This window comes from Elephas maximus, chromosome 7 (assembly GCF_024166365.1).
Source record: "Elephas maximus indicus isolate mEleMax1 chromosome 7, mEleMax1 primary haplotype, whole genome shotgun sequence".
Taxonomy (NCBI): Eukaryota; Metazoa; Chordata; class Mammalia; order Proboscidea; family Elephantidae; genus Elephas; species Elephas maximus.
Window position 1 is genome coordinate 53,574,115 of NC_064825.1, and position 288,358 is coordinate 53,862,472.

The window sequence follows — 288,358 nt, forward strand, 5'->3', positions numbered from 1 at the left end:
TTAAAGTGTTGAAAAGTAAAGCTGTCACCTTGAAGACTAAGGTGCGCCTGACCCAAACCATGGTATTTTTAAACTCACCATATGCATGTGAAAGCTGGACAATGAATAAGGAAGGCTGAAGAAGAATTGATGCCTTTGAATTGCAGTGTTGGGGAAGAATATTGAATACACCATGGACTGCCAAAAAGGAACAAATCTCTATCGGAAGAAGTACAACCAGAATGCTCCTTAGAAGCAAGGATGGAGACACTGCGTCGTATATATTTTGGACGTCTTGTCAGAAGGGATCAGTTCCTGGATATGGACACCATGCTTGGCAAAATACAGGGTTAGTGGAAAAGAGGAAGACCCTCAACAAGGTGGATTGACACAGTGGCTGCAACAATGAGCTAAAGCATAAGGATTGTAAATATGATGCAGGACTGGGCAGTGTTTCATTCTGTTGTGCACAAAGTCCCTGTCAGTTGGAACTGACTCGATGGCACCTGACAACAACAACAGGAAAGAGTTGAAATTCATTATTTATGATTCCAAAATTTGAATGTTACGATCACTTCAGGAATGATTATAACTTCAACATAATCCTCCTCATGAAGAACAAATATTTGAAAAACATATTAATTGCATGCAGTGAGATTTCATATTGAAAATAAGTTTCATATTAATTTCAATCAGCCTTAAAGCAGGTCTGTAGCCAGACTGTGCTAGCTGGAAGAGGTTTTTGTACTGAAACATCATAAATGTGTGTCCTCTTGTGGGGTGGAGATCACAGCACCTGGGGAGAAGCAGGAGAGAAAGGAGTCAGGAGAGGGCAAGGGAGGGAGAAATAGTCTTAGGGATTTGATCCATTTGGGAAGAGGGAATGAGGCTGGTGCAGTAGATCTGTCCCTGGAGCCCTTGGTATAAGTGCTTCCCTGAGGGGCTTTTATGAAGGAAGATGAACAGCCCAGCTGCCTGGCTTCCAACAAGCTGAAGTTGTTGGTGCTGACCTCGTATCTGTTCCTGAAGACTCAACCTGAAGGAATTGTGCAAATTAGACTCTGTGTTTGGGGATGGTTCCTGCATCAAAGTAAGGACTGGCTTGGTATGGTATTCTCGTACAGGCCAGAGGTGACAGTACTCTTGGAGGATATTGATATATGTGGACAAAGAATGGTAAAAGTCTGAGGCACTTACATGGTTTGTTACATAAGAAGTGGGGAGAGTAAGGTCTGGGAAGGGAGCGAGAGGGTGCAGGCTAGCTGTAGGTTGGTAAATAAAGAGATACTACCCAATAAATAACTAAAACCAAACCCATTGCAGTTGAGTTGATTTTGACCCATAGCGACCCTACAGGACAGAGTAGGACTGCCCCATAGAGTTTCCAAGGAGCACCTGGTGGATTCGAACTGCCAACATTTCGGTTAGCAGCTGTAGCTCTTAACCACTACACTACCAGGGCTTCTGCACACAGGTGCCCTGATTATCAGACTGGCCATAGAAAACGGAAAGCATATTGCCTTAGAAGACAGACTCCATTTGACAAAACATGAGCAGAGCCCTGAGAACAGCAGGTATCTGGGCTGGGCTGTCCCAAGTATGTCGTTGGTGGGGAGGTGGTCATGGTGTCTTGGGAAGGTTTGAAAAGAAATTTACAGGGAGATGTCACCTGAGTAGGGATTTTTAGAAGGAAATCCTGTTAGATTAAAGTTGGGAGAACAATGCCACAGGCAATTCCCAACCCCTGAGCTCCCTGGCCTTAATCTCTGATTCCAATTAATAAAATTTCTCCTGGTTCTCCCTCTCCCTTAACACCTGTCCATCATCAGCTTCTGTAATCTGCCCTCCTCTCAGGCCCTGCCTTTGTTGGTTGCGTCTTTCTTTTTTCTCTTTCCCTTGTCTTGCTCTGGGGAGCATACCTGCCCCACTCCCCTCTGGTGCCATCTCACTTGTCTTCCTTTTCTTCCACCTTCTCCGGGAGGATGGCTACCATCACTGGAGAGAACTTTCTTACATAGCGGAGGAATGCTGGATGAAGACAGTTCTCTGTCCCAAGGCCAGCTATCTAGACTCTCTTGATGGGGACTTCAATGGAAGAACAATTTCTACCAGCACTGAGCATATGGTAATAGGAGATTTTCCTCTCTAGAAGGAAAAATGAGCGATACCAAGAGAGAGAACTGGAGTGAAAGAAATAATGTTATGAACTTAAGGTATATCTTAGACACTTTATGGGGCAGTTTTACTTTGTCATATAGGGTCACTATGACTTGATATTGACTTGGTGGCACACAACAACACTTTGATTAGTTGCAGATAGTGGATCTTTTAACTAGATAGTCACTCATTCAGGGCACAGAACAGATCCTTTTTACCATTGTGTGTTTCTTTTATTTACATGTTCAAAGAAAATGGACAGTATGGGGTATGCTAAAAACATCTGGTGACTTCAGAAAGCATATTCATGGAAAATCTGTATTTTTCTCTGTTTCCATGACCCTGGTGGTCTCTCCAGATATGAATATCTTAAACCGCACTGGGGTTAGCTACACAGTCTTCCACTTGCTGGGCATCCCTGGCCTAGAGGACCAGCACATGTGGATCTCCATCCCCTTCTTCGTTTCCTATGTCATTGCCCTGCTTGGGAATAGCCTGCTCATCTTCATTATCCTCACAAGGCGCAGCCTCCACGAACCCATGTACCTCTTCCTCTGCATGCTGGCTGGAGCAGACGTTGTCCTCTCCACATGCACAGTACCTCAGGCCTTGGCCATCTTCTGGTTCCGTGCTGGGGAGATATCCCTGGACCGCTGCATCACTCAATTCTTTATCATCCACTGCACTTTCATCTCTGAGTCAGGAATCTTGCTGGTGATGGCGTTTGACCGCTACATTGCCATTTGCTACCCGCTGAAATACACTACCATTCTTACACACGCCCTGATTGCAAAAGTTGGTGGGACTATCTTTCTGAGAAGTTATGGTACAATTTTCCCCATAGTATTTCTTTTGAAAAGATTGACTTTCTGTCAAAATAATATTATTCCACATACCTTTTGTGAACACATTGGCTTGGCCAAATATGCTTGTAATGATATTCGAGTGAATATCTGGTATGGACTTTTTGTTATAGTATCAACAGTGGTCTTAGATGTTTTGCTAATTTTTGTTTCCTATGTGCTGATTCTCTGTGCTGTCTTCTGCATGCCTTCCCAAGATGCTCGTCACAAAGCACTTAACACATGTGGCTCCCATGTTTGCATCATCATCCTATTTTATGGGCCTGCAATCTTCACAACCCTTACCCAACGGTTTGGACGCTATATCCCACCTCATGTCCACATTTTGTTGGCTAATGTCTGCATTCTTGTTCCACCTATGCTGAATCCCGTCATTTATGGAATCAAGACAAAGCAAATCCGGGAGCAGGTGGCTTATATATTTTTTCCAAAGCAGAAATAACTTCAATATGAACAGCAGGACTTACTTTTCCATTGTCTAAACACCTGAGAGAGAATTGCCATTTTTGACTGAGGAAGCTTCCTTTTGTACAGATCCTGGGGCTGGATGGACTGATCTCCACAAGTCATGTAGCCTTTATGACTCCAGTCTGCTCTTTGGATATGGATGAAGTGAGAACCATGCTCTGCCTGGGAATTTGTGCAGCTAGTCTGCACTGGGAAACACTGGTGGTGTAGTGGTTCAGAGCTACGGCTACTAACTAAAAAAAGACTGGCAGTTCGAATCCACCAGGTGCTCCTTGGAAACTCCATGGGGCAGTCGTACTCTGTCCTATAGGGTCGCTCTGAGTCAGAATCAACTCAATGGCAAAGGGTTTTTTTTTTTTTTTTTTTAAGTCTACACTGTCTCAATTTCTGAGACATCATGCTAAACCCCTGGACAGCCACACACAAACTTCCATTCTTTGATGTCCTTCATTCTAGCTAAGTGGCATTCTTCAAATCAGTAATTCTTGGGTTTTGAGGCTCTTCAAGTTATATTATAATTTATATCGTGTTCAACATGCATGTCTATAAAAAGGGAATACAGATGAGTGGTGTGCTTACAGGTGTTTTGCAGAACATCCTTTAGGAGACTGACGCTGATCACTCCTGTGTTAACAGGAAAAGACTAATGTGGTTTCTGAAGGTTGGTGTGTGCTGGGAGAATGCCCAGGAAGGGAAACTCCTCCATTCTCAGTGTCAGGTGTTTTTCAGTTATCTCCTTCTCAGCAGGGATGTCAAGGCCTTTAGTGTTGGTTCCTGACTTCCTTTACAGCAACAATTCCCATGTTGCTGTATAAACAAGCCAAGCTTCAGATACAGCAGGCCATTCACCCCTCATCCATTCCAGGTCTTGTCATACTCTTTCATGTGTCTCTGCTTTGTGTTGGAATAACCTCTCTTGATTCGTGGATAACCGTTATTCCTCCTTACGGACTTGCTTCTCACATTGCCTCCTCTGTGATGCTTTCTCTAACCAACACCTTACATAAGGTATTTTTTTGTTGATACTTCCTCTATGAGAAAAATAACATGTCCACATTTCTTTTTAAATACTTATTTTATAAAAAAGCCTATGTTCACTGTAGAAAGAACTAAAAATTATGAAAAAATGGAAATGAAATTCATCCATAAACTGGCATTTCTCAACCTAGCCATTGTTAAAATGTTGGTACCTGTAACTATACATCTGTGTTTATATATTTATATATCTCTATCTGCATCTACTTCTATATGTATTTGTATCTGAATCTGGGTCTGTATTTGTGTTTCCACCGTATCTATAGTTCCTATGTCTATTCCTGTATCTACGTGGAAAATATGATCATGTGATTCATATATAGAGTATTGATTATACTATATATATAACGTTCTGTAAATTTCCTTACCTAGCAGATATTGTTTACAGTGTTCATTTCTAATGTATATAGATCTAAATGATCTATGGAAACCCTGGTGGCATAGTGGTTAAGAGCTATGTCTGCTAACCAAGGAATCCACCAGGCACTCCTTGGAAACTCTATGGCGCAGTTCTACTCTGTCCTATAGGGTCACTATGAGTGATCTATATGTATTAAAGATGAGTGGCTGTACTATTTTACATTTCCACCAGCAATATATGGTTCAACCAGTTTCTGTGCCTCTCTGGAATTTGGTGTTATCATTATTTTTTATTTCAGTCATATGATAGATGTGTAGTGGTATCTCACTGTGATTTTTTAAAAATAATTTTTATTGTGCTTTAAGTGAAAGTTTACAAATCAAGTCAGTCTGTCACACAAAAACCCATATACACCTTGCTACACACTCCCAGTTACTCTCCCCCTAATGAGACAGCCTGCTCTCTCCTTCCACTCTCTCTTTTCCTGTCCATTTCGCCAGCTTCTAACCCCCTCCACTCTCTCATCTCCCCTCCAGGCAGGAGATGCCAACATAGTCTCAAGTGTCCACCTGATCCAAGAAGCTCAGTCCTCACCAGCATCCCTCTCCAACCCATTGTCCAGTCCAACCCATGTCTGAAGAGTTGGCTTCAGGAATGGTTCCTGTCCTGGGCCAAGAGAAGGTCTGGGGGCCATGACCACCAGGGTACTTCTAGTCTTAGTCAGACCATTAAGTCTGGTCTTATGAGAATTTGGGGTCTGCATCCCACTGCTTTCCTGCTCCCTCAGGGGTTCTCTGTTGTGTTCCCTGTCACAGCAGTCATCAGTTGTAGCCAGGCACCATCTATTCTTCTGGTCTCAGGATGATGTAGTCTCTGGTTCATGTGGCTCTTTCTGTCTCTTGGGCTCGTAATCACCTTGTGTCCTGGGTGTTCTTCATTCTCCTCTGATCCAGGTGGGTTGAGACCAATCGATGCATCTTAGATGGCTGCTTGCTAGCGTTTGAGACCCCAGACACCACTCTTCAAAGCGGGATGCAGAATGTCTTCTTAATAGATTTTATTATGCCAATTGACTTAGATGACCCCTGAAACCATGGTCCCAGACCCCTGCCCCTGCTACGCTGGCCTTTGAAGCATTGGGTTTATTCAGGAAACTGCTCTTGGTTTAGTCCAGTTGCGCTGACCTCCCCTGTATTGTGTGCTGTCTTTCCCTTCACCTAAAGTAGTTCTTATCTACTATCTAATTAGTGAATGCCCTCTCCCACCCTCCCTCCCTCCCCACTCTTGTAACCACAAAAGAATGTTTTCTTCTCAGTTTAAACTATTTCTCAAGTTCTTATAATAGTGGTCTTATACAATATTTGTCCTTTTGCAACTGGCTAATTTCACTCAGCATAATGCCTTCCAGGTTCCTCCATGTTATGAAATGTTTCATAGATTCCTCACTGTTCTTTATCGATGCGTAGTATTCCATTGTGTGAATATACCATAATTTATTTATCCATTCATCCGTTGATGGGCACCTTGGTTGCTTCCATCTTTTTGCTATTGTAAACAGTGCTGCAATAAACATGGGTGTGCATATATCTGCTCGTGTAAAGGCTCTTATTTCTCTATGATATATTCCAAGGAGTGGGATTGCTGGATCATATGGTAGTTCTATTTCTAGCGTTTTAAGGAAGTGCCAAATCGATTTCCAAAGTGGTTGTACCATTTGACATTCCCATCAGCAGTGTTTAAGTGTTCCAATCTCTCCACAGCCTCTCCAACATTTATTATTTTGTGTTTTTTGGATTAAGGCCAGCCTTGTTGGAGTGAGATGAAATCTCAGTAGTTTTAATCGGCATTTCTCTAGTGGCTAACCATCATGAACATTTCCTTGTGTATCTGTTAGCTACTTGAATGTCTTCTTTAGTGAAGTGTCTATTCATATCTTTTGCCCATTTTTTAATTGGGTTGTCTCTTTGTAGTTGGGTTTTTGCAGTATCATGTAGATTTTAGAGATCAGGCACTGATGAGAAATGTCACAGCTAAAAACTTTTTTGCAGTCTGTAGGTAGTCTTTTTACTCTTTTGGTGAAGTCTTTGGATGAGCATAGGTGTTTGATTTTTAGGAGCTCCCAGTATCTAATTTTTCTGCTGCATTCTTAATAATGTTTTGTATACTGTTTATGCCATGTATTAGGGCTCCTAACGTTGTCCCTATTTTTTCTTCCATGATCTTTATCATTTTGTATTTTATATTTAGGTCTTTGATCCATTTTGAGTTAGTTTTTGTGCATGGAGTGAGGTGTGGGTCTTGTTTCATTTTTTTGCAGTTGGATATCCAGTAATGCCAGCACCATTTGTTAAAAAGACTCTCTCACATTGTGATTTTAATTGCATTTCCTTAATTGCTAATGAAGGATCCCTGGGTGGCGCAAATGGTTAAGCACTTCAACACACCCAGAAGCACCTCAAAAGACAGGCCTGGCTATCTGCTTCTGAAAGGTCACATCCTGAAAAATCCTATGTAGCAGTTCTACTCTGCATATGGGGTTGCCATGTGTGGAGTTGACTTGATGGCAATAATAACAACAACGACACTGGCAAATGATGTTGAACACCTTTTTATATGCTTATGTTTCATCTGTATATCATCTTCTGTGAAGTGTCTGTTCAGGGAGTTGCAAATTAAAACAACAATGACATATCACCATAGACTTGTCAGAATGGCCAAAAACCAAAACCCATTGCCATCCAGTCGATTCTGACTCATAGCAACCCTATAGGACAGAGTAGAACTGCCCCATAGGGTTTCCAAGGAGTGCCTGGTAGATTCAAACTGCTGACCTTTTGGTTAGCAGCTGAATTCATAACCACTATGAACACAACCAAATCTGACAATGCCAATTGCTGTCCAAGATGTGGAGCAATAGGAACTCTCATTTATTCCTGGTGGCAATACGTTGAAAGGCAGCTTGGCAGTTTCTTACAAAGCTAAAAGTACATACCATATGTGTTAGTTGTCTAGTGCTGCTGTTACAGGAGTACCACAAATGGATGACTTTAACAAAGAGAAATTTGTTCTCTCACAGATTAGGAGGCTAGAAGTCTGAATTTAGGGTGTCAGCTTCAGGGGAAGGCATTCTGTCTCTGTTGCTCTGGGGAAAGGTCCTTGTCATCAGTCTTCCCCTGGTCTAGGAGCTTCTCAGTGAGGGACCCCAGGTCCAAAAGATGTGCTCCACTCCTGGCTCTTGTTTCTCGATGGTATGAGTTTCCTCTCCTCTCTGCTTGATTCTCTCTTTTATATCTCAAAAGAGGTTGACTCAAGATACAATCTAATCCTGTAGATTGAGTCCTGCCTTATTAACGTAACTGCCTCTAATCTTGCCTCATCAACATCACAGAGGTTAGGATTTACAATACTCAGGATAAACACATTGGATCACAAAATAGTGGGCAACCACACGAAACCGGGAATCATGGCCTAGCCAAGTTGACACATATTTTTAGTGGATGCAATTCAATCCACTACACCACATGATTCAGCAATCAAGCTCCTAGATATTTACTCAACTTATTTGAAACTTACGCCACACACGGCCTGCATGAGTTTCTGCTTTCCATTCTTTTGGGTATATACCTAAGTGTGAAATTGCTGCTGGATCACATGGTAATTCTGTGGTTAATTTATCACCACTGTTCACCGTAGCACTAGTACAATAGCTGAAAGGTGGAAACAATCTAAATGTCCATCAACAGATGAATGGATAAACAAAATGTGATATATACATACAATGGATTATTACTCAGCCACAAAGGGAACTGAACTCTTGATACATGCTACAACATGATGAACTTTAAAAGCATTATGCTGAGTAGAATCAGTGAGTCAAAAAAGGACAAATATTGTGTGATCCCACTTATATGAAATATCTACGAGAGTCAAATGTATACAGACCAACATTTAATAGTGGTTACCAGGGGCAGGAGGAAGGAAAATCATGATTTAGGGGTTAATGAACTTCTCTTAAGGGTGATGGAATCGTTTGAAAATGGATACTGGTGATAAATGTACAACATGAAGAATGTCACTGAATTGTACAAGTACAAAAATGTTGAAATGGCAAATGTGTTGTTATATACATATTTACCACAATAAAAAAATTTTAAACAAAACTTTCATGTGAATATTTATAGATGTTTTATTCAGAATCAATAAAAGCTGGAAGCAACCAAGATGTTTTTCAATAAATGAATGGATAAACAAACAGTGGTACATCCATACGATCAATTATTATTCAGTTATAAGAGGAAATGAGCTATCAAGCTGTGAAAAGGCATGAATGAATCTTAAATGTATATCGCTATGTGAATGAAGCTAGTCTGAGAAGACTACAGAATATTTTGCTGCAGTTACATGACATTATGGAAAAGGTAAAACTATAGCAACAGTGAAAAGATATGTGGTTGCCAGGGTTTAAGGGGAGGGGAAGAGGGCTGATTAGATGAAGAACAGGGAGTTTTTTTTGGATAGTGAAAGTGTTATGTATGATACTGTAATTGTTGATACATGACACTACGTCTTTTTCAAAACCTATAGAGCTTTACAGCACAAAGACTGAACTTTAATGTTTGCAAATTAAAAAAAAAAGAAAGAGTTCAGGAATTCGGGATGGAATGCAGAATGTGACAAAGCTATCTAACTGCATTACAAATGTATGAAACACCTACGGTGAATGGTGTCAGGGAAAGAGGTGCTGACCTGAGTATCCTTGGAGATAAGTAGAGTCTGTAAGGCTAAAAGCAAAACAAATTCTACATAGCCACTGTTCTGTAAATATTAATACCATCATAAATCAGCAATTATAATTTTAAGATAATAATAAAAATTATTATTAGTAGTATTAATGAAAGGAGCCCTCATGGCACAAATGGTTAAGTGCTCAGCTGCTGACTGAAAGGTTGGTGATTCAAACCCACCCAGTGGCTCTGTGGGAGAAAGACCTGGTGATCTGCTCCCATAAAGATCACAGCCTAGAAAACCGTATGGGATAGCTCTACTCTGTCACATGGGGTTGCTATGAGTTGAAATCGACTCCACGGCACCTAACAACAACACCACCAGTCTGTAGTTGATAAAGTTGTTTCCCATTGGAGTACAGAGTAACAATTCTGATACTGCTATATATGTATACTTGAACTGAACTATTAAGCCAATGAAGGCAGGCAGTGGGAGTCAGGTTTCTCACTGTGGGAGTGGGAGTTTACAGTAAGCACAGGGAACAGGCTAGAATGATCCATGGGCCAATGGATTAGAGTTGGAGACATCAGTATGAGCTCATGTTTAGCCTAATGTAGATACAAAAGATTGCATTAAAATATTTATTGATAGGTGTGTATATGCACGTATGTTTCTTTGCTTTGTCAGCTGAGAGGGCCTAGTAGCAACAAAACCCTAACAGCAACAAGCACACCTAGTACCCAGGTTTTGGTTTCTAATATTATTTTCCAATATAAGCAACAGGTGTCTCCTTGAAAAAAATGACTGACCTAGGATTAGGGTGGAAAATATGTCAGTTGAGCCTGGAACATCTTGTAATGTCAAAAGTCAGGATCTGATTTTAAAAAAAAACAACAACGATGGGTCAAGTCAAAGGGACACAGGGGCCACGTGAAAGCACGCTCAGTGGCCAAAGCTGGAACAATTTGAGTCATAAAATAAAGTAGTATTGAATTAAAACTTAAAGTAGAAAATAAATACTTTGGCTTCTATACTGATAATGGAGCCCTGATGGCACAGTGGTTAAGAGCTTGGCTGCTAACCAAAGAGTTGGCAGTTCAAATCCACCAGCTGTTCCTTGGAAACCCTATGGGACAATTCTACTCTGTCCTATAGGGTCACTATGAGTGAAAATTGACTTGATGGTAACAGGTTTGGTTTGGATTTTGATTTATACTGATCAAATAAATAAATAAATAAACAAATAAATAAATGGGAGAGGACAGATAAATCTTTTGTGCATAAAAATTCTAGAAGAATTTATGTAGATACTCCACCTATAAGGAATTGGAGCATAATTCCCCATTCTTAAGTGTGGGCTTCATATAGTGACTTCCTTCTAAAGAGTACAGCCTGAAAAGGGGGAAAAAAAGTAAATTCACAGTGGAGAAACCTGACAGATACTCAGCCATGTGAGTATGGTCAACAGGAGAGTGATTAGTTATGTTGGTATTATATACCCTTGTCATGATGTCATACAAATGACCCTTTATCTTTGTGGTCTTCCTTCCCAAAACATAAAATCTCAGTCTAATCATACATGAGAAAAACACTAGACAGATCCCAATTGAGGAAGATCCTGCAAAGTATGTGAGCAGTGCTTCTCAAAACTGTCAAGGTCAAAAACAAAGAAAGTATGAAAAACTTTCACAGCCAAAGGGAAGTCTAAAGAGGCATGATGGGCTAAGTGTAATGTGATATTCATCTTCAGTAGGATCCAGGAACAGAAAAAGGACATTAAATAAAAAAAAAAGTAATAGAAGATACTGGGTCTATGGGAACTCTGTACTACATAATTTTTTCTTTAAATGTAAAACTGTTCTAAAAATAAAGTTTATTAAAATAAATTCATAATATTAATTACTACTGTTGTTAAAAAAAAATTTTGTTGTTAGGTGCCATCAAATACATTTTTGACTTCTCACAACCCCATGTGACTGAGGAGAACTGCCCCATAGGGTTTTCTAGACTGCAGTCTTTACGGGAACAGATCCCAGGTCTTCGTCCTGTGGAGCAGCTGGGTGAGTTAGAACCGCTAACCTTTCTGTTAGCAGCTGAGTGCTTAACCATTTGTACCAGTAGGTCTCCTTTGGTTACTACTCGTAGAAAAATTTTTTTTGGAGCCCTGGTGCCTTAGTAGTTAAGAGCTTGGCTGCTAACCAAAAAGTTGGCGGTTCAAATCCACCAGCTGCTCCTTGGAAACCCTATAGGCAGTTTTACTCTGTCCTATAGGGTCGCTATGAGTCGGAACCCACTCGACAGCACCTAACAACAACAACTATTAATTTTTATTTTAAAATTGCAATTGCTGATTGATAATGGGATTAATATTTACTAATTTCCATCAAAAGGAGTCTTGGTGGTTCAGTGGTTAAGCGCTCGGCCACTAACAAAAAGATTGGCAGTTTGAACTCACTAGCTCCAAGGGAGAAAGATGTGGCGGTCAGTCTCTGTAAAGGTTTACAGCCTTGGAAACTCTATGGGACAGTTCTACTCTGTTCTATAAGTTTGCTGTGAGTCAGAATTGACTTGATAGCAATGGGTTTTTGGTTTGGGTAATTTCCATCAAAATGGAAACAGGGATATTTTATGTAGTGAAACTAACATGAAATTTACTGAACACTGATATAATCTAGGTGTGGAGTTGTGGATGAGGGAGTAGTGTGGGCAGGGATGAAGAGCTATAATGACCTGACCCATGTGCATTAGGTCTGGGATCCCTTGTGTACTGGCTCACTCTGCAGCCTTTAGGCAACTGCTTAAAAACCTTGGTTCCCGACACCCATCAGTCAGAGTCCTCCTCTGACTCATCCTATTCTAGCTCATGAGGGTTCCATTTGAAGCAGGCGAGTGACTTTTTTATTGCTGTGGGATGAAATTTCAGGAGAAGACTAGGAGTTATGGGGTACTGATGTTGAATGGAGGTGGCTGAAAATACTAGGGCCTTTGTCTGGAGTTTAGCAGGCAGAATGGGAGCGACAACAGCAGGGGTGTGCTGGAGCCAGCTCATATCAGCTCCGGAGAGTCTGTTGTGTGCATTTCTTCCCAACTCCAGGTACAGGCACATCATCATCATTTGAAACTGGCTATGATAGAGTATTTTCACCTAAGAAATTGACAAACTCTACGTTACAAATCAGGGATATTTTAATTTTTTTTATTAGAACCGTTTTACTAGCCCACTACTGGGCCAGGGACACAAATTAAGGACTGAGCCAGTAGAGTGTAAAGGCTGTTTAGAAGGAGAGTGTGAGAACACTCTGTGCTTTAGGATTGTCTTTTGCCCTCAGGGTACAAAGGAGCCCTGAGCCCATCCAGAGAAAATTCTACATTGGCCTAAGATCCTGATTACCATAAATATCCTAGGCATTTAAAGCGTTCATTCATAGCTCCCTATCCTGACCCTTTGGAGTCCCTGGATGGTGCAAAAGAGTTAAGTGCTCAGCTACTAGCAGAAAGGCTGTCAGTTCGTACCCACCCAGAGGTGCCTTGGAAGAAAGGCAGCGATCTGAAAGGTCACAGCCTTGAAAACCCTATGGAGCAGTTCTACTCTGTAATACACGGGGTCACCATGAGTTGGAGTCCACTTGACAGCCACTAACATTCTGACCCTTTATTACTCCCATATAATATTTATTTTTGAGGAATTACATTGTGTTTCAGTGTGCTGGTTTGTAGGAACGCAAAAATAAAAAAACAAAAACAATTCTAAGACCCAGAAAGTATATAATCAATTGCGGTGAATATCAACAGTTAATCAGACACTCTCTGTTATGGATTGAATTGTGTCCCCCCCAAAATATGTGTTGTAAATCCCAACCTCTATGCCTATGGTTATAATCCCATTTGGAAACGGGTTCAGTTTGTTATGTTGATGAACAGGATTAGTGTAGGTGTGTTTTAAATCAATTTCTTTTGAGATTAAAAAAAGAGACTAAACAAGCTAGGGAAAGAAGCAGAGATGGGAGAAGATTAATGCCAAGCCACATGGAAATCTCCAAGGAACCAGAAAACAAGCTGAACAGACAAGGACCTACCCCCAAGCCAACACAGAGAGAAAGCCTTCTCCTAGAGCTGCGCACTGAAACAAATTTCTGTTTGTAAAAGTCACCCACTTGAGGTATTTACGTTATAGCAGCACTAGATAACTAAGATATGCTCCTGTCTGCCAGATAAGTGCTCTGATGACTAGACTGCTTGTGAAAGTGGAGGGAAAGGAGTGACTCATGGGGCGATGTGTCATGCAGGCATTTTGCTGATATACTGGGCAGACTATGAGAGTTAGCAGGTAGCTCTATAGCACAGGAAGACAGAGGCCAATTTTCCAGGGGGCCACGGGTACAACCAAAGTTGTGAAAACCTGCATGTGGCATTAGAGAGGATATATAGGGTGACCTTGAGTTCATAGGCAGCCACTCTAGTTCATGCATTTTCACCCATAGACCAGCCCCCAATCAGCAAGCTCCTTAGTCTGTATTATATTCTTCTCAAAAGAAAAATCCTCTTTGACACGCCCAAAGTATCTAGTGTCCATCAACATCTGTAAGCTGGTCCATTTAAAACTCCTCTTTTTAATTAAGACATTTTGCTTTATCTTCATCTGCTCTTCTTGCTATTTGTCAGAATTGCGGTGCACACACCTACCTTTTGGTCCTCCATGGCATTTTCGTATCTGTTTTGATTTCTTCCAGCTCCTCCAGGAGGATGACTTTCCTTGGGGGAGTGCACAGTCTCAGAGAAGTTATGTGGCCCTAGACAGACCTGGTGGTATTTGCTGGCCACAGTAGGCGCATCCCCATGAGTCTTTACCTGTGCTCTTGTGATTTTATTTTCAGTAAACTTTCAGCAATTACTTAGAGGATTATATACCAATGAAATGAGGAGTGGGTCTTCTTACTCTGGAAATTAAATTTAGAGGTGAGAAGACTAGAGCCCGGGGTGGGGGGGGGGCGGTGGCGGGGAATGATCACATGTGCTTGCTGTGTGCTAGGCACTGAAATAGACACTGTCTAAATGCAAAGGTGCAGAGAATACTTGATCTGTGCTTCTTCATCTCTTGGATCTCTGAACATCTCACCAACTGGGTTTTGTATCAAGATCACCTCTTGAGAACACATGCCAAGTTCAACACCCAGCTGGAGAGGATAAGGCAGAGGGTAGGACCTAGATGTTAGCCTTGAGGATGAATAATTATTCCTTTTACAAAATGTTGTTCTTATCTCTTCAGGGTAAAATGTGTCCTCTGGCCACTAAGCCACCTACAATTTTTCTAGAATTTTTTTTTTTCCTGTCTTCTCCAGCAGTGCTTAGAATTTGAGCCTATTTTCCTCTTTCCATGTTGATACCTGGCCTCTCCTTCTGTCATACCTTGTACAACAGAGCCATTTCTCGAATTCCTGCCATGTGCTGGCCTGGATAGAGTGTGCACAGTATTTTAGGTCTTTACCAAGATTTTCCATTGTTGCTTAAAGAGGCATTGACAAAGAAGCAAATATTAAAGCCTTTGAAATTTCAGTTATAAATAATTACAAAAACTTTGTAGTATAACACTGCTCTTTGTTCTGTGTTAAAGCGGATAGGTGCTGTAGTGGTTAAGAACTTGGCAGCTAACCAAAAGATCTGCAGTTCAAATCCACCAGCCGCTCCTTGAAAACCCTATGGGGCAGTTCTACTCTATCCTGTAGGGTCGCTATGAGCTGGAACTGACTCAATGACACCTAACAACAACAACCTGCTCAGGGCTGACTTTATTTTCCCTCCCCCAATCCAGAAAGGTATCTTTCCCTCACCTCACTTCAAAGATGAGGAAATTATGTATAGTAAATTTATAAAAGCTTTAAGCCTTTGAGTTGTGACAAGATTCTTGAGTCTCCAAATCCTATTCTGGAAAATAGGGGATGTTAGTACCTACTGCCCTATTTCGTTAGACGCAGTTAATGGAGTGCTATAATTAACATAAGGACATCATGTTTTATAGAGGGTCAATGAAAATGAAGGCATTGCTCAATGAGATGGATTGACACAATAGCCACAACAAATATACCAATGATTATGAAGATGGCCCAGGACTGGGCAACATTTCACTCTGTTATATATAAGATCACCATGAGCCGGAGCCTACTCCATGGCAGCTAACAACAATAACATAAGTAACATTTTTACATCACTGCCTATCATTGAGAAGTGACTTTAAAAGGGTTGCTTTCTTGGTTCTATTTCACTGTGAGAGTAATCTATCAATACATTATTTCTCATACCAGGGCAAACATTTAGTAGCTTCTAGCCTTGCCATTTTTGCCCATCCTTTGTATCCTACTCAACTACCTGGTTAACATACACAAAATGTTTTCCACTTATAAAACTCTTCATGGCGGACCATTTTCACCCCACAGGATGAAGTTCAGGCTCTTTGATTTGTGTTGACAGCCAACCTACTTCTCTAATTGTTCCAAATTTGCAATGCCACAACCTCACAGAGCTGAAAGCTGTATTTGTATTTCCATGCCAAATGTTTCTCCTTAAGCTTCCAAAGGGCTTTACTGCATTCTCCACTTGGTACTCCCTCAACCTGATGATATCCTACTCTATTTACTAGACTATTCCAGATATAAATTCATTCTTAATACCATCACAAATATGAACAGGGTGAATTACTCCAATTGTGTTTCCATATAAAATTTTTCTTATAGTTCTGATATGTTAATATAATCCCTTTATTTTAGTGAGATGTCCATCTTGTTTATGAGATTATAACTTCATTCAGAAAACAAACCATATCTTGTTCACCTTTACGTATCGTAGCCTAGCACTTACAGAATAAAACAGAATGAATTCAGGTGGGTGCCAAACACCCCTGTTGACGTCAGAGAAAATCATTGAGTATAATCTAAAATTTCTTCCGTCTCTGTAAATAGGAGGTGAGGCCCTGGGTTGTGTGCTTCAGGTATGACTACCCTGAACCACACTGGTGTGAGCCACGCAGTTTTCCGTTTGCTGGGCATCCCTGGCCTAGAGGACCAGCATGTGTGGATTTCCATTCCCTTCGTCATTTCCTATATCATAGCCCTGCTTGGGAACAGCCTGCTGATCTTCATCATCCTCACAAGGCGCAGCCTCCATGAACCCATGTACCTCTTCCTTTGCATGCTGGCTGGAGCAGACATTGTCCTCTCTACATCCACGGTACCTCAGGCCTTGGCCATCTTCTGGTTCAGTGCTGGGGAGATCTCTCTGAATCGCTGCATCACCCAGCTCTTCTTCATCCATTCCACCTTCATCTCTGAGTCAGGGATCTTGCTGGTGATGGCGTTTGACTGCTACATTGCCATTTGCTACCCACTGAGATACATAACTATTCTTACACACTCATTGATTGCAAAAATTGGAGGGACTATCTTTCTGAGAAGTTATGGTACAATTTTCCCCATAATATTTCTTCTGAGAAGATTGACTTTCTGCAAAAGTAACATCCTCCTGAACACTGGTTGTAAGCACATTGTATTGGCCCATGTTTCTTGTGATAATATTCAAGTAAATATATGGTATGTTTTTTTGTCTTAATGTCAACAGTGGTATTAGATATTGTGTTAATTTTTATCTCCTACCTGCTGATCCTCCATGCTGTGTTCCGCATCCCTTCCCAAGGTGCTCGCCACAAAGCTCTGAACATCTGTGGCTCCCATGTCTGCGTCATCATCCTCTTTTATGGGCCTGGGATCTTCACCACTCTTACTCAGAGGTTTGGACACCATATTGCACCCCACATTCATGTCCTCCTGGCCAATATCAGTATTCTGGCTCCACCCATGTTGAATCCTATCATTTATGGGATCAAGACGAAACAGATCCGGGACCAGGTGGTTCATGTATTATCTACGAAGCAGAAATAATTGATGTTGGAAGCTGATATTCTGTGTTCTCAGAAGTTCTGTCTATGCATGAGATGAGCTTTGGCACCAGTATGTGGCAGATACAAGTCAAATGAGTTCATGTGGTGGTGTCTCTAGGGCAATTTCATCTGGGTGGTTTGGGTGCATGTTTCTTTCAAAACTTCTGATCAGTCAGTAGATACGACTGTCATTGGGGCTTAGTTTTCTTTCTCATCTCTAAAATTGAGAACTGGGCCAGTTTACCTCCTTAAATCACTCACTTCTGTAACCCTAGACTGGAGGATGGAATGAGATGAACTGGAGATAGTGGTCTTTCCTGGATAATTGCTAATTTATTCTTTCCTGTTGTTTTTTATGCTTGATTGGCTGCTCTTTTTCAATTCCTCTTATCAAACTTAGGACATCCATTCCGCCATATGGCCTCTGTATCTTCAACTTTTTGCTTTTTACAAGGTAATTCCCCTGTATTTACACTGGTATTTGTCCAATGTAAAAACGTAACATAACAAAAACAAATTTAGAAATAACCCTTGAATCCTCATTCACCTATAGCACCTACATTCCTATTCAGCTAACATTTCTTTTCTCCATGTTAGAGCTGAATACTTTGAATTGATTTGTCCACTTGCAGGCTTGAATCTCTTGCCTCAGTTTTCTCTTGACACCACTCCACTTTGGCTTTCACCCAACCATCTCACTGAAACTGCATTTGTCATGGTTATAATGATTTTTGCCCTTACATCAATAGTCATAATCTATCTGCACCTTTTTCAATGTAGTAGCAGCAGTCTGATACATTCAATCATCCTCTCTCCCTTGAAAATATTTACTCATTCGATCCACTTGTGTTCATATGACCTTACTGGTTTCTTCTCAGAATCCCTTGATATGGGTATTCCTCATCTCCTTGATTTTCTTAACACTAGAACTCTACAGTGCTCAATCCTTGAAACCCTACTCTTTTCTATCTACAATGACTTTCTAATCTTATCCATTTTCATGGGTCTAGAGGTATCAATAATAACTTCCAAATTTATATCTGCAGCATCAAATTTGTTCTCCAGACTTATATTACTAGTTTTCTGCTTAACTTGTCTACTTGTATGTGTAATAGGCATCTCATTTATAGAACACTCAAAAATGGAACTCTTTTTCTTACCAAAAAAAATCTTTCTCCAGCAGCCTTCCCCATGTCATTTAAAGGCAATTTTAATCTTCCAATAGTTCAGGCCTATTCTCAGTTCTTATCTTTCTCTCATACACTACATCACTCAGCACCTTCTTATTGCGGTTCCTTCTACTAATTTTAAACCCCCCCGCCCATGTACATTGTGTATTTTCATCCTATTTTATTTTAACAACTCTTTATATTAAGATGTAATTCATATGGCATAAAATTCACTCTTTTATAGTGTACAATTCTGTGGTTTTTAGTATATACAAATGTTATGCAACCATCACCACTATCTAATTTCAGAACAATTTCATTCCCCAAATTGATACTGGTTTAGGGTGATACCATTAAAATAGAAATGAGACTTCTCAATCTCCTGGTCAAAATGCCCCAGTGCTACTCCAGACTAAGGGGCATAGTCCTTACAAGGTGTCTTAATTATCTAGTGCTGTTATAACAGAAACACCACAAATGGGTGGTTTTAACCAACAGCAATTTATTTTTTCACAGTTTAGGAGACTAGTTGCTGTTGTTGTTAGGTGCCGTCGAGTCAGTTCTGACTCATAGTGACCCTATGCACAACAGAACAAAACACTGCCCAGTCCTAAGCCATCCTTACAATCGTTGCTATGCTCGAGCTCATTGTTGCAGCCACTGTGTCAATCCACCTCATTGAGGGTCTTCTCTTTTCTGCTGACCCTGTACTCTGCCAAGCATGATGTCCTCCTCCAGGGACTGATCCCTCCTGACAACATGTCCAAAGTATGTAAGATGCAGTCTCGCCATCCTTGCCTCTAGGAGCGTTCTGGCTGTACTTCTTCTAAGACAGATTTGTTCGTTCTTTGCCAATACCACAATTCAAAGGCATCAATTCTTCTTCGGTCTCCCTTATACATTGTCTAGCTTTCACATGCATATGATGTGATTGAAAATACCATGGCTTGGGTCAGGCGCACCTTCGTCTTCAAGGTGACATCTTTGTTCTTCAACACTTTGAAGAGGTCCTTTGCAGCAGATTTACCCAATGCAATGCATCTTTTGATTTCTTGACTGCTGTTTCCATGGCTGTTGATCGTGGATCCAAGTAAAATGAAATCTTTGACGACTTCAATCTTTTCTCCATTTATCATGATGCTGCTCATTGGTCCAGTCGTGAGGATTTTTGTTTTCTTTATGTTGAGGTGCAATCCATACTGAAGGCTGTGGTCTTTGATCTTCATTAGTAAGTGCTTCAAGTCCTCTTCACTTTCAGCAAGCAAGGTTGTGTCATCTGCATAGCAGAGGTTGTTAATGAGTCTTCCTCCAATCCTGATGCCCCATTCTTCTTCATATAGTCCAGCTTCTCATATTATCTGCTCAGCATACAGACTGAATAAAAAAAACCAAACCCAGTGCCATCGAGTCGATTCCGACTCATAGCGACAGATTGAATAGGTATGGTAACAGAATACAACCCTGACACACACCTTTCCTGACTTTAAACCAATCGGTATCCCCTTGTTCTGTCTGAACAACTGCCTCTTGATCTATGTAAAGTTTCCTCATGAGCACAATTAAGTGTTCTGGAATTCCCATTCTTTGCAATGTTATCCATAATTTGTTTTGATCCACACAGTCGAATGCCTTTGCATAGTCAATACAACACAGGTAAACATCCTTCTGGTATTCTCTGCTTTCAGCCAGGATCCATCTGACGTCAGCAATGATATCCCTGGTTCCATGTCCTCTTCTGAAACCGGCCTGAATTTCTGGCAGTTCCCTGTTGATATACGGCTGCAGCCGTTTTTAAAGACCTTTAGCAAAATTTTGCTTGTGTGTGATATTAATGATAATGTTCTATAATTTCCACATTTGGTTGGATCACCTCTCTTGGGAATAAGCATAAATATGGATCTCTTCCAGTCAGTTGGCCAGGAAGCTGTCTTCCATATTTCTTGGCATGGACGAGTGAGCACCTCTAGCACTGCATCTGTTTGTTGAAACATCTCAGTTGAAATTCCATCAATTCCTGGGGCCTTATTTTTTGCCAATGCCTTCAGAGCAGCTTGGACTTCTTCCTTCAGTACCATTGGTTCCTGATCACATGCCACCTCTTGAAATGGCTGAACATTGATTAATTCTTTTTGGTATAATGACTCTGTGTATTCCTTCCACCTTCTTTTGATGTTTCCTGCGTCATTTAATATTTTCCCCATAGAATCTTCACTATTGCAACTCGAGGCTTGAAATTTTTCCTCAGTTCTTTCAATTTGAGAAACACTGAGTGTGTTCTTCCCTTTTGGTTTTCCACCCCCAGCTCTTTGCACATGTCATTATAATACTTTACTTTGTCTTCTTGAGACGCCCTTTGAGATGCCATGTTCTTCATATAGTGCAGCTTTTCAGATTATTTGCTTAGCATACAGATTGAATAATTATGGTGAAAGGATAGAATCTTGACGCACATCTTTTCTGATTTTAAACCACCGAGTATCCCCTTGTTCTTCCCTTTTCCTTTTCTGACTCCAAGTCTATGCACATTTCATTATAATACTTTACTTTGTCTTCTCAAGCCTTTCTTTGAAATCATCTATTCAACACTTTTACTTCATTATTTCTTCCTTTTGCTTTAGCTACTCTACATTCAAGAGTAAGTTTCAGAGTTTCTTCTGACATCTATTTTGGTCTTTTCTATCTTTTGTGTCTTTTTAACTCTATCCATAACACAAGAATTTACTGACCCTGAATTTACTGACCTTATCTTCTACCTTTTTCTTTCTACTTCAACTATATTGGCATCTTGCATTCCTCAAATATGCCAGGGATTCTTCTTTTCAGGATCTTTGCCTAGATTCTTCTTTGCCAAGTTATTTTCATGAATTTGTACCTTGCCTCCACCAGATCCTTGCTCAATTAAAACATACTTAATGATACCTCCTGTAACCTTCGTATTTAAGATTACAATCTCTGTGACATCTCACCAGTGCCACTCTAGTCTCTTTCCGTACATTACTTTTCTCTACAACATTTAATGTTGATGATGATAATGGTAACAAAATACCATTATTCAGGGCAGACTATATGTCAACATTGCTTACTTTTTTCTTTTTTTTTTTAATTTTCCATACTCTTTCAACTAAAAATAAGTTTGATGAGAGGAATGACTTTTGTGTGATTTCCCCACTGCTTTACCTAACATCTGAAGCATTTCATGGCACATTAAATATTTGTTGAAAAGGAGAGTGAGAATGGTTACATAACTCTAAAAATGTAATCAATATAATTAAATGATATATGTAGAAACCGTTGAAATGGTGTATGTTTTTCTGTGTATATTCTCAACAACAACAACAAAATAAATAAAATTTAGGGAAAAAAGGTATTTAGCATTTAAAAAAATTATGAATGAAATGAGAAGTCATATGATAGTAGTTGCTGGTGGAAGCCCTTCAGGAGCTGGGTACCCTGAAGCCTGGTGATATTGTTGTCAGGAAAAGACTGTGTAGGTGTTGGGAATGATGCAGTGGGATGGGAATTGGAGCCTCTTACTATTTGCTAATCCGTGGGTGGTGCAAATGGTTTGTGCTTGGTTATAAACTGAAAGGTTGGTGGTTTGAATCCATCCAGCAGTGCTGTGAAAGAAAGGCCTGGCAATCTACTTCTGTAAGGTTACAGCCATTGAAAACCCTAGGGCGTGCAGTTCTACTCTGACATACATTGAGTCTCCATGAGTTGGAATGGACTCCATGGCAATGAGTTTAGATTTTTTTTTGACTATTTGCTATCAGGGAATAGTGTCTCAAGGATTTCTACCTCCATGTGGCAAAAAAAGGCTATTAGATAACTCACTAGCAGCTACATTTTCAGCAAGATTTTTCTTTTCATCTTCCATAAAATCTATTCCTCAAACAGCACGTCATTCATCCACTCCTCACCCCCTTTAGTCATGCCGTGCTCTTCCATACCTCTGTGCCTTGCTGATATGTCTGCCAAGAATATCCCTTTTCCTCTGAATTATTGCTGAGCCAGTATTCCTATTTCATGAGCCAGTTCAATCTCCCCGTTTACGAGAGCAAGATAATTTAGATTGTTGTAACATGTTGACTACATTTTTTTTCAATTTTGAAAATAGCATTTATTTTTTGGAGCACCTAAAATAGGATGGATTGATGGATAAAGAGAGAGATTGATAGGTGTATTATAAAACAAGTAAAGGTAGTTAATAGAAGAATCTAGGTGGTAGGCATGTAACTGATCATTGTAAATTTCTTTCCAATTATCTGCATATTTGAAAATATTTAGTGTAAAATGTTGGAAAAATGCATTTACTCATTTGGAAAAATCATGTTTACTGGAAAAAATTATCATTAAAAAGAACCCCATTTTTTTGATTCTGAGATAGTCATTGTTTTTCACCTCAGAAATTTTTCTCAAAGTATTACTACTTTTAATTTCATTTGTTTTATAGTTTAAAAAAGTATATGATAATGAAGTAACATTGTATTTCCCGATAATTATGCCCATGAAACATAATCTTTAACATTTAGAAACTATTTTTTCTTTTAAGCATATTTTCCCATAGAGGTATACTGTATACATATACATATATATATATATTTGGTCTTTTTTTATTGCGATAAATATATTTGCAACAAAAGTTTTACATTTCAACATTCTTCACGTGTGCAATTCAGTGACATTATGTTTATTATGTTGTTCAACCATGATTATCCTTTTCCAAATTTTTGCATCACCTTTAATAGAAGCTCCTTGTCCCTAAGCAATGAGTCTGTTTTTCTCCTCCCGCCCTCCCATTGTGAAGTTAGAGGAGGTCAAACTCCACCCCCACACCATTTTTACACACACCAGTGTTCACAATAACCAAAAGGTGGGAATGCCCATGAATGGTACACACATACAATGAAATACTACTCAGCCAGTAGGAGAAATGAAGCCTTGATACCTGCTACAATATAGATGGAGCTTGAAAACATTATGCTGAGTGAAATAAATCAATCGCAAAAGGACAAATATTGTATGACCTCACTTATATAAAAAGACAAAAAGTTGCAAATGTATGGAGATCCAGGTTTATTAGTGTTTACCAGGGGTAGGAAGGTAAAGGTAGAGGAAAAGGGGGTGATTGTTGCTATGGAGTACTGAGTTCTGATTTATGGTGATGGAAAAATCATATTGATTAAGGGTTGCACAGCTGTCAATATTGTACACCTGTAAAAAGTTAAATTGGCAAAAGTTGTGTGACAGACATATTTACCACAATGACAAAAAAAAAAAAAAAAAAAAGGAAAGGAGTAGCTGTGAAGGCTGTTTATGCACAACCAAACACCTCATGGGATTTGGTTCCTTGGTTTGGACGTTTAGGGTCAGAGTTTCATGGGACATCCCAGTTAACTGGCCTGAAAACATTTTTAGTGCTTCTGTTCTACCTCCTAGTTCTTCGTGTGGATAATTGTCCCCATGAAAAACTGCTTCCTTTGCCTTGAGATCAGAAGAGCTGGATGGTGTCTGGCTACCATTACTGAACTTTTTGGTCAAAGATTCTATAGAAGAATCTTTGACCAAAAAGGGGAAAATGCAGAGCAGAGTTCCAAATTCTCAAGGAATCCAGACTTGATGGAGCCATGGAGGCTGGATGAACCCCTGAAACTACTGCCCTGAAGTAATCTTCAAACATTAAACCAAAAATATCCCCTAAAGTCTTAAAATCAAACAATAGTTTAGCTTAACTAGTAAAAAAGTCTGCCTTGAGCATTATGTTCTATTAAGAACTATCCTGTATGTGATCAAATTGACAATGGCAACTTGAAAGATTAGGCAGGAACATTAGAGGACAGTGAGTTTATGTTAATGGGGGAGGAACAACTCAGAAAAGAAGGGTGAGTATGGCTGTACAACTTGAAGAATGTGATCAATGTCACTGAATTGTAAATGTAGAAACTGTTGAATTGGTATATGTTTTGCTGTGTATATTCTAAAAAACAATAAAAAAACTAGATACTGAAGCATTACCCCTATGTTTTCTTCTAGGAGTTTTATGTTTTTCGTTCTTACATTTAGGTCCTTGATCTATTTTGTATTAATTTTGTATATGATGTGAGATATGGGTCCAACTTCATTCTTTTGCATGTGGAAATCCAGTTGTCCCAGCACCATTTATTAAAAAGAGACTATTCTTTCCCTATTGAATGGACTGAGCATCCTTTTTCAACATCACTTGACCATAGATGTGCAGGTTTATTTCTGGACTCTACATTCTATCCCATTGGACTACATGTTTACTGCTGTACCAGTACCAGACAATTTTGATTACTGTAGCTTGATAATATACTTTGAAACTGGGAAGTGTGAGTTCTCCTACTTTATTCTTTTTTTCCAAGGTTGCTTTGCTATTTGGAGCCCCTTGTCATTCTGTATAAATTTGAGGATTGGTGTTTTCATATGTGCAATGAAGGCTGTTGGAATTTTTCTTTTTTTATTGTACTTTAGATGAAGGTTTACAGAGCAAATTAATTTCTCACTAAACAATTAATACATGTATCATTCTGTGTCATTGGCTGCCAACCCCACTACATGGTAATACTCTCACCTTTTACCAGTTTCTTGTCCCCTCCTACCTTCTCTTCCTTGACTCTGGGCTGGTGTGCCCATTTAGTCTCATTTTTTGTTTTATGGGCCTGTCTAATCTTTGGCTGAATGGTGAACCTCAGGAGTGACTTCAGTACTGAGTTAAAAGCGTGTACAGGGGCCATATTCTCAGGATTTTTTCAGTCTCTGTCAGATCAGTAAGTCTGGTCTTTTTCTGTGAGTTAGAATTTTGTTCTTTATTTTTCTCCATCTCTATCTGGGACCCTCTATTGTGATCCCTGTGAGAGCAGTCAGTGGTGGTAGCTGGGCACCATCTAGTTGTGCTGGATTCAGTCTGGTGGAGGCTGTGGTAGTTGTGGTCCTTTAGTCCTTTGGATAAATCTTTCCCTTGTGTCTTTGGTTTTCTTCATTCTCCCTTGCTCCAGATGGTGTGGGACTAGTGGAGTATCTTAGATGGCCGCTCACAAGCTTTTAAGACCCTAGATGCTACTCACCAAAGTAGAATGTATAATATTTTCTTTATAAATTACGTTATGCCAATTGAGCTTGATGTCCCCCAACACAATGGTCCCCACCCATCAGCCCAGTAATTTGGTCCCTCAGACAGTTTAGCTGTGTCTATGAAGCTTCTGTGACTTTGCCTTGATCAGGTTGTGCTGTCTTCCTCAGTATTGTGTACTGTCTTACCGTTCACCAAAGTTACCACTAATCTATTGTCTAGCTAGTGTTTTTCCCTTCCCACCCTTCTCCTCCCTAGTAACCATCAAATATTGCTTCTTTATGTGCATAAACCTTATCATGAGTTTTTATAATAGTGGTCTCATACAGTATTTGTCCTTTTGTGATTGACTTATGTCACTCAGCATAATGCCCTACAAATTCATCCATGTTGTGGGGCTGTTGGAATTTCGATAGAAAATGCATTGAATTTATAGACAGCCTTGGGTAGTATTGGAGTCTTAATAATATTAAGTTTTTTAATCAATGAACATGGACAGTCTTTCCATTTATTTAGGTCTTCTTTAAAATTTTTCAATAATGATTTATAGTTTTCAGTGTACAAGTCTTTCATTTCCCTGGCTAAATTTAGTCCTAAGACTTTTTTAGATGCTATTTTAAATGGAATTGTTTCCTTAATTTCTTTTCAGAATGCTTATTGATAATATATATAAATTCAACTGATTTTTGGGTGTTGACCTTTTATCCTGCCAATTTGCTGAATTCGTTTATTACCTCTAGTAGCTTTCTTGTAGCTTCTTTGGGGTTTTCTATATATAGGATTATGTTATCTGTGAAAAGTGATAGTTTACTACTTTCCCCCCAGTATTTGGATACTTTTGTTTCTTTTTCTTGTCTAATTACTCTGGTTAGAAATTCCAGTACAATGTTAAATAGTAGTGGTAAGAGCGGGCATCCTTGTCTTGTTCATGATGTTAAGGGCAACACTCTCAGTCTCTCTCCACTGAGTATGATGATAGTTGTGGGTTTTTCATAAATGTCCTTTCTCTTGTGGAGAAATTTCCCTTTTTTTCCTAGCTTGCTGAGTGTTTTTATCATGAAAAGGTGTTAGGTTTTTTCATATGCCTTCTCTCATAGATTGAGATGATTTTTTTCTTTTGTTTTATTAATATGTGGTGTTAAATCAATTGATTTTCTAATGTTGAACCACCCTTGCATTCCTGGGATAAATCTCACTTGATCAGGTATATAATCTTTTAAAAATGCTTTTGGATTCTGTTTGATAGTATTTTTGCATCTATATTCATTGAGGTATTTGTCTGTAGTTTTCTTGTGGTGTCTTTATCTGAATTTGATATCAGAATAATGGTAGCCTCATATAATGCGTGAGGAAGTGTTCACTTCTCTTCTATATTTTGGAAAAATTTAAGAAGGCTTAGAGTCACTTTTATAAATGTTTGGAAGAATCCCTTGGTGAAGACTTCTGGTCCAGTACGTTTCTTTTTTGGTAGTCTTTTTACTACTGGTTCAGTTTCTTGTTATGAGTTTGTTGAGATCTTCTATTTCTTCTTGAGTCAATGTAAGAAGTTTAAGTGTTTCTAGGAATTTGTCCATTTTGACTAGGTTATCTAATTTGTTGGCGTATATTTATCTAATTTGTTGGCATATATTTATTGGTAGTATTCTCTTATGATCCTCTTCATTTCCATAGGGTCAGTTGTAATGTCTCCATTTTAATTTCTGATTTTAAATATTTGCATCTTTCTTTTTTCTTCTTCAGTCTAACTAAAGGTTTGCCAATTTTATTGATCTGAGAAAGCATTTCTTATATTTCATAATTTTTATTTAATAATTGCTGAGTATGCTACTCTGCAATTGTACTATATTTGGATTTTGTGATTATTTTCTTCCAAATGACTGCTAGTATAAATAAAAATGCCATGAACATAAGCATTTAAGGCCTTTTCTATATTCTGTGTTTTAAGAGAAAGAAGCACATGTACACACACTGATTTATCATAAAGTTATGCTAATAATAAAAATATATGAATTATCAGATAACCATTGACTTTTATAATAATTGTCTAAAAATTTGAAGATTCAGAGCACATGGAAGGAATTGTTGGAAAAATTTTCTGTGAGAAAAACAAAACAAGTAGAAGTATTCATGGCATAAAATACAACTGGAAGCTGTAGTTAGAATAATACTAACTAGTTAACTAAATAACCAACTGTTCTACTAATTAAAGAATAGTTGGTTATTTAGCTAACTAGTTAGAATAATACTAACCATTATAATACTAACTGGTATTATTCTAACTAGTTAACTAAATAACTATTCTACTAACTAAAGAATAGTTCAGCAATTATCCAGAAAAGCCCAGCTTCTTCAGTTCTTCTCATTCTAACAGCTAGCATAGGGGTAAAGACAGACTAATACAGTTCTGAATTCTATGACTGAGAAAGCTAACTAAGCCCCCAAAGGCACTGATGTCTAATGACTGATAAAATACCTTGGAAGAAACCTGTCTCATGACTGCCTGGATATAATTTTTCTAGTGATTTCAACACATGGAATCATTCAACTAGTATCTCAGCTGCACCCTTCCACATCCTGATGCTAAAACTCATGTAAAGCATGGTAAGAATTACTGAAAAGAGCACAATGTTAGTTTACATGTTCATAGTCATTTCTGCTTTGCAAACAACACATTAAATATTAGGTCCTGGATCTGTTTGGTCTTGATCCTATAAGTAATGGGATTCAGCATAGATGGAACCAGAATATAGACATTGGCCAGCAGGACATGGATATGGAGTGAGATGTAGTGTCCATACTGCTGAGTGAGGACTGAGAAGTTTCCAGGCCCGTAAAAGAGGATGATGACACAGACATGGGAGCCACATATGTTAAGAGGTTTGTGATGAACATCTTTGGAAGAGATGCAGAAGACAGTACAGAGGGCCAGCATATATGAAACAAAAATTAGCACAATATCTAAAACTAAGGTTGATATTAGGACAAAAAGCCGATACCAGATGTTTACTCAGATATCATCATGGGAAATTTTGGCTTACAAGCAGTGTTTGGGAGGATGTTACTTTTACAGAAAGTCAATCTATTCAGAAGAAATATTACAGAAAAAACTGTACCATAACTTCTCAGAAAGACAGTCACACCAATTTTCCCAATTAGGGCATGTGTAAGAATAGTGTTATATCTCAGTGGGAAACATATGGCAATATTGCAGTCAAACACCACCGCCACCGAGATCCCTGACTCAGAGATGAAGGTGGAAGGGATGCAGAAGAGCTTAGTGATGCAGCAATCCAAAGAGATTTCCCCAGCACTGAATCAGAAGATGGGCAAAGCCTGTGCTACTATGCCTGTGGAGAGGACAATGTCTGCTCTGGCCAGTATGCAGAGGAAGAAGTACATGGGTCGATGGAGGCTGTGTTTTCTGAGTATAATGAGGATGAGCAGGCTGTTCTGAAGCAGAGTGATGACATAGGAAATGAAGAAGCGTGGAGATCCACACATGTTGGTCCTCTAAACTGGGGATGCCCAGCAAGTAGAAGACTGTGTAGCTAACACCAGTGTGGTTTAAAGTAGTCATGCTTGGGGAGGCCTTTCAGGACCTTACCGTCTGTTCATAGAAAGAGAGGAAAATGCAGATTATCTTCAAAGATTTTCTTTGATGTCACCAGGGGCTTTTGGCACTGACATGATCCCATTCTGTTCTGAGCTATGTTATATATAAAGATGAATAAGATATGCTTGGTTTTCTGAATGGGATCTTAATCTCATAAACAATATGGACATTTATACAACTAAAGAAAATAAGATGATTAAGTTAACTTACAGTGGTACAAAATAAAACAAATACAGGAACAAAATGGAAGTAGTAGTTGACACTGTGTTCGTTATGGTTTTAAGAATGAGTTAATATCTGAACTTCCCTTTGAATGCAGTATGTTGTTGTTGTTGTTAGGTGCCGTCCAGTCGGTTCCAACTCATAGCGACCCTATGCACAAGAGAACTAAACACTGCCCAGTCCTGAGCCATCCTTACAATCGTTGCTATGCTTGAGCTCATTGTTGCAGCCACTGTGTCAATTTACTTTGTTGAGGGTCTTCCTCTTTTCCGCTGACCCTGTACTCTGCCAAGCATGATGTCCTTCTCCAAGGACTGACCCCTCCCGAAAACATGTCCAAAGTATCTAAGATGCAGTCTCGCCATCCTTGCTTCTAAGGAGCATTCAGGTTGTACTTCTTCCAAGACCCAAACCCAAGACAGATTTGTTTATTCTTTTGGCAGTCCACGGTATATTCAATATTCTTCACCAACACCACAATTCAAAGGCATCAATTCTTCTTTGGTCTTCCTTATTCATTGTCCAGCTTTCACATGCATATGATGTGACTGAAAATACCATGGCTTGGGTCAGGCGCACCTTAGTCTTCAAGGTGACATCTTTGCTCTTCAACACTTAAAGAGGTCCTTTGCAGCAGATTTGCCCAAAGCAGTGTGTCTTTTGATTTCTTGACTGCTGCTTCCATGGGTGTTGGTTGTGGATTCAAGTAAAATGAAATCCTTGACGACTTGAATCTTTTCTCCATTTATCATGATGTTGCTCATTGGTCCAGTTGTGAGGATTTTTGTTTTCTTTATGTTGAGGTGCAATCCATACTGAAGGCTGTGGTCTTTGATCTTCATTAATAAGTGCTTCAAGTCCTCTTCACTTTCAGCAAGCAAGGTCATGTCATCTGCATAATGCAGGTTGTTAATGAGTCTTCTTCCAATCCTGATGCCCCGTTCTTCTTCATGTAGTACAGCTTCTTGGATTATTTGCTCAGCATACAGGTTGAATAGGTATGGTGAAAGAATACAACCCTGACACACACCTTTCCTGACTTTAAACCAATCAGTATCCCCTTGTTCTGTCTGAACAACTGCCTCTTGATCTATGTAAAGTTTCCTCATGAGCACAATTAAGTGTTCTGGAATTCCCATTCTTTGCAATGTTATCCATAATTTGTTATAATCCACACAGTCAAATGCCTTTGCATACTCAATAAAACACAGGTAAACATCCTTCTGGTATTCTCAGCTTCCAGCCAGGATCCATCTGACATCAGCAATGATATCTCTGGTTCCATGCCCTCTTCTGAAACAGGACTGCATTTCTGGCAGTTCCCTGTTGATATACTGCTGCAGCTGTTTTTGAGTGATCTTCAGCAAAATTTTGCTTGTGTGTGATATTAATGATATTGTTCTATAATTTCCACATTTGGTTGGATCACCTTTCTTGGGAATAGACAGAAATATGGATCTCTTCCAGTCAGTTTGGCCAGGAAGCTGTCTTCCATATTTCTTGGCATAGATGAGTGAGCAACTCCAGCACTACATGTTTGTTGAAACATCTCAGTTGATATCCCATCAATTCCTGGAGCCTTGTATTTCGCCAATGCCTTCAGAGCAGCTTGGACTTCTTGCTTCAGTACCATCAGTTCCTGATCATATGCCACCTCTTGAAATGGTTGAATATCGACTAATTCTTTTTGGTGTAATGACTCTGTGTATTCCTTCCATCTTCTTTTGATGCTTCCTGGATCATTTAATATTTTCCCCATGGAATCCTTCAGTATTGCAACTTGAGGGTTGAATTTTTTCTTCAGTTCTTTCAGCTTGAGAAACACCGGGCGTGTTCTTCTCTTTTGGTTTTCCATCTCCAGCTGTTTGCATATGTCATTATAATACTTTGTCTTCTCCAGAAGCCCTTTGAAATCTTCTGTTCAGTTCTTTTACTTCATCAATTCTTCCTTTTGCTTTAGCTGCTTGACATTCGAGAGCAAATTTCGGAGTCTCCTCTGACATCCATCTTGATCTTTTCTTTCTTTTCTGTCTTTTCAATGACCTCTTGCTTTCTTCATGGATGATGTTGTTGATGTCATTCCACAACTCGTCTGGTCTTCAGTCACTGGTGTTCAATGCGTCAAATCTATTCTTGAAATGGTCTCTAAATTCAGGTGGGATATACTCAAGGTCATATTTTGGCTCTCGTGGACTTGCTCTGATTTTCTTCAGTTTCAGCTTGAACTTGCACATGAGCAATTTGATGGCCTATTACACAGTGGGTCCCTGGCCTTGTTCTGACTGATGATATTGAGCTCTTCCATCGTCTCTTTCCACAGATGTAGTCAATTTGATTTCTGTGTGTTCCATCTGGCGAGGTCCATGTGTATAGTCGCTGTTTATGTTGGTGAAAGAAGGTATTTGCAGTGAAGAAGTCATTGGTCTTGCAAAATTCTATCATTTGATCTCTGGCTTTGTTTCTGTCACCAAGGCCATATTTTCCAACTACTGATCCTTCTTCTTTGTTTCCAACTTTCGAATTCCAATCACCAGCAATATCAACACATCTTGATTGCATGTTTGATCAATTTCAGGCTGCAGCAGCTGATAAAAATCTTCTATTTCTTCATCTTTGGCTTTAGTCGTTGGTGTGTAAATTTGAATAATAGTCGTATTAACTGGTCTTCCTTGTAGGTGTATGGACATTATCCTATCACTGACAGTGTTTTACTTAAGGATAAAACCCAATCTTGAAATGCTCTTTTTGACGACGAATGCAACACCATTCCTCTTCGAGTTGTCATTCCCAGCATAGTATGATTGTTCGATTCGAAACGGCAATACCAGTCCATTTCAGCTCACTAATGCCTAGGATATCAATGTTTATGTGTTCCATTTCAATTTGGACGATTTCCAAATTTCCTAGATTCATACTTCGTACATTCCCAGTTCCGATTATTAATGGATGTTTGCAGCTGTTTCTTCTCATTTTGAGTCATGCTACATCAGCAAATGAAGGTCCCAGAAGCTTTACTCCATCCATGTCATTAAGGTCGACTCTACTTTGCGGAGGCAGCTCTTCCCCAGTCATCTTTTGAATGCCTTCCAACCTGTGGGGCTCATCTTCCAGCACTATATCAGACAGTGTTCCACTGCTATTCATAAGGTTTTCACTGGCTAATACTTTTCAGAAGTAGACTGCCGGGTCCTTCTTCCTAGTCTGTCTTAGTCTGGAAGCTCAGCTGAAACCTTTCCTCCATGGGTGACCCAGCTGGTATCTGAATACCAGTGGCATAGCTTCCAGCATCACAGCAACACGCAAGCCCCCGCAGTACAACAAACTGACAGACATGTGGGGGGGGATGCAGTATAGGATGTCAATAAGTGGAAGGAGTAGCAAGTAGAGAATTGAATGAAGTCATAGGGGGTTTAAGGAGAAATATGTGACATGCAGATGCCAAGCTTGTCTAAAATCACTTTCAGCTATGTGAGGTGTGGCATTGCAAATCTTGACAACTGGAGAAAAGATGATTGCAAAAGTAGATTCACTCAAGTACAAATTAAGGAGCTAGACTTATCCTGTCTACCACAATGAGTTCCAAAACTAGAAAGCATTTTGAATATATTAACCTGGCAGATGAGTGGAGGATAGACTGGAAAAGAGAAAGATGCAGACTGCAATTGTCAGGACAGTGAAGTGTTTGACTTCGTAAGATAAACTGATGTATTGGTGGATTACTATCACTGTGAGATAAATAGGCACTGATGTAGAAAACCTACCTATCACACCCCATTAATTACTTCTAACAACACAGGACTGTAGGTATTGTTAACCCCAATTTTCCAGAATAAGAACTTAAGCTTCAAGAATCTTGTCACAGCTCTATGGAATAGACTTGGGATTTGAAGATTTTTAAAAGTTACTACACACAATTTCTTCAGTTTTAAAACATGTCAAGAGCAGGACACTTTTCTGAACTACACGAGATGGAGAAGGCCTTACGACTAAGAGTAGAAGATTGGGGGAGTAATAGAACAAAAGCAGACCCTGAGCCCTATCCTTTCAACAACAGAATAAAGGGAAAGGATAATAAAGTATGGGTTTAGAAAGTATTTGTGGTTGAAATTTCACCAGTTTTTGATGTATTCACTTGTCAGTATCTCTTTAAGCAACAATGGTAAAATTCTGAAAGATTTAGAATACTGTGCTTTTGTATCCAGGCCAGCTGAAAGCTGAGAAAATGAGAAATCGTTCTCTTACCCATAGTGTGATAGAAGGAGAGGGATCAGAGACTGACGTGGAAAGAGGGGACAGGGAAAGAGGGCAAAAGGGCTCAAAGTTAAGAGGACATAAAAAAAAAAAAAAAGTCTTTCAGATTCTAGAAGGAATGTGGGGAATTTAGGAACTAGAGGGCTCATTATTCTGAATCAGCCAGTACTGTTATTTGTAAAAGGAATAAATTTTTTACTATCAAGGGCAAACTGTAGGGCTTACCTTCTCCCATGGCCTCTCCGGCTGGGTCTTGAACTTGACATCCCTTTCTCCATTCTCAGGATTTGAGCTTGGTCCAGAACCCTGGTGGTGAGAAGTTCAGGGACCCAAGAAATGACGTATACAGAAAAACAATTTTCAGCATCTCTGCATTTGTTTAGTGCCTGACTCAGGACCTAGCATAATCATTAATTCTCTCACCTACCAGATTCTATTCTCCTCACTTCTAAATTTAATTTCCAAGGCAGGAAAATCTACTTCACTTTTATTTTAATCTTGTGAGACAGTATAAGTGACTCCAGCACACTAGCTCTAGTCTGTCTAACTCTATTTAATATAGGACCAAACAAACAAACAAAAAAACAAAAAAAACAAAAACCCAAATCCAGTGCCGTAGACTTGATTCTGACTCATAGTGACCCTATAGGACAGAGTAGAACTGGCCTATAGAGTTTCCAAGGAGCACCTGGCAGATTCAAACTGCCGACCCTTTGGTTAGCAGCCGTAGCACTTAACCACTATGCCACCAGGGTTTCCTAATACGGGACAGTGGTCCTAATATTTTCAACCACCTACTTTGGGTCCCATAACATCTAGTCTGGATAGGGCCTTCCTGCCCTGAAGTTTTCCTCTACAGCAATAAGAAATCACACACCTGCTTTAAATGGAGTTCTTGAGGACTAGAATGAGTGAGTCACCATAGGCTGTCACAGGGGTGAGGGCCAGGGATCTGAGATTTTGTGTATTTGCCTGGCGGTCTCAAGAGGTGGCTAGGAAGCCCAGACTTAGACTTGTGTTTTCAACAATATCCCTCTGTCCCACACTCACGGGTCAAGTCATTATGACTCTTCAAACCTGCCTACCCCACCTTCCTCCACACCTGCCTCCCTTGATTAGGTGTAAACATGTATTTATTTCTAATAAACAAATTGTTAGCATTACTAAACAAAACATTCCTGTTTCCATTTTAGTGGTAGCTTGCAAACATGCATCCCATTTTAAATCAGCACAAATAACTTGAAAATCGAAATAGGAATTGTTTAAAAAAAACTCTTTATAACAAAAGTATTCCTTAAGAATTTAGACAAAGTTGAATTAAATTTATACCATATTTGTCATGTCATTCCAACATTGGAATTTGTAATAATACTGTTTTAAATATGTGCAAGAGAATACTTGAATGTTTTTATTATAGTAAGTATATATGCATATGCATGTGAAAGCTGGACAGTGAACAAGGAAGACCGAAGAAGAGTTGACGCCTTTGAATTGTGGTGTTGGTGAAGAATAGTGAATATACCATGGACTGCCAAAAGAACGAACAAATCTGTCTTGGAAGAAGTGCGGCCAGAACGCTCCTTAGAGGCAAGGATGGCAAGACTGCATCTTACATACTTTGGACATGTTGTCAGGAGGGATCAGTCCCTAGAGAAGGCATCATGCTTGGCAGAGTACAGGGTCAGCGGAAAAGAGGAAGACCCTCAACAAGGTGGATTGACACAGCGGCTGCAACAATGAGCTCAAGCATAGCAACGATTTTAAGGATAGCGCAGGACCGGGCAGTGTTTCGTTCTCTTGTGCATAGGGTCGCTATAAGTCGGAACCGACTGGACGGCACCTAACAACAACAACAACATATATGCATATATATAAAACAAGCATATAATATTTGCCATTTCAACACTTTTTATGGGTAAAATTCTGTGACATTAATTATGTTTATCATGTTGTATAACCATCACGACTATCCATTTCCAAATTTTCCCATCACCCTTAACAGAAGATCATAAACCCATTGCCGTTGAGTCGATTCCAACTCAGAGCGACCCTACAGGACAGAGTAGAACTGCCCCATAAGATTTCCAAGGAGTGGCTGGTGGTTTCGAACTGCTGACTTTTTGGTTAGCAGCCGAGCTCTTAACCACTGTGCCACCATGAAAAACATTCTGCACCCTCTTCTCCTTTGGTTACCACATAATCTACAATTTTCAGTGATCTTATTTGTTAAAGCTACTCTTGCTGATAAACTTATTTCCCCCTTTTTACATTACAATTTCATATCTTTTTATTTTTACTTAGCCACATAAGTGGTATATACATATTTGTAAAGAGACAATAGTTTTATGTCTATGAAACAGTTTTGTATCTGTGTGTGATAAAAAAAATCACAGGATTTAAGTCAAAATGATGTTAGGAGCTGATCCAGAAAAATTTACTTCCACTTAATTTACAGAGGAGCTCCGTAAAATTTTTTACTAATATTTATTTTAAGAAAAGTGAAATGTACAGAAAAGTTTCAAGAATGTTATCATGCAAAGCCATCTAGCTTTTATCTAGTTACCTATTGTCACTTTGCCATGCTTGCTTTATCACCCTTTGTCTCTATTTAATTATTCTAATTATTATCATATTATTCTTCTTATACTTATTTTTGATGTACCACTTGAAAATACACTGTAGATATGCCTTTATTCTCAAATATTCAGCATGCATTTCTTCAGAGCAAGGAGGTTCTTAGGTTCATAGCCACAGAACGAGTATACACACAATTCAGGGCATTTGGCATTGATATGATACTGTTACCTAATATGCAGTCCATATTCAGAATTATGACAGTCCTGATTCAATCATTTATAACAACTTTTTTTTTCCAGTGTGCAGTGCAATCCAACATCACACATTGCATTTAGTTGTTCTCTAGTGTCCTTTAAACTGGAAGAGTTCCTTTCATGGCACTGTCATTTTCAGGTAGCACAGGCCCCTTTTTGGTATAATGTCTCTTAATTTGAGTTTGTCTGATTATTTCTTCATGATTTAATTGCAACTATGGATATTTGGACAAGAAGACAACGTAACTAATACTGTGTCATCCTCAGTGTGTCACATCAGGAGGACATGTTATCAGGAGGGACCAGTCCCTGGAAAAGAACATCATGCTTGGTAAAGTGAGGGTCAGCAAAAGAGAGGAAGACCCCCCACAAGATGGACTAACACAGAGGATGCAACAACGGGCTCAGGCATAACAATGATTGTGAGAACGGTGCAGGAGCCAGTAGTGTTTCCTTCTGTTGTACATAGGTTTGCTATGAGTTGGAACTGACTTGACAGCACTCAACAACAACAACAAGATGGTGATAAAAATTTGGAGGAAAAATGGAGTCCAAAAAAAGGATAGACAGTGGGATGTTGCAGAAACTTCTATTTTAAATAAGATGGTCAGTGGAGGTCTTCTTGCAAAAGTTATATTTGAACAAAGGCCTAAAAGAAGCAAGGCACCAAGTCATGCAGCTATCTGCACACAGAAGGATCCAGCAGAGGGAACAGCAAGTGCAGAGACCTGAAGGTAGAAGCATCTATGTCATATTTGTGGAATAGAAAAGAGGCCAGTGTAGTTGGAGCAGAGTGAAAGAGGGAAGTAAAAGAGCTTATGGGGCAGATCATGCCGAGCATGTCGCTCTCAGTAAGGACTATGGAGTTTATCCCAAGTGTCTCTGACAAAGGCTTGAGAAAATCTGATTTACAAGTGAAGAGCATCATTATAAAATTTTGTGTTAAGTTAATAGAGAGTGAAGTGTGGTAGATGAGGGGTAGTACAGAATCTATTTGGAAGGCATTGGAGTGATGTAAATATGATGGAAATGGAGCTGAACATAACTCCAAGAATATGGGCCTGAGTGACTGGGAGACTGAAGTTGCCATTAAATGACAAAAGGCAAGGCTGCTGGAGGCGGGGGCTTGACGATAAGATAAGGAGCTCGATTTTGGACATGTTGAGTTTGAGCAACTTAGTAGATACCCATGTAGATATGTTAAATACGAAATTAGAAGTGTTAAGTCTAGAGTTCAAGTTAGAGTGTGGAGATAGAGATTTGGAAATTCTTAGCATGTTGGTGGATTTAAATCAGTGGTTCTGAACAGGGGGTGATTTTACCCTACCCAAGAGAAATTTGGCACTCTTTGGAGTAATTTTTGGTCATCACAACTGGAGAAGAGGTGTGATATTGGCATCTGGCTGCTAGAGTCCAGGGATGTTGCTAAATGTACTACAGTGCACAGGGTAGACCATGCAACAGAATTTGCTGGCCCAAAATGTATATTGTGCTGAGGTTGAGAAACTCTGGTCTGATTCCAGCCATTAAAATGAAATTAGAGGGTGATTATAAATAGAGAATAGGAGTTTAATACTGAGCCCTAGGAATTCCAGTGTTAAAAAGTCAATTAAAAATCATAAAAAAAAAAAAGTCAAGGAGATGAAGAGAACCCATCAAAGGAGTTTGAAGCACAGCCAGCTTGATCATGGTAACACGAGGAAGGTGAGATGAGTGAGAAGATTCAAGAGAGAGCACGCTTGATTGTATCAAATGTTGCTGATGTTGTTACAGCAATTTAGCGAGTGAGACAGGGGTGAAGTGGGTTGCAAGAACTTTATTAGATATACTGGTATATGGAGACAGAGAGGAATGATCTCTTCCTAAAGCTGTCTGTCTCCCCCAAATGCAGACTGGCTCAAAGATTTATAGGGCAAAATCACAGGTTTCAGGAACTTGTGGAATGTCATTCTCTCCTGGGGTGGTTCCCGTGATCATGGTCCCAAGGTAACATCTCATCTGCCCAGGGAGTGACTGGTCTCCTGGGGTGATTTTGATGGCTATGGTCCCAAGGTATCGTCTCATCTGCCCAGGGGGTAACTGGTCTCTTGGGGTGATTTCAGTGGTTGTAACACTTTCTTAGATCCTATTATTTGTTTTTACAGTCTGAAAAGGACATTAGTCATTAGTAAAAATTCAACAAGGAAAAAGGAACTGAGCAGTCAAGAATAAGTTTAGAAGAGAGAAAAATTGTGTAGGTCCTGTTAATGTCATGGCTGAGCAGCCTGTTTCAACGTGACGTGCAAGATACAGACTGAGTACTGACCATTGTATTCTGCAATGTGGAGGCCACTGTGACAGGCAGTGCAATGGTGTAGGAAAAAAGTATGATTGCAGTTAGAACAAGAAAAATAGGAAGGAAAATATTGAATCCTGACATATAGACAACTCTTTCGAGGTGTTTTATTGTAATGCAGAGAGAGAGAGAAAGACACAGAGACAGAGACAGAGAGACAAAAAGAGACTGTAGGGGAATTTGGGTACAATGAGTTTTTTCCTTCCTTCCTTCCTTCCTTCCTTCCTTCCTTCCTTCCTTCCTTCCTTCCTTCCTTCCTTCCTTCCTTCCTTCCTTCCTTCCTTCCTCCCTCCCTCCCTCCCTCCCTCCCTCCCTCCCTCCCTCCCTCCCTCCCTCCCTCCCTCCCTCCCTCCTTCTCTCCTTCCCTTCCTTCCTCTGGTTAGGAAAAATATCAGAATGTATGCAGATTGAAATATGCCCGCAAAAAAAAAAAAAAACTTTGATGATAGAGAAGGCAGAGGGGAGAATACATAAAGCAATGCCCCAAGGTAGAAAAGAAGGATGAGAATTACTTCACTACATCCAGGCATGAAACAATCCAGAAAAGAATAGTTCAGCAATTATCCACAGCACGTCTCTTTCCAAATATATGTCTAGGGTTATAGAGGTAGGACTGAGTTAAAAAGGTGAACTGGTTTATTTCTTCAACTTTGAATGAGAAAGCTCAATTAGACATCAGAAATTGACTTCTTATTGTTGATTAGATACCCTGAAAAGTATGCTCCAAAACTTTTCTAATGGACTTGCTCCAGGAACATAGACACTTTGAGCCATTTATCTTATCTTAGTTGACACCCAACTACTAGGACTGCTAAAGCTCACCACAGGTATGAAAAGAAATGTTGACAAAAAAGTAGTTTGTTCCCATTCTCAAATCATATCACTTTTGGAAACAATACGAGTCACCTGGTCCTGTATCTACTTGGTCTTGATCCCATAAATGATGGCATTCAGCATCGGTGGAGCCAGAATGCAGACACTGGCCAGCAGGACATGAATATGGGGTAAGAGGTGGTGTCCAAACCACTCAGTGAGCACTGAGAAGATGCCAGACCCATAGAAGAGGATGATGACACAGACACAGGAGCCGCATGTGTTGAGAGCTTTGTGGCGAGCATCTTTGGAAGGGATGTGGAAGACAGACCGAAGAATAAGCACATATGAAATGAAAATTAACATTACGTCTAAGACCACTGTTGACATTAGGACAAAAAAACCATACCAGATGTTCACATGGATGTCATCACAGGAATATCTGGCCAAGCCAATGTGCTTACAACCAGTGTGTGGAAGAATGTTATTTCTGCAAAAAGTCAGTCTTTTCAAAGAAATATTATGGGGAAAATTGTACCATAACTTCTGACAAAAATAGTCAAGCCAATTTTCCCAATCAGGCAGTTTGTGAGAATAGCAGTGTATCTCAGTGGGTAGCAAATGGCAATGTAGCAGTCAAATGCCATCACCAGCAAGATGCCTGACTCAGAGATGAAGGTGGAATGGATGAAGAAGAGCTGAGTGATACAGTGACCCAGGGAGATATCCCCAGCACTGAACCAGAAGATGACCAAGGCCTGAGGTACTGTGCAGGTAGAGAGGACAACGTCTGCTCTAGACAGCATACAGAGGAAGAGGTACATGGGTTCATGGAGGCTGCGCCTTGTGAGGATGATGAAGATAAGCAAGGTGTTTCCAAGGAGGGCGATGACATAGGAAATGAAGAAGGGGATGGAAATCCACATGTGCTGGTCCTCTAGGCCAGGGATGCCCAGCAAGCGGAAAACTGTGTGGCTAGCCCCAGTGTGGTTCAAGGTAGCCACACCTGGAGCAGGTGACCCGGAACCTCCCCTCCTATTCACAGAGAGAAGAAATTTCAGATTATACTTGAATTTTTTTTTTCTTATTTCACCAGAAGCTTTTAACACCTACCCAATTCTTTTCCATAGTCAATGTGCCAGGGACTATGCAGGATGAAAAGGTGAATGTGACATCTATTCTCTAATGAGATAACACTCTTACATACAAGATAGACATTTACACAGCTAACTAAAATAATACGTTTAAGTGAATATACCAGTGGTGCCCTCCACCCCACTATTAAAAAAAAAACAAACCCTACAATGGGAACATAAAGTAAGGCGTAATTCAGTCTGTTTGGGTGGAGGTGAATTAAGTGGAAAATGGAGTGAAGTCATTTGAGAATTTAAGGAAAGACTGTTGCCATACAAAATTTAAAGCATTTAAAACAGTTTGCAGCCTGTGTTGTTGTGAGAATGCATATATCATGCAATGGCATAAAAGATTGAAACAAAAGTGTATTGACTCTGATTACAGATTAAGGAGTTTGGATGCTGTCCTGGGAAAAGATGGTCAATCATCATGAGTTATGAAAATGGAGACCATTAGCTGGGTGAATCTGGCAGTAGTGGGAAAATGGATTGGAAGGGATAAATGATCTAAAAGTTTACTATTTTTCTTATTAGAAGAAAATGTTGTATTGATATATTTTCACAGTTAAATGGAACTAACAGAGCAACTTTGGAAGTATTTATTTTATGTCAGGCACTGATGTAAAACCATTACTTACAGCACCTCATTAATTATCTGTAACCACTTAGGTCAGTAGGTATTATCATCACCAATTTTTCAGAACAGGAAATTGAGGCTCAAAAAACTTGGCAGTGTTGGTAAAGAATAGAGCTTGGGTTTTCAGCTTCTTTAACTGTAGTATACATCATTTTCTCGTCTGTGAAGTGAGCCGAGGGCCACAAGACCTTACTGACCTGAGTAAACTTAACAAGGCCTTGTGGATGGGCATAAGAGGTAGAGTGGAGAGAGGCCTTGAGCAGGTAGCCATTCTCTCTGCCTTTTTATCCCTGAACACAGAACAGATTTACTATCACACGGGTTTTTTTTTTTTTTTATTAACTTTTATTGAGCTTCAAGTGAACGTTTACAAATCAAGTCAGACTGTCACATATAAGTTTATATACACCTTACTCCGTACTCCCACTTGCTCTCACCCTAATGAGTCAGCCCTCCCAGTCTCTCCTTTCGTGACAATTTTATCAGCTTCCAACTCTCTCTATCCTCCCATCCCCCCTCCAGACAGGAGATGCCAACACAGTCTCAAGTGTCCACCTGATACAAGTAGCTCACTCTTCATCAGCATCTCTCTCCTACCCACTGTCCAGTCCCTTTCATGTCTGATGAGTTGTCTTCGGGAATGGTTCCTGTCCTGGGCCAACAGAAGGTTTGGGGGCCATGACCACCGGGATTCCTCTAGTCTCAGTCAGACCATTAAGTATGGTCTTTTTGTGAGAATTTGGGGTCTGCATCCCACTAATCTCCTGCTCCCTCAGGGGTTCTCTGTTGTGCTCCCTGTCAGGGCAGTCATCTATTGTGGCCGGGCACCAACTAGTTCTTCTGGTCTCAGGATGATGTAGGTCTCTGGTTCATGTGGCCCTTTCTGTCTCTTGGGCTCTTAGTTATCGTATGACCTTGGTGTTCTTCATTCTCCTTTGATCCAGGTGGGTTGAGACCAATTGATGCATCTTAGATGGCCGCTTGTTAGCGTTTAAGACCCCAGACGCCACATTTCAAAGTGGGATGCAGAATATTTTCATAATAGAATTATTTTGCCAATTGACTTAGAAGTCCCCTTAAAGAATGGTCCCCAAACCCCCGCCCTTGCTCCGCTGACCTTTGAAGCATTCAGTTTATCCCGGAAACTTCTTTGCTTTTGGTCCAGTCCAGTTGAGCTGACCTTCCGTGTATTGAGTATTCTCCTTCCCTTCACCTAAAGCAGTTCTTATCTACTAACTAATCAGTAAAAAACCCCTCCCACCCTCCCTCCCTCCCCCCTCGTAACCACAAAAGTATGTGTTCTTCTCAGTTTATACTATTTCTCAAGATCTTATAATAGTGGTCTTATACAATATTTGTCCTTTTGCCTCTGACTAATTTCGCTCAGCATAATGCCTTCCAGGTTCCTCCATGTTATGAAATGTTTCACAGATTCGTCACTGTTCTTTATCGATGCGTAGTATTCCATTGTGTGAATATACCACAATTTATTTACCCATTCATCCGTTGATGGACACCTTGGTTGCTTCCAGCTTTTTGCTATTGTAAACAGAGCTGCAATAAACATGGGTGTGCATATATCTGTTTGTGTGAAGGCTCTTATTTCTCTAGGGTATATTCCGAGGAGTGGGATTTCTGGCTTGTATGGTAGTTCTATTTCTAACTGTTTAAGATAACGCCAGATGGATTTCCAAAGTGGTTGTACCATTTTACATTCCCACCAGCAGTGTATAAGCAGTAGTGTATAAGAGTTCCAATCTCTCCGCAGCCTCTCCAACATTTATTGTTTTGTATTTTGTGGATTAATGCCAGCCTTGTTGGAGTGAGATGGAATCTCATCGTAGTTTTAATTTGCATTTCTCTAATGGCTAATGATCGAGAGCATTTTCTCACGAATCTGTTAGCTGCCTGAATATCTTCTGTAGTGAAGTGTATGTTCATATCCTTTGCCCACTTCTTGATTGGGTTGTTTGTCTTTTTGTGGTTGAGTTTTGACAGAATCACATAGATTTTAGAGATCAGGCGCTGGTCAGAGATGTCATAGCTGAATATTCTTTCCCAGTCTGTAGGTGGTCTTTTTACTCTTTTGGTGAAGTCTTTAGATGAGCATAGGTGTTTGATTTTTAGGAGCTCCCAGTTATCTGGTTTCTCTTTGTCATTTTTGGTAAGGTTTTGTATTCTGTTTATGCCTTGTATTAGGGCTCCTAAGGTTGTCCCTATTTTTTCTTCCATGATCTTTATCGTTTTAGTCTTTATGTTTAGGTCTTTGATCCACTTGGAGTTAGTTTTTGTGCATGGCGTGAGGTATGGGTCCTGTTTCATTTTTTTGCAAATGGATATCCAGTTATGCCAGCACCATTTGTTAAAAAGACTATCTTTTCCCCAATTAACTGACACTGGGCCTTTGTCAAATATCAGCTGCTCATATGTGGATGGATTTATCTCTGGGTTCTCAATTCTGTTCCACTGGTCTATGTGTCTGTTGTTGTACCAGTACCAGGCTGTTTTGACTACTGTGGCTGTATAATCGGTTCTGAAATCAGGTAGAGTGAGGCCTCCCACTTTCTTCTTCTTTTTCAGTTATGCTTTGCTTATCCGAGGCTTCTTTCCCTTCCATATGAAGTTGGTGATTTGTTTCTCTATCACATTAAAAAATGACATTGGAATTTGAATCAGAAGTGCATTGTATGTATGGATGGCTTTTGGTAGAATAGACATTTTTACTATGTTAAGTCTTCCTATCCATGAGCAAGGTATGTTTTTCCACTTAAGTATGTCCTTTTGAATTTCTTGTAGTAGAGCTTTGTAGTTTTCTTTGTATAGGTCTTTTACATCTTTGGTAAGATTTATTCCTAAGTATTTTATCTTCTTGGGTGCTACTGTGAATGGTATTGATTTGGTTATTTCCTCTTCGGTGTTCTTTTTGTTGATGTAGAGGAATCCAAGTGATTTTTGTATGTTTATCTTATAACCTGAGACTCTGCCAAACTCTTCTATTAGTTTCAGTAGTTTTCTGGAGGATTCCTTAGGGTTTTCCATGTATATGATCATGCCATCTGCAAATAGTGATAGCTTTACTTCCTCCTTGCCAATCCGGATACCCTTTATTTCTTTGTCTAGCCTAATTGCTCTGGTTAGGACTTCAAGTACGATGTTGAATAAGAGTGGTGATAAAGGGCATCCTTGTCTGGTTCCCGTTCTCAAGGGAAATGCTTTCAAGCTCTCTCCATTTAGAGTGATGTTGGCTCTTGGCTTTGTATAAAAAAAAACAGATGCCCTTTATTATGTTGAGGAATTTTCCTTCAATTCCTATTTTGGTGAGAGTTTTTATCATAAATGGGTGTTGGACTTTGTCAAATGCCTTTTCTGCATCAATTGATAAGATCATGTGGTTTTTGTCTTTTGTTTTATTTATATGGTGGATTACATTAACGGTTTTTCTAATATTAAACCAGCCTTGCATACCTGGTATAAATCCCACTTGGTCATGGTGGATTAATTTTTTGATATGTTGCTGAATTCTATTGGCTAGAATTTTGTTGAGGATTTTTGCATCTATGTTCATGAGGGATATAGGTCTGTAATTTTCTTTTTTTGTGATGTCTTTACCTGGTTTTGGTATCAGGGAAATGGTGGCTTCATAGAATGAGTTAGGTAGTATTCCGTCATTTTCTATGCTTTGAAATACCTTTAGTAGTAGTGGAGTTAACTCTTCTCTGAAAGTTTGGTAGAACTCTGCAGTATAGCCATCTGGGCCAGGGCTTTTTTTTGTTGGGAGTTTTTTGATTACTGTTTCAATCTTTTTTTTTGTTATGTGTCTATTTAATTGTTCTACTTCTGATTGTGTTAGTTGAGGTAGGTAGTGTTTTTCCAGGAATTCATCCATTTCTTCTAGGTTTGCAAATCTGTTAGAGTACAATTTTTCATAATAATCTGATATGATTCTTTTAATTTCAGTTGGGTCTGTTGTGATGTGGCCCTTCTCGTTTCTTATCTGGGTTATTTGTTTCCTTTCCTGTATTTCTTTAGTCAGTCTAGCCAATGGTTTATGAATTTTGTTAATTTTCTCGAAGAACCAGCTTTTGGCTTTGTTAATTCTTTCAATTGTTTTTCTGTTCTCTAATTCATTTAGTTCAGCTCTAATTTTTATTATTTGTTTTCTTCTGGTGCCTGATAAATTCTTTTGTTGCTCACTTTCTATTTGTTCAAGTTGTAGGGACAGTTCTCTGATTTTGGCTCTTTCTTCTTTTTGTATGTGTGCATTTATCGATATAAATAGGCCTCTGAGCACTGCTTTTGCTGATCACACAAGTTTTGAAATGATTTATAATTGAAATTCCCCTTTCTATGTGTCTTTAGCCACTAAGAGTAAAGCCATAAAAGATTTGTGCACCCCCGTACCCAGGCCAGCTGAAGGCTGAGAAGTTAAGAAAAGATTCTGACTTCCACAGTGCTATAGAAGGAGAGGGGCTCAGGTGCTAACAATGTAGGAGGACAGGTGGACCCAAACCAAATAACTGGTGGAGAAAACTAAGTCAAACTTGCTCAGGTTGTAGATAACCTGAAGAAAGCCTGGTGATTCAGTAACCAGAGGGCTCATTATTCCCCTGGAAAAGCATGTAGCATTATATGTCAAATGGATGCTTTTCAACTCTTTAGGCCAAACTCTAGGTCAGTGGTTCTCAAATAAGGGGTGAATTTGCCCCTTGCAGGCCTTTTGGCAATGTCTGGAGACATTCTGGTTGTCATAACTGGGCAGTGGCTGCTACTGGTATCCAGTAGGTAGAAGCCAGAGATGGTGCTAAATATTCTACAATGCACAGGACAGCCCCCACAACAAAATGTCAGTAGCGCTGAGGTTGAGAAATTCTGCGCTAGGCTTTATTTCCTCCCATACTCTCTTGAGCCTGGTGTTGAATTTAATATTCCCAACCCCATTCTCTGGAGATGCATTTGGTATAGAACCCAGGTAGTGAGAAATTCAGAGGTAGGGAGTTCAGTGACCCAACGTATGCACAGAGAAGAACTGCCAGCATCTCTATTTATTCAGTGCCTGACTAAGGACCTAATGCACAGCAGGTATACATAATCCTTAGTTCCTTCTTCTGCAGGTTCAATTCTGTTCTCTTCTCAATTGCAGTATCTGAAGGACGAAAATCTATCCACTCCTATTTGGGGGTCTATACTATCCCTCTACATAATGGCTGAAACTGTACTGACAATAAGGTAACATGACAGGAGAGCCAGGAGAGACTTGAGCTGCGACGTTGGTTTTGACTGGGTACTAGCTGTCTTACCAAGAAAGTCACAGCATCACTTATGCAGCATTCTGGCTAAAAATGCAGAATCTGAAACTAATCATGAGGAAACACGATAGATAGCATGTTCAAAGTATGCGAGGCAATGTCTTGCCATCCTTGCTTCCATGGAGCACTCTGGCTGTACTTATTAAATAACCAAATTAAGGAACACTATGGGCAGAGAATCATGAGGCAGGCAAGCCAAGTAAAAATAATGTCCTCCCCTAGACCGTCTCTTTGGGAAACATTACGTGTTCATTGCTAGAATATAGAAAAATTTTTTATGTTTATCTTGTGACCTTGCTGCACTCATTTATTAGTTCCAGGAATTTGGGTAGATTTCTTAAAATTTTCTATGTAGACATTCATGTAGTCTGCGAATAGAGACAGTTTTATTTTTTCTTTTTGGATCTGTATGCCATTTATGCCCTTTTCTTGTCATATTACACTGACTAGAATTTCCAGCACAATTTTGAGTAAGAGCTATAAAAGTCCCCATCCTTGACTTATTCTTGATCTTAGGGGGACAGCATCCAGTTTTTCACAATTACATGTAATATTAGTTGGAGGATTTTTGTCGATCCTCTTTATCAAGTTGAGAAAGTCCCTCTTTATTCCCAGTTTTTGGAGATTTTATTTTTTGTCATGAGTAAGTGTTGAATTTTCTTAAATGCTTTTCTGCATCAATTATTATCATGTGATTTTTCTTCTTTTACCTGTTAATATTATAGATTGCATTGATTGATATTTCAATATTGAGCCAGATTTGCATCCTTGCAGTAAACACTACTTGGTCATGGTATACGATTCTTTTTGTATACTTCTGAATTCCTCTTGCTAATATTTTATTAAGGGTTTTTGTGTCTATATCCATGAAAGATATTGGTCTGTTTTTTTGTGTGTGTGTGTGTGTGTGCATTCTTTGTCTGGTTTTGGTATCGAGTAATATTAGCTTCCTAAAATGAACTGGTAAATGTTCCCTCCTCTTCTCTACTCTGGAAGGGATTGTGTAGAGTTCATGTTAATCCTTTAATGGTTTGGAAGAATTCTCCAGTGAAACCTTAGAGTCTGGAGTTTTTTTTTTTTTTTTTTGGAGTTTTAACATACGAATTCAATTTTACTAATAGTTATATGGATGTTCAAATGATCTACTTGATATTGCATGAGTTGTGGTAGCTTGTGTTTTTGAGGAATTGGTCCATTTTATCTAAGTTGTGCAATTTGTGTGTGTATAGTTATTCATAGTATTTCCTTATTATCCTTTTGAGATCTGCAGGATATGTAGTGATGTTCTGTTGCATTTCTGATACTGGTATTTGTGTCCTCTTCTCTTTACTCAGTTTCCTAGAATTTTGTGAATTTTATTGATCTTTCAAAATAATCAACTCTCTTTCATTTCTTCTAGTATTTTTCTGTTTTAAATTTTATTGATTTCTGCTCTACTGTTTATTATTTCCCTCCTTCTGTTTGCTTTGGGCTTTTTAACCTGAAGATCTCCAGGCAGGTCTACTCTGGGGAGCCCATCTTAGAGCTCCTCTTCTTCTAGGCTCTTGGGGAAGGAACTTAAACTATTGAACACTGTTTGGCTGTTCCGCAAATTTTAATAGGTTGTATTTTCATTTTCTTTCAGTTCAATGTATTTTCAATTTCCCTTGAGATTTTTTCCTTGACCTATGAATTATTTGGAAGTGTGCTCCTTGGTAACGACAATGTCATGAAAGACAACAAAAGCCTGAGGAACTGTTCCAGTGTAAGTAGAGTTTCGAATCAGCTTCTTACATCATTTTGAGTAGAATAGTGTGATTTTCTCATCACACAGAGACACAAAAGTTGTTCCTGAGATGTAAAGGTGTTTCTGCTTTACAAATATGTATATAGGTACATATAACAGGTATATGTAATAGGTAGCTATTTTGACTAACTGCATGAAAATAAAAGCATATGAAAATGATATAAAAAATGAAGATGAAATTTTATCAGCATAGGAACTTGAGCAGCAAACTGGCAATTAAATGATTATCAGATTCAAAGATAACTGAAAATTAAATGTAGTTTTTTGGTGTTCAAAGAAGGGAAGGGTACAGACTATTTTTTGGTAATAACATGGACTGTCATAGGTATAGCAAACAGATTTTAAAAAGACATGCCAGAATTCTCATCTAAGTATTAAAACATTATTATTATGAATTCCAGAATTATAAGACTTGCTGAATATGGTATATATTTAATTTCAGGTTTGTCTAAATAATGAAGAAATGCTTTTGTTGTAATCAGTCTTTTAAAAATAATTTACATATTGACTTTGAAATTATTTGTGCTGATTGAAAATGAGATTAACATTTACTAATTACCACTAAAATGAAAATGAGTTTTTGGTGCAATAATGCTAACATTTTATGTGTTGGAAATATCACGTGTGCATACCTATCCAGGAATGGAGTTGTGGATGAGGTGGTGTGTGGGTAGACTTGGAAAGCCATGATAATGTGACCCATGTGTGGGAGACAGAGGCAGTGTTATTGAAAAGACAACTTTAAGATGGGCTCCCTGGAGAAGAGCTGCCCCTGAGACCTTCAGGCAAGTACACAAAATCTCAGCTCTCTGGTGCCCATCCTTTTGAGAGTCCTATTGTGACTCATCCCATTCCAGCCCATGAGAACTCCACTTGAAGCAGGTGAGTGATCTTTTTATTGCTGTAAATTGGTTAAGATTGAGCAAGTACTTAAAAAAAAAAGATTACTTTCCTGATGGTATCTATTTCACTCTGATATTAATCCATTGGTGCATCTGTTTATCTTGCTAGGGTAAACACTTCACTGCCCTGACAATTCCAGTATTTGCAGTCCTTCTCCCTTCCTAACTATCCTCCACTCAGCTGCCAGATTACTATATGCAAAATGTTTTCCATTTGCAACCTCAACATGGCTGACCAATTCTTCACAGGGTTAAGTCCAGCTCCTCAACCTGTAATCAGAGTGAATCTGCTTTTGCTGTCATCTATTTGCCAGTTATTCAGCTCTCTAATGGTGCAAACACACAGATGCAGAGCTCACGGCTGTTTTTAGTAAATTTAGCATTTGCATGCCAAACATTTCTCCTTAAACCCCTAAACGACCTCATTCCATTTTCACCTTGATACTTCTCACACCTATTGACATTCTACACTATCTCCAAAAAAAAAAAAAAATCTCCAAAGGTAACCTCAAATATGGACTCATTCTTAAGCAACAGAAATGCAGACTGAATTGCTCCTTCTCTTGCTTTCCTGCATTAATTTATGTTGTATCATTAGATATCAACTCAATCATTTAATTTTCTTTAGCTGAATAATTATTTATTTTGTTTATGAGATTAAGACTTCCTTGTGAAAACAAACCATATCTTATTCATCTTTATATACAACATAGATCCTGGCATCCTAGAATGTAATGGGATGAGGTAGGTGTCAAAAGCCCCTGGTGACATCAAAGAAAATTTTGAACGTAATTTGAATTTTCCTCTGTCTCTGTGAATAGGAGGTGAGGCCTCAGGCTCTCTGCTTCAGGTATGGCTACCTCAAATCACACTGGTATGAGTCACACAGTCTTCTGCTTGCTGGGCATCCCTGGACTAGAGAACGAGCACGTGTGGATTTCCATCCCTTTTGTCATTTCCTAAGTCATCGCCCTACTTGGGAAGAGCCTGCTCATCTTCATTATCCTCACAGGGCACAGCCTCCATGAACCCATGTACCTCTTTCTCTGTTATGCTGGCTGGAGCAGACATTGTCCTCTCTACCTGCATAGTACCTCAGGCCTTGGCCATCTTCTGGTTCCATGCTGGGGAGATCTCCTTGGATTGCTGCATCACTCGGGTCTTCTTTCTCTCTTCCACCTTCATCTCTGAATCAGTGATCTTGCTGGTAATGGCATTTGACTGCTACATTGCTATATGTTACCCACTGAGGTATACCACTATTATTACACATGCCCTAATTGGGAAAATTGGTGTGAGTATCTTTCTGAGAAGTAACGGTGCAATTTTCCCTGTAATATTTCTTCTGAAAAGATTGGCTTTCTGCAGAAGTAACATCCTTCTGAACACTGCTTATAAGCACATTGTCTTGGCTCACATTTCTTGTGATGACATCCAAGTACACACGTAGTATGAGTTTTTTGTACTAATGTCGACCCTGGTCTTAGATGTTATGCTAATTTTTGTTTCTTATGTACTGATCCTCCATGCTGTCTTCCACATGCCTTCCCAAGACACAAGCCACAAGGCTCTGAACACCTGTGGTGCCCATGTCTGTGTCATGATTCTCTTTTATGGGCCTGGGATCTTCTCAGTCCTCACTCTGTGGTTTGGAGGCCACATCTCACCACATATCCATGTTCTGCTGACCAATGTGTATATTCTTATTCCACCTATGCTGAATCCCATTGTTTATGGAATTAAGACCAAATAGATCTGGAACCAGATGGTTCACGTGTTCTTTACAAAGTGCACATGACTGTGACCATGGACTTTTCTCAGAAGTTCCATGGTCTACATGAGATTTAGCCTCTGAATGTAGAAAGGTTCAGCTGAGATGGCAGTCAAATGACTCCATGTGTTGGTGTCCCTGGAACAACTACACCAGAGATGTTTTGCTCATGTTTCTTCCAAGGACTTTACTGGGTCATTAGATGTCAGTGTCTTTGAGAGCTTAGTTTGCTCTTCCTCACACACAGAATTGAGAACTGGACCAGTTCACCTTTTTAAGTTACTCTTACCTCCATAGCTCTAGACTGGAGGTTGGAATGAGATGAACTGGAGATAAAGGCCTTTCCTGGATAACTGCTGAACTGTTTTTTTCCTGATGTTTTATTCCTCTCATTAGGATATTTCTCTAGCCATTCTCTTCTATGTTACCTGTGTCTTCACATTTGTGCTTTTTAGACAAATTATTAAAAACTCACCTGTACATTATAATTCATACATTTTCACCATTACTATGTTTTAACATATATTGATGTGTATTTATACATATGATTTATTTCTCCCTCAAATTATAGGAAAGGTTTATTAGTGCTTATGCTTACAACATTTTTATTTATGCTGGCATTCATTTGAAGTAAATATTAAATACTGCATTACTGGCTGGCTAAAATACAGTATTAAAAAACTCCCCCAAAAACCAAACTCATTGCCATCGTCCATTCTGACTCATAGTGACTCTATAGGACAAAGTAGAACTTCCCCAGAGGGTTTCCAAGGAGCAGGAGGTGGATTCAAGCCACTGACCTTTTGTAGTCATTAGCAGTCAATCTCTTAACCAGTGTGCCACCAGGGCTCCAAAATGCAGCATACATCCTATAACATATTAAGTAATTATTAAAAAATTACACTGAACTGTAAGAAATGCTTTTTAAGGAGTACATTTGGCTAAATTAATTATGGAGTATTCATCACATATGCAGTGAAAAATAGCAACACAGTCTCACGGTCTATATCTTTGATAATGGAAGTATGCTCTCAATATATTTTTAAGAGACAGAAGTAAGTTCAAGATGAGTAAGTTAATGTGAGCCATTAAAAATAAATCCACAGAAACATCTAAGCATTAATATATGCTAAAATTATATTAATGGTGAATATATAAGAATTATAGAATATTGGTGATTTTTATAATTATATTAGTATAAATTGTCTAATATTTATACAGTCAACATGATTTACTCAAAGAGAAATAAGTGAAAGGCTTTTTAAAAAAGTAGTATGGTAAAACACCATTGATTAATATTTAGTGTAGGAATGGTAGAGTTTATCTCAGATTTTGCTTGTCTGAATATATTTTTCTTTTTTGCCTTCAGCTTTAAATGGATAATTTCATGGCTATAAAATTTTATGTTGGCAATGTTTTCTTCAGCACTTTAAAAATGTCCCTCTATTGTTTTCTTGTGCCTATCTTTTCTATTGATAATTCACCTGAAAGCTTTATTGCCAATCCTTCGAATGTAATTTGCCTTTTATCTCAGGCTACTTTTAAGATTTTCTTATTTGTCTTTTTTTTTTTTTCAGAACATTTATTATCATGTATCCATGTATGGCAGGAAAGCTTTGGTTTTCTATGTGCTGTGTCCCACCCTCTCCTCAGCTCAGTGCTGCTTTGAAGTTCCAGCAGGTAGTATTCCCATAAGGGGAGTGTGGTCTCTGGCTCCAGAGAGAGCTTAGCAGGCTTTATTCACAAATTATTGTGGATGTCTGTCCTAACCAGCCTGAAGAGTGAAACAAGAGTCATCTCAGTTTGACCTGTCGAGGGCTGGCAGGCAGTGTCTGAAGACTGTAACTGCCTGTAGCTGCCTCTGGTTAAGAATATGATTAAGGCATACAATAAATGCCTAAGGACTTAAAGAAGAAGCCAAAGGTAGAGTTTCTTTGGAAAATTAAGGCATTCAAAAACACTGAGTATTCGGTTAGGGGGAGGGCAAGGAGACACTGACAAAGCCACACACATGCCCAGGACAAGACACATGTGCAGACTATAATACCTAAGAGCCTATGATTTTACCTTGGGCTGATACTTAGGTTCAGTGCAAGCCTGGCTAAGTGTTGAAGGAAGGCCCCAGGAGATAATGAAAGATGGGGAGACCTTTTACTCCCTGGCACTCAGGAAATCTCTGTCAAAACACTAGCTGAACACAAGTTAAGGAACACAGACTTCAGTGTCCACACATGACCAGGAAGGCAGTCTTTTAAAAAATAGTTAGGGATGTCACTAAGCAAACAGACTCTTGCAGACTCTATCAATTAAAAAAACACGAACAAAAACAACAAAAAAAGAAGCAAACAACCCAAAAAACAAACAACCAAAAGAAAACCAAAACACTCTTCCCCCAAAATAAAAGCCCCAGCAAACCTTGGAAAAGAGAGAGAATCTGACTTCCAGAGGCACTACATTATAAAAGCCAAATGATTAAAAAAGTCAAAAGGCATACAAAGAAACAGGAAAGGAAGACCTATTCAAGAGAACAAAATAAAGCAACAGAGGCCATTCTGGAGGAAGCCCAGATAACGGACTTACTAGAGAAAGACTTTAGGACAACAGCACTAAATATGCTCAGAGCTAAAGGGAAAGACAAACAAAGAACAAAGTAAATCAGGAAAAATGGTACAGGAACAAAATGAGAATATCAATAAAGAGAGAGAAATTATAAAAATAAATCAAACAGAAATACTGTCTTTTTAATGTATATGAGTTGAAACACTATCCTCCGCTTGGGCTACCAAATAATACACATTTAATGTTCAATTATATTTATTCTTGGTGATGCGTTTTTCCCTCCTTTTCAAATTCTTTCCATATCTTTAAAAAAATCACTATTTAGTTAACAGGTAAATAGTATGCACATATTTGCAAAGGAGAAACTGCTTTATGTCTACAAATAGCTTTGTGTCCGTATATAAATATAAAATCAGAGAAGTCTAGTCAAAATGATGTCTGGATTTTATTGAGAAGAATTCTTCTCCTACTTAATTTATAAAGATACTCAATAAAATTTTTGAGAAATGTTTATTTTAAGAAAATTAAACTGTAGAGAAACTGCAAGAATATTACAATGAAAACCCATCTAGCCTTCATCTAGAGTTACCCACTGTTATCACTTTACTACATTTGCTTTATTGGTCTCTTTCATTATCTTTATTATATATTATCATTCCTACACTTTTTATTTTGCTGTTCCATTTGAAAATAAGTTGCAGATACTAACACCTTTTACTTCAAATATTCAGCATATATTTCCTAAGAACAAGAAGAATTTCTTACATAGCCACAGTCCAAATACACAACTCGGAATACTTAGCACTGGTATATTATTATTAACTAACATTACTCCCTATTCAGAATCATCATGGTCCCTATGCAATAGTTTATGGAGGCCCTGAGTGGCACAAATTGTTAATCGCTCAAGTACTAACTGAAAGATTGGTGGTATAAACCCACCCAGAGATGTCTTGAAAGAAAGGACTGGTGATCTCCTCCTGAAAGATCACAGACTTGAAAACTCTATAGAGGACAGTTCCACTCTGCATTCCTGGGGTCTCCAGGAGTTGGAATTGACTTGACAGCAACCGGTTTGACTTTTTTCTAATTGTGTTTTAAGTGAAAGTTTACAGCTCAAGTTGGTTCCTCATACAAAAATGTATACACATATTGTTATGGGATCCTAGTTGCTATCCCTATAATATGTCAGCACACTTCTTTCTACCCCAAATTTCCCATGTCCATTCAATCAGCTCCTGTTTCTTTCTGCCTTCTCACCTCACCTCCAGACAGGAGTTGCCCATCTAGTCTCATGTATCTACTTGAACTAAGGAGCACACTCTTCACAAGTATCATTTTATGTCCTATAGTCCAGTCAAATCTTTGTCTGAAGAGTTGGCTTTGGGAATGGTTTTAGTTCTGTGTTTACACTGGGTCCAGGGGCCATACCTTCTGGCATTCCTCCTGTCTCAGTCAGACCATTAAGTCTGGTCTTTTTACTAGAATTTGAATCCTGCACCCCACTTTTTTCCTGCTCTGTCAGGGACTCTCTGTTGTGTTCCCTGTCAGGGCAGTCTTGGTGGTAGCCAGGCACCATCTAGTTCTTCTGGTCTCAGGCTGATGCTGTCTCTGGTTTATGTGGCTCTTTTCATTTCTTGGGCTAATATTTTCCTTGTCTCTTTGGTGTTCTTCATTCTTCTTCACTCCTGGTGGGATGGGACCAATTGACTCTGTTTACTTGTATGGACTCAGCTCAGGTATCCAGGTAGTCAGTCACCAAGTGCACGCTTTCATCTGCACCAAGTCCTAGATGGGAAGGGGTGATTGGAGTAGGCACAGTTATATGGCTGCAGTAGGGGGTCATGCACTGAGCAATGCAGGACGCTGACGGCTGCCCCTGAGTGTCTGGGAGGAAAGAGCGTCCCTAGAGCACACAGGTGGGTGGGTTTTGCAGCTGGACTATGGGTACCCAATGGTTTTGACTATAAGGATTGGGAGGCACCACTTATTCTTGGACACCTGTTGAGGGTGGCTAGGTGGTGTGAGTGGAGCCACCAGTCCTCGGCCCCTGAGGCAGGTAGGTGATTACTATGCTTAATGGGCAGGGCGGTGTCAAATGTCATGAATCTGCCATTCTGCCTTATAGCTGATAGAGTTTAAAATATACTTCAGGTACATATACCCTGTTGTACTGTGCTAATGAGGGCCTACGCTGTTGAAATGGGCCCACACAGGTCTGTGCAGGGGTGAAAGGCATTCAAATTTTGTGCACCATTTATGCCTGTGCCTAGGCAGAGGGGCTGTGCCTTCTCTGAGTTCCCAGCTTAGGGGAGATGGCAGATTATTTTTTTCTGTTTGTTAATTTGTTCCCTTTCCAAAGCTCAGAGAATGGCTCAGGATGCATGACAGGTCCTCCTTCCAGTCCAGGGGACATGGCAATCACTGAAGCCAGCCCTACTTGGTGCAGAATGGGGAGGATGCAGGTAAATGGGAGAGAAGTTCTACTCAAAGGGTGTGTTTTTTTGCCCCATGTGGTAGGTTAGACACAGGTACTTATCTTTTGCCAATTGAGTGCTGTGTCTTGCTGGTTCTGAAGGGTTGAGTAGACTCTCTGCTGCTTGGTCTCTCCTGCTGTGGAAAGCATGTCCCAAGCACCCCTGCTTGCCTCACTTCGCATGCCAGCCGATCCCACCTGCAGGTGCCAGTTCCCCCTGGGTCAAGTCTGGCAACTTCTCGCTGCTTCCGAACCATCTCTCCCTCCCCCTGCCACTCAGTCTGATTCCTCAACTTTGCCTTTGATGTTCAGGGCTCCTAGACTGTCATATATAATTGATTCACTTGTTTTTTTTTTGGTCTTTGTTGTAAAAGGGACCACAGGAAATTCTGACTACTCTGCCTTCTTGGCCCCACTTCAACTGGTTTGATTTTTATGCAATAATTTATAGCTACAATTTTCAAGTCCTCAATTCAACCTAACTTCATATATTGCATTTAGTTCTCATTAAGATTTAGTCATGTATCTTTAGTTTCCTTTGGAAACTAAATCTGGAATGATTCCTCAGGTTTTCGTTGTCCTTCATGACATTGTTATTTTCAAAGAGCACACTGTTATTTTGTATAATGTCCCTCAGTTTCGGTTTGTCTGATTATTTCCTCATGATTTGATTCAGACTATGCGTTTTGACATGAAGACCACATAATTGATATTGAGTCCTCATTGCAGGATCACATGAGGTGGCAATTGATGTCAGTTTTTGCCCATTAATGATGATGCCATTAGATGACTTAAAGTGGCTCAGACAGATTTCTCCCCATAAGGATAGCTGTCTTTCATTAAGATTTTAAAATATACTGTTTCACAGCACAATTTAATACAGTAGTTTTAGCATCCACTGATGATATTTGCCTAAACTAGTTATTATTAGTATGTGTGCACAATGACTTCCTACTTGATTATTCCTTCTACATTTATTCACTCTTTGCCATAAAGAAGAGCTTTTGACTTCTAGTTCTAGTCAAGATGGAGTAGTCCCATTCTCTGCAGTTTCTTCCACTTAAAACAAAAATCACTGGAACATAACACAGCAAATATATGAAGACTCTGAAACGTGGAAGAAGAAGGTGGTCTGCATAGGGACCTCATCTTTTTAAAAAATTTCTAGTGTTGTCTACATAGAACATATATTTCCAATAAAATAAAACTTAAAAAAAAATATGAACAATATACTTTTTTTTTTTCCTAGAGTATCAACTAAATAATACATTAAATACAAGTTGGTTAGAGAAAGCACCACAGAGGAGACAATATTGAGAATGGGGTATGAAACGAGGAATAGAAATTTCCCAAAAAGTCAAGAGAGGTTATTCCAAGACAAAGCAGAAACACATCAAAGACGTGGGAGAGATGAGGCATGAATGGCCTTTAGTTTCTGAAGCCTTGGTTGCTTAAAGGTAACATGATAAGTGTCTCTGTAAAGGAAACCAGGAACCAACACTAATGGCCTGCCATGTTGAGGAGAAGAACACACTGACACTGATAATGGAGGAGTTTCCTTCCTCATCATTTTCTTAGCACACACCACCCCTTCAGAAACAACATGAGAATTTCCCGAGAGAGAAATGGTCAGCTTCAGTTTCCTCAAGGATTCTTCTGCAAAGTATGAACACACGATTCATTTATATTCTCTTATTACAGACATGCATATTGATTAGAATGTGAATAACAATGTAATATGAATAACCTGAAAGCCTAGGAATCAATAGTCCTAGGAATGCCACTTAGTTAGAATGAAGGACATAAAGGGATGGCGGTTTGTATGTGGTTCTTGAGGGATATCGCATGAGGCCCCAGAGCTTGAGAGACTCAGTGCAGATTAGCTGCACAAATTCCTAGGCAGAGCATGGTTCTTACTTCATCCATTTCCAGAGATTAGAATAGTATCATAAAGGCTATATGACTTGTGGATATCAGTCCATCCAGTCCCAGGTCTGGGCAGGAGGATGCTCCCTCAGTCAAAAATGGCATTTCTATCTCAGGTTGTTTAGACAATAGAAACAGTAAGCCCTGCTACCTCTCTGGTGAACTTGCTCTAGACACAGACTACTGTAAGTGCCTAGACAAATAGACCTTGAGCTATTTACCTAGTGTTTTAGCTTCCCCTCTCACCTACCACTTCCGTAGGCCACCTCATGGATAGCTGGAGAATGTGAAAACACAGTTCCTATCACAAAATTATTTCTCCTTGTAAATAACACATGAACCATCTGGTCCTGGATCTGTTTGGTCTTGATCCCATAAATGATGGGATTCAGCATAGGTGGAACCAGAATGCAGACATTAGCCAACAAAATGTGGGTATAAGGTGGGATGTGGCGTCCAAAACGCTGAGTAAGGGTTGTGAAGATTCTAGGCCCGTAAAATAGGATGATGACACAGACATGGGAGCCACAGGTGTTCAGAGCTTTGTGGTATGCATTTTGGGAAGGCATGTGAAAGAAAGCATGAAGAATCAGCATATAGGAAACACAAATTAGCACAACATCTAAGACCACTGTTAACATTAGGACAGAAAAACCATACCAAATGTTCACTTGAATGTCATTACAAGCATATTTGGCCAAGCCAATGTGTTCACAGAAGGTGTGTGAAATTATATTATTTTGGCAGAAAGTCAATCTTTTCAGAAGATATGTCATGGGGGAGATTGTACCATAACTTCCCAGAAGATGCACCAATTTTCCCAACCAAGGCATGTGTAAGAATAGTGGTGTATCTCAGTGGGTAGCATATGGCAATGTAGCGGACAAATGCCATCATCAGCAAGATCCCTGACTCAGAGATGAAGGTGGAATAGATGAAAAAGAGGTGGGTGATGCAGCGATCCAGGGAGATCTCCCCAGCATGGAACCAGAAGATGGCCAAGGCCTGAGGTACTGTGCATGTGGAGAGGACAACGTCTGCTCCAGCCAGCATGCAGAGGAAGAGGTACATGGGTTCGTGGAGGCTGCGCCTTGTGAGGATGATGAAGATGAACAGGCTGTTCCCAAGCACAGCAATGACATAGGAAATGATGAAGGGGATGGAATTCCACATGTGCTGGTCTTCTAGTCCGGGGATGCCCAGCAAACAGAAGATTCTGTGGCTAGTACCAGTGTGGTTCAATATATTCATGTTTGAGTAGATCAGCCAGGGGCTTACCTCCTATTCTCAGAGACAGAGTAAAATACAGACTGTCCATGAATATTTTATCTGAAGTCACAAGGCGCTTTTGGCATATCCCACAGTTTCCATCTTTGATTGTGCAAATAATAAGGAATGCACAAAGATAAATAGGATAAAGTCTGTACCCCAATGAGTGACAGTCTAATTAAAAGATACACACATATCCAGCTAATAAAAATAAAAAGCAATTTTGTATGTACTTCTTCAAAACAAAGTATAACGAATACACAAAGGAAATCATTATGTGTGTCTGGGAAGGCTGTAAAAAGATGATACTTGAACTTGAGATTGAGTAGTTTATCATAGAATGAGGAATACCAAGGTACAGGAGCAGCATAAGAAAAAAAATGGGTGTATAGATCAGTGCACAGCTCATTCATGAAACATTTTAGCTCAGGGTGGCTAGTGCATAGGAAGTATTAGAGTGAGACGGGGGAGGGGCCGTAGTGGAAGACGGGAAGGGCTTTGATCACAACTGAACACTTAGACTCTAACTTTACACAGGTGGCAGTTAGCAGATGCCTTAACCTCACTTTTCTTACTTGTGAAGAGGGTCAGAAGACCTTCAGGAGGTAAAATTGGCAGGGCCTGTGTACTTGATTGAGGCACTTCTGGTGCTTCCACTTTAGAGAACTAAGTTTAGAAATGACTGAAATTAGAAAAAAAAGTCATTATTTCTGGGAGTATCAGGGTGGTGTAGTGCTTCATATTTGGAAGATTCTTCTGCAGGTGGAATTAAACTGTATTTCATAAGTTACATCCTAGTGTCCTTTCATTCCTTCATTAGTTTAATCATTCATAAAGCAGGTTTTGAGCAGTGACTAGTTTTTAGGCATCATGCCATGTACCTGAATCCTAACTCAGCTCATGGTTTGAGAGGGAGTCAGGCATGTAAGCAGATAGGTTTAGTGCAACGATCCAGGTGGATTGGGCTCAGACGGCACTTTCTGAGAAGAGGGCCATATTCAATTCCTTTGCTGGATGAAGAAATGGAAACAAATAATAAAAAAACTCTCTTGGTAGGGATCTGAGGATATTAAATGTTGAGCTATCTTAAAGTATCCAGCTCAGTGTCTGAGATCTATGCTGAGTTCATTAATATTATTTTTTTCACCCTAGTTCTCCCTCTTGGTTTTCCCGCTTTTTCTTTCTGGAGAGGAAACTCTCCTAATACTCTCCTCTTGGAGCTGGTAGAAATTGTTCTTCCATGAGAGTCACCGGTCCAGTGATGCCTGTCATCAAGCCTTGGGACAGAGAACTGACTCTTGTGCAGCATACGGACACTCTGAGAAAGTTTCCTCCAGTGAGGGCAGCCATCCTCTTGTAGGAGGTGGAAGAAAAGGAAGAGAGTGGGATAGCAAGAGAAAGGAATGTGGCAGGCGTGTACTGCACAGACCAGACAAGGAAAGGAAAGAAGAATAAAGCAAGAAGAGCCAGGGGAGACACAAACCAACAAAGGCAGGGCTTGAGAGGAGGGCAAATCACAAAAGTTGATGATGACCAGGTGTTGGGGGAGAGGGATGACCAGGGGAAATGTTATTAATCGGAGCCAGAGAGAGAGAGAGGCCAGGGAGATCAGGAGTTAGGGATTTGCCTGTGGAATTGTTCTCTTGACTTTGATCTAATAGAAGATTGCCCTAAAAATCCTGGTCCAAATGCCACCTCCCTGTAAATCTCTTCTCAGACGTGCCTGAGATGCCCTGACCACGTCCCCAAAGCCCCTCCAACGCCTGCTTTGGGTAACCCAGCACAGATCCCTGCCATTTTTGAGGTTCTCTTCATACTTTGCCAAGTGTTGTCTGTCATCTAAGGCAACATGCTTTCTGTTTACCATGCCCAGTCTAATTATCAGGGCACTTGTCATTTATTGGATAGTATCTCTTTATTACCAACTTTTGGTAACTCCAGCTAGCTCATATGCCCTTCGCTTCCTTCCCAGACCTCACTCTCCACTTCTGATGTAACAAACCATGTATGTGCCTTGGTCTTCGCCATTCTTTGTCTATATATATTAATATCCTTTAAGAGTCCTGTCGCCTCTGCTTGTAGGAGAGCATAACATCAGTCCTTACCTTGTCCCTGTAATCATCTCCATCTACAGATGTCTAATTGGTTTACCTGCCTCAGACTATGTGTTCAGAAACAGCCATGTATTCAGCAATGAACTTCAGCTTGTCGAAGGCCAGGCAGTTGGGCTGTTTATCTTCCTTCATGAAAGCCCCTGAGGGAAGCACTTACACCAAGGGCTCCATGGACAGAGCTGCTGCTTGAGCCTTGCCCTCTTTCCAAATGGACAAAATCCCTAAGACTGTTTTCCCCTCCCTCCAATCTCCTCTTTTCTCATTTGCTCCTCCCCAGGTGCTGTGATCTCCACCCCACACTGAGTGCGAACATTTATCATGTTTCAGTACAAAAACCTCATCCAGCTGGCTCAGCCTTGCAACAGACCTGCTTTAATGCTGGATTCAATGAATATACAGCTTTATTTTCAATCTCAACTCATGCAGTTAATATGTAAAAATAATTTTCATATTTTTGTTCTTCATGAAGAGGATCGTTTTGAAGTTATTAATCCCTGGCTTGGTTCATAAGATTCACAGTTTGGAGTCATAGTTTTAACTCTTTCCTGAAGGTATCTATCTAACTGTCCATGCAGAGCAATTTGTAGAACACATGTGATTTGTGGCTGTTTTGAATACATTCTAATTTTATTTGCCTGCCAAGTACAGTATTTGGTTTAGCATTAGGCATCATCAACCCACATTTATGGTTGCTGGGAAAAAAGTCTTCTATTTTCTTTGCAGGTAGTCCCTGACTTGCAATGTATTTGAGTTATGACAAACCATACTTACAACTGTTTTTTGTTGCTGTTGTTGTTGTTCTTGTACATCTTATTGTTAGTAATATGTACTACAGGCAGTGTTGCAGTGTGTAATTTGCTTATGTTATCATTCGCAGATGTTCCTTCACAAATGCTTATATGTAATGTTTTCAAATCTCAGAGACAAATAAAGATCAGATTTACAAAGGTACTCATAATAAAAGGCAATTATAGTGAAAATAAAAAAGAGATATTTGATGAATTTTATTAGTAAGTTTATGTAATATTCTAAAGCCTTGGTTGTCATTTCAACGATGATCACAGCATCTTCACCAGGAGTAAGTTCCATCTTAAGAAGCCACTTTCTTTACTCATGCATAAGAAGCAACTCCTCATCTGATAAAATCTTATCGTGAGATTGCAGCAATTCAGTCATATATTAGGGCTCCGCTTCTAATTCTAGTTCTCTTGCTATTTTCACCACATCTACAGTTACTTTCTCCACAGAAATCTTGAACCCCTATAAGTCAAACCTGAGGGTTGGAATCAACTTCTTCCAAACTCCTGTTAATGTTGATATTTTGACCTCCTCCCATGACTCATGAATGTTCTTAATGGCATCTAGATTGGTGAATCCTTTCCAGGGGGGTTTCAATTTACTTTGCCCAGAGCCATCAGAGGAATCAGTATCTACGGCAGCTATAGCCTTACCAAATATATTTTTTAAATAATAAGATTTGAAAATCAAAATTACTCCTTGGTCCATGGGCTGCAGAATGGATGTTGTGTTAGCAGGCATGAAAACATTAACCATCAGAGCTCTCGAGTGATCAGGTGCATTGTCAATGAGCAGTAGTATTTCGAAAGGAATTTTTTTTTTTTCTGAGCCATAGGTCTCAACAGTGGGCTTAAACTATTCAGTAAGCCATGTTGTAAACAGCTGTGCTGTCATCCAGGCTTTGTTTTTCCATTCAGAGAGCACAATCAGAGTAGATTTAGTATAATTCTTAAGGACCCTTGGGTTTTCAGAATAGTAAATGTGCACTTCCTTCAATTTAGAGTCACCAGCAGCATTTGCCCCTAACAAGAGAGGCAGCCTGTCCTTCAAAGCATTTGAGGCATTGACATTTCCTCTTTAAGTATTAAAGTCCTAAGTGGCATCTTCTGCCAATATCAGACTGGTTTGCCTACACTGGAAATCTATCTTTCAGCGTAGCCGCCTTCACCTGTTAGCTTAGCTAGGTCTTCTGGAGAACTTGCTTAGCTTCTAGGTTATTACTTGCTGCTTTACCTTGCACTTTTATGTCATAGAGATGGCTTCTTCCCTAAATCTCATTAACCAATCTCTGCTAGCTTCAAACCTTTCTTCTGCAACTTTCTCTCCTTTCTCAGCCTTCATAGAATTGAAGAGAGTTAGGGCTTTGCTCTGGATTAGGCTTTAGCTTAAGGGAGTCTTATAGCTGGCTTAATCTTCTATCCAGACCACTAAAACTTTCTCCTTGTCTGCAATAAGGCTGTCTCTCGTTATTATCATTCATGCGTAGCACTTTTTATTTCCTTCAGGAATGTTTATTTTGTATTCACATCTTGGCTAACTGTTTGACGCAAGGGGACTTACTTTCAGCCTGTCTTGCCTTTCGACACACCCTCCTTACTAAGCTTAATCATTTCTAGCTTTTGACTTAAAGTGACAGTTGTGTGACTCTTCCTTTCACTTGAACACGTAGAGGTCATTATGTGGTTATTAAATTGGCGTAATTTCAATTTTATCATGTCTGACAGAATAGGAAGGCCTGAGAGAGATGGGGAATAGCCTATCAGTGGGGCAGTCAGAACATACACAATATTTATCAATGAAGTTCACTGTCTTATATGGGCACAGTTCATGGTGCCCCCAAACAATTCCAGTAGTAACATCAGAGACCACCGATCACAGATCACTATAACAGATATATGCACAGATTTCAGAAGTAATCAGATGCCTGTATAACTAATGACTCCTTCCCACCAGTGCCCTGGCCCTGGAAAAATGCCTTGGATCCTACAACCATCCTCAGGGAGAGAGGGAAGGAGGATATCCAATATACCATGGACTGCCATAAGAACCAACAAACCTGTCTTGGAAGAAAGTACATGACCATTAGGAGCAAGGATGGCCAGAGTTTGTCTCACATACTTTGGACATGTTATCAGGAGAGACCAATCCCTGGTGAAGTACATCATGCTTGGTAGGAAGCACATCATGGAGGCTCAGTGAAAAAGGGGAAGACCCTCAATGAGTTGAGTCGACATAGTGGCTGCAACAATGGACTCAAGCACAAGGGCAGTGGGACACGACTCTTCTAAGAGGTTTCAGATCAGATCTCATCATGCCCCACATTCCCATTTTGCTAAGTTGCTACCCAAGTCCATGTCACTTTAGTAATATGTTATCCCACAAACTTTCCATGTTCTCTACACTAACAGAATTTCTCACAAGTTTCCTTGAAAATGTTTTCATTCCTTCTGGAACACCAAATGCATTCCAGAAACTCTTGTATATCTTCAACAACCTTGTGAACATCTCTCATTCACTTCTTTGTTTTACCTGAAACCTGGCTTTCAGCTTTTCACTATATTCCGAATATAGAAAATCTCATTTTTATTCCTCGCTCCTCATAGTACCTGTATAGGTATTGGAGGTAGTATCATTACTACTTCCAATGATAACTTCCTCCCTCTAGCAAAAACCCCTATCCTAAGGATGCTCCCAACATTTGGAAACACTGTCCTCTCTTCTTTCCTCGCCATATGTACCTAACACCTGATCACACCCCAGCCTCTTCACTGTCCTCATTTTTCATTGATGACTTTAGCTCAAGACCTCAACCCTAATACTTCCATCACTCTTAGCAAATCCAACATCCAGAAATTTCCACTGCAGTGGAATAATAATGCTATGGAATGCATTATTGCAAATCAAAAGGCCAAAGATTCACTAAAGAAATCTTTAGCTTGAGCTGCCTTAACCTTGGGAATAATGCTGACAGAAAAGCAGCACAAGCAGCTGGAATAAAAGGTAAGAAAATTTCAAGATGTTTTAGTGACAGAGGGCTGTCTCTCAGGAAGAAGGAAGATTCAGGGTTTAGAAAAGGAGCAGGATTTTCTTAAGGGAAAACTTATATCAGGGTATAGGCTAGGCAGAAATGAAAAAGTGGAAGCATCTTAAATATATTGTGAAATTTTCTTGATGACAGTCAGTGGCTGGTGTCTACAGAATTCTAACAATTGGAAAGAAGCAAGATATTTGAGCCCTAACTAATTATTACCAAGACGGAGAACTGGGAAACTCTTTGTTAAACGAATTCTTGAAGACTACTACACAAAATAGTGCCATATAATTTGGACGGATGTAAAAGGAGAAGAGGAGCCCTGGTGGTGCAGTGGTGCCTGGCTGCTAACTCAAAGGCTGGCAATTTGAACCCACCAGCCACTCTGCGGGAGCAAGATGTGGCAGTCTGCTATGGTAAAGATTTAGTCTTGTACTGGGGAAGTCAGCACAACTTTACCAGGGCAAAGTCAGAGAAGGTTCACAGACACATCCAAATGCCCTGAGGGACTAAGCTACTCTGCTGAGGGTTGGGGAGCATGTTGTCTGCAGACTTCCAGCTCAATTAACATAACATAGCTTACAAAGAAAATGTTCTATATCCTACTTTGGTGAGTAGCATCTAGGGTCTTAAAAGCTTGTGAGTGGCCATCTAAGATATTCTACTGGTCTCACCCCATCTGGAGCAAGGGAGAATGCAGAAAACTAAAGACACAAGGGAAAGATGAGTCCAAAGGACTAATGGACCACAACTACCACAGCCTCCATCAGGCTGAGTCCAATATAACTAGACAATGCCCAGCTACTACCACTGACTACTCTGACAGGGATCACAACAGAGGGTCCTGAACAGAGCTGGAGATAAATGTAGAAAAAAATTCTAACTCACAGAAAAAGACTAGACTTACTGATCTGACAGAGACTGGAGAAACCCTGAGAGTATGGCCCCCTCCAGATACCCTTTTAAGTCAAAACTGAAGTCACTCCTGAGGTTCATCCTTCAGCTGAAGATTAGACGGGCTCATAAAACAAAATGGGACTAATTGGGCACACCAACCCAGGGGCATGGACAAGAAGGCACGAGAAGCCAGGAAAAGTTATAAAGGGGAATCCAGGTTTAGGAGTGAAGAGTGTTGACAATTTGTGGGGTTGGCAACCAGTGTCCAAAACAATATGTATATCAATTGTTTAATGAGAAACTAATTTGTTCTGTAAACTTTCATCTAGAGTACAATAAATAAAAAAATAAATAATGAACAAAAAAAGTTAGAATTTAATCCTGTAGATAAGAGTTCTGCCTCATTAACATGACTGCCTCTAATGCTGCCTCATAAGCATCATAAATTTGAGGATTTACAACACAGCGGATAATAACATCAGATCACAAAATGATGAACAATCACACAATACTGGGAACCATGACATAGCGAAGTTGACACCCATTTTTGGGGGACGTGATTCAATCCATAATAGCCCCAACTCATGGTGAACTAAATACTGCCTGTTCCTGCACCATGCCCATGATTGGTTTTGGACTGGACCATTGTTATCCGTAAGGTTTTCATTGGCTGATTTTCAGAAGTAGACCACCAGGCCTTTTTTCCTAGTACATTTTCATCTGGAAGTTCCACTAAAACCTGTTCGGCATCATAGCAACTTGCAAGCTACCACTGCTGGTGGCTGTGCATTAAGCATATTGGCTCCGAATAAAACCTGGGTGTCCCTCATAAAAGGTAGAAATTCTATGATCCACCACTGTTCTTCAAGAATTTTATTTAGGGTGCTATTTATAACCTTTCCAATTCACATAAAATATTTTCTTTGGTAGTATTTCTTCCTCTTTAACCTAAAAACAATACAAACAGCATTTAGAAAATAGGTCTTTGAAGATGTTTTTGGGGAAAATACAGAATAGTCTAAAACTTGACCCACCACTTCTTACTTAGGAAGGAGCCAAGGCCAGCCAAGATCTTCAGCAGAAGCAGACTGTGACTTAAACTCTTGCCTGTTTTCTCCTCCATTTCAGGAGCAGCTCATCCAGACTCTTCTCCACGTCCTCTGCGTCTGTTTACTTACTCTTCTGTAGTGCACAGTTTTGCATCTTTGATGACCTCCAATTTATAGCTCTTCCAACTACCAAAGTGTCTAAGAACAGGAAACAGGTTTACATTAAGTCACCTAGCAGTCTGGGTAGAGACTCTCATGACTTTCTCCATTGATTCAGTTATGATAATGAACTATAACTTTTTAACCTTACCTAATCATGCATGCGACTGATCAAAGGGATTGCATTTTATTTTTTTTGTTATTTTTTAAATTAATTTTTATTAAGCTTCAAGTGAACATTTACCATTCCAATCAGTCTGTCACATATAAGTTTACATACATCTCATTCCCTACTCCCACTTGCTCTCCCCCTAATGAGTCAGCCCTTTCAGTCTCTCCTTTCGTGCCAATTTTGCCATCTTCCCTCTCTCTCTATCTTCCCATCCCCCCTCCAGTCAAGAGTTGCCTACACACTCTCCAGTGTCCACCTGATTTAATTAGCTCACTCTTCATCAGCATCTCTCTCCCCCCCACTGACCAGTCCTTTTCATGCCTGATGAGTTGTCTTCGGGGATGGTTCCTGTCCTGTGCCATCAGAAGTTCTGGGGAGCATTGTCTCTGGGATTCCTCTAGTCGCAGTCATACCATTAGGTATGGTCTTTTTATGGGAATTTGGGGTCTGTATCCCATTGGTCTCCTGCTCCCTCAGGAGTTGTCTGTTGTGCTCCCTGACAGGGCAGACATCGATTGTGGCCGGGTACCAACTAGTTCTTCTGGTCTCAGGATAATGTAGGTCTCTGGTTCATGTGGCCCTTTCTGTCTCTTGTGTTCTTAGTTGTCGTGTGACCTTGGTGTTCTTCCTTTGCCTTTGCTCCAGGTGGGTTGAGACCAATTGATGTATCTTAGATGGCCGCTTGTTGGCATTTAGGACCCCAGGCGCCACAATTCAAAGTGGGATGCAGAATGTTTTCATAATAGAATTATTTTGCCCATTGACTTAGACGTCCCCTCAAACCAAGTTCCCCAGACCCCAGCCCCTGCTCCGCTGACCTTTGAAGCTTTCATTTTATCCCGGAAACCTCTTTGCTTTTAGTCCAGTCCAATTAGGCTGACCTTCCTTGTATTGAGTGTTTTCTTTCCCTTTACCCAAAGCAGTTCTTATCTACTGATTGATCAATAAAAAGCCCTCTCCCTCCCCCCCCTCCCTCCCCCCTTTGTAACCACAAAAGTATGTGCTGTTCTCCGTTTTTTCTATTTCTCCAGATCTTATTATAGTGGTCTTATACAATATTTGTCCTTTTGCCTCTGACTCATTTCGCTCAGCATAATGCCTTCCAGATTCCTCCATGTTATGAAATGTTTCAGAGATTCGTCACTGTTCTTTATCGATGCGTAGTATTCCATTGTGTGAATATACCACAATTTATTTACCCATTCATCCGTTGATGGACACCTTGGTTGCTTCCAGCTTTTTGCTATTGTAAACAGAGCTGCAATAAACATGGGTGTGCATATATCTGTTTGTGTGAAGGCTCTTATTTCTCTAGGGTATATTCCGAGGAGTGGGATTTCTGGGTTGTATGGTAGTTCTATTTCTAACTGTTTAAGATAACGCCAGATGGATTTCCAAAGTGGTTGTACCATTTTACAATCCCGCCAGCAGTGTATGAGAGTTCCAATCTCTCCGCAGCCTCTCCAACATTTATTATTTTGTGTTTTTTGGATTAATGCCAGTCTAGTTGGTGTGAGATGAAATCTCATCGTAGTTTTAATTTGCATTTCTCTAATGGCTAATGATCGGGAGCATTTTCTCACGAATCTGTTGGCTGCCTGAATATCTTCTTTAGTGAAATGTGTGTTCATATCCTTTGCCCACTTCTTGATTGGGTTGTTTGTCTTTTGTAGTTGAGTTTTGACAGAATCATGTAGATTTTAGAGATCAGGCGCTGGTCGGAGATGTCATAGCTGAATATTCTTTCCCAGTCTGTAGGTGGTCTTTTTACTCTTTTGGTGAAGTCTTTAGATGAGCATAGGTGTTTGATTTTTAGGAGCTCCCAGTTATCTGGTTTCTCTTCATCATTTTTGGTAATGTTTTGTATTCTGTTTATGCCCTGTATTAGGGCTCCTAAGGTTGTCCCTATTTTTTCTTCCATGATCTTTATCGTTTTAGTCTTTATGTTTAGGTCTTTGATCCACTTGGAGTTAGTTTTTGTGCATGGTGTGAGGTATGGGTCCTGTTTCATTATTTTGCAAATGGATATCCAGTTATGCCAGCGCCATTTGTTAAAAAGGCTATCTTTTCCCCAGTTAATTGACACTGGTCCTTTGTCAAATATCAGCTGCTCATACGTGGATGGATCTATGTCTGGGTTCTCAATTCTGTTCCATTGGTCTATATGCCTGTTGTTGTACCAGTACCAGGCTGTTTTGACTACTGTGGCTTGGCTGTATAATAGGTTCTGAAATCAGGTAGAGTGAGGCCTCCCACTTTCTTCTTCTTTTTCAGTAATGCTTTGCTTATCCGGGGGTTCTTTCCCTTCCATATGAAATTAGTGATTTGTTTCTCTATCCCCTTAAAATATGCCATTGGTATTTGGATTGGAAGTGCGTTATATGTATAGACGGCTTTTGGTAGAATAGACATTTTTACTATGTTAAGTCTTCCTATCCATGAGCAGGGTATGTTTTTCCACTTAAGTATGTCCTTTTGAATTTCTTGTAGCAGAGTTTTATAGTTTTCTTTGTATAGGTCTTTTACATCCTTGGTAAGATTTATTCCTAAGTATTTTATCTTCTTGGGGGCTACTGTGAATGGTATTGATTTGATTATTTCCTCTTTGGTGTTCTTTTTGTTGATGTAGAGGAATCCAAGTGATTTTTGTATGTTTATTTTATAACCTGAGACTCTGCCAAACTCTTCTATTAGTTTCAGTAGTTTTCTGGAGGATTCCTTAGGGTTTTTCATGTATACGATCATGTCATCTGCAAATAGTGATAGCTTTACTTCCTCCTTGCCAATCTGGATACCCTTTATTTCTTTGTCTAGCCTAATTGCCCTGGCTAGGACTTCAAGTACGATGTTGCATAAGAGCGGTGATAAAGGGCATCCTTGTCTGGTTCCCGTTCTCAAGGGAAATGCTTTCAGGTTCTCTCCATTTAGAGTGATATTGGCTGTTGGCTTTGCATAGATGCCCTTTATTATGTTGAGGAATTTTCCTTCAATTCCTATTTTGGTCAGAGTTTTTATCATAAATGGGTGTTGAACTTTGTCAAATGCCTTTTCTGCATCTATTGATAAGATCATGTGGTTTTTATCTTTTGTTTTATTTATGTGATGGATTACATTAATGGTTTTTCTGATATTAAACCAGCCTTGCATACCTGGTATAAATCCCACTTAATCATGGTGAATTATTTTTTTGATGTGTTGTTGGATTCTATTGGCTAGAATTTTGTTGAGGATTTTTGCATCTATGTTCATGAGGGATATAGGTCTAAAATTTTCTTTTTTTTGTAATGTGTTTACCTGGTTTTGGTATCAGGGAGATGGCAGTTTCATAGAATGAGTTGGGTAGTATTCCGTCTTTTTCTATGCTTTGAAATACCTTCAATAGTAATGGTGTTAAGTCTTCTCTGAAGGTTTGGTAGAACTCTGCAGTGAAGCCATCTGGGCCAGGACTTTTTTTTGTTGGAAGTTTTTTGATTACCGTTTCAATCTCTTTTTTTGTTATGGGTCTATTTAGTTGTTCTACTTCTGAATGTGTTAGTTTAGGTAGGTAGTATTGTTCCAAGAATTTATCCATTTCTTCTAGGTTTTCAAATTTGTTAGAGTACAATTTTACGTAGTAATCTGAAATGATTCTTTTAATTTGATTTGGCTCTGTTGTGATGTGGTCCTTCTCGTTTCTTATTTGGGTTATTTGTTTCCTTTCCTGTTTTTCTTTAGTCAGTCTAGCCAATGGTTTATCAATTTTGTTAATTTTTTCAAAGAACTAGCTTTTGGCTTTGTTAATTCTTTCAATTGTTTTTCTGTTCTCTAATTCATTTTTTTTTTTTTAATTCATTTAATTCAGCTTTAATTTTTATTATTTGTTTTCTTCTGGTGCCTGATGGATTCTTTTGTTGCTCACTTTCTATTTGTTCAAGTTGTAGGGACAGTTCTCTGATTTTGGCTCTTCTTTTTGTATGTGTGCATTTATCGATATAAATTGGCCTCTGAGCACTGCTTTTGCTGTGTCCCAGAGGTTTTGATAGGAAGTATTTTCATTCTCGTTGCTGTCTAAGAATTTCCTTATTCCCTCCTTGATGTCTTCTATAACCCAGTCTTTTTTCAGGAGGGTATTGTTCATTTTCCAAGTATTTGATTTCTTTTCCCTAGTTTTTCTGTTATTGATTTCTAGCTTCATTGCCTTGTGGTCTGAGAAGATGCTTTGTAATATTTCGATGTTTTGGATTCTGCAAAGATTTGTTTTATGACCTAATATGTGGTCTATTCTAGAGAATGTTCCATGTGCACTAGAAAAAAAAGTATATTTTGCAGCAGTTGGGTGGAGAGTTCTGTATAAGTCAATGAGGTCAAGTTGGTTGATTGTTGTAAGTAGGTCTTCCGTGTCTCTATTGAGCTTCTTACTGGATGTCCTGTTCTTCTCCGAAATGGTGTGTTGAAGTCTCCTACTATAAATGTGGAGGTGTCTATCTCACTTTTCAATTCTGTTAAAATTTGATTTATGTATCTTGCAGCCCTGTCATTGGGTGCATAAATATTTAACATGGTTATGTCGTCCTGATCAATTGTCCCTTTTATCATTATATAGTGTCCTTCTTTATCCTTTGTGGCGGATTTAAGTCTAAAGTCTATTTTGTCAGAAATTAATATTGCTACTCCTCTTCTTTTTTGCTTATTATTTGCTTCATATATTTTTTTCCATCCTTTCAGTTTTAGTTTGTTTGTGTCTCTAAGTCTAAGGTGTGTCTCTTGTAGGCAGCACATAGATGGATCGTGTTTCTTTATCCAGTCCGTGACTCTCTGTCTCTTTATTGGTGCATTTAGTCCATTTACATTCAGCGTAGTTATAGATAAATAAGTTTTTAGTGCTGTCATTTTGATGCCTTTTCATGTGTGTTGTTGGCCATTTCATTTTTCCACATGCTTTTTTGTGCTGAGACGTTTTTCTTAGTAGCTTGTGAGATCCTCATTTTCATAATGTTTAACTTTATGTTTGTTGAGTCGTTACGTTTTTCTTGGCTTTTTTCTTGAGTTATGAAATTGATATTCCTTTTTGTGGTTACCTTATTATTTACCCCTATTTCTCTAAGTAAAAACCTAACTTGTATCCTTCTATATTGCCTTGTATCACTCTCTGTCTGGCAGTTCAATGCCTCCTATATTTAGTCCCTCTTTTTGATTATTGTGATCGTTTATCTATTGATTTCCATGATTTCCTGTTATGTGAATTATTTTGTTTATTTATTTATTTTTTAGAATTAATCTTAATTTGTTTGTTTTTGTGCTTTCCCTATTTGAGTTGCGTTGATATCAGGACGTTCTGTTTTGTGACCTTGTATTGTGCTGGTACCTGATATTATTGGTCATCAGGCCAAACAATCTCCTTTAGCATTTCTTGCAGTCTTGGTTTAGTTTTTGCAAATTCTCTAAACTTGTGTTTATCTGTAAATATCTTAATTTCTCCTTCATATTTCAGAGAGAGTTTTGCTGGATATATGATCCTTGGTTGGCAGTTTTTCTCCTTTAGTGCTCTGTATACGTCGTCCCATTCCCTTCTTGCCTGCATGGTTTCTGCTGAGTAGTCTGAACTTATTCTTATTGATTCTCCCTTGTAGGAGACCTTTCTTTTCTCCCTGGCTGCTTTTAAAATTTTCTGTTTGTCTTTGGTTTTGGCAAGTTTGATGATAATATGTCTTGGTGTTTTTCTTTTTGGATCAATCTTAAATGGGGTTCGATGAGCATCTTGGATAGATATCCTTTTGTCTTTCGTGATGTCAGGGAAGTTTTGTGTCAGGAGTTCTTCAACTATTTTCTCTGTGTTTTCTGTCCCCCCTCCCTGTTCTGGGACTCCAATCACTCGCAAGTTATCCTTCATGATAGAGTCCCACATGATTCTTAGGGTTTCTTCATTTTTTTAAATTCTTTTATCTGATTTTTTTTCAGCTATGTTGGTGTTGATTCCCTGGTCCTCCAGAAGTCCCAGTCTACATTCTAATTGCTCGAGTCTGCTCCTCTGACTTTCTATTGCGTTGTCTAATTCTGTAATTTTATTGTTAATCTTTTGGATTTCTACATGCTGTCTCTCTATGGATTCTTGCAACTTACTAATTTTTCCACTATGTTCTTGAATAATCTTTTTGAGTTCTTCAATAGTTTTATCAGTGTGTTCCTTGGCTTTTTCTGCATTTATCCTAATTTCATTTGTGATATCTTTAAGCATTCTGTAAATTAGTTTTTTATATTCTGTATCTGATAATTCCAGGATTGTATCTTCATTTGGGAAAGATTTTGATTCTTTTGTTTGGGGGGTTGGAGAAGCTGTCATGGTCTGTTTCTTTATGTGGTTTGATATGGACTGGAGTCTCTGAGCCATCACTGGGAAACTAGATTTTCCAGGTAATCAGCTGGTGCGCTGGCTCCTAGTTCTGAAAGTGGTTGCTGTCTGCCCGTATTTGTTCGTTTTCCGTCTCTAAGTCTGTGTTTGTTGTTCAGAGTTCGTAGATTGTTATGTATGTGATGATTCACTTGTTTTTCCAAGTCTTTGTTGCAAGAGGGATCCGCAGTAGCGTCCACCTAGTCCGCCATCTTGGCCCCGGAACTGTATTTTATTTTTTAACCTGTCCCTTGCTTATTGGTAATCTGTCCCTGCCTCCGCCTCCTTTATGCCTCTTGTGTCACACGGGGTTGACATGAGTCAGAATTGACTCAGGGGCACCTAACAACAACAACATTATGTCTTCAAGTACAGCTGTGTCTGAGCATTTCCGTACTGAAATACAATATATTTAAAGTCACTTTTATTACTTCTTAGAATTTGTTAAGACAATTATATACACTTAAAAATTCTGTTGGGGATACCAGCCAGTAAGGATAGATAATCTTCATAATGGTGCAGGAGCAAAATCTATCTATAAAGCAACAGATTGCCTTTTTCCATATCGCTCCTAATTAAGGTCAATCTTACATTGCCAATGATCCTAAATCAGTAAACACTGGAAAGCAGTGGGTGGGAACTTGTAAAATATGTAAATTCTTGGACCTACTCCAGACCTAGTGAATCAAATTCTCAGTGGGTGGAGCCCAGCAATTTTGGCTTAAAAAGCCCTCCTGGTGATTCTGGTGCACACCAACATTTGAGAACAACTGCTCTAAAGCACGGGCATTTGTAACTGCTGTATTTTTTTTCCTGTTACTAACACATGGTTTGGTGCCACCGCTAATGATTATCAAGAAGAATCCTTCACTCTGAACATGCTTGGACTCATTACTTGATGATCCCAAAGTTCAAAGCAATAAACACTTTCAGTTTTAAAAAAATTTTTACTATGAAAAGACTGCTTTGCCCTGTGTAATTGATAAATCGTAAAAACAAAAAAGCATGTGGCTTCATGATGTGAAATCCATTCCCCAAACAGAACAAGATTTTATTTAAATGAGATTATTTCATTTAATTAGATGTCATTTCATGAGGCATTTTTTAAGGAAACAATTCCATTTTTAGGAATTATGGGCAGCTACTTATCTATCTGAAATTTTTACATCTGAAATCAGCGTTAGTAAAAAAGATATATAAGAAAACACAGCCAAAGTTAAAAAATGCAATATAATCCTTTTCTCATTGGAGCGGAAAAAAAAAAAAAAAAAACCTTATATTCGGTATGAAACTCAAAACAAGCAAAAGAAATTTGGTTACAGCAATTGCTTATAAAAGATGTTCTTTACTTGTTGACTATCCTGAAACAAAACACTTATCCATTACATGCTTTGGTTTGCTCATTCAGAAAATGCAGGAACGGTGGTAAGTTCCTTATTGAGGTAAACATTAAATTAGTTATTCTGTGCAAAGAACAATGCAGGGCACATTTCCTGTGGTTCCTAATAGTTCCTACTCATACCCTTCTCCTCCTTTCTCAACAAATGTGTTTCTTAGTAATATTCTCTTCTTCCTGTAGTATAACTAAAAAGGATACAAACAGCATTTAGGTGATAGGTCTTTAAAGATGCTTTTCAGAGAAAATACGGAGTAGTCTGAAACTTGACCCACAACTTCTTACTTAGGCCAGTCAAGATCTTCAGTAGAAGCAGACCGTGTGAAGAAAACTCTTGCCTGTTTTCTCCTCCAATTCCAGCAGCAGCTCAGCCAGGCTGTCCTCCATGTTGTCTCTGCACTGTATGAGCTGGCAGAGCTCACAGATAAGGAAAGCTCCCAGGGTGGCATCTTCCAGGGTGTCTCCAATGTCCACATGGATCACATGCACAGGCTGGAAGGTCTCCTGTGCTCTGGAATATAGCTCTTCCACCACTGTGTCATAGACTGTGTCTTCGCAGGTCACGATGACATCAAAGGAATCTCTGCACTCTTAAAATCTTTCTGGCTGGGGCCCGATCCTCTGATTTCTTCCCAAGATGTGTAACATTCCATTCTGCGTATAGTATTCTCTGTCTTTCCTTAGAAGGTCATCGTACGTTTGTTGATATGTTGTCAAGAAATCACAAACTGAGCAAATATTGGGCTCTGGTCCTGGCAGCTTCACATGATATCCAGTTCCAAAGGACTGGACACAGAACCCCTTTTTCTTGAGGATGCTGTGGACTTCCATGCTCCTGTTGATGTTACTCATACACACCACAGCCAGCCTGAGTGGAGATGAGGACATGATGGTGGCAGCTTGGAACTTCAGGGAGACCTGTGGGCTTCAGTAGCTACAGGGACTCTGAAGCCACCAGGATAACTTCCTACTTCCACCTCTTCCAACCACCAAAATGTCTAAGGACAAGAAACGGGTTTATATTAAGTTGCCTAGTAGAGTGGGTGGAGACTCTCACGACTTCTTCATTGATTGCGTTATGATAACGCACTGTAACGGTTGAGCCAAACCTAATAATGAGACTGAGCAAGTTGATTGGATCACCTAAGCCGCTAATCCTCCACAGTGGTGGCATCATCCTGTGGAAGCATCTAGAAATCTTGGCTTGCCTGGTTGGTTCCGAGTTATTGAGAGCCTCTATTGATAATGGCATGTCTTCTGAGGAGCTCAAAAGCAACTAACAACAAAAACATTGATAGTGGCCAAGATTCCTAGGCTGCAAGCATGTCACAGGATTCTCAATGACCTCTAGACATAAATGTAGGTGAAAACCTATTTAAAATTTCCTAAGCCTATACCCAATTCCTGTATGCATATAATTATAAAGTATTACTCCATGTTTTTAATACTCAATGTGTCTTAGAGAAGCAAAACCAGTAAATTGTATAAATATCTATATAAAAACCAAAACTAAACCCGTTGCTGTTGAGTTGATTCTGACTCATAAAAAAAAAATAGAGAGGTTTATATAAAAGAAATGTCTCATGAGGCTGTACAGGCTGCAAGTTCCCAAATTTGTTTGTTAGGTTGGAAGCATCTTCTGATTCAGTAGCCAAAGGCCTTGTGAACCTAAGATTGGTAGGTCAGAAAGCAGGGCTCTTGTTCATCGGTTGCAAAGAGGGAAGAATCCCCAGGCTGACAGTTAAGACTGCAGGTGAGCAGCTAGCTCAAGTCCCAAGAAGGGAGGTCAGACGAACAGGAGCCAGCTGTAGGGTCCAGAGCAAGCAAAAGCCCACAAGCCTTGCCAGAATGTCCACTTGTATTTGATGCAGGTCACACGCCCAAAGAAACTCCCTTTCAACTGATTGGCTACTTATAGCAGATCCCATCATGGAGGTGATCACGTTATATCAAAGCTCATCATGGAAGTGATCCCATCATCTTTTGACTGCCACACTAACTCATAACTGCCAAACCACTGAGAATCACAGGGCCCAGCCAAGTTAACAAACTACCCTATTGATCACATGATGAATTTTCTAAAAGTGCAGTTGCGTAAGAAGAATTGTGTAGGAAAACTGTATATACTTTTGCCCGGAAATTCATAAAATTCTTCGCCAATGTAGAAATCATGTTTTCCACAACGTATCTGCTGATGATTGTATTTGAGGAATTACAATGACACAACCGAATACTCTGCATTTGGTTACTCTTGAATTCATAATGATTGTCAAGAGAATCTAGGAATTGATGCAAGGATCTGTCTACCTTATTACGTCTTCAAGTATACTTGTGTCTGAGCAATTCTATATTGAAAAACGATACGTTAAAATTACTTTTTGTATAATTTATCAAAGAAATCATGTAGACTTAAAAATTATGTACGATGTACCAGTCAATAGATAATTGTGTCACTTTATCATATTGCCAGAGCAAAATCTATTTACAAAGCAACAGATTGTGTTTTTCTATGCCACTCCTAATTAAGGCCATTTTTACATTGCAAATATTCCTAAATCGGTATCACCTTAAGGCAGTGCTGTCAAAGTGTCCTGGGAACTTGTTAAAAAAGCAAATTTTTGAAACTTACCCAGACCTGGAGCCCTGGTGGAGCAGTATTGAAAGCTATGTCTGTTAACCAAAAAGTCAGCAGTTTGGATCCACCAGGAAGCCCTATGGGGCAGTTCTGCTCCATCCTATAGGGTTGCTATGAGTTGGAACCGACTTGATGGAACCTAACAAAACTAACAAAAACCAAGACCTACCGAATCAGAAAAACATGGGTTGGAGTCCAGCAATCTTGTTTTAGAAAGTCCCTCATGTGATTTTTCAATAATATGAACAACATAAACAGCAACTACACACTTATATTCCAGATGGAAGACACAGGAATCAACTCGACTACATCTATGGAAAGAGACAATGGAGAAGCTCAATATCATAGGTCAGAACAAAGCCAGGGGCTGACTGTGGAACAGACCATCAATTGCTCCTATGCAAATTCAAGTTGAAGGCGAAGAAAATTACAGCAAGTCCACCAGAGCCAAAATATGACCTTGAGTATATTCCACCTGAATTTAGAGACCATCCCAAGAATAGAGCTGATGTATTGAACACCAATGACTGAAGACCAGACAATTTGTGGAATGGCATCAAAGGCGTCATACGTGAAGAAAGCAAAAGGTCATTAAAAGGACGAGGAAGAAAAAAAAGACCAAAACAGATGTCAGAAGAGAAGTTTGCTATTGAATGTTGAGTAGCTAAAGTAAACTGAAGAAATCATGAATAAAAGAGCTGAGCAGAAGATTTCAAAGGGCAGACAAAGTAATATAATGAAATGTGCTAAGGCCTAGAGTTAGAAACCAAAAGAGAGGCACATACTCAGCATTTCTCAAGCTGAAAGAACTGGAGAAAAAGTCAAACCTCGAGGTGCAATATTGAAAGATTCTATGAGAGGGAAAATATTGAATGACTCAAGAAGCATCAAAAGAAGATGGAAGAAATATACAGAGTCACTGTACCAAAGGAACTGGTCAATGTTCAACCATTTTAGGAGGTAGCGTAAGATCAAGAACTGATGGTACTCAGTCCAAGCTGCACTGAAGGCAATGGCAAAAAACAAGCCTCCAGGAATTGATGGAATATCAGTTGAGATGTTTCAACAAACACATGCAGCACTGGAGGTACTCACTTGTCTATGTCAAGAAATTTGAAAAACAGCTTCTCGGGCAACCAACTGGAAGAAATCCATATTTGTGCCCATTTCAAAGAAAGGTGATCCAACAGAATGTGCAAATTATCGAGTAATATCTTTTTTTATTTTTATCATTAATATCATACTCGAGTAAAATTTTGCTGAAGATCATTCAAAAGTGGTCGTAGCAGTACATTGATAGGGACCTGCCAGAAATGCATGGCGGATTCAGAAGAGGACACGGAACGAGGGGTATCGTTGCTGATGTCGGATGGATATTGGCTGAAAGCAGAGGATACCAGAAAGATGTTTACCTGTGTTTTATTGACTATGCAAAAGCATTTCAGTGCATGGATCGTAACAGTTTATGGATAACATTATGAAGAATGGGAATTCCAGAACACTTAAGTGTGCTCATGTGGAACCTGCACACAGACCAAGAGGCAGTCCTTTGAACAGAATGAGGGGATCCTGCGTGGCTTAAAATCAGGAAAGACGTGTGTCAGGGTTGTATTGTTCCACCATACATATTCAGTCCGTATGCTGAGCAAATAATCTGAGAAGCTGGACTACATGAAAAAGAACGAAGCATCAGGATTGGGGGAGGACTCATTAACAACTCGCATTATGCAGATGACACAACCTTGCTTGCTGAAAGTGAAGAGGACTTGAAGCACTTACTAATGAAGATCAAAGACTTCAGTATGGATTGCACTTCAACATAAAGAAAACAAGAATCCTTACAAGTAGACCAATAAGCAACATAATGATAAATGAAGAAAAGATCGAAGTTGTCAAGGATTTCATTTTTCTTGTAGCCACAATCAACGCCCATGGAAACAGCAGTCTGGAAATCAAACAACGCATTTCATCGGGCAAATCTGCTGCAAAAGACGTCTTTAAAGTGCTAAAAAGCAAAGATGTCACTTTGAAGACTAAGGGTGCGCCTGACGGGAGCCATGATATTTTCAACTGCCTCATATGCATGTGAAAGTTGGACAACGAATAAGGAAGACCTAAGAAGAACTGAAGCCTTTGAATTATGGTGTTGGCGAAGAATATTGAATATACCATGGACTGCCAGAAGAATGAAGAAATCTGTCTTGGAAGAAGTATGGCCAGTTGGAACGCTGCTTGGAAGCAAGGATGGCAAGACTTTCCCTCATGTGTTTTGGACCTGTTGTCAGGAGGGACTAGTCTCTGGAGAAAGATATCATGCTTGGTAAAGTAGAGGGTCATGGAAAAAAAGGATGACCCTCGAGGAATGGATTCACACAGTGGCTGCAGCAATGGGCTGGAGAGTAACAATGATTGTGAGGATGGCACAGGACAGGGCAGTATTTTGTTCTGTTGTACATGGGGTCGCTATGAGTCAGAATGGACTCGATGGCACCTAACAACAACAACAACCATGTCATTCTGGTGCACACCAACATTTGAGACAACTGCCCTGAACAGGGGTCTCTGAAATTTGACTGTACATTAGAAGCACCTGGGGAGCTGTTAAAAATCACTGGATTCAGAACAAAATTTATATAAGTTGAATCCAGGTCTCTTGTAGTGGGAAATAGGTGTTAACATTAAAAAAAAAATGCTCAGGTATAAAATTTGAAAATCTCTGACTTAATATAGCACTACTCCAATTACTACATTCAGATAACATGAGGATTTTTTGACATACAAGTCATGATCCATTAGTCCAAGGTGGGATCCAATATTCCGCATTTCCAAGTAGCTCCTCCGTGATGCCAAATCAGCTAGGCTGACAACCACACTTCAAGCAATGAAGTGTTAAAAATTTACATGAAAGAGAGCCAACATATACGGATAGTTCAGGTCACAGAGTAAATGTGCTTCAAAATTAGGTATCTTAAAGGAGACTTCATCCTCCTCCTACTTTCAATGCCATTTCCAGAGCTATTAATTAAAGACCATTTCCAGAGATATTAATTAAATGTTTGTGTTTTCATAATTTTCACCAGTTTTGCTGGAATCCATGGAGCTTCTCACGCTGTTATGCCGCAAGTTCCTCCTCTACTTTTTATGGTTCAGCGTTCAGGCCCTGAGTAGGACAAACGGTTAAGTGCTACTACCAGCTGGAAGGTTGGCAGTTTGGACCCGCCCCTAAGGCATCTTGGAAGACAGGCCTGGCAACTTGCTTCTGAAAGATCACAGCCTTACAAACCCTATGGAGTAGGTCTACTCTGCACACATGGGGTAGCAATGAGTCAGAACAACAACATGTATTAGGTAAACCTAGGTGTGTGTGTACAATAAAATCAGTGATATGTTTTGTATATATATTTTCCCAGTTTTTCATTTGTCTATACTGTCTTAGTTATCCTGTGCTGCTGTAACAGAAATACCACAAGTGGGTGCCTTTAACAAACAGAAATTTATTTTCTCATAATTTGTTGTCGTTGTTAGGTGCTGTCGAGTCAATCCCGACTCATAGTGACCGTCTGCACAAGAGATTGAAACACTGCCTGGTCCTGTGCCATCTTCACAATTGTTACTGTATTTGAGCTCATTGTTGCAGCCACTGTGTCCAGCTATCTTCTTGAAGGTCTTCCACTTTTTTGCTGACCCTCTATTTTGCCAAGCAATATACCCTTTCTCCAGGGACTGGTCCCTTCTGATGACAGGCTCAAAGTACATGAGGCAATGTTTTGCCATCCTTGCTTCTAAGGAACATTCTGACTGTATTTCTTCCAAGACAGATGTGTTTGTTCTTCTGGAAGTCCATGATACATGAAATATTCTTCACCCACAGCATAATTCAAAGGCGTAAATTCTTCTTTGGTCATCGTTATTAATTAAATGCCCCTCTTGCACATGCATATGAGGTGCCTGAAAACACCACGGCTTGGGTCAGGTGCACCTCAGTTTTCAAAGTGATATCTGCTTTTTAACACATTTAGAGGCCTTTTTGCAGCTGTTTCACCCAATGCAGTAAGTTGTTTAATTGCTTAACTGCTGCTTCCATGGGCACTGATTGTGGATCCATTTTGAAGACTGTAGTCTTTGATCTTCATCAGTAAGTGCTTCAAGTCCTCTTTACTTTCAGCAAGCAAGGTTGTGTCATCTGCATAGTCAGTTAGTTAATGAGTCTTCCTCCAGTCCTGATGCCTCATTCTTCTTCCAGCTTCTTGGGTTATTTGCTCAGCATACAGATTGAATAAGTATGGTGAAAGGATATAACCATAAGATTAGGAAAAGGGCAAAGATGTCTTTCTTCCTGTTTCTTTTCAACATCGTAACTGCCAACTGCCAGATCACAGTCACCCAGGTTGGAAAGGAGACTATAAATAAGTCTCTATTCTTAATTAACATGAGCTAATATGTAGACAACCCAAAGAATACATTAAAAGTATTAAAACTAAAAATTAATTAACACGGTCACAGAATACAAGATCAGTATAAAAAATAAAGTGTTTCTGTACATTAGCAATGAAAAATTAAATAATGAAATTAAAAAACTATTTCATTAGTGATAGTTTGAGAAAAATCAAATACTTAGGAATTAATTTAATCAGTGCAAGACTTGTACACTGAACACATCAAAATGTTGCTGAGGGAATTTAAAGAAGATCTAAACAAATGGAGTGATATTCCATGTTTGTGGACTGGAAGTCTGAACATTGTTGGGATGTTAATTCTCCCCAAATTGATCTATAAATTAAATTCAATCTCTATCAAATTCAATTTCCAGAAATTGATAAGCAATCATAAAATTTACATGAAAATGCAAAAGACATAGACAAAATTTTTGAAAAAGAACAATACTGGAGGACTTACATTAGCAATTTCAAAACTCTCTATGGGCACACACAGTATAGTTTTGGTGAATGGGAATTCACAAAGATCAATGGAACAGAATTGAGAGTCCAGAAGTAAACTCTTACACTGAAGGTGAATTGATTTTTGATAAGGCGCCAAAACAATTCAGTGGGGAAAAGGATAGTCTTCTCAAAAACATATTGCTCGAATAATTGGAAATGCACATGCAACAAACGAACAAAAAACAGAAACAAACTTAAGCTTTTATGTCAAATACACACAAAACTTAATACAAATGGATCATAGACATAAATGTACGAGCTAAAGCAGTACAATTTCTAGAAGAAACCATAAGGAAAAAGTCTTTACAACCCTGAGTGGGGCAAGAGTTTGTAGGTGGGGAAAAATCTAGTTCATAAGCGAAAATATGAAAAACTGGACTTTGTTAAAATAAATAACTTGTACTTCTTTATTCTGAATATGATGGTGGTTAAACAAATCTACATGTGTTTGTATTCATAGAACTGTAAGGCAAAAGAACACAAAGTCAATCTCCTATATGACAATTGACATTAGGAAAGAAAATGAAAAAGAATGCATATAAATTCCATGAGTGCAGGGATTTCTATCTTATTTATTTATTGATGTCACGTCAATGCCTCGCATATAAAAAAAATAGTGTTATATTCATATAGTATTCAGTTAATATCTGTTGGAAAAAAATTTGTGCTTCAAAAGAAAAGTCAGAGATTGAGGAAAAATATTTGCAAATCATGTATCTCATAAAGAACTTATTTATATTCAGAATTTATACACACTTAGATTTCAACAATAAGACGATAGTAAATGTTAGTGAGTACGTGGAAGAACCTGAACCCTCATGCTTTGCTGGTGAGAGTGTAAAATGGTATGCAGCCACATTAAAAAACAGTTTGGTAGTTCTTCAAAAAGTTAAACAGAAATTTACCATACAATCTAGCAATCCCATTCACAGGATTCTACTGAAGAGAAATGAAAACACATGCCTAACAAAGGCATATACTGGAATACTCATAGCAGCTGTATTCATAATAAAAAAGAATGGCAAACTATCAAAATGTCCATCAACTACATGAATAAACAAAATGGAACAGAATACTATTCAGCACCAAAAAGGACCATACTCTTCATGCACGATAACCTGGATGAACGTCAGAAGCAGTAGGCAAAGAAAAGGAACCCAGAGGCAAAATGCTATGTATTATATTATTCCATTAACATGAAATATCGAGAAAAGGCAAATCAATGGAGACTGAAAGGCAATCAGTGGTTAACCGGGGTTGAGGAGAAGGAGTGGGGCAAGACTGCAAATAGGCATGAGAAATATATATATTCATTATTATTTTTTATTGTGCTTTAGGTGAAAGTTTACGGAGCAAATTAGTTTCTCATTAGACAGTTAATACACAAATTGTATGGTGACATTGGTTGCCTACCGTGTGACGTATCGACACTCTCCCCTTCTCCACCTTGGGTTCCCTATTTCCATTCATCCAGTTTTCCTGTCCTTTCCTGTTTTCTTGTCTTTCCTTTTGAGATGGTGTGCCCATTAGTCTCGTATACATGATTGAACTATGAAGCACGTTCCTCACATGTGCTATTGGTAGCCCTATAAAAAACCAAGCCAAACCCATTACCACTGAGTCGATTCTGACTTCTAGTGACCCTACAGGACAGAGTAGAACTGCCTCATAGGTTTTCCAAGGAGCAGCTGGTCGATTTGAACTGTCGACCTTTTGGTTAGCAGCCAAATGCTTAACCACCATGCCACCAGGGCTCCTATAGACCTGTCTAATCTTTGGCTGAGAGGTGAACCTCAGGAGTAGATCCAAATACCAATAGCATTCTTTAATGAGATAAAAAAACTAACCACTAACGTTATATGGAAAGGGAAGGGGCCCCAGATAAGTAAAGTGTTACTGAAGAAGAACAAAGTAGGGGGTCCCACACTACCTGACTTCAGAACATGCTATACAGCTATGGTAGTCAAAATAGCTTCGTACTAGTACAATGACAGACACATTGACCAATGGAACAGAATTGAGAACCTGATCACCTGATCTTCGACAAAGGCCCAAAGTCCATTAAATGGGGAGAAGACAGTCATTTTAACAAATGGTGCTAGCAAAACTGGATGTCCATCTGTAAAAACATTGAAACAGGACCTATACCTCACACCATACACAAAAAACTAATTCAAAATGGATCAAATACCTAAATATAAAACCCGAAAGTATAAAGGATCAACACTAGGGGCCCTAATACATTTCATAAACAGGATACAAACCATAATTAACAATACACAACACCAGAAGATAAGCTAGATGTCTTAGTTATCTAGTGCTGCTATAACAGAAATACCACAAGTGGATTACTTTAACAAAGAGAAATTTATTCTCTCACAGTTTAGGAGGCTAGAAGTCCAAATTCAGGGCACCAGCTATAGAGGAGGCTTTCTCTCTCTGTCAGTTCTGGAGGAAGGTCCTTGTCATCAATCTTCCCCTGATCTAGGAGCTTCTTAGCACAGGAACCCTAGGTCCAAAGGATGTGCTCTGCTCCAGGTGCTACTTTCGTGGTGGTATGAGGTTCCCCAGTCTCTCTGCTCATTTGTCTCTGTTATATCTCACAAGAGATTGACTCAAGACAGGATAATCCACCCCCGTATAAATGAATGATAGTGGGACTTTCCCTTATGCTTGCATTTAATTTATCCCAACCTCTGAAATAGATTGTAGGGAAGGGTACTGCAGGTCCAACGGAACTTCTTAGTGTCACCACCAGAATGAAAGCCAGGGACACAGAAGGGAATGCAACTAAAGGAAGTCTTCCTTTTTCCTGAATCTCAGATGTGAAGGCTCTTTCCCAAGACTCACCTGCAGTCGCTCCATTGTTGACCCCTGAACCCGAATCTGAGATGAGTTCTCTCAATGACTGGCTGTGCTGGACCAGCTCATTCTTACCCTTTACCAGGTTATCTATAACATTCTCTTCTTTTTCTGCAGCTTTTGCAGAGCCATCTACTCCTCACTGTCCAGGATGCTTCTTATTTGATTAATCTGTCTCCGGAAACTTCATCTCTCAGTCTGAATCTGATTCTTCGGGGATGAGGAAGAGAGCGAAGTCGTCAGTCTCTCAGACAGAGGACTTACTTTGGAAGAGGAAGGAGCCAGGGAGAGAAATATTTTCTTCAGGGAGTTCTCACACAGAGGGGAAATAGAAGCATGGGGGCAATTTCTGCAGAAGCTAATTTTTCCTCCCAATTTCTCTTAAAAACCCCAAAAAACCCATTGCTGTTGAGTCGATTCCTACAATGGCCTCAAGTCTGCCTTGCGGAGACCCACCCTAAGCCAAAATGGCATACCTGGGAGAGGCTTAGCATAGAAGCAGATGTTCTAGACACTCAGGTCTCTGTTCCCCTCTCCCTTGCGTTACTCCTTTCCCTCCCCCATGCAGTGTTGAAACCTTAGGAGGGAACCTTGGGCCATTGCCAAATGTCTTCCTCTAGAAGAGTCACAGCCTCAGTACATGACAGAAATGGAACACAAGGATTCACCAGCCTTCCTCATCAGAGCATCTCTCTTTGTGTCAAAAAATATCTTTGTTCACCTGTGAACACACTCCGTCCTCTATCCTCCAGCAGAGAAGGAATAAGAAGAGAACTACTCGAAGGGCTTTTGGACTCATTAACTCTCGGAACAGAGAGAAAGGAGCTTCCTTAGACTAGGACCAAAAGTCCTGCTGAGATTTCTGTAATGTTATTAGACTCTGGATCTATTTAAATGTCTTATTTTAGCATGACTCCATGCTGGTATAGGAATGGGGTGAACCCTTGTTATCACCAGGTGGAAACAGAATTCCAGGCTCCCCACTTGGCCCCAGATGATCACATTTTTGGTCCCTTGTCATTAGTGACAGCTCAGATCCTATATCTAATACTCCTTAAAAATTCTGATATTTTGCTTTCCTCCATTCTCAATTAACTCATTAAATGCCCTCAGGTACTTTTTGGAAAGGACCGGGGAGAATATTTACTGCTTTTATCTGCGCTGGCGAGAAGATTCCTTCTTGAAGTTAACTCTGAGTCTTGTGAAGTGACTAGGATGTGGACATTGGGAACAGGGCTATAATTTGCCATTTCCATGCTGTGTCAGACTTCGCATTTCACCTCTTGAATTTTTTTTTTTCGCTATGCAAGTCAAGGAACAGCCTCTCTGGAAATAATATGATCTATTCACCAACCTTCCTCATCAGACTCATTGTCACAAATCTCTATAGGCCAAGGCATCCCAATTGCCTCTGAGGCATTGCTGCTCATTATGCCTGCTTTACTTATGATAGCTAAGGGCTGCCACTTGGCCTCTACTATTTCCTAATCCATAATTTCCTTTCATACTAGGGAGCCCAGTTTCATGGCAACATATTCATCACGAATGTGCTAATAGTTCCAGAATGACATGCATTATGAAGGGTTGTGTTAGTAAAACAGATGTAACGGTTATCAGTAAGAGATGAGATTTTCAGTTGGTTTTATATGCCACTCTGAATTACCTGATATTTTTCATTTGTTATATACTACTTCTATAATCAGAAATATGTAATCTATAAGGAGGATAAAAACAAAGAAAGAAAGTTGAATGTAAATCTATCAATCTCAGTCATGATATATTTTACACTGAACATTAAATGGCTTGTTGCAGTTCTAGTCAAAGTAACAAGCATTTTTCACAGCAATTATGATTCATATGCTACTGCAAATAGTCCTGCATGTCATACATACACCTTTAATGAAAAGTCACTATCTTATGCTCTAAAATATAAATTCTATCACAGCAGCTGGGTAAATTGAACTTGAAAGTTTGTCTTAGTTATGAAGAAAGATTTGCTAAGAAAAATACCTGTTAAATTGCACACATTGATTGCAAGTAGTAGAGAGTTTTGGCTAAGGTGGGTGTAACACTTCTTGAAAGAGGCACAGGAAATTTCTCAGGGGGAAAAAACCCACTAGGTTGGAATTAAGAGCCTCTGGGTATAGAAAACCACAAATAAGTACACACACAATTTGAGGATAGAGACAAAATAGCTGGACAGGTCCCAGAGGTCCAGGTGTCAACAGAAAAAGGTGATGGAAGTAGCCATGACGACTTCAGCCATGTGGAGCTGTGGGCAATTTGGTAGAGTTTAAACCCAAGAGCACTGGTTCCTGGACTAAAAGCTGCATCCTGAGAATTCTCAAAGATAATTAGCTCTGTAGTTCAATCTTCTTCTAAGTTTTCTCTAGTCCACCGATTCCATTTCTGTCTCAGAAGACTTGGTCTGAGGCTGATGACTGATTTTGTCCTATGTGAGGTGAGATTGTAGGAACAGGGGTGAGTAGAGCCAGATATTAGAACTCTTCACAGGTGTATGGTGATGCGAATATCAGGACTTTTGTTTGGAACCTTGTGAAGAGATTGTAGAGAACACCAATGACCAAAATTTGGGCTGACAGAGCAGAAATATATGGTAAGTTCTGAGACGGCTATTGGAGTCTCATTTGGATTTGGGCCCTGTCTCCTTAAAGGGAAGTTTTGCTTTGGCCATTAATCTTATTTGCTCTCTCACCTGGTCTTTCTCCCCTCACACTCTGCTGTTTGCCTTTCCATCTGTGTTATGTTGTAGGTATGCACTGGTGAAAGGATGTACCCAATCCATCAAGAAAGTCAAAGATTGTTAGAGATGCTTAATAGATAAAAAGGTAGCTCCTGATCAATGAGACATGTTCTGTAGTAGTTAAAAAGTATGACTTAGGGGAGATGGATCATGCAGGCAAAGCACTGATATGCTTGGCAGAGTCTGAGGAGTTCCAGGGGAGAGGGAGAGGGAGATTGCTCAGGAGCACAAGGCAGGAGGATGTCTGGGCAGGTTCAAGAAAACTTCTATGGGAAGGAAGCACGGGGTAAGGGCTTTTAGGATAAATGGGAACTTGCCTAGCAGATATTTTCAAAGACAATTCCCCAACTCCCCAGCTTTCCTCTAGAGCTCCAACCAAAACACATTCTCTTGGCTGTTCCTTTTCTCAAATCTCCATCAGCTTTTGAAGGCTGTTCGCCACCCAACTTCTGATCATGTTTGACCTCTGGCTTCTTCCTTCTAGTCTTCTTCACTTGCTTTTTCATCATCAAATCTATGGGGCATACACTGTACCCTTGTCCTTTTTTGGTGCCACCACTTTTCCATTTTCTCTAGGAGAATTCTAGTCCTTGAGGAAGTTCATTTTCATACAGCGTTAGTGTGGCCACGTTGCAATTGTCCATTGCAGGAAATATCTCCGATAGACTGTCTATGCCTCTTCCAATGCCAGCTTCCTAGGCTCTCCTCTCAGGAAAGAGGAGTAGGTTCATTTGAGCCACCCTAGCTTCTCTAAGGAGCCCTAAGGGATAATCTGGTGCTCGAAGAGGAGTTTTAGCTCCAGAAATCAAAACGAGGAGAGAGAGGAGCGAGAATGAGACAGTGAAGTGAGGGAATGTATATTTTTGAGCTAAAAATTTGTTATTGGTGAAGAGGTAGGCACTTTATTATGATCATTTGTTTTAGTTTAATTTTCGTAAATATTATACTTATAATTTAAACTCTAAAAGTCCTAGAAGGCTTAAAATAAAAAATAGAAGTTCCTTTTCCTACCTTACCTCTGATTCCTTCTCCTCAGAAGGAATTACTTTAACACTTAAAACCCACTGCCGTCGAGTCGATTCCGACTCATAGCGACCGTATAGGACAGAGTAGAACTGCCCCATAGAGTTTCCAAGGAGTGCCTGGTGGATTCGAACTGCCGAACTCTTGGTTAGGAGCCGTAGCACTGAACCACTACGCCACCAGGGTTTCCACCTATAGCTGTGTCTTTAGTATCTCCCTCCATAAAAACAGCATGCTTATATCGTTATTTCTTTTTAATTTTTTCATTGCGGTTTCAGCGAAAGTTTACAGCTCAAGTTAGTTTCTCAAACAAAAATTGACACACACATTGTTATATGACCCTGGTTGTTCTCCCTGTAATGTGACAGCACACTTCTCCTTTCCACCCTGCATTTCCGGTGTCCATTCAACCGGCTCCTGTACCCCTCTGCCTTCTCATCTCGCCTGCGGACAGGAGCTGCCCGTTTAGTCTCATGCATCTACTTGAGCTAAGAAGCACACTCTTCACAGGTATCATTTTATGTCTTATAGTCCAGTCTAATCTTTGCCTCAAGAGCTGGCTTTGGAAATGGTTTTAGTTTTGGGCTAACAGAGAGTCCAGGGGCCATGTCCTCCTGGGTCCCTCCAGTCTCAGTCAGACCGTAAGTCTGGTCTTTTTACCGCAATTTGAGTTCTGCACTCCATTTTTCTCCTGCTCCATCAGGGGCTCTCTTATGTGTTCCCTGTCAGGGTGGTCATGCTGTTATTCCTTGATCAAAAATTTTTAAGTCATTTTTATATGCTATCTACTGATTTTTTTTTTTAATATGGAAGCTGATCATTTAGGTTTCCTACACGTACCCCCTCATATACATTCAGACACATAAACTTTTCCTGATCTTATTAATATGATTTTTAAGATGCATGTTTATGTTTACATCATTAAGTAATGTAATTAATAACTGAAGTACACAGGGAATACAGTTCTTGTTTAAGTTTTTTTTTCCTCCTTAGAGTTAATAATTGTCTATTTTTTTGTTTGTTTGCTTGGTTTTTATATACCTTAACTTTCCACCGGAAATGAGGATTATGTTTCAAACAAGCTTCTGTCTTTTCTTCGTATTAGAATTTCCTTCCGGCGCCCCCCTATCCCCTTGATTCAATCTAGACTCATGGTGCTCCAGGACTCTCCACAGCTGACACTGCTCACCATTAATCAAGGAATTTCCTCGCCCCCTTGCAGCCTATGGAAACCCTGGTTGTGTAGTGGTTAAGTGCTATGGCTGCTAACCAAAGGGTTGGCAGTTCAAACCTGCCCGGCGCTCCTTGGAAACTCTATGGGGGGCAATTTTACTCTGTCCTATAGGGTCACTATGAGTCGGAATCGACTTGATGGCACTGGGTTTGGTTCTTTTTTCGGAATCGACTTGATGGCACTGGGTTTGGTTCTTTTTTGGTCGCAGCCTACACCCTCTCCTGTATTGTATCTCTTTGTATCAGTTTCTTAGTTGCAGCCCATGTTTCTCTATTTTTGGCTTCTTCCCTCATTTTGGCGGTGCTTATCTTCAAATACCCTCCTGCGAAAGATTTACTAGGAGGTAAATCTTTAGAAATATTTGAAAGTGTTAAATCCTGGCCCTTGTACCTCTGGGTGTGATCATGCTTGGAAATGGGGTTTTCTTCATTGTTAATTAGGTCATACCAAGTAGAGTGGGTTCTAAATCTAATCACTTCTGAGAAAAAAACACACACACGGGGAAAGACAGACACCGTGTGAGGATTGTTCACAAGCCAAGGAACGCCAAGGAACCAAGGAATGTCCAGGGGTATTGACAAGAAATCAATATGGCCGAGACCTTGATTTGAGCTTTTAGCCTGCAGAATTATGAGAAAATAAATTCCTATTCTTTAAAGCCATTTACTTATGGTATTTCTGTAACAGCAGCAATATGTAACTAAGACAGGGAGTAACAAAAGGGACTCTTGACCTGGGTCTCACAATCCAAGACCAAATATTCCAAGTGTAGAAGAAGGAAGAATGATCCAGGCAGGAAAAACACTGTGTACAATGTCAAAGACACATCAATATTAAACATGTTTACAGTAGCAAATATTTCATGTTTAAGGTTTAAGGTGTCTGTGTGTGTGGCGGGGGTGGGGGGAGGTTTGGGTGCACAACAGGCTGCATATTTACCATGGCAATCTAAGGCCTGCATAATTTAGCCTTAATTTAAAAATATGGCTATTTTTCTATAGGCAATGTGGAGCCACTTATGATCAGGTGCGTGTCTGTTGGAAAGAGAATCCTAGATGTAGATGAGAAACGAGGTCTGACTGGGATAGACTGAGGCATAATTCCCTCAGGAAGCCTTTTGGTAAACCCAGAAAGATAGAACAGAGATCTGACCAAAGGCAATGGCTGTAGGGATGAAGAGAAGAAAATAAAATTTAAGTCACATAAACAAGGGGGAAACATGTTTTTGGTTGATCCAGATGAATTTGGACCAAATAGAAGTAGTTTGCTTCCTTGGAGGGAATCATATGCAATCTAGGGCAGGAATATTGCTGCTGAAAGCCACTGGGCCTTGACTTTCAGTGACTTCCCTGTCAAGGCCTGCTTGCTGGGATGCTGACACTTCTGCAGAGGCAGAGGTGGCTCAGTTAATGGAAAGAGGCAGGGGCAGTAACTGGGAAGGGTATCAACAGGGAGCAGGTAGCACTATCCAGAAGAGACCAATGGTTAGTGGACCCCTACCATCCCAGCTTCAGTGGACACAGGGTCAGAGGGGCCGCGTTTCTTCCTCCGTCACTGAAACCAGTATTGAAGAAGGGCCGCAGAGGCCCAACAAAGGCACATTCAGAGAAAGTGTAGATAAGGGAGCCATGATCAGTGATGTTGTAGAAGGAGACGGTGTGGTTCTCATAGTCCAGGAAGATCCCAACTTGGCGAGGAGGAACCTTAAGGTCGAGGGAAGTCTGGGGGGAAGTGCCAGCCTCATATTTTTGTTTGTTCCACAACCAAATTGTCCAGAAGCCATTCTCAGGGCTGAGCGTAAATTGTCCCTTCCTCTTGACAGAGTGTCTACAAACCCCCAGGTCCCAGGCTTCCTTTCCGGTCACGTCTACCTCCCAGTAAAGCTTTCCAGAGTCGAAGCACTGGGCACCGAGGACCATGGGATAACTATCAAATCTCTCTTCATTTTCAGGCAAGTCCTGGCAGGTGTATCCAAACCTCGCTTGTCTCCGATCCTTAGAAAGGATGAGCCACGGATTGGCTGTGTCTGGATCCAGAGTGACGTGTACTGCAGAGAGGGGACCATGGTCAGTCTTGGAGAGTGTGGGGTGGCTGGGGGCAGTGATGGTCAGTGGCCTGTGCATGTGTTAAACTTTGGGATAAGGACGAGGGAGTGACCCTGAGCCTCAGCGTGTGAGGAAACAGCACCCCAGCCAACTCCGGCCCTTGCCTTGACCTTTGAGGGAACCACTTTCACTATCTCCATGCTGCCCCACCTACTCGAACCTGCCATCTCTCCTAGATGCTGCTGTTCTCCCCCACCCTGGGCATCGGCTCCGCATCCACGCTGTACCCTTCAGCTCCCCATGTGGGCCAGTCCCACAACTCCTAGAGCGTGCCTCACCTCCGTATGTCCTCAGCATCTTCTTCAGCCCTGGCACACGGAAGTCATTCCTCAGGTCTGGGGAGGCAACGCCTAGCTCCTTCAGGTTCCAGGCCTCACTCCTGACGGAAAGAGAATTTGAGACCTCCATCTCCAATTTCTATCACATCCTTCTGGAACCCTAATGCATAACCTCTCTCAAGGATGACTGTGGTAATTTAATTCTACCCAAATTTACAAACATCTTTATTCAGTCCCTGGGGGTTGAGGGGGAGGGATTGAGTTCCTGTCCAGGAGTTCCTAATTACATGAGCCTCTGCAGCATGCAGATAGTCCCTATCTCCTCTCCAAGCTTGATCACCCTTTAAGCACATTCTAGGGCATTTTGCAGGCAAGGCCAGCTGACATAGGCTGAATCACTTTTGTAGAGAACTCAAGGAGTCTCGTCCATGCTGTGGATCTTACTCATGGCTCTCGAGGGTTTGGAACTGGTTAAATTCCATTTAAAAAAGGAATCCCAGCAGGCTGTTGACTCAGAGCTTCCCAGAATTTTTCTGCTTGCCGCGGCTTCACTTTAGGAAGACAGTAGAGTCCAATCACTGTGGGCAACTCACCAACAGGGATGCCCATTAATTAGCTTTCGGAGACTAGAAAATATTTTCTAGACGATCAGGTCCTTGAGAATAGGGAAGAGGATGGGGAAAACTTCAGCACATGTTTTTCTAACTCAAGAACCTTTTTCATAGGTGCATATGCTTCTTTCACCCCTGCCCTTACAAAGAAAACCTCTCCTTACCTTTCCAGGATACTTTTAGCGTCCTGAGGAGAAAAGAGACAGAGAGTAAATTCTGGAGTTACTGGTTCACCACTGAGACTTTGATCCTAAGGGTGATGTGACACAAACCTGTGGTCCTAGGGCACTGCTCTGCCTCATTCTAGGGGCAGAAAGCCATTTCTGACCAGCTTGGAGTGTGGGCGGTTGTGGGGTAACCAGGAACCTAGCATCGGTGTGACCTATAGCTACAGGAAAGATCTTCAGTCTAAGGACTCTGACTCAGAAAATGAATGAGAAAGCCCAGATCCAGGGTGGCAGAGGGAAAACAGTCCTGGGTGAAGCCTAGAGAGAATCACAGGAAGAGAATGTCTAAACCAGGATCCCCAGAAACTGCTCTATCTCATTTGTGGGCTTGAGTTGTTTGGGGAAGAAGGGCTGGTTGGTCAAAGCTCTATCCTGTGCTGTACTTAATGTTGCCCCTCATTAGGTAAAATCAAATCATCTGAGAATATTCCTGTGCAGGGAGTTTGGGGCCCTCACATGGGAGTTGGTAGGCTCCTAGGCTGAGTCAAAACTATACCACTCAATAAAAGTTAATAAAAAAAACAAACAAAAAAAAACTATACCAGAAAGCTCAGTTCAATGTCTGGCAGAAACAAGATTTGGATAATGGGAAGAGAGTGCCTGTCAGGTCAACCAAATCAGATCAGCCTTTTTGCACAAGCCAGAAAGAAATGGCTTCATGACCACATCTGACAATGAGGGAAAAGGTGTGGGAGAAGAAGAACTGTATACTTACTCCTCACTTAGTGATGATATCGTTATCCAAAATTTTGTATTTACAACAAGAGTAAAAAATCTACTATCCTACTATTTTACACATTAACGAAGTATGTCTGGCTGTAACAGACACCGAGGTGCGAGAGAGAGTAACGCCGGCTGTGATGGTTCAGGTTATGTGTCAGTTTGCCTGGGCCATCATTTTCAGTGGGTTGGCAGTTATGTAATGACCTAATTTGGCAGTTTTGTAACAATGTAGTCATCCTGCATTTTGTGATCTGATGTGGTCATCCTCCATTTTTACATAATGCTGATTTTCACATAATGACCTGGTCTTTGGAACGTAACCACGTCGATAAGTAAGACTGTGGGTCCATGGTTTCCCACAGTAAGGTAAACATATGGTGGATGCAAGATGATTTTAAGTAGAATGTTCAAAGATGAACTTTTTAAAAATTGTGGTAAAATACATATAAACAAAATTTGTCATTTTACCCATTTTTAAGTATATAATTCAGAGACATTAATTATATTCACAATGTTGTAAAAACTTCAACACTATTTGTTTCCAAACCTTTTCATCACCCCAAACAGAAACTCTGTACCCATTAAGCATTAACTTCCCATATCCGCATACCCATATTCCCTACACCAGCCAGTAGTATCTACTAATATATTTTCTATCTCTATGCATTTGCCTATCCTGGATATTTAGTATAACTGGGATCAGGCATTGATGAATTTTTTAAAAATAGCTATGTACTTATTTTAAACTTAGCTCTACCTCTTACTATTTGGGTGGACTTGGTCAAGTTATTTAGCTTTAGTCTTTCATTAAGACTCTTAATGCCTCTGTGCCTTAGTGTCCTCATCTATGAAATGGGGATAGCAGTAGCACCCACCTCATTGCGTTGACATAAAGATATGCCTGGCATGTAATACGTGCTATTCAAGAGCTTGCAGTTATTATTATTATTGTTATGAAATAAATTAGAATAAAATATAAGTAACATATCAACAAGGAGCCCTGGTGGTGCAACAGTTAAGCACTTGGCTACTAACCAAAAGCAAACCCACGCAGCAGCTCCATGGACAGCTCACCTGGCAATCTGATTTCATAAAGATTACAGCCAAGAGGCCCTATGGGGCGGTTCTACATCACTATGAGTCAAAACTGACTTGATGGCACATGATGACAGTATATCAACACATAATTTCTTGGCTATTATTGTTTTTTTTTTTTTTTATTATTGTTTAGGACAAATTTCCTTTTAGACTAAAAAAGTGAGACAATTTAAGGAAAAATACTATGTTAAAATCATTTAGGCAGTTCACAGAAGTAGCAGAAAGTATAAAGGTGATACATTTATGGCTAAAGTTTGGAGTACCCATGTTATTTAGTCCACTTCCCACCCACGCTGTTTTACAAATGAAGAAATCAGGTCCAGGAAAGGAAAATGACTTAACCTGGAGTTATGGAGAGAACTGACAGCAGGGCCAGGGCTGGGCTACTATCTCTTGATTTTCAGTTCAGTGTTTTTAGTTATATCTCATTTATTAAACCCTCCCCAATGGCCAGACACTCCTCTAAGGACCTTAGTGGATTCTTTCACAAAAATGCTTTGAAATATATAACATAATACTCATTTCACATATGAGAAATCTGATGCTCAGAAAGATTAAAGGATTCTCTCAAAGTCACTCCCCCAGTACATGCCAGGCACTTACCAAAGATGTCCATTTCTGTTCCTTGTTGCACGGAATAAAAACCAAGCTAGCTGTCATCATGTCACTTCTGACTCATAGCAACCCCATGTGTGTCAGAGTAGAACTGGCCTCCACAGGGTTTTCTATGGCTGAGTTTTTTCAGAAGAAGACTGCCAGGCCTCTCTTCTAAGGTGCTTCTGAATGGACTTGAACCTCCGCATGTTAATTGTTTGTACCAGCCAGGAACTCTGCCGCATGGAATATTCCCTCCTAAGTTCGTACCATTCTATACCTTGAATGAAAACCATCCGTGAATCCTAATTCGGTTTGTTTAAGAATATTCCAAGGACCAGGTTTCCATTTGCTCTAATGGTAGACCCAGGGAACTGTTTTTTCTCTAGTTACTCCTTGAATCTCAGAGGTAGCCTCTCCCTGGTCTCACCTGAAGCAGTTCCAGTACTGGGCCCCGACTCCTCCTCTCCAGCTCTGAGATCAGCTCCTGCAGGGCCTGGCTTTTCTGGGCCAGTTGGGCCTCAGTCTCCCCCAGGATTCTGAGCTGATCTCTCTCGTCCTTCTCAAGTTTCTGCAGCTGCCTCTCTTCTTCTTTAGCCAGGAAGTTTCTCTGCTGCACAAACTCTGCGTGAATCCTTGATTTTTGCATCTCAACCTTTGTCTTTAGTGTTAAGGGAAAGAGAGGTATGGTTTTTATCAGAATAACTCAAGGTTCAAGGATGGAGGGTGTGGGTACCTATTTCTATCCTCTGCAGATTTCATCACTCTGGTTCTGTCTGGGGACACACAAACACAGAATCTTGCTGGGAGACTAGCAGGTAAGGCATCTGGGACTAAGAGGGGATTGGGATTGGTGGGAGCCCACTGAAACTGGCCCACAATCATACCTGTATCAGCCTACGACACCCAAGACTTTTCTCAACCTCTCTTTCAAAAGCCAGTCACCTCTCAAATGTATCCCTTGGCCTTCATTTCTCTCTGAGTTGTTAAGCGACTAATACCTGAACCCACCCCCAACAAGCTCGCACAGAGAGGCTCACAATATCATTTCTAAGTCATGGGAAAGGTAAGTTTCTGGAATATTCTTTGCCTGTTCTCTTTTGCTGGTAACTGGAGGGTCACTGCTTGCTATTGCAGCCTGGCTCTTCCCTCCCTCACCTTAAATCTTCCTCTTCTGGGATGTGTTGTCCAGGAGCTCTCTGCATTCTTCTTAATCCCTGACCTACCCCTCTTCCACTAGTGTGAAACTCCTTCACCAGTGTGAAACAAGCTTTAGTTCTCTGTTATACTTTGGACCAGTGATCTGGACATGGTCAAGCAAGCACCTGCTGAAACTGGTTTTCCTACTTCAACCCTTAAGCCCATTCCTCACAGCCTTTGCCATTTCCTACAAGGCATAGTGGTTGGGCTGCTCTCTAGAGATACCTTTGTCCCAGACACCAAGCACTGGTACTGTCATCTGCTGCGACTGGGCTCGGAGGAGCAGGGAGCTTTAGGGTATGGTTTCTCCCACTCAACCCCCTCTCCTATAGACTCTCAATCTTTGTGTTTGATTGGAAGCTCTCCTTCTAGCCTCCTTCATTCTTATTTCCCTTTATCAGGAGACAAGGAGGATGGCTGGTTCTCAGAGAGTGAGATATACCAACTCTGTAACTATTCAGATAGGTATAGCTGAGCCCACTAACTTGAATTCTGCCCAGACTTCTAATCTAAGATCCCTTTCTGGGTGTGACCCTTGCCTTCCAGGCTGCTCTCTTCTCAGCAATATCGACTTCCAACTTCTCAGCTAACTCCTGCTCTCTTCTCAGCTTCTGTAATGCCACCTGGAACTTCTCCTGCAGAGAGAGACAGCAAGTCAATCCCTAACCAGACTAAGTAGGATGGGGTAACATGGGGTGGGGGAAGGTCATCTTGGTTCTTAGAAAAGCCTGGGTGCAGAGAAGGTTGGAGCACTGGAGTCTTGAGTGATGTTGGAATTGATGAATGGGAATACTTCAGAAAAAGTCTGACGTTTTCTTGTAGACTAGACCCACACTGTTGGGGTGGCAGGGGTAGGGGGTGTTCTCACTCCTAATTAACCAGGAAGCCACAAGGAAACATGATCCTTGCCAGATTTTCCCACAGCATATTCCCTGCTCTCAGGGAATGAGAAGGTTGTGTTTAGTCTGCAACTCTCCACTTAGATTAGACATGGAGGGAGACACCCTTTCTTTCCCCAGTCCTTCAACTCCAGAGGCCGCTCTCTCCTATCACAAGCTGTGGAGAGGAAAGCACTAATCAGGGCCCATCTCCTTTTTACCTGCTCATGCTTTGTGCTAAGGCCTCACCTGGTACTCATGTGCAGCTTCCTCAATAGGGATCCTGGAGTGGTCACGGTGTTTCCGTGACTGGGCACACACCCAGCAAAGTGCTTTTCCATCTTTCTCACAGAACAGGTGAAGTTTCTCTCCATGCACCGTACACTGATCCCCCTTCATGTCCTCCTTGGTGCTCTGGTCCATTTGTCTAAGGTTGTCCACCATGTTGGCTAGGTGCCGATTGGGCCGGATGTTCCTGAGCAGGAATTTCTGCCGGCACACAGGGCAACTACTGCCGCCATCTTTCCCGACCTCAGAGATGCATCCTTGGCAGAAACTGTGGCCACATTCAATGATCACAGGCTCCACGAAGGGATCCAGGCAGACAGAGCATGTTACCTCCTCCCACATCATTGCCAGGAGCTTCGCTGAGGCCATAGGGGCAGTGTTCGTGTTAAACAGCACCACGGAGATCTTGTGGGGGACTAGTGGGGAGAGGAGAAAAGGAAAGAAAATGGGAAGGGTTGTGTGAGAAAAATAAAATGATTCAAAGGAGGACATGGGGGTGGTGAACTGGAGGGGATAAAAACAAGAAAAAGCAGGAACATCAATCTGAATAACAAGGGCTTCTCCTCCATAGTCTGGTCAGACGGAAGGGGAAACTGAGTCTGCAAAAGAGGTAAATATAATTGTCCAGAATCTCAGAGGTAAAACTTTACAACTACGCTTTCATCATGTCCACCCCAGCTTAAATCCTTCAAAGGGTCTCCATTACAATCCAAGGGGAAAATACTCCAACTGCCTGGAAGAAATGACAAAAGGAAGGAAGAAAGGAAGGGAAGATGGGATGGAAAAAAAAAAAAAATCCTGTACCCAGCTAGGGGCTGAGCCCATTCAAATACATCAAGTTGTGTGTGGGGGCAGGCATAGTAGCCAATTTGACAGGAAGGGAGGTCCAGGTGGGAGGTGCTGGGTCAGAGGGCTGGGCCTGAATATGAGACTGTGGGGTTTCCAGCTTTCTCACTAGGACCACTTCCACCAATTGCCACTTTGGGAGTCCTTCTGGTGATTTTTTTTTTTTAAGGAAGATTTCCCTCAGGGCCAAGGCTTTTTCCATCCATCTTCTCCCATCTCATGTAATCAATCACTGATTTCGCTGAAAAGTTAATCATAACAATAAACTAAACTAGTTATCTGAATGATAGGGACCTCTTTGTGTCAGAGTAGAACTGTGTTCCATAGGGCTTTCAATGGCTGAGTTTTTCAGTAGATTGCCAGGCCTTCCAAGGTGCCTCTAAAAGACCCAACCTCTGGACAGACTCAAAACACCAACCTTTCAGACTGAGCCTCTTAACCCTTTGCACCACCTAGAGACAATTCAGTCCTCTTTACAATAATGGCAGGAGTCAAATGTAGAGATATATATGTATGCATATACACATATACATATTTAAGCTGGGGTGGACCTGATGAAAGCATATGTATATATACATATACATGTGTACATCAATAAACAGATGCAATAATTTGCATAAAGTTACATAGACTAAAATGAAAAAGAGGAAGGAACAGGGAAAAAGAAAGAAAAAAATTTAGGAGTTTTGCTTTTGAGGGGCAGGCCAGTGGGGGAAGGGAGCTGCTTGGGAAGGGAGGGGACACTGTGCGCTCAGAAGTGTGGCCAGCACTCCCTGGGCTCTTCTCTTAACTACCTGGGTCATGTCTTCATTTCCTCCAGAGCACTGACCACCTCAGTCTTGGACCAGGGTACATCCTAGTCCAACGTCCTGAGCAGCCCTGTCCCTCTCACTTGCAGAGGTGGATTTTTGGAGATAGGAAAAAAACCCAGGGTCGTCGATTGGAGATAGGAGGGAAGGGAAATTCCGTTTCCAGGATTGCTGGCCCGCCCCACACTGGGCTCTGCTCGGCCAACCTCTGGGTTACAATCCCGGTAGTCCAAGGTTCGCGCGCCACTCCACCCCTGACGGGCGCGGCAGCAGGGCAGCCTGGCTCCCGCCGGCTACCTCTGCAGTCGCTTCAGAGCCCAGCCTCCTTCTAGGCAGAGGCGCCCGCGCGGGAAGACCTGCTTGCTGGGTCGACCAAGTTCCGCAAGGGAGAAGGGGTGGAATGGAATCTTCAAATCTGGGTAAGGGGAGGCTGGGATCCCCCAGCCTAGCCAGCTTCACTCACCTCAACAGGGCACTCAAAGGCCAAGGGCGGACCCCTAATTTCACTTTCGATTTCCTCTCAAAGGCGAGTCAAAAAAAGGGGGAGGAGAGTGGGAGGAGAATTGAAGGGAGGGGAGGAGAAATGGGTGTGGAGGGAGAGAAAGAATAGCAGCAGGGAAGGAAGAGAAGTGGGAGGCCAAACGGGAAGAGACAAGGAGGAGTTGGGGTGCGAGAGGTATTAGAAGATTCTGAGCCCCTAGACTTGGGCATCTTGGAAGCTGGGGTTGAAGGAAAACTCGGCAGCACTTCGTCCTAGGCTCACGCTCTCCCATTATCAAATGTAATGCCTCTCTCCCATTTCCCCCTCCCTGCTCTGCGCAGCTGAGGCTGAGTCCCCTGTAGTCTCTCCCTCTTAAGTCCTAGATCTGAAATTACTCTCTGTGGTTTATGCGTCCTTTTCAGACCTTCTCCCCTCCGCGGCAGCTGCCCACCCTAGAGGAGTGTGTCATGTCCCGCCCTAACTGCCTGTGGGAACAACGTCAGCTACTGGGGCATAAGGAAGGAACCGGGCTCTCAGAAAAACGGGTAATTTCCACTACCTTACCATCAAATTTCTTTCTTTTTTTTTTTTTTTTTACCCTCAGTGAGCATCAGGGACACAGAAACTGCGGATCCCTTGGTTAGAGCCTGGGGAATGGGAAGGTGAGTGGGTTCTGTGGAGAGCGGATCCTGTCATTCTGTTTGGCTGTTTGGTAATAAAAGTGATAAATCTACCAATCCATTACACCTATTCCGTTGAATCCGTTAACATAAACAGTCCCTGAAAGCAGAGTGGAAACAGTGAAAAAAATCAAAGAAAAAAGACACCCTGAAAATGACTGTTTCACATCACTGTAGACCCTTTGTTGTTTGTTGCAGGAATTGAGTAAGCCTCTGTTGGAAAGAGAATGGGTATGAAAAGAAGATAGGTTTCATAACAAGGCAAACATGGACTCAGTCAGTGCGGACCCTACTATTTATTAGCTGGATGCCCATCTCTCTGAGCTTCAATTTACTCATCTAATTAAGCAGGGGTATTAGTGCATGGATTGGTCATGATAAACAGAGAAAATATTGAAGTTGTCAAAGATTTCATTTTACTTGGATCCACAATCAACGCCTATGGAAGCAGCAGTGAAGGAATCAAACAAGGCATTGCATTGGGCAAATGTGCTGCAAAAGACCTCTTTAAAAGTGTTAAGAAGCAGTTTCTTCCACTTAAACAAAAATCACTGGAACATAACACAGCAAATATATGAAGACTCTGAAATGTAGAAGTAGAAGGTGGTCTGTATAGGGCCCTGGTCTTTTTTTTTTTTAATATCTAGTGTTGTCTACATAGAACATATATTTCCAATAAAATAAAACTTTAAAAAAGAAATATGGACAATATATTTTTTTTTCCCTAGAGTATTAACTAAATAATACATCGAATACAAGTTGGTTAGAGAAAGCACCACAGAGGAGACAATATTGAGAATGGGGTATGAAATGGCGAATAGAAATTTCCCAAAAAGTCAAGAGAGGTTATTCCAAGACAAAGCAGAAACACATCAAAGACGTGGGAGAGATGAGGCATGAATGGCCTTTAGTTTCTGAAGCCTTGGTTGCTTAAAGGTAACATGATAAGTGTCTCTGTAAAGGAAACCAGGAACCAACACTAATGGCCTGCCATGTTGAGGAGAAGAACACACTGACACTGATAATGGAGGAGTTTCCTTCCTCATCATTTTCTTAGCACACACCACCCCTTCAGAAACAACATGAGAATTTCCCGAGAGAGAAATGGTCAGCTTCAGTTTCCTCAAGGATTGTTCTGCAAAGTATGAACAGACGATTAATTTATATTCTCTTATTACAGACATGCATATTGATTAGAATGTGAATAACAATGTAATATGAATAACCTGAAAGCCTAGGAATCAATAGTCCTAGGAATGCCACTTAGTTAGAATGAGGGACATAAAGGGATGGAGGTTTGTATGTGGTTGTTGAGGGATATCGCATGAGGTCCCAGAGCTTGAGAGACTCAGTGCAGATTAGCTGCACAAATTCCTAGGCAGAGCATGGTTCTTACTTCATCCATTTCCAGAGATTAGAATAGTATCATAAAGGCTATATGACTTGTGGATATCAGTCCATCCAGTCCCAGGTCTGGGCAGGAGGATGCTCCCTCAGTCAAAAATGGCATTTCTATCTCAGGTTGTTTAGACAGTAGAAAAAGTAAGCCCTGCTACCTCTCTGGTGAACTTGCTCTAGACACAGACTACTGTAAGTGTCTAGACAAATAGACCCTGAGCTATTTACCTAGTGTTTCAGCTTCGCCTCTCACCTACCACTTCCGTAGGCCGCCTCATGGATAGCTGGAGAATGTGAAAACACAGTTCCTACCACAAAATCATTTCTGCCTTGTAAATAACACATGAACCATCTGGTCCTGGATCTGTTTGGTCTTGATCCCACAAATGATGGGATTCAGCATAGGTGGAACCAGAATGCAGACATTAGCCAACAAAATGTGGGTATGAGGTGGGATGTGGCGTCCAAAACACTGAGTAAGGGTTGTGGAGATTCCAGGCCCATAAAATAGGATGATGACACAGACATGGGAGCCACAGGTGTTCAGACCTTTGTGGTGTGCATTTTGGGAAGGCATGTGAAAGAAAGCACGAAGAATCAGCATATAGGAAACACAAATTAGCACAACATCTAAGACCACTGTTAACATTAGGACAGAGAAACCATACCAAATGTTCACTTGAATGTCATTACAAGCATATTTGGCGAAGCCAATGTGTTCACAGAAGGTGTGCGGAATTATATTATTTTGGCAGAAAGTGAATCTTTTCAGAAGATATGTCATGGGGGAGATTGTACCATAACTTCTCAGGAAGATACCTGCACCAATTTTCCCAACCAAGGCATGTGTAAGAATAGTGGTGTATCTCAGTGGGTAGCATATGGCAATGTAGCGGACAAATGCCATCATCAGCAAGATCCCTGACTCAGAGATGAAGGTGGAATAGATGAAAAAGAGGTGGGTGATGCAGCGATCCAGGGAGATCTCCCCAGCATGGAACCAGAAGATGGCCAAGGCCGGAGGTACTGTGCATGTGGAGAGGACAACGTCTGCTCCAGCCAGCATGTAGAGGAAGAGGTACATGGGTTCGTGGAGGCTGCGCCTTGAGACGATGATGAAGATGAACAGCCTGTTCCCAAGCACAGCAATGAGATAGGAAATGATGAGGGGATGGAATTCCACATGTGCTGGTCTTCTAGTCCGGGGATGCCCAACAAACAGAAGATTCTGTGGCTAGTACCAGTGTGGTTCAATATATTCATGTTTGAGTAGATCAGCCAGGGGCTCACCTCCCATTCTCAGAGACAGAGTAAAATACAGACTGTCCATGAATATTTTATCTGAAGTCACAAGGCGCTTTTGGCATATCCCACAGTTTCCATCTTTGATTGTGCAAATAATAAGGAATGCACAAAGATAAATAGGATAAAGTCTGCACCCCAATGAGTGACAGTCTAATTAAAAGATACACACATATCCAGCTAATAAAAATAAAAAGCAATTTTGTATGAACTTCTTCAAAACAAAGTATAACGAATACACAAAGGAAATCATTATGTGTGTCTGGGAAGGCTGTAAAAAGATGATACTTGAACTTGAGATTGAGTAGTTTATCATAGAATGAGGAATACCAAGGTACAGGAGCAGCGTAAGAAAAAATGCGTGTATAGATCAGTGCACAGCGCATTCATGAAACATTTTAGCTCAGGGTGGCTAGTGCATAGGAAGTATTAGAGTGAGACAGGGGAGGGGCCGTAGTGGAAGACAGGAAGGGCTTTGATCACAACTGAACACTTAGACTCTAACTTTACACAGGTGGCAGTTAGCAGATGCCTTCACCTCCCTTTTCTTACTTGTGAAGAGGGTCAGAAGACCTTCAGGAGGTAAAATTGGCAGGGCCTGTGTGCTTGATTGAGGCACTTCTGGTGCTTCCACTTTAGAGAACTAAGTTTAGAAATGACTGAAATTAGAAAAAAAAGTCATTATTTCTGGGAGTATCAGGGTGGTGTAGTGCTTCATATTTGGAAGATTCTTCTGCAGGTGGAATTAAACTGTATTTCATAAGTTACATCCTGGTGTCCTTTCATTCCTTCATTAGTTTAATCATTCATAAAGCAGGTTTTGAGCAGTGACTAGTTTTTAGGCATCATGCCATGTACCTGAATCCTAACTCAGCTCATGGTTTGAGAGGGAGTCAGGCATGTAAGCAGATAGGTTTAGTGCAACGATCCAGGTGGATTGGGCTCAGACGGCACTTTCTGAGAAGAGGGCCAGATTCAATTCCTTCACTGGATGAAGAAATGGAAACAAATAATAAAAAAACTCTCTTGGTAGGGATCTGAGGATATTAAATGTTGAGCTATCTTAAAGTATCCAGCTCAGTATCTGAGATGTATGTTAAGTTCATTAACATTATTTTTTTCACCCCAGTTCTCCCTCTTGGTTTTCCTGCTCTTTCTTTCTGGAGAGGAAACCCTCCTAATACTCTCCTCTTGGAGCTGGTAGAAATTGTTCTTCCATTAGAGTCACCAGTCCAGTGATGCCTGTCATCAAGCCTTGGGACAGAGAACTTGTGTAGCATACGGACACTCTGAGAAAGTTTCCTCCAGTGAGGGCAGCCATCCTCTTGTAGGAGGTGGAAGAAAAGGAAGAGAGTGGGATAGCAAGAGAAAGGAATGTGGCAGGCGTGTACTGCACAGACCAGACAAGGAAAGGAAAGAAGAATAAAGCAAGAAGAGCCAGGGGAGACACAAACCAACAAAGACAGGGCTTGAGAGGAGGGCAAATCACAAAAGTTGATGATGACCAGGTGTTGGGGGAGAGGGACGACCAGGGGAAATGTTATTAATCGGAGCCAGAGAGAGAGGCCAGGGAGATCAGGAGTTAGGGATTTGCTTGTGGAATTGTTCTCTTGACTTTGATCTAATAGAAGATTGCCCTAAAAATCCTGGTTCAAATGCCATCTCCCTGTAAATCTCTTCTCAAACATGCCTGAGATGCCCTGACCACGTCCCCAAAGCCCCTCCAATGCCCTGCTTTGGGCAGCCCAGCACAGATCCCTGTCATTTTTGGGGTTCTCTTCATACTTTGCCAAGTGGTGTCTGTCATCTAGGGCAACATGCTTTCTGTTTTCCATGCCCAGTCTAATTATCAGGGCACTTGTCATTTATTGGTAGTATCTCTTTATTACCAAATTTGGTAATTCCAGCTAGCTCATATGCCCTTCCCAGACCACACTCTCCACTTCTGATATAACAAACCATGTATGTGCCTTGGTCTTCGCCATTCTTTGTCCATATATATCAATATCCTTCAAGAGTCCTGTCACCTCTGCTTGTATGAGAACACAACATCAGTCCTTACCTTGTCCCTGTAATCATCGCCGTCTACAGATGTCTAATTGGTTTACCTGCCTCAGACTATGTGTTCAGGAACAGCCATGAGATCAGCAATGAACTTCAGCTTGTTGAAGGCCAGGCAGTTGGGCTGTTTATCTTCCCTCATGAAAGCCCCTGAGGGAAGCACTTACACCAAGGGCTCCAGGGACAGAGCTGCTGCTTGAGCCTTGCCCTCTTTCCAAATGGACAAAATCCCTAAGACTGTTTTCCCCTCCCTCCAATCTCCTCTTTTCTCATTTGCTCCTCCCCAGGTGCTGTGATCTCCACCCCACACTGAGTGCGAACATTTATCATGTCTCAGTACAAAAACCTCATCCAGCTGGCTCAGCCTTGCAACAGACCTACTTTAATGCTGGATTCAATGAATATACAGCTTTATTTTCAATCTCAACTCATGCAGTTAATATGTAAAAATAATTTTCATATTTTTGTTCTTCGTGAAGAGGATCATTTTGAAGTTATTAATCCCTGGCGTGGTTCATAAGATTCACGGTTTGGAGTCATAAGTATTTTTAACACTTTCCTGAAGGTATCTATCTAACTGTCCGTGCAGAACAATTTGTAGAACACATGTGGTTTGTGGCTGTTTTGAATACATTCTAATTTTATTTGCCTGCCAAGTACAGTATTTGGTTTAGCATTAGGCATCATAAACCCACATTTATGGTTGCTGGGAAAAAAGTCTTCTATTTTCTTTGCAGGTAGTCCCTGACTTGTAATGTATTTGAGTTATGACAAACCATACTTACAACTGTTTTTTGTTGCTGTTGTTGTTGTTCTTGTACATCTTATTGTTAGTAATATGTACTACAGGCAGTGTTGCAGTGTGTAATTTGCTTATGTTATCATTCGCAGATGTTCCTTCACAAATGCTTATATGTAATGCTTTCAAATCTCAAAGACAAATAAAGATCAGATTTATAAAAGTACTGATAATAAAAGGCAATTATAGTGAAAATAAAAAAGAGATATTTGATGAATTTTATTACTAAGTTTAAGTAATATTCTGAATCCTTGGTTGTCATTTCAACGATGATCACAGCATCTTCACCAGGAGTAAGTTCCATCTTAAGAAGCCACTTTCTTTACTCATGCATAAGAAGCAACTCCTCATCTGATAAAGTCTTATCATGAGATTGCAGCAATTCAGTCATATATTAGGGCTCCGCTTCTAATTCTAGTTCTCTTGCTATTTTCACCACATCTGCAGTTACTTTCTCCACAGAAATCTTGAACCCCTATAAGTCAAACCTGAGGGTTGGAATCAACTTCTTCCAAACTCCTGTTAATGTTGATATTTTGACCTCCTCCCATGACTCATGAATGTTCTTAATGGCATCTAGATTGGTGAATCCTTTCCAGGGGGGTTTCAATTTACTTTGCCCAGAGCCATCAGAGGAATCAGTATCTACGGCAGCTATAGCCTTACCAAATATATTTTTTAAATAATAAGATTTGAAAATCAAAATTACTCCTTGGTCCATGGGCTGCAGAATGGATGTTGTGTTAGCAGGCGTGAAAACATTAACCATCAGAGCTCTCGAGTGATCGGGTGCATTGTCAATGAGCAGTAGTATTTTGAAAGGAATTTTTTTTTTTTCTGAGCAGTAGGTCTCAACAGTGGGCTTAAACTATTCAGTAAGCCATGTTGTAAACAGCTGTGCTGTCATCCAGGCTTTGTTTTTCCATTCAGAGAACACAATCAGAGTAGATTTAGTATAATTCTTAAGGACCCTTGGGTTTTCAGAATAGTAAATGTGCACTTCCTTCAATTTAGAGTCACCAGCAGCATTTGCCCCTAACAAGAGAGGCAGCCTGTCCTTCAAAGCATTTGAGGCATTGACATTTCCTCTTTAGGTATGAAGTCCTAAGTGGCGTCTTCTGCCAATATCAGACTGGTTTGTCTACACTGGAAATCTATCTTTCAGCGTAGCCGCCTTCATCTGTTAGCTTAGCTAGGTCTTCTGGAGAACTTGCTCAGCTTCTACGTTATTACTTGCTGCTTTACCTTGCACTTTTATGTCATAGAGATGGCTTCTTCCCTAAATCTCATTAGCCAATCTCTGCTAGCTTCAAACCTTTCTTCTGCAACTTTCTCTCCTTTCTCAGCCTTCATAGAATTGAAGAGAGTTAGGGCTTTGCTCTGGATTAGGCTTTAGCTTAAGGGAACCTTATAGCTGGCTTAATCTTCTATCCAGACCACTAAAACTTTCTCCTTGTCTGCAATAAGGCTGTCTCTCGTTATTATCATTCATGTGTAGCACTTTTTATTTCCTTCAGGAATGTTTATTTTGTATTCACATCTTGGCTAACTGTTTGACGCAAGGGGACTTGCTTTCAGCCTGTCTTGCCTTTCGACACACCCTCCTTACTAAGCTTAATCATTTCTAGCTTTTGACTTAAAGTGACAGTTGTGTGACTCTTCCTTTCACTTGAACACGTAGAGGTCATTATGTGGTTACTAAATTGGCGTAATTTCAATTTTATCATGTCTGACAGAATAGGAAGGCCTGAGAGAGATGGGGAACAACCTATCAGTGGGGCAGTCAGAACATACACAATATTTATCAATGAAGTTCACTGTCTTATATGGGCACAGTTCGTGGTGCCCCCAAACAATTCCAATAGTAACATCAGAGACCACCGATCACAGATCACTATAACAGATATATGCACAGATTTCAGAAGTAATCAGATGCCTGTATAACTAATGACTCCTTCCCACCAGTGCCCTGGCCCTGGAAAAATGCCTTGGATCCTACAACCATCCTCAGGGAGAGAGGGAAGGAGGATATCCAATATACCATGGACTGCCATAAGAACCAACAAACCTGTCTTGGAAGAAAGTACATGACCATTAGGAGCAAGGATGGCCAGAGTTTGTCTCACATACTTTGGACATGTTATCAGGAGAGACCAATCCCTGGTGAAGTACATCATGCTTGGTAGGAAGCACATCATGGAGGCTCAGTGAAAAAGGGGAAGACCCTCAATGAGTTGAGTCGACATAGTGGCTGCAACAATGGGCTCAAGCACAAGGGCAGTGGGACACGACTCTTCTAATAGGTTTCAGATCATATCTCATCATGCCCCACGTTCCCATTTTGCTAAGTTGCTACCCACGTCCATGTCACTTTAGTAATATGTTATCCCACAAACTTTCTATGTTCTCTGCACTAACAGAATTTCTCACAAGTTTCCTTGAAAATGTCTTCATTCGTTCTGGAACACCAAATGCATTCCAGAAACTCTTGTATATCTTCAACAACCTTGTGGACATCTCTCATTCACTTCTTTGTTTTACCTGAAACATGGCTTTCAGCTATTCACTATATTCTGCATATAGAAAATCTCATTTTTATTTCTCATTCCTCATAGTACCTGTATAGGTATTGGAGGTAGTATCATTACTACATCCAATGATAACTTCCTCCCTCTTGCTAAAACCCCTAACCTAAGGATGCTCACGCCGTTTGGAAACACTGTCCTCTCTTCTTTCCTCGCCATATGTACCTAACACCTGATCACACCCTAGCCTCTTCATTGTCCTCATTTTTCATTGATGACTTTAGCTCAAGACCTCAACCCTAATACTTCCATCATTCTTAGCAAATCCAACATCTAGAAATTTCCACTGCAGTGGAATAATAATGCTATGGAATGTATTACTGCAAATCAAAAGGCCAAAGAGATTCACTAAAGAAATCTTTAGCTTGAGCTGCCTTAACCTTGGGAATAATGCTGACAGAAAAGCAGCACAAGCAGCTGGAATAAAAGATAAGAAAATTTCAAGGTATTTTAGTGACAGAGGGCTGTCTCTCAGGAAAAAGGAAGATTCAGGGTTTAGAAAAGGAGCAGGATTTTCTTAAGGGAAAACTCATATGAGGGTATAGGCTAGGCAGAAATGAAAAGGTGGAAGCATCTTAAATATATTGTGAAATTTTCTTGATGACGGTCAGTGGCTGGCGTCTACAGAATTCTAACAATTGGAAAGAAGCAAGATATTTGAGCCCTAACTAATTATTACCAAGATGGAGAACTGGGAAACTCTTTGTTAAACAAATTCTTGAAGACTACTACACAAAATAGTGCCATATAATTTGGACGGATGTAAAAGGAGAAGAGGAGCCCTGGTGGTGCAGTGGTTAAGTGCTTGGCTGCTAACTCAAAGGCTGGCAATTTGAACCCACCAGCCACTCTGCAGGAGCAAGATGTGGCTGTCTGCTATGGTAAAGATTTGGTCTTGTACTGGGGAGGTCAGCACAACTTTACCAGGGCAAAGTCAGAGAAGGTTCACAGACACATCCAAATGCCCTGAGGGACTGAGCTACTCTGCTGAGGGCTGGGGACCATGTTCTCTGCAGACTTCTAGCTCAATTAACATAACATAGCTTATAAAGAAAATGTTCTATATCCTACTTTGGTGGGTAGTATCTAGGGTCTTAAAAGCTTGTGAGTGGCCATCTAAGATATTCTACTGGTCTCACCCCATCTGGAGCAAGGGAGAATGCAGAAAACTAAAGACACAAGGGAAAGATGAGTCCAAAGGACTAATGGACCACAACTACCACAGCCTCCATCAGGCTGAGTCCAACACAACTAGACAGTGCCCAGCTACTACCACTGACTACTCTGACAGGGATCACAACGGAGGGTCCTGAACAGAGCTGGAGATAAATGACGAAAAAAATTCTAACTCACAGAAAAAGACTAGACTTACTGATCTGACAGAGACTGGAGAAACCCTGAGCGTATGCCCCCCCCACCAGATACCCATTTAAGTCAAAACTGGAGTCACTCCTGAGGTTCATCCTTCAGCTGAAGATTAGACGGGCTCATAAAACAAAATGGGACTAATTGGGCACACCAACTCAGGGGCATGGACAAGAAGGCACAAGAACCCAGGAAAACTTATAATGGGGAATCCAAGGTCGAGGAGTGAAGAGTGTTGACAATTCGTGGGGTTGGCAACCAGTGTCCAAAACAATATGGATATCAATTGTTTAACGAGACTAATTTGGTCTGTAAACTTTCATCTAGAGCACAATAAATAAATAACGAACAAAAAAAGTTAGAATTTAATCCTGTAGGTAAGAGTTCTGCCTCATTAACATGACTGCCTCTAATCCTGCCCCATGAGCATCATAGAGTTTAGGATTTACAACACATAGGACAATAACATCAGAACGCAAAATGATGAACAATCACACAATACTGGGAACCATGGCATAGCGAAGTTGACACCCATTTTTGGGGGACGTGATTCAATCCATAATAGCCCCAACTCATGGTGAACTAAATGCTGCCTGCTCCTGCACCATGCCCATGATTGGTTTTGGACTGGACCATTGTTATCCGTAAGGTTTTCATTGGCTGCTTTTCAGAAGTAGACCACCAGGCCTTTTTTCCTAGTACATTTTCATCTGGAAGTTCCACTAAAACCTGTTCGGCATCATAGCAACTTGCAAGCTACCACTGCTGGTGGCTGTGCATTAAGCATATTGGCTCCAAATCAAACCTGGGTGTCCCTCATAGAAGGCAGAAATTCTATGATCTACCACTGTTCTTCAAGAGTTTTATTTAGGGTGCTATTTATAACCTTTCCAATTCACATAAAATATTTTCTTTGGTAGTATTTCTTCCTCTTTAACCTAAAAACAATACAAACAGCATTTAGGAAATAGGTCTTTGAAGATGTTTTGGGGGAAAATACAGAATAGTCTAAAACTTGACCCACCACTTCTTACTTAGGACGGAGCTAAGCCAGCCAAGATCTTCAGCAGAAGCAGACTGTGTGAAGAAAACTCTTGCCTGTTTTCTCTTCCTTTCCAGGAGCAGCTCATCCAGACTCTTCTCCACGTCCTCTGCGTCTGTTTACTTACTCTTCTGTAGTGCACAGTTTTGCATCTTTGATGACCTCCAATTCATAGCTCTTCCAACTACCAAAATGTCTAAGAACAGGAAACAGGTTTACATTAAGTCACCTAGCAGTCTGGGTAGAGACTCTCATGACTTTCTCCATTGATTCAGTTATGAGAATGAACTATAACTTTTTAACCTTACCTAATCATGCATGCGACTGATCAAAGGGATTGTATTTTATTGTTTAATCTGTCCCTTGCTTATTGGTAATCTGTCCCTGCCTCTGCCTCCTTTATGCGTCTTGTGTCACATGGGGTCGACGTGAGTCAGAATTGACTCAGGGGCACCTAACAACAACAACATTATGTCTTCAAGTACAGCTGTGTCTGAGCATTTCCATACTGAAATACAATATATTTAAAGTCACTTTTATTACTTCTTAGAATTTGTTAAGAGAATTATATACACTTAAAAATTCTGTTGGGGATACCAGCCAGTAAGGATAGATAATCTTCATAATGGTGCAGGAGCAAAATCTATCTATAAAGCAACAGATTGTCTTTTTCCATATCGCTCCTACTTAGGGTCAATCTTACATTGCCAATGATCCTAAATCAGTAAACACTGGAAAGCAGTGGGTGGGAACTTGTAAAATATGTAAATTCTTGGACCTACTCCAGACCTAGTGAATCAAATTCTCAGTGGGCGGAGCCCAGCAATTTTGGCTTAAAAAGCCCTCCTGGTGATTCTGGTGCACACCAACATTTGAGAACAACTGCTCTAAAGCACGGGCATTTGTAACTGCTGTATTTTTTTTCCTGTTACTAACACATGGTTTGGTGCCACCGCTAATGATTATCAAGAAGAATCCTCCACTCTGAACATCCTTGGACTTATTACTTGATGATCCCAAAGTTCAAAGCAATAAACACTTTCAGTTTTAAAAAAGTTCTTACTATGAAAAGACTGCTTTGCCCTGTGTAATTGATAAATCGTAAAAACAAAAAAGCATGTGGCTTTTTTTGAAATCCATTTCCCAAACAGAACAAGATTTTATTTAAATTATATTATTTCATTTAATTAGATGTCATTTCATGAGGCATTTTTTAAAGAAACAATTCCATTTTTAGGAATTACGGGCAGCCAATTATCGATCTCAAATTTTTACATCCGAAATCAGCGTTAGTATAAAAGGTATATAAGAAAACACAGCCAAAGTTAAAAAATGCAATATAATCCTTTTCTCATTGGAGCAGAAAAAAAAAAAAAAGCTTATATTCGGTATGAAACTCAAAACAAGCAAAAGAAATTTGGTTAAAGCAATTGCTTATAGAAGATGTTCTTTACTTGCTGACTATCCTGAAACAAAACACTTATCCATTACATGCTTTGGTTTGCTCATTCAGAAAATGCAGGAACGGCGGTAAGTTCCTTATTGAGGTAAACATTAAATTAGTTATTCTGTGCAAAGAACAATGCAGGGCACATTTCGTGTGGTTCCTAATAGTTCCTACTCATAACCTTCTCCTCCTTTCCCAACAAATGTGTTTCTTAGTAATATTCTCTTCTTCCTGTAGTATAACTAAAAAGGATACAAACAGCATTTAGGTGATAGGTCTTTAAAGATGCTTTTCAGAGAAAATACAGAGTAGTCTAAAACTTGACCCACAACTTCTTACTTAGGCCAGTCAAGATCTTCAGTAGAAGCAGACCGTGTGAAGAAAACTCTTGCCTGTTTTCTCCTCCAATTCCAGCAGCAGCTCATCCAGGCTGTCCTCCATGTTGTCTGTGCACTGTATGAGCTGGCAGAGCTCACAGATAAGGAAAGCTCCCAGGGTGGCATCTTCCAGGGTGTCTCAATGTCCACGTGGATCAGGTGCACAGGCTGGAAGTCTCCTGTTCTCTGGAATATAGCTCTTCCACCACTGTGTCATAGACTGTGTCTTTGCAGGTCACGATGACATCGAAGGAATCTCTGCACTCTTAAAATCTTTCTGGCTGGGGCCCGATCCTCTGATTTCTCCCCAAGATGTGTAACATTCCATTCTGCGTACAGTATTCTCTGTCTTTCCTTAGAAGGTCATTGTACGTTTGTTGATATGTTGTCAAGAAATCACAAACTGAGCAAATATTGGGTTCTGGTCCTGGCAGCTTCACATGAGATCCAGTTCCAAAGGACTGGACACAGAACCCCTTTTTCTTGAGGATGCTGTGGACTTCCATGCTCCTGTTGATGTTACTCATACACACCACAGCCAGCCTGAGTGGAGATGAGGACATGATGGCGGCAGCTTGGAACTTCAGGGAGACCTGTGGGCTTCAGTACCTAAAGGGACTCTGAAGCCACCAGGATAGCTTCCTACTTCCACCTCTTCCGACCACTAAAATGTCTAAGGACAGTTTATATTAAGTTGCCTAGTAGAGTGGGTGGAGACTCTCACGACTTCTTCATTGATTGCGTTATGATAATGCACTGTTTAACGGTTGAGCCAAACCTAATAATGAGACTGAGCAAGTTGATTGGATCACCTAAGCCGCTAATCCTCCACAGTGGTGGCATCATCCTGTGGAAGCATTTAGAAATCTTGGATTGCCTGGTTGGTTCCGAGTTATTGAGCGCCTCTATTGATAATGGGGTGTCTTCTGAGGAGCTCAAAAGCAACTAACAACAAAAACATTGATAATGGCCAAGATTCCTAGGCTGCAAGCATGTCACAGGCTTCTCAATGACCTCTAGACATAAATGTAGGTGAAAACCTATTTAAAATTTCCTAAGCCTATACCCAATTCCTGTATGCATATAATTATAAAGTATTATTCCGTGTTTTTAATACTCAATGTGTCTTAGAGAAGCAAAACCAGTAGATTGTATAAATATCTATATAAAAACCAAAACTAAACCCGTTGCTGTTGAGTTGATTCTGACTCATAGAGAGGTTTATATAAAAGAAATGACTCATGAGGTTTTACAGGCTGGAAGTTCCTAAATCTGTTTGTTAGGTTGGAAGCGTCTTCTGATTCAGTAGCCAAAGGCCTTGTGAACCTAAGATTGGTAGGTCAGAAAGCAGGGCTCTTGTTCACAGGATACAAAGAGGGAAGAATCCCCAGGCTGGCAGTTAAGACTGCAGGTGAGCTGATAGCTCAAGTCCCAAGAACGGAGGTCAGACGAACAGGAGCCAGCTGTAGGGTCCAGAGCAAGCAAAAGCCCACAAGCCTTGCCAGAATGTCCACTTATATTTGATGCAGGTCACACGCTCAAGGAAACTCCCTTTCAACTGATTGGCTACTTATAGCAGATCCCATCATGGAGGTGATCACGTTATATCAAATCTCATCATGGAAGTGATCCCATCATCATTTGACTGCCACACTACATCATAACTGCCAAACCACTGAGAATCACAGGGCCCAGCCAAGTTGACAAACAATCCTAGTGATCACATGATGAATTTTCTAAAAGTGCAGTTGTGTAAGAAGAATTGTGTAGGAAAACTGTATGTAGTTTTGCCCGGAAATTCATAAAATTGTTTGCCAATGCAGAAATCATGTTTTCCACAACATATCTGCTGAGGATTGTATTTGAGAAATTACAATGACACAACCGAATACTCTGCATTTGGTTACTCTTGAATTCATAACGATTGTCAAGAGAATCTAGGAATTGATGCATGGATCTGTCTACCTTACTATGTCTTCGAGTATACCCGTGTCTGAGGAAATCTATATTGAAAAACAATACATTAAAATTACTTTTTAATATTATTCTGTATAATTTATTAAAGAAATCATGTAGACTTAAAAATTATGTACAGTGTACCAGTCAATAGATAATTGTGTCAGTTTATCATATTGCCAGAGCAAAGTCTATTTACAAAGCAACAGATTGTAGTTTTCTATGCCACTCCTAATTAAAGCCATTTTTTTTTATTAACTTTTATTGAGCTTCAAGTGAACGTTTACAAATCAAGTCAGACTGTCACATATAAGTTTATATACACCTTACTCCGTACTCCCACTTGCTCTCACCCTAATGAGTCAGCCCTTCCAGTCTCTCCTTTTGTGGCAATTTTGCCAGCTTCCAACTCTTTCTATCCTCCCATCTCCCCTCCAGACAGGAGATGCCAACACAGTCTCAAGTGTCCACCTGATATAATTAGCTCACTCTTCATCAGCATCTCTTTCCTACCCACTGTCCAGTCCCTTTCATGTCTGATGAGTTGTCTTCGGGAATGGTTCCTTTCCTGGGCCAACAGAAGGTTTGGGGACCATGACCGCCAGTCAGACCATTAAGTATGGTCTTTTTGTGAGAATTTGGGGTCTGCATCCCACTGATCTCCTGCTCCCTCAGGGGTCCTCTGCTGTGCTCCCTGTCAGGGCAGTCATCGATTGTGGCCGGGCACCAACTAGTTCTTCTGGTCTCAGGATGATGTAGGTCTCTGGTTCATGTGGCCCTTTCTGTCTCTTGGGCTCTTAGTTATCGTGTGACCTTGGTGTTGTCATTCTCCTTTGATCCAGGTGGGTTGAGACCAATTGATGCATCTTAGATGGCCGCTTGTTAGCATTTAAGACCGCAGACGCCACATTTCAAAGTGGGATGCAGAATATTTTCATAATAGAATTATTTTGCCAATTGACTTAGAAGTCCCCTAAAGAATGGTCCCCAAACCCCCGCCCTTGCTCCGCTGACCTTTGAAGCATTCAGTTTATCCCGGAAACTCCTTTGCTTTTGGTCCAGTCCAGTTGAGCTGATCTTCCATGTATTGACTATTGTCCTTCCCTTCACCTAAAGCAGTTCTTATCTACTAACTAATCAGTAAAAAACCCTCTCCCACCCTCCCTCCCTCCCCGCCTCGTAACCACAAAAGTATGTGTTCTTCTCAGTTTATACTATTTCTCAAGATCTTATAATAGTGGTCTTATACAATAATTGTCCTTTTGCCTCTAATTTCGCTCAGCTTAATGCCTTCCAGGTTCCTCCATGTTATGAAATGTTTCGCAGATTTGTCACTGTTCTTTATCGATGCGTAGTATTCCATTGTGTGAATATACCACAATTTATTTAACCATTCATCCGTTGCTTCCAGCTTTTTGCTATTGTAAACAGAGCTGCAATAAACATGGGTGTGCATATATCTGTTTGTGTGAAGGCTCTTATTTCTCTAGGGTATATTCCTAGGAGTGGGATTTCTGGGTTGTATGGTAGTTCTATTTCTAACTGTTTAAGATAACGCCAGATAGATTTCCAAAGTGGTTCTACCATTTTACATTCCCACCAGCAGTGTATAAGAGTTCCAATTTCTCTGCAGCCTCTCCAACATTTATTATTTTGTATTTTTTGCATTAATGCCATCCTTGTTGGAGTGAGATGGAATCTCATCGTAGTTTTAATTTACATTTCTCTAATGGCTAATGATCGGGAGCATTTTCTCATGTATCTGTTAGCTGCCTGAATATATTCTTTAGTGAAGTGTGTGTTCAATCCTTTGCCCACTTCTTGATTGGGTTGTTTGTCTTTTTGTGGTTGAGTTTTGATAGACTCATATAGATTTTAGAGATCAGGCGCTGGTCGGACATGTCATAGCTGAAAATTCTTTCCCAGTCTGTAGGTGGTCTTTTTACTCTTTTGGTGAAGTCTTTAGATGAGCATAGGTGTTTGATTTTTAGGAGCTCCCAGTTATCTGGTTTCTCTTTGTCATTTTTGGTAAGGTTTTGTATTCTGTTTATGCCTTGTATTAGGGCTCCTAACGTTGTCCCTATTTTTTCTTCCATGATCTTTATCGTTTTAGTCTTTATGTTTAGGTCTTTGATCCACTTGGAGTTAGTTTTTGTGCATGGTGTGAGGTATGGGTCCTGTTTCATTTTTTTGCAAATGGATATCCAGTTATGCCAGCACCATTTGTTAAAAAGATTATCTTTTCCCCAATTAACTGACACTGGGCCTTTGTCAAATATCAGCTGCTCATATGTGGATGGATTTATCTCTGGGTTCTCAATTCTGTTCCACTGGTCTATGTGTCTGTTGTTGTACCAGTACCAGGCTGTTTTGACTACTGTGGCCGTATAATAGGTTCTGAAATCAGGTAGAGTGAGGCCTCCCACTTTCTTTTTCTTTTTCAGTTATGCTTTGCTTATCCGAGGCTTCTTTCCCTTCCATATGAAGTTGGTGATTTGTTTCCTTATCACATTAAAAAATGACATTGGAATTTGGATAGGAAGTGCATCGTATGTATAGATGGCTTTTGGTAGAATAGAAAATTTTACTATGTTAAGTCTTTCTATCCATGAGCAAGGTATGTTTTTCCACTTAATTATGTCCTTTTTAATTTCTTGTAGTAGTGCTTTGTAGTTTTCTTTGTATAGGTCTTTTACATCTTTGGTAAGATTTATTCCTAAGTATTTTATCTTCTTGGGGGCTACTGTGAATGGTATTGATTTGGTTATTTCCTCTTCGATGTTCTTTTTGTTGATGTAGAGGAATCCAAGTGATTTTTGTATGTTTATCTTATAACCTGAGACTCTGCCAAACTCTTCTATTAGTTTCAGTAGTTTTCTGGAGGATTCCTTAGGGTTTTCTGTGTATAAAATCATGTCATCTGCAAATAGAGATAATTTTACTTCCTCTTTGCCAATCCGGATGCCCTTTATTTCTTTGTCTAGCCTAATTGCTCTGGCTAGGACTTCTAGCACAACGTTGAATAAGAGCGGTGATAAAGGGCATCCTTGTCTGGTTCCCATTCTCAAGGGAAAGGCTTTCAGGCTCTCTCCATTTAGAGTGATGTTGGCTGTTGGCTTTGTAAAAAAAAAAAAAAAACAGATGCCCTTTATTATGTTGAGGAATTTTCCTTCAATTCCTATTTTGGTAAGAGTTTTTATCATGAATGGGTTTTGGACTTTGTCAAATGCCTTTTCTGCATCAATTGATAAGATCATGTGGTTTTTGTCTTTTGTTTTATTTATATGGTGGATTACATTAATGGTTTTTCTAATATTAAACCAGCCTTGCATACCTGGTATAAATCCCACTTGGTCGTGGTGAATTATTTTTTTGATATGTTGTTGAATTCTATTGGCTAGAATTTTGTTGAGGATTTTTGCATCTATGTTCATGAGGGATGTAGGTTTGGAATTTTCTTTTTTTGTGATGTCTTTACCTGGTTTTGGTATCAGGGAGATGGTGGCTTCATAGAATGAGTTAGGTAGTATTCCATCATTTTCTATGCTTTGAAATACCTTTAGTAGTAGTGGTGTTAACTCTTCTCTGAAAGTTTGGTGGAACTCTGCAGTATAGCCATCCGGGCCAGGGCTTTTTTTTGGGAGTTTTTTGATTACCGTTTCAATCTCTTTTTTTGTTATGGGTCTATTTAGTTGTTCTACTTCTAATTGTGTTAGTTGAGGTAGGTAGTGTTTTTCAAGGAATTCATCCATTTCTTCTAGGTTTGCAAATTTGTTAGAGTACAATTTTTCGTAATAATCCGATATGATTCTTTTAATTTCAGTTGGGTCTGTTGTGATGTGGCCCTTGTCGTTTCTTATTCGGGTTATTAGTTTCCTTTCCTGTATTTCTTTAGTCAGTCTAGCCAATGGTTTATCAATTTTGTTAATTTTTTCGAAGAACCAGCTTTTGGCTTTGTTAATTCTTTCAATTGTTTTTCTGTTCTCTAATTCATTTAGTTCAGCTCTAATTTTTATTATTTGTTTTGTTCTGGTGCCTGATGGATTCTTTTGTTGCTCACTTCCTATTTGTTCAGGTTGCAGGGACAGTTCTCTGATTTTGTATGTGTGCATTTATCGATATAAATTGGCCTTTGAGCACTGCTTTTGCTGTGTCCCAGAGGTTTTGATAGGAAGTATTTTCATTCTCACTGCATTTTATGAATTTCCTTATTCTCTTATTCCCTCCTTAAAGTCTTCTATAACCCAGTCTTTTTTCAGGACGGTATTTTTTTTTTTTTTTTATTGTTCAGTTTCCAAGTATTTGATTTCTTTTCCCTAATTTTTCTGTTATTGATTTCCACTTTTATGGCCTTGTGGTCTGAGAAGATGCTTTGTAATATTTCGATGTTTTGGATTCTGCAAAGGTTTGTTTTATGACCTAATATTTGGTCTATTCTAGAGAATGTTCCATGGGCGCTAGAAAAAAAAGTATACTTTGCAGCAGTTGGGTAGAGAGTTCTGTATAAGTCAATGAGGTCAAGTTGGTGATTGTTGTAATTAGGTCTTCCGTGTCTCTATTGAGCTTCTTACTGGATGTCCTGTTCTTCTCCGAAAGTGGTGTGTTGAAGTCTCCTACTATAATTGTGGAGGTGTCTATCTCACTTTTCAGTTCTGTTAAAATTTGATTTATGTATCTGGCAGCCCTGTCATTGGGTGCATAAATATTTAATATGGTTATATCTTCCTGGTCAACTGTCCCTTTAATCATTATGTAGTGTCCTTCTTTATCCTTTGTGGTGGATTTAAGTTTAAAGTCTATTTTGTCAGAAATTAATATTGCTACTCCTCTTCTTTTTTGCTTATTGTTTGCTTGATATATTTTTTTCCATCCTTTGAGTTTTAGTTTGTTTCTGTCTCTAAGTGTAAGGTATGTCTCTTGTAGGCAGCATATAGACGGATCGTGTTTCTTTATCCAGTCTGAGACTCTCTGTCTCTTTATTGGTGCATTTAGTCCACTTACATTCAGCGTAATTCTAGTGTTTAGTGTTGTCATTTTGATGCCTTTTTATGTGTATTGTTGTCAATTTCATTTTTCCACTTACTTTTTTGTGCTGAGACGTTTTTCTTTGTAAATTGTGAGATCCTCATTTTCATAGTATTTGACTTCATGTTTGCTGAGTCGTTTTGTCTTTCTTGGTTTTTATTTTGAGTTATGGAGTTGTTATACCTCTTTGTGGTTACCTTAATATTTACCCCTATTTTTCTAAGTAAAAACCTAACTTGTATTGTCCTATATCGCCTTCTATCCTTCTCCATATGGCAGTTCTATGCCACCTGTATTTAGTCCCTCTTTTTGATTATTGTGATCCTTTACATATTGACTTCCATGATTTCCTGTTCTGAGCATTTTTTTTAAATTAATCTTAACTTGTTTTTGTGATTTCCCTATTTGAGTTGATATCAGGATGTTCTGTTCTGTGACCTTGTGTTTGCTGGTATCTGATATTATTGGTTTTCTGACCAAACAATTTCCTTTAGTATTTCTTATAGCTTTGGTTTGGTTTTTGCAAATTCTCTAAGCTTGTGTTTATCTGTAAATATCTTCATTTCGCCTTCATATTTCAGAGAGAGTTTTGCTGGATATATGATCCTTGGCTGGCAGTTTTTCTCCTTCAGTGCTCTGTATATGTCATCCCATTGCCTTCTTGCCTGCATGGTTTCTGCTGAGTAGTCTGAACTTATTCTTATTGATTCTCCCTTGTAGGAGACCTTTCTTTTATCCCTGGCTGCTTTTAAAATTTTCTCTTTATCTTTGGTTTTGGCAAGTTCGATGATAATATGTCTTGGTGTTTTTCTTTTTGGATCAATCTTAAATGGGGTTCGATGAGCATCTTGGATAGATAGCCTTTCGTCTTTCATGATGTCAGGGAAGTTTTCTGTCAGCAGAACTTCAACTATGCTCTCTGTGTTTTCTGTCCTCCCTCCCTGTTCTGGGACTTCAATCACACACAAGTTATCCTTCTTGATAGAGTCCCACATGATTCTTAGGGTTTCTTCATTTTTTTAATTTCTTTTACCTGATTTTTTTTTCAGCTATGTTGGTGTGAATTCCCTGGTCCTCTAGATTTCCCACTCTGCATTCTAATTGCTCGAGTCTACTGCTCTGACTTCCTATTGCATTGTCTAATTCTGTAATTTTATTGTTAATCTTTTGGATTTCTGCATGCTGTCTCTCTATGGATTCTTGCAACTTATTAATTTTTCCACTATGTTCTTGAATAATCTTTTTGAGTTCTTCAATTGTTTTATCAGTGTGTTCCTTGGCTTTTTCTGCAGTTTGCCTTATTTCATTTCTGAGGTCATCCCCGATGTCTTGAAGCATTCTGTAAATTAGTTTTTTATATTCTGTATCTGATAATTCCAGGTTTGTATCTTCATTTGGGAAAGATTTTGATTCTTTTGCTGGGGGGGTTGTAGAAGCTGTCATGGTCTGCTTCTTTATGTGGTTTGATATCGACTGCTGTCTCCGAGCCATCACTAAGATATTGTAGTGATTCATTCTATATTTGCTCACTGAGTCTTATCTTGTTTTGTTTTCTTTCAATATATGTGGATGAGCTACTAGATTGTACTGTCTTGATTGTTGTAGCCCTTGACTTACTTATGACCTATTACCAGCTGGTTTGGGCTGTTGCCAGATATATATGCCTGAGTCTATTCACTATTCTTGATTAGAATCTGATTTGGGGTCATCAAATGTGTGCTGCACCCTAATATCTATCCACCTCGAGAAGTAGTGGTGATAGTCGTGTGGACCAGATTCTATTAGCAGCTGGGGTTCACACTCCAGGGGGTGCAGGATGCTGATAGGCTTCCCCCAGGTGTCAGTGAGGTAGGTGTGTCTCTATTCCTAAAGCACCTTGGTGGGTGGGCTCTGCAGCTGTACCTTAGGCCCCCAATGTAAGTACCTATATAGATTGGTAGGTGTCACCCTCCTTAGACCCCTAAGGCAAGAGGCTAGGTGGTCTGGGGGGAGCTTCAGCCCTCAGTTCCCTGTTGTGGGTCAGTTAGGGCTCTGTTGAATAAGCAGAGATATCAGACCTGGAAAACTTGTTTTTCCGGTAAATCTGCTAAAAAAAAAAATGCAGTCAGATCCCTATCAGAAATGCCTTTGCAATATAATAGCCACCTTGTTCCCTGTAAGGATGAAAGCCCCAGATATGGATTATATATGCTTGGCTGGAGCTGGTTCTGTGTTTTTAGTCCAATTAGGGAAGGATTTTTGGTCCCTGGGTTTTTTGTGGTTGCTTCTCTCAGGCGGGAAGAATGGGTTAGGAAAAGACAAAAAAAAAAAAAAAAAAGAGAAAAGAAAAGCCACGGAGCCGGAGCCGTTCTCCCTCTGGCTCAGGAAATTCCAGTGTTAATGAAGCCGCCTGGGAAGGGGAGGGGAGGGTTCAGAAAAACAGAAGAGAGTAGCACTCCGGAATATAGCCAAAGTTGCTTATCTTGCTTGGAATGACTATTTTATCTGAGATTCCCCAGGGGCGTGCCGCCTATGTGTGCTGGCTGTGTAGAGATTGCCCCCGAGGGTCTGGCCCACAGAGAAAAAAATTTTTTTTGGCCGCGGTCAATTCCTCCGCTCCCAATCCAAAGCCCAGTGTCAAGGTTCCCCGGCTAGGACGCTGCACTCTCGGCTCCAAAATCAGTCGCTGCCTCCCGGGGACATCTGCTCCCGCCAGCCATGTCACTGCGCCACCCGCGTGGACTGGCTGGGCCACCTCCTGGGGTCAGTTCAGGGGGGTAGGTCTGCGCCCCATGTTTGCCCCATGACAGGATGCCGTGCTCAGCTCCCCTGTGCCCAGTCCAAAGCCCGGCGCCAAGGTTCCCCAGCTGGGACGCTGCACTACTGGCTCCAAAACCAGTCACTGCCTCCTGGGGACTTCTGCTACCACCAATCGCATCGCCACACCGCCGGCGCAGACAGGCTGGGCCCCCTCCTGGTGTCAGTTCAAGGGGATAGGGCTGCGCCCTGTGTTTGTGCCATCACAGGATGTTGTGTTCAGCCCCCCTGTGCCCAGTCCTAAGCCCGGCGCCAAGGTTACCTGACTGGGACGCTGGCTCCAGGCTCCGAAAACAGTTGCTGCTTCCCCGTAGTTGTTCCTTCTCCGTCTCTGTCACTCAGGTCAACTCTTTAAATCTGTGTTTGTTGTTCAGGGTTTGTAGATTGTCACGTATGTGATCGATTCACTTGTTTTTCAGAGTCTTTGTTCCAAGAGGGATCCGAGGTAGCGTCTACCCAGTCAGCCATCTTGGCCCCCCTCTAAAGCCATTTTTACATGGCAAATATTCCTAAATCAATATCACCTTAAGGCAGTGCTGTCAAAGTGTCCTGGGAACTTGTTAAAAAAGCAAATTTTTGAAACTTACCCAGACCTGGAGCCCTGGTGGAGCAGTATTAAAAGCTATGTCTGTTAACCAAAAAGTCAGCAGTTTGGATCCACCAGGAAGCCCTATGGGGCAGTTCTGCTGCATCCTATAGGGTTGCTATGAGTTGGAACCGACTTGATGGAACCTAACAAAACTAACAACAACCAAAGACCTACCAAATCAGAAAAACATGGGTTGGAGTCCAGCAATCTTGTTTTAGAAAGTCCCTCATGTGATTTTTCAATAATATGAACAACATAAACAGCAACTACACACTTATATTCCAGATGGAAGACACAGGAATCAACTCGACTACATCTATGGAAAGAGACAATGGAGAAGCTCAATATCAGAGGTCAGAACAAAGCCAGGGGCTGACTGTGGAACAGACCATCAATTGCTCCTGTGCAAATTCAAGTTGAAGGTGAAGAAAATTACAGCAAGTCCACCAGACCCAACATATGACCTTGAGTATATTCCACCTGAATTTAGAGACCATCCCAAGAATAGAGCTGATGCATTGAATACCCATGACTAAAGACCAGACAATTTGTGGAATGACATCAAAGGCATCAGACGTGAAGAAAGCAAAAGGTCATTAAAAAGACAAGGAAGAAAAACAAGACCAAAATGGATGTCAGAAGAGAAGTTTGCTCTTGAACGTTGAGTAGCTAAAATAAACTGAAGAAATGATTAAGTAAAAGAGCTGAACAGATTTCAAAGGGCAGACAAAGTAATATAATGAAATGTGCAAAGGCCTAGAGTTAGAAACCAAAAGAGAGGCACATACTCAGCATTTCTCAAGCTGAAAGAACTGGAGAAAAATTCAAACCTCGAGGTGCAATATTGAAAGATTCTATGAGAGGGAAAATATTGAATGACTCAAGAAGCATCAAAGGAAGATGGAAGAAATATACAGAGTCACTGTACCAAAAGAACTGGTCAATGTTCAACCATTTCAGGAGGTAGCGTATGATCAAGAACTGATGGTACTCAGTCCAAGCTGCACTGAAGGCAATGGCAAAAAACAAGCCTCCAGGAACTGACGGAATATCAGTAGAGATGTTTCAACAAACACATGCAGCACTGGAGGTACTCACTTGTCTATGTCAAGAAATTTGGAAAACAGCTTCTCGGACAACCAACTGGAAGAAATCCATATTTGTGCCCATTTCAAAGAAAGGTGATCCAACAGAATGCGCAAATTATTGAGTAATATCATTAATTATATCATACTCGAGTAAAATTTTGCTGAAGATCATTCAAAAGTGGTTGTAGCAGTACATTGATAGGGAACTGCCAGAAATGCATGCTGGATTCAGAGGAGGACATGGAACGAGGGGTATCACTGCTGATGTCGGATGCATATTGGCTGAAAGCAGAGGATACCAGAAAGATGTTTACCTGTGTTTTATTGACTATGCAAAAGCATTTCAGTGCATGGATCGTAACAGTTTATGGATAACATTGTGAAGAATGGGAATTCCAGAACACTTAAGTGTGCTCATGTGGAACCTGCACACAGACCAAGAGGCAGTCCTTTGAACAGAACGAGGGGATCCTGCGTGGCTTAAAGTCAGGAAAGACGTGTGTCAGGGTTGTATTGTTCCACCATACGTATTCAGTCCGTATGCTGAGCAAATAATCTGAGAAGCTGGACTACATGAAAAAGAACGAAGCATCAGGATTGGGGGAGGACTCATTAACAACTTGCATTATGCAGATGACACAACCTTGCTTGCTGAAAGTGAAGAGGACTTGAAGCACTTACTAATGAAGATGAAAGACTTCAGTATGGATTGCACTTCAACATAAAGAAAACAAGAATCCTCACAAGTGGACCAATAAGCAACATAATGATAAATGAAGAAAAGATCGAAGTTGTCAAGGATTTCATTTTTCTTGTAGCCACAATCAACGCCCATGGAAACAGCAGTCTGGAAATCAAACAACGCATTTCATCGGGCAAATCTGCTGCAAAAGACGTCTTTAAAGTGCTAAAAAGCAAAGATGTCACTTTGAAGACTAAGGTGCGCCTGTCCGGAGCCATGATATTTTCAACTGCCTCATATGCAAGTGAAAGTTGGACAACGAATAAGGAAGACCTAAGAAGAACTGAAGCCTTTGAATTATGGTGTTGGCGAAGAATATTGAATATACCATGGACTGCCAGAAGAATGAAGAAATCTGTCTTGGAAGAAGTATGGCCAGTTGGAACGCTGCTTGGAAGCAAGGATGGCAAGACTTTCCCTCATGTGTTTGGACCTGTTATCAGGAGGGACTAGTCTCTGGAGAACGATATCATGCTTGGTAAAGTAGAGGGTCATGGAAAAAGAGGATAACCCTCAAGGAATGGATTCACACAGTGGCTGCAGCAATGGGCTGAAGTGTAACAATGATTGTGAGGATGGCACATGACAGGGCAGTATTTTGTTCTGTTGTACATGGGGTCGTTATGAGTCAGAATGGACTCGATGGCACCTAACAAACAACAACAACCATGTGATTCTGGTGCACACCAACATTTGAGACAACTGCCCTAAACAGGGGTCTCTGAAATTTGACTGTACACACCTGGGGAGCTGTTAAAAATCACTGGATTCAGAACAAAATTTATATAAGTTGAATCCAGGTCTCTTGTAGTGGGAAATAGGTGTTAGCATTTAAAAAAAAATGCTCAGGTATAAAATTTGAAAATCTCTGACCTGAATTTTAATATAGCACTACTCCAATTACTACATTCAGATAACATGAGGATTTTTTGACATACAAGTTATGATCCATTAGTCCAAGGTGGGATCCAATATTCCGCATTTCCAAGTAGCTCCTCCATGATGCCAAATCAGCTAGGCTGACAACCACACTTCAAGCAATGAAGTGTTAAAAATTTACATGAAAGAGAGCCAACATATAGGGATAGTTCAGGTCACAGAGTAAATGTGCTTCAAAATTAGGTATCTTAAAGGAGATTTCGTCCTCCTCCTACTTTCAATGCCATTTCCAGAGCTATTAATTAAAGACCATTTCCAGAGATATTAATTAAATGGTTGTGTTTTCATAATTTTCACCAGTTTTGCTGGAACCCATGGAGCTTCTCACGCTGTTATGCCGCAAGTTCCTCCTCTACTTTTTATGGTTCAGCGTTCAGGCCCTGAGTAGGACAAACGGTTAAGTGCTACTACCAGCTGGAAGGTTGGCAGTTTGGACCCGCCCCTAAGGCATCTTGGAAGACAGGCCTGGCAACTTGCTTCTGAAAGATCACAGCCTTACAAACCCTATGGAGTAGGTCTACTCTGCACACATGGGGTAGCAATGAGTCAGAACAACAACATGTATTAGGTAAACCTAGGTGTGTGTGTACAATAAAATCAGTGATATGTTTTGTATATATATTTTCCCAGTTTTTCATTTGTCTATACTGTCTTAGTTATCCTGTGCTGCTGTAACAGAAATACCACAAGTGGGTGCCTTTAACAAACAGAAATTTATTTTCTCATAATTTTGTTGATGTTGTTGTTGTTGTTGTTACATGCTGTCAAGTCAATCCCGACTCATAGTGACCGTCTGCACAAGAGATTGAAACACTGCCTGGTCCTGCGCCATCTTCACAATTGTCACTGTATTTGAGCTCATTGTTGCAGCCACTGTGTCCAGCTATCTTCTTGAAGGTCGTCCACTTTTTTGCTGACCCTCTATTTTGCCAAGCAATATACCCTTCTGCAGGGACTGGTCCCTTCTGATGCCAGGCTCAAAGTACATGAGGCAAAGTTTTGCCATCCTTGCTTCTAAGGAACATTCTGACTGTATTTCTTCCAAGACAGATGTGTTCGTTCTTCTGGAAGTCCATGATACATGAAATATTCTTCACCCACACCATAATTCAAAAGCATAAATTCTTCTTTGGTCATCCTTATTAATTAAATGCCCATCTTGCACATGCATATGAGGTGCCTGAAAATACCATGGCTTGGGTCAGGTGCACCTCAGTTTTCAAAGTGGTATCTGCTTTTTAACACATTTAGAGGCCTTTTGCAGCTGTTTCACCCAATGCAGTAAGTTGTTTAATTGCTTAACTGCTGCTTCCATGGGCACTGATTGTGGATCCATTTTGAAGACTGTAGTCTTTGATCTTCATCAGTAAGTGCTTCAAGTCCTCTTTACTTTCAGCAAGCAAGGTTGTGTCATCTGCATAGTCAGGTAGTTAATGAGTCTTCCTCCAGTCCTGATGCCTCATTCTTCTTCCAGCTTCTTGGGTTATTTGCTCAGCATACAGATTGAATAAGTATGGTGAAAGGATATAACCGTAAGATCAGGAAAAGGGCAAAGATGTCTTTCTTCCTGTTTCTTTTCAACATCGTAACTGCCAACTGCCAGATCACAGTCACCCAGGTTGGAAAGGCGACTATAAATAAGTCTCTATTCTTAATTAACATGAGCTAATATGTAGAATATAATATGTAGAAAACCCCAAGAATACATTAAAAGTATTAAAACTAAAAATTAATTAACACGGTCACAGAATACAAGATCAGTATAAAAAATAAAGTGTTTCTGTACATTAGCAATGAAAAATTAAAAAATGAAATTAAAAAAACTATTTCATTAGTGATAGTTTGAGAAAAATCAAATACTTAGGAATTAATTTAATGAAATCAGTGCAAGACTTGTACACTGAACACATCAAAATGTTGCTGAGAGAATTTAAAGAAGATCTAAACAAATGGAGTGATATTCCATGTTTGTGGACTGGAGGTCTGAACATTGTTGGGATGTTAATTCTCCCCAAATTGATCTATAAATTAAATTCAATCTCTATCAAATTCAATTTCCAGAAATTGATAAGCAATCATAAAATTTACATGAAAATGCAAAAGATATAGACAAAATTTTTGAAAAAGAACAATACTGGAGGACTTACATTAGGAATTTCAAAACTCTCTATGGGCACACACAGTATAGTTTTGGTGAATTGGAATTCACAGAGATCAATGGAACAGAATTGAGAGTCCAGAAGTAAACTCTTACACTGAAGGTGAATTGATTTTTGATAAGGCGCTAAAACAATTCAGTGGGGAAAAGGATAGTTTTCTCAAAAACATATTGCTGGAATAATTGGAAATGCACATGCAACATACGAACAAAAAAACAGAAACAAACTTAAGCTTTTATGTCAAATACACACAAAACTTAATACAAATGGATCATAGACATAAATGTACGAGCTAAAGCAGTACAATTTCTAGAAGAAACCATAAGGAAAAAGTCTTTACAACCCTGAGTGGGGCAAGAGTTTGTAGATGGGGAAAAATCTAGTTCATAAACGAAAAAAATGAAAAACTGGACTTTGTTAAAATAAATAGCTTGTACTTCTTTATTCTGAATATGATGGTGGTTAAACAAATCTACATGTGTTTGTATTCATAGAACTGTAAGGCAAAAGAACACAAAGTCAATCTCCTATATGACAATCGACATTAGGAAAGAAAATGAAAAAGAATGCTTATATTCCATGAGTGCAGGGATTTCTATCTTATTTATTGATTGATGTAATGTCAATGCATCGCATATAAAAAAATAGTATTTTATTCATATAGTATTCAGTTAATAACTGTTGGAAAAAATTTGTACTTCAAAAGAAAAGTCAGAGATTGAGGAAATATATTTGCAAGTCATGTATCTCATAAAGAACTTATTTATATTCAGAATTTATACACACTTAGATTTCAACAATAAGACGATAGTAAATGTTAGTGAGTACTTGGAAGAACCTGAACCCTCATGCTTTGCTGGTGAGAGTGTAAAATGGTATGCAGCCACATTAAAAAACAGTTTGGTAGTTCTTCAAAAAGTTAAACAGAAATTTACCATACAATCTAGCAATCCCATTCACAGGATTCTACTGAAGAGAAATGAAAACACATGCCTAACAAAGGCATATACTGGAATACTCATAGCAGCTGTATTCATAATAAAAAAGAATGGCAAACTATCAAAATGTCCATCAACTAAATGAATAAACAAAATGGAGCGGAATACTATTCAGCACCAAAAAGGACCAAACTCTTCATGCACGATAACCTGGATGAACGTCAGAAGCATTAGGCAAAGAAAAAGAACCCAGAGGCAAAATGCTATGTATTATATTATTCCATTAACATGAAATATCGAGAAAAGGCAAATCAATAGAGACTGAAAGGCAATCAGTGGTTAACTGGGGTTGAGGAGAAGGAGTGGGGCATGACTGCAAATAGGCATGAGAAATATATATATTCATTATTATTTTTTTATTGTGCTTTAGGTGAAAGTTTACAGAACAAATTAGTTTCTCATTAGACAGTTAATACACAAATTGTATGGTGACATTGGTTGCCTGCCGTGTGATGTATTGACACTCTCCCCTTCTCCACCTTGGGTTCCCTATTTCCATTCATCCAGTTTTCCTGTCCCTTCCTGTTTTCTTGTCTTTCCTTTTGGGATGGTGTGCCCATTAGTCTCGTATACATGATTGAACTATGAAGCACGTTCCTCACATGTGCTATTGGTAGCCCGATAAAAAACCAAGCCAAACCCATTACCACTGAGTCGATTCTGACTCCTAGTGACCCTACAGGACAGAGTAGAACTGCCTCATAGGTTTTCCAAGGAGCAGCTGGTTGATTTGAACTGTCGACCTTTTGGTTAGCAGCCAAATGCTTAACCACCATGTCACCAGGGCTCCTATAGACCTGTCTAATCTTTGGCTGAGAGGTGAACCTCAGGAGTAGATCCAAATACCAATAGCATTCTTTAATGAGATAGAAAAACTAACCATTAACTTTATATGGAAAGGGAAGAGTCCCCAGATAAGTAAAGTGTTACTGAAGAAGAACAAAGTGGGAGTCTCGCACTACCTGACTTCAGAACATGCTATACAGCTACGGTAGTCAAAACAGCTTCGTACTGGTGCAATGACAGACACATTGACCAATGGAACAGAATCAAGAACCTGGTCACCTGATTTTCGACAAAGGCCCAAAGTCCATTAAATGGGGAGAAGACAGTCATTTTAAGAAATGGTGCTAGCAAAACTGGATGTCCATCTGTAAAAACATTGAAACAGGACCTATACCTCACACCATACACAAAAACTAATTCAAAATGGATCAAAGACCTAAATACAAAACCCAAAAGTATAAAGGGTCAACACGAGGGGCCCTAATACATGTCATAAACAGGATACAAACCATAATTAACAATACACAACACCAGAAGATAAGCTAGATGTCTTAGTTATCTAGTGCTGCTATAACAGAAATACCACAAGCGGATTACTTTAACAAAGAGAAATTTATTCTCTCACAGTTTAGGAGGCTAGAAGTCCAAATTCAGGGCACCAGCTATAGAGGAGGCTTTCTCTCTCTGTCAGTTCTGGAGGAAGGTCCTTGTCATCAATCTTCCCCTGATTTAGGAGCTTCTTAGCACAGGAACCCTAGGTCCAAAGGATATGCTCTGCTCCAGGTGCTACTTTCTTGGTGGTATGAGGTTCCCCAGTCTCTCTGCTCATTTGTCTCTGTTATATCTCACAAGAGATTGACTCAAGACAGGATAATCCACTCCCGTACAAATGAATGATAGTGGGACTTTCCCTTATTCATGCATTTAATTTATCCCAACTTCTGAAATAGATTGTAGGGAAGGGTACTGTAGGTCCATCGGAACTTCTTAGTGTCACCACCAGAATGAAGGCCAGGAACACAGAAGGGAATGCCACTAAAGGAAGTCTTCCTTTTTCCTGAATCTCTTATGTGAAGGCTCTTTCCCAAGACTCACCTGCAGTCGCTCCATTGTTGACCCCTGAATCCAAATCTGAGATGAGTTCTCTCAGTGACTGGCTGTGCTGGACCAGCTCATTCTTACCCTTTACCAGGTTATCTATAACATTTTCTTCTTTTTCTGCAGCTTTTGCAGAGCCATCTACTCCTCACTGTCCAGGATGCTTCTTATTTGATTAATCTGTCTCCGGAAACTTCATCTCTCAGTCTGAATCTGATTCTTCAGGGATGAGGAAGAGAGCGAAGTCATCAGTCTCTCAGACAGAGGACTTACTTTGGAAGAGGAAGGAGCCAGGGAGAGAAATATTTTCTTCAGGGAGTTCTCACACAGAGGGGAAATAGAAGCATGGGGGCAATTTCTGCGGAAGCTAATTTTTCCTCCCAATTTCTCTTAAAAACCCAAAAAAACCCATTGCTGTTGAGTCGATTCCTACAATGGCCTCAAGTCTGCCTTATGGAGACCCACCCTAAGCCAAAATGGCATACCTGGGAGAGGCTTAGCATAGAAGCAGATATTGTAGACACTCAGGTCTCTGTTCCCCTCTCCCTTGCATTACTCCTTTCCTTCCCCCTATGCAGTGTTGAAACCTTAGGAGGGAACCTTGGGCCATTGCCAAATGTCTTCCTCCAGAAGAGTCACAGCCTCAGTACATGACAGAAATGGAACACAAGGATTCACCAGACTTCCTCATCAGAGCATCTCTCTTTGTGTCAAAAAATATCTTTGTTCACCTGTGAACACACTCCGTCCTCTATCCTCCAGCAGAGAAGGAATAAGAAGAGAACTAATCGAACGGCTTTTGGGCTCATTAACTCTCAGAACAGAGAGAGAGGAGCTTCCTTAGCCTAGGACCAAAAGTCCTGCTGAGATTTCTGTGATGTTATTAGACTCTGGATCTATTTAAATGTCTTATTTTAGCATGATTCCATGCTGGCATAGGAATGGGGTGAACCCTTGTTATCACCAGGTGGAAACAGAATTCCAGGCTCCCCACTTGGCCCCAGATGATCACATTTTTGGTCCCTTGTCATTAGTGACAGCTCAGATCCTATATCTAATACTCCTTAAAAATTCTGATATTTTGCTTTCCTCCATTCTCAATTAACTCATTAAATGCCCTCAGGTACCTTTTGGAAAGGACCAGGGAGATTATTTCCTGCTTTTATCTGTGCTGGCGAGAAGATTCCTTCTTGAAGTTAACTCTGAGTCTTGTGAACTGACTAGGATGTGGACATTGGGAACAGGGCTATAATTTGCCATTTCCATGCTGTGTCAGACTTCGCATTTCACCTCTTGAATTTTCTTTTTTTCACTATGCAAGTCAGGGAACAGCCTATTCAGTTGCATTTATCTCCTTTCTGGAAATAATATGATCTGTTCACCAGCCTTCCTCATCAGACTCATTGTCACAAGTCTCTATAGGCCAAGGCATCCCAATTGCCTCTGAGGCATTGCTGCTCATTCTGCCTGCTTTACTTAGGATAGCTAAGGGCTGCCACTTGGCCTCTACTATTTCCTAATCCATAATTTCCTTTCATACTAGGGAGCCCAGTTTCATGGCAACATATTCATCACGAATGTGCTAATAGTTCCAGAATGACATGCATTATGAAGGGTTGTGTTAGTAAAATAGATGTAACGGTTATCAGTAAGAGATGAGATTTTCAGTTGGTTTTATATGCCACTCTGAATTACCTGATATTTTTCATTTGTTATATACTACTTCTATAATCAGAAATATGTAATCTATAAGGAGGATAAAAACAAAGAAAGAAAGTTGAATGTAAATCTATCAATCTCAGTCATGATATATTTTACACTGAACATTAAATGGCTTGTTGCAGTTCTAGTCAAAGTAACAAGCATTTTTCACAGCAATTATGATTCATATGCTACTGCAAATAGTCCTGCATGTCATACATACACCTTTAATGAAAAGTCACTATCTTATGCTCTAAAATATAAATTCTATCACAGCAGATGGGTAAATTGAACTTGAAAGTTTGTCTTAGTTATGAAGAAAGATTTGCTAAGAAAAATACCTGTTAAATTGCACACATTGATTGTAAGTAGTAGAGAGTTTTGGCTAAGGTGGGTGTAACACTTCTTGAAAGAGGCACAGGAAATTTCTCAGGGGGAAAAAACCCACTAGGTTGGAATTAAGAGCCTCTGGGTATAGAAAACCACAAATAAGTACACACACAATTTGAGGATAGAGACAAAATAGCTGGACAGGTCCCAGAGGTCCAGGTGTCAACAGAAAAAGGTGATGGAAGTAGCCATGACGACTTCAGCCATGTGGAGCTGTGGGCAATTTGGTAGAGTTAAACCCAAGAGCACTGGTTCCTGGACTAAAAGCTGCATCCTGAGAATTCTCAAAGATAATTAGCTCTGTAGTTCAATCTTCTTCTAAGTTTTCTCTAGTCCACCGATTCCATTTCTGTCTCAGAAGACTTGGTCTGAGGCTGATGACTGATTTTGTCCTATGTGAGGTGAGATTGTAGGAACAGGGGTGAGTAGAGCTAGATATTAGAACTCTTCACAGGTGTATGGTGATGCGAATATCAGGACTTTTGTTTGGAACCTTGTGAAGAGATTGTAGAGAACACCAATGACCAAAATTTGGGCTGACAGGGCAGAAATATATGGCAAGTTCTGAGACGGCTATTGGAGTCTCATTTGGATTTGGGCCCTGTCTCCTTAAAGGGAAGTTTTGCTTTGGCCATTAATCTTATTTGCTCTCTCACCTGGTCTTTCTCCCCTCACACTCTGCTGTTTGCCTTTCCATCTGTGTTATGTTGTAGGTATGCACTGGTGAAAGGATGTACCCAATCCATCAAGAAAGTCAAAGATTGTTAGAGATGCTTAATAGATAAAAAGGTAGCTCCTGATCAATGAGACATGTTCTGTAGTAGTTAAAAAGTATGACTTAGGGGAGATGGATCATGCAAGCAAAGCACTGATATGCTTGGCAGAGTCTGAGGAGTTCCAGGGGAGAGGGAGAGGGAGATTGCTCAGGAGCACAAGGCAGGAGGATGTCTGGGCAGGTTCAAGAAAACTTCTATGGGAAGGAAGCACGGGGTAAGGGCTTTTAGGATAAATGGGAACTTGCCTAGCAGATATTTTCAAAGAGAATTCCCCAACTCCCCAGCTTTCCTCTAGAGCTCCAACCAAAACACATTCTCTTGGCTGTTCCTTTTCTCAAATCTCCATCAGCTTTTGAAGGCTGTTCGCCACCCATTTCTGATCATGTTTGACCTCTGGCTTCTTCCTTCTAGTCTTCTTCACCTGCTTTTTCATCCTCAAATCTATGGGGCATACACTGTACCCTTGTCCTTTTTGGTGCCACCACTTTTCCATTTCCTCTAGGAGAATGGTATTCCTTGAGGAAGTTCATTTTCATACAGCATTTGTGCGGCCAAGTTGCCATTGTCCATTGCAGGAAATATCTCCTATAGACTGTCTATGCCTCTTCCAATGCCAGCTTCCTAGACTCTCCTCTCAGGAAAGAGGAGTAGGTTCATTTGAGCCACCCTAGCTTCTCTAAGGAGCCCTAAGGGGATAATCTGGTGCTCGAAGAGGAGTTTTAGCTCCAGAAATCAAAACAAGGAGAGAGAGAAGCGAGAATGAGACAGTGAAGTGAGGGAATGTATATTTTTGAGCTAAAAATTTGTTATTGGTGAAGAGGTAGGCACTTTATTATGATCATTGGTTTTAGTTTAATTTCCGCAAATACTAATAATTTAACACTCTAAAAGTCCTAGAAGGCTTAAAATAAAAAATAGAATTTCCCTTTCCTACCTTACCTCTGATTCCTTCTCCTCAGAAGCAATTACTTTAACACTTAAAACCCACTGCCGTCGAGTCGATTCCGACTCATAGCGACCCTATAGGACAGAGTAGAACTGCCCCATAGAGTTTCCAAGGAGCGCCTGGTGGATTCGAACTGCCGAACTCTTGGTTAGGAGCCGTAGCACTGAACCACTACGGTTTCCACCTATAGCTGTGTCTTTAGTATCTACCTCCATAAAAACAGCATGCTTATATTGTTATTTCTTTTTAATTTTTTCATTGCGGTTTCAGCGAAAGTTTACAGCTCAAGTTAGTTTCTCATACGAAAATTGATACACACATTGTTATATGACCCTGGTTGTTCTCCCTGTAATGTGACAGCACACTTCTCCTTTCCACCCTGCATTTCCGGTGTCCATTCAACCAGCTCCTGTACCCCTCTGCCTTCTCATCTCGCCTGCGGACAGGAGCTGCCCGTTTAGTCTCATGCATCTACTTGAGCTAAGAAACACATTCTTCACCAGTATCATTTTATGTCTTATAGTCCAGTCTAATCTTTGTCTCAAGAGCTGGCTTTGGAAATGGTTTTAGTTTTGGGCTAACAGAGAGTCCAGGGGCCATGTCCTCCTGGGTCCCTCCAGTCTCAGTCAGACCGTAAGTCTGGTCTTTTTACCGCAATTTGAGTTCTGCACTCCATTTTTCTCCTGCTCCATCAGGGGCTCTCTTATGTGTTCCCTGTCAGGGTGGTCGTGCTGTTATTCCTTGATCAAAAATTTTTAAGTCATTTTTATATGCTATCTACTGATTTTTTTTTTAATATGGAAGCTGATCATTTAGGTTTCCTACACGTACCCCCTCATACACATTCAGACACATAAACTTTTCCTGCTGTTATTAATATGATTTTTAAGATGCATGTTTATGTTTACATTATCATTAAGTAATGTAATTAATAAGTGAAGTACACAGTGAATACAGTTCTTGTGTAAGTTTTTTTTCCTCCTTAGAGTTAATAATTGTCTATTTTTTTTGTTTGTTTGCTTGGTTTTTATATACCTTAACTTTCCACCGGAAATGAGGATTATGTTTCAAACAAGCTTCTGTCTTTTCTTCATATTAGAATTTCCTTCCGGCGCCCCCTATCCCCTTGATTCAATCTGGACTCATGGTGCTCCAGGACTCTCCACAGCTGACACTGCTCACCGTTAATCAAGGAATTTCCTCGCCCCCTTGCAGCCTACGGAAACCCTGGTTGTGTAGTGGTTAAGTGCTATGGCTGCTAACCAAAGGCTCGCCAGTTCAAACCTGCCCGGCGCTCCTTGGAAACCCTACGGGGGGCAATTTTACTCTGTCCTATAGGGTCGCTATGAGTCGGAATCGACTTGATGGCAGTGGGTTTGGTTCTTTTTTCGGAATCGACTTGATGGCACTGGGTTTGGTTCTTTTTTGGTCGCAGCCTACACCCTCTCCTGTATTGTATCTCTTTGTATCAGTTTCTTAGTTGCAGCCCATGTTTCTCTATTTTTGGCTTCTTCCCTCATTTTGGTGGTGCTTCTCTTCAAATACCCTCCTGCGAAAGATTTACTAGGAGGTAAATCTTTAGAAATATTTGAAAGTGTTAAATCCTGGCCCTTGTACCTCTGGGTGTGATCATGCTTGGAAATGGGGTTTTCTTCATTGTTAATTAGGTCATACCCAAGTAGAGTGGGTTCTAAATTTAATCACTCCTGAGAAAAAAACACGCACACGGGGAAAGACAGACACCGTGTGAGGATTGTTCACAAGCCAAGGAACGCCAAGGAACCAAGGAATGTCCAGGGGTATTGACAAGAAATCAATATGGCCGAGACCTTGATTTGAGCTTTTAGCCTGCAGAATTATGAGAAAATAAATTCCTATTCTTTAAAGCCATTTACTTATGGTATTTCTGTAACAGCAGCAATATGTAACTAAGACAGGGAGTAACAAAAGGGACTCTTGACCTGGGTCTCACAATCCAAGACCAAATATTCCAAGTGTAGAAGAAGGAAGAATGATCCAGGCAGGAAAAACACTGTGTACAATGTCAAAGACACATCAATATTAAACATGTTCACAGTAGCAAATATTTCATGTTTGAGGTTTAAGGTGTCCGTGTGTGTGGCGGGGGTGGGCGGAGGTTTGGTGCATAACAGGCTGCATATTTACCATGGCAATCTAAGGCTTGCATAATTTAGCCTTAATTTAAAAATATGGCTATTTTTCTATAGGCAATGTGGAGCCACTTATGATCAGGTGCGTGTCTGTTGGAAAGAGAATTCTAGATGTAGACGAGAAATGAGCTCTGAATGGGATAGACTGAGGCATAATTCCCTCAGGAAGCCTCTTGGTAAACCTAGAAAGATAGAACAGAGATCTGACCAAAGGCAATGGCTGTAGGGATGAAGAGAAGAAAACAAAATTTAAGTCACATAAACAAGGTGGAAACATGTTTTTGGTTGATCCAGATGAATCTGGACCAAATAGAAGTAGTTGGCCTCCTTGGAGGGAATCATATGCAATCTAGGGCAGGAATATTGCTGTTGAAAGCCACTGGGCCTTGACTTTCAGTGACTTCCCTGTCAAGGCCTGCTTGCTGGGATGCTGACACTTCTGCAGAGGCAGAGGTGGCTCAGTTAATGGAAAGAGGCAGGGGCAGTAACTGGGAAGGGTATCAACAGGGAGCAGGTAGCACTGTCCAGAAGAGACCAATGGTGGGTGGACCCCTACCATCCCAGCTACAGTGGACACAGGGTCAGAGGGGCCGTGTTTCTTCCTCCGTCACTGAAGCCAGTATTGAAGAAGGGCCGCAGAGGCCCAACAAAGGCACATTCAGAGAAAGTGTAGATAAGGGAGCCATGGTCAGTGATGTTGTAGAAGGAGACGGTGTGGTTCTCATAGTCTAGGAAGATCCCAACTTGGCGAGGAGGCACCTTAAGGTCGAGGGAAGTCTGGGGGGAAGTGCCAGCCTCATATTTTTGTTTGTTCCACAACCAAATTGTCCAGAAGCCATTCTCAGGGCTGAGCGTAAATTGTCCCTTCCTCTTGACAGAGTGTCTACAAATCCCCAGGTCCCAGGCTTCCTTTCCGGTCACGTCTACCTCCCAGTAAAGCTTTCCAGAGTCGAAGTGCTGGGCACCGAGGACCATGGGATAACTATCAAATCTCTCTTCATTTTCAGGCAAGTCCTGGCAGGTGTATCCAAGCCTCACTTGTCTCCAACCCTTAGAAAGGATGAGCCACGGATTGGCCGTGTCTGGATCCAGAGTGACGTGTACTGCAGAGAGCGGACCATGGTCAGTCTTAGAGAGTGTGAGGTGGCTGGGGGCAGTGATGGTCAGTGGCCTGTGCATGTGTTAAACTTTGGGATGAGGACGAGGGAGTGACCCTGAGCCTCAGCGTGTGAGGAAATGGCGCCCCAGCCAACTCCGGCCCTTGCCTTGACCTTTGAGGGAACCACTTTCACTATCTCCATGCTGCTCCACCTACTCAAACCTGCCATCTCTTCTAGATGCTGCTGTTCTCCCCCACCCTGGGCATCGGCTCCGCATCCACATTGTACCCTTCAGCTCCCCATGTGGGCCAGTCCCACAGCTCCTAGAGCTTGCCTCACCTCCGTGTGTCTTCCGCATATTCTTCAGCCCTGGAACACAGCACTCATTCCTCAGGTCTGGGGAGGCAACGCCTAGCTCCTTCAGGTTCCAGGCCTCACTCCTGACGGAAAGAGAATTTGAGACCTCCATCTCCAATTTCTATCACATCCTTCTGGAACCCTAATGCCATAACCTCCCTCATGGATGACTGTGGTAATTTAATTCTACCCAAATTTACAAACATCTTTTATTCAGTCCCTGGGGGTTGGTGGAGGAGGGATTGAGTTCCTATCCAGGAGTTCCTAATTACATGAGCCTCCGCAGCATGCAGATAGTCCCTATCTCCTCTCCAAGCCTGATCACCCTTTGAGCACATTCTACTGCATTTTACAAGCAAGGCCATCTGACATAGGCTGAATCACTTCTGTAAGGAACTCAAGGAGTCTCGTCCATGCTGTGGATCTTACTCATGGCTCTCGGGGGTTTGGAACTGGTTAAATTCCATTTAAAAAAGGAATCCCAGCAGGCTGTTGACTCAGAGCTTCCCAGAATTTTTCTGCTTGCCACAGCTTCACTTTGGGAAGACAGTATAGTCCAATCACTGTGGGCAACTCACCAACAGGGACGCCCATTAATCAGCCTTCTGAGACTAGAAAATATTTTATGGACGATCAGGTCCTTGAGAATAGGGAAGAGGATGGGGAAAACTTCAGCACATGTTTTTCTAACTCGAGAACCTTTTGCATAGGTGCATATGCTTCTTGTCATCCCCTGCCCTTACAAAGAAAACCTCTCCTTACCTTTCCAGGATACTTTTAGCGTCCTGAGGAGAAAAGAGACAGAGAGTAAGTTCTGCAGTTACTGGTTCACCACTGAGACTTTGGTCCTAAGGGTGATGTGACACAAACCTGTGGTCCTAGGGCACTGCTCTACCCCATTCTAGGGGCAGAAAGCCATTTCTGACCAGGTTCGAGTGTGGGTGGTTGTGGGGTAACCAGGAACCTAGCATGGGTGTGACCTATACCTATAGGAAAGATCTTCAGTTTAAGGACTCTGACTCAGAAAATGAATGAGAAAGCCCAGATCCAGGGTGGCAGAGGGAAAACAGTCCTGGCTGAAGCCTAGAGAGAATCACAGGGAGAGAATGTCTAAACCAGGATCCCCAGAAACTGCTCTATCTCATTTGTGGGCTTGAGTTGTTTGGGGAGGAAGGGCTGGTTGGTCAAAGCTCTATCCTGTGCTGTACTTAATGCTGCCCCTCATTAGGTAAAATCAAATCATCTGAGAATATTCCTGTGCAGGGAGTTTGGGGCCCTCACATGGGAGTTGGTAGGCTCCTAGGCCTAGTCAAAACTATACCAGAAAGCTCAGTTCAATGTCTGGCAGAAACAAGATTTGGATAATGGGAAGAGAGTGCCTGTCAGGTCAACCAAATCAGATCAGCCTTTTTGCACAAGCCAGAAAGAAATGGCTTCATGACCACATCTGACAATGAGGGAAAAGATGTGGGAAAAGAAGAACTGTATACTTACTCCTCACTTAGTGATGATATCATTATCCAAAATTTTGTATTTACAACAAGAGTAAAAAATCTACTATCCTACTATTTTACACATTAACGAAGTATGTCTGGCTGTAACAGACACCGAGGTGCAAGAGAGAGTAACGCCAGCTGTGATGGTTCAGGTTATGTGTCAGTTTGCCTGGGCCATCATTTTCAGTGGGTTGGCAGTTATGTAATGACCTAATTTGGCAGTTTTGTAACAATGTAGTTATCCTGCACTTTGTGATCTGATGTGGTCATCCTCCATTTTTACGTAATGCTGATTTTCACAAAATGACCTGGTCTTTGGAACCTAACCATGTCAATAAGTGAGAAGTGGGTATAGAATGTGAGAGTAGAGGGACTTCTGAGACTATCTGGTCCATGGTTTCCCACAGTAAGGTAAACATATGATGGATGCAAGATGATTTTAAGTACAATGTTCAAAGATGAACTTTTTAAAAATTGTGGTAAAATACATATAAACAAAATTTGCCATTTTACCCATTTTTAAGTATACAATTCAGAGACATTAATTATATTCACAATGTTGTACAACCTTCAACACTACTTGTTTCCAAACCTTTTCATCACCCCAAACAGAAACTCTGTACCCATTAAGCATTAACTTCCCATATCCGCATAACCATATTCCCTACCACAGCCAGTAGTATCTGCTAATCTATTTTCTATCTCTATGCATTTGCCTATCCTGGATATTTAGTATAACTGGGATCAGGCATTGATGAATTTTTAAAAAATAGCTATGTACTTATTTTAATCTTAGCTCTACCTCTTACTATTTGGGTGGACTTGGTCAAGTTATTTAGCTTTAGTCTTTCATTAAGACTCTTAATGTCTCTGTGCCTTAGTGTCCTCATCTATGAAACGGGAATAATAGTAGCACCCACCTCATTGCGTTGAAATAAAGATATGCCTGGCATGTAATACGTGCTATTCAAGAGCTTGCAGTTATTATTATTATTGTTATGAAATAAATTAGAATAAATAATAAGTAACATATCAACAAGGAGCCCTGGTGGTGCAACAGTTAAGCACTTGGCTACTAACCAAAAGCAAACCCACGCAGCAGCTCCATGGACAGCTCACCTGGCAATCTGATTTCATAAAGATTACAGCCAAGAAGCCCTATGGGGCGGTTCTATATCACTATGAGTCAAAACTGACTTGATGGCACATGACGACAGTATATCAACACATAATTTCTTGGCTATTATTGTTTAGGACAAATTTCCTTTTAAACTAAACTTACTCAGATTAAAAAAGTGAGACATTTTAAGGAAAAATATGTTAAAATCATTTAGGCCGTTCACAGAAGTAGCAGAAAGTATAAAGGTGATACATTTATGGCTAAAGTTTGGAGTACCCATGTTATTTAGTCCACTTCCCACCACGCTGTTTTACAAATGAAGAAATCAGGTCCAGGAAAGGAAAATGACTTAACCTGGAGTTATGGAGAGAACTGACAGCAGGGCCGGGGCTGGGCTACTATCTCTTGATTTTCAGTTCAGTGTTTTTAGTTGTATCTCATTTATTAAACCCTCCCCAATGGCCAGACACTCCTCTAAGGACCTTAGTGGATTCTTTCACAAAAATGCTTTGAAATATATAACATAATACTTATTTCACATATGAGAAATCTGATGCTCAGAAAGATTAAAGGATTCTCTCAAAGTCACTCCCCCAGTACATGTCAGGCACTTACCAAAGACGTCCGTTTCTGTTCACTGTTGCATGGAATAAAAACCAAGCCGGCTGTCATCATGTCACTTCTGACTCATAGCAACCCCATGTGTGTCAGAGTAGAACTGGCCTCCACAGGGTTTTCTATGGCTGAGTTTTTTCGGAAGAAGACTGCCAGGCCTTTCTTCTAAGGTGCTTCTGAATGGACTTGAACCTCCGCATGTTACTTGTTTGTACCAGCCAGGAACTCTGCCGCATGGAATATTCCCTCCTAAGTTTGTACCATTCTATACCTTGAATGAAAACCATCCATGAATCCTAATTCGGTTTATTTAAGAATATTCCAAGGACCAGGTTTCCATTTGCTCAAATGGTAGACCCAGGGAACTGTTTTTTCTCTAGTTACTCCTTGAATCTCAGAGGTAGCCTCTCCCTGGTCTCACCTGAAGCAGTTCCAGTACTGGGCCCCGACTCCTCCTCTCCAGCTCTGAGATCAGCTCCTGCAGGGCCTGGCTTTTCTGGGCCAGATGGGCCTCAGTCTCCCCCAGGATTCTGAGCTGATCTCTCTCATCCTTCTCAAGTTTCTGCAGCTGCCTCTCTTCTTCTTTAGCCAGGAAGTTTCTCTGCTGCACAAACTCTGCGTGAATCCTTGATTTTTGCATCTCAACCTTTGTCTTTAGTGTTAAGGGAAAGAGAGGTATGGTTTTTATCAGAATAACTCAAGGTTCAAGGATGGAGGGTGTGGGTACCTATTTCTATCCTCTGCAGATTTCATCACTCTGGTTCTGTCTGGGGACACACAAACACAGAATCTTGCTGGGAGACTAGCAGGTAAGGCATCTGGGACTAAGAGGGGATTGGGATTGGTGGGAGCCCACTGAAACTGGCCCACAATCATACCTGTATCAGCCTATGACACCCAAGACTTTTCTCAACCTCTCTTTCAAAAGCCAGTCACCTCTCAAATGTATCCCTTGGCCTTCATTTCTCTCTGAGTTGTTAACAGACTAATACCTGACCCCACCCCGAACTAGCTCACACAGAGAGGCTCAAAATATCATTTCTAAGTCATGGGAAAGGGAAGTTTCCAGAATATTCTTTGCCTGTTCTCTTTTGCTGGTAACTGGAGGGTCACTGCTTGGTATTGCAGCCTGGCTCTTCCCTCCCTCACCTTAAATCTTCCTCTTCTGGGATTTGTTGTCCAGGAGCTCTCTGCATTCTTCTTAATCCCTGACCTGCCCCTCCTCCACTAGTATGAAACTCCTTCACCAGTGTGAAACAAGTTTTAGTTCTCTGTTATACTTTGGACCAGTGATCTGGACATGGTCAAGCAAACACCTGCTGAAACTGGTTTTCCTACTTCAACCCTTAAGCCCATTCCTCACAGCCTTTGGCATTTCCTACAAGGCATAGTGGTTGGGCTGCTCTCTGGAGATACCTTTGTCCCAGACACCAAGCACTGGTACTGTCATCTGCTGAGACTGGGCTCGGAGGAGCAGGGAGCTTTAAGGTATGGTTTCTCCCACTCAACCCCCTCTCCTATAGACTCTCAATCTTTGTGTTTGATTGGAAGCTCTCCTTCTAGCCTCCTTCATTCTTATTTCCCTTTATCAGGAGACAAGGAGGATGGCTGGTTCTCAGACAGTGAGATATACCAACCCTATAGCTATTCAGATAGGTATAGCTGAGCCCACGAACTTGAATTCTGCCCAGACTTCTGATCTAAGATCCCTTTCTGGGTGTGACCCTTGCCTTCCAGGCTGCTCTCTTCTCAGCAATATCGACTTCCAACTTCTCAGCTAACTCCTGCTCTCTTCTCAGCTTCTGTAATGCCACCTGGAACTTCTCCTGCAGAGAGAGAAAGCAAGTCAATCCCTAACCAGACTAAGTAGGGTGGGGTAACATGGGGTGGGGGAAGGTCATCTTGGTTCTTAGAAAAGCCTGGGTGCAGAGAAGGTTGGAGCACTGGAGTCTTGAGTGATGTTGGAATTGATGAATGGGAATACTTCAGAAAAAGTCTGATGTTTTCTTGTAGACTAGACCCACACTGTTGGGGTGGCAGGGGTAGGGGGCGTTCTCACTCCTAATTAACCAGGAAGCCACAAGGAAACATGATCCTTGCCAGATTTTCCCACAGCATATTCCCTACTCTCGGGGAATGAGAAGGTTGTGTTTAGTCTGCAACTCTCCACTTAGATTAGACATGGAGGGAGACACCCTTTCTTTCCCCAGTCCTTCAACTCCAGAGGCCGCTCTCTCCTATCACAAGCTGTGGAGAGCAAAGCACTAATCAGGGCCCATCTCCTTTTCACCTGCTCATGCTTTGTGCTAAGGCCTCACCTGGTACTCATGTGCAGCTTCCTCAATAGGGATCCTGGAGTGGTCACGGTGTTTCCGTGACTGGGCACACACCCAGCAAAGTGCTTTTCCATCTTTCTCACAGAACACGTGAAGTTTCTCTCCATGCACCGTACACTGATCCCCCTTCATGTCCTCCTTGGTGCTCTGGTCCATTTGTTTAAGATTGTCCACCATGTTGGCCAGGTGCCGATTGGGCCGGATGTTCCTGAGCAGGAATTTCTGCCGGCACACAGGGCAACTACTGCCGCCATCTTTCCCGACCTCAGAGATGCATCCTTGGCAGAAACTGTGGCCACATTCAATGATCACAGGCTCCACGAAGGGATCCAGGCAGACAGAGCATGTTACCTCCTCCCACATCATTGCCAGGGGCTTCGCTGAGGCCATAGGGGCAGTGTTCGTGTTAAACAGCACCACGGAGATCTTGTGGGGGACTAGTGGGGAGAGGAGAAAAGGAAAGAAAATGGGAAGGGTTGTGTGAGAGAAATAAAATGATTCAAAGGAGGGCATGGGGGTGGTGAACTGGAGGGGATAAAAACAAGAAAAAGCAAGAACATCAATCTGAATAACAAGGACTTCTCCTCCATAGTCTGGTCAGACGGAAGGGGAAACTGAGTCTGCAAAACAGGCAAATATAATTGTCCAGAATCTCAGAGGTAAAACTTTACAACTATGCTGTCATCATGTCCACCCCAGCTTAAATCCTTCAAAGGGTCTCCATTACAATCCAAGGGGAAAATACTCCAACTGCCTGGGAGAAATGACAAAAGGAAGGGAAGATGGGATGGGAAGAAAAAAAAAAATCCTGTACCCAGCTAGGGGCTGAGCCCATTCAAATACATCAAGTTGTCTGTGGGGGCATGCATAGTAGCCAATTTGACAGGAAGGGAGGTCCAGGTGGGAGGTGCTGGGTCAGAGGGCTGGGCCTGAATATGAGACTGTGGGGTTTCCAGGTTTCTCACTAGGACCACTTCCACCAATTGCCACTTTGGGAATCCTTCTGGTGATTTTTTTTTTTTTAATGAAGATTTCCCTCAGGGCCAAGGCTTTTTCCATCCATCTTCTCCCATCTCATGTAATCAATCACTGATTTTGCTGAAAAGTTAATCATAACAATAAACTAAACTAGTTATCTGAATGATAGGGACCTCTTTGTGTCAGAGTAGAACTGTGTTCCACAGGGCTTTCAATGGCTGGGTTTTTCAGTGGATTGCCAGGCCTTCCAAGGTGCCTCTAAAAGACCCAACCTCTGGATAGACTCAAAACACCAACCTTTCAGACTGAGCCTCTTAACCCTTTGCACCACCTAGGGACAAGTCATTCCTCTTTACAATAATGGCAGGAGTCAAATGTAGATATATACATGTATGCATATACACATATACATATTTAAGCTGGGGTGGACCTGATGAAAGCATATGTATATATACATATACATGTGTACATCAAAAAACAGATGCAATAATTTGCATAAAGTTACATAGACTAAAATGAAAAAGAGGAAGGAACAGGGAAAAAGAAGGAATAAATTTAGGAGTTTTACTTTTGAGGAGTAGGCCAGTGGGGGAAGGGAGCTACTTGGGAAGGGAGGGGACACTGTGCGCTCAGAAGTGCGGCCAGCACTCCCTGGGCTCTTCTCTTTACTACCTGGTTCCTGTCTTCATTTCCTCCAGGGCACTGAGCACCTCAGTCTTGGACCAGGATACATCCTAGTCCAACGTCCTGAGCAGCCCTGTTCCTCTCACTTGCAGAGGTGGATTTTTGGAGATAGGAAAAAAACCCAGGGTCGTCGATGGGAGATAGGAGGGAAGGGAAATTCCGTTTCCAGGATTGCTGGCCCGCCCCACACTGGGCTCCCCTGTGCCAACCTCCGGGTTACAATCCCGGTAGTCCAAGGTTCGCGCGCCACTCCACCCCTGACGGGCGCCGGCAACAGGGCGGCCTGGCTCCCGCCGGCTACCTCTGCAGTCACTTCAGAGCCGAGCCTCCTTCTAGGCAGAGGCGCCCGCGCGGGAAGACCTGCTGGGTCGACCAAGTTCCGCAAGGGAGAAGGGGTGGAAGGGAATCTTCAAATCTGGGTAAGGGGAGGCTGGGATCCCCCAGCTTGGCCACCTTCACTCACCTCAACAGGGCACTCAAAGGCCAAGGGCGGACCCCTAATTTCACTTTCGATTTCCTCTCAAAGGCGAGTCAAAAAAAAGGGGAGGAGAGTGGGAGGAGAATTGAAGGGAAATGGGTGTGGAGGAAGAGAAAGATTAGCAGCAGGAAAGGAAGAGAATTGGGAGGGCAAACGGGAAGAGACAAGGAGGAGTTGGGGTGAGAGAGGGATTAGAAGATTCTGAGCCCCTAGACTTGGGCATCTTGGAAGCTGGGGTTGAACGAAAACTCAGCAGCACTTCGTCCTAGGCTCACGCTCTCCGATTATCAAATGTAATGCCTCTCTCCCATTTCCCCCTCCCTGCTCTGCCCAGCTGAGGCTGAGTCCCCCGTAGTCTCTCCGTCTTAAGTCCTAGATCTGAAATTACTCTCTGTGGTTTATGGGTCGTTTTCAGACCTTCTCCCCTCCGCGGCAGCTGCCCACTCTAGAGGAGTGTGTCATGTCCCGCCCTAACTGACTGTGGGGACAAAGTCAGCTACTGGGGCATAAGGAAGGAACCGGGCTCTCAGAAAAACGGGTAATTTCCACTACCTTTTTTTTTTTTTTTTTTACCCTCAGTGAGCATCAGGGACACAGAAACTGCGGATCCCTTGGTTAGAGCCTGGGGAATGGGAAGGTGAGTGGGTTCTGTGGAGAGCGGATCCTGTCATTCTGTTTGGCTGTTTGGTAATAAAAGTGATAAATCTACCAATCCATTACACCTGTTCCGCTGAATCCGTTAACATAAACAGTCCCTGAAAGCAGAGTGGAAAAAGTGAAAAAAATCAAAGAAAAAAGACACCCTGAAAATGACTGTTTCACATCACTGTAGACCCTTTGTTGTTTGTTGCAGGAATTGAGTAAGCCTCTGTTGGAAAGAGAATGGGTATGAAAAGAACATAGGTTTCGTAATAAGGCAGACATGGACTCAGTCAGTGCGGACCCTACTATTTATTAGCTGGATGCCCATCTCTCTGAGCTTCAATTTACTCATCTAATTAAGCAGGGGTATTAGTGCATGGATTGGTCATGATAAACAGAGAAAATATTGAAGTTGTCAAAGATTTCATTTTACTTGGATCCACAATCAACGCCTGTGGAAGCAACACTGAAGGAATCAGAGGAGGCATTGCATTGGGCAAATGTGCCGCAAAAGACCTCTTTAAAAGTGTTAAGAAGCAGTTTCTTCCACTTAAACAAAAATCACTGGAACATAACACAGCAAATATATGAAGACTCTGAAATGTAGAAGTAGAAGGTGGTCTGCATAGGGACCTGGTCTTTTTTTTTTTTTTAATATCTAGTGTTGTCTACATAGAACATATATTTCCAATAAAATAAAACTTTAAAAAGAAATATGGACAATATATTTTTTTTTTCCCAGAGTATTAAGTAAATAATACATCGAATACAAGTTGGTTAGAGAAAGCACCACAGAGGAGACAATATTGAGAATGGGGTATGAAACGAGGAATAGAAATTTCCCAAAAAGTCAAGAGAGGTTATTCCAAGACAAAGCAGAAACACATCAAAGACGTGGGAGAGATGAGGCATGAATGGCCTTTAGTTTCTGAAGCCTTGGTTGCTTAAAGGTAACATGATAAGTGTCTCTGTAAAGGAAACCAGGAACCAACACTAATGGCCTGCCATGTTGAGGAGAAGAACACACTGACACTGATAATGGAGGAGTTTCCTTCCTCATCATTTTCTTAGCACACACCACCCCTTCAGAAACAACATGAGAATTTCCCGAGAGAGAAATGGTCAGCTTCAGTTTCCTCAAGGATTGTTCTGCAAAGTATGAACAGACGATTAATTTATATTCTCTTATTACAGACATGCATATTGATTAGAATGTGAATAACAATGTAATATGAATAACCTGAAAGCCTAGGAATCAATAGTCCTAGGAATGCCACTTAGTTAGAATGAGGGACATAAAGGGATGGAGGTTTGTATGTGGTTGTTGAGGGATATCGCATGAGGTCCCAGAGCTTGAGAGACTCAGTGCAGATTAGCTGCACAAATTCCTAGGCAGAGCATGGTTCTTACTTCATCCATTTCCAGAGATTAGAATAGTATCATAAAGGCTATATGACTTGTGGATATCAGTCCATCCAGTCCCAGGTCTGGGCAGGAAGATGCTCCCTCAGTCAAAAATGGCATTTCTATCTCAGGTTGTTTAGACAGTAGAAAAAGTAAGCCCTGCTACCTCTCTGGTGAACTTGCTCTAGACACAGACTACTGTAAGTGTCTAGACAAATAGACCCTGAGCTATTTACCTAGTGTTTCAGCTTCCCCTCTCACCTACCACTTCCGTAGGCCGCCTCATGGATAGCTGGAGAATGTGAAAACACAGTTCCTACCACAAAATCATTTCTGCCTTGTAAATAACACACGAACCATCTGGTCCTGGATCTGTTTGGTCTTGATCCCATAAATGATGGGATTCAGCATAGGTGGAACTAGAATGCAGACATTAGCCAACAAAATGTGGGTATGAGGTGGGATGTGGCATCCAAAACGCTGAGTAAGGGTTGTGAAGATTCTAGGCCCATAAAGTAGGATGATGACAAAGACATGGGAGCCACAGGTGTTCAGAGCTTTGTGGTGTGCATTTTGGGAAGGCATGTGAAAGAAAGCACGAAGAATCAGCATATAGGAAACACAAATTAGCACAACATCTAAGACCACTGTTAACATTAGGACAGAAAAACCATACCAAATGTTCACTCGAATGTCATTACAAGCATATTTGGTCAAGCCAATGTGTTCACAGAAGGTGTGTGGAATTATATTATTTTGGCAGAAAGTCAATCTTTTCAGAAGATATGTCATGGGGGAGATTGTACCATAACTTCTCAGGAAGATACCTGAGCCAATTTTCCCAACCAAGGCGTGTGTAAGAATAGTGGTGTATCTCAGTGGGTAGCATATGGCAATGTAGCGGTCAAATGCCATCATCAGCAAGATCCGTGACTCAGAGATGAAGGTGGAATAGATGAAAAAGAGGTGGGTGATGCAGCGATCCAGGGAGATCTCCCCAGCATGGAACCAGAAGATGGCCAAGGCCTGAGGTACTGTGCATGTGGAGAGGACAACGTCTGCTCCAGCCAGCATGCAGAGGAAGAGGTACATGGGTTCATGGAGGCTGTGCCTTGTGAGGATGATGAAGATGAACAGGCTGTTCCCAAGCACAGCAATGACATAGGAAATGATGAAGGGGATGGAATTCCACATGTGCTGGTCTTCTAGTCCGGGGATGCCCAGCAAACGGAAGATTCTGTGGCTAGTACCAGTGTGATTCAATATATTCATGTTTGAGTAGATCAGCCAGGGGCTCACCTCCCATTCTCAGAGACAGAGTAAAATACAGACTGTCCATGAATATTTTATCTGAAGTCACAAGGCGCTTTTGGCATATCCCACAGTTTCCAGCTTTGATTGTGCAAATAATAAGGAACACACAAAGATAAATAGGATAAAGTCTGTACCCCAATGAGTGACAGTCTAATTAAAAGATACACACATATCCAGCTAACAAAAATAAAAAGCGATTTTGTATGTACTTCTTCAAAACAGTATAACGAATACACAAAGGAAATCATTATGTGTGTCTGGGAAGGCTGTAAAAAGATGATGCTTGAACTTGAGATTGAGTAGTTTATCACAGAATGAGGAATACCAAGGTACAGGAGCAGCGTAAGAAAAAATGCATGTATAGATCAGTGCACAGCACATTCATGAAACATTTTAGCTCAGGGTGGCTAGTGCATAGGAAGTATTAGAGTGAGACAGGGGAGGGGCCATAGTGGAAGACGGGAAGGGCTTTGATCACAACTGAACACTTAGACTCTAACTTTACACAGGTGGCAGTTAGCAGATGCCTTAACCTCACTTTTCTTACTTGTGAAGAGGGTCAGAAGACCTTCAGGAGGTAAAATTGGCAGGGCCTGTGTACTTGATTGAGGCACTTCTGGTGCTTCCACTTTAGAGAACTAAGTTTAGAAATGACTGAAATTAGAAAAAAAAAGTCATTATTTCTGGGAGTATCAGGGTGGTGTAGTGCTTCATATTTGGAAGATTCTTCTGCAGGTGGAATTAAACTGTATTTCATAAGTTACATCCTAGTGTCCTTTCATTCCTTCATTAGTTTAATCATTCATAAAACAGGTTTTGAGCAGTGACTATTTTTTAGGCATCATGCCATGTACCTGAATCCTAACTCAGCTCATGGTTTGAGAGGGAGTCAGGCATGTAAGCAGATAGGTTTAGTGCAACGATCCAGGTGGATTGGGCTCAGACGGCACTTTCTGAGAAGAGGGCCATATTCAATTCCTTTGCTGGATGAAGAAATGGAAACAAATAATAAAAAAACTCTCTTGGTAGGGATCTGAGGATATTAAATGTTGAGCTATCTTAAAGTATCCAGCTCAGTATCTGAGATCTATGTTGAGTTCATTAATATTATTTTTTTCACCCTAGTTCTCCCTCTTGGTTTTCCCGCTTTTTCTTTCTGGAGAGGAAACTCTCCTAATACTCTCCTCTTGGAGCTGGTAGAAATTGTTCTTCCATGAGAGTCACCGGTCCAGTGATACCTGTCATCAAGCCTTGGGACAGAGAACTGACTCTTGTGCAGCATACGGACACTCTGAGAAAGTTTCCTCCAGTGAGGGCAGCCATCCTCTTGTAGGAGGTGGAAGAAAAGGAAGAGAGTGGGATAGCAAGAGAAAGGAATGTGGCAGGCGTGTACTGCACAGACCAGACAAGGAAAGGAAGGAAGAATAAAGCAAGAAGAGCCAGGGGAAACACAAACCAACAAAGGCAGGGCTTGAGAGGAGGGCAAATCGCAAAAGTTGATGATGACCAGGTGTTGGGGGAGAGGGACGACCAGGGGAAATGTTATTAATCGGAGCCAGAGAGAGAGAGAGGCCAGGGAGATCAGGAGTTAGGGATTTGCCTGTGGAATTGTTCTCTTGACTTTGATCTAATAGAAGATTGCCCTAAAAATCCTGGTCCAAATGCCACCTCCCTGTAAATCTCTTCTCAGACGTGCCTGAGATGCCCTGACCACGTCCCCAAAGCCCCTCCAACGCCTGCTTTGGGTAACCCAGCACAGATCCCTGCCATTTTTGAGGTTCTCTTCATACTTTGCCAAGTGGTGTCTGTCATCTAAGGCAACATGCTTTCTGTTTACCATGCCCAGTCTAATTATCAGGGCACTTGTCATTTATTGGATAGTATCTCTTTATTACCAACTTTTGGTAACTCCAGCTAGCTCATATGCCCTTCGCTTCCTTCCCAGACCTCAATCTCCACTTCTGATGTAACAAACCATGTATGTGCCTTGGTCTTCGCCATTCTTTGCCTATATATATTAATATCCTTTAAGAGTCCTGTCGCCTCTGCTTGTAGGAGAGCATAACATCAGTCCTTACCTTGTCCCTGTAATCATCTCCATCTACAGATGTCTAATTGGTTTACCTGCCTCAGACTATGTGTTTAGGAACAGCCATGTGTTCAGCAATGAACTTCAGCTTGTCGAAGGCCAGGCAGTTGGGCTGTTTATCTTCCTTCATGAAAGCCCCTGAGGGAAGCACTTATACCAAGGGCTCCAGGGACAGAGCTGCTGCTTGAGCCTTGCCCTCTTTCCAAATGGACAAAATCCCTAAGACTGTTTTCCCCTCCCTCCAATCTCCTCTTTTCTCATTTGCTCCTCCCCAGGTGCTGTGATCTCCACCCCACACTGAGTGCGAACATTTATCATGTTTCAGTACAAAAACCTCATCCAGCTGGCTCAGCCTTGCAACAGACCTGCTTTAATGCTGGATTCAATGAATATACAGCTTTATTTTCAATCTCAACTCATGCAGTTAATATGTAAAAATAATTTTCATGTTTTTGTTCTTCATGAAGAGGATCGTTTTGAAGTTATTAATCCCTGGCTTGGTTCATAAGATTCACAGTTTGGAGTCATAGTTTTAACTCTTTCCTGAAGGTATCTATCTAAATGTCCATGCAGAGCAATTTGTAGAACACATGTGATTTGTGGCTGTTTTGAATACATTCTAATTTTATTTGCCTGCCAAGTACAGTATTTGGTTTAGCATTAGGCATCATCAACCCACATTTATGGTTGCTGGGAAAAAAGTCTTCTATTTTCTTTGCAGGTAGTCCCTGACTTGCAATGTATTTGAGTTATGACAAACCATACTTACAACTGCTTTTTGTTGCTGTTGTTGTTGTTCTTGTACATCTTATTGTTAGTAATATGTACTACAGGCAGTGTTGCAGTGTGTAATTTGCTTATGTTATCATTCGCAGATGTTCCTTCACAAATGCTTATATGTAATGCTTTCAAATCTCAGAGACAAATAAAGATCAGATTTACAAAGGTACTCATAATAAAAGGCAATTATAGTGAAAATAAAAAAGAGATATTTGATGAATTTTATTACTAAGTTTATGTAATATTCTAAAGCCTTGGTTGTCATTTCAACGATGATCACAGCATCTTCACCAGGAGTAAGTTCCATCTTAAGAAGCCACTTTCTTTACTCATGCATAAGAAGCAACTCCTCATCTGATAAAATCTTATCGTGAGATTGCAGCAATTCAGTCATATATTAGGGCTCCGCTTCTAATTCTAGTTCTCTTGCTATTTTCACCACATCTACAGTTACTTTCTCCACAGAAATCTTGAACCCCTGTAAGTCAAACCTGAGGGTTGGAATCAACTTCTTCCAAACTCCTGTTAATATTGATATTTTGACCTCCTCCCATGACTCATGAATGTTCTTAATGGCATCTAGATTGGTGAATCCTTTCCAGGGGGTTTTCAATTTACTTTGCCCAGAGCCATCAGAGGAATCAGTATCTACAGCAGCTATAGCCTTACCAAATATATTTTTTAAATAATAAGATTTGAAAATCAAAATTACTCCTTGGTCCATGGGCTGCAGAATGGATGTTGTGTTAGCAGGCATGAAAACATTAATCATCAGAGCTCTCGAGTGATCAGGTGCATTGTCAATGAGCAGTAGTATTTCGAAAGGAATTTTTTTTTTTTTTCTGAGCCATAGGTCTCAACAGTGGGCTTAAACTATTCAGTAAGCCATGTTGTAAACAGCTGTGCTGTCATCCAGGCTTTGTTTTTCCATTTAGAGAGCACAATCAGAGTAGATTTAGTATAATTCTTAAGGACCCTTGGGTTTTCAGAATAGTAAATGTGCACTTCCTTCAATTTAGAGTCACCAGCAGCATTTGCCCCTAACAAGAGAGGCAGCCTGTCCTTCAAAGCATTTGAGGCATTGACATTTCCTCTTTAGGTATTAAGTCCGAAGTGGCGTCTTCTGCTAATATCAGACTGGTTTGTCTACACTGGAAATCTATCTTTCAGCGTAGCCGCCTTCATCTGTTAGCTTAGCTAGGTCTTCTGGAGAACTTGCTCAGCTTCTACGTTATTACTTGCTGCTTTACCTTGCACTTTTATGTCATGGAGATGGCTTCTTCCCTAAATCTCATTAGCCAATCTCTGCTAGCTTCAAACCTTTCTTCTGCAACTTTCTCTCCTTTCTCAGCCTTCATAGAATTGAAGAGAGTTAGGGTTTTGCTCTGGATTAGGCTTTAGCTTAAGGGAACCTTATAGCTGGCTTAATCTTCTATCCAGACCACTAAAACTTTCTCCTTATCTGCAATAAGGCTGTCTCTCGTTATTATCACTCATGTGTAGCACTTTTTATTTCCTTCAGGAATGTTTATTTTGTATTCACATCTTGGCTAACTGTTTGACGCAAGGGGACTTGCTTTCAGCCTATCTTGCCTTTTGACACACCCTCCTTACTAAGCTTAATCATTTCTAGCTTTTGACTTAAAGTGACAGATGTGTGACTCTTCCTTTCACTTGAACATGTAGAGGTCATTATGTGGTTATTAAATTGGCGTAATTTCAATTTTATCATGTCTGACAGAATAGGAAGGCCTGAGAGAGATGGGGAATAGCCTATCAGTGGGGCAGTCAGAACATACACAATATTTATAAGTGAAGTTCACTGTCTTATATGGGCAGAGTTCGTGGTGCCCCCAAACAATTCCGATAGTAACATCAGAGACGACTGATCACAGATCACTATAACAGATATATGCACAGATTTCAGAAGTAATCAGATGCCTGTATAACTAATGACTCCTTCCCACCAGTGCCCTGGCCCTGGAAAAATGCCTTGGATCCTACAACCATCCTCAGGGAGAGAGGGAAGGAGGATATCCAATATACCATGGACTGCCATAAGAACCAACAAACCTGTCTTGGAAGAAAGTACATGACCATTAGGAGCAAGGATGGCCAGAGTTTGTCTCACATACTTTGGACATGTTATCAGGAGAGACCAATCCCTGGTGAAGTACATCATGCTTGGTAGGAAGCACATCACGGAGGCTCAGTGAAAAAGGGGAAGACCCTCAATGAGTTGCGTTGACACAGTGGCTACAACAATGGGCTCAAGCACAAGGGCAGTGGGACACGACTCTTCTAAGAGGTTTCAGATCAGATGTCATGAAGCCCCACGTTCCCATTTTGCTAAGTTGCTACCCACGTCCATGTCACTTTAGTAATATGTTATCCCACAAACTTTCCATGTCCTCTACACTAAAAGAATTTCTCACAAGTTTTCTTGAAAATGTCTTCATTCCTTCTGGAACACCAAATGCGTTCCACAAAATCTTGTATATCTTCAACAACCTTGTGAACATCTCTCATTCACTTCTTTGTTTTACCAGAAACCTGGCTTTCAGCTTTTCACTATATTCCGAATATAGAAAATCTCATTTTTATTTCTCATTCCTCATAGTACCTGTATAGGTATTGGAGGTAGTATCATTACTACTTCCAATGATAACTTCCTCCCTCTAGCAAAAACCCCTAACCTAACGATGCTCACAACATTTGGAAACCCTGTCCTCTCTTCTTTCCTCGCCATATGTACCTAACACCTGATCACACCCCAGCCTCTTCATTGTCCTCATTTTTCATTGATGACTTTAGCTCAAGACCTCAACCGTAATACTTCCATCATTCTTAGCAAATCCAACATCCAGAAATTTCCACAGCAGTGGAATAATAATGCTATGGAATGCATTACTGCAAATCAAAAGGCCAAAGATTCACTAAAGAAATCTTTAGCTTGAGCTGCCTTAACCTTGGGAATAAGGTTGACAGAAAAGCAGCACAAGCAGCTGGAATAAAAGATAAGAAAATTTCAAGATGTTTCAGTGACAGAGGGCTGTCTCTCAGGAAAAAGGAAGATTCAGGGTTTAGAAAAGGAGCAGGATTTTCTTAAGGGAAAACTCATATTAGGTTATAGGCTAGGCAGAAATGAAAAAGTGGAAGCATCTTAAATATATTGTGAAATTTTCTTGATGACAGTCAGTGGCTGGCATCTACAGAATTCTAACAATTGGAAAGAAGCAAGATATTTGAGCCCTAAGTAATTATTACCAAGACGGAGAACTGGGAAACTCTTTGTTAAACAAATTCTTGAAGACTACTACACAAAATAGTGCCATATAATTTGGACGGATGTAAAAGGAGAAGAGGAGCCCTGGTGGTGCAGTGGTTAAGTGCTTGTTTAGCTCAAAGGCTGGCAATTTGAACCCACCAGCCACTCTGCAGGAGCAAGAAGTGGTAGTCTGCTATCGTAAAGATTTAGTCTTGTACTGGGGAGGTCAGCACAACTTTACCAGGGCAAAGTCAGAGAAGGTTCACAGACACACCCAAATGCCCTGAGGGACTGAGCTACTCTGCTGAGGGCTGGGGACCATGTTCTCTGCAGACTTCTAGCTCAATTAACATAACATAGCTTATAAAGAAAATGTTCTATATCCTACTTTGGTGGGTAGTATCTAGGGTCTTAAAAGCTTGTGAGTGGCCATCTAAGATATTCTACTGGTCTCACCCCATCTGGAGCAAGGGATAATGCAGAAAACTAAAGACACAAGGGAAAGATGAGTCCAAAGAACTAATGGACCACAACTACCACAGCCTCCATCAGGCTGAGTCCAACACAACTAGACAGTGCCCAGCTACTACCACTGACTACTCTGACAGGGATCACAACAGAGGGTCCTGAACAGAGCTGGAGATAAATGACGAAAAAAATTCTAACTCACAGAAAAAGACTAGACTTACTGGTCTGACAGAGACTGGAGAAACCCTGAGAGTATGCCCCCCCCCCCCACCAGATACCCATTTAAGTCAAAACTGAAGTCACTCCTGAGGTTCATCCTTCAGCTGAAGATTAGACGGGCTCATAAAACAAAATGGGACTAATTGGGCACACCAACCCAGGGGCATGGACAAGAAGGCACGAGAAGCCAGGAAAAGTTATAATGGGGAATCCAAGGTTGAGGAGTGAAGAGTGTTTACAATTCATGGAGTTGGCAACCAGTGTCCAAAACAATATTTATAAAAAAAAAAAAAAAAAGTTTTTTTTTTTTTAATATGTGTATTAATTGTTTAATGAGAAACTAATTTGGTCTGCAAACTTTCATCTAGAGCACAATAAATAAATAAATAAATAAGGAACAAAAAAAGTTAGAATAGAATCCTGTAGAGTTCTGCCTCATTAATATGACTGCCTCTAATCCTGCCCCATGAGCATCATAGAGTTTAGGATTTACAACACACAGGGTAATAACATCAGATCACAAAATGATGAACAATCACACAATACTGGGAACCATGGCATAGTGAAGCTGACACCCATTTTTGGGGGACGTGATTCAATCCATAATAGCCCCAACTCATGGTGAACTAAATGCTGCCTGCTCCTGCACCATGCCCATGATTGGTTTTGGACTGGACCATTGTTATCCATAAGGTTTTCATTGGCTGCTTTTCAGAAGTAGACCACCAGGCCTTTTTTCCTAGTACATTTTCATCTGGAAGTTCCACTAAAACCTGTTCGGCATCATAGCAACTTGCAAGCTACCACTGCTGGTGGCTGTGCATTAAGCATATTGGCTCAGAATCAAACCTGGGTGTCCCTCATAGAAGGCAGAAATTCTATGATCCACCACTGTTCTTCAAGAGTTTTATTTAGGGTGCTATTTATAACCTTTCCAATTCACATAAAATATTTTCTTTGGTAGTATTTCTTCCTCTTTAACCTAAAAACAATACAAACAGCATTTAGGAAATAGGTCTTTGAAGATGTTTTTGGGGAAAATACAGAATAGTCTAAAACTTGACCCACCACTTCTTACTTAGGATGGAGCTAAGCCAGCCAAGATCTTCGCAGAAGCAGACTGTGTGAAGAACACTCTTGCCTGTTTTCTCTTCCATTTCAGGAGCAGCTCATCCAGACTCTTCTCTATGTCCTCTGCGTCTGTTTACTTACTCTTCTGTAGTGCACAGTTTTGCATCTTTGATGACCTCCAATTCATAGCTCTTCTAACTACCAAAATGTCCAAGAACAGGAAACAGGTTTACATTAAGTCACCTAGCAGTCTGGGTAGAGACTCTCATGACTTTGTCCATTGATTCAGTTATGAGAATGAACTATAACTTTTTAACCGTACTTAGTCATTTAATCATGCATGTGACTGATCAAAGGGATTGTATTTTATTGTTTAATCTGTCCCTTGCTTATTGGTAATCTGTCCCTGCTTCCGCCTCCTTTATGCGTCTTGTGTCACATGGGGTCGACATGAGTCAGAATTGACTCAGGGGCACCTAACAACAACAACATTATGTCTTCAAGTACAGCTGTGTCTGAGCATTTCCATACTGAAATACAATATATTTAAAGTCACTTTTATTACTTCTTAGAATTTGTTAAGAGAATTATATACACTTAAAAATTCTGTTGGGGATACCAGCCAGTAAGGATAGATAATCTTCATAATGGTGCAGGAGCAAAATCTATCTATAAAGCAACAGATTGTCTTTTTCCATATCGCTCCTACTTAGGGTCAATCTTTCGTTGCCAATGATCCTAAATCAGTAAACACTGGAAAGCAGTGGGTGGGAACTTGTAAAATATGTAAATTCTTGGACCTACTCCAGACCTAGTGAATCAAATTCTCAGTGGGCGGAGCCCAGCAATTTTGGCTTAAAAAGCCCTCCTGGTGATTCTGGTGCACACCAACATTTGAGAACAACTGCTCTAAAGCACAGGCATTTGAAACCGCTTCATTTTTTTTCCTGTTACTAACACATGGTTTGGTGCCACCGCTAATGATTATCAAGAAGAATCCTCCACTCTGAACATCCTTGGACTTATTACTTGATGATCCCAAAGTTCAAAGCAATAAACACTTTCAGTTTTAAAAAAATTCTTACTATGAAAAGACTGCTTTGCCCTGTGTAATTGATAAATCGTAAAAACAAAAAAGCATGTGGCTTCGTGATGTGAAATCCATTCCCCAAACAGAAACAAGATTTTATTTAAATGAGATTATTTCATTTAATTAGATGTCATTTCATGAGGCATTTTTTAAGGAAACAATTCCATTTTTAGGACTGATGGGCAGCTATTTTTTTACTTATCTATCTCAAATTTTTACATCCAAAATCAGCGTTAGTAAAAAAGATATATAAGAAAACACAGCCAAAGTTAAAAAACGCAATAGAATCCTTTTCTCATTGGAGGGGAGAAAAAAAAAAAAGCTTATATTCGGTATGAAACTCAAAGCAAGCAGAAGAAATCTGGTTAAAGCAATTGCTTATAGAAGATGTTCTTTACTTGTTGACTATCCTGAAACAAAACACTTATCCATTACATGCTTTGGTTTGCTCATTCAGAAAATGCAGGAACGGCGGTAAGTTCCTTATTGAGGTAAACATTAAATTAGTTATTCTGTGCAAAGAGCAACGCAGGGCACATTTCCTGTGGTTCCTAATAGTTCCTACTCATACCCTTCTCCTTTCCCAACAAATGTGTTTCTTAGTAATATTCTCTTCTTCCTGCAGTATAACTAAAAATGATACAAACAGCATTTAGGTGATAGGTCTTTAAAGATGCTTTTCAGAGAAAATACGGAGTAGTCTAAAACTTGACCCACAACTTCTTACTTAGGCCAGTCAAGATCTTCAGTAGAGGCAGACCGTGTGAAGAAAACTCTTGCCTGTTTTCTCCTCCAATTCCAGCAGCAGCTCAGCCAGGCTGTCCTCCATGTTGTCTGTGCACTGTATGAGCTGGCAGAGCTCACAGATAAGGAAAGCTCCCAGGGTGGCATCTTCCAGGGTGTCTCCAATGTCCACGTGGATCACGTGCACAGGCTGGAAGGTCTCCTGTGCTCTGGAATATAGCTCTTCCACCACTGTGTCATAGACTGGGTCTTTGCAGGTCACGATGACATCGAAGGAATCTCTGCACTCTTAAAATCTTTCTGGCTGGGGCCTGATCCTCTGATTTCTTCCCAAGATGTGTAACATTCCATTCTGCGTGTAGTATTCTCTGTCTTTCCTTTGAAGGTCATTGTACGTTTGTTGATATGTTGTCAAGAAATCACAAACTGAGCAAATATTGGGTTCTGGTCCCGGCAGCTTCACATGATATCCAGTTCCAAAGGACTGGACACAGAACCCCTTTTTCTTGAGGATGCTGTGGACTTCCATGCTCCTGTTGATGTTACTCATACACACCACAGCCAGCCTGAGTGGAGATGAGGACATGATGGTGGCAGCTTGGAAATTCAGGGAGACCTGTGGGCTTCAGTAGCTACAGGGACTCTGAAGCCACCAGGATAACTTCCTACTTCCACCTCTTCCAACCACCAAAATGTCTAAGGACAGTGGAGACTCTCACGACTTCTTCATTGATTGCGTTATGATAATGCACTGTTTAACGGTTGAGCCAAACCTAATAATGAGACTGAGCAAGTTGATTGGATCACCTAAGCCGCTAATCCTCCACAGTGGTGTCATCATCCTGTGGAAGCATCTAGAAATCTTGGATTGCCTGGTTGGTTCCGAGTTATTGAGAGCCTCTATTGATAATGGGGTGTCTTCTGAGGAGCTCAAAAGCAACTAACAACAAAAACATTGATAATGGCCAAGATTCCTAGGCTGCAAGCATGTCACAGGCTTCTCAATGACCTCTAGACATAAATGTAGGTGAAAACCTATTTAAAATTTCCTAAGCCTATACCCAATTCCTGTATGCATATAATTATAAAGTATTATTCCATGTTTTTAATACTCAATGTGTCTTAGAGAAGCAAAACCAGTAGATTGTATAAATATCTGTATAAAAACCAAAACTAAACCCGTTGCTGTTGAGTTGATTCTGACTCATAGAGAGGTTTATATAAAAGAAATGACTCATGAGGTTTTACAGGCTGGAGCTTCCGAAATCTGTTAGGTTGGAAGTGTCTTCTGATTCAGTAGCCAAAGGCCTTGTGAACCTAAGATTGGTAGGTCAGAAAGCAGGGCTCTTGTTCACAGGATACAAAGAGGGAAGAATCCCCAGGCTGGCAGTTAAGACTGCAGGTGAGCTGATAGCTCAAGTCCCAAGAACGCAGGTCAGACGAACAGGAGCCAGCTGTAGGGTCCAGAGCAAGCAAAAGCCCACAAGCCTTGCCAGAATGTCCACTTGTATTTGATGCAGGTCACACGCCCAAAGAAACTCCCTTTCAACTGATTGGCTACTTACAGGAGATCCCATCATGGAGGTGACCACGTTATATCAAATCTCATCATGGAAGTGATCCCATCATCATTTGACTGCCACAGTACATCATAACTGCCAAACCACTAAGAATCACAGGGCCCAGCCAAGTTGACAAACAATCCTATTGATTGCATGATGAATTTTCTAAAAGTGCAGTTGTGTAAGAAGAATTGTGTAGGAAAACTGTATATAGTTTTGCCCGGAAATTCATAAAATTGTTTGCCAATGTAGAAATCATATTTTCCACAACATACCTGCTGAGGATTGTATTTGAGGAATTACAATGACACAACCGAATACTCTGCATTTGGTTACTCTTGAATTCATAACGATTGTCAAGAGAATCTAGGAATTGATGCAAGGATCTGTCTACCTTATTATGTCTTCAAGTATACTTGTGTCTGAGCAATTCCATATTGAAAAACAATATGTTAAAATTACTTTTTAATATTATTCTGTATAATTTATTAAAGAAATCATGTAGACTTAAAAATTATGTACGATGTACCAGTCAATAGATAATTGTGTCACTTTATCATATTGCCAGAGCAAAATCTATTTACCAAGCAACAGGTCGTATTTTTCTATGCCACTCCTAATTAAGGCCATTTTTACATTGCAAATATTCCTAAATCGGTATCACCATAAGGCAGTGCTGTCAAAGTGTCCTGGGAACTTGTTAAAAGTGCAAATTTTTGAAACTTACCCAGACCTGGAGCCCTGGTGGAGCAGTATTAAAAGCTATGTCTGTTAACCAAAAAGTCAGCAGTTTGGATCCACCAGGAAGCCCTATGGGGCAGTTCTGCTCCATCCTATAGGGTTGCTATGAGTTGGAACTGACTTGATGGAACCTAACAAAACTAACAAAAACCAAGACCTACCGAATCAGAAAAACATGGGTTGGAGTCCAGCAATCTTGTTTTAGAAAGTCCTTCATGTGATTTTTCAATAATATGAACAACATAAACAGCAACTACACACTTATATTCCAGATGGAAGACACAGGAATCAACTCGACTACATCTATGGAAAGAGACAATGGAGAAGCTCAATATCAGAGGTCAGAACAAAGCCAGGGGCTGACTGTGGAACAGACCATCAATTGCTCCTATGCAAATTCAAGTTGAAGGCGAAGAAAATTACAGCAAGTCCACCAGAGCCAAAATATGACCTTGAGTATATTCCACCTGAATTTAGAGACCATCCCAAGAATAGAGCTGATGCATTGAACACCAATGACTGAAGACCAGACAATTTGTGGAATGGCATCAAAGGCATCAGACGTGAAGAAAGCAAAAGGTCATTAAAAGGACGAGGAAGAAAAAAAAAGACCAAAATGGATGTCAGAAGAGAAGTTTGCTCTTGAACGTTGAGTAGCTAAAGTAAACTGAAGAAATGATGAAGTAAAAGAGCTGAGCAGAAGATTTCAAAGGGCAGACAAAGTAATATAATGAAATGTGCAAAGGCCTAGAGTTACAAACCAAAAGAGAGGCACATACTCAGCATTTCTCAAGCTGAAAGAACTGGAGAAAAAGTCAAACCTCGAGGTGCAATATTGAAAGATTCTATGAGAGGGAAAATATTGAATGACTCAAGAAGCAACAAAAGAAGATGGAAGAAATATACAGAGTCACTGTACCAAAAGAACTGGTCAATGTTCAACCATTTTAGGAGGTAGCATATGATCAAGAACTGATGGTCTTCAGTCCAAGCTGCACTGAAGGCAATGGCAAAAAACAAGCCTCCGGGAATTGACGGAGTATCAGTTGAGATGTTTCAACAAACACATGCAGCACTGGAGGTACTCACTTGTCTATGTCAAGAAATTTGGAAAACAGCTTCTCGGACAACCAACTGGAAGAAATCCATATTTGTGCCCATTTCAAAGAAAGGTGATCCAACAGAATGTGCAAATTATCGAGTAATATCTTTTTTTATTTTTATCATTAATATCATACTCGAGTAAAATTTTGCTGAAGATCATTCAAAAGTGGTCGTAGCAGTACATTGATAGGGACCTGCCAGAAATGCATGGCGGATTCAGAAGAGGACACGGAACGAGGGGTATCGTTGCTGATGTCGGATGGATATTGGCTGAAAGCAGAGGATACCAGAAAGATGTTTACCTGTGTTTTATTGACTATGCAAAAGCATTTCAGTGCATGGATCGTAACAGTTTATGGATAACATTATGAAGAATGGGAATTCCAGAACACTTAAGTGTGCTCATGTGGAACCTGCACACAGACCAAGAGGCAGTCCTTTGAACAGAACGAGGGGATCCTGCGTGCTTAAAATCAGGAAAGACGTGTGTCAGGGTTGTATTGTTCCACCATACATATTCAGTCCGTATGCTGAGCAAATAATCTGAGAAGCTGGACTACATGAAAAAGAACGAAGCATCAGGATTGGGGGAGGACTCATTAACAACTCGCATTATGCAGATGACACAACCTTGCTTGCTGAAAGTGAAGAGGACTTGAAGCACTTACTAATGAAGATCAAAGACTTCAGTATGGATTGCACTTCAACATAAAGAAAACAAGAATCCTTACAAGTAGACCAATAAGCAACATAATGATAAATGAAGAAAAGATCGAAGTTGTCAAGGATTTCATTTTTCTTGTAGCCACAATCAACGCCCATGGAAACAGCAGTCTGGAAATCAAACAACGCATTTCATCGGGCAAATCTGCTGCAAAAGACGTCTTTAAAGTGCTAAAAAGCAAAGATGTCACTTTGAAGACTAAGGGTGCGCCTGACGGGAGCCATGATATTTTCAACTGCCTCATATGCATGTGAAAGTTGGACAACGAATAAGGAAGACCTAAGAAGAACTGAAGCCTTTGAATTATGGTGTTGGCGAAGAATATTGAATATACCATGGACTGCCAGAAGAATGAAGAAATCTGTCTTGGAAGAAGTATGGCCAGTTGGAACGCTGCTTGGAAGCAAGGATGGCAAGACTTTCCCTCATGTGTTTTGGACCTGTTGTCAGGAGGGACTAGTCTCTGGAGAAAGATATCATGCTTGGTAAAGTAGAGGGTCATGGAAAAAAAGGATGACCCTCGAGGAATGGATTCACACAGTGGCTGCAGCAATGGGCTGAAGAGTAACAATGATTGTGAGGATGGCACAGGACAGGGCAGTATTTTGTTCTGTTGTACATGGGGTCGCTATGAGTCAGAATGGACTCGATGGCACCTAACAACAACAACAACCATGTCATTCTGGTGCACACCAACATTTGAGACAACTGCCCTGAACAGGGGTCTCTGAAATTTCACTGTACATTAGAAGCACCTGGGGAGCTGTTAAAAATCACTGGATTCAGAACAAAATTTATATAAGTTGAATCCAGGTCTCTTGTAGTGGGAAATAGGTATTAGCATTTAAAAAAAAAAGCTCAGGTATAAAATTTGAAAATCTCTGACTTAATATAGCACTACTCCAATTACTACATTCTGATAACATGAGGATTTTTTGACATACAAGTCATGATCCATTAGTCCAAGGTGGGATCCAATATTCTGCATTTCCAAGTAGCTCCTCCATGATGCCAAATCAGCTAGGCTGACAACCACACTTCAAGCAATGAAGTGTTAAAAATTTACATGAAAGAGAGCCAACATATATGGATAGTTCAGATCACAGAGTAAATGTGCTTCAAAATTAGGTATCTTAAAGGAGACTTCATCCTTCTCCTAACTTTCAATGCCATTTCCAGAGCTGTTAATTAAAGACCATTTCCAGAGATATTAATTAAATGTTTGTGTTTTCATAATTTTCACCAGTTTTGCTGGAACCCATGGAGCTTCTCACGCTGTTATGCCGCAAGTTCCTCCTCTACTTTTTATGGTTCAGCGTTCAGGCCCTGAGTAGGACAAACGGTTAAGTGCTACTACCAGCTGGAAGGTTGGCAGTTTGGACCCGCCCCTAAGGCATCTTGGAAGACAGGCCTGGCAACTTGCTTCTGAAAGATCACAGCCTTACAAACCCTATGGAGTAGGTCTACTCTGCACACATGGGGTAGCAATGAGTCAGAACAACAACATGTATTAGGTAAACCTAGGTGTGTGTGTACAATAAAATCAGTGATATGTTTTGTATATATATTTTCCCAGTTTTTCATTTGTCTATACTGTCTTAGTTATCCTGTGCTGCTGTAACAGAAATACCACAAGTGGGTGCCTTTAACAAACAGAAATTTATTTTCTCATAATTTGTTGTCGTTGTTGTTGTTGTTAGGTGCTGTCGAGTCAATCCCGACTCATAGTGACCGTCTGCACAAGAGATTGAAACACTGCCTGGTCCTGCGCCATCTTCACAATTGTTACTGTATTTGAGCTCATTGTTGCAGCCACTGTGTCCAGCTATCCTCTTGAAGGTCTTCCACTCTTTTGCTGACCCTCTATTTTGCCAAGCAATATACCCTTCTGCAGGGACTGGTCCCTTCTGATGCCAGGCTCAAAGTACATGAGGCAATGTTTTGCCATCCTTGCTTCTAAGGAACATTCTGACTGTATTTCTTCCAAGACAGATGTGTTCGTTCTTCTGGAAGTCCATGATACATGAAATATTCTTCACCCACAGCATAATTCAAAGGCGTAAATTCTTCTTTGGTCATCCTTATTAATTAAATGCCCATCTTGCACATGCATATGAGGTGCCTGAAAATACCATGGCTTGGGTCAGGTGCACCTCAGTTTTCAAAGTGGTATCTGCTTTTTAACACATTTAGAGGCCTTTTTGCAGCTGTTTCACCCAATGCAGTAAGTTGTTTAATTGCTTAACTGCTGCTTCCATGGGCACTGATTGTGGATCCATTTTGAAGACTGTAGTCTTTGATCTTCATCAGTAAGTGCTTCAAGTCCTCTTTACTTTCAGCAATCAAGGTTGTGTCATCTGCATAGTCAGGTAGTTAATGAGTCTTCCTCCAGTCCTGATGCCTCATTCTTCTTCCAGCTTCTTGGGTTATTTGCTCAGCATACAGATTGAATAAGTATGGTGAAAAGATATAACCGTAAGATCAGGAAAAGGGCAAAGATGTCTTTCTTCCTGTTTCTTTTCAACATCGTAACTGCCAACTGCCAGATCACAGTCACCCAGGTTGGAAAGGAGACTATAAATAAGTCTCTATTCTTAATTAACATGAGCTAATATGTTTTTTTTTTAATATGTATATGTAGAAAACCCAAAGAATACATTAAAAGTATTAAAACTAAAAATTAATTAACATGGTCACAGAATACAAGATCAGTATAAAAAAAAAGTTTCTGTACATTAGCAATGAAAAATTAAAAAATGAAATTAAAAAAACTATTTCATTTGTGATAGTTTGAGAAAAATCAAATACTTAGGAATTAATTTAATCAGTGCAAGACTTGTACACTGAACACATCAAAATGTTGCTGAGGGAATTTAAAGAAGATCTAAACAAATGGAGTGATATTCCATGTTTGTGGACTGGAAGTCTGAACATTGTTGGGATGTTAATTCTCCCCAAACTGATCTATAAATTAAATTCAATCCCTATCAAATTCAATTTCCAGAAATTGATAAGCAATCATAAAATTTACATGAAAATGCAAAAGACATAGACAAAATTTTTGAAAAAGAAAAATACTGGAGGACTTACATTAGCAATTTTAAAACTCTCTATGGGCACACACAGTATAGTTTTGGTGAATGGGAATGCACAGAGATCAATGGAACAGAATTGAGAGTCCAGAAGTAAACTCTTACGCTGAAGGTGAATTGATTTTTGATAAGGTGTCAAAAGAATTCAGTGGGGAAAAGGATAGTCTTCTCAAAAACATATTGCTGGAATAATTGGAAATGCACATGCAACATACGAACAAAAAACAGAAACAAACTTAAGCTTTTATGTCAAATACACACAAAACTTAATACAAATGGATCATAGACATAAATGTACGAGCTAAAGCAGTACAATTTCTAGAAGAAACCATAAGGAAAAAGTCTCTACAACCCTGAGTGGGCCAAGAGTTTGTAGGTGGGGAAAAATCTAGTTGACAAACGAAAATATGAAAAACTGGACTTTGTTAAAATAAATAACTTGTACTTCTTTATTCTGAATATGATGGTGGTTAAACAAATCTACATGTGTTTGTATTCATAGAAATGTAAGGCAAAAGAACACAAAGTCAATCTCCTATATGACAATCGACATTAGGAAAGAAAATGAAAAAGAATGCATATAAATTCCATGAGTGCAGGGATTTCTATCTTATTTATTTATTGATGTCACGTCAATGCCTCGCATATAAAAAAAATAGTGTTATGTTCATATAGTATTCAGTTAATATCTGTTGGAAAAAAATTTGTACTTCAAAAGAAAAGTCAGAGATTGAGGAAAAATATTTGCAAATCATGTATCTCATAAAGAACTTATTTATATTCAGAATTTATACACACTTAGATTTCAACAATAAGACGATAGTAAATGTTAGTGAGTACGTGGAAGAACCTGAACCCTCATGGTTTGCTGGTGAGAGTGTAAAATGGTATGCAGCCACATTAAAAAACAGTTTGGTAGTTCTTCAAAAAGTTAAACAGAAATTTACCATACAATCTAGCAATCCCATTCACAGGATTCTACTGAAGAGAAATGAAAACACATGCCTAACAAAGGCATATACTGGAATACTCATAGCAGCTGTATTCATAATAAAAAAGAATGGCAAACTATCAAAATGTCCATCAACTACATGAATAAACAAAATGGAACAGAATACTATTCAGCACCAAAAAGGACCATACTCTTCATGCACGATAACCTGGATGAACGTCAGAAGCAGTAGGCAAAGAAAAAGAACCCAGAGGCAAAATGCTATGTATTATATTATTCCATTAACATGAAATATCGAGAAAAGGCAAATCAATGGAGACTGAAAGGCAATCAGTGGTTAACCGGGGTTGAGGAGAAGGAGTGGGGCAAGACTGCAAATAGGCATGAGAAATATATATATTCATTATTATTTTTTATTGTGCTTTAGGTGAAAGTTTACGGAGCAAATTAGTTTCTCATTAGGCAGTTAATACACAAATTGTATGGTGACATTGGTTGCCTACCGTGTGACGTATTGACACTCTCCCCTTCTCCACCTTGGGTTCCCTATTTCCATTCATCCAGTTTTCCTGTCCCTTCCTGTTTTCTTGTCTTTCCTTTTGGGATGGTGTGCCCATTAGTCTCGTATACATGATTGAACTATGAAGCACGTTCCTCACATGTGCTATTGGTGGTCCTATAAAAAACCAAGCCAAACCCATTACCACTGAGTCGATTCTGACTCCTAGTGACCCTACAGGACAGAGTAGAACTGCCTCATAGGTTTTCCAAGGAGCAGCTGGTTGGGTTGATTTGAACTGTCGACCTTTTGGTTAGCAGCCAAATGCTTAACCACCATGCCACCAGGGCTCCTATAGACCTGTCTAATCTTTGGCTGAGAGGTGAACCTCAGGAGTAGATCCAAATACCAATAGCATTCTTTAATGAGATAGAAAAACTAACCATTAACTTTATATGGAAAGGGAAGGGGCCCCAGATAAGTAAAGTGTTACTGAAGAAGAACAAAGTAGGGGGTCCCACACTACCTGACTTCAGAACATGCTATACAGCTACGGTAGTCAAAACAGTTTCGTACTGGTGCAATGACAGACACATTGACCAATGGAACAGAATCGAGAACCTGGTCACCTGATCTTCGACAAAGGCCCAAAGTCCATTAAATGGGGAGAAGACAATCATTTTAACAAATGGTGCTAGCAAAACTGGATGTCCATCTGTAAAAACATTGAAACAGGACCTATACCTCACACCATACACAAAAAACTAATTCAAAATGGATCAAAGACCTAAATATAAAACCCGAAAGTGTAAAGGATCAACACTAGGGGCCCTAATACATGTCATAAACAGGATACAAACCATAATTAACAATACACAACACCAGAAGATAAGCTAGATGTCTTAGTTATCTAGTGCTGCTATAACAGAAATACCACAAGCGGATTACTTTAACAAAGAGAAATTTATTCTCTCACAGTTTAGGAGGCTAGAAGTCCAAATTCAGGGCACCAGCTATAGAGGAGGCTTTCTCTCTCTGTCAGTTCTGGAGGAAGGTCCTTGTCATCAATCTTCCCCTGATCTAGGAGCTTCTTAGCACAGGAACCCTAGGTCCAAAGGATGTGCTCTGCTCCAGGTGCTACTTTCTTGGTGGTATGAGGTTCCCCAGTCTCTCTGCTCATTTGTCTCTGTTATATCTCACAAGAGATTGACTCAAGACAGGATAATCCACCCCCGTATAAATGAATGATAGTGGGACTTTCCCTTATGCTTGCATTTAATTTATCCCAACCTCTGAAATAGATTGTAGGGAAGGGTACTGCAGGTCCAACGGAACTTCTTAGTGTCACCACCAGAATGAAAGCCAGGGACACAGAAGGGAATGCAACTAGAGGAAGTCTTCCTTTTTCCTGAATCTCAGATGTGAAAGCTCTTTCCCAAGACTCACCTGCAGTCGCTCCATTGTTGACCCCTGAATCCGAATCTGAGATGAGTTCTCTCAATGACGGGCTGTGCTGGACCAGCTTATTCTTACCCTTTACCAGGTTATCTATAACATTTTCTTCTTTTTCTGCAGCTTTTGCAGAGCCATCTACTCCTCACTGTCCAGGATGCTTCTTATTTGATTAATCTGTCTCCGGAAACTTCATCTCTCAGTCTGAATCTGATTCTTCGGGGATGAGGAAGAGAGCGAAGTCGTCAGTCTCTCAGACAGAGAACTTACTTTGGAAGAGGAAGGAGCCAGGGAGAGAAATATTTTCTTCAGGGAGTTCTCACACAGAGGGGAAATAGAAGCATGGGGGCAATTTCTGCGGAAGCTAATTTTTCCTCCCAATTTCTCTTAAAAACTCAAAAAAACCCATTGCTGTTGAGTCGATTCCTACAATGGCCTCAAGTCTGCCTTATGGAGACCCACCCTAAGCCAAAATGGCATACCTGGAGAGGCTTAGCATAGAAGCAGATGTTCTAGACACTCAGGTCTCTGTTCCCCTCCCCCTTGCATTACTCCTTTCCCTCCCCCTACACAATGTTGAAACCTTAGGAGGGAACCTTGGGCCATTGCCAAATGTCTTCCTCCAGAAGAGTCACAGCCTCAGTACATGACACAAATGGAACACAAGGATTCACCAGCCTTCCTCATCAGAGCATCTCTCTTTGGGTCAAAAAATATCTTTTTTCACCTGTGAACACAGTCCGTCCTCTATCCTCCAGCAGAGAAGGAATAAGAAGAGAACTAATCGAACGGCTTTTGGGCTCATTAACTCTTGGAACAGAGAGAGAGGAGCTTCCTTAGCCTAGGACCAAAAGTCCTGCTGAGATTTCTGTGATGTTATTAGACTCTGGATCTATTTAAATGTCTTACTTTAGCATGACTCCATGCTGGCATAGGAATGGGGTGAACCCTCGTTATCACCAGGTGGAAACAGAATTCCAGGCTCCCCACTTGGCCCCAGATGATCACATTTTTGGTCCCTTGTCATTAGTGACAGCTCAGATCCTATATCTAATACTCCTTAAAAATTCTGATATTTTGCTTTCCTCCATTCTCAATTAACTCATTAAATGCCCTCAGGTACCTTTTGGAAAGGACCAGGGAGATTATTTCCTGCTTTTATCTGTGCTGGCAAGAAGATTCCTTCTTGAAGTTAACTCTGAGTCTTGTGAACTGACTAGGATGTGGACATTGGGAACAGGGCTATAATTTGCCATTTCCATGCTGTGTCAGACTTCACATTTCACCTCTTGAATTTTTTTTTTTTTTCGCTATGCAAGTCAAGGAACAGCCTATTCAGTTGCATTTATCTCCTTTCTGGAAATAATATGATCTGTTCACCAGCCTTCCTCATCAGACTCATTGTCACAAGTCTCTATAGGCCAAGGCATCCCAATTGCCTCTGAGGCATTGCTGCTCATTCTGCCTGCTTTACTTAGGATAGCTAAGGGCTGCCACTTGGCCTCTACTATTTCCTAATCCATAATTTCCTTTCATACTAGGGAGCCCAGTTTCATGGCAACATATTCATCACGAATGTGCTAATAGTTCCAGAATGACATGCACTAGGAAGGGTTATGTTAGTAAAATAGATGTAACAGTTATCAGTAAGAGATGAGATTTTCAATTGGTTTTATATGCCACTCTGAATTACCTGATATTTTTTATTTTACAATATCTGTATACTACTTCTGTAATCAGAAATATGTAATCTATAAGGAGGATAAAAACAAAGAAAGAAAGTTGAATGTAAATCTATCAACCTCAGTCATGATATATTTTACACTGAACATTAAATGGCTTGTTGCAGTTCTAGTCAGCCAAAGTAAGAAGCATTTTTCACGGCAATTATGATTCATATGCTACTGCAAATAGTCCTGCCTGTCATACATACACCTTTAATTAAAAGTCACTTTTTTTATCTTATGCTCTAAAATATAAATTTTATCACAGCAGATGGGTAAATTGAACTTGAAAGTTTGTCTTAGTTATGAAGAAAGATTTGCTAAGAAAAATACCTGTTAAATTGTACACATTGATTGTAAGTAGTAGAGAGTTTTGGCTAAGGTGGGTGTAGCACTTCTTAAAAGAGGCACAGGAAATTTCTCAGGGGGGAAAAAACCCACTAGGTTGGAATTAAGAGCCTCTGGGTATAGAAAACCACAAATAAGTACACACACAATTTGAGGATAGAGACAAAATAGCTGGACAGGTCCCAGAGGTCCAGGTGTCAACAGAAAAAGTGATGGAAGTAGCCATGACGACTTCAGCCATGTGGAGCTGTGGGCAATTTGGTAGAGTTTAAACCCAAGGGCACTGGTTCCTGGACTAAAAGCTGCATCCTGAGAATTCTCAAAGATAATTAGCTCTGTAGTTCAATCTTCTTCTAAGTTTTCTCTAGTCCACCGATTCCATTTCTGTCTCAGAAGACTTGGTCTGAGGCTGATGACTGATTTTGTCCTATGTGAGGTGAGATTGTAGGAACAGGGGTGAGTAGAGCCAGATATTAGAACTCTTCACAGGTGTATGGTGATGCGAATATCAGGACTTTTGTTTGGAACCTTGTGAAGAGATTGTAGAGAACACCAATGACCAAAATTTGGGCTGACAGGGCAGAAATATATGGCAAGTTCTGAGACGGCTATTGGAGTCTCATTTGGATTTGGGCCCTGTCTCCTTAAAGGGAAGTTTTGCTTTGGCCATTAATCTTATTTGCTCTCTCACCTGGTCTTTCTCCCCTCACACTCTGCTGTTTGCCGTTCCATCTGTGTTATGTTGTAGGTATGCACTGGTGAAAGGATGTACCCAATCCATCAAGAAAGTCAAAGATTGTTAGAGATGCTTAATAGATAAAAAGGTAGCTCCTGATCAATGAGACATGTTCTGTAGTAGTTAAAAAGTATGACTTAGGGGAGATGGATCATGCAGGCAAAGCACTGATATGCTTGGCAGAGTCTGAGGAGTTCCAGGGGAGAGGGAGAGGGAGATTGCTCAGGAGCACAAGGCAGGAGGATGTCTGGGCAGGTTCAAGAAAACTTCTATGGGAAGGAAGCACGGGGTAAGGGCTTTTAGGATAAATGGGAACTTGCCTAGCAGATATTTTCAAAGACAATTCCCCAACTCCCCAGCTTTCCTCTAGAGCTCCAATCAAAACACATTCTCTTGGCTGTTCCTTTTCTCAAATCTCCATCAGCTTCTGAAGGCTGTTTGCCACCCAACTTCTGATCATGTTTGACCTCTGGCTTCTTCCTTCTAGTCTTCTTCACCTGCTTTTTCATCATCAAATCTATGGGGCATACACTGTACCCTTGTCCTTTTTGGTGCCACCACTTTTCCATTTCCTCTAGGTGAATGGTATTCCTTGAGGAAGTTCGTTTTCATACAGCATTTGTGCGGCCACGTTGCCATTGTCCATTGCAGGAAATATCTCCGATAGACTGTCTATGCCTCTTCCAATGCCTGCTTCCGTAGACTCTCCTCTCAGGAAAGAGGAGTAGATTCATTTGAGCCACCCCAGCTTCTCAAAGGAGCCCTAAGGGGATAATCTGGTGCTCGAAGAGGAGTTTTAGCTTCAGAAATCAAAACAAGGAGACAGAGGAGTGAGAATGAGAGGGAAAGAGAGACAGTGAAGTGAGGGAATGTGTATTTTTGAGCTAAAAATTTGTTATTGGTGAAGAGGTAGGCACTTCATTATGATCATTTTTTTAGTTTAATTTTCATAAATATTATACATATACATAGTTTAACATTTTACAAAGTCCTAGAAGGCTTAAAATAAAAAATAGAAGTTCCCTTTCCTACCTTTCCTCTGATTCCTTCTCCTCAGAAGCAATTACTTTAACACTTAAAACCCACTGCCGTCGAGTCGATTCCGACTCATAGTGACCCTATAGGACAGAGTAGAACTGTCCGATAGAGTTTCCAAGGAGCGCCTGGTGGATTTGAACTGCTGACCTCTTGGTTAGGAGCCGTAGCACTTAACCACTATGCCACCAGGGTTTCCGCTTATAGCTGTTTCTTTAGTATTTACCTCCGTAAAAACAGCATGCTTATATTGTTATTTCTTTTTAATTTTTTTATTGCGGCTTCAGCGAAAGTTACAGCTCAAGTTAGTTTCTCATAGAAAAATTGATACACACATTGTTATATGACCCTGTTTGTTCTCCCTGTAATGTGACAGCACACTTCTCCTTTCTACCCTGCATTTCCGGTGTCCATTCAACCGGCTCCTGTACCCCTCTGCCTTCTCATCTCGCCTGCGGACAGGAGCTGCCCGTTTAGTCTCATGCATCTACTTGAGCTAAGAAGCACATTCTTCACCAGTATCATTTTATGTCTTATAGTCCAGTCTAATCTTTGTCTCAAGAGCTGGCTTTGGAAATGGTTTTAGTTTTGGGCTAACAGAGAGTCCAGGGGCCATGTCCTCCTGGGTCCCTCCAGTCTCAGTCAGGCCATTAAGTCTCCTCTTTTTACTAGAATTTGAGTTCTGCACTCCATTTTTCTGCGGCTCCATCAGGGGCTCTTTTATGTGTTCCCTGTCAGGGTGGTCATGCTGTTATTCCTTGATCACATTTTTTAAATCGTTTTTATATGCTATCTACTGATTTTATTTTAATATGGAAGCTGATCATTTAGGTTTCCTACACGTACCCCCTCATACACATTCAGACATATAAACTTTTCTTTTCCTGATCTTATTAATATGATTTTTACCATGCATGTTTATGTTTACATTATTATTAAGTAATATAATTAATAAGTGAAGTACACAGTGAATACAGTTCTTGTATAAGTTTTTTTTTCCTCCTTAGAGTTAATAATTGTCTATTTTTTTTTTTCTTGCTTGGTTTTTATATACCTTAACTTTCCACCGGAAATGAGGATTATGTTTCAAACAAGCTTCTGTCTTTTCTTCGTGTTAGAATTTCCTTCTGGCGCCCCCTATCCCCTTGATTCAATCTGGACTCATGGTGCTCCAGGACTCTCCACAGCTGACACTGCTCACCATTAGTCAAGGAATTTCCTCGCCCCCTTGCAGCCTACGGAAACACTGGTCGCGTACTGGTTAAGTGCTATGGCTGCTAACCAAAGGATTGGCAGTTCAAATCTGCCTGGCGCTCCTTGGAAACTCCATGGGGGGCAATTCTACTCTGTCCTATAGGGTCGCTATGAGTCGGAATCGACTTGGTGGCACTGGGTTTGGTTCTTTTTTGGTTGCAGCCTACACCCTCTCCTGTATTGTATCTCTTTGTATCAGCTTCTTAGTTGGAGCCCATGTTTCTCTATTTTTGGCTTGTTCCCTCATTTTGGTGGTGCTTATCTTCAAATACCTTCCTGTGAAAGATTTACTAGAAGGTAAATCTTTTAGAAGTATTTGAAAGTGTTAAATAGCTTTTTTTTTTTTTAATCCCAACACATTTTTAATTTATTTGAGTGTAAAATTCTGGGTTGGAGAAATTCCACAGGGAAGTCTGTCCCTAAACAAATTCCATACCTACATGCAAAATCTCTAAATACTTTTTATTGCCTCATTTTAAAATCTGAATGGATGAGACAATCTGGGTATAGGGAATGTGTAGTACTGTCAGACACAAATAGGAGAAGTTCACTGGGGTCAGCATGTAGTCTTTCATTTTGTTCAGTATGTAGCCTTTCATTTAAATCACTCTGCCCACTGCTATGCCTAGAGTCTCCAGAATTTTCCTGGTTTAACTCCACCAGGGAATAAACCTAAAGTAGTGCCTGGATGGACAGGTTGAGAAAGGGAATCCAGAAGTCCTGTATACTCCTCATATGATTTTTAGTCTATGCTTATCCCAACTTAGAGAAGTGCATAATACCTCGAATTCTTGACACTATCTGGGTTCTGCAGTGAAAATCACCTTGATTCTTGTCTTCATCTAGAAGTTATTAGTTTTATTCCATCTGCTTATTCAACAGTAATGGGTTTGGTTTTTGCTTAGTCAGTATTCATCCAACTGCTTTCAAAGTGTTGTTACTATCTCTACTGTGCTACTGTTCTCTCTTCTTCTTTCTATGTTCATGCTGTTTTTATTCTCTTACTGACGTGTTAGTGGGGTATTATGAAGAAATGTTGGTAAATGCAGGTATGTCATCTGATATATTTAACCAGAAAGCCCAAACAAAATATTTACATATAATGTGTATTTCTCTTTGTGTCTATTAGTAGAAAGATAAAGGCCACTTTAGTTTGTCTCAGGAATGGCTGGCTTCAACTACACTGGTGTTAACCATAGGGTCTTCTATCTACTGGGCATTCCAGGCCGAGAAGACTTACACATATGGATTTCCATCCCCTTCTTCATCTCCTATGTCTTTGTTCTCCTTGGGAATGGCCTGCTCATTTTCATTATCCTCACCAAGAGCAGCCTCCACGAACCTATGTACCTTTTCCTCTGTATGCTGGCTGGAGTTGACATTGCCACCACAGAGCCCAAGGCATTGGCCATTTTCTGGTGCAATTATAGAGAAATTTCTCTTAACGGCTGCATTGCCCAGCTCTACTTCCAGCATTCCTTCTTCATCTCTGAGTCAGGCATCTTGCTGATTATGGCATTTGACCGCTACATTGCAATATGTTACCCACTGAGATATACTTCGATTCTTACCCACTCCCTGATTGGGAAAATTGGTGTGGCTGTGTTTTTGAGAGCACATTGTACAATTTCCCCCATGATATTTCTTCTGAAGAGGCTGACTTTTTGCAGAAATCACATCCTTCCACATACATTCTGTGAACACATTGGCTTGGCCAAGTATGCCTGTGATGACATCTGCATAAATATCTGGTATGGGTTTTTTGTCTTAATGTCCACAGTGATCTTAGATGTTGTCCTCATTTTTGCTTACTATGTTCTGATTCTCCATGCTGTCTTTCACATTCCTTCCCAAGATGCTTGCAACAAAGCTCTCAACACATGCAGCTCCCATGTCTGTGTTATTATTCTCTTTTATGGGCCTGGAATCTTCTCAGTTCTCACACAGCGCTTTGGACGCCACATACCACTACATGTCCATATCTTGCTGGCCAATGTCACCATGCTTGCTCCACCTATGCTGAATCCCATCATTTACGGGGTCAAGACTAAGCAGATACGAGACCAAGTGGTCTATGTGTTTTTTCCAAAGCAGAAACAACTGGGGATGGCAGAGACTGATTTCTGAGAAATTTCGGCTTTGGTAACTGAATGGAAAAATAAAAACTGAGTCACTAGGAAAATGGCTGTTTGACTTCTGGACCTTTGGAGCAACTTACCTGAGGTTGTGGGACTTGCCTCTCTAATAATCTGAAAGTAGTAGTCATGTCTAACTCTATAAACAACTGAGTTTTGGGTATAGTCAATGTAATACTGAGTCTTGTTTAGATAATTATTAAGTTTTCTGCTTTGAGTTATGTTAAGTCCTGGGATGTCTAACCATCTCTCTGGACACCCACTTAAAACTTTCATATGCTTTCTGAAGGTATGATGGGTGTTAAGAGAACATGGGGAGTGGTGCTCCTCTTTACTTTTGGTTTGTTATTTCTCAAAATCATTTCCCTCAGCATGGTACAGCTATTGTTAGTGATCTGTTTTCAGACCTCCTTTCCAGTAACCATTTCAACGATGTGGTGAAACCCATGTGAAACTGTTTACTACAGATTAATAAGTAAGCACAAGTAAGACTGTGCTTACCTTGCTTATTGAGTAATCTAACCTCGTTTATCACTATTTACGTTAACCTTGATCACCTGATTGAGGTGATACTCATTCTTTCAGTTTTTAATATTTAAGTTTTTTAAATCATTAGTGACATAAATATTGTGCTAGGGAAACTTTTGTGCATAAGATTTGCCTCTTTGGTGGAGAAGGGAATTAAGTTTTGCATGATCTTTACCTTAAGCAGAATTACTTTAAGAAGGTCAGGGGTATGAAAATTTTAGGCTCCCCCCTGCCCACTGGAAAATTGCATCTAGAAAAGTTACTACGGATTTTTACTCTTGTCAGAAATGCATAAAAGTACCAAACTTACAGTTCTCTTATTAGCGTTTAGTGCTCCATTTAAAAAAAATTTCCCATGTGATAAGGTAAAAATCACTTTCTCATTTTCCTTCAGTTTGAATTTATTTCATAAACAGTTATATTGAACAAATTTCATTGTGCTTATTGGATATTGGAGCCCTGGTGGCCCAGTGGTTAAGTGCTACAGCTGCTAACCAAAAAGTCAGCAGTTTGAATCCACCAGCCACTCCTTGGAAAAGTTGCAGGGCAGTTCTACTCTCTCCTACAGGGTTGCTAAGTCAGAATCAAATCGATGGCAACTGAAACGGGTTTATTGAATATCGTATTTCTTTGTGGATTAACAGTAATAACCATTTGTTGGACATGGGCAAAGCTTTTTATGTACCTAATCTCATTTAATCTTCGTATCAGATCCATTGTTTTTATTCTCATTTTACAGACATGGAATTTGAGGTTCAGAGATAACACATAATTTCCCCAAAGGGAGTAATATTTATTGCCATTCTTTTCTCAGGATTTAAAAATTTAAATTTCTAGAATATTCTTTGGTTTGTTTGCTCAGCTTTTGTTTTATTTAAGAGAATATAACAAATATTTTCAAATCTATCAGTCTTTTCCTTTGTGAGTTTTGCTGTTTTAAACTCTGAGGATTTTCTTCAATGTATGATTTAATTATTATTTACATTAGTTTTCTTCTAGTTCTTCTTATGTTTTTTTTTAATATTGAATCTTTCAAAACATATGTTGATGAATAAACAAGCTAAGCGAAATAAAGAAGATAAATTTCAATGACCGATAATCCTCGTGGTACATCCCCAAGGTGGAATATTTAGTTACCCATTTTTGTTCAGGAAATATTTATAGAGTACTAACTCTGTGTGTTAAGAAGCCCTGGTGGTGCAGTGGTTAAGTGCTCAGCTGCTATCTGCAAGGTTGGTGGTTCAAACCCACCAGTCACTCTGAGGGAGAAAGATGTGGCAGCCTGCTTCTGCAAAGATTTACAGCCTTGGAAACCCTGTGGAGCAGTTCTACTCTGTCCTATAGGGTCATTATCAGTTGGAATCGACTCGAAGGCAAAGGATTTTTTTAAACCATGTGTCTTAGACTGGAGGCAAGTGTAAAAGTATTAAAGGAGCTGTGTGGTTTACAGAACATTTATTACCATGGACAATTTCTACAAATTAAATAAATAAAAGCATGTTACATCACAGTATGAACTCGGTGATATGTTGTTGATCTTGTTAGTTGCTGTCGAGTTGGTTCTGACTCATGGCAACCTTATGTCTAACAGAATGTGATGTTTCCTGGTTCTGTAACATCTTCATGATGTTTGGTATGTTTGGAGAAGAAATACATTCAGAATGTTCCTTAGAAGCAAGGATGATGAGACTTTGACTCACATACTTTGGCCACACCATCAGCAAAGACTAATTGCTAGAAAAGGACATCATGTTTGGGAAAGTTGAGGGCCAATGAAAATGAAGGAAATTCAGTTAATTGGCCTAATAATGTGTTAAATGTTTCTGTTCTACATCCTAGTTCATTGCGTAGTGCCTGGGGTCTTTAAAGCTTGCACGATGCCACCCAAGGCATGACTATTGTTCTCTATTTGCCTAGCGCAACAGAGGAAGAAGGAAAGTTAGGAACAGGAGGAGGATATGGAATATGTGGCTAATTGCCTCCATGAACAACTGCCTCCTTTGCCATGAGGCCAGAAAAACTAGATGGTGCCCAGATACTACTACTGAACAATTTCATCAAAGATTCTGAAGAAGAATCCTGATCAAAAGTGGGAAAATGTAGAACAGAATTGCAATGGAATCCAGACTTTCCGGAGCCATGAGGGTTGGATGAACCCCCAGAACTACTGCCCTGAGATAATCTTTAAAACATAAACCAAAAATATCCCCTGAGGTCTTCTTAAAAACAAACAATAGCTTAACTAGTAAAAAATGCCTGCCTAGAGCACTATGCTCTTTTAAGATCTATCTATGTGGAATTGAAGTGACAAGAGCAACTCAAAAGATTAAATAGGAATCTTAGGGGACAGTGAGTTTAGCTTCATGGGGGAGAAACAACTCAGAAAAGGAGGGTCAGAATGGTTACATGACTCAAAGAACGCAATCAACGTCACTGAATTGTACATGTAGAAACCGTTGAATTGGTGTATGTTTTGCTGTGTATATTCTCAACCACAACAAACAAATAAAATTAAGAAAAAAAAAAGAAAAAAAGAAAATGAGGGAAATTCTCACAAAGATGGATTGGCACAATAGCTGCAACAATGGACTCAAACATACCAAACTTAACTATAGAAAAACCTCTATATAAATTAAAAAAATTTTTTTTTTTTTCCGTGGGGAGAAAAAAGCTTGTTAAGTTATTAACGAAAATGCTACCACTGAAAATCCCTAGATGATGGAATCAACATTAGTTTTATATACAAAACAACATAAATACTTTTAAGTGGACTTGATTTTGTTTAACATTTTATCATGGTATCTTCAACATAGCACTTAATACATGTTGGTTGAATGGGTGGTGAATGAATAAATGAATGGGTGAGAGAATCCATAGGATCCCAGCTTCGAAAGTGCTTCTATATCTTCTAGGAGTCATGGTTGAAGATCAGATGGAGGAAGATCTGGGGCCTTGCTTAGGGTCGCTAACCACATTCTCATTCTTTACCCTGACCTCTCCCCTTGAAAACCTCTCTCCAGTCCCTTTTCTGGCCCAAACTCATGGAGCTTCTCAAGCATACTTTTTGCAGTAGGCTCTAGGCATCCAGGTAGGAAAAGAGTTTAGGGTTTAACAGTTATGTTACTGACAGGAGAGACGATCGCAGGGGAGAAGAAAGTCAAAACAGTAAGTCCAAGTCCATGCTCCTTGACGATGATCAGGGAAAGAACAATTTGCCTTATAGTTTCTCCTTCAACCTGGTCCACTGGCCACAGCACACAGGCTACTGGTTGTGGGAACACCCTGAGATTGAGGTGGGGTACCGCTTCAGACTGGGGTTCCTGATGGCTGTGATGGATGGTTTGGGGTGAAGACAGTCATGAGGCTGGTACCAGGATAGACTGGACCCTTCTGCCTATGGGCATAAACATTAGGGTTCTGAGTGTGGGGATAGAGGAGGTGGGGGAAACACTGAGTTTATTGACGAAGGACATGGGAAACAATGATGGATTGCCTTCATCATTTGTTCACACTAAAGAGGTTATGTTTTGGAATTTTCCATCATCTGAGATCAGAGTCAGGGTGGATAGAACAAAATGTTTCTGCAGAAGCCAGGTGGCACAGTGGAAATATTAGTGGAATGGAATGAGAGAGAGGCAAGACAACTTGCTTCTAGACTTCCTTAACTCACTTCTTCTGTGACCTTGGAAAAATTGCTTTTCCTTCCGAAGCCTTTGTAAATAATAAGTTGCATGAAAAGAGTATTGTAAAGCAAGGGTTGGCAAACCGGCCAGAGTGAATATTTCAGGCTTTGAAAATAATCTCTTGTTCCAACTACTCAACTATGCCCCCTGCCAAACAGCCATAAACAATATGTAAATGAATGGGTATGGCCGTATTCCAATAACATTTTATCTACAGAAGCAGACAGCAGGCAGGATTTGGCCCATAGGCAGTAGTTTACTGACCTCTGTTATAAAGTCCCAAGCAGTACTGGCATTTATATCTTTGACTCAAGGTTAGTCTATCTCCTTTCAGATATCTGTGACTTCAATCACGTTCTTCCTTCCTCACATTTCTTTATCTGGTGTTATGGGTTGAATTGTGGTCCCGAAAAATGTGTGTCATTTTGGCTAGGCCATGATTCCCAATATTGTGTGATTATCCACCATTTTGCCATCTGTGATTTTCCTATGTGTTGTAAATCCTACCTCTGCGATGTTAATGAGGTAGGATTAGAGGCACTTACGTTAATGAGGCAGAACTCAATCTACAAGATTAGGTTGTACCTTGAGGCAATCTCTTTTGAGCTACAAAAATAGAAGTGAGCAGAGAGACAGGGAGACCTCATGCCACCAAGAAAGAAGACCCAGCAGGGAAGTGCATCCTTTGGACCCAGGGTCTCTGTGCTGAGAAGCTCCTAGACCAGGGGAAGATTGATAACAAGGACCTTCCTCCAGAGCTGATAGAGAAAGAAAGCCTTCCCCTACAGCTGGCACCCTGAATTTGGATTTCGAGCCACCTAAACTGGGAGAGAATAAATTTGTCTTTGTTAAAATCATCCACTTGTGGTATTTCTGTTGCAGAAGCACTAGAAAACTAAGACACTTGGCAAAGTCTTATTTGTTCTTCAAGGTTCGCACCTTTAGGAAACCATTTCTTAGTTTTCAGCGAGTTGTCTATGTTTCCACAGCTCCTTGTGTTTACTTTTTCTTTACATTGTCTATATTATATAGATAGACATTGTTGCTGAATTGTTTGTCTCCCTCCAAGTAGGCCATAGGTCCTCAAGAAGCCACGCCTGGAACATATGGTGTGTGCTCAGTAACCAAAACCCATTGTCCTTGAGTTGATTTAAGACTCATAGCGACCCTACAGGACACGGTAGACTGCCCCATAGGGTTTCTAGGACTGTAAATTTTTACAGATGCAGACTGCCACATCTTTCTCCAGTGGAGTGGGCTGGTGGGTTCGAACTGCCGACCTTTCAATTAACAGCCATTGCTTAACCACTGCATAGCCAGGGATAGAGGAGGTGGGTAAAATTCAGTGAAATTGGGTAACCAATTCAGTTACCATTTTTGCTTCTGAGATGCACTGTATATCACATTCCGGTGGTCAAAGTGGAAACTGAAGTGTAATTCACAGCTTTTAGCTTAGTAACTATTTGAAACTAAGATCTATGGCATTCTAGAGCTGGGAGGCTGACCTAATTTGTGTAATCATCTAATTATAGACGATCTAATTGGACCTCTCCCTACCTTTAGTTTTAAGGATGATGGGACTGCGTAATTTCATTGAGATCACATAGCTTGTGAATAGAACGGCAAGTAATTTTAACTTATTTTCTTGGCCCCCTAGCCAGGATTCTTTTCACTGCTCCATGCAATGGAGAATGATCTGTTACTCCTTCTACTACTTCAACCCCATTCAGCTTCTTGGAGAGAGAAAGGAGAGGACCACCAAATGCTATATACCTCAATGCACAGGAGACCTCCCCTGGGCATGGCAACCCCTAACCACACTCTTACCAACCACTCACTCTTCATTCTGCTGGGCATCCGTGGCCTGGAAGATGAGCACACATGGGTCTCTCTCCCCTTCTTTATCTCCTACCTTTTTGCTCTCCTTGGGAATAGCCTCCTTGTCCTCACTGTATTCATTGAGCACAGTCTCCACGAAGCCAAGTACCTCTTCCTCTGCATGATGGCTACAGCTGACTTCATCTTGTCCACTACCACTGTGCCCAAGGCCCTGGTCATATTCTGGATCCATGTAAGGGAGATCTCCCTTGATGGCTGTGTTACCCAAATCTTCTTCATTCATACCACCTTCATCACAGAATCAGGGGTTGTGTTAGCAATGACAGCTGACCACTTTGTGGCCATCTACGACCCACTGCACTATACCACAGTGCTCAATTGTGTTGAAATCATTTTAGAGTTGGCTTGGCTGTGGTCCTGAGAAGCTGTGTTCCTGGTGAAGCTGCTGTCTTTTTGCCATAGCAATGTGAATGTGCTGCTGCATACTTGCTGTGAGCACACAGATGTTGCCATGTTTGCCTCTGCTGATATTCGTGTCGATGTTTGGTATGACTTGTCTGTCTTGCTCTCTATTATGGTGCTAAATGCCTTGCTCATCATAGTTTCCTACATCCTCATCCTCTGCTATCTTCTGCCTCCCTTCCCAAGGAGTTTGACAAAAGTCTCTGGGCACATGTGGCTCCCATCTTGAGTCATTTCCATGTTCTACTTGCCTGGGCATTTTTACCATATTTCCCAGTGTGATTGTTAAGGCTGTGTGTCAGCTTGGTTGGACCATGATTCTCAGTGGTTTGGGAGTTATGATGTAGTCTGGCAGCTATGTAGTGTTGTAGTCACCTCCATAATGAGATCCGATATAATGTAATTGCCTGTATGATGAAATCTGCTGTGAGTAGCCAATCAGTTGAAGGGGAATTTTCTTGGGGATATGGTCTGCATCCAATATTTATGGACTTTTTGGCGAACCTCGCTGGATTTTGCTCTCCTCTGAACCCTGCATTTGGCTTGTCATCATCTGACCTCTGGTTCTTGGGACTTGAGCCAGAAGCCTGCCATCTGATGTGCTGATCTTGGGTTCATCAGCCCTTGCAGCTACATGAGTCAGGAGAAGCCTCCATCCTGATGGCTGACTTACAGACCTTGGACTTTCCAGTCTCTACAGCTGTGTGAGCCATTTCCTTGATATAAATCTCTCTCTCTCTCTCTCTATACGTATGCTTCACTGGTTTTGCCTCTCTAGAGAACCCAGTCTAAGGCATTTGGAACTTAGAGTGGTTCTAGAGAAGCAAAATTCTAAGGATGAGTTTTCTAAATTGGTTCTCAAGTCTGGTTCGTCGTAAAGATATTGATGACTCTGCTTCCAGTAGTAAAGAGGGCACTGCTAATCCATGGCATTAGGTGGCAATAGAAATACGCAAAAAATCACCACCAATAGATTAAGTACTATTGAGAGGTGAAAATCTGGGAGATGATATGTTTGAAGCTTTTCAACAATTTTGTCAGAACGAGAAGTATAAAGAAGCTAGTTGGTTAGTCCTACTTTCACCAGAGAAAGTGGTGAAAGAAAGAGATGAGATCAGGGCTTCAGAGTCACAGCTCAAGTACCAAATAAATGACCTTAAAGTTGCCACTTGTGCCCTGAAAGAAAGCTTTCATTCTTGCAGTAAGAGAGCTGATATTGCCAAAAAGCAAACTCAGAGTTTTAGAGTGGCTAAAATACAATGCCAACTGAATTCCCAGCGTCAAGTGGTGAAAGAAGTTAAAGTGAGGACATTGGTTGGAAAGAAATGGGGTCCTGAAAAACTTGGGATGGTAATCTATAGGCAGATAATCAGGAAGCTGGGAACACTGAGTCCCTAAATTCCGTTGAATTACTCCTGCCAACAAAACCATTATCCTTCCACCCCCATTTGATGAGATTAACCCAGCTGTGTCTGAAGAGCCTTTGTCTAAGATATTGCCAGATAAGACATCTGAGTCACCCCGTGGGGAAGCACTGCCAGAGGCAGATGCATTACAAGACATCACTGAATGTTCTCAAAACACATCCTACCACCCATTTTTGCTTCTAGGCCTATAACTAGACTTAAATCCAACAGAGCCCCAAAAGGTGAAGTAAAAAGTGTGATCCAGGAGAAGGTACAATGCACTCCAGAAGAACTGCTTGACTTTTCTAATATATACAAACATATTTGTGGGAATTGCTATTAAGGGTGTGGGATAATGGTATAAGGAACATACAGTTGGATCAGTCCGAGTTTATTGACATGGGCCCACTAAGCACAGATTCTTCATTCAGTGTTTCAGCTCTCAAGTTCAGGTAAGGATCCAGTAGTTTATTTCGTTGGGTCACTGAAGCATGGATTATGCAGCAGCCTACACTAAATCAAGGTGGAGCACCAGGTCTGCCTTGGTATGCTGTAGAAGAAGGTATCCAAAGGCTTAGGGAAACTGTCGTGTTAGAGGTTAGATCCATAGGCCCACACATGGAGTGCCCAGAGGACTCACCTTTTACCACATGGTGAGGAACAAATTTGTGAAGGGAGCCCTAGCATCCTTGAAGACTGCTGTGATTGCTATTTTATGTAAGTCAGATTTGACAGAGGGAGTTGCCCCAACTGAATTAAGACCTCAAACTACAGTGAGGCTGATTGGACCTGGTGGTGGTAGGGGCCAAGTGGTAGCAGTCAATCAACAAAGACAAGTTGGGTGTGGTTACCATAATGGATAGTGGAGTCAAAGCAGTAATCAAAATAGTCTGGTATAGATTTATGGTGTTGGCTACTTAGGGTGTTCCCAGGACTGAAATAGATGGGAAGTCTACTAAATATTTACTTGATCTGTACAAGCAGAAGAATTCTAGGTCAAGTGAATGGCAGTCTAACTCGAATCCCCAGACTAGAGAGTGACAGCCCCTCAATCAATTCCCAGACTTCAGCCAGTTTACAGACCCACATCCCCTTGAATGAAAGGGAGACCAGGTTCCCTTGAGGAAGGGCTCTACTACACTGTCAAAAATTTATACCATTAATCTTTCTCTCAGCCTTCCCCAGAGGAATCTACTGCATTTTACGAGAGTGTCTGTTCACCGGTGAAAAGTAAATAATCAGACTTTTGAGGATTACTGGATACTGGCTCTGAACTGACAGTAATTCCAGAAGACCCAAAATGGCACTGGGGCCCACCAGTCAGAATGGGGGCATATGGAGGTCAGGCTACTGAAGGAATCCTGGCTCGGTTTTGTCTCAGAGTGGATCCAGTGGCTCTCTGAATTCATCATGTAGTGATTTCCCCAGTTCTAGAATGCATAATTGGAAGAGATATACTCAGCAACTGGTAGAACCCCAACATTGGGATCCTGACAAGTGGAGTAAGGGCTATTATGGTAGGAAAAGCCAAGCGGAAGCCATTAGATGTCCCTACCTAGGAAAAGAGTAAACCAAAAGCAATACCACATTCCCGGTGGGAACTCAGAGATTACTCCCACCATCAAGGACTTGAAGGATGCAGGGGTGGTGATACCCAGCACATCTGCACTCAGCTCACCTATTTGGCCTGTGCAAAAAAAAAGATGGATTTTGGAGAATGGCAGTGGATTATTGCAAACTTAACCAGGTGGTGACTCCAACTGTAGCTGCTGTTCCCGATATAGTTTCATTGCTTGAGTAAATTGATACATCTCCTGGTACCTGGGATGCAGCTGTTATCTGGCTAATGCCTTTTTCTCCATATCTGTTTCAAAAGACCACTGGAAGCAGTTTGCCTTCAGCTGGCAAGGCCGACCATACACCTTCACTATTCTATGGCATAATTTAGTTCGCAGGGAACTTGATCACTGTTCCCTTCTACAAGGCGTCACACTGGTGTATTACATTGATGACATTATGCTCACTGGACTTCCTGAGGAAGAAGTGTCAATGACTCTTGACTTATTGGTAAAATATTTGCATGCGAGAGGGTGGGAAATTAATCCCACAGTAATTCAGGCACCTTCCATCTCAGTGACATTTCTAGGAATCTAAAGGTATGGGGCATGATAAGATATTCCTTCCAAAGGATAAGTTGTTACATCTGGCCCCTCCTACAACTAAAAAGGGAGCACAACTTCTGGTGGGCTTCTTCAGATTTTGGAGGCTACATATCCCTCATTTGGGTGTGCTACTCTGGCCTATTTACTAAGTGACTTGAAAAGGGCTAGTTTTGAGTGGGGCCCAGAATGAGAAGGCTCTCCAACAGGTTCTGGCTGCTGTGCAAGCCGCTCTGCCACTTGGGTCATATGATATGGCTGATTCAATGGCTCTGGAAATATCAGTGGCAGATAGAGATGCTGTTTGGAGTCTTAGGCAGGCCTCTATTGGTAAATCACAGCACAGACCCTTAAGATTTTGGAGATAAGCCCTGCGATCCTTTGCAGATAAGCACTCTCCTTTTGAGAAGTAGCTTTTGGCTTGTTCCTGAGCCTTAGTAGAGACTGAATGCTTAATCACAGGGCCACCAAGTCACTATGTGGCCTCAGCTGTCCATCATGAGCTGGGTGTTGTCTGATCCACAGAGCCATAAAGTCAGATGTGCACAGGAGCACTCCATCATTAAATGGAAGTGCTATATACAAGATCAAGAACCAATAGTACTGAAGGAAGAAGTGCAAGCTTGAAGGCATTGGTGAAAAATAAGGCTTCAGGAATTCAGGGAATACCATTTGAGATGTTTCAAGAAACAGATGCAGTGCTGGAGGCTCTCACTCATCTATGAAGGACTGTGGTGAAGGGAAATCTCTTGATGGGCAGAACTGTTAGCAGTGCATCTGGTCGTTCACTTTGCTTAGAAGGAGAAATGGCCAGATGTGCAACTCTACACTGATTCATGGGCTATTGCCAAGGGTTTGGCTGGATGGTCAGAGACTTGGAAGGAACGTGATTGGAAAATTGGTGACAAGGAAGTATGGGTGCCTGTACAACCCTCTCAGAATGGGCCAAAGAAGTGAAGATATTTGTGCCTCATGTGAATGCTCACCAAAAGGTGAGCTCAGCAGAGGAGGATTTTAACAATCAAGTGGATAGAGTGATGCATTCTGTAGAAACCAGTCATCATCTTTCCCTAGCCATTCCTGTCATTGCCCAATGGTCTCATGAACAAAGTGGCCATGGTGGCAAGGATAGAAGTTATGCATGGGCTCAGCAACATGGACTTCCACTCACCAAGGCCAACTTGGCTACAGCTACTTCTGAGTGTCCAATCTGCCAGCAGCAGAGACCAACACTGAGCCCTGATATGGCACCATTCCTAGACGTGGTTAGCCAGCAAGCAACCTGGTGGCAAGTTGATTACACTGGACGGTTTTCAACATGGAAAGCACAGTGTTTTGTTCTTATTGGAATAGACACCTACTCTGGATATGGATTTGCCTTCCCTAAACACAGTGTTTCTGCCAAAAGTACCATCCGTGGACTTAAAGAATGCCTTATCCACCATCATGGTACTACACACATCATCGCCTCAGATCAAGTGACTCATTGCACAGCAAATGAAGTGCAGCAATGGGCTGATTATCTTGGAATTCACTGGTCTTACCGTGTTCCCCATCATCCTGAAGCTGCTGGCTTGATAGAATAATAGAATTGCCCTCTAAAGACACAATTACGGTGCCAACTAGGTGGCAATACCTTGCAGGTTTAGGGCAATGTTCTCCAGGAGGCTGTGTATGCTCTAAAACAGCGTCCAATACACGCTGCTGTTTCTCATAGCCAGGATTCATGGGTCCAGGAATCAACTGGTAGAAATGGGAATGGCACCACTCAATATTACCCCTAGTGAGCTACTCACAAAATTTTTGCTCCCTGTTCCCACAACCCTATGCTCTGCAGGTCTAGAGGTCTTAGTTCCAAAGGAAGGAATGCTTCCACCTGGGGACACATCACTGATCCCATTGAACTGGAAGCTGAGAATGCCACCCTGCCAGTTTGGGCTTCTGATGCCTCTGAATCAACAGGCAAAGAAGGAAGTTACCATATTGGCTGGTGTGATTGATCCTGATTACCAAAAGAAAATCAGATTGATATTACATAATGGAGGTAAAGAAGAGTATGTCTGGAATGCAGGAGATCCCCTAGGGCATCTCTTACTACTATCATGCCCTGTGATTAAAGTCACTGGAAAACTTCAGCAGCCCAATTCCTTCATGACTATTAATGGGCCCAGGGCTTTCAGAAACGAAGGTTTGGGTCACCTCACCAGGCTAAGAACCATGACCAGCTGAGACGCTTGCTGAGGGTAAGGGGAATACGGAATGGGTGGTGGAAGAAGGTAGTTCTAAATACCAGTTAGGACCATGTGAGCAGTTACAGAAAAGAGGACTGTAATTGTTGAGAGCGTTTCTTCTTGCATGTTTGCATCAAATATTTTTGTTTTCTTCACTTATATAAGATGTAAACAGCTTGTATGTCTTCGGTCGTATGTGTGTTAGTTGTGTCTTATTAGGCACAAGTATAACTGTATAATTTCCTTTATGTAGAGATTATGCATAGTTTAAGGAGATGTGTACAGGTGCCAAGCGCTTAAGGTTGTGTGTCAGCTTGGCTCACCATGACTCTCAGTAGTTTGGCAGTTATGATATAGCCTGGTAGCTATGTAATGATGTAATCCCCTCCATGATGAGATCTGATATAATGTAATCATCTTCAGGATGAAATCTGCTGTGAGCAGCCAATCAGTTGGAGGGGAATTTCCTTAGGGGTGTGGTCTGTATCCAATATATGGGGACTTTCTGGCAAACTTTGCTGGCTTTTGCTCTGCTCTGGATCCTGCATTTGGTTTGTTATCATCTGACCTCTGGTTCTTGGGGCTTGAGCCAGCAGCCTGCCATCTTACCTGCTGATCTTGGGTTTATCAGCCCCTGCAGCTATGTGAGTCCAGAGAAGCCTCCAGCTTTACACCTGACCCAGACACGTGGAACTTGCCAGCCTCTACAGCCATGTGAGCCATTTCCTTGATATAAGTCTCTTTCTGTATATACCTGTATCTGTCTATCCAGCCTAAGGCAGCCAGCGATTTGGGCGCCTTGTTCCTCTCCATACACATATCCTGCTGGCCAATGTCTGCATGTTAGCCCCTCCCCTGCTGAACTGCATCATTTACAGGGTCAAGACTAGGCAGATTCGAGAATGTGTGGTAAGTGCTTTGTCTTCCCAGTGGAAACAATGCTCAGTTTGTGTAACTGATTGGGTGGTATGTTTACCAATATAGGGCTTCACATTTATCTACTTTGTGGATACTTATTATTTAAAAGTTCCGTTGATTTGAACAAAGTGACTTGTATTGAATTTGAAGAGAAGAAAATTAACAGCCAGATTATCATATGAGTTTGGAAAAGTTGGTGTTTAAGAAAGAGAATGGGCTTGTGGATCAGAATTAGATCTGAATCCTCATGCATTAATAATGCTGTGTTTAGCCTTAGGAAAGTTACTTGTTTTCTCAGCAACTGTGATGGTTAAGGTTGTGTGCCAACTTGGCTGGGCCATGATTCTCAGTGTTTGTTAGTTATGACGTAGTTTGGCAGTTGTATAATGATGTCATCGTCTCCATGATGAGATTGGCTATGAGCAGCCAGTAAGTTGAAAGCGAGTTTCCTTGGGGTTGTGACCTGCATCCAATACATATGGACTTTCTGGCAAAGTTCACTGGCTTTTGCTTGCTCTGGATTCTGCTAGTCATGATCTGACCTTTTGTTCTCGGGCCTTGATTCAGCAGCTTGCTGTATTGCCTGCAGACCTTAGATTCATCAGTTGTAAGCCAGCAGCCTGCTGTCTCACCTGTCAATCTTGGGTTCATTAGCCCCTGGAGCTATGTGAGTCAGAAGCCTCACAGTTGGGACTTTCCAGGCTCTACAACCACGTGAGCTGTTTCCTTGATATAAATCTTTCCTTCTCTCTCTCACTATATATATATATATATATATATGCATACATACATATATATATACATAAAAACCCACTGCCGTCGAGTCAATTCCGACTCATAGCGACCCTATAGGACAGAGTAGAACTGGCCCATAGAGTTTCCGAGGAGTGCCTTGCAGATTTGAACTGCCGACCTCTTGGTTAGCAGCTGTAGCACTTAATCGCTACACCACCAGGGTTTCCATATATATACATACGTCTATATATATATATACATGCATACATACATATGCGTGTATATATACACGCTTCCCTCTTTTCGCTTCTCTGGAGAATCTAGCCTAAGATAGCAACTCTTATTTCATTTGTAAAATGGGAAAAACACTACTCATTGACATATTTCCCAATAGGTAACCTAAGGACATGCTTAGGGTACCAGAAAAAGAGGGACATGAAAACTAAGCTAAACCAAATCAAACAATGAGAAAACTACCTACAATGTACTTATCTAGAGTATTTCAATTAGAATATTTTAAAATAATCTATTTTAATTATATATACTTGTCTGACATTTTGAAAAATAAAATTTCATTTGAATTTCCTGATTATGCCTGACTGTATCATTATCATAAGTGTATGACAGAACTAAACAAAATAAAGCTTAAAAAGGATCTTGGATACATATGAGACAGAGTGAGCAGTAAATAAATTTTTAAGTGCTCATCTCTTTCTGCCTTAGCTTATCTTTAAAATTTTGGTGTAAAAAACTTTGCCTCTCCTAATTCAAAAAGAAGTTGTAGAATCAAGGAGATCAAGAAAGTCAACAGGTTATATTTGCATTTTAAAGGACTATATTAATCAAAATTGAAATTGGTGCTGGTAGTGTCTTCTATCTCAAGAGAATTTGTTGTGAGACATGGAGGGGGATATCTGTGTCACTTGTTAGTGAAATCTCTACTGCTTGATTCCTTTTGGTGGGGACCAAGGGGATGGCAGTGTGTTATCTGTGTGATTCCCAAGTATCAGGGTAACCCAATACACCAAGGCATTCAGATTTTGAGAAATCAGATTATTTAAGTTTATATCATTATGATAGTCTCCTCCAACCAGTATAGCAATTGAAGGTCACAAACCATTATTTACATTGGCTAACCCCAAAGAGACACAGAGAAGCAGAAAAACTGATGATATTCAAATAGAAATGTATGATGTTGCAACCAACAGCACCGTGTAAACCTAAGTCTAGAAGTAAAATCACTATGAGCCCAAGAAGATCCTGACAGGCAGCAGGTAGCAGTGGAAGGTACCCAGGGCAAGACGCAGGGTTCTCACTATCTGCTGAATGACTGGAATGGCTTCACCTACAAGGTCAAAGATTCAGGCTTCCTCCAAAATCTTGGCCTCTGCTTTCCAGGGAGTATATGCACTTGAAGAGTAGTTTTCCTGAAAGACTTTTAAGAGGATGAGAGCCTTGCCATGATGCATCTTGCCTGATACACCTAAATTCCTATTAGCATTGACCTGTTCACATGTGCAGGATGCCATAATTCTGGTGGCTACGAAGAGAAGTCATTCCTGAGACTTTTCCATGCTTTCAAATTATTATTTCACAACATTTAATACAATCGTTACCAGCTATGGTGTTATAGTCTATGGTTCCTTGTAGACTGCCGGCAAACGATATGCCTAAGCCCATGGATTCTTTCTAATATCTTCCCTTATAAGGTACAGAAGTCTCTGGGTAATGAGCCTATTTAATTTAATCTGTCTGGAAAAGTCATAAAAATTTGCCAACAAGAGGACATTTCAGAGTAGGAGTTTCCCATTTGTTAGGAATTAACAGTGAAAGCAGAGGGAACACCAGTCTTGACCCTCCATGGATAGAGTGCTCCAGGTATTTAGAAGTTGTCACTGGCCAACCTACTGAGAATATGGCCAGAGAATGTCTCAGGTCTGTGAGGGTCAGAGATTCTGAGGTCCAGAGAGCTATACCAGTCCCAGGAGAACTTTGTCTTTCAAACCCAGGAGTTCCCTCATTTTGAGGAGGTGATATCAACTCAGGCAGTGATCAGTCTCAAAGGGCCTCCCTTTACCACAATGGCTGCCATAGCGAGTGTTATGGATTGAATTTTGTCCCCCAAGAACACATACTGAAATCCTGGCCCTTGTACCTGTGGGTGTGATCATGTTTGGAAATGGGGGTTTCTTCATTGTTAATTAGGTCATACCCAAGTAGAGTGGGTTCTAAATCTAATCACTTCTGAGAAAGGGCAGAGTGAGAAGAGACACACACACGGGGAAAGACAGACACCGTGTGAGGATTGTTCACAAGCCAAGGAACGCCAAGGAACCAAGGAATGTCCAGGGCTACTGACAAGAAATCAATATGGCCGAGACCTTGATTTGAGCTTTTAGCCTACAGAATTATGAGAAAATAATTTCCTATTCTTTAAAGCCATTCACTGATGGTATTTCTGTAACAACAGCAATAGGTAACTAAGACAGGGAGTAACAAAAGGGATTCTTGGCCTGGGTCTCACAATCCAGGAGCAAATATTCCAAGTGTAGAAGAAGGGAGAATGATCCAGGCAGGAAAAACACTGTGTGCAATGTCAAAGACACATGAATATTAAACATGTTCACAGTAGCAAATATTTCATGTTTGAGGTTTAAGGTGTCTGTGTGTGTGGCGGGGGCGGGGGGAGGTTTGGGTGCACGACAGGCTGCATATTTAGCATGGCAATCTAAGGCTTGCATAATTTAGCCTTAATTTAAAAATATGGCTATTTTTCTATAGGCAATGTGGAGCCACTTATGATCAGGTGTGTGTCTGTTGGAAAGATAATTCTAGATGTAGACGAGAAACGAGGTCTGAATGGGATAGACTGAGGCATAATTCCCTCAAGAAAGCTTTTGGTAAACCCAGAAAGATAGAACAGAGATCTGACCAAAGGCAATGGGTGCAGGGACGAAGACAAGAAAATAAAATTTAAGTCACATAAACAAGGTGGAAACATGTTTTTGGTTGATCCAGATGAATCTGGACCAAATAGAAGTAGTTGGCCTCCTTGGAGGGAATCATATGCAATCTAGGGCAGGAATATTGCTGTTGAAAGCCACTGGGCCTTGACTTTCAGTGACTTCCCTGTCAAGGCCTGCTTGCTGGGATGCTGACACTTCTGCAGAGGCAGAGGTGGCTCAGTTAATGGAAAGAGGCAGGGGCAGTAACTGGGAAGGGTATCAACAGGGAGCAGGTAGCACTATCCAGAAGAGACCAATGGTCAGTGGACCCCTACCATCCCAGCTTCAGTGGACACAGGGTCAGAGGGGCCATGTTTCTTCCTCCGTCACCGAAACCAGTATTGAAGAAGGGCCGCAGAGGCCCAACAAAGGCACATTCAGAGAAAGTGTAGATAAGGGAGCCATGATCAGTGATGTTGTAGAAGGAGACAGTGTGGTTCTCATAGTCTAGGAAGATCCCAACTTGGCGAGGAGGCACCTTAAGGTAGAGGGAAGTCTGGGGGGAAGTGCCAGCCTCATATTTTTGTTTGTTCCGCAACCAAATTGTCCAGAAGCCATTCTCAGGGCTTAGCATAAATCGTCCCTTCCTCTTGACAGAGTGTCTACAAACCCCCAGGTCCCAGGCTTCCTTTCCGGTCACGTCTACCTCCCAGTAAAGCTTTCCAGAGTCGAAGCGCTGGGCACCGAGGACCATGGGACAACTATCAAATCTCTCTTCATTTTCAGGCAAGTCCCGGTAGGTGTATCCAAACTTCGCTTGTCTCCGATCCTTAGAAATGATGAGCCACGGACCGGCTGTGTCTGGATCCAGAGTGACATGTACTGCAGAGAGGGGACCATGGTCAGGTTTGGAGAGTGTGGGGTGGCTGGGGGCAGTGATGGTCAGTGGCCTGTGCATGTGTTAAACTTTGGGATGAGGACGAGGGAGTGACCCTGAGCCTCAGCGTGTGAGGAAATGGCGCCCCAGCCAACTCCGGCCCTTGCCTTGACCTTTGAGGGAACCACTTTCACTATCTCCATGCTGCCCCACCTACTCGAACCTGCCATCTCTCCTAGATGCTGCTGTTCTCCCCCACCCTGGGCATCGGCTCCGCATCCACGCTGTACCCTTCAGCTCCCCCTGTGGGCCAGTCCCACAACTCCTAGAGCGTGCCTCACCTCCGTATGTCCTCAGCATCTTCTTCAGCCCTGGCACACGGAAGTCATTCCTCAGGTCTGGGGAGGCAACGCTTAGCTCCTTCAGGTTCCAGCCCTTACTCCTGACGGAAAGAGAATTTGAGACCTCCATCTCCAATTTCTATCACATCCTTCTGGAACCCTAATGCCATAATCTCCCTCATGGATGACTATGGTAATTTAGTTCTACCCAAATTTACAAACATCTTTATTCAGTCCCTGGGGGTTGAGGGGGAGGGATTGAGTTCCTGTCCAGGAGTTCCTGATTACATGAGCCTCCACAGCATGCAGATAGTCCCTATCTCCTCTCCAAGCTTGATCACCCTTTAAGCACATTGTACTGCATTTTACAGGCAAGGCCATCTGACATAGGCTGAATCACTTCTGTAAGGAACTCAAGGAGTCTCGTCCATGCTGTGGATCTTACTCATGGCTCTCGGGGGTTTGGAACTGGTTAAATTCCATTTAAAAAAGGAATCCCAGCAGGCTGTTGACTCAGAGCTTCCCAGAGATTTTTCTGCTTGCCACGGCTTCACTTTGTGAAGACAGTATACTCCAATCACTGTGGGCAACTCACCAACAGGGACGCCCATTAATCAGCCTTCTGAGACTAGAAAATATTTTCTGGACGATCAGGTCCTTGAGAATAGGAAAGAGGATGGGGAAAACTTCAGCACATGTTTTTCTAACTCAAGAACCTTTTTCATAGGTGTATATGCTTCTTGTCATCCCCTGCCCTTACAAAGAAAACCTCTCCTTACCTTTCCAGGATACTTCTAGCCTCCTGAGGAGAAAACAGACAGAGAGTAAGTTGTGGAGTTACTGGTTCACCACTGAGACTTTGGTCCTAAGGGTGATGTGACACAAACCTGTGATCCTAGGGCACTGCTCTGCCCCATTCTAGGGGCAGAAAGCCATTTCTGACCAGGTTCGAGTGTGGGTGGTTGTGGGGTAACCAGGAATCTAGCATCAGTGTGACCTTATAGCTACAGGAAAGATCTTTAGTCTAAGGAGTCTGACTCAGAAAATGAATGAGAAAGCCCAGATCCAGGGTGGCAGAGGGAAAACAGTCCTGGCTGAAGCCTAGAGAGAATCACAGGGAGAGAATGTCTAAACCAGGATTCCCAGAAACTGCTCTATCTCATCTGTGGGCTTGAGTTGTTTGGGGAAGAAGGGCTGGTTGGTCAAAGCTCTATCCTGTGCTGTACTTAATGCTGCCCCTCATTAGGTAAAATCAAATCATCTGAGAATATTCCTGTGCAGGGAGTTTCGGGCTCTCACATGGGAGTTGGTAGGCTCCTAGGCTGAGTCAAAACTATACCAGAAAGCTCAGTTCAATGTCTGGCAGAAACAAGATTTGGATAATGGGAAGAGAGCGCCTGTCAGGTCAACCAAATCAGATCAGCCTTTTTGCACAAGCCAGAAAGAAATGGCTTCATGACCACATCTGACAGAGAGTGAAAAGGTGTGGGAAAAGAAGAACTGTATACTTACTCCTCACTTAGTGATGATATCGTTATCCAAAATTTTGTATTTACAACAAGAGTAAAAAATCTACTATCCTACTATTTTACACATTAACGAAGTATGTCTGGCCGTAACAGACACCACGGTGCGAGAGAGAGTAACGCTGGCTGTGATGGTTCGGGTTATGTGTCAGTTTGCCTGGGCCATCATTTTCAGTGGGTTGGCAGTTATGTAATGACCTAATTTGGCAGTTTTGTAACAATGTAGTCATCCTGCATTTTGTGATCTGATGTGGTCATCCTCCATTTTTACATAATGCTGATTTTCACATAATGACCTGGTCTCTGGAACCTAACCAAGTTGATCAGTAAGAAGTGGGTGTGGAATGTGAGAATAGAGGGACTTCTGAGACCATCTGGTCCATGGTTTCCCACAGTAAGGTAAACACACGGTGGATACAAGATGATTTTAAGTAGAATGTTCAAAGATGAACTTTTTAAAAATTGTGGCAAAATACATATAAACAAAATTTGCCATTTTACCCATTTTTAAGTATACAATTCAGAGACATTAATTATATTCACAATGTTGTACAACCTTCAACACTATTTGTTTCCAAACCTTTTCATCACCCCAAACAGAAACTCTGTACCCATTAAGCGTTAACTTCCCGTATCCACATAACTATATTCCCTACCCCAGCCTGTGGTATCTACTAATCTACTTTCTATGTCTATGCACTTGCCTAACCTGGGTATTTAGTATAAGTGGGATCAGGCATTGATGAATTTTTTAAAAATAGCTATGTACTTATTTTAATCTTAGCTCTACCTCTTACTTTTTGGGTGGACTTGGTCAAGTTATTTAGCTTTAGTCCTTCATTAAGACTCTTAATGCCTCTGTGCCTTAGTGTCCTCATCTATGAAATGGGGATAGCAGTAGCACCCACCTCATTGCGTTGACATAAAGATATGCCTGGCATGTAATACGTGCTATTCAAGAGCTTGCAGTTATTATTCTTATTGTTATGAAATAAATTAGAATAAAATATAAGTAACATATCAACAAGGAGCCCTGGTGGTGCAACAGTTAAGCACTTGGCTACTAACCAAAAGCAAACCCACCCAGCAGCTCCATGGACAGCTCACCTGGCAATCCGATTTCATAAAGATTACAGCCAAGAAGCCCTATGGGGCGGTTCTACATCACTATGAGTCAAAACTGACTTGATGGCAAATGATGACAGTATATCAACACATAATTTCTTGGCTATTATTGTTTAGGACAAATTTCCTTTTAAACTAAACTTACTCAGACTAAAAAAGTGAGACAATTTAAGGAAAAATAATATGTTAAAATCATTTAGGCAGTTCACAGAAGTAGCAGAAAGTATAAAGGTGATACATTTATGGCTAAAGTTTGGAGTACCCATGTTATTTAGTCCACTTCCCACCCACGCTGTTTTACAAATGAAGAAATCAGGTCCAGGAAAGGAAAATGACTTAACCTGGAGTTATGGAGAGAACTGACAGCAGGGCCGGTGCTGGGCTACTATCTCTTGATTTTCAGTTCAGTGTTTTCAGTTATATCTCATTTATTAAACCCTCCCCAATGGCCAGACACTCCTCTAAGGACCTTAGTGGATTCTTTCACAAAAATGCTTTGAAATATATAACATAATACTCATTTCACATATGAGAAATCTGATGCTCAGAAAGATTAAAGGATTCTCTCAAAGTCACTCCCCCAGTACATGTCAGGCACTTACCAAAGATGTCCATTTCTGTTCATTTTTGCATGGAATAAAAACCAAGCTGGCTGTCATCATGTCACTTCTGACTCATAGCAACCCCATGTGTGTCAGAGTAGAACTGGCCTCCACAGGGTTTTCTATGGCTGAGTTTTTTCGGAAGAAGACTGCCAGGCCTTTCTTCTAAGGTGCTTCTGAATGGACTTGAACCTCCGCATGTTACTTGTTTGTACCAGCCAGGAACTCTGCCGCATGGAATATTCATTCCCTCCTAAGTTTGTACCATTCTATACCTTGAATGAAAACCATCCGTGAATCCTAATTCGGTTTATTTAAAAATATTCCAAGGACCAGGTTTCCATTTGCTCAAATGGTAGACCCAGGGAACTGTTTTTTCTCTAGTTACTCCTTGAATCTTAGAGGTAGCCTCTCCCTGGTCTCACCTGAAGCAGTTCCAGTACTGGGCCCCGACTCCTCTTCTCCAGCTCTGAGATCAGCTCCTGCAGAGCCTGGCTTTTCTGGGCCAGATGGGCCTCAGTCTCCCCCAGGATTCTGAGCTGATCTCTCTCATCCTTCTCAAGTTTCTGCAGCTGCCTCTCTTCTTCTTTAGCCAGGAAGTTTCTCTGCTGCACAAACTCTGCGTGAATCCTTGATTTTTGTATCTCAACCTTTGTCTTTAGCGTTAAGGGAAAGAGAGGTATGGTTTTTATCAGAGTAACTCAAGGTTCAAGGATGGAGGGTGTGGGTACCTATTTCTATCCTCTGTAGATTCATCACTCTGGTTCTGTCTGGGGACACACAAACACAGAATCTTGCTGGGAGACTAGCAGGTAAGGCATCTGGGACTAAGAGGGGATTGGGATTGGTGGGAGCCCACTGAAACTGGTCCACAATCATACCTGTATCAGCCTATGACACCCAAGACTTTTCTCAACCTCTCTTTCAAAAGCCAGTCACCTCTCAAATGTATCCCTTGGCCTTCATTTCTCTCTGAGTTGTTAAGAGACTAATACCTGACCCCACCCCCAACAAGCTCGCACAGAGAGGCTCAAAATATCATTTCTAAGTCATGAGAAAGGTAAGTTTCTGGAATATTCTTTGCCTGTCCTCTTTTGCTGGTAACTGGAGAGTCACTGCTTGCTATTGCAGCCTGGCTCTTCCCTCCCTCACCTCAAATCTTCCTCTTCTGGGATTTGCTGTCCAGGAGCTCTCTGCATTCTTGTTAATCCCTGAGCTGCCCCTCCTCCACTAGTGTGAAACTCCTTCACCAGTGTGAAACAAGCTTTAGTTCTGTGTTATACTTTGGACCAGTGATCTGGACATGGTCAAGCAACCACCTGCTGAAACTGGTTTTCCTACTTCAACCCTTAAGCCCATTCCTCACAGCCTTTGCCATTTCCTACAAGGCATAGCGGTTGGGCTGCTCTCTAGAGATACCTTTGTCCCAGACACCAAGCACTGGTACTGTCATCTGCTGCGACTGGGCTCGGAGGAGCAGGGAGCTTTAGGGTATGGTTTCTCCCACTCAACCCCCTCTCCTATAGACTCTCAATCTTTGTGTTTGATTGGAAGCTCTCCTTCTAGCCTCCTTCATTCTTATTTCCCTTTATCAGGAGACAAGGAGGATGGCTGGTTCTCAGAGAGTGAGATATACAACCCTATAGCTATTCAGATAGGTATAGCTGAGCCGACGAACTTGACTTCTGCCCAGACTTCCGATCTAAGATCCCTTTCAGGGGGTGACCCTTGCCTTCCAGGCTGCTCTCTTCTCAGCAATATCGACTTCCAACTTCTCAGCTAACTCCTGCTCTCTTCTCAGCTTCTGTAATGCCACCTGGAACTTCTCCTGCAGAAAGAGACAGCAAGTCAATCCCTAACCAGACTAAGTAGGGTCGGGTAACATGGGGTGGGGGAAGGTCATCTTGGTTCTTAGAAAAGCCTGGGTGCAGAGAAGGTTGGAGTACTGGAGTCTTGAGTGAGGTTGGAATTGATGAATGGGAAAACTTCAGAAAAAGTCTGATGTTTTCTTGTAGACTAGACCCACACTGTTGGGGTGGCAGGGGTAGGAGGCATTCTCACTCCTGATTAACCAGGAAGCCACAAGGAAACATGATCCTTGCCAGATTTTCCCACAGCATATTCCCTACTCTGGGGGAATGAGAAGATTGTGTTTAGTCTGCAACTCTCCACTTAGATTAGACATGGAGGGAGATTCCCTTTCTTTCCCCAGTTCTTCAACTCCAGAGGCCGCTCTATCCTATCCCAAGCTGTGGAGAGCAAAGCACTAGTCAGGGGCCATCTCCTTTTTACCTGCTCATGCTTTGTGCTAAGGCCTCACCTGGTACTCCTGTACAGCTTCCTCAATAGGGATCCTGGAGTGGTGACGGTGTGTCCGTGACTGGGCACACACCCAGCAAAGTGCTTTTCCATCTTCCTCACAGAACACTTGAAGTTTCTCTCCATGCGCCCTACACTGATCTCTGTTCATGGTGCTCTTTTCCATTTCTTTAAGGCTGTCCACCATGTTGGCTAGGTGCCGATTGGGCCGGATGTTCCTGAGCAGGAATTTCTGCCGGCACACAGGACAACTACTGCCGCCATCTTTCCCGACCTCAGAGATGCATTTTCGGCAGAAACTGTGGCCACATTCAATGATCACAGGCTCCACGAAGGGATCCAGGCAGACAGAGCATGTTACCTCCTCCCACATCATTGCCAGGGGCTTCGCTGAGGCCATAGGGGCAGTGTTCGTGTTAAACAGCACCACGGAGATCTTGTGGGGGACTAGTGGGGAGAGGAGAAAAGGAAAGAAGATGGGAAGGGTTGTGTGAGAGAAATAAAATGATTCAAAGGAGGACATGGGGGTGGTGAACTGGAGGGGATAAAAACAAGAAAAAGCAAGAACATCAACCTGAATAACAAGGGCTTCTCCTCCATAGTCTGGTCAGACGGAAGGGGAAACAGTCTCCAAAAGAGGCAAATATAATTGTCCAGAATCTCAGAGGTAAAACTGTTTAGAACTATGCTTTCATCATGTCCAACCCAGCTTAAATCCTTCAAAGGGTCTCCATTACAATCCAAGGGGAAAATAATCCAACTGCCTGGGAGAAATGACAAAAGGAAGGAGGAAGGAGGAAAGGAAGGAAGGGAGGAAGGGAGGGAGGGAGGGGAAGGAAGGGAAGATGGGATGGAAAAAAAAAAAAATCCTGCGCCCAGCTAGGGGCTGAGCCCATTCAAATACATCAAGTTGTCTGCTGGGGCATGCATAGTAGCCAATTTGACAGGAAGGGAGGTCCAGGTGGGAGGTGCTGGGTCAGAGGGCTGGGCCTGAATATGAGGCTGTGGGGTTTCCAGCTTTCTCACTAGGACCACTTCCACCAATTGCCACTTTGGGAATCCTTCTGGTGATTTTTTTTTTAATGAAGATTTCCCTCAGGGCCAAGGCTTTTTCCATCCATCTTCTCTCATCTCATGTAATCAATCACTGATTTTGCTGAAAAGTTAATCATAACAATAAACCAAACTAGTTATCTGAATGATAGCCATCTCTTTGTGTCAGAGTAGAACTGTGTTCCACAGGGCTTTCAATGGCTGGGTTTTTCAGTAGATTGCCAGGCCTTCCAAGGTGCCTCTAAAAGACCCAACCTCTGGATAGACTCAAAACACCAACCTTTTGGACTGAGCCTCTTAACCCTTTGCACCACCTAGGGACAAGTCATTCCTCTTTACAATAATGGCAGGAGTCAAATGTAGAGATATATATGTATGCATTACACATGCATATATACATATACACATGTACATCAATAAACAGATGCAATAATTTGCATAAAGTTACATAGACTAAAATGAAAAAGAGGAAAGAACAGGGAAGAGGAGGAAAAAATTTAGGAGTTTTCTTTTGAGGGGTAGGCTAGTGGGGGAAGGGAGCTGCTTGGGAAGGGAGGCGACACTGTGCGCTCAGAAGTGTGGCCAGCACTCCCTGGGCTCTTCTCTTGACTACCTGGTTCCTGCCTTCATTTCCTCCAGGGCACTGACCACCTCAGTCCTGGACCAGGATACATCCTAGTCCAACGTCCTGAGCAGCCCTGTCCCTCTCACTTGCAGAGGTGGATTTTTGGAGATAGGAAAAAAACCCAGTGCAGTCGATTGGAGACAGGAGGGAAGGGAAATTCCGTTTCCAGGATTGCTGGCCCGCCCCACACTGGGCTCCCCTGGGCCAACCTCCGGGCTACAATCCCGGTAGTCCAAGGTTCGCGCTCCCCTCCTCCCCTGACAGGCGCCGGCAACAGGGCAGCCTGGCTCCCGCCGGCTAACTCTGCAGTCACTTCAGAGCCCAGCCTCCTTCCAGGCAGAGGCGCCCGCTCGGGAAGACCTGCTGGGTCGACCAAGTCCCGCAAGGGAGAAGGGGTGGAAGGCAACCTTCAAATCTGGGTAAGGGGAGGCTGGGATCCCCCAGCCTAGCCAGCTTCACTCACCTCAACAGGGCACTCAAAGGCCGAGGGTGGACTCCTAATTCCGCTTTTGATTTCCTCTCAAAGGTGAGTCAAAAAAATGGGAGGAGAGTGGGAGGAGAATTGAAGGGAGGGGAGGAGAAATGGGTGTGGAGGGAGAGAAGGAATAGCAGCAGGGAAGGAAGAGAAGTTGGAGGGCAAAAGGGAAGAGACAAGGAGGAGTTGGGGTGCGAGAGGTATTAGAAGATTCTGAGCCCCTAGACTTGGGCATTTTGGAAGCTGGGGTTGAACGAAAACTCAGCAGCACTTCTTCCTAGGCTCACGCTCTCCCATTATCAAATGTAATGCCTCTCTCCCATTTCCCCCTCCCTGCTCTGCGCAGCTGGGGCTCAGAGTCCCCCGTAGTCTCTCCCTCGTAAGTCCTAGATCTGAAATTACTCTCTGTGGTTTATGGGTCGTTTTCAGACCTTCTCCCCTCCGCGGCAGCTGCCCACTCTAGAGGAGTGTGTCATGTCCCGTCCTAACAGCCTGTGGGGGCATAAGGAAGGAATAGGGCTCTCAGAAAAACGGGTAATTTCTACTACCTTACACTCAGTGAGCGTCAGGGACACAGAAACTTCTGTGGATCCCTTGGTTAGAGCCTGGGGAATGGGAAGGTGACTGGGTTCTGTGGAGAGCGGATCCTGTCATTCTGTTTGGCTGTTTGGTAATAAAAGTGATAAATCTACCAAACCATTACACCTATTTGGCTGCTTGGTAATAAATATGATAAATCCACCAAACCATTACACCTATTCGGTTGATTCCATTAACATAAACAGTCCCTGAAAGCAGAGTGGAAACAGTGAAAAAAATCAAAGAAAAAAGACACCCTGAAAATGACTGTTTCACATCACTGTAGACCCTTTGTTGTTTGTTGCAGGAATTGAGTAAGCCTCTGTTGGAAAGAGAATGGGTATGAGAAGAACATAGGTTTCGTAATAAGGCAGACATGGACTCAGTCAGTGCGGACCCTACTATTTATTAGCTGGATGCCCATCTCTCTGAGCTTCAATTTACTCATCTAATTAAGCAGGGGTATTAGTGCACAGATTGGTTATGATAAACAGAGAAAATATTGAAGTTGTCAAAGATTTCATTTTACTTGGATCCACAATCAACGCCTATGGAAGCAGCAGTCAAGAAATCAAAGGAGGCATTGCATTGGGCAAATGTGCTGCAAAAGACCTCTTTAAAAGTGTTAAGAAGCAAAGATGTCACCTTGAAGACTAAGGTGTGCCTGACCCAAGTCATGGTATTTTTAATCACCTCATATGCATGTGAAAGCTGGACAATGAATAAGGAAGACTTAAGAAGAACTAATGCCTTTGAATTACAGTGTTGACAAAGAATGTTGAATACACCATAGTCTGCCACAAGAAAGAAAAAATCCATTCTGGAAGAAGTACAGCCAGAATGCTCCTTAGATGTGAGGATGGCAAGACTTTGTCTCAAGTACTTTGGACATGATATCAGGAGGGACCAGTCCTTTGAGAAGGACATCATGCATGGTAAAGTAGAGGATCAGTGAAAAAGAGGAAGACCCTCACTGAGATGGACTGACACAGTGGCTGCAACAAATGGCTCAAACATAGCAAGGATTGTGAGGATGGTGCAGGATTGGGCAGTGTTTCACTCTCTTGTACACAGGGTTGGTATAAGTTGGAACTGACTTGACGGTACATAACAACAAGAACATTAACGCATGTAAGGTCCCAATGTGGTGCAATCAGTTTTCACTCAACCGCTAACCTAAAGGTTGGCAGTTCAAACCCACCCAGAGGAACCAGGGAAGAAAGGCCTGGCAATTTACTCATGAAAAATCAGCCATTGAAAACTCCATGGAGCACAGTTCTACTCTGACATACATGGTGTCGTCATGAGTCAAAGGCAACTGGTTTATTAATACATCTACCACAGGATTGTTTTGGTACCTGTCCGGTAATACGCACACAATCATTAACATAACATATGCATAGCTGGCATAGTTCCCAGCTTGGTAATTGGCTACAAGATCAAAGATGCCACTCATTCCAAAGTCTCCCGGCTCACTGCCTGTGCTTCAGTACTTGTCTTGGTTATCTAATGTTGCTATAACAGAAATACCAGAAGCGGATGGCTTTGACAAAGAGAAATTTCTTTCTTTACAGCAAAGTAGGCTAAAAGTCCAAATTCAGGGTGTCAGCTCCAGGGGACTGCCTTCTCTCTCTGTCAGTTCTGGAGGAAGGTCTTTCTTGCCAATCTTCTCCTGGACTAGAAACTTCTCTGTGCAGGAACCAGGGGTCTAAAGAACTCACTCTGCTCCCGGTGCTTCTTTCTTGGTAGTGTGAGGCCCCCAATTCTCTGCTTGCTTCCCTTTTTATCTCTTGAGAGATAAAAAGTGGTGCAGGCCATACCCCAGGAAACTCCCTTTACATTGGATCTGGAATGTGACCTGGGTTAGGGTGTTACAATCCCACCCTCATCTTCTTTAATATAAAATTACAGTCATAAAATGGAGGACAACCACACAATAGTGGGAATCACGGTCCAGCCAAATTGATACACACATTTTTTCAGGAACGTAATTAAGTCCATGACAGCACTTCAGTATTCTTTAACTGGTGAGATGACCCAAATATTTTTCCTGAAGGATCAGTGTCCTTAATGTTCCTGTCTTCAACACGGTAGCACATATTGCTTTCAACACATCAGCCATTGTTATTGGATAATGAGAACAAGGAATCTCTCCAGTGTATACCGTGGGTTTTAGGCATAACCCTCCTTGTCTCTATTGTGTGTCAGCAACCCAAGTTCTGCTAATCATATAAGTTATTCCAGTTAGTATCAGAACCCTGTCTTCAGTGGCTTAGGAAACCCCAAATAGCCAGGCTATAGTCAGAGATTCCAATTTATTAGGACACTTTTGCTTTCCTTGGTAGAAGGGCTTCTCCATTCTTTGCTAGGCTCTCCAAGCTGGCTAAGCTCTATGTTGTGGGGATGGAAAAAAAAATTCTGTAAATGAGCTATTACCATGACAGTAACGAGGGGCTACTTCTCTCCTCCTTGATTCTCTGACCAATGTGTGTATGCTGGATATGAAAAAAATACTTATATATTGGTTGCTGATTGAAATCTTGTACAGAATTTATATGCCGACCTCCAAATCTCATATAGCGGGGTTTTCAAACTGGTGTGATACATGAGCCTTTAGCTGTTCACCCCACAGTTCTATTGGACCAGGTGCTTCTGGCTTTTGGGGTAGACTATAAGACCCATGCATTCCATAGGGTGAGCCCATTACGAGAATTCTTTGACTGTAAAATCAGTTCAATGGTTGCAAGTGATGTTGTTGGGATACCCCATGGTTTAACTTGGTGGAATAGGTCTTTTTGGTGGTGCAGGACAATATACGTGGGAAAAGCAGATCTGTTTTTGGAATATGTACCTACTCTATGAGTACAAATTGCTGTTGGTCCAATGTAACTAGCCTGCCACTAGGAGACTGTCTAGACTCTCTGAGAAATAGTGAAAAATCAGACTCAGCGTTGACCTTTATGTACAAGTGCCCATGACAGAATTTACTCATGCAATTAGAGGCTCTGCCTGTGCTCAACAGTGTACGCTTTGTATCACTCAGCCTTATCTATTTACCACTACTGATATGGATACTTGTACACGATCCTATTGAACAAGCAACAGAGAGCTGATCAACATTCACTGGATGGATAATCGTATCTCCCTGATTATCGAATGCCTTCTCTACATTGGTTAAGAGCTGGGCTGCTAACCAAAAGGTCAGAAGTTCGAATCTACCAGCTACTCCTTGGAAACCCTATGGGGCAGTTCTACTCTGTCCTATAGGGTTGCTGTGAGTTGGAATTGACTTGAAGGCAACAGGCTTGGTTTTTGGTTTTCTCTGCATTGGATGCCCTCTGGTGGTATTCACATAGGACAAAAGTATTTTTTTTATCTGTACCATTTCCTAGAAATTCAACGGGTAACCTCTACCCAGAGCCCTGGTGGTACAGTGGTTAAGAGATATAGCTGCTGACCAAAAAGTTAGCAGTTTGAATCCACCAGCTGCTCCTTGGTAAACAATAAGGGGCACTTCTACTCTGTCCTATAGGATTGCTCTTAGTTGGAATTGGGATTGGCTTGATGGCATTGGGTTTGGTTTTTGGTTTTAACCTCCACCCATAACTTTTGGTCATCAATCTTTCAATCATATTTTTTCCAAGCCCCTGACCAAAGGCAAAACTATTGAAATGGTCAAGATATGAAGATAAATCAGTTTATCTTTTCTTCTAAGCGACATGTACAACCCTTGTTTGATCTTCTTCCCATTGGAAAGGTTTTTCTTCACTCTTTTTCAGGATAATATGTATTGGACACCAAACTCGTGTACCACCTCAGTTTTCTTGACCCCTTCTTTTATTCTCTGTCTTAGAACCCCAACAATGCCTGTTCACCACTCCACACACATACTTTGGGATTTGGACGAAACATCACACCCCATGGCATGGGATCCAGATTTCTTAGCAACCACTATGGACCAAATTTATAACCAAAAAGTTCAGGGAGTTAGCTCTCCATGGAGCAAACACCACAGACCAATGGGACATGGGAGGCAGGAGAAAGTGGAACAAATAAACCCTCCTCTTTTCTCTTCTGTGTACTACTTCAAGGTGTAGCTCCTCCTTGCAACCCTTCTGATGAGCAAACTCACTGGCTGAGGGATCTACTGTGTCTCCTTGAAATTCATGATGTATCTTTATCCAGTGTGATAACACATTGCATTGAATTGTTTTGCATTTCCTCTTGCCTCACTTCCTTCTCCCTTTACACTGATTTCTTCACTCCTCCTCCCCCCTCGCCCCCCACCACTCCCCACTCCCATTGCCTTCTGAATAAAGGGTCAATTCTTTAATCTTACCTAAAGCTAATCTAGAGGACCTGGTTTAAGACATCACCCTGAGTGGGCTGGTTAATCTCTAGGTAAAGCACCATGAGTAACCCAAAACCCAGTGCCAAAGGAACCCTGATTTTGTGGACTCATTTAAAGCCTACCAGACAATACAGGTTTTAGACTGAGTAGAACGGAGAGCACTCTGTGAGCAGATAGAATCAGCCTTGTGTTTCACTTGTCCTACTTCCATGTATCTTTTTCTCTCCCATCCAGAGTAGAGAGACAATCTGGCCTTGACCACATTTATTAGTTTGAAGGGGAATAAAGGATCCTAGAATGAAGTTCTAGAGAACCTTAAGATTTGATGCTCTCAAATTAAGCTCTCTTGACTTAAGTTAGTATTTTAACAAAACACAGTTAAAAATCCGTTAAAAAATCACCTCCTTATTTTCAGAGCCTGTAATGTAATAAAAATCTGCAATTTTTAAAACTAAAATTTGAAAAAAGGGGTGTGTGATAGATATGGAAAGGCATATCTTGGGGCCCATGGAGGACAAGATTGGTTTCTGAGTTACAAGAACCACTTGGATGACATCACAAACTGCTAACACCTCAAGCAGATCGAAACTTGAAATTCACTGCTCTGTAATCTGCAGACATACTGGGACCTGGTGTGGAACAAAGAGAAGTGAGACATCTTGCAGTGTAGACTGTCACTTCCAGATGTCCTCCTCTCCATGTTGGAGAGAGAGGAGGAGGGGATGGCTCAAGTTGGTGAATTAAAACCTCTGACAAAATATCTGACCAGTGCTCTTTAAGAATGCCAAGGTCATGAAAAGCAAGAAAGACTGAGCAACTGCTACAGACCAGAGAAGATGAAAGGGAAATGACGAGTAAATAAAATGCATTGGAACTCGGTATTGGATCTTGGAACAGAAAAAGAACGTCAGTGGAAAAAACTGGCAAAATCCAAACAATGTCTGGAGTGTAGTTAATAGCAGTGAACCAATGTTAATCTCTTAGTTTTGACAAATGTGCCACGAATGTGTAACTAACATTAGAGGAAGCTGTGAAAAGAGTATACAAGAACTCTATACCATCTTTGCGACTTTTCTGTAAATCTAAAATTATTTAAATAAAAGAAAAAAAAAAAGCTCTGATCATGTGTGGTGGGGATTCCAGACAAGTTACTGAAGCTAGTTCTCATAATCCTGATTCCATGAAATATCCATTACCTAAAACTTACAAATGACGCATACTAGGCTCAAGGGGGTAAAGTCATATGCTCACTATCACACAGTTGGTGACAGATCCAGAAATAGATCAGAGTTTTCCCACTACATCATTCTTGATTTATGATCTCCAAGGGAGAGAGAGAGAGATGGCTTCGTCATTTTGGTTTCACATTCAAACACCCTCACCCCCTAGGTACAGGCATAAAGATGAATGGCAGCTCCTTTTCTCCTCTCTAACGCCTTCCCCATGTCTCACGCATATGTCTTAGGCTATGCTGCCTGATTTCTTTTTGCCAGAATATAGGGAAAGCCTGTGTTCATTCTCTCTAAAGTAGAAATTAATTACCACCTCTGCTGCCCCAGAAGGACAGAATGTGTCCCAGGCTCATCCCCCTAGTCCCCACCTGCCTTTTTGTGTCACCAGGCTGGGATTTTGGGGAAGAGCAGGTGCTCAGTGTGGGGTACCTAAGTATCCTCTTGGTGCTGAATCATCAGGATGTACAGCCTGTAGCTTCCTTCCAAGTCCCAGAGCTGCCTGGCCCAGCACTCAGGGGGTTCAGCAAGTTCAACTCTGAAAATCTCTTGGATTTGCACCCAGATCCCAGCAGACCTGTTATTTTCCTACCTCCACCAAAGGATTATAAAGTCCTGATCTTTACTGATCCAGCAAGAAATGCTTTCTACAAACAGAGAAACAGATGAGACAAAAGCTCTGGGGCTTTGGTGAGTGCCAGGGCTAGGACAAGCAAGCTGGGCTTGGGGTGAGGAGACTGAGCAACAAGGCCTTGAGCCACAGGCCTATGCCAGTGTGTCTGCCTCTGGGCAGCACTGAATAGTCTCTGCCTAGGGCAGGGCAACTTCTCTCCAAATCTTTCTGTAACCTGAGAGGTGAGAGTAGCCTCAAGGCCTTTACTGAACCTCCCTCTTGTACCATAATGGACTTTGGGTAGGCATCTGTGATGAGCTCTGATCATGCCATTCAGGGACAGATTGCCCAATAAGCAGGGTATGCACGGGCTTGCTTGTGCTTACTTGCTAATCTGTAGTCACAATTTCACCTATTTTTCACTACATCAAAGATCCTAACACAGAACAAATCTCACAGGTGTCTTACATCCTGTTGTGGGCTGCAGAGTTTGTCCTCTGCCTCAGTTTGGGGTCCAGCTGTTTAGCCTTCCATTTGAAGGCATATTCTGACTAGTTGGAGCGGGAGAGAGGTGAGACTCTTCATCCTAAACTAATCCAAGTCAGGAAGGCTGCCAGCCACGTTAATCTGATCCAGCACGTTAAACTGATCATAGGTAACACTTATTAAAGGTTAATGATTTCTTCATGAGCTCATTTAACCCTCACCACAACTTAATGAGTGCAGCACTTTTAATATCCCCATTTTGCAGGGCAGACCATTAGGATGCAGAAGTGTTCAGGAATTTGCCCACAGTCATGCAGCTAATTAGTAGGAAAGCCAGACTTCAAGCCTAGGCAGTGTGGGTCTATAGCACACGCTTCTAATCCTGTGCTGCCTGTGTAGGACACAAACTCAGGACAAGATATATGTAATATGCTGCCCTGTCCCAACCCCTGGAATGACAACATGACGAGATACAGGCTTTTAATAGACACAAATTACTTATGCTGTGAAAGACTGTCAAGCAAGTTAAAGAGAAATCATATTTTCAGATATCTCAGACCCCATTAGCAGATATATCTGTGTTGGGAGGGAAGATCAAAGAACGCTGGGTTACAATATATTCACCCGTACCAGTGATTTATTAAAAAAGGCCTCTGTTCCAGGTTTATGCTATCTTATATTTGATTCTGGAAACCCTGGTGGTGGAGTGATTAAGAGCTATGGCTGCTAACAAAAAGGTCAGCAGTTCGAATCCACCAGATGCTCCTTGGAAACTGTACGGGGCAGTTCTACCCTGTCCTACAGGGTCGCTATGAGTACGAATCGACTCAATGGCAATGGTTTTGTTTTTGGTTTATCTTTGATTCTATCTATCTGTCTTTCTCAATTTTATATCATTCAATACTAGAGATGTTCTGTAACCATTCCACATCCTGGCATTTCTTCATAAGCAGCCAGGGGTGACCAGTTAAATCTAATCAAGGATTTTGGCTGCTTACTTTCTAAACGAGGCAAGACTTAACATAATCAGACTTGAAGCAGGTCTATTGTTTAAAAACTATTTAAAGTGATTATATAAAGGATAGTGTAAAAAAAAAAACAACCTGATAGATCAGATTTATTTAAGAAATCATGATTTTTTTTTTCTATGTGGATCCTAAATTGATAAACTATAACCTTTTAAAAACTCCAGTTTTATTCCTTTAATCAGAACTCTCTGCAATTTCCTTAATAGCTTTCAGAGTTAATATTAATAAGTCCAATATTAAAGCAGTATTCTCCAAGTATTTCTCAGTTTGGATGTGGTCGGGGGAGCAAGGGGATATAGAGAATAGGACATCTCCCCACACATTCCTGAATTTGTCTCTAGACCCTTATGAGAGCCTCAGACAGCTAGAAAGCAGCAGGAGGTGGGGCTCTGAGTTGTTAAGGGGGAGCTGGAGACCCTGCAGACAAGCATCTGTGACTACCCAGTTGCAGGTGCTCAGCCTAGATGGGTTGGTATTGAGCTCATTTCTAAGCAGAGCAGTTTTAGACGTAATCTTGGCTAAAGCACAATAGCATCAGGGGCTTGGGGCAAACCTGGGTCCTTCCCCAGCTCCTGACTATCTTTTTTGCCTAGGGCTGCAGTGTCAGGGCCTATTTCCTGTAACCTCCATCTTGACCCCAGGCCTGGGACTTCCTCAGTCCCAGGACTCAGCTGGCAAAATCAGAGGCTTAAAGCCTTATATCCCTTTGTGTGGTGGAAAACAAAGCCTGGCTGGCATAGAAATCTTGGGAGAGGAAGGCCTCTAAATTTCTCTAAGTTGGGTCATTTCCTTAAGCTTGTTGACCATAGCTTAGCCTTCAAGTCAGGAGATATTTGGATAAAGACTTTCCTGATTAGAGAAAAAACAGTCTTTGCACTGTTCCTTGTCACCTGGAGCTCTAATAAGATGGCAGAGGGGCAGAGAGTGTAGTTTAATTTTTTTTCTCTACCTTCTCAGAAGGGTCTGCTCTGCATTGATTGTCTCTCTCTCTCTCTCCATCTTACTATCCCTATCATTTTTCTCCTTCCAAATATGGTTTTTACTAAGTTTCTTCTTTGTTCTCTCAGGAGATTACTGCTTCGAGGAGAAGGCTGTTTTGCATATATGCCTAAACCATGAGTTTGTAATTAAACTCACATAGTTTTTTTTTAGTATGCAAGACAGGAGTAGACAATAAGCACTTGGGCTGCGTATAGTCTTAGAACTATTCTATGGGACATCTCAAGAGCTGATGCATATAAGCAGTCAGGGAGGAGGCTGGAGTGGTAAATGAGAAGATCCTATTAATCTGTAATCCCATTTTATCCTTTTTTGAGAAAGGAAATTTGCAGCGTTAATGGTATTAATGATCATTACAGCTAACAAAAAGAAGCAGCATAACGGTGCTTAAGAATGTGGGCTAAACTTCGTGGTCTTAGGCAAGTTATCCAAGCACTTGGTGCCTCAGTTTTCTCATGTGCAAAATGGGGATGATAATTGTACCCACCTTATAGGGTAGTAATTGTTGTTGTCATTATTGTGTACTGGTATTGTGTACCGTTGAGTTGTTTCAGACTCATAGCGAACCTGTAGGACAAAGTTGAACTGCCCCAAAGGGTTTCCAAGGAGGGGCTGGTAGATTCGAACTGCCAACCCTTTGTTTACAAGCCTGAGCTCTCAATGACTTTGCCACCAGGGCTCCAACAGGCATTAGTCATTGTAATTATTCTCAGTGCCTATTATATGCCGGGCACATAAGAAGTGTTTTACAAGTATTCTCATTTAATCCTCACAATAACCTCAAGAGCTAAGATATTAGTTTTAAAGATTTTTATGGGTGAGGAACAGGCAGATGTATGAGCTTGGAGTCAAATGGACTGTGCTTCCGTTTACTTCCAGTGTGGTCATTGACAAGTTTCCTCACCTCCCAGGCTCTGTTTCCTTGTCTACAGAAGGGATAGGATGCTACTCACAAGCTTTGGAAGGAGAGGGATTTCATGGGTAATGGGTGTGAAAGCCTAGGGTGGTGTCTGGTTACTATTATGATTTAATAAATTCCTGTTGCTGTTAGTTGCAGTTGAGTCAGCTGAGCCCCATGGTGACTTTATGGAAAACAAAAGGAAACGTTGCAGGGTCCTGCACCATCCCCACAATCACTGGTGTGCTTGAGCTTATTGTTGCGTCTATTGTGTCAATCCACCTCGTGGGGAGTTTCTCTCTCCACACCCCCCGCCCCACCTGCTACTTTATGTGTCCAAAGTATGCAAAGTGAAGTCTCACTATCCTTGCTTCTAAGGAGATCATTTCCCACTAGGTGCTAAATGGTTTATATTCTTTCTTATGTTTACAGTCACATTGTGAGGTCAGATTCTTGTCCTTTCTTTTTACATGCTGAGGTTGTAACTTTTTGGTAAACTCTCCTTTCACCCTCAAGTGTTAGGGAAACAGGAGGAGAAGGATGCAGCCTCCCTTGCATCAGACACTACTTGATTCTTGGGTGTCGTTAGGTGTGGACAGTAACTTTAGCACTGCGTCCAGAGGAGCCACAATCTCTGCGGAAAGGTTAGAACAGCTGGGAGTATTGGGAAGCAGGGTGGCTCAGCTGGATTGGTCTGAAGACTGCTCCTCTTAGTGGTGTCCTCGTTCTACCCTCAAACCTCTGCATCTGCTTTAAAGAGAAAAGGAACTGGAGATAGGGGACAGAAAAGTTGGTCTTTAAATTACCCTGTGGGCAAAGAACCTGTTAACCATGAAGTGCCAGGACTCACAATTGCTGTTTCCCCTATTTAAAGCAATTGAGAGAATCGTCTTTGTCTTTACACAAACTTGGTTTTGGATTCTGGCTCCATCGCTTAGTTTCACGACCTTGGGAAAATTATTTAACCTCTCTGAGGCTTGATTTCCTCATCAGAAAATATCCCACGGGGCTAGAGGATTAAGGAAGGTAATATGTGTAAAGTATATGTACATAAGATGAATGTTATTTTTTGACTCTTACTATTATTTAGTAAGAAAATATCAGAAAGCATGGTACATAGGGGAGAAAAATGGGGCAGGCCAGGGCAGCTTTAATCTAGTACAGGGATCTAGGAGTCTGTAGGAACCACAGAGAAAGGAAGCATCCAAGTTACCAAGTGCCTGAGAAGGCAGTTCTCTGGCCTTACTTCAGCTGGGACTGTGGATGCGTGGCTGTGGCTTAACCCTGCGGTGCACAGAAGGTTTTGTCTGTCCTCCCACAGAGGACACTATGCAGAACGGCAGGTGGTGACAACACAGTTCCCATATGGACCACAAGCCACATTTATTGTGAGAATTTCACATAGGATGTCGGCTTAGCTGCTATTTTGCAGTGTGAACCAAGCTGTATGTAGAGCAGAAGCCCTTCCCTTTGGGCTCAGACCTGTCAGATATTGCCTTTCTTGCCTGACAGTTGGAGATTCGGTCCATAATCTAGCACATGGCCCTGAGAATCAGACAGTCTTGAGCTGAGACCAGTTTCATCCAATTACCAATGTTTGACTTGGGGCAAGTTATTCAGCCCGAGGCTCCGTTCCAAACTGACAGGTAACATCCTTAGCTCAGTGTGTGGCACATGGTCAATAAGTGCTAGCAACTACTCTTTATATTTTCTTTTGGTGAAAATATACACAGCAAGGGATACACCATTTCAACAAATTCTACATGTACAATTCAGTGACATTGTTTACATTCTGCAAGTTGTGTATGTAACTGTTCTCAATATCCTTTTCCAAATTATTCCACCACCATTAACGTAAATTCGTTGCCACTTAAGCTTCTCATCTAACCGTTCGAGATGCTGTTGTGAATTTGATCCCACATAGACAAATCTTTTCAACTATTCTTAGTATCATCATTAATAATCATTATCACAAACTAATTGGTATAACTGTGCACACTCAGGGTGGAATAAATGAGTATATTTAGCTTTCATTGCTGTACACCCATTGCCTAACACAGTACACAGCAGAAACTCAGTTTAGCGAGTCAGACGGTGCTTGTAAAACACATCAGCTGTTTATTCCTTCACCAAACATTTATTTAGTTCCATCCTGTGCCAGATCCTGTGCTAGGTTCTGGGGGCACGATGGTACTAAAGGTAAACATTCTCTAGCTCTGTGAAGCAGGTATCGTCTCTCCACCCCTGTCCCCTGCCTGCCAACCAAGTAGTCTCTCCGGCTTCCTTTTGTGAGTGTATCATCATACTCAGTGCTTTCTTCCAAAATATTGTTAGTGTGCATTACTATCTCCTCGCCAGTTCTGAGCTAGCAATCCAATTTCTGGCTCATGATGAGGGCCACCTACTGTGGTCCCACAGGCTGAGAACCACAATTCCAGGGCCTTATTCACACAGATTAAAATGTGAATGGTGCCCCCTACAGTCGTACAGAGTGGTGGTCCTGACGTTGATAGTTGCTCATATTATGTATAATAAGTACGTGATTAGACTGTGGTGGACTCATCCCTGCTGGAGACATGTACGTATTAAACTCAGCCTAGGGAGATTGTATGGAGGGTTGGGATGGATTAAATGACTCCCTCTATGAACCTTTCCTCTACCAGTTCTATCCTTACAATTCACCAAAGAGATACCTCCAAAGAACAGAGGCAGAGGAGGGAATAATGGAATTTGGGTATAGTTCAGGGGCTTATGTTTCTGAACTAATATTATAAAGAAGATTGTGCTGAAAGAGTCTTAGACTTTCATTAATATGGGGAAAGGAACTACGTGAGAAAATACTATCTCTTAGGTGCTTTGCTAGCCGTCTAACTTCACAGCGTCAGGCTGATTCATGAATGCAGATATTGCAGACAGGACCGCTGAGGCTCTGTGAAGTGACTTAACTTTTACAAAACTGCAGTTAGAAAATGGCCAAGCCAGTGAAAAGCACAAAACTGCACAGTGACTATTCAGAATATTTAAAGAACTCCTACAAATCAATAGGAAAAATGTTCAAAAAAGAAAATATTCAAATAGCCAGTAAACATACACAAAGGTACTCATTTTATTAGTAATCAGGGAAATGTGCATTAAATCCACAATGTGATACTGCTGAAAACAAAACAAACAAACTAACAAAAAGTAAATCCCTCAATGACTTTGAGTTAATTCCGACTATAGGACAGGGTGGAAGTGCTCCATAGGGTTTCGAAGGTGTGGCTGGTGGATTTGAACTGCTGACCTTTTGGTTATCAGCCAAGTTCTTAACCACTGTGCCACTAAAGAAAGGTTTAGTTTATTTATTTATTTTTTAGTGGCACTAGGGCTCCCAATATTGCTATAGGCACCCTGAGTGGCTATAACTGGAAAGATCAACAAAATCAAATATTGATGGGGATATAGAACAATGAAACTCCCCTACTCTGCTGGGGTGAGTGTAAATCGGTACAACTACTTTGGAAAGCTGTTTGGAAGAATTTACTAAAGCTGAGTATATTCACAGCCTTTGATACATAAGGAAACCCTGGTGGTAGAGTGGTTGAGGGCTACAGCTGGTAACCAAAAGGTCAGCAGTTTGAATCCACTAGGTGATCCTGTGGAGCTTTTGTGGTTTTCATGGGCATGCTGTAAGCGCAAATACAAATTAGAAGAAAGAAAGAATAAAAAGGGAAAATGTTAATTTTCCCTGTTGGAAAAAAGGGAAGAGCACCCCGCCCCCATCCTCTCTTCAGAGCATCTCCTTTGAGAGACTTGTAGTTGTAAATTCTTTCTCTGCCTCTTTGAAATGTATGTAAATCTTTTGAAAGGCAAAATAAGCCTCTTGCCAATTTTACAACCCAGGAATGTTTCCTCAAGGGCATGGAAGTCATCTTTGTGAAATGTAATCAATCAAGGAAGACAGCATCCCTATCTCCCAGTTTCCTGGGAGGACAGGAGTCTAACTTCAGCTGACACTTGCCTCCAAGTGGCAAACCTGCCTCTGGCCATAAAGGTATGAGAAATGAATTATTTTTCATTGGATAAAGGCAATTGGCAAACACAGGTGGCTATCCCAATTACCAGATGATTTTAGGATGACAGATGAGGCTGAAGTCTTCTTACTTAAGGAATAATTATGATTTACCTTGAGGACATGCATGTTATGGGTTGCAATGGCTTGGCTATATACAAGGATAAAATTCCTTTCTGTCTTAGCAATCGCTTTAGTAAATTACTTGTGCTGTGCATCACAGTCTGGTTCAATGCTTGATTAATGATAAGATTGCTTTCCTTATCTTACTTTTGTAGAGAACTTGTCTGGGTCAACAGGAGATTTTGTTTTTAATTATGGTTCTCCAACAATAGGCAGGGTGGCGAAGATTGGACTGAAACAATGTGCACTTTTCTAGCTGAGACTGAACAAGGCAAGCCTCTGCCTTCTTGTTTCAGCTCATACTGTAAACAAGTGTCCTTTTCACAGTTCATTTAGTGCCATGTTTTTCACATTTTGTAGGTAATTTCACTGTTGAAAATGGCCCGCGAACATTGTGCCAAAGTGCTATCTGATGTTCCTAAGACCAAGGACACTACAGAGAAGATCTTACAGAAGAAATTCGTGTTAGATGAGCTTCATTCAGGCGTGATTTATAGTGCTGTTGGCTATGAGTTCGACATTGATAAATTAACAATATATAGTAAATAATGTGTCTTTAAACAGAAACACACATAAAACAAGGTTATGTATTGATTGGTTGGTGAAAATGTTGTGCCCAGAGGCTCACAGAAACTTAACCCTATAATTCCCTTAGAGAAATGGTTCCCGAACCCAAATCCAAACCCATGGCCTTTGAGTCAATTTTGACTCATAGCGACCCTATAGGACAGAGTAGAACTGCCCCATAGGGTTTTCCAAGGCTGTAATTTTTATGAAAGCAGACTGTACCATCTTTCTCCTGAGGAGTGGCTGGTAGGTTGGTAGGTTCAAACCACCAACCTTTCAGTTAGCAGTTGAGCACTTAACACTGTGCCACCAGGGCTCCTTAGAAAATGGCTCACTAGTCACTAACTCAGTGTTTGTGGAGACTTCATAGACTGTAACTACTGCAAATGGTGAGAATCAACTGTATATACCTGACAGAAATGCATATATTTGCTCACAAAAGACATGTACTAGAATGTGTATGGCAGCGCCTACTATTCATACTAGCTCCAAACTGGAACCTATTCAAATGTCTACCAACAGTAGCATGGATAAATATATTGAGGTATAGTCACACAATGGAGAACTATACACCAATGAGAGTAAATGAACTACAACTACATGCAGCAATAAGGATGAATCTCAGAGACATGCAGTTGAGCAAAGGAAGCCAGACACATAATGTTCATACTGTATGACTCTAATTATACAAATTTCAAAAATAAGCAAAATGAATTTGTGACACTGGGAGTCAGGATAGTGGTTATCTCCAATGGAAGAAGTGACTGGAAGGGGTCACAAGGGAGTATCTGGGGTGCTGACAATATTTCATTTCTTGATTTGGATGCTTGTTACACGAAGGTGCTCGCTTAGGAAAGTAAATAAGATAAAGCTTTCCAGATTAGAAAGAAGTAAAAGGATCTCCAATCACAGATGATGTGACATTTTATGCAGAAAATCATAAGGAATCCACTAAAAGCTATTAAATTTCAACAGAAATTTACTCTCTTTTCTTCATTATTTACTCTGAGAAGACACTCTGGGGGAGGTAGGTTTTTAGCTATAGCTCTATAGGGTTGCTAAGAGTTGGAATCAGGTCAACGACAGTGGGTTTGGTTTTGGTTTTGTTATGTGGAAAAAGGAGGTTGCTTAGACCAAAGAGAATATAGTTACTTAGTAAAGATCTGAGTGACTAATGAAATAACCATAAGCAGTTAGATCAACTCAGAAAAATTACTCAATACCTCTTTACTCAAAGAGAAGATTAGCCAGAAAATGGAAGGAAATAGAGATTCTAAGAAGAATTAGGTTTCTTTCACGGGTTAAAAGGGCATGGGGCAGATCTTCCTTCACAGCCTACACATAAAAAACCGAAACAAAACAACAAAACCTTTCAGTTAGCAGCCGAGCACTTTAACAACTGTGCTATGAGGGCCCCTTGGGGTACACTTAGTAGGGACTTTATAAATGATGATCAAATAAATGAATGTCTCTTATCCCTAGGGTGGACAATTCCCTCCCGGAATGGCTATGTTCTTGTGCAACACCAGCACTTTTGCACACCCTACCTTCCTCCTCACTGGCTTTCCAGGCCTGGAGGCCTTTCACCATTGGGTATCTATCCCCATCAACTTGACCTGTGTGGTTTCCATTCTGGGCAACAGTATCATCCTCTTCCTGATCCACACAGACCCAGCCTTACACGAACCCATGTACATCTTCCTGTTCATGTTGGCAGCATCTGATCTGGGTCTCTGTGCCTCTACCTTCCCCACCATGGTGCGGCTCTTCTGGCTAGGTGCTCGTGAACTGCCCTTTGACTTCTGTGTAGCACAAATGTTCTTCATTCATGTCTTCACCTATGCGGAATCTGGCGTGCTGCTCGCCATGGCCTTAGATCTCATCATTGCTATCCGGAACCCTCTGCACTATGCCACAATCCTTACCCACTCAGCCATGGTCAAAGTGGGGGCTGCCATTCTAGTGAGGGCTGTTCTGCTCAACCTTCCAGGACCCATCCTCCTGCGGCGTCTGCTCTTTCCCCAGATCAGCATACTCTCGCACTGCTACTGCCTGCACTGTGACCTTGTAGGGCTGGCCTGCTCAAACACCTGGGTCAACAGCCTGGTTGGCCTGGTCTCCATCCTCCTCTCACTGGGCCTTGACTCCTCCCTTATCATGCTCTCATATGCACTGATCCTACAGACAGTGCTGGGCATTGCATCACCTGGGGAACGGCTCAAGGCACTCAACACGTGTGTCTCACACCTCTGCATTGTTCTCATCTTTTATCTGCCCAAACTGGGGCTGTCTGTATTGCACCGAGTAGAGAAGCACAGCTATCCTGCTCTAGCAGTGCTCATGGCCAACCTGCACTTCTTGGTCCCGCCTTTCATGAACCCCATTGTCTACTGCATCAAGTCTAAGCAGATCCGCCAGGGCCTCTTAAAGCATTTCCAACAGAAGAGAGTTGATGTCTCTTAAAATAGCAGAAGGACCAAGGGCACCTTGGAATTCATAGGGGAGTGAGAGTAGTGGTGAAGAGTTAATTTCTGAGATTTCTGAATGATCTTACCTTTACTGTTGAGCCCTTTGTGGGGCATTATCAGTCTCTACAGTTTTTAGAGACTGAGACTTCAAAACTCCAAAAAATTATAATTTTTGGAGACTGAGAATTTGAAAGGATATCATAATACCACCTTGATAATCCTCTCATTGCTCTGTCTGACTAGAGCCCAACTGTTTTAGTTTCACATATGCTGTGACATCTCCTTACCTAGGGGACTTAACCACACTAACAGTGTGTATATCTCTTCTTTCCCTAGCTGGTTTTTTGTTTGTTTGTTTTCCCATTTGATTTTTAAGCCTAAAGAAAAGAAGAAGTGATAAACTATTTTTACCTTTGTACTGGCCTCTTCTCCCAAATTATTATTAATCAGCTCATCTACTAAGAAGTAGAAGAGTGGGAAGGGGAGAGGGAAGGAGAGATACATACAACAACACTGCTCGTGTTCAGTTTATCAAGCACTTATTTGCAGCTAAGGAGTGATAGTTTCCTCTTGGTTTTCTTTGTGTGTGTCCCTGCTGTGAACTAAAGTTTGGTCCTGCCAATGTCAGGAAAGCTGCTCCCTATAACTTTTATATAGCACTGGTTTCTTAAGGACTAATTGTAAGGGTGGAATAGCTGCTCATCTCTGAGTGGGAAAAGCAGCCAATCGACTAGGATGCAAGTTCCATGAGGGTAGGAATTCAGGGGCTGTTTTGTTCAATGATGTGTCCCAACTTCCAAAAACTGTGCCTACAATATAGTAAGTGTCCAATGCGTATTGTTGAACAATTGAGTAGGGAGGATGAAGGGACAGAAGTTTCTTGTCAGCTGATACCTCAGAAAGAAAGAGGATTGGGAGAGATGAATGTCTGGATATGAGGGTAACAAGCAATTGATTGGCAAGAGCAGAAGGAAGTAAAGATGGATGTCAGAGACCTTGGGACAAGGTATGATTCTCCCTGTGCCACATGGTCAAGAAGATGGTTTCTAATGGCAGAGCTCAGAGGGAAGATAAGTTTATTGTGGAGCATTTTCTAAAGCTGCCTCCCAACTTTCAGGAGGAGACTTACCTAGAAACTGAAGGATGTCTCACCCCATCACTGGCCTTGCCTTTGGTCTGCTAAATCCTAAAATATTCATAAACTTTTTAATGCATTGGAATAGGAATATTCCTGGTGGAAAATTACTAATCAAATTTAATAGAACGAGCCATGCAAAAGCTCTTAAAAAGTGCTTTCCCTATACCTATGCACATCCAGACAATTGGGAATTCAACAACTGTGGTCATTTTTGTGTGTCATTTCCATGAACCGCAACAAGAGAGGATGAGGAACTTGTAGGCAAGAAGGCAGGGTGGGCATGCAGTTTTAATTGGAAAGGTTGTTTTCCCTACCAGATTGTATTTACACAAGCACTGAAGCATGGGATTCAAGGAACTCAGAACCCTGTGCCTATCAGTAAATAGGAGACTATTGCCAGCCACATGCATCTGAAGATGGCCAGGTCCTGTCCATAGAGTCCAAGAGGAAGGGCTAATAAGTCCTGTGGTCAGAAATATCCTTTTAGAACATCATGTCTAGTGGCTGCCAACCAATAGTTTCAGTAAATCCAAAAACTGTTTGATGAGACATTTTGGAAGATGCGGGACTTTCAAAAGATGGTTTTGCTATCCAAGAAAGTCTCCCATCAGGGTCAGAAGACTTGGGCTGAACAAGCACCATGTCATCCATTTCCTTCTGTCTACTCTACCCACCACTCCAGTAACAAGAAGATTCTGATCAAGGAACCAGTATATCTCTGAGGCTCTCATCAGCCTTGATCAGAAACACTGTATAGTATTTGGAACCACAAGCAGCCTTGGGAAGTAAAAAATAAACAAGCAAACAAAAACCAAACAAACATTGTATATAGAGTCCTAGAGCTGGAAAAATTCCTATTCTGAGAATTAACAGGATAAAGCCTGGATATTAGGTACATATTTGAAGACTTCAGGGATCCTTTTGCTTCATCATTCTTGCCTTTTCTCAGCAGTTCTGAGCTTGAAGCCTTCTCCCTCCATGATACCATCAACATAGCATTGCCGTTCTTACTGTTGGCCATTCCTTGGCTGCACTGAAGTCAGGTGCTAGAAGGGATCTAGGGATGTATGTCTCTACAATTTTACCATCAGTCAGCAGACATCTCAGCATGTCTCGTTATGCCTTCCTATGCTTCACAGGCCAGATAGCTACCGAAGTAGCTTAGCCTGCCACAAGTGAGGGTCCTGAGATGGCCTCTAAAAAGCTTTGCTACTAGTTTACCCAGTTAAGGATTATCAAGGAGTGATATACAATGGCGTTTAGAACATGACCTCAGTAGTCAAAAAAAAAAAAAAAAAGTCTGTGTACATCAATCCAAAACCTCTACTCTTAATCATTATACTAATCAGCCTGTCCCCTACCCATGCAAAACACCTGAGTAAAATCTCAGCTCCAACTCATACCAGCAGTGTGACCTTAAGTTATTTAGTTACTTCACCTTTCTGAACCTCCCTTTCCTCATCATTCTAAAGGGAGGATAATACCTACCTCATAAAGATGTCGTGAGGATTCAATTAGTCAATGTACATAAAGTACTTAATCCAGCAGCAGAGTACCAGTTTTATGTTTGTGTGGTTATTTTATTAATGCCTGTTCACCTTATGTATTTCAGGCTCAATGATGGTGGGAACCACATCTGTATTTCCTGACTTGTCTAACCCTACCATTTAGCACAAGGCCCAGAATATTATAGGCCTTTTATGCATTAAATGAATGAGTGAGTAAATGAAAGACCAAAATCTTGGCAAATGGGAAATGCTATTGAACTCAATAGAGTCCCATTTGTTATGATTAATATCGTTATTACTGTCATACAATTTGTATCAGGTAATGGCAAGTGTTGTTCAGTTTGTTGCAAATGCAGAATTTTTATTCAAGGTCACCTTGCTCCAAAAAACCTTTGGCTTTATTAATTTATAACTTAGCCTCTCAAGGACACTAGCTCCCAAAGGGGTGATTTAAGTCTGGTCTAAAGAGATCTACGATATATAATGCAGCTACCATGACTTGTCCTGGGTTAACTGGAGAGCATACTCTAAATCTATGATACTCTAGAACTAGGAGGGGTTCTTGGTGACTGGGAATTGGTGACTGACTTACCTCACACATTTTTAGGGAGTAAAAAATTTGTGCACACCTTATGCTAAGCCTGGAATCAAAGGATTAGTGGGGAGTGGTTGCAGACAAAAGGAGAAGGCTTATAGAAACAAGGATATATATCACAAGTCCTTCAAAGCCAAGTCTCTCCAAACTGATTAATCTACATCATGCATGGACTGGTCATGGGGCAAGTGGTTTCCTAATTGTTCTCTATAAGGCAGAGAGCTGTTTTTGTCCTTTACAAAGAAGGAAAAGAAAGCCTACTGAAGATGATCTAATGAACAATCGCTGTGAATTCACTCAGAGTGATGTGAAGTTATGATTAATGCAAATTTATTTTTGGTGTAATGCTTTGTGAATATAAGCTCATGCCATTCAACTAACTTAACTAACTTAAAGCATGATGCAAAAGGCAGAAGCCCATGGTAGCTTTGAGCGAGACTTTAATTTCCTGCAGCCAGAGAACAGGTTACTTAAAATCAGGCCCGAGATAAAATTGTAAGGGTGGCAGAAGTATAAAGAAGGTCCAACTCTTTGCTTTATACAAGCAGTTAACTCAAATATAAAGCCACAAATAGTTTAAATGTAAAAAGATGAAAAAAATACACTATGCGAAGTTTAAGCAGAATAAAACTAGAGTAGCTATAACAACACCAAAGTTAACTTAAAAATTAGAGTATTACCAGAGATAAAAAGCATTATTTTATAACACTAAACATGTCAAATTGTATCTATCTATATGTATACATTAATTCTAAGTGTGTATGCACCTAGTAATAGAGCTTGCAAATATACAAAGAAAAAATTGACAGAACTAGAAGTAGAAATAGGCAAATTAACAACTACAGTTGGAGATTTCAACACCTCTCTCTCTGGCAGTAATTTATAGAAGTAGATAAAATATCTGTAAAAATATGCAAGAGTTGAAGAATATTACCAATCAATTTGACCTACTTGATATTCATGGAATAGTACATCCGAAATTGCAGAAACACATTCATTTAAAGTGTATTTGGAATATTTATCTAGACTATATCAGGGTTATGAAACTAGTTTCCATACATTTTAAAGGATTAAAATAATACAGCATATGTTTTCCAACAACAATGGATTCAAAATAAATAGTAATAAGATACATTGAAAATCTCCAAACAATTGAAAATTAATACATTTCTAAATAACTCATGAGTCACAAAGAAATCATAAAGTCAAGTAGAAAGCAGTTCAAAATATTTTAGCATAATATATCAAAATTTGTGGGATACAGACAAAGCAATGTGTAGAAGGAAATTTGTGTATATAAGATCTTCTTTAATAACTTGTTTCTGTTGCTAAGAATATACACTAATTCAACAATTTCTACATGTACAATTAAGTGATACCGATGACATTTTTTGAGTTATGCAACCCTTCTTTTCCAAGTTGTTCCTCCCTCATTAACATAAACTCACTCCCCCTAAGGTTTCTGTCTACTCTTTTGAGTTGCTGTTATCAATTTAACTCCATACAAACAGTTCTTAAAAGAGCATAATACTCAAGGCAGACATTTTTTACTAGTTAAGCTAAACGATTGGTTGGTTTTAAAAGGAATTCAGGGGATATTTTTGGTTTATGATATAAAGGTTATCTCAGGGCAATAGTTTTAGGGGCTCATCTATCATCCATGGCTCTAGAAAGTCTGGATCCCATGAGAATTTGAAATTCTGTTCTACATTTTTCCCCTTTTGATTGGGACTCTTCTATAGACTCTTTGATCAAAATGTTCAGTAAAGGTAGCCAGATATGTATAAATTCTTATATTAGGAAAAAAAAGAAAAATTTAAAATAAATTATTTGAGTTTATACCTTAAGAAGCTAGAAACAGAAGGACACACTATAAAGCAAATAGAAGAAAGGAAATTGAAAGATATGAACAAAATCAATGAAAGAACAAATAAAAAACGAACTAGAGAAAACTCAACAAAGCCAAAATTTGGGCCTTTTAAAAATTAATTAAATTAAACCCCTCCACCCAGCATGATGGAACAGGACAAAGAGAGAGAAGACATGCAAATACCAATATCAGAAATAAAAGAGATGATATCACTACAGATCCTACAGACTTGAAAGGATAATAAGTAGGACATTTTGAACAACTTTATGCCTGTAATTTTGATAATTTAGAGGAAATGGTAAGATTGTTAGAAAACACAAAATCTGAATAGAACTGTATCCATTAAAAACTGACACTTGAAATAAAAAACACAAAGTAAATTTCAAGCTCAGATGTGTTTCCTGGGGAATTTTATCAAATTCTTAAGGAATAAATGAAACAAATTTTACATGAGCACTTTCAGAAAATGCAGTAGAAGGGAATACTTTCCCATATACTTAATGAGGCAAGCAAAATACTAATATACAAAATTGATAAGGAAATTGCAAGAAAAAAAAATCACAAGACCAATATCTTTCATGAAGATATACATATATGCTTATCAAAATATTAACAAAGTGAATCCAACAATACATAAATATGATAATATATAATGACTAAGTGGTATTGTGTTAATGAGGAACCTGTATGTAGACCAAGAGGCAATCATTCGAACATAACAAAGGGGTGCTGTGTAGTTTAAAGTCAGGAAAGGTGTGCATCAGGTTTGCACATATTTCACCATATTTATTCAATCTGTATGCTGAGCAAATAATCTGAGAAGCTGGTCTGTATGAAGAAGAATGGGGCATTAGGATCCGAGGAAGATGCATTAACAACCTGTGATATGCAGATGACACAACTTTGCTTGCTAAAATGAAGAGGACTTGAAACATTTACTGAGGAAGATCAAAGACTATATCCTTCTGTATGGTTTACACCTCAACATAAAGAAAACAAAAATCCTCACAAGTGGACCAATAAGCAACATCATGATAAGCAGAGAAAAGATTGAAGACGTCAAGGATTTCATTTGTCAACGCTCATGGAAGCAGCTGTCAAGAAATCAAAAGCGCGTTGCGTTGGGAAAATCTGCTGCCAAAGACCTCTTTAAAGTGTTAAAAAACAAAAATGTCACTTTAAAGACTAAGGTGCACCTGACCCAAGCCATGGTATTTTCAATCATCTCATATGTGTGTGAAAGCTGGACAATGAATAAGGAAGACCAAAGAAGAACAGATGCCTTTGAATTATGGTGTTGGTGAAGAATATCGAATATATCATGGGCTGCCAGAACAATGAACAAATCTGTATTGGAAGAAATACAGCCAGAATGCTCCTTAGAAGCAAGGAAGGGGAGACTTTGTCTCATGTACTTTGGACATGTTATCAGGAAGGACCAGTCCCTGGAGAAGGACATCATGCTTGGTAAAGTAGAGGGTCAGCAAAAAAGAGGAAGACCCTCAAGGAGATGGACTTACACAGTGACTGCAACAATGGGCTCAGGCATAATGATTGTGAGGATGGTATAGAACTGGGCAGTGTTTCATTCTGTTGTACATAGGCTCACTATGAATCAGAACTGACTCAACGACACCTAAAAGCAACAAAAACAAGAAGTGGTATTTATACCAGGAACATTTAAAAGTTACCAAAAAACCAAAAACCAAACCAAGTGCCGTCGAGTCGATTCTGACTCATAGCGACCCTATAGGACAGAGTAGAGCTGCCCCATAGGGTTTCCAAGGAGAGCTTGGAGGATTTGAACTGCTGACCCTTTGGTTAGCAGCCGTAGCACTTAACCACTACACCACCAGGGTTTCCATTTAAAAGTTAGGTCAATATAATTTGTAGAATTAATTTACAAAGGAGAAAAATCATATGATTACCTAAGTATAGTTGGAAAAATTATTTGATTAAATTCAACAGCATTTTGGATAAAAACTTTCCATAACTAGAAATAGAAGGGTACATTGTCAACCTGATAAGGGACATCTATGAAAAACATACAGTTAAATAATACTTGATGATCAAAGACTGAATGCTTTCCTTGTAAGATGAGGTACAAAGGCAAGGATGTCTGTCTTACTACTTCTCTTCAACATTGTGTTGGAGGTCTCAGCCAGTGGAATAAGAAAAGAAAAAGAAACCAAAAATCATACCTCAAAATCTATTTTTATTTTTTAGGAATTAGCACATTGAATCTAAAATTTATATGGGAATGTAAAGAGCCTAGGATAGCCCTAACCATTGCAGAAAGTACAGTGTTGGCAGACTTACAATACTTCATTTTGAGACTTTCTATAAAACTATAATTATCAAGACAATGTACTATTGACATCAGGGTAGACAAATAGATTAATGAAACGAAACAGAATTCAGGAGTACATCCACACATAAAGAGTTGATGATCTTTGACAACGTTGTCAAAGCAATTTAATTCAGAAAAGAATGGCTTTTAAACAAAACAATACTTGAACAACTGCACACCTATATGAGAAGGAACCTTGATCTGTACTAAATTGTGATCCATACAAAAATTATCATTTGTGTTGGGTCATAGCCTTGAAATTATAAGCTGTATTTATAAAATAAAGTACTAATTATAAACAAAATCGATAATTTGGACTTAAAACTAAAAATTTCTTTTTATCAAGCAATACTAGTAAGAAAATCAAAATGCAAGCTAAAAATCAGATAGAATATTTTCACTACATATATCTAGCAAATAAGTTGTATTCAGACTATATAAACAGCTACTACAAGTCATTAAAAAACAGAAAACAATGAAAATGAGCAGAAGAATTGAACAAACGTTTCACAGAAGCAGCTATATGCAGTCAGTAAACATATAAGAAGTTGCTCACTGTCATTAACCATCAGAAAAATGCGAATTAAAATCACTATGAAAAACTTTATGCTTACTAGAATGATTAAAATGAATAAATAATGCCAACATCAAGGGTTGGCCAAGATATTGGACAACCTGGGAGTAGTCATCCCTCACTGGTGAGAGTACAGAGTGGTACTTTGGAAAACCATCTGGCAGAGTCCATTAAAGTCAAGCATACATCTATCCTGTGATCCAGTAATTCTACTTCTAGGTTAAAAAAATATTCATAGCAGCTTTATTCTGAGTAGACAAAAGTGGGAAACAGCCAAGATGTCCAAAAGGTAAGTGGTTTAACAAACTTTGGTATATTCATACGCTCTAATGGAATACTACTCAGAGACAGATAAAAAGGAAATGCATTTTTTTTGTTGTTTTGGAAATTTTACTGATACGCACAATGTGAATGAATCTCAAAAACATTATGTTGGGCCACAGAAGCTGGACACAGAAGAATACATTCCGTATCATTTCATTATATGAACTTCTAGAACAGCAAATTGAATCCAAGGTGATCGAAATCAAACAGCGGGGGAGCAGAACTATTGCAGGGAAAGGGGCACAGGGAAGTTTCTGAGGCTGTGAAGATATTCTGCATCTTGACTGTGGTGGTGGTTATACTGCTGTATACATGTGCCAGAGGTGATCAGTCTGTACAATTAATGTTGTTGTTGTGTGTCGTTACATCAATGACAACTTATAGAGACCCTATGGGACGAGTATAACTGTCCCATAGGGTTTCCTAGGATGTAATCTTTATAGGAGCAGATGGCTAGGACTTTCCTAGCTCCTGGTGGGTTTGAAACTTTTGGTCAGCTCTGCTCTACCAGGGCCCCTCGTACACTTAATAGGTACTTAATATATGTGCATTTTATTTCATATACCTCACTAAAAAAAGTGGTTTAGGAAAAAATTAAAGCCATAGCAAATATAGTCTCAAATAGGATGGAGCCAGTTTTCCTGACTTCTTCTATAGTTTGGGTTAATTATCTTGGGGGGTAGACTTTATTTGCTGATCTGTGGCCTTGGATAGTCTGGCAACCTGAGAAAATTGAGTCTATTAATCTTATGTGCACTGAGCCCTGGAGTGAAGGGAGAATCACTTCGATGACTTCAGGTTAGGTAATCTCGGAGAAGGGGGCTTTTCATACCCTTACAAAGGGGGACAGGCAAGGTGGGCCCTGGGACCTCATTTCTCCTGAACAAGTTAGGTGTCTTTATATCCACAGTTCCTGTGCTTACCCCAATCATAGTAATTTAATTCTGCTTGGCCACTGTGTCCTTATATGTTTGTTTTCTCTAACAGTGAGTGGTCAACTTGAGAGGAGGACTTTTGGCCTCATCAAATCCATACACCTAGATTTTAGCAAAATATCTGACCCACAGTACATGCTCAGTGAATACATCAAAATTCATCTTCCAGAGAACCTTCCCAGAGTGTCGCTACACTTTGTTTCTTATTCCTTTGCACAGTTTGCCATGATTCTTCTTCATTTCTTGTTGTCTCTATGGCCCATAACTTAGCGTTCTGTCTCTGTCTGTCTTATTTTGTGTGTGAATCCTAGTCAGACTCTGAGCTCACTGAGGAAGGTATCCATGTATCCCTATAAGAGTGGGAATACCTGCCTATGGATGAGAGGTTATTTTGTCAGACCAGTAGCTATATTTTTCTCATTTTACTGAAGTCTCCTGGAAGGTGGGAGACACATCAGAACAGCAGGGTAGGATTCTCTGGGGGGCTACCATCAGGCTGGTGGCCATACTATCCCTTAGTCAGAGGTTCCTTGAGTGTTACACCCATATCTACCTCACAAGTAGGAATCACTTGGTAGGTTTTTCCCCCATCTGACTTGTGCCTTGTCTCCACTGAAGGTGGGTTTAGGTCTTCTAGTCATGCTGGGAACCACAGGTCTCTCAAACATTGTCCAAGGCTGAGGGAAGGAGAGAGTAGAGCCCCAGGGCTGGGTTGAAGACTTTATGACTGAGCAGGGGCCCATTTCAGCAGTCGGATGGCTCCCTCCCGGATCTGCTTGGTCTTCATGCCATAGATGATGGGGTTAAGCATGGGTGGCACGACGAGGTAGAGGTCAGCCAGGAGGATGTGGATGTGCCGGGGCACATGCTGGCCAAAACGTTGTGTGTAGAATGAGAATAGTCCTGGTGTGTAGAAGAGTAGGATGACACCCAGGTGGGAACCACAAGTGCCACAGGTCTTGGCCCTTGCCTCCTTGGAGGAGAGGCCTAACACAGCCCGCAGGATGAGTGTGTAGGAGACAGCGATGCAGATGGAGTCAGTGCCCACCACTAGTGTGGCAGCTGTGATGCCATAGATATTGTTTGGCTTTGTGTCCCCACAAGCCAGCTTTACCACTGCCATATGCTCACAGTAGGAGTGGGCTACCACTCGGCTACAGTAGCTCAACCGTGCCAGTAAGCAGGTGAGTGGGGTCATGAGCCCCAGGCCACGAAATACAGCAGCCGCCCCCAGCTTGCTCACAGTCTCTGGGGGCAGTAATGACCCATAGTGCAAAGGCCAGCAGATGGCCAAGTAGCGGTCAAAGGACATTGCTAGCAGGATGCCAGATTCTACAGCGGAGAAGCCATGGATAAAGAACATCTGGGCAGCACAAGCCCCAAAGGCGATCTCGGCAGCATTTGCCCAAAAGAGTGCTAGGAGCTTGGGCATGGTGGAGGTGCAGAGCACCAGGTCAATGGTGGACAGCATGCATAGGAACAGGTACATGGGCTGGTGCAGGGCAGGCTCTGAGCGTACCACCAGCAGCACTGCCGTGTTGCCAAGTACTGCCAGAGCATACATGGCACAGAAGGGAAATGCAATCCAAAAGTGGGATGACTCCAGGCCAGGAATTCCCATGAGCAGGAAGGAGGCTGAGTTCAGATGGCTGTGGTTTGTGTGTTTCATGGCTAAGCCAAAGCAAGTGAACAGAGAAGACCTTACTGCCTTGCTCTGAGCCCTGGGAGGCCCTGAGAGATGAAATAATTGGGATTTATCCTCATGATTTGACTGAAACTAAAATGGCAGAAGGAAATGTTTGAGTTAGACCTCATGAAAAACATTCAGAATGAGAAGATTGTAGGACATTGGGAAATGATGCAAGGCAGGATGTGGGGTTACCATCACACAGGTTCAAAGGAGCCCTTGCCAATTCTATTTCAGTGATCTCTAGATTGGCAGGCAGCGTGTATGTGTGATGGCCGCAGAAACTTCTCCATGGAGAAGGTGAGGGGCTAGAGACCTTTGCAGCTTTTTTCTCTCTGCCTGTAAACTCTAGTATTATTTTCTCCAGGTTCATATACCTTTGTGACAATATAAGGACAAGGTAATGATCAAAGTCAGGCATGCTGGGTGTCAGGCTCCAATGTGGACAGATCAAAACTGAGGGGAAGAAAGGGAAATCTTGGATGAATTTTTCATCCCATTGCCAGAACCTGGATTCTGACTAGGAAGAGCCAAGTACATGTTGAGGGGCTGAGTCTCTTGCCACAATCATAAGGCTTATATTTAGTACTAGGATTCTGTGTTTGCCACAGATGCCCTATATTGATAGGTAGAAGCAGGTAGAATCGTGCATACCTGGTCAAGTAGTGAGGGGTCAGGCTGATCTGGTCATGTTATCTGATAAAAATCATTGAGAGATGATTGTGTACAAAGGTCTGTCAAAAAGGGGATGAAAGGGAATTTTAGTCACTGGGAACACAGAATTATTTCCTTTAAGCAAATACAGAGACCAAGAGTGGTCAAATGACAGTACTGACCATATCTCTACCCCATCTCTTCTGTCCATTACCCACACAATCTATCTCCCTGGATCTTCCCCGCACGCATGTGCTCCTTCTCATTTGTCTGTTGTCCAGTAAAAAAAACTTGCCGCCATCAAGTCGATTCTGAATTATAGTGACACTACAGGATACAGTAGAACTGTCCCATAGGGTTTCCAAGGAGCGCCTGGTGGATTTGAACTGCTAACCTTTTGGTTAGCAGCCAAGCTCTTTACCACTGTGCCACCAGTCCAGTAGGCAGTCAGTAATTGAGGATTTGAGAGAGAAGGGAAGAGTAAACAAAAAAAAGTGGAAATGGAAAGGCGACAAAGATAAAAAGGAAAGATGAGAACAAGAATCAGAAACACATAGAAGAGGGTAGAAAAGTAAAGAGAAAGAGAGAAAGTACATTTCTTACAAGGGTTTCTAATGGGATGTGACTGGATTCTGGTTGCCAATTGAAACAGAGATTGTGGAACCAATTGGACCCTATGAAGACAGAGTATTTCTATTCCTTATCTTAAGCTTCAATACTCCTTGTAATGCCTAGCATCCGGTGCCCATACCTGGAGATCACAGGAAACTGTCTTGGGGACAGAAGCAGGAAAGGAAAGAGTAAGGACTGTAATGTGATGTCGGGAAGGAACTCCGGATCAGGATGTCTGGCTGGGTGTCTACTATAGCTATCACTGGGATATTGAAACAAATCATTTCACCACTACCTGTCTCATCATCCCCTCTGCCACATGTTTCCTCTTTTTCCTTCTGTGCTAGGCTCCTCCCTGAGTTTCTACCACCCTTCCTGGTTTCAAAGCTCCCCATAGGGGAGGTGAGCATTGTTTTTGGAGTCATGATTTTGGAAGCATGGGCTTCTAGGTGCCCTTCCTTTGGCGTAGAGAATTGAGAGCTGAATAATGCAGTCATTCCTGGGACAACCATGCGTTGTTTCCCTTCCTTTCTCTTCCTCTACCTCTGTATTTCCATAATTGAATCAGCTTTCCTCAGCTCCTGCTGCCACTCAAGAAACTTATATTCCCTCCTTGATCTGGGAGCCATAAACTCCCTTTGCCCTAGCCCCATTTGTATGGATGGGAAAACAGAAGTTGGAAGAGCACATGTTGAGCAGGATATGCCCAGGATCCAGAAAAGAAGTGAGGACTTTTGAGGTTCTGACTTTCTCACCTATACCTATACAAACTCTGGAGATCAGAGAAGGAAAGACTCCCAGACTTCTACAGGTTACTCTCACAGAACAATTCTACTTCACATCCTGGCATTTGGTATAGGAAAGATCTTAGCTAAAACATATAGTAATAGGAGCTGAAATACCAGGAACAAGGCTGCCTCATTAGGAAATGAACAAGTTCTTCATCACTTTCCCATATGTGTTCATGAACACCCAGAAACCACCTGCCAAGAAGTCAGCATTTATTAATGGAAGACCAAGGGTAAACCAATTCAAATCCCAGCTCTATCGCTCTCCAGCTGTGTGATCTTGATCAATTCGCTCAACCTCTCTCAACCCAATTTATTACTTGTGATCTGGAGAGGTTTATTCTTACTTCATAGGCTATCAGGGAACTTCCGTATGAAGATTATCATGGAAGATGCTCATCTGAAGAGCCAATCACATTACATGGGACACACCAGTGGTAAAAAGTATAATTTACCTGTTAAATTCCCTTTATCTGAAGGGGAGACTACCTCAGTGAGAAAATTATCTCAGTGGTGGTCAGGTCTTTGGTCTGCTCACAGTGTGCCTATTGTAGCGTTGAGCACACAGACAGACAAACTTACTATATCTAGGACCAGGGAGTACTAGTGGAGTCTCAGGTCCTGCAGGGTTTAGTGTGGGAGTGAGTAAAAAAGCTGGAGTATTTATCCTGTTATTAAGGCCCCAGTTGGGAGTGGGGATTCCTGGGGGACACTAAAAAAAGACCTCTGGGATGCTGGAAAGAGTTAGCAAAGTGAGGCCAGGAACTTTGGGCCTTGATGGGGGAGGGAATGATAAGATAGCAAAGAAGATCTTTGAAAGTTTAGTGCGGGTAGGAAGAGGGTAGGCAGATAGATCCCTAAGCATAAATAATCTAAAAGGCTTTTTAGCATAGGAACAAATTTTGGGATATTTCCCTAATTTGGGATATTTTGCTAATTCTCTCTACCCCAAATATTTGCTTCCCTGTGTTTCTTTTGGGCAAACTACTTAATTTCTCTGAATGTTACCTCTTCATCTGTGAAATGGGAAGGTGATAAAGATAAGATGATATATGCAAAGCGTGTATCATTTCGCTTTGTGTATGCCAAGCAGTCAATAAAAAGTTTGAATTATTTTATTATTTTATCCAACCCAGCGATCATTCTACTATATGCAAAGAACTATATTGGATGTTAGGGCAAGGAGATGAAGGATTGGGTCCCTGTCTAATGAAATCACAGTTGGGCTTGGAGAAATGGGCAGACATATAAAAACTAATTACAATTGAATGAGCTATATGTAGACATATGAAAGACAAAGAGGCTCATTTGTTTGAGGAAGAGTTAACTCTGTAAGAGATAGTTAAGGATTTAGAATTTAGAAGTATAAGGTGGACTTGGTGGGAGGGGCACACCAGAGAGAGGAGATAGCGTGTGCAAGGCAAGAGACAATGGGAATGTTCTGGGAACCAATGGAGTCCAGTTCAAAGTCAAAATATTCACAAATCTTTCCTAATACTCTGAGCCACAATTGCTATCCTTTTTCTCCTCTTGCCCATACCACATCTTCTCAAATGCTGTTGTGCTACAGTCCACTTTAAATTTTGCTGATGTAATAATGGTGTGTAAGTTAAGTAATAGCTCTTAGCCTCTTGTTCCTCATGTGTAAAAACGGGGCATGTATTACTTACCTTGTGGGGTTGTTGTGAGATATCATATGAGAGACTACATATAAGGCATTTAGCATACTGCCTAGCGCATAGTATGGACATGGCTGCCCCCCCATGTCCATATTCTTTTTGCCAATTTCTATCTGCTTTTCCCACCCATGGTCAAACCTATCGTCTATGGTGTGAAGACCAAGCAGATTTGTGAGTGAGTCAAAGGACTATTCCTAAGAAATCATGTGTAAATGGAGAGTACTGAATGGGTGGAGAAGTGTTGGACAGTTTAAATGTTGGAGTTGGGGCAGGGGTATAATAGGAAGTGGCTGCCAGAGTCTCCATGTTTAGTTATTTCCCAGTATAATTAGAACTATTAATGGTGTCCTGAAACTCACAAAGGCACGAGTCCGATCAGGGCTAATAGATCTATATCTCTCGGTAGTCTCTAGATTCAAACTGGTGCCTTTGCTGTATCCTCACAGAATCCTCACTTTTATCAAATTTTGACAGTGGCTTCACTCACTATCCTCCTGGTGACCTCACCTAAGTTTTGTACACAAAGATACTTCAAAGTTCATTTATTTAAGAGAAGACTGTGAGAATCTGAGCTTCTATCCCCAAATTGGGAATTTGGTGAGTTATCCACTCAGAACCTGGGTGAGGACCAACATTACATCCGATGCAGGAATCTCTCCTTAGCCACTCTGACAGGTGGTGTTCAACTTCTGCTAAACACTCCATTGTTGGGGATCTTATAACCTTCTAGTGCTAGAGGTTCCAAGTTGGACAAATTTGCTTGTAGGAAAGTTTTCTTCACCAGAATCAACCTATGTATTCTTTGATTTCTTCTTTTGACCTCTTCATCCACATGGCCAATCCCTTTCATTAAACACGTTGAATAAGACTCGTTTTCTGACAACTCTTTGTATATTATACAACTCTTTATTTGTGTATAGATGTATCTCATGTCTTGAATGAGAAGGTGAGTACCTCATTTATTTACTAACTCACTAACAAAATATTATTGAGCACCAACTGCACGCTGATTTTCTGCTAAGGACTGGGGATACACAGTTAAGGGAGAGATGTGCACTTATGTTTCTGCTACAAGAAGAGAAAGAAAAGATAATTACAATAGGTTATGATCTCTGAACTCGCCACCTTGAGGCCCAGCATAGTGGAAGAAATATGAGGAAGACAAAAGCAAGTGGGTGGTGGGAATATTGATATATGTTTCTTTCTCTTTTTCATGCAAACTCAGATGCAAGAAGATTCCCTTAATAGTGATCCTGACAAATACACCTCTGCTGCTCACAGAAACCCCATAAACCATCTTCTACGAATGTATCCTTCTACTTTGTCTTGTAACTCACTCTTTCCTCAGAGACTACTGCTTAGGAATTAGAAGAAACCTATATGTGTGTCTACTTCTCTATCACCTCTCTGTCTATATTATTTAGCCTTGAAAAAAAATCTGTAAGCCCATGTCAGTTGGGGTGTGGAAGGCTTTGGAGTTGTCCAGGAAGGAAGGGTGTTGTAAGAACCTAGAGTCTTACTGCCCTTTATTTTCCAGCTCTGCTTTCATAATTTCTTCTGATGCCAACACAAATCCTTCAGGGAAATGATATTCTACTTTTAGCTCCCATGTAGTCACAACATCTTCCTTGTTTCTTATGCACACAGCTTAGGTTGGGAGCTTAAAATACTTTTAAATACTAAAACTATATAAGTGAAGCAGATAGTAACATGCATTAAAAGAAGCTATGTTTAACAAGACAAATCTTATTATCCTGATGATTTATACTACGAGAAACATCAGCCTTCAGATTATTTCCATCTCCAGTAAAGAAGGAATGGCTTTGTCCCCAGTACACATCTAATAGTATAAGGATCCCATAACCAGGTAATAGATCTAACATCAGCATTACTCAAAATAAGTATAAGGAAAGTTACTTCCTGCCTGAGCTCATTTGAGTTTGATACACAAACAAAGCACAAATAAGAAGTACAAGCATGAAAATTTTAACCTTACACAGAGAATACCAGATTAGGAAAAAAGAAAACTTGATGCATTAGTCTAGGCTTAGTTAACATATTTCCAAAAACCCAATAACTAGGACTTCCCAACATCTCCAGTTAGGGTTCATATCTGCCTGCCACCCAGGAAATAGAAGGAACAGAGTTTGAGTGCAGGATCTTGTTGTCTTAGTGATGCCTACAACTCCTTGTTGTTGTTAGCTGCTGTTGAGTTTGCCCCAAGTCATGGCAAACCCATGCACAACAGAACAAACTGCTCCCAGTTCTGCACCACGCCTATGATTGGTTGCAGGTTGGACAATATTCCATTGTGATCCATAGGGTTTTCATTGGCTTTCTGGTAGATCACCAGGCCTTTCTTCCTAGTCTGTCTTAGTCTGGAAGTTTTGCTGAAACTTGTTCAGCAACATAGCCATGTGAAATTGACCACTGACTGATGGGTGGTGGCTACACATGCTGGTTCAATGGTATAATTCTCACTTCTCATGCAGGAGAAATCCCTTACTTCCTTTCTATTGCTCAAGCCAAAAATCTTGGTGTTATCTTTTATTCCCTTTTCTTTCACACCGTTCATCTAATCTGTCAAGAAATTCCATTGGCTTTTTTTTTTTTTAAATCAACTATATCCATAATCTGACTACCTCTCAGCAATTACACTGCTACCACCTTGGTTCTGAGACACCATTCTCTCTTCTCTGGATTATTGCAATAGCTTCCTTAATCTTCTTCCTGCTTCTATCTTCATTCCGTCACACCGTTCTCATCACAGAAGCCAGAAATAAACCTTTAAAAACATATCAAACCATGTCACATCTCTGCTCAAAACTCTGGCTTTTTCTGTCAGATAAATGAAGAACATTTACAATGTCCTTACAATGGCCTGCAAGGCCCTATGTGATCAAGAAGTTCACCTAACTCCAAACAGGATAAATATAAAGTAAACCACATTTAGACACATTACTATAAAAGTGCGTAAAACTGAAGAAAAAAAGAAGTCTTAAAAGAAGCCCAGCAAGGGGAGGGGACACATTACATACAAGGGACCAACAGTAACATTGACAACTGATCCAACATAAGCAATGGAAGGCAGAAAACAATGAAATAATGTCTAAATGGGTGGAAAAAAAGACATTCCTATCTAGAATTCTATACCTAGTGAAAATATCCTTCAGATATGAAGCTGTGGAAGGCGGAGCCAAGATGGCGGAATAGACAGATGTTTTTGGGCAGCCCTCTTTACAACAACCACCTGAAAAAACAAGTGAAACAAGTATATTTGTGACAAGCTAAGAGCCCAGAGTATCAAAGGCAAGCTTAGAAAATGAACCGAGGGGCAAGAGGAAGAAGAGACTGTTCAGAAGCGGAGAGGAGTTACCAGACCTGAATTGCAGGGAGCCCTTAGGCACCATTCCTGGGAGCAGCGGAGATGAGTTGGTACTGGCATTCAGCCGCAGTTTCCTCAGGGAGAAGCAGGCAGCCACACAGCCTATTCATACCTCGGGAACCAGAGAACAATGCTCTCAGTAAAAGCTAAGTACTTTCATATATTTTAACATGCCCACTCACCGCTACCAAGCCGGCTTCAGCAGCTGACTTCCTTGGGCCTGAGATACACCCCGTTTAGCACCTAGAGCCACCCTCCCAGCCTTGGAGAAGGAATAAATTTGCAATTGGAGGAAAAGTTAATTTGCCAGCTCCACTAACTGGGAGAGCTCAGAACAGAAGTGGCTCCTATCCAGGCATAAAATGGTCCATGGACTTTGAGTACCTTTCCCCTCTGCATGGACCTGTGTGGGCCTATTTCAGGAGACTAGGCCCTTGTTGGCAGACTCTAACCATTTCAGCTGTGCGGCAGAGAGGTGGGCGTTTGATGTTTGACATTGCTTTGGCTATTAAGCAAGGTCTTCACCTACCCACATCAGGGGCCTAAGGACTGGTAGCTCCACTCAGGTCACCCAGCCACCCATGACAGGGGTCCAAGGATAACTGGTACCTCCCAGTCCTTACAACCAAAAACTTTGGGTGCCCATGGTCCATCTGCAGAGCCCACCCACCTGTATGCTCTAAGGAAGAGGGACACGCTTTCCTCAGAGACACACGGGTGGGGGGGATGATTCTCATCCCCCTGCCCTGTTCAGAGTGTTTTACTTCCTGCTGCAACCAGATACCAGTACCTACACCAATCACCTCTGCCCCTCTAAGACTGTAGGACAGGGCCTGTACCACACACTTGGTGATCAGCTACCTGGATACCTGAGCTGAATTCATACAAGAAAAATGAATGAACTCCTAGACTGATATACCTGGTAACAGCTCTATCCATCCGGGGACAGGATGTCAGGGCTCCAAAGGTGAAAACAATCAAGCTAACTCACTCAAGCAACCCATCTGGGCATATCAAAACAAAACAAAGCAAGAAGCTACGACACGGTAAGCAAACATAAAATAAATTAATACAATAACTTATAGATGGCTCAAAGACAACAGTCAATATCAAGTCACATAAAGAAATAGACCATGATCACCTCAAAAAGCTCTCAAACAAAGAATCAAGGGATCTTCTAGATGAAAGTCCATTCCTAGAATTACCAGATGCAGAATACAAAAGTTTACTATACAAAACCCTTCAAGACATCAGGAAGGAGATGAGGTAATACACAGAACAAGCCAAGGAACACACAGATAAAGCAATTGAAGAAATTAAAAAGATTATTCAGGAACATAATGAAAAATTCAGTAAGCTGGAAAAATCCATAGACAGAAAGCAATCAGAAATCTAGAATATTAACAATAAAATTACAGAAGTAGAGAACTTGATAGAAAGTCAGAGGAGCAGAATTGAACAAGTGGAAGGTGGAATTTCTGAACTTGAAGATAAAGCACATGGCACTAATATAGTTGAAGAAAAATCAGATAAAAGAATTAAAGAAAATGAAGAAACCTTAAGAATCATGTGGGACTCTATCAAGAGAAATAACTTACGAATCATTGGAGTACCAGAATGGGGAGGGATAACAGAAAATACAGAGAGAATTGTTGAAGATTTGTTGGCAGAAAACTTCCCTGATATTGTGAAAGATGAGAAGATATCTATCCAAGATGCTCATCGAACTCCACATAAGTTAGATCTTAAAAGAAAGTCACCAAGACATATTATAATCAAACTTGCAAAAACCAAAGATAAAGAAAGAATTTTAAGAGAAGCTAGAGATAAACGAAAAGTCGCCTACGAAGGACAGCCAATAAGAATAAACTTGGACTACTCAGCAGAACCCATGCAGGCAAGAAGGTGGTGGGGTGACTTATATAAAAAATTGAAGGAAAAAAATAGCCACCAACAATCATATATCCAGCAAAACTGTCCCTCGAATATGAAGGTGAAATTAGGACATTTCCAGATAAACAGAAGTTTAGGGAATGCATAAAATCCAAATCAAAACTACAAGAAATACTTAAGGGAGTTTTTTTTTTTTTTTTTTAGAAAATCAATAATATCAAGTATCAACCCAAGACTAGAACACTGGGCAGAACAATCAGAAGTCAACCAAGACAGGGAAATCAAGAAAATAAATCAAGATTAAAAATGCTCAAAACAGGGTAACACTGATGTTATTATGTAAAAGAAGACAACATTAAAACAGTAGAGAGACTAAGACCTGTAGTCATAGATCCTCCCTATGGAGAGGAAGATAAGGTGATACAAAGAAATACAAGTTAGGTTTAAATTTAGAAAAATAGGGGTAAGTAATAAGGTAACCACAAAGGAGACAAACTATCCTACTCATCAAACTAAAACACAAGAAAAAAATAGAGACTGAGCAGAAACAAAATCAACAACAATGAATATGAGGAAAGGACAATATATAAAGATAATCTACTCAGCACAAAAAATTAAGTGGGAAAAAAAGCTGTCAACAACACATAAAAAAGACATCAAAATGATAGCACTAAATTCATGGCTATCCATAATTACCCTGAATGTAAATGGACTAAATGCACCAACAAAAAGAAAGAGAGTGGCAGAATGGATTAAGAAACACAATCCATGTATATGTTGCCTACAAGAGACACACCTTAGACTTAGAGACACAAACAAACTGAAACTCAAAGGATGGAAAAAAATATATTAAGCAAACAACAATCAAAAAAGAGCAGGAGTGGCAATATTAATTCCTGACAAAATAGACTTTAAAGTTAAATCCATCATAAAGAATAAGGAAGGACACTATATAAGGATTAAAGGGACAATATACCAAGAAGATATAACCATATTAAATATTTATGCACCCAATGACAGAGCTGCAAGATACATAAAACAAACTCCATCAGCATTGAAAAGTGAGATAGACAGCTCCACAATAATAGTAGGAGATTTCAACACACCACTTTCGGTGAAGTGAAGGACATCCAGAAAGAAGCTCAATAAAGACATGGAAGATCTAAACCCCACAATCAACCAACTTGACCTCATAGACATATATAGAACACTCCACCCAACTGCAGCCAAGTACACTTTCTTTTCTAGTGCACATGGAACATTCTCCAGAATAGACCACATAATTAGGTCATAAAGCAAGCCTTAGCAGAATCCAAAACACTGAAATATTACAAAGCATCTTCTCTGACCATAAAGCGATAAATGTGGAAATCAATAACAGGAAAAGCAGGGAAAAGAAATCAAACACTTGGAATCTGAAGAATACCCTGCTCAGAAAAGACTGGATTATAGAAGACATTAAGGATGGAATAAAGAAATTCAGAGAATCCAATGAGAATGAAAACACTTTCTATCAGAAACTTTGGGACACGGTGAAAGCAGTGCTCAGAGGTCAATTTTATATCAATAAATGCACACATTCAAAAAGAAGAAAGGGCCAGAATCAAAGAATTATCCCTACAACTTGAACAAATAGAAAGAGAGCAACAAAAGAAACCCTCAGGCACCAGAAGAAAACAAATAATAAAAATTAGAGCAGAACTAAATGAAACAGAAGAACAATTGAAAGAATTAACAAGACCAAAAGCTGGTTCTTTGAAAAAATCAACAAAATTGATAAGCCATTGGCCAAATTGACAAAAGAAAAGCAGGAGAGGATGAAAATAACAAGAATACAAAATGAGGTGAGAGATATTACAACAGACCCAAATGAAATTAAAAGAATCATTTAACAAATTTGAAAACCTAGGAGAAATGGATGAATTCCTAGAAGCACACTACCTAACAGAACTAACACAAACAGGGGTAGAACAAGTAAATAGACCCATAACAAAAGAAGAGATTGAAAAGGTAATCAAAAAACTGCCAACCAAAGAAAGCCCTGGCCCGGACAGCTTCACTGCAGAGTTCTACCAAACTTTCAGAGAAGAGTTAACACCACTACTACTAATGGTATTTCAGAGCACAGAAAAGGATGGAATACTCACAAACTCATTCTATGAAGCCACCATATCCTTGATACCAAAACCAGGTAAAGACGTCACAAGAAAAGAAATTTATAGACCCATATCCCTCATGAATGTAGATGAAAAAATCCTCAACAAAATTCTAGCCAATAGAATTCAACAATATATCCAAAAAATAATTCACCATGACCAAGTGGGATTCATACCAGGTACGCAGGGATGGTTCAACATTAGAAAAACAATTAACGTAATCCATCATATAAATAAAACAAAAGACAAGAATCACATGATCTTATCAATTGATGCAGAAAAGGCATTTGACAAAGTTCAACACACATTCATGATAAAAACTCTCCATAACATAGGAATAGAAGGAAATTCCTCAACATAATAAACGGTATTTATACAAAACCAATAGCCAACATCATCCTAAATGGAGAGAGCCTTGAGATCAGGAACCATACAAGGATGAGACAAGGATGCTCACGATGCCCTTTATCACTGCTCTTATTCAACATTGTGCTGGAGGTCCTAGCCAGAGCAATTGGGCTAGATAAAGAAATAAATGGCATCAAGACTGGCAAGGAAGAAGTAAAATTATCTGTATTTGGAGATGACATGATCTTATACACAGAAAACCCTAAGGAATCCTCAAGAAAACTACTGAAACTAATGGAAGAGTTCAGCAGAGAATCCGGATACAAGATAAAGATACAAAAATTAGTTGGATTCCTCCACACCAACAAAAAGAACATCAAAGAAGAAATCACCAGATCAATAGCTTGTAGTGTAGCCCCCAAGAAGATAGAAACACTTAGGAATAAATCTTACCAGAGATGTAAAAGGCTTATACAAAGAAAACTATAAAATGCTTCTGCAAAAAACCAAAAGACTTACATAAGTGGAAGAACATACCTTGCTCATGGATAGGAAGACTTAACGTTATAAAAATGTCTATTCTACCAAAAGTGATCTATACATTTAATGCAATTCTGATTGAAATTCCAACAACATTCTTTAGTGAGATGGAGAAACAAATCACCAATTTCATATCAAAGGGAAAGAGGTCCTGGATAAGTAAAGCATTACTGAAAAAGAACAAAGTGGGAGGTCTTACTCTACCTGATTTTAGAATGTATTATACCACCACAGTAGTCAAAACAGCCTGGTACTGGTACAACAACAGATACACAGACCAGTGGAACAGAATTGAGAATCCAGACATAAATTCATCCACATATGAGTAGCTGATATTTGACAAAGGCCCCAAAAGAGTTAAATGGGGAAAAGACAGTCTTTTTAACAAATGGTGCTGGCATAACTGGATATCCATCTGCAGAAAAATGAAACAAGATCCATACCTCACTCCATGCACCAAAACTAACTCGAAATGGATCAAAGACCTAAATATAAAATCTGCAAGAATAAAGATTATGGAAGAAAAAATAGGGACAACGTTAGGAGCCATAATACATGGCATAAACAGTATACAGAACATTACTAACAATGCAGAAGAAAAACTAGATAACTGGGAGCTCCTAAAAATCAGCACCTATGCTCATCCAAAGACTTCACCAAAGGAATAAAAAGATTACCTACAGACTCGGAAAAATTTTTTAGCTATGACATTTCCGATCAGGGCTTGAGCTCTCAAATCTACACGATACTGCAAAAACTCAACTGCAAAAACACAAATAACCGAGTTAAAAAATGGGCAGAAGATATGAACAGACACTTCACTAAAGAAGACATTCAGGTAGCTATCAGATTCATGAGGAAATGCTCATGATCATTAGCCATTAGAGAAATGCAAATCAAAACTACAGTGAGGTTTCATCTCACTCCAACAAGGTTGGCATTAATCCAAAAAACACAATAAATGTTGGAGAGGCTATGGAGAGACTGGAACACTTATACACTGCTGATGGGAATGTAAAATGGTACAACTGCCTTGGAAATCAATTTGGCGCTTCCTTAAAAAGCTAGAAATAGAACTACCATACGATCCAGCAATGCCACTCCTTGGAATATATCCTAGAGAAATTAGAGCCTTTCTACGAACGGATTTATGCACACCCATGTTCACTGAAGCACTGTTTACAATAGCAAAAAGATGGAAGCAACCAAGATGCCCATCAATGGATGAATGGATAAATAAATTATGGTATATTCACACAAAGTAATACTACGCATTGATAAAGAACAGAGATGAATCTGTGAAACATTTCATAACATGTAGGCATCTGAAAAGCGTTATGCTGAGTGAAATTAGTCAGTTACAAAAGGACAAATATTGTATAAGTCCACTATTATAAGAACTTGAGAAGAAAATATTCTTTGATGGTTACGAGAGGGGGGAGGGAGGGAGAATGGGAGAAGGGTATTCAGTAATTAGATAGTAAATAAGAACTACTTTAGGTGACGGGGAAGACAACACACAATACAGGCAAGGACAGCACAAATGGACTAAACCAAAAGCAAAGAAGTTTCCTGAATAAACTGAATGCTTCAAAGGCCAGCATAGCAGGGGGAGGTATTTGGGGACCATGGTTTCAGGGAACATCTAAGTCAATTGGCATAATAAAATCTATTAAGAAATCACTCTGCATCCTGCTTTGGAGAGTGGCATCTGGGGTCTTAAACACTAGCAAGCAGTCACCTAACATGCATCAGTTGGTCTCAACCCACCTGGATCAAAGGAGAATGAAGAACACCCAGGACACAAGGTAATTATGAGTCAAGAGACAGAAAAGGCCACATAGAGACTTCATCAGCCTGAGACCAGAAGAACTAGATAGTGCCTGACTACAACCCATGATTGCCCTGACAGGGAACACAACAGAGAATCCTTGCGGGAGCAGGAGATCAGTGAGATGCAGACCCTAAATTCTCATAAAAAGACCAGACTTAATGGTCTGACTGAGACTAGAAGGACCCCAGTGGTCATGTCCCCCAGACCTTCTGTTGGCCCAAGACAGGAACCACATTCCCAAAGCCAACTCTTCAGACAGGAATTGGGCTGGACAATGGGTTGGAGAGGGATGCTGGTGAGGAGTGAGCTTCTTAGATCAGGTGGACACTTGAGACTATGTTGGCATCTCCTGCCTTGAGGGGAGATGAGAGGGTGGAGGGGGTTAGAAGCTGGCGAAATGGACATGAAAAGAGAAAGTGGAGGGAGGGAGCAGGCTGTCTCATTAGGGGGAGAGCAATTGGTAGTATGTAGCAAGATGTGTATAAGTTTTTGTGTGAGAGACTGACTTGATTTGTAAACTTTGACTTAAAGCACAACAAAAATTAAAAAAAAAAAAGTTATGTTGAAGTCCTAACCCCTGGTACCTGTGAATGTGAACTTGTTTGAAAATCGGTCTTTGAAGATGTTCAAAGCAGGGTGAGCATTAATACCACCTTAAAACCAAAAACCAAACCCATTGCCGTTGAGTCGATTCCAACTCATAACGACCCTATAGGACGAAGTAGAACTGCGTCATAGGGTTTCCAAGCAGCACCTTGTGGATTTGAACTGCTGACCTTTTGGTGGGCAGCCACAGCTCTTAACCACTACTCCACCATCTTAGTGGTATCCTTATAAAAAAGCGACACAGAGGGCGACAAAAGAGTTACGCTGCAGCTGCAAGTCAAAGATGTTTGAGGATACCAGATCTGGGGAGAAACAAGAAAGGATCTTCCCCGGAAGCATTTGGAGAGAGCATGTCCCCACCAACAAGTCTGGTTGGGTTTCTAGCCTCCAGAACTATGAGGCAATAAATTTTTGTTCTTATAAGTCACCTTCTTGATAGTATTTTGTCGCGGCAGCCCTAAGAAACTCACATATTTAATACAGCATAAATGTCTTACCAGCAGAAATGTTCACTGGAAGCCTTATCTCTGCTTGAATCGGATCCTACCACAGTTGGCGGCTGTAATCCTCCAATTAAAGCAGTGCTTGGTCAATCAAAAAAAGAAAAAAATGAAGCCATAAGAAAGAGTTTTACAAACATACAAAAATTGATGGAATGTGTCCGTACCAGGGCTCCACCACAGTAAAAACTAACAGTACAGTTGATCCTCGTTGTCATGAATTCCATATTTTTAAATTCACCTATTAACTAAAAGTTATCTGTGATCCCAAAGCTAATACTTGCAGCACTTTTTTGGTTATCTGTGGACATGCAAATGCACAGAGCAGCCACAAATTTCAGTTGCTTGATGTGCATATTGCCAGCTGAGTTCCAACTCGGCTGGTTCAGTGTTTGCTAATTCAGCATTTGTGGAGAATTTATAGAACACAATCACCGTGAAAAATGAAAATTGTAGTTCTTCAGGCAGAAAGAAAATTATGTGGATCAAAACATGGAAACACAAGAAGAAATGAGGAACACTGGAAAGGGTAAATATGTGAATACATATAAATGCATATTGACTTTACAAAAGATAAGTAGAATTAAATAGAGCTGAAGTGTTTTAACATTCTAGCAGTTAACGCCAACATGGTTATTTAAGACCCGATCACTCACCATCTCATGTGCTCTTCATCACTGCCCGAATGACTTTATACCCTCAGACTGGAGTCAGGGAACGAGTGAGGTGCTGTTTCCCCTGGCACTGACTGCTTTATCTGACCCTTGTCTGGATGCTTTGACTCTAATCTATACTCACTTAATTTAGTGTATATCACTTTAGCCTTCCCTGACCATGACCCTAGGTCCCTGTTTCCTACAAGCATGATCTGGCAATTTAGCCAGTATATCCTCTGTTCTATTACATAATGTTCAACCACGAGATTCTTCTGACCCCAAGCCTGTTTTTTCTTTGTATTGCCTCTGCCCTGATGCAGACTTTTAAAAAATATTATTTTATTATGTTTTTGGTGAAAGTTTACACAGCAAACTAGGTTCCCATTTAACAATTACTACATGAATCGTTCTGCTGTAAAAGCCGTTTTTAAAGTGTTAACAAGCAGAGATGTCACTTTGAGGACTACTGTGTGCCCAACTGAAGCCATGGTATTTTCAATTGCCTCATAATACCTGTGAAAGTTGGACAATGAATAAGAAAGACCAAAAAAGAATTGATGCCTTTGAACTATGGTGTTGGTGAAGAATGATGAATATACCACGGGCTGCCAGAGAATGAACAAACCTGTCTTGGATGAAGTACAGCCAGAATGCTCCTTAGAAGTTAGGATGGGGTGATTTTGTCTCACATACTTTGGACATGTTATCAAGAGGGACCAGTCCCTGGATAAGGACATCATGCTTGGTAAAGCAGAAGGTCAGTGAAAAAGGAAGATCCTCAAGGAGACAGATTGAAACAGTGGCTGCAACATAATGGGCTCAAACATAGCAACAATTGTGAGGACGGTGCAGGACCAGGCAACATTTCATTCTGTTGTACATAGGTTCACTATGAGTTGGACTGACTTGACACCTAGCAACAGCAACAATACAAATTGTTCAGTAACATTGGTTACATTTTTCACAATGTGTTAACATTCTCGTTCATGCCAGTCTGGATATTTCATTTCCAGTAATCTGGTTTCCCTGCCTCCCATACTCCTTCATCTGTGCTTTAGAATAAGTGTTGACCATTTGGTCTCATATAGATGATTTTTTTTTTTTTTTTAAAAGTGCATGGTACTCACTGGTAATATTCTTCATTTTATGAGCCAATCTGTTATTTAGCTGAAAGGTGACTTCAAGGGGTAGTTCTGGTTCAAGGTTTATGGGGTACCTCAGGGCAATAGTCTCAGGAAGTCCTTTAGCCTCAACAGGTCCAGTAAGTGTGGACTTTGCAGGAATTTGAGTTCTGTTCCACATTTTTCTCCCCTTCTATCAAGATCCATCTGTTTTGGTCCCGATGAGAACAGTCATTAGTGGTAGCTGGGCACCATCTAGTTCTTCTGGTCTCTGGGTAGTTCTGGTCTCTGACTGTGGTTTGTGTAAACTGTTAGTTTCTTCTCTGAGTCTTTGGCTTTCTTTTTTCTTTTTTGATCTGGACAAGAAGAAATTGATAGTTGTATCTTAGATGGCAGCTCACAAATGTTGAAGACCCCAGACACTACTCACCAAACTAGAATGTAGAACACAAACTTTGTGAATGGTATATGCCAATTGACCAAGTTGTCCCAAGAGACTATGGCCCTAAGGTTTCAAACCCATAATACCAATCCTGCGAGGTGTTTGGTTATGTCTAAGAAGCATCTGTAACTGTGCTCCCTATGTGCTATATATGAATATACATGCATGCACACACGTATACACATATAAAAACATACATTTATATATGCACACATATATACACATAAACAAACCTATACACATATATGCATACATACACACATATGTAACTACACATATATTTTTGGTTGTTATTGCAAAGCATTTACCAAAAACATTCTTTTGTGTGTGCGTGTGTGTACTTCTGAATGACATCATTTACTTTGGTAAGCTGTGTGTGCATTTCCCACATTCAGTGGTACATTTCCAAAATAACAAGTGCCTACTAACAAGTGTCTGTCTACTATCTAAAGAGTGATTTCCCCTCTCCCCACTCACCCATTCCTACTAACCACCAAGGAACATTGGTTTCTTATGTATACCTATTTTTGTCTTTTTTATAAACGTGAGATCATACAATATTTGTCCTCTTGGGATTGACTTATTTCACTCAGCATAATGTCTTCCAGATTCATGCACATTATGAGACTCATCATTATTCTTTATGGTAGTGTAGTATTCCATTGTATGTACCACATTTTGTTTATCCAGTCACCAGCTGATGGGCACTTAGGTTGTTTCCATCTTTCTGTTATTGTGAATAGTGCTACGATGAACATAGGTGTGCTGACACCAATTTTTGCCATTTAAGGTCTATCCCAAGTTCCCTTCATATTGCCTGAATCATAAGTCTGGCTGTGCTTAGTTAGTATAGGCTCTACTTTTAAAGGTCCTATGTAGGAACCCCACTTTTCCAACATTCCAGGAGCCCCAATTTATCATGGGGGTGTGCTGAGTCCACATTCCCTCAGGACCAAGAGTTAGGCAAGGTACAGATAGGTCTAGGATACTTCTTGGGTGGTGAGTGAGTGTGACTAGGATACACACATACAGTGCCCTGAAATTGCTTCTATAAAGTATTATTGGGCGTTAGGGCAGGCAAAGTCCAAAAAGCTCCTGGTAAAACTAGCTTTCTTCTCAGGTCTTTGCAAAATATCAGGCATTGAGGTCAGTTTTAGGTAGAAAGAGCCTCTTTATTATTTCTATGTTTTAAAAAATTATAAACCACATAAATAATGGCTTCTCAATTATTTATTTAGGTCCTGCCATCCACTCTGAGTTAGGAAGAACTGAGATGATTATTCTCACTATAGGAATAAGAAAACAGATCAAAGATCAGGGAAGTTAAGTGTCATGCCAAAGTTACAAGCTGAAATCAGTTTGTAACATGTATGGAAAATAAAACTCTTAATAAATGACCTTGGTCTGGTTAGGCTGGAACTCTTGCCCTTTCAGGTCACAGTCAGGATGGGCATTAGTTGCAGTTTATATGGTATAATTAGACTCTTTCTTAGGAGACACAGCAGGACAGAGGCTAGGGGTAAGGAAAAGCACAGCAAAGACTAAGGCACAAGGAAGCCCTACCTGAAGTGCTCACAACCCTGAGAGCAAGGCATGAGCTTGGGAGGCATGAATTAGTTCCACTAAACGGGGATACGGCATGGGCTGCAGGAAACCCTAGGGAAAGGATCCCTGGGATAGGGGCATCCCCTTGAGTCAACTACTAAAGAAGAGGCCTGAGCCTATCATGAGCCCCTGAGGACTCTTCTAAAGTGCAGCAGTTTCTGCTTCCAAATCCTTTTGAGAGAAGAGCTGAGATATATGAGGATAAAGCCAGCTGCTTTCTTCCCAGCTCCCTCCTTCTCAAACTTCTCTCACTGTAGGTGGAAAGCTGTGCTGGAGTTGCAAGAAGCTAGTGGAAAGGACCAAGAATTGTACTTCAGACTGAGGCCTTTGACCAGAGCTGGAACTGCAGAAAACCAGGAAATAGGTGACAGGTGTGGTGAGGGAGAAACGACGAGGGCACTCTCAATAACCTCCCACACCCTGTCCTGTGCCTAGATATCAGCCCCACCCTCTTGCCCCCAATGCAATTTCCTTCTTGCCTGTATTATGGCTTTTCAACGGAAGGAGAAGTCTTGACAGTCCCATCCAAATGTTTTATCTACAAATTCCGTCCCTCCTCCTATCACAGAGGATGCTTGCTTCATTTTTATGCCAAACAATGTGAGCCATCTCCAAGAAGTCTTAGCTGGATCCTATCACTTCTCACCTCCTATCATGGCTCCTCCCAGCCCCCACAAGAATCCCCATCCCGTTTAGGAAGTTGCTACAGTATTCAGGAAAGAGATAATGAGGCCTGTACGAGGAAGATGACAAGGTAAGGTAGGAGATACATTTCTTAGTGATCCTTCTGCCACATGCCACATCCTTGAAGCACCTTAGGTGAGTGACCATCTTCCCTTATCTGGGTATTAATTTCCCAAATCTATCATTTTTTTTTTTTTTATCATTTTCATATCCTCTTAGGATAAACGTGTAGGCTACCAAAGAGCTGCAAGTGTTGACTGAGTACTTTCTGTGAATGGGGCCTGCTTTTAAACACTTTTGGGAGAGACAAAAAAACAGAATACAAATCCTGTCGTCAAGTGTGAGCGTCTTGGCTCTGGAAACAGGATATGGGTACGGGACAATGACTCCTAAACATTGGACTAAACATTTACTGCAGAGAAGTTTCTTGGGTTCTATTGATAAGAGGAAGAAGAATGGCTCTATTCACTCTCTTACTCTGAGATTCTGATTCCGGGAGCAGAAGATCTTGCATGAACTTCAAAGGAAATAAAGCTTACAGACTGATGGACTCTTTGTGCTTATGTGGGAAGAATTAGAACAGATAATTTTTTCTTTGTGTGAGGTTGGGTTGGCAGGTCACAGGATACTTAGTGATGTTCAGAAGAAGCATGCAGGAAGTTGGTGGACATGGAGATTCAGAGATAGAGTGAAACATGTTTCGATTTATGGAAAATGCATATTCAGGATGTTAAAGGTGAAACAGATATGTGGGATCATTTCACAGTGATTAATAGAGCTCCTGTCATCTACCAGGTGCTGTTCTAAGTACTGGAGATATAACAGTTAAAAAAAAAAAAAGCCCCTACTGTCATAGAGTTGGTTGCTATACATCGACTTCTCATTCTTGGAAAAAATTGACAAGTATTAGTAAGACTTGGCAAAAATACTTTCCAATGAGAAGAAGATTTTATTCTGATGCAAGTAACCAAGGCTTGTGGGGAGTTTCTTAGAACTTCCACCCTGGATACATTTTGAATTAGGAGCTAACCAACCAGTCTAAGTCCATATCAGATGGGTGGAAGGGAGGGTCTTCTGCAAAAAGTCTTAAGGTTTATTTTTCAGTAGTCTGGTAGTTGGTGAAATGTTCAACACCTAGTGTATATGCTAGAGGCTGGGGATATAGAAGTGAATAAAGCACAATCCCTTTACTTCAAGTCCCTTCATTTCAAAATATTGTGGGCGTTTGTGGGAAGGAATAGATATTGGAGAACAAAAGGGTGACTCTATACTCTTGTTAGGTGGTTTTTGTAGCAGTAACAGATGAGAGAAGATGGTGTCACTTTGATGACTAAGGTGTGACTGATCCAAGCCATGCTCTCTCCAATAGCCTCATATACATGAAAGAGTTGCATAACTGAAAAGGAATATAGAAGAAGAATTGATGCATTTTGACTGCGGTGTTGGCAAAGAATATTAAGTATAGTGTGGACTGCCAAATGAATGAACAAGTCAGTCTTAGAAGAAATACAACCAGAACGTTTCTTGGGAGCAAGAATGGTGAGATTTTGACAGACTTACTTTGGATACATCGTCAGGAAAAACCAACAGCTAGAAAAGGACATCATCTTTTGTAAAGTAGGGGCCCACAAAAATGAGGGGCATCCTCAGTGAGGTAGATTGACACAATAGCTTCAACAACGGGCTCAAACATACCAACAATCATGAAGATGGTACAGGACTGGGCAATGTTTCATTCTGTTACACAAAACGTTATTGTGAGTTGGAGCCAATTCGATGGCAACTAATAACAGCAACAACAAAAAAGAGAATAGAGTCTGGAAAAAACTGGTAAACTCAATGTTGAAGGATTAGACAGAAGAAAAGAAAAAAAATGAACAAGAGAAGAGGGAAAGATTAAAATATTGTTAAGAAAAAGGGTATTTGGTGTGGAAGCCAGAGGTCAGTATTGCTGAAGAGGTGAGAGAGTTCTCCTGTGATGAAAATTAAGGAGTTGAGAGATGTGTGGAGGAAGAGTCATATGAACAGAAAAATCAACATGAATATTAATGAAGAATCAAAAAAAGAAGCTCCTCATTTTCTCAGTAAGCTGGCAGCAGGGTTGTATTTAGTGAGATTTGTGGGTGTGGAAAAGACCTGGAAGGTATATTCTAGAGCACTGCTCTCCAAAAGAACTTTCTGCTGTGATGGAATTATAATGTACCTACATTGTCTAATATGGTAGCCACCAGTCACTTACAGTAATTGAGCACTTAAGAAGTGTATTCTGTGAGTGAGAAACCAAGTTTTTAATTTTATTTAATTTTAATAAATACACATTTAAACTTAAATAGCCACATGTGGCTCATGGGAACTGTATCAGACAACATAGTTCTAGAGAAAGTGTAGAGGTTCTATGATTAATCGAGAATGGCAGGCACTCAAATCTGAGATTTCAGAACAGAAATGATTGGGAGTTTGGTTTGATTGGCATGTAGGATGGTGCCAGTGTATGTTTGACAGAAATATAGTAAACATATTTTTACTTCTTTTATCGCGGTATTCCTGACATCACTAAGAACACAGAAAATACTACCTCTTCTCCATTTCTTTCTGAATGCTGTCTTGTAGTATGAATCCTATTGAGTATTCTATTTATTCAATGAGACTACAAGTTCCTTGAGTGCAGGAAACATGAACTATGTTTCTCCATGTCTATGAGGACTCCTAACTTATTTTAAATAGGGTTTAGGAATGCAAAAAAAGAGCTAATCCACCCAGGTGGGATATCAGAGCTTGAATTCTGTAATTTTATGTGCCTAGAAGGTGTACATAGAAGGTGAAGGAAGCCTGTGAAAATCAACAAGGAGAATTTCCAGAAGCCACGTCAGTCTCCAATACCACAGCAACCCATCCGGCTGCCTTCTTGTTGGTAGAGATTCCAGGTTTGGAGCACCTGCACAGCTGGATCTCCATTCCCTTCTGCTTTGCCTATACACTGGCTCTGCTGGGCAACTGCACCCTGCTCTTCATCATCCGCTCTGATGCAGCCCTCCATGAGCACATGTACCTCTTCCTGGCCATGTTGGCAGCCATTGACCTGGTCCTGTCCTCTACAACACTGCCCAAAATGCTTGCCATATTCTGGTTCAGGGATAGGAAGATCAACTTCTATGCCTGCCTGGTTCAGATGTTCTTTCTTCACTCCTTCTCCATCATGGAGTCAGCAGTGCTGCTGGCCATGGCCTTTGATCGCTACGTGGCCATCTGCAAGCCCCTGCACTATACCACAGTGCTGACCAGGGACCTGATCACCAGGATTGGCATGGTTGCTGTAGCCCGAGCTGTGACACTAATGACTCCACTCCCTTTCCTGGTCAAACTCTTCCACTATTGCCGAGGCCCAGTGATTGCCCACTGCTACTGTGAACACATGGCTGTGGTAAGGCTGGCCTGTGGAGACACACGCTTCAACAATACCTATGGCATTGCTGTGGCCATGTTTATTGTGGTGTTGGATCTGCTGTTTGTTATCCTATCTTACATCTTTATCCTTCGGGCAGTTTTACAGCTTGCTTCTAAGGAAGCTCGCAATAAGGTGTTTGGGACATGTGTCTCTCACATAGGTGCCATCCTGTCCACCTATACACCTGTGGTCATCTCCTCAATCATGCACCGTGTGGCCCGCACAGTTGCTCCCCATGTCCACATACTGCTTGCTATCTTCTATTTGCTTTTCCCACCCATGGTCAACCCCATCATCTATGGTGTTAAGACCAAGCAGATTCGTGATCAGTTGCTCGGTCTATTCCAGAGAAAGGATGTGTAGATGGATAGCTGTTTTCTCACACCCATGTCCAGTACTATGTGGATGCTGGTTTGATGTAGATGAGAAAATCTAAAGTAGGAAAATAGCATAGTTTTCATGTTGGCAATTCTCAAATATGATAAGGAAAGAGGTCCCATTTCTCACAGAGCCACCAGTTAGGTCAGGCCTGGTTTGTCCCTACCCTCTGGTCTGATAGCAAAGGTTTGACCCCCCGATACTCATCGACTTCTTGAGTGATTAAGGAAGGCATAAAAATCGTCCAAAGTGATATACTCTGAGCAGGCATTGTCATCTAGGTGAAAAGACAGTGGAAATACTGGCTAAGATTGGCCCAATTGCATAGATTTTGGTGAGCTCTTCATCTAGGCTGTGAGTGAAGAATTCAACCCCAAATTCAGTAATCCAAAGGCCAACACTGAAATTACCTGTATATATTTTCTGAAAAGTGGCCTTCTGTCTCTGCCTGAACATAGCCACTGTTTGTTAACCTACCACCTCACAAGACTATTGGCTCTACAGTTAGAGTTTCACTTACAAGGAGACTTATTCCTTCTGTTAAGTCAGTTCCTTTTTTAATTTCCTTTCCTTGCTTTATCCATGCTCATGGTCAGTTTATTTATGGAACACTTAGCAAAGGAGCCCTCTGACATCCCTTTATATTAATGTATAAGATCACTGAACTAACTGTTTACATACATATGTATTGTGTCTCCAAAACTTCTCATAGTATCTAGAAAGAATAAATTTTTGAATGAGGAGGTAACTATCATCTTTGAGTTATAGGCTGGGAAGCACACTTCTGTCTTGAAATTGAGACTTTTGGAGATAAATAAGAAAATAAATAGTTACAATATGTAGTTGTGGTAGACTATATTATTGTTGGGGCTCTGGTGGCACAATATTATTGTTGGGGCTCTGGTGGCACAATGGTTAAGAGGTCGGCTGCTAACTGAAAGATTGGCAGTTTGAATCCACCAGCCACTCCTTGAAAGCCCTATGTGGTATTGGAATTGACTCAACGGCAATGGGTTTGGTTTTTGGTATATTATTTTTACAGATATTCTTTTGTTCTGGGAGGAGTATTTCCTATCCCCACTGATGTTAAACCAGGTCATGTCACTTGCTTTGGCCAACAGAATTTTAGTGGCCTTGAAATGTGTCATTGTGAACAGAAAATTTAAAATGTGATTGCATAGCTTGGCTCAGTTTCTCTTGGTCTTCTGCCACAAGAATTAGAATGTCCCACATCAGGGTTTCTCTTTCACTATGGACCCAGGATGGAGAAAAGACATGGAGCAGATGTGAATCTGATTCACAGCCTGGAGTATAGAACAGATGGCCCAAAGTGTTCATACAGCACAGGTAAGGCTTTGTTGTTGTTGTTGTAAATCACTGAGATTTTGGGGTTGTTTGCTTCACAGCATAACTCAGGGAAAGCCGATTGCTGGAGCTGTGAGCTCTATATTGCACTTCAACTTAATACAGTTCGAGGCTGTGTATTTGAAGGAAAATGAAGAAAATGCATTATTCCTTCTTCTAATCTATTCTACAAATGATACTGGATTTCCCTCATGTTTCTGCTTCTCTTTGTCTCCTTCTTATGCAAACGCTCATACCTGAGCATTCTTTTAGTTAGTTCTTTTTCACAGGTGCTTTCATATAACTCCTTCTTAAAGGCTTACTCACGCTACCATGTTCTTCTACTATTCATTTTATGACCATATTGTGCCCCTAGTAACAATTCTGAAGAAACTCGTCCAATTATAAGGAAGAGAGAACCTGGTAGGCTCTGTAAAAGCATCTCCAGACCTCGGTTGTTGTGTCACAGCTTGCAGCACAGGCACCTGTGAAAGGTGACGGGTTCAGTGAATGCCTGGACGGTTCCCGGGGACGTCAGTCCTCCTGCCAACCAGTTCACGGTGCTGGACGGTGAGGAAGAAAGTGGTACGGACAAAGGGCCTCTGACTTTGTGCCCTGAGGCCTAGCCACCCCTGCTTTTTTGCCTTTCCCTCTATGATTCCAGCTGACACCAAGAAGCTAAACTGGAGGAGATGCTGCTGTATTTTTAACCCATATAGAGACACAAAACTCTTGTCTGTTTTGCCTCAGCAGAGTTGGGATATTTTGTGTGACAGATTAGATTACTGTTTAAAAATTTCACTCTCTTCCCTCCCTACCTGGAGGTGGCTGCAGTATACTTTCTCACATACTGACTATGGGCTTGGCTAGGCGCCCCAGTTTGGCCAATGGGGTATTAGCAGATTTGGTGCAATCAGAGACTTGAAATTTGCTTATGCAGTTGGGCTTTGTCTTTTCTGACTCTACAATCACAATGAGAACAATGTGCCCTGCTTATCCCGCTTGTCCAAGGAGGGTGAGAGTCATGTGGTGCAGAGCTGCCTGGACGACTGGCAACTTGAAGCAGAGCCTCACAGCCAAGCCCAGCTTCAACCAGCCAATACTCAGCCAATCTGCAGATGCTGAAGTGAACCCAGCTGAGATCAGCAGTCATTTCAGGCAATCTCCAGATGTATGAGAAATAAAGGCTTATTGTTGTGTGCCACTGAGGTTTTGTGGTTATTTGTTCCACAGTGATAACTGACTCTTACATTTAGAAGTTAATTATTAATCTATCATTATTATTTAGTAAATTTAAAACAGTATAATTCATTAGACAAATGTCTCCAGGCTGCAAAATTTTCTTTTCCCTTATGTTTGGTGCCAGAATAACCTTGCCTATTAGGTGATACTCATACACTCCCATAGAGAGTGATTTTGTCCCCCATACAAGGCTAATAGTACATAAACTCCATTAACTTGTAATAAAAATACACATTCTTAGCTTTACTTAAAAATGATGAGTTATTTCCCATCTTTTATCAACATTGTGTGCTTAAATGAAATATAGCACCCATGAAAACAAACACAGATAATACATGCATGTTATTTTTGAACTGGAAGTTCAACACTTACATAAACAATACAAGACTATGTGTGTGCAGTAATTCAAGCTTAATTGTAAAATGTCCAGCCACTCGTGCACTCTAGTTTTGCATGGCCCGGAGTCTGAGTAATTTTTAGTGAACACATTGCTTAGCCAGTGCCTGAACATGGATTCCTGATTGACACAGATACTCATTTTAGCTAGGACACCCTCAGCTTGATGAACATTTCATGGGTGCTTTGCTCAGGATAACTACATGCACTAGCTTAGAAAAGAAGTTTTGACTCCATTGTTCTAGGGTGTAACAGGATCTGGAATTTATAGAAGATTCTCAGGTAATTCTAAAGTGCAGACATTTTTGGGAACTAATGCCCACCCAGAGGCCGTATTACAAAGGTGCGGTATTGCTAAGATTTGGTGAAATCTACTTTTATCACACTGTATGAGAAAATGAAATAAATATATTGTGAGATGTTTGGCAGACATATCCCTGGCTATTATATCCTTTTTTTTTTCTATTTTACTTGTGATGTTTATAATAAGCATAATATTTTAAAGCCAAGTATATGAGCTTTCAATTTTATAAACTATTTTCCTGCCATATTCTGTATCATAGTTGAATTACTTCTAACGATAAAAAAAAAATTGCAATCAACAGAATTCTCAGATGTAAAATCATCATGCATGACTTGATTATTACTGAATTATGACTGATTCTGTAATAAGGCTCATTTTGTTTCTATTCTAGATTATTATATCATCTCAGTTTTGGCATCTGGGTAGTTGAAGATTTATTTTTTTGTGTTTTTTTCAAAAATTTCTAAGTTTCTTCAGTTTGTATTTCTTTTGCAGTAATGTCATTTATAACCTTGTTAGTATTGAAGATCTTAGTAGTTATGGGCTTTACAGATTGTCACAGTTAATAAAGACAGATTTAAGCTTTGCAGATAAAGTTTCTTATATAGTATTCCCATCTTTCCATTTCAACTTTTCCTGACACCATTCTAATTTGTTTCATGGCTGTCATTTCCATGTAGAAGTATTTTATTTTAATTAGTGTCTTAGTTATCAAGGGCTGCTTTAATAGAAATACCACAAACAGATGGCTTCAACAAACAGGAGTTTATTCTCTCACAGTCTAGAAGTCCAAATTCAGCCCCAGGGGAAGGCTTTCTCTCTCTATTGGCTCTGAAGGACGGTCCTTGTCATCCATCTTCCCCTGGTCAAAGAGTTTCTCAGCCCAGGAACCGTAGGTCCAAATGCTGTGTTGTTCCCTTGGCTCTCGTTTCTTGGTGGTATGAGGTCCCCATGTCTCTCTGCTCACTTCTCTCTTTTATATCTCAAAAGAGATTGGCTTAAGATGCTATCTAATCAATATAACTGCCACTAATCCATGTCATTACATCATAGTGATAGAATTTACAACACATGGGGAAATCACATCAGATTGCAAAATGGTAGACAATCATACAATACTGGGAATCATGGCCTAAAGAAGTTGACACATATTTTTGGGGGACACAATTCAATCCATGACAACTAGTTGACAAATTTATCCATCCAGCAGGATAATTCAAATATTTGATCAGGTTATATATCATATTATTAAGGATATCGAACTCTTTACCCAGTAGCAATAATTACAGGACTCTTTTTGTTTACCAAAATTGTCAGTGCTGGTTTGCCCATTAAAACCAAATAAAGGGAAAAATGATATACTGAGAGACAAATTTATAATGGTTCATAAAATCTTAAAATTTCTAAAGCAGTCATAAATGTTTTAACTCCTACAGAAGGTCATGAACATGTAAACAAATGAGTGGGGTTATCATCAAAATTGAGTAAACGGCCCTGAAATGGACTGGCTATCCCAATACCTCAAGGAAAGCAGCCCTCTACATGAAGTTCTAACATGTCCTCTCCCTCTGGATCTTACACCACTAATCATGACTCCCTGTTATTTAGGCTGGGCTTTCAACCTCTTCTCATTTTTTCATCTAGATCACTCCCCAGGATAGATTGAGATTTTGTTTGGGGTACTACCTGTATAAAATTGGAAGTAAGATTTAAGTGTATGCAATCACATAAGTAGATAGTAGAGAACAAAACAAAGACCACAATCAGCTTCCAGCATTTCTACCTCCACGGAATAGGACAAAAATGAAGAATGACATGAAAGAATTTGCCTCCTTCTTAAAAGCTTTTTTTTTTTTTAAAGCTTAGTGTGCTAAAGCAAAAAAAAAAAAAAAAATAGAGACTTAAAAGCAGGGTTGGCCACAAGCCTGAGGAAATGTGGAATTTGATAAAAGTTTGAAGAAGCCCGTGAAAGTTACAGGTAGGCTGTCTGTCCATAAACAGTAGAAGCAGAAGTCTGAATTAAAACCATTAAAGGGGACGAAGTCATGCATATATTGCCTCTAAGATTGCAAAGCTCCCAATTTTCTAAAAAGGTTAGTCTACAAAATGTACTTGTTGTTGTTAGGTGCAGTCGAGTCAGTTCCGACTCATAGCGATCCTATGTACAACCGAACGAAACACTGCCTGGTCCTGTGCCATCCTCACAATCATTGCTATGTTTGAGCCTATTGTTGCAGCCACTATGTCAATCCATCTCATTGAGGGTTTTCCTCTTTTTCAATGACCCTCTACTTTACCAAGCATTATGTCCTTCTCCAGGGACTGGTCCCTTCTGATCACATATCCAAAGTATGAGAGATGAAGTCTTGCCATCCTTGCTTCCAAGAAGAGCTCTGGCTGTACTGCTTCCAAGACAGATTTTTTGTTCTTTTGAAGTCCATGGTATATTCCATATTCTTCACCAGCAGCATAATTCAAAGACATCAATTCTTCTTCAGTCTTCCCTATTCGTTGTCCAGCTTTCGTATGCATGAGGCAATTGAAAATATCATGGCTTAGTCCTCAACACTTTAAGGTGTCTTTTGCAGCAGATTTGCTCAATGTAATACATCATTTGATTTCTTGACTGCTTCTTCAATGGGTGTTGATTGTGGATCCAAGTAAAATGAAATCTTCGAGAACTTCAATATTTTCTCTGCATAGAATGATGTTGCTTATTGGTCCAGTTGTGAGGATTTTTTTTCTTTATGTTGACCAGTGTAATCCATACTGAAGGCTGTAGTCTTTGATCTTCATCAGTAAGTGCTTTAAGTCCTCTTCACTTTCAGCATGCAAGTTCATGTTATCTGCATATTGCAGGTTGTTAATGAGTCTTCCATCAATCCTGATGCCATGTTTTTGTCATATAGTCCAGCTTCTCAGATTATTTGCTCAGCATATGGGTTGAATAAGTATGGTGATGGATACAACACTGATGCACACCTTTCCTGATTTTGAACCACGCAGTATTCCCTTGTTCTCTTCAAACAACTGCCTCTTCATCTATGTATAGGTTCCGTAGGAGCACAACTAAATGTTCCGAAGTTTCTATTCTTAGAATTGTTATCCATCATTTGTTATGATTCACACAGTTAAATGCCTTTGCATAGTCAATAAAACACAGGTAAACATCTTTCTGGTATTTTCTGCTTTTAGCCAAGACTCATCTGACATCAGCAATAATATATTTAAAAGCAATATACCACCTGGAGAGCAAGAAAGGGTTTCTTCAAATAATGGTGGAATGGGAAGATCTAAAGTTTGGAGTAGATGAAGTATTTTGAAGAAGGTTGGAGATAGATAGAAAGAAGGTCTCCTGTTAAACAGGGACATCAAAAATTAGAAAGATAGAAGAATCGAGAGGGAAGTACTGCCTGAGACCACGATAACTGGTTTCTTTGGGCATGAAAGGTACATGAGAGCCGGATTCTGCCTTGTGCACTCTGTAGCTTATGCCCCAACCTACCCTATGCCCTCAAAAATTAAACACTCTTCCCCCATCAGGTCTCTGCTGAGCCTTGGGGTATTCTCCGTAGCAATTACTATTTTCAGTTTGTTCTCTGCCATTATTCTGGTTATGCCAGTTTTCTCTGCAAGCCCTTATCTCTTTCCATTGACCTGTGCCACTGTGTTCCCTTTTACCTCTAAGTATTGCCCTGGTGGTGCAGTGGTTAAGAGCTAAGGGCTGCTAATCAAAAAGTTGGCATTTCGAGTCCACCAGTCACTACTTGGAAAGCGTATGGGGTAGTTCTATTCTGTCCTATAGGGCTGCTATATGCATATATTTTTCCCCTGCACTGTAACTTTTGGTTATTCTTCCCAACTCTGTCTTTCAGTCCTGTCTGGGTTCCCACAGCCTTAGCCTATGTCACCTTACCCTAATACTTGGTCATGTGATCTAAACTTGGGTCTCTTTTAATGTTAACCATAAACTGCTTAACCCAGCATGTGTTTTCTCAACATTTGTCATGGTCTTTCCCTAACCCAGCTTGGATATCTTCCTCCTTGACTATTCCCAAAATCAGTTTGTGGTACCTCAAGTCAGAATTACCACCTCCACATGTTCTGTCTCCTTAGCCTAACTCAGACTTTAATAAAGCAATCCCTGTGTAGAACCCCACCTGAATCCAATGTGTTACACTTCAGGCAAGAGAGGTGAGTTCTTATCCCTGAGAGGCAAGAGCTAGAATGTCTATTGCAGGATCTGGGTATCTCTATGGGAAGACAGGTGGAAGTGACCAGAGACAGACTCAACAGGAGCTGTCGGGATGTGTCATGAAGAGTTAGTTCAGGTTAAAGGACGTAGGGGTTCCTGTGAAAACCAGCTTCCCTTCTCAGGACCTTGGCAGAATAGGTGCTGAGATTAGTCGTAGGAGGAAAGCATCCCCCTTCGCTATTATTAGTAGTAGTTGATAATTTCTGAGTAAACAATAATGTCATTGTTCCTCAATTATCTCATTAGATCCTCCCCTAAATCCTGTGAGGTGGGCAGGACCAGTATTACTGACCACACTGAGTAGATAAGGAAACAGTCCAAGGAATCAGAGGTTAAATGCCTCATCAAGGTCACATATGGTACTCAATCTAGATTCCCACCCGTAGCTTCAGCCACAGCTCTGTCTAGTATGCCACACACCTATCAGAACATAAAATGAAGCAAAACACCAAAAATCAAAACAAAAATAGATTATAGATAGCCTTGACTAGTTATGATTGAAATTCACCTTATAAGCCACAATCAAAAAGTACACACAATAGGCATCTGTTTGTGTATTTCTAAGGAGACTCTATTTCTCGGTTGGCACTGCAAGAAAGGAAGGTGAGGATGGGGAGAGGCACAAAGATTACTGAAACCAGAATACTTTCTGCCTCAGGGGAGGCATGACTGAAAGGCACACAATGGGGAGAGAGTAGGGTCTGCAGGAAGTCAGGGGCTGGAACCCCAGAAGACTGGGGCACAGAAGTCCCCTGGAGTCACCCCTAGAGAAGAAACCAGGCCCTTCAGGATGTTCTTCAGGGACAGACAGTGCTGTTTTCTTTGTTTTGGGAAAAGAATATGATAATAAATCAGGCTTCTCTTTTCAACTCTCTCCTACCCTTCTCTCACTAAGAGAGGTACAGCGCATTCTTTTTTTCCTGAAACCTACGCAGCATGTCAAGAATTAAGCCTCACGTCCAGGGGTGAGAATACCTTGGGCCAAGGGTGGTAGGGGAGTTCACACAGATGGGAGAGGGACAAGCAAACCAGGAGTAAGTACTGATGCTGGGATCCAATGGCTCCTACAAAAAAGCAAAAAAAAAAAAACAACAAACCCTTTGTCTGTTGAGTGGATCCAAACTTATGATGACTGTAAAAGGTAACATAGTGGCACAGGATCAACGGAAAGAGATAAGGCCTGGCAGAGAAAACTGGCATAACCGGAATAGTAGCAGAGAACAAGCTGAAAATAGTAATTGCTATGAAGAATACCCCAACGCTGAGCAGAGACCTGACGGAGGAAGGGTGTTTAATTCTGAAGGCATATGGTAGCTTGGGGCATAAGCTACAGAGTGCACAAGGCAGAGACCAGCTCTCATGTACCTCTCATGCCCAAAAAAACTACTTATCCTGGTCTTAGGCATTGCTTCACTCTTGATTCTTCTATCCTTCTAATCTTTGGATGTCCTTATTTAACAGGAGGCCTTTTTTCTGTTTATCTACAATCTTCTGCAAATACTTCATCTTCTCTAAACTTCACATCTTCCCATTCCACCATGATGAGAAGAAACCTTTTACTGCTCTCTAGGTGGTATATTGTGCAAAGGCAGGGGATGAGCACATTTCTCCAGAATGGAAGTCATTCATGCATTCATTTAAAAAATCACCTATTGATCGCCAACCACATTAAGTGAAGTCTGTGAATACAGAAATGAATAAACTCAGCCTTTGTATTCAAAGCGCCCACGGGCCAGTGAATGGACAAACACATGCATTGGTGGGTAACACAGATCTACTCTCATTGTGTTACTGAGTGTAAAGAATTAGTGACCCTTCATTGAAATGAATGAGAAAATCTGCCAGGAGGATTCTGAGAGAGCTTCACCAAGAAGATGACAGGATCTTGGCTAGGTAAGAAAGGGGGCAGAGGAAAACTTTCCAGAGAAACAGCTACAAGCATGGCTACTTCAGGAAATGGCAGGCAAGCCACTGTGGTTCAACCTATGATGCATATTAGGGGAATGGCAGGAAGTGAAGCTAACATTTAGTCAGGAAGAAGTCTGCAAACATTTTTAGTGGTTTTCATTTTTCTTGTAGCAATAGTATCTCATAAATAGTTTTTAGCAGAGAAGTAAAATATGTGTTCTGTCATACTGAAGTTCGGGGGGGTTGTTGACGAAAAACTAAAGCTGAAGTTTTTACAGTGACACAGGCAAGGGATGATAAGATGTGAATTAGGGAAGGCACAAAGGGCACAAGAGAAGTATGAGAGACAATTCAGGGACAGGATCAAGGGGCATCATCATTGACTAGAAAGGAGCTCCTCAAGCTCTAGCATCTGTCAGAGGGTGGTTTGGCTGCAGCAGAGTGAAGAAGGAAGGTGGAAGATGAGGCTGAAGAAGTGAGCAGGACCTATAATGTACGAGATTTTCTAAGCCAGTGTTGGGAGTGTGCGTTCCATTCTAAGTGCAACGCTAAGTCCATAAAGATCTTAAACAAGGCCTGGCATGGTATAATTTGCTTTTTAAAATGGCCTCTTTGATTGTAAATGTGGAAGTTATTATGTTGGTGAATGTTTTGGTATGTTTATTTTCACCACAAAAAAAAAGAAAATAAAAATAAAATGGTCACTTTGGCTGCAGTATAGAGAATTGATTATAGGACCAAGATTCAGGCCACAGAGACCAATTACGAGGCACTGTACCCTGGCTGTGCAATGGTTAAGAACTTGGCTGCGAATCAAAAGGTTGGCGGTTTAAATCCACCAGCTGCTCCTTGGAAACCCTATGGGGCAGTTCTACTCTGCCCTATAGGGTCGCTATGAGACAGAATTGACTTGACGGCAAGAGTTTTTTTTTTTTGAGTAGTTGAGATGAAAGACGATGAGGACTTAATTAAGAGTAGTGGCAGTGGACAGGAATAGAAAGGGGAGTAAAACATATTTTGCAGCTTGACAGGATTTATTAATTAATGGATGTGAAGAATGAGGGGAAGAATGAAATCAAGGATTACTCTTAGGTTTCCGATGGGTGGCAGTAATATTTGAGATGGGAAAGGCAGGCGATGAAAGAGTTTGTGAGTTAAGGGGTGTTAGCTAGAGGAATAGATAAGGCCGAGGAATGAAGGACTGTGCTAATGTTAATCAGCATAAATTTTTACATCAGCTGCTCTGACAGGAATCACAGTAGAGGGTCCCAGACGGAGTGGAGAAAAATGTAGGAGAAAATTCTAACACATACACACACGCACACGCGCGCGCACACACACACACACACACCAAGACCAGACTTACTGGTCTGACAGAGAGTGATGAAACTGAGAGAGCATGGCTCCTGGACATCCGTATAGCTCAGTAATAAAGTCACTCCTGAGGTTCACCCTTCGGCCAAAGATTAGACAGACCCATAAAACAAAATGAGACTAAATGGGCGCCCCAGCCCAGGGGCGATGACAAGAAGGCAGGAGGGGTAGGTAACCTGGCAACAGGGAATCAAAGGTCAAGAAGGCCAGAGTGTTGACACGCTGCGGGGTTAGCAGCCAATGTCTCAAAACAACATGTGTATTGTTTAGTGAGAAACTAATTTACTCTATAAACCTTCATCTAAAGCACACCCACATACACACACACACAAAAAGATAGACTTTTTAGAAAAAGAGACAGATTTGCATGGAAGGAGGGTGATAGTAATGACAAATAGCATTTGTACAATGCTTTACCGTTTACTAAGTCCTTCTCACATGTTTTATCTTTCCTCACTAAAACTCTGTAAGATGGGCATGGGAGATGTCCTTATTGATTATATCTATAGACAAGGAAGTTGAGACCTTAAACATATAAATGGTTCATGTCAGTTTCTACAGAGAGAAACGAATTTGAACTTTCTTTCTTCCAACTTGAACACGTTGGACACGAATTGTCTGTGAAACTACAAGATTGAGGCAGCAGGTGTATGATTTATGACATTAAGGCAGGAAATCAGAGTTCTCAGGGTTCAAATCTAATCTGTGATATTTACTTTACCAGTCATGTGATTGTCAGTAAGTCACTTAACCTGTAGTTATCCCAATTCAGAAAAGTGCCCAACATTTACTAAGTACTTTCTATGTCCCAAGATTTGTCCTAAGTTTTTTTTCACAGCCATTATTTTTAGAGCAGTTTTAAGTTTACAGAAAAATCGTGCAGAAAGTATAGCAAATTTCCATATATCCCTTCTGTCTCCTGAACTCTGTTTCTCCTGTTGTTATCTTGCATTCCTGTGGTACATTTGTTATAATTAATGAACCAATTTCAATATGTTACTATTAAATAAAATCCATAGTTTATATTAGGGTTCGCTCTTAGGGGTATACAGTCCTAAGGATTTATACTGAAGTATAATGTCATGTGTCCACCATTACAGTATCATACTGAATAGTTTCAGTGCCTCCAAGGTGCCTGTGCTTCACCTGTTCATCCCTCCCCACTTCTCCCCTGAACCCTGATCTTTTTACTGTCTCTATCATTTTGTCTTTTCCAGAATATCATATATTGCAATCGTATAGTACATAGCCTTCACAGATTGGCTTCTTTCACTTAGCAATATGTATTTAAGGTTATTCTGTGTCTTTTGGTACTTTAATAACCGGTGTCTTTTTGTAGCTGAATAATACTCCATTGCACGGATGCTCCAGAGTTTGTTTATCCATTCACCTTCTGAAGGACATCTCAGTTGCTTCCAATTTTGGGCAATTATGAATAAAGCTGTTATAAACATTTGTGTTCAAGTTTTTATGTGGACATACATTTTCAACTCAATTGGGTAACTACCTAGGAGTGTGGTTGCTGGATCCTATGGTAGGTCTATGTTTAACTTTGTAAGAAAACACCAGATTGTTTTCCACAGGGACTGTACCATTTCATATTCCCATCAGAGAATTCCTTTTTGTGTACATTCCCACTACGAGCGAATCAGAGTTCCTGTTGCTTCATATCCTTGCCTGCATTTGGTGTTGTCAGTATTTTGAATTTTAGCCATTCTAATCAGCGTGTGGCATAGTGGTTAAGTGCTATGGCTGCTAACCAAAAGGTCGGCAGTTCGAATCCACCAGGTGCTCCTTGGAAACTCTATGGGGTAGTTCTACTCTGTCCTCTAGGTTTGCTATGAGTTGGAATCGACTCAACAGCAATAGTTTTTTTTTTTTAAAAACTTGTTTATTTTTACGTACAGCTTGACATTTCAGGACAACCCCCTGCCCGAAAACACACGCCTCCTTTCAAAATCTGGACTATAAGTTGAGTTGGGAGGCAATAGGGAGACCATGAATATTTTTGGATAAAAATTTAACTTAAGCCAAAATTTACCAGTTTTATAAAGCTGCCCTTGGCATCATGAAGAAAACAGAAAGCTCTCCCTCCATTCTATTGTATTGTGGTTCTAGCTTTATTGGGATTTAATATCTGAATCACCAAATGACTTCATAAGTACCTAGAGGGCAGGAAACATGACTTATTACATTTCTCCGTGTACACTGGGATTATTTTCCAATTTCTTTTAAGGTCTAGAAATGGGAACAAGTGCTAATACTTCCACATGGGTGATGAGAGTTTGAACTTGAACCCTGTGCTTCTGCTGACCCTAGATACTCTCTAGGAATCCTGTGGAAGTAGGCAAGAAAGAAGAGAATTCCCAGTGGATATGTCAGCCTCCAATATGACCTCAACTCATCCAGCTGCCTTCTTGTTGATGGGGATCCCAGGCCTGGAGCACTTGCACATCTGGATCTCCATCCCCTTCTGCTCAGCCTATACACTGGCCCTGCTAGGCAATTGCACCCTGCTCTTTATCATCCGAGGGGGTGCAGCCCTCCATGAGCCCATGTACCTCTTCCTGGCCATGTCGGCAGCCATTGACCTGGTCCTGTCCTCTACAACACTGCCCAAAATGCTTGCCATATTCTGGTTCAGGGATAGGAAGATCAACTTCTATGCCTGCCTGGTGCAGATGTTCTTTAATCACTCCTTCTCCATCATGGAGTCAACAGTGCTGCTGGCCATGGCCTTTGATTGCTATATGGCCATCTGCAAGCCCTTGCACTACACCATGGTGCTGACTGGGCACCTAATTACCAGGATTGGCATGGCTGCTGTACTCCGAGCTGTGACACTAATGACTCCACTCCCTTTCCTACTCAAACGCTTCCACTATTGCCAAGGCCCAGTGATTGCCCACTGCTACTGTGAACACATGGCTGTGGTAAGGCTGGCCTGTGGAGACACACGCTTCAACAATATCTATGGCATTGCTGTGGCCATGTTTATTGTGGTATTGGATCTGCTGTTTGTTATCCTATCTTACATCTTTATCCTTCGGGCAGTTCTACAGCTTGCTTCTCAGGAGGCTTGCTATAAGGCATTTGGGGCATGTGTCTCTCACATAGGTGCCATTCTAGCCTTCTACACACCTGTGGTCATCTCCTCAGTCATGCATCGTGTGGCCCGCCGGGCTCCTCCCCATGTCCACATTCTTCTTGCTAAGTTGTATCTGTTTTTCCCACCCATGGTCAACCCTATCATCTATGGTGTCAAGACGAAGCAGATTCGTGAGCGAGTCATAGGACTATTCCTGAGAAAGGATGTGTAAATGGAGGGCATGGGATGTGTGGAGCCGTATAGGACAGTTTGAATGTTGCATAATAGCAAGTGGAGGGTTGCCAGAATCTCCATGTTTAGTTATTTCCCAGTATAATGAAAAAAATAAATGGTGTCCTGAAACTCACAATTTTCTAATCAGGACTCACAGGTCTGTGTCCCCTCATAGCCTCTGGACTCGAGTTGGTGATTTTGCTGTCTCTTTACAGAACCCTCCCTTTTGTCAGATTCTTGACCCAATATCTTCTGGCGAGCTCACCTAGAGACACAAAAATATTCCCAAGTTCATTTATTTAAGAGACTGTGAGTTTCTATCCCAAGTAACTGGGAACTTGGTGAACTACCCACTCACCACCTGAGAGAGGACCAGCATTACATCTGATGTAGGAATCTCTCCTTAGTCACTCTGACAGGTGATGTTCAACTTTTGCCTAAGCACTCCTGTGTTGGGGGAGTTTACAACCTTCCAGTGCTACCGATTCCAAGTCAGACAACTCTGCTTGTTGGGAAGTTATTTCTTCACTTGAACCAGCCTACAGAGTTTTTGATTTCTTCTTTTGAGCTCTCCATGTTCATGGCTAATCTTTCTCATTAAACACTTTGGATAAGACATGTCCTTGACATATCTTTGTACATCATGCAACTCTTTTTTTGCACATAGACATATTTTATATCTTCAACAAGGATGTGAGTCCCTCATTTACTAATTCTCCACTAAATATTGAACATTAAGAATGTGCTAATTCCTTGCTCAGTACAGGTGATACACAGGCTGCTAAGGCAGGGATGCCACACCTATGTTTCTGTTCTGAGACAGAGAAAGAAATGATAATCACAGTGCATTGTGATCTCTGAACATCCCAGCCAGAGGCCCAGCACAGTGGAAGAAATGTGATGGAAAAGCGAATGGGAGATGGGAATATTGACATGTGTTTTTCTCTTTCTCATGCAAAACCAGATACTAGAGAATTCTTAATGTTAATGCTGACCAGTGCAGCTTTACTGCTCACACAAGCCCTCATACACCATCTTCCACAAGTGCATTTTTCTACATTTATCTTGTGACCTTTTTGTTTCTAAAGAGACTACTGTTTATAAGTTATAAACTTATGTCTATGTCCATATGTACATCTATAGCACCTCTCTATTTTATTTAGCCTTGAAAGAGGATCTCTAAGCCCGTGTCAGCTGGGGTGTAGAAATTTGGGAGTTGTGGAAGCTTAGGAGGCAAGAACCTAAAGTTCTCCTTTCCCTTTTTTCCCACCTCTGTTCTCATGATTTCCTCTGACACCAACACAAATACTCCAGGGTAATGATACTCTACTTCTAGCTCCTTTGTAGTCACAATCCCTTGCTTGTTTCTTCTGTGCATAGCTGGGGCAGGTTGGAAGCTTACAAAGCCTTTACATACTCACAACATATAAGCATAGTTGTTAGCTACCGTCTAGTCAGCCCTTGACTTATGGTGGCCTCATGCACAACAGAATGAACCACTGCCCAGTCTGGTGCCATTCCCATGAACGCATGTGGATCAGACTGTTGTGAGCCATAGGGTTTTCTTTGGCTGATTTTTGGAAGTGGATCATCAAGTCTTCTGCCTTTCTTCCTAGCCTGTCTTAGTCTGGAAGCTCTGTTGAAACCTGTTCAGTGTCATAGCAATATGGAAGCCTCCATTGGCAGACAGGTGGTGGCTGTGCGTGGGGTGCATTGGCCGGGAATCAAATGTGAGTCTCCTGCATGGAAGGCCAAAATTTTAAAAAAGTTAACAATCACTGCCCCCTGATTTTCAATCCTTTACCCAATTTCCTTAATATCAATATTTCATGGTTACCTTCTTCCCTCAGTTTCACGTATGCCATTCAGATCCTCTGAAATGAAATTTCCTAAAGTCGTTCCCTTGTCTCCTCCTTCCTGCTCCCTGTTAACCCTATTATTAGAAGGAGATATGGGATATCGCACAGCCATTTGTCTATTTAGATTGGAGAATAACCTGGTTTGAGGACTTCAATTCCAGTGGACAGTAAGGTCTCATTTCAAGACTCATTAGATTAAGATTTATCACATATTGCCTCCATGTTTTTCTGGGGAAAGTAAAAGGACTGGAAAAGCTTACCAACAAGATTGAAATTTTCCAGACCTTTACTAACAGAATTGTAGACTGTCTTCAAGAAGGTGTTAGAGTATAACATAACTTCTGGAAATTGTGCTTTATGACACTGTCAAAGAGACATTAGAAATTATCTACCAAAAGGGTCGAGGATAGAAATCTTACTTCTTGTGGTCTGTATGCTTGTGCTTATTGTGCTTAGTTTTATGAAGTTAAATAGGTATGGAAAGGGATATTGTAGTACAAAACTCATGCCCTGATTTTCCCTCTCCATTTCCTGAAGTTGGGTCTACACTGCACAGAAAACTCATGATCAAACAAAATAGGCTCTAACATTTCACTTAGACTCTTATCCCCACAGATCAGGTAAGACCCGGGGATTGCAGAGGCTTCCACAGTCAAGCCTTTTCTGCCATTACTAAACATTTATATGTGCCATAGATGCAGAACAGTCACCTGGGTTGAGCCCCTGCCTTAAGAATGTGTACAAGTCTCTCTCGGATCTGCTTGGAATGGACAGCATATACAACTGGGTTAAGGAAAGGTGGGATGAGGAGATAAAAGTTGGCCAGAAGGATATGGATATGGGGAGGCACATGATGGCCAAGGCGGTGGGTGAGAGAGGAAACAGCAATGGGGATATAGAAAACAAGGTTGGCGCAGATGTGAGAACCACATGTCCCCAGGGCTTTAAGCTTGGCTTCAGGGGTTGCCAGACCATCACAGCCCTGAAAATCATCACATAGGAGGCAGTGATGGCTATTGAATCCAGGATCAATATCAGGAATCCAATTCCCATTCCATATAAGTTGTTGACTGTTGTGTCACCACATGTCAAGGTAACCACAGCCATGTGCTCACAATAAGAATGGGCAATTATTTGAGTCCGATAAAGGGACAGCTTAAGGCGGATCATCAGGGGCAGGGGTCCAATGTAAAGTAGCCCCTGGAGGAGTACAGCCAGCCCCAAACAGCCCACTACCTCATGGGTGGGCACTGATGTGTGACGTAGTGGGTCACATATGGCCACATAGTGATCAAAAGCCATGGCAAGGAAGATGCCTGACTCAATAGTGGCGAAACAGTGGACGAAGAACATCTGGGTCAAGCAGGCGTCCAGGCCAATGTTGCAGGCACCAAACCAGAAGATGGCCAGTAGTTTGGGCATGGTAGAGTTTGACAGGACCAGGTCAATGATGGCCAACATGCACAGGAAGAAGTACATGGGCTGGTGCAGGCTTCGTTCCACCCTTACCACCAGTAAAATGGTCACATTCCCCAACACGGCCACAAGGTACATGGAGCCAAAGGGAATGGAGAACCAGATGTGCAAGGATTCCAGCCCTGGGATTCCAGTTAGCAAGAAGGAGGTAGGCATTGAGCAGACATTATTAGAGGTAAACATGTTTGGGAATGTGATGTATCCAGGAGGCAGGAGGTCTTAGTTTTAGACTTCTACGCCTGTGTAAGACACTGCCTCTGGCAACTGTAGACTAGCTTCTCACTTCTATCCTGGGCAAGTGGTGGAACCTATAGTGAAGAAGATTTCTGAACGCCAACTTGAAAATCAATATTTTAAATATTTGGAAAAGAAACTGTCCATGATATCACCCCCTTGTTAAATGCAGACACAGGAATTCTCTTTATTTCTACTGTGAAATTGTCCTTCTACAGTGTAGAAGTCCCCCAAAATGTTTATCCCCATTGACCTAATTGATTTGCTTCGGGGAACTTTTCTTAAAGGAAATTGTAAATACATACAAGTTCTATGTTCAATGATTAAACGCAAACCCATATAATGTGCTTATCCCGGTATCTGCATATACTTCACTTTTCACTGTATCAATAACAATAACATTGATAACAAACACTGATTAGCTATTTGCAACTGCTGATTTTTATAGCAATAAAAAGTTGGAAACAAGATGTGTTAAAAAAATCATTGCTTAAATTCTAGTGCATCCATTCATTGAATTATAATTATTGATAACTTTTTTAGAGTTATGTGTTTACCTGGAATAATGCTTAGATCATATTATGGTAAGAAAGGAGATGGCAGGAGGCAGATTAAGCTATGATATAATTCCATTAAAATATATATGTGTGTGTCACATAGATGTGGTGTGACACACACATAGATATTTGGTGTGGTCTTAAATAGAAAAAGAAAGATTTGTACCAAGTTAGTATTTGTTGATTTTGGGTAGGTATGATCATTGGTGCTTTTAATTTTCTTCCTTTATTATACATGTATATTCTATCATTTAGAAATGACCAAGAGTTTTAAAAATAAGCATATAAATAATAAAGTCTAGTCAAAAACATGTAAGGGGACAATTTACTAAGGAAAATATTAAAACAACAAAAAAAAAACCTGTTGCCATCAAGTTGATTCTGACTCATAGTGACCCTGTAGGACAGAGAACTGCCTCCACCCCCAGTTTTTTTTTTAGAACCCCCCCCCAAAAAAAGAGAGAAAGAAAGAAATGTGCATGGGCTTGTTTAAGACAATTTGGGGGGATTTTGTGATTATGTTCTTTCCCTCCTTATCTATCCACTAGGTGATCTAAGATGGGCCTTGAAGGATGGGGAAAAATTGCCTAGGTAAAAACCTAGGAGGTAGGGAAGGTTCTCAGCAGAAATATGGCTGTGTGAAGAAAGAGCCTATAAAGATTCCGTAAACCTTTATAGAAGCAGACCGCCACATCTTTTTCCCACAGAGCGGGTTCAAACTGCTGAACTTTAGGTTAGTGGTGGAGTGTTTAACCACTGCACCACCAACCAAAACCCAAACTCACTGCTGTTGAGTCAATTCTGACTCATAGAGACCATATAGGACAGAGCAGAATTGCCCCACGGTTTCCAAGGAGCAGCTGGTGGTTTCAAACTGCCAACTTTTGATTAGCAGTCCAGCGCTTTAACCCCTGTACCACCAGGGCTCCTTGAATATCATGTTGGTGAAGTACAATTTCCCCTTTCTCTAACTGGGTTCGTACCAGTTTGCTAAGATTGTCAAATTAATGGACTTCTTCAAAGATGACCACATTTGGCGTAGGTCCTAATGTCTCAAAGAAAACCCAGGTTTCATGGATAAACAGAATGAGGAAGAATAAATGAAGTTCCTTAAGAAAAGTGTACTCTAAGGAAATATTATTAAACTTTTTTGCTGAGAGCTTGAGAATCACCTGTAATTGAGAGAAGTCATACATTAAGTACATTGTTTTATGAGCAAATCTCTGGACATTTTGCCCATTGTCTGGTAGCAGGGATTCAAAAGAAGGGACTGCTATAAAAGTCAATGAGATCTTATTAACCACAACCATCTTCGTTTCTATTCTTTAAAGAGATGGGGAGGGTTGGGGAAAGGATGTGGGCGTGGGGGTGGATCAGCACCTTCTTGCCCTTCTGCCCTTCGGATACCTCCAACTAAGAATCTAGCAATGACTCCTATGGCTTCACTCCTTCAGCATTTAAAATCTGAGAACACACAACATAGCATGACTGAGGCCCTCCCCGCCTCAGGCCTACCTTCCTGATCTCTCCCATCTGTTTCTGCAGGGTCAGCAAGTCTCAGAAACCCCATACTTGCCATAGTGACTTTCTTCACACAGACATGTTTTTGTTGAAAGGCTTCTCCACTTCCTTGCTTTTCACCCAGGCAAATTTCCCCCATTTTTCAAGGCCCATTCTAGATAACCCTTCTAGATAAGCCCATTCTAGATAACTCTTCCAGAAAGCCTTCTGTGTTAACTCTAGTCTAAACCATAGTGGATAGGTTAAGGAGGGAAGAGAACATAATCACAAAATCCTCCTAAATTGTCTTAAACAAGCCCATGACATTTCAATTTTTTTAAACTAAATTATAAGTAGTAAATATATTTCCATATCATGTAAGCATAACAGATACCCTAATGTAGCTTCAAAACAAAGAAACCCATTGCCGTCGAGTTGATTCCAACTCACAGCAACCCTACAGGACAGAGCAGAACTGAGAACTGCCCCATTGGGTTTCCAAGGAGCGGGGGGTGGATTCGAACTGCTGACCTTTTGGTTAGCAGGCAAGCTCTTAACCACTGCACCAGTGTAGCCTCAAAGGAGGTCCTTAATTCAGGCTTCAAAACACAGTTCATGTTTTTATGAGTTTGCTTACTTCTTGGTCAGGTATTGACTAGGTACTGAAAAGGAATAAAAGTTTTGTAAACTTTAAAATGGTTCATAAGTGCTTTTTTACGTTAACTCTCACTGACTCTTCAGAAATTCCATGAATAGGGTACTTTACTATGCAAATAAGTGATAACTTCTGTAAAGTCAGTTCCTCAGGAGTCAAACACAAGGTTATGCTGAATCTGTCAGATAAAGATGGCAAAGAAATAGAGGTCTTGGAAGGCAGCACCACAAGACAATTCAGGGCACTAACTTTGTGGTCTAACAAATCAAGATTTCCTATTTCAGATCTTCATATTGCTCTGTGAGTTTTGGCAAAGTGTTTAACCTCTTGAAGTCTCAGCCTTTTTCATATATAAAATGGGGATAAAGGTACTGCAAAGGATTAGAATAATGACTGTATGAGATAAATGTGAAACTCTTATCACATGGCAGTAGCTTCCCTTTCCTGAATTCTTAGTGTTAAGTATGAAGATTAGACCAAAAATGTACAATCTACAAATTGAAATAGTTTCCTTGTATTTGTTACATGGGCCATCTTAGAGGATACATCAAAAGTCCAGGAATTATAGGAATGGGGCAGGGGTTTAAGGTGAAAACTGGTCAATAAACAATTTGATCACACATCAGGGGGGATGTCTGAAGTTTTCTGCAAAAATATTGTGATGGATCATAATCTTAAAGCAGAAAGGGGTTTAATTACTCAATATTGGGACAAACCAAGGTAGTGGCTACTCACCACAAAAAAATCGGTGTCCAGAGGATAGCCTTTAACCCAGGAGCCTAACTTTGATTTGTGTTAGCCCCAGTTAAGCCAATTAAATTATGATTAAGTTATAGGCTGGAATGAAGAGAAAGTGAGCATATGTATACAAATAATATCCACCAAGTTGACAGTTGGCACCTTAAGTGGTGGTTTGAATGTCAGAGAAACATTTTCTGCATCAGCCTACTAAAGGGGATCCTTACCTGAACACTGGTGACATGCCTACTTGTCCTGGGAGAGACATTCTGAAGGTGGGTTTGAGGCTCCAGGAACAGACTTTTCGTTATGGTCAAATAAGCATGGATTAGAAGCAAGACAGACAGACGTGCAAATACTAACTCCACCACTTCCAGCTCTGCGACTTGAGGCAACTTAATCTCTCAGTCTCCATTTTTTATTCAGTCTCCTGGTCTGTGAAATGAGAGGAGTAATAGCACCTTAGGGTTGTTTCATGTATTAAGCAAACTGTATATAAATGTGTGTGTTTGTGTGTGTGTATACACAGAGGGCCAAATGTTCCGATGCCTGGCTTCTGGAAAAGGCACAGTTTCGCTTCCTCACCTACTCCTCTCCTCTGTTCTTTGCCCTCTTTCACACACCACAGACGCACAATCAGGGATGGATTATCCAATACACAAAGTAAGCACGGTGCTTATCCCGCTTACCAGGTCAGCTGTAGTGAACGATTTCATATTTTTTCACCACATCAAAGATTGTGCTTCTAAGTGTGGCTGGCATCTGTCTCTCTCCCAACCCCACAGCACCTTCCTACAGGATCAAAGCCACTTTTCAAATTTACAGCCCTTGACAGCAAGGTATGCACAGGCTTACTTGTGCTTACTTACTGGTAGTGAACAATTTCACGATTTTCACTACAGAAAAGATGTGGTGAAACCCACTTATATTGAGCTTGTTTCCTATATGTTTGACTAGATCTTTGAAGATCAGTCCTGCATGGATCAAAGGGAAAATGTAGCTTCTGGAAATTGAAAACTGCTTCCAGTGACTTTGGCCCCCTCTCTGGAACGTACTTACCCCTTGGGATGCTGTTTACAGATATCTAGGCTCAGTTCTTTACAGGGGTCAACTCTTTGGAGGCTCAGACACTTTCAGCTCAGAGTCAAAGAAGGCTAGGATGTTGGTCTCTTCACCACTTTCTCCTATGCCCCCTCCTTATCCAGTCCTGAAAATAGCTAGTTATTTCCCAAGGGTTGCACAGAGAAACCGGCCTCCTTCCCTCTGGACCTTTAGTTACCCCCTTAGGAGGAGCCTTCACTGTCTATCCCACTCTACCTCTCAGAACTAGAACCCAGAATTCATTCCTACTCCCTTGTGTGGCTATTGGCTGGCCCAGGTCTCTGTCTACCTTCCTCTGGGCCTGAGGTACTCAATGGCTCCAAAGAGAATATCAGGATAGAGTTCACAAGAGAAATGTGCAAAAAAAAAAAATCAGATATTGGTATGAGCAATATAGACACTGTTTTTTTGGAGGGGGGTTAATCATTGCTTCTAATACATATATGTATATACTCAAAACTTAATATAAAACTAGACTATACAAAGAAGGAGAAAGAAGACAATTACTTAAATATAACCTTTATCAGTACTGTAATTTTTCATTCTGTTTCTGCTTTTTTTTCTACTCATGTTTGCGTAAAAATAATTATTTATAACCACAAATCACAGTAGCTGTTTGTCCATTCCTGTGGTTTACTTTACCTAAAAATCCCAGAGCAGTGGGAAGCCTAGTTTGAGTTTTCCCTCAGAGCAAAGTGGCACAGACATATTTGTCAGTATTCTTTTCCTACCCGACCTTTGCCTAGGCTCCCAGGAGGGAAATTATCAACCGATCTGTAGGCTCAGTAATTCTGTTGTCAAATTGTTTTCCCAAAGCATTTTTCCAGTTTGTTTTAACCCAGCAATAAGTGAGTTAGTTTGCCAAATTTCTGTGTAGTAATTTTAAAAATATTCATTATGTGGATTGGCAAAAAAAAAAAAAAAAAAGGATCTTGTATGAACACTTTTTACATTTGAACAATTTGTAGCCAATTGTATTTATTTAGTTTTAACAACTTATTTCCCCATTTTCCCTACTAAAAGAACCACACCAGCTGCTGTTGTAGCAACCCTATAAGACAGGGTAGAACTGCCCCATAGGGTTTCCAAGGAGCTCCTGGTGGATTCGAACTGTCAACCTTTTGGTTAGCAGCTGTAGCTCTTAACCACTGTGCTAAAAAAAAAAAAAAAAAAAAATTCTTAAATGAAAGTGGGAAGAAAAATTTCAGGAACTATGTCAAAGATTTTAATGTTTTCTATAGGAAGTTCTGAAATATGTACAGGGAGATACATTTAAAATCACTTTGCATGACTCATAATATTCTATCTTGATTATGAGTTCCCTCAATTAGATTTCTTAATTATTCACAGAATATTTTCTCTCATCTGTAAGTTACTGTCATTGTCTTACTTTCCTCCTATTCATTCTCCTGTCTACTGCTGAAGTGTCCTTTCGAAAGTGTAACATTGATTGTTTCACCCCCCAAATGTTGATTTTTGTGACCACTTTTTCCATCTAGCTATATATTTATTTTCCCACCATCTCTGGGAAACAGCTGCCTTAACACAAGTTAACATCCTCAGGTAATTCTGGAAGATTATTGCTCTCTCCCTGGAGCAGGCTCAAGCTAAAAGAGTTGTCAACACCTTAAGTAAAACTGTAGGGATATAGAAATTTAGATTCAGGATAGAAGAGTTGAGTCTGACTGTAAAACTCCTGCCCTTAAGTTATAATCCTTGCTTTGGAACTAACTAGTTAGAATGGTTAAGAATCATATGACCATGGGAAATTGATCTATCTTTCTAGTCCATAAAATACTTACTGTGAAAAATGGACCTATTTTTTAGAACTTTTTTTAAGAGTTAGCACATTGATAGATAATAATTGCCTAATAAGTGTCAACGTTAATAACAAAAATAGTAAGAATGCTGCCCCAAAATAGTTTCCCTGTTTAATCCATCATTGTCTCATACTGAGCCCTAGTCAATATTTGAATCAAAACTGATCTGTGGGTGTCCTAGTTACTTGTCCTAGCCTAATAAATCAGTCTTTATTCTCTCCGTCTGGGTGATCAGCTTGGCACATTTCCATAAAGGGCAAATGATAAATAAGTTGGGGCAGCTTGTTCTCTCTTTTGTGAATCCTTAGCTTTGGTCTTAGCCTTTACCACAGCTTCTTCAAAGCTCCCCATTCTCTCCCTTCATGGACATTTTTAGAAAATTCAGCATGAATCTCTTGAAATCTGAGTCTTGAGTCTTCTATTTACAAGTAATTTTTTGGATAAGTCACCCTTTCTCTTTGGGTTTTGTTACAAAACAGGGTTACAATTTCTGCTCTACTTATAACATCAAAATAATTTTAGACAGTATAACAAGTAAATAAATTTGTGTGTGTCATGCCTCAAGAAACAAACAAAAAAAAAAATTAAGAATAATTGTATTCATTTTCCATATAGATGTGTGACTTGGAATAAGGTCCTTAATCTCCAAATATTTGTTTCTACAGCTTGTTTTGAAAACACATTAAAAAAAATCTGACACATGTTGTTGTTATGTGCTGTTGAGTTCATTCCTACTCACAGAGACCCTATATGACAGAGTAGAACTGCCCCAGAGGGTTTCCTGGAGTATAATCTTTACTGGAGCAAATTACCATGTCTTTTCTCCCATGCAGCGGCTGGTGAGTTCAAACTGCTGATCTTTTGGCTAGTAGCCATGTGCTCTAACCATTGCTCCAGGAGGTTCCTTATCTGACACATAGTAAAACCAAAAAAAAAAAAAAACCCAAACCTGTTGCTGTCGAGTCAATTTAGACACAGCAAGTACTTCATAAATCAGAGCCTTAATGTTGGAAGTATCTGTTTTCACATTTATCTTCTATACTAGAGACTGTGAGAACAGAGATCCCATCCCCAATGGACAGTAAAGGACTTGGGCCACGGCCGGTACTCAGGAAATGTTTGGAGAAGTGAATCCTGGTCTCCAGTTGCTGCTTTTTTTTTCTTGCTTAACTTTCAAAAGAATAGCTGTTCTCTTGTATTCAGATTCTTGCTTTGCAAGACTTCGTGACACTCTCACCCTTACCCTACACACATCAGCTCCTAAGGGCCAAATGGAGTACTTAAACTGAAGGGATCTTAGAAGCTCATCATCCCTGTTTACTTTGATCTTTGAATGATGGGAGCTATCGTTTCAGTTCCTCCTCTGATATAGAAATATTGGAAAAAGTAGAGTAGGGTTTGGGAGAGAAATTGGACAAAAATTATCACAAGAATATCGACAGCTCCAGTCCAAACAATGGCCATAAAAGCCATCCGCAGGGTCTATAGGGTTTCTGCTGTGGGGTAACGGCAGGATATGGAGACCTAGAAAAGATGGGCTTTAAACATCTTTTTGAAGCCTTGGAGAGTTAATTTAATAGTGAATTATTAGGCTGAGATCTGAGACAAGACAAATCCAGAGTGGCAAAACTGGCATTTGGGAGCACATTTCACCTGGTGGCATTTGTTCATTCTGAAGAGGTAGCTGGGAGGCTGAGCTATAATTTTGACAGTCAAGACAGGCTAGGGAAAAAGAATTTGCAGCCCAGGGCTTGTTGAAGAGAAAGTGGCCTTGGTAAAGATATGCCAAACCCCATTCCTTCACACACTTTAAGTTTGGATTCTTAAGGGCTGCATAGTGGGCATAAGGGAAAACTGGAAATAGACCAAAATTTGCAGGGATTGAAGCTCAGCTTCACATCTCCTTAATCCCTGATTGAGATTACTAACATCCTTTGGTACCTGGCAGAAACCAAACTAAGTCATATCTGAAGGAAAATTACATTATCTTAGACCTTATATCATTTAAAAAAATTTTTTTTAAACAAAATATCTAGTACACAGAAAAAATAAGCAAGTACAGAGGAGAAAAGGCAACATGAACGAGAACTAGTACGAACATATCTGCAGAGGCCCCACAAACTGAAGTTATCAGGAAGAGAATTTAAGATAACTAGTAGTACTATTTCACATAGGTAAATGAAAAGATTTAGAATTCCAGCACAGAACTGGAAACTATGCACAAGGATTAGTAGACATGAAAAGGAACACTAATTTATATTAAGAACTCAATGGATAGATTTGGTAGCAAGTTAGGCAAACTGAAAAAAGAGTTAGTAACACAAAAATTAGCTCAAAATATGTAAAAAAAAAAAAAAGCATGAACAGATAAAAATGAAGAAAAATAAAGGAAAAAATATTCTGAAATAGAGGATAAAATGAGAAGGACTAACATGCAATTAAATGATGTCCTAGAAAGAGAGGAGGAGAAGGTAAGGCAGAAGCATTATTGCGAGAGACTGTCTGAGAATTTAAAAAATGACTCAAGATATAAAGCTACAGATTCAAGAAATCCTATGAAAACCAAACTAGGTAAATTAAAAAAAAAGAAAAAGTAAATTTCCACACCTACACCTATCATTGTAGAATTGATGAATACCAAACATAAGGCAGAAAAGATCTTAAAAGAAGCCAGAGGACAAAAAACTACTGAAAAAGGAGCAACATTTAGACTGACAGCAGCAGTATTTTCAAAAGAAACAATGGAAGCCAGGAGATAATGGAACCATATCTTCAAACGGCTGAATGATAACAGCCAAATTCTAAACTCAGGTAAAATATCTTTCTTTAAAACAAACACTAAGAGAATTGAACATCAGCACACCTACACTGTTTGTGCCCATTCCAAAGAAAGGTGACCCAACAGAATGCGGAAATTATTGTACAATATCATTAATATCACATGTAAGTAAAATTTTGCTGAAGATCATTCAAAAATGGTTGCAGCAGTACATCGACAGGGAACTGCCAGAAATTCAAGCTGGATTCAGAAGAGGACATGGAAAGAGGGACATCACTGCTGATATCTTGGCTGAAAGCTGAGATTACCAGAAAGATATTTACTTGTGTTTTATTGATATGCAAACCATTTGACTGTGTGGATCATAAAAAATTATGGATAACATTTCAAAGAATGGGAATTTCAGAACATTTAATTGTCCTCATGAGGAACCTGTACATAGACCAAGAGGCAGTTGTTTGAGCAGAACAAGGGGATACTGTGTGGTTTAAAATCAGGAAAGGTATGCATAAGGACTGTATCTTTTTGTTATAATTATTCAATCTGTATGCTGAGCAAATAATCCGAGAAGCTGAACTGTATGAAAAGGAATGTGGCCACAGAATTGGTGGAAGACTCATTAACAACTTGTGTTATGCAGATGACACAACCTTGCTTTCTGAAAGTGAAGAGGACTTGAAGCACTTACTGATGAAGATCAAAGACTACAGCCTTAGGATAGATTACTACTCAACATAAAGAGAATAAAACTCCTCACAACAGGGCCAATAAGCAACATCATGATAAACAGAAAAAATATTGAAGTTGCCAAGGACTTCCTTGTACTTAGACCCACAATCAATGTCCAGGGCAGCAGCAGTCAAGAAATCAAATAACATTGAGACTGGAGGGACCCTGGATGACATGGCTATGGACTCTATGTTAGCCCCAAACTAAAACTATTCCTGAAGCCACCTCTTCAGACAAAGATTAGACTGGACTATAAGACATAAAATAACACTCGTGAACAGTGTGCTTCTTAGTTTAAGTAGATACATGAGACTAAATGGGCAGCTCTTGTTCAGATGTGAGATGAGAAGGCAGAAAGGAAGAGAGCTGGTTGAATGGACACGGGAAATCTGGGGTGGAAAGGAGGAGTGCCCTGTCATATTATAGGGAGAGCAACTAGGGTCGCATAATGATATGTATATAAGTTTTTGTATGAGAAACTAAAACTGTAAACTTCCACTAAAAGTATAATAAAAAAAATAAAAGAGCAAAAAAAAAAAAAAGAGCAAAAAAAAAAAAGGAAAGAAAGAAATCAAACAATGTATTACATTTGGCAAATCTGCTACAAAAGACCTCTCTTAAGTGTTAAAAAGCAAAGACATCACTTTGAGGACTAAAGTGCACCTGACTCAAGGCACAGTATTTTCAATCACCTCATAAGCATGAGAAAGCTGGACAAAGAATAAGGAAGACCAAAGGAGAACTGATGCCTTTGAATTACGGTGCTGGCAAAGAATATTGACTATACCATGGACTGCCAGAAGAATGAACCAATCTGTCTTGGAACAAGGGCAGCCAGAACGCTCCTTAGAAGCGAGGATGGCGAGACTTCATCTCATGTATTTTGGACATGGTTTCAGGGGGTACCAGTTCCTCAGAAGGACATCATGCCTGGTAAAGTAGAAGGTCAGCAGAAAATGAGGAAGGCCCTCCACAAGATGGACTGACACCATGGCTGCAACAATAGGCTCAGACATAGTAACGATTCTGAGGGTGGTGCAGGGACCAGGCAGCATTTCATTCTGCTGTACATAAGGTTGCTATGAGTCCGATCTGTCTCCACAGCACCTAACAACAACAACAACACCTACACTAAATAAGATACTAAATAGTGTTCTTCAGGTGGAAGAAAAATGACCTGAGACAGAAGCTCAGGGAAGCCGGAAGGAATAAATAGTAATGAAAAGAACAAACGTGGGCAAATCTAAATATCAACTGTATAGATTAATTTTAACATGAGGTTTAAAACGTATGTAATTTTTGTGGAGTGTGTGTACATATCATCATGAAGGGAGTAAATTGAGCTCATACTCTCTGGAAAGAAGATAAAAGTAAGATATTTTGAAGTGAAAAAAGAAAAATGAGTAATACAAAATAAGTAAATAAATAAAAATGAATAAAAAACAAGAGACAAGATGGGAAAAGTGTCATAGAACACTAGGCAAAAAAGCACATATTAAATGGTAAACTGAAACTTAAATATATCAGTAAATACATCAAATATATAAAAAAAAAAAACTCTTATTAAAAGCAAAAACAAACAACACCAACAAGACAGCAACAAAAAAACAAATGCCAAAAAAGAAAATCAAACTGGGTTTTAAGAATACAAAAATTAAATTCTGTTTACAAATGACAGAGCTAAAATATAAGTATACAAAGAAGTTGAAAGTAAAATGATGTAAAAAGATACACCACATAAACACTAACAAAAAGAAGACTGAAAAAGTAGACTTGAAGGCAAAGAGCTTTACCAGCACTTCCTGAAATCAGCAGAGATGTTCTTTCTGTAGTATACTGGGTGTACTATTACATCCTCGTGGATTACCAAGCAGCCATTCCCAGGGCAACCTCAAAGGACAGGGTCTGGGCTCCTGCAGTACACTACTCAGGGCATCAGGAACTAGGGCAAGCCCTCCCCCGGCCCCCAGTGTAATGGAGGTGGGGCTGGAGGGAAATAAGTCCAGTTTCCTACTCTACAAATTGGGGGTCTTGGAGTGGATGATCCCAAGGTTTCCACAGGCTCAGAGGAGTGTCTATTGGCTACAGTCCTCCATCGATGAATCATACTCCACGGCCCTTAGAAAGTGTTTTCCACTCCCTGGAGGTCCGTCTGGGAAAAGAGGTTTGGGGCTTGGGGTGCTGAGGACTTGGGGTAGGGCAAAGCATGACAGAACACTGGGACATAAATCCGGGGTCAATGGGCAAGACCAGTTTTTGTGGGCGCCGTGGGCTTCTCCTCTGGGAGTGGGGCTGGAATCATTCTCCTGGCTTTGGTGAGGATACCTCCAGAGTGAACTGGGCATGACAGGGCCAGTGGAGGCAAAGGTGAGCAAAGTTTCCAAGGTCTCTCACACTGGTGGTGTAACCTGCAGGTTCTGCTCCTTTACGTGCCTTGAGACCGGGAGAGCCCTTGATGACACCCAAACAAATATGCTTTGTTTTTTGGTTTTCCTGCGTGGAGTGTCAGTGCTACTTTGGGCCACCAGGGTGGAGAGCAGCCTATTCTTCATTGGTGACCACTAAGCTTTACTGGTGCAAGAAGAACCAGGGAAGAGTCATCCAGAGGTCATTATGGTTTCCCACCTGTCTCAGACTTGCACTTCCCATTAGTAGCACCCATCTGATAATCTGAGATGGTCAGAGGAGAAAAAGGGGACTCTGAGATCGTCCCATTTATTCATTCAAAAACTATGCTCCAAACATCATATAACAGGAGCTATGTTAGGCTCTGGATGTAGAAAATGACTAAAAATGATTGAAGAGGTCTCAGCCCCACAGGCGCACATAGTCTGGGGTGGGGGTGGGGGATAGGAAAATCATGCAAAAAAATTCATGTGAAAGAAAACAGCAAGTGCTATACTGATAATAAAGCAGCATGCTGTGAGGGAGGCCTGGGAGGCCACTAGGTGGCTGCTGCTGGAGGCTGAGCTGATGCCCCAGGTCTGCACACCGCAAACCAGAAGAGGCTGGCTCCCTGAACTGTGAGGGATGGTGAGATCAGCAGAAACCCCAGAACTCTCAGGGCACCCCAGGCAGACGTCCAAAGGACGTGCTATGCTCCCAGTGCTTCTTTCTTGGTAGTATGAAGTCCCCCCATGTCTCTCTGCTCACTTCTCTCTTTTACATCTCAAAAGAGATTGACTTAAGACAAAATCTAATCTTGTAGATCTCATCAACATGACTGCCACTAACCCATCTCATTAACATCATGGTGAGAAAATTTACAACACAGAGGAAAATCACATCAGTTGACAAAATGGTGGACAATCACACAATACTGGGAATCATGGCCTAACCAAACTGATACACATAGTTTTTGCAGGACACAATTCAATCCATGACATTGCAAGAGTAAAATGTGCACAATCGTAAAGCCTTATATTTTTGTCACCTCTTTTTCTGCCTCCGGTGTCCCACATTCTTATCCTATCATTTGCGGGCAGTCCTTCAATGATCTTCACTTTCTTCAAGACAAAATCAAAACTCTTCAAGATGCTGTAATAGGCCTTCAGCATCTGCCCCATGCTTGCATAATATTTCATTGCTCACAACTACTTCTCACTCTCTGCTCTCTGGGGTTTTACATATTCTGCTTCCCCTTTATGGAATATATTCTGCTGCTGCCCTTTTACCTGAATCTCTCACTTTTCATGTTTTAGTTGAGATATAACTCGAAATGACATCTTGGGTCAGGGTTGCTGACAGTTCACAGGCTGCGCATCTCTGAAATAGTTCCTGGGTGAGAAACACTCAAGTTGTCCTTCCCTGTTATTGTTGTCCTTGCTTCTCCTCCCTATGCCTGTATCACAGTAATGCCCAGGATTTCAGCGTATTCTAATTTTCCTATGCAGGATGGATACAAATATGGTAAGACTAGGTCAATGTGTAAGCAAAGGAGAGTAAGAAACCAGATGAATTAGCCTTCCTCTAACCTCAAGATCTTGGACAGCAAGAGGCCTGCTGAGTCTGGTGAGGATCACGATCAGGAGTTTAAAATATGTTCATGCCTGCTATAACTCTACCGTTAAGAGTGGTAGTTTTGGGCCTGTTCTTTATATTCTCAGATTTCAATATTTTTATCTTTAAATAAAGGCATTGATCTTTTGTTCTCTATAGTCACACAGAGACCTGATATTGACTCACATTCTATCCAGGACTAGAAACACACAGGTAACACATATCAGGACTATATAGTAGTCATGCATTACTAGGCAGTTTTTTTTTTTTTTTTAGTCACAGTAGTAGGAAACCCTGGTGGCACTGTGGTTAAGAGCTATGGCTGCTAACAAAAAGGTCAGCGGTTCGGATCCACCAGGTGCTCCTTGGAAACCCCTATGGGGCAGTTCTACTCTGTCCTATAGGGTGGCTATGAGTCAGAATTGACTCAGTGGCAACAGGTTTGGTTTTTTTTGGCTTAGTCACTGTAGTGCAGTGGTTAAGAGCTCCAATGCTAACCAAAAGGTCAGTGGTTCAAATCCAACAGCCACTCCTTTGAAACCCTATGGGGGCACTTCTACTCTGTCCCATAGAGTCTCCATGAGTTAAAAGTGACTCAGTGACAATGAGTTTTTTTTTTAGTCATGATTCCAATATGACACCAGTAATAAGAAAATTGTTTATGTCTAATATGCTTGCTTCTGGAGAAGGGAAAAGTAACATGAATCAGATCAACTCAAGGTCTGTAGTCTGGCAAAGATGGGTTGCCTTAGAAATCTAGTAAGGTTGACTCGACTGAAGTGATTATATTTGAAAAGTGGCTAGCCCATATATTCCAGAACTTGAGGAATGTTGCAACACAGACAGCTCATTCTTTGTGGAGGAGTAGAGAGGGGAGAGCCAGAGGCATACCTTCTCTGAAAGTTGCAGGCCAAGGATAAAAAAAGTGTTTCAAGGTAGAGCCAATGAGCAATGTGAGGCTGGAGAATATGAAGTTATGAGGCACAGGGGAAATGAGGGTGTTAATGTCAAAGCAATTCAGACAATTAGCCATACTTGACTCAGATAGGTAACTAAATCTGACTGAGAAAATTGAAATTAATGGGTGTAAGGACAGAGGAAATGAGGGAGTGAGAAAGCAGAAAAGATTGTAACTCCTAGTCGGATAGTGAAATTTTATACTGAAATGTAATGGAGATGAAAATGAAAGACGGTGGATTTGAGAAAGT

General features: G+C 40.9%; 10 protein-coding genes and 10 pseudogenes across 15 annotated transcripts; 7 read left to right on the forward strand and 13 right to left on the reverse strand.

Annotated features, from left to right (window-relative positions):
• Window positions 1-2,496: 2,496 nt before the first annotated feature.
• LOC126079017 (olfactory receptor 52B4-like) lies at window positions 2,497-3,441 on the forward strand. Its single transcript, XM_049889893.1, has one exon. It carries the CDS (start codon window positions 2,497-2,499, stop codon window positions 3,439-3,441), a length of 945 nt encoding a protein of 314 aa, XP_049745850.1.
• Window positions 3,442-16,572: 13,131 nt separating this feature from the next.
• Window positions 16,573-17,516, forward strand: LOC126079089 (olfactory receptor 52B4-like; annotated as a pseudogene).
• A 10,905-nt stretch (window positions 17,517-28,421) lies between these two features.
• On the reverse strand, window positions 28,422-29,351 carry LOC126079091 (olfactory receptor 52B4-like; annotated as a pseudogene).
• Window positions 29,352-39,896: 10,545 nt separating this feature from the next.
• LOC126079018 (olfactory receptor 52B4-like) lies at window positions 39,897-41,880 on the reverse strand (annotated as a pseudogene).
• An 8,575-nt stretch (window positions 41,881-50,455) lies between these two features.
• LOC126079020 (olfactory receptor 52B4-like) lies at window positions 50,456-51,401 on the forward strand (annotated as a pseudogene).
• Window positions 51,402-58,577: 7,176 nt separating this feature from the next.
• LOC126079021 (olfactory receptor 52B4-like) lies at window positions 58,578-59,586 on the reverse strand (annotated as a pseudogene).
• Window positions 59,587-75,890: 16,304 nt separating this feature from the next.
• LOC126079161 (RNA polymerase II subunit A C-terminal domain phosphatase SSU72-like) lies at window positions 75,891-76,524 on the reverse strand (annotated as a pseudogene).
• Window positions 76,525-84,374: 7,850 nt separating this feature from the next.
• Window positions 84,375-147,632, reverse strand: LOC126079101 (E3 ubiquitin-protein ligase TRIM21-like). Of its 3 annotated transcripts, none has more exons than XR_007518191.1 (8): window positions 147,549-147,632; window positions 145,406-145,860; window positions 144,818-144,913; window positions 143,509-143,739; window positions 140,619-140,641; window positions 139,839-139,939; window positions 131,011-139,502; window positions 84,375-84,608 (listed from the first exon to the last, which is right to left on the reverse strand). XR_007518191.1 is itself a non-coding variant. In XM_049890035.1 (7 exons), the coding sequence occupies exons 2-7, from the start codon at window positions 145,811-145,813 to the stop codon at window positions 138,964-138,966; spliced, it is 1,398 nt and encodes a 465-aa protein (XP_049745992.1). In that variant the 5' UTR covers window positions 145,814-145,860; window positions 147,549-147,632; the 3' UTR covers window positions 127,599-138,963. The 3 variants fall into 3 exon arrangements, 1 of the variants encoding a protein (XP_049745992.1); XR_007518192.1 differs by lacking the exon at window positions 84,375-84,608 and adding an exon at window positions 84,620-87,068 and having other exon boundaries at window positions 133,477-139,502; XM_049890035.1 differs by lacking the exon at window positions 84,375-84,608 and having other exon boundaries at window positions 127,599-139,502.
• LOC126079099 (E3 ubiquitin-protein ligase TRIM21-like) lies at window positions 90,759-203,903 on the reverse strand. 4 transcript variants are annotated; one of them, XM_049890032.1, is made up of 7 exons: window positions 203,848-203,903; window positions 99,009-99,463; window positions 98,421-98,516; window positions 97,112-97,342; window positions 94,204-94,226; window positions 93,429-93,529; window positions 90,759-93,092 (listed from the first exon to the last, which is right to left on the reverse strand). In XM_049890032.1, the coding sequence occupies exons 2-7, from the start codon at window positions 99,414-99,416 to the stop codon at window positions 92,542-92,544; spliced, it is 1,410 nt and encodes a 469-aa protein (XP_049745989.1). In that variant the 5' UTR covers window positions 99,417-99,463; window positions 203,848-203,903; the 3' UTR covers window positions 90,759-92,541. The 4 variants fall into 4 exon arrangements, with proteins under 4 accessions (XP_049745989.1, XP_049745990.1, XP_049745987.1 ...); XM_049890033.1 differs by lacking the exon at window positions 203,848-203,903 and adding an exon at window positions 100,688-100,772; XM_049890030.1 differs by lacking the exon at window positions 203,848-203,903 and adding an exon at window positions 147,549-147,632 and having other exon boundaries at window positions 90,760-93,092.
• LOC126079139 (olfactory receptor 52B4-like) lies at window positions 103,581-104,524 on the reverse strand (annotated as a pseudogene).
• On the reverse strand, window positions 114,220-114,819 carry LOC126079162 (RNA polymerase II subunit A C-terminal domain phosphatase SSU72-like; annotated as a pseudogene).
• On the reverse strand, window positions 149,937-150,881 carry LOC126079140 (olfactory receptor 52B4-like). Its single transcript, XM_049890067.1, has one exon. It carries the CDS (start codon window positions 150,879-150,881, stop codon window positions 149,937-149,939), a length of 945 nt encoding a protein of 314 aa, XP_049746024.1.
• Window positions 160,654-161,238, reverse strand: LOC126079164 (RNA polymerase II subunit A C-terminal domain phosphatase SSU72-like; annotated as a pseudogene).
• On the forward strand, window positions 177,040-178,002 carry LOC126079022 (olfactory receptor 52B4-like). The gene has a single exon (XM_049889898.1). It carries the CDS (start codon window positions 177,040-177,042, stop codon window positions 178,000-178,002), a length of 963 nt encoding a protein of 320 aa, XP_049745855.1.
• On the reverse strand, window positions 193,111-203,910 carry LOC126079100 (E3 ubiquitin-protein ligase TRIM21-like). The gene is made up of 7 exons (XM_049890034.1): window positions 203,848-203,910; window positions 201,708-202,153; window positions 201,120-201,215; window positions 199,813-200,043; window positions 196,914-196,936; window positions 196,135-196,235; window positions 193,111-195,798 (listed from the first exon to the last, which is right to left on the reverse strand). Exons 2-7 carry the CDS (start codon window positions 202,104-202,106, stop codon window positions 195,248-195,250), a joined length of 1,401 nt encoding a protein of 466 aa, XP_049745991.1. The 5' UTR covers window positions 202,107-202,153; window positions 203,848-203,910; the 3' UTR covers window positions 193,111-195,247.
• Window positions 203,911-220,286: 16,376 nt separating this feature from the next.
• Window positions 220,287-221,246, forward strand: LOC126079023 (olfactory receptor 51G2-like). The gene has a single exon (XM_049889899.1). It carries the CDS (start codon window positions 220,287-220,289, stop codon window positions 221,244-221,246), a length of 960 nt encoding a protein of 319 aa, XP_049745856.1.
• A 10,020-nt stretch (window positions 221,247-231,266) lies between these two features.
• Window positions 231,267-232,214, reverse strand: LOC126079122 (olfactory receptor 52P1-like). The gene has a single exon (XM_049890051.1). It carries the CDS (start codon window positions 232,212-232,214, stop codon window positions 231,267-231,269), a length of 948 nt encoding a protein of 315 aa, XP_049746008.1.
• A 21,559-nt stretch (window positions 232,215-253,773) lies between these two features.
• Window positions 253,774-255,543, forward strand: LOC126079024 (olfactory receptor 52K1-like). Its single transcript, XM_049889900.1, has 2 exons — window positions 253,774-253,878; window positions 254,551-255,543. Exons 1-2 carry the CDS (start codon window positions 253,774-253,776, stop codon window positions 255,541-255,543), a joined length of 1,098 nt encoding a protein of 365 aa, XP_049745857.1.
• Window positions 255,544-268,756: 13,213 nt separating this feature from the next.
• LOC126079127 (olfactory receptor 52K2-like) lies at window positions 268,757-269,701 on the forward strand. The gene has a single exon (XM_049890057.1). The coding sequence runs from the start codon at window positions 268,757-268,759 to the stop codon at window positions 269,699-269,701; it is 945 nt and encodes a 314-aa protein (XP_049746014.1).
• A 2,567-nt stretch (window positions 269,702-272,268) lies between these two features.
• Window positions 272,269-273,221, reverse strand: LOC126079112 (olfactory receptor 52M1-like; annotated as a pseudogene).
• Window positions 273,222-288,358: the final 15,137 nt, after the last annotated feature.

Coding starts and splice junctions, on each gene's coding strand:
- LOC126079017 (XM_049889893.1), top strand. CDS start 2,497: ATGAATATCTTAAACCGCACTGGGGTTAGCTACACAGTCTTCCACTTG.
- LOC126079099 (XM_049890032.1), bottom strand. CDS start 99,416: ATGGCCTCAGCGAAGCTCCTGGCAATGATGTGGGAGGAGGTAACATGC. Junction 97,343..98,420: donor AGAAGAGAGCAGCCTGGAAG/GCAAGGGTCACA, acceptor TTAACACTAAAG/ACAAAGGTTGAGATGCAAAA. Junction 93,093..93,428: donor GATGCTGAGGACATACGGAG/GTGAGGCACGCT, acceptor CCCTCTCTGCAG/TACACGTCACTCTGGATCCA.
- LOC126079101 (XM_049890035.1), bottom strand. CDS start 145,813: ATGGCCTCAGCGAAGCCCCTGGCAATGATGTGGGAGGAGGTAACATGC. Junction 144,914..145,405: donor AAGCTGCACATGAGTACCAG/GTGAGGCCTTAG, acceptor CTCTCTCTGCAG/GAGAAGTTCCAGGTGGCATT. Junction 140,642..143,508: donor CAGTACTGGAACTGCTTCAG/GTGAGACCAGGG, acceptor TTTTCTCCTCAG/GACGCTAAAAGTATCCTGGA.
- LOC126079140 (XM_049890067.1), bottom strand. CDS start 150,881: ATGAATATATTGAATCACACTGGTACTAGCCACAGAATCTTCCGTTTG.
- LOC126079022 (XM_049889898.1), top strand. CDS start 177,040: ATGGCTGGCTTCAACTACACTGGTGTTAACCATAGGGTCTTCTATCTA.
- LOC126079100 (XM_049890034.1), bottom strand. CDS start 202,106: ATGGCCTCAGCGAAGCCCCTGGCAATGATGTGGGAGGAGGTAACATGC. Junction 200,044..201,119: donor AGAAGAGAGCAGCCTGGAAG/GCAAGGGTCACC, acceptor TTAACGCTAAAG/ACAAAGGTTGAGATACAAAA. Junction 196,236..196,913: donor GCTAGAAGTATCCTGGAAAG/GTAAGGAGAGGT, acceptor TCTTTCCGTCAG/GAGTAAGGGCTGGAACCTGA.
- LOC126079023 (XM_049889899.1), top strand. CDS start 220,287: ATGGCTATGTTCTTGTGCAACACCAGCACTTTTGCACACCCTACCTTC.
- LOC126079122 (XM_049890051.1), bottom strand. CDS start 232,214: ATGAAACACACAAACCACAGCCATCTGAACTCAGCCTCCTTCCTGCTC.
- LOC126079024 (XM_049889900.1), top strand. CDS start 253,774: ATGAATATTAATGAAGAATCAAAAAAAGAAGCTCCTCATTTTCTCAGT. Junction 253,879..254,550: donor GTGTGGAAAAGACCTGGAAG/GTATATTCTAGA, acceptor AGGTGTACATAG/AAGGTGAAGGAAGCCTGTGA.
- LOC126079127 (XM_049890057.1), top strand. CDS start 268,757: ATGTCAGCCTCCAATATGACCTCAACTCATCCAGCTGCCTTCTTGTTG.